This window comes from Phascolarctos cinereus, unplaced genomic scaffold (genome assembly GCF_003287225.1).
Source record: "Phascolarctos cinereus isolate Bilbo 61053 unplaced genomic scaffold, phaCin_HiC Scaffold_726;HRSCAF=1367, whole genome shotgun sequence".
NCBI classification, from domain to species: Eukaryota; Metazoa; Chordata; class Mammalia; order Diprotodontia; family Phascolarctidae; genus Phascolarctos; species Phascolarctos cinereus.
In genome coordinates, this window is record NW_027556098.1 from 145,958,809 (window position 1) to 146,247,166 (window position 288,358).

The 288,358-nt window shown below is 39.4% G+C and overlaps 3 protein-coding genes and 1 pseudogene across 15 annotated transcripts; 2 read left to right on the forward strand and 2 right to left on the reverse strand.

Annotated features, from left to right (window-relative positions):
* Positions 1-38,233: 38,233 nt before the first annotated feature.
* DBI (diazepam binding inhibitor, acyl-CoA binding protein) lies at positions 38,234-44,335 on the reverse strand. 2 transcript variants are annotated; one of them, XM_020963126.2, is made up of 4 exons: positions 43,977-44,335; positions 42,581-42,698; positions 39,690-39,752; positions 38,234-38,548 (listed from the first exon to the last, which is right to left on the reverse strand). In XM_020963126.2, the coding sequence occupies exons 1-4, from the start codon at positions 44,055-44,057 to the stop codon at positions 38,475-38,477; spliced, it is 336 nt and encodes a 111-aa protein (XP_020818785.1). In that variant the 5' UTR covers positions 44,058-44,335; the 3' UTR covers positions 38,234-38,474. The 2 variants fall into 2 exon arrangements, with proteins under 2 accessions (XP_020818785.1, XP_020818786.1); XM_020963127.2 differs by having other exon boundaries at positions 44,049-44,327.
* A 35-nt stretch (positions 44,336-44,370) lies between these two features.
* CUNH2orf76 (chromosome unknown C2orf76 homolog) lies at positions 44,371-144,440 on the forward strand. 9 transcript variants are annotated; one of them, XM_078146811.1, is made up of 9 exons: positions 44,391-44,466; positions 66,492-66,646; positions 77,100-77,150; positions 88,505-88,542; positions 94,775-94,856; positions 110,127-110,238; positions 112,958-113,037; positions 138,807-138,923; positions 140,804-144,440. In XM_078146811.1, the coding sequence occupies exons 2-6, from the start codon at positions 66,514-66,516 to the stop codon at positions 110,201-110,203; spliced, it is 381 nt and encodes a 126-aa protein (XP_078002937.1). In that variant the 5' UTR covers positions 44,391-44,466; positions 66,492-66,513; the 3' UTR covers positions 110,204-110,238; positions 112,958-113,037; positions 138,807-138,923; positions 140,804-144,440. The 9 variants fall into 9 exon arrangements, with proteins under 9 accessions (XP_020818781.2, XP_020818782.1, XP_078002937.1 ...); XM_078146810.1 differs by lacking the exon at positions 112,958-113,037; XM_078146814.1 differs by lacking the exons at positions 112,958-113,037; positions 138,807-138,923; positions 140,804-144,440 and adding an exon at positions 102,866-103,001 and having other exon boundaries at positions 110,127-110,304.
* On the forward strand, positions 124,237-124,775 carry LOC110192096 (small ribosomal subunit protein eS12 pseudogene; annotated as a pseudogene).
* On the reverse strand, positions 128,157-198,273 carry STEAP3 (STEAP3 metalloreductase). Of its 4 annotated transcripts, none has more exons than XM_020963115.2 (5): positions 197,898-198,273; positions 150,228-150,727; positions 147,270-147,797; positions 142,460-142,624; positions 128,157-131,076 (listed from the first exon to the last, which is right to left on the reverse strand). In XM_020963115.2, the coding sequence occupies exons 1-5, from the start codon at positions 198,028-198,030 to the stop codon at positions 130,795-130,797; spliced, it is 1,608 nt and encodes a 535-aa protein (XP_020818774.1). In that variant the 5' UTR covers positions 198,031-198,273; the 3' UTR covers positions 128,157-130,794. The 4 variants fall into 4 exon arrangements, with proteins under 4 accessions (XP_020818774.1, XP_020818776.1, XP_020818777.1 ...); XM_020963117.2 differs by lacking the exon at positions 197,898-198,273 and adding an exon at positions 188,210-188,288; XM_020963118.2 differs by lacking the exon at positions 197,898-198,273 and adding an exon at positions 176,108-176,292.
* Positions 198,274-288,358: the final 90,085 nt, after the last annotated feature.

The following is a 288,358-nucleotide window of genomic DNA, read 5'->3' on the forward strand; positions in this document are numbered from 1 at the left end:
CAATTCTTTACACATAATATCTATCGATCAACAAGCATTTATTAAGTACCTACTACATCAGACACCAAGCTAGGAGCTGGGGAATAGAGTTAGAATGAAACTTCCTATTCCCTAGGAGTTACATTCTAATGGAAACAGCCAGCATGTCCAGGGTAAGTATAAGGTAGTTAGGGAGCTGAGGACAATAGAAGTTGGGAGGAATCAAGAAAGGCCTTATATCAAAGGTGGAGCTTGAAGGAAAGGAAGGATTCAGAGAGGAAGAGGTGATGAATTATAGGCTTGGGGAATGAAAGGCACAGAGTGGGAAGGTGAAGGGAAGAGAAGCTTGGCAGGATCAAAGAGTGCTCCAGGGTGAGTGATGTACAATGAAACTTGACAGATAGTCCTGGGTCAGTTGTAAAGAGATTTAGAACTAAATAAAACACAACTATATTTATTATCTACATTATATTCAACCACCGAGGCAACCATAGAGCCCCTGGAGTTTAGTGAGTAGAGGCCTGACATGGTCAGATTAAGGAAAATCATTTTGGCTGCTGTGTGGAGGATGTACTGGAGTGGGGAGGGATTTGAAGCAGGGAGACTACTTAGAAGTCACTAGGCCAGGCAGAAAGTAGTGAGAACTGGAACTAGGGTGGTATTGGTGTGAATAGAGAAAAAGATGGGGAAGTAGAAGCTGCAACATGAGGTAACTGATTGAATATGTTTGGGGAGGGAGAGTGAAGAATCAAAGATTATACAGGGTTTACAAGCCTGAGTGACTTGTGGTGCCTTTGACAGAAACGCAAAAGTTTGGAAGAGAATTTGTTTTTGCAGGGAAGAGAACCAGTTATTTTGGATGGGCCGAATTTGAGATATCTTCTTCAATTGTTTCCTAGGCCCTCCTCTTTGTATTGGCCATGCTCTTTTAAATCCTGTGCTCCAGTTTCAGCTGAAGAGGTGCCCTTCACCTTGCCAAGGTCAACCCCACTACATACGCTTGATCTCATCCCCTCCCTTTCCAGCAGACAGCCCCCACTGTCATCCCTATCCTCTTTCCTTTCTTCAGTCTCTACCCACTGGCTTCTCTGCCCCTTATGAACACACCCACATCTACACCAACCCATCCCACCATCCTTGCTAGCTGTCATCCTATGCCTCTTTTCCCCTTCTCCACTAAACTCCTTTAAAAAGCTGTCTACACACTTAAGTTTTCCACTTCCTCTTTTCTCACTCTTTTCCTAAACTTCCTGAAATCTGGCTTCCAAATTCATCATTAAACTGAAACTATTCTCTCCAAAATGACCAATAATCTCAAATGCCAAGTCTAACAGCCTTTTCTTAGTCCTAATCTTTCATGATCTCAGCAGCATTTGACAATGTTGATCAAGCTCTCCTCCTGGATACTCTCTCCTCTCTCTACTTTTTTTTGGACATTGCTGTCTCTTGGCTCTTTTTCCTGTCAGAGAACTCCTCAGACTCCTTTGCTGGATCTTCATCCTTGTCGAACCCACTCACTGTAGATATCCCTCAAGGCTCTGTCCTAAGCCTTCTCTTTTTTTTTTCACCTATACTGTCTCACTTGGTGTTTTCATCTGCTCCTATGGATTCTATTTATTTATCTTCATCCATTTATTTATTTATAGTCAATAAGCATTTATTTTTTAAATGTTAATGTTTTATTTTTCCCAATTACATATAAGAACAATTTTAACTTCTTTTTTTTAAAACAATTTTGAGTTCTAAATTCTTTCCCACCTTCCCTCCCAAAGCCCCTAATTGAAAGGCAAGCAATTTAACATAATTTATATATGTGCAGTCATGAAAAACGTCTTTATTATTAGTCATACTTTGAAAAAAACAGACAAAAAACCCCAAGAAAAATAAAGAAAGTTTTAAAAAAAGTATACTTCTATCTGCATTCAGATTCCTTCTGTTCTTCTCTGGAGGCTTTAGTGTTTTTCATCATAGGTCCTTCAGAATTGTCTTTGATCATTGTATTGCTGAGAATAGCAAAGTTGATCATCATACAATATTATTGTTATTATGTACTCTGTTCTCCTGATTCTGTTCACTTCACTTTGCATCAGTTCATGAAAGTCTTTTCAGATTTTTCTGAGAGCATTCTCCTCATCATTTCTTATAACACAATAGTATTCTATCACAATCATATACCACAACTTGCTCAGCCATTTCCCAATTGATGAACATCCTGTCCATTGTTAATTCTTTGCCCACCACAAAAAGAGCTGCTATAAACATTTTTGTATATATAGGTCCTTTACATTTTTTTTAAATCTCTTTGGGATACAGACTTAGTAGTGGTGTTACTGGGCCAAAAGGTATGCACAGTTTTATAGCCCTTTGGGCATAGTTCCAAATTGCTCTCCAGAATGTATGGATCAGTCCACAACTCCAACAATGCATTAGTGTCCCAATTTTCCCACATCTTCTCCAATGTTTGTCATTTTCCTTTTCTGTCATATTAGCCAATTTGATAGGTATGAGGTGGTACCTCAGAATTATTTTAATTTGCATTTCTCTGATCAATAGTGATTTAGAGCATTTTTCATATGACTATAGATAGCTTGGATTTCTTTATCTGAAATTGCCTGTTCACATCCTTGGGCCATTTATCAGTTGGGGAATGACTTGTATTATTATATATTTGACTCAATATTTGAGAGATGAGGCCTTTATCAGAGAAACTTGCTTTAAAAAAAATTTCCCCCAGTTTTCTGCTTTCCTTCTAATCTTGGCAGCATTGGTTTTGTTTGTGCAAAACCTTTTTAACTTAATCAAAATTATCTGCTGTACAATGGATTCTATTTATTATCCCCCAAAGGTGATTCCCAAGATCTATATATTTGGCTCTTGTTTCCCACGTTCCAGTCCTTCGTCACCAATTTTTTTTTTTGGAGGCAATTGGGGTTAAGTGACTTGCCCAGCGTCACATAGCTAGTAAGTGTCTGAGGCTGGATTGAACTCAGGTCCTTCTAATTCTAGGATCGGTGCTCTATCCATTTTACCACCTAGCTATCCCTACCAAAGACCTTTTATGCATCTTGAAATAGGTATCTCACAGGCATCTCAAATCCAACATATCCAAAACAGAACCGATTCTCTTTCCTTCAAAACCCTCCCTTCCTCCCAATCATCCAAACTAATCTGACCAAATACATTTTTTTCTAAAACTATTTCAGGTTCTAGGATTTGTTCTAGTGAGCAACATACATCTAGGATCAAATGTGGAGTCCTTTTTTTTGGCATTTAAAACTCTTAATAAGGAGCAGCTAGGTGGAGCAGTAGATAGATCACTAGCCCAGGAGTCAGAAGGACCCTAGTTCAAATCTAGCCTCAGATACTTAAAAGTTGTATGATCCTGAGCAAGTCACTTAACCCTATTTACTTCCAAAAGATAAAATATAACTCTTCATAACCTGGCCCTTCCTACCTTTCTTGTACTTTATTACCCTCAGTGATCCAGCCTTGCTGGACTACTTGCTGTTCCACAAAGTTTCTTCCATCTCTGTCTTTATCTGTTCCCTATCCCTGGAATGCTCAGCTCTCTCACCTTCACTTTAGTTTCCTTGGCTTCCTTCAAATTTCAGCTCAGATCCCACCTTCTGCAGGGGGCCTTTTGTGGTCTCCCAACTGCTAATATATTTCTCTCAGAGATTACCTGTCGTCTATCATGTATATACCTGGTTATTTACATGTTGTGTCCCCCATTAGAATGTGACTCCCTGAAGGTAGGGACTGTTTTTACCTTTCTTTGTATTTCCAACAATGAGCACAGAGCCTAGTACATAGGCATCACTAAACAAATGTTTTTCAATTGTCTCAGGCGTCCAGTTTACTATGTCCATTGGGTGATTAGGGAAAAAACAAGCATTTATTAAACACCTACTATGTTCTAGGCACTATGCTAAACACTTTACAAATATTATCTCATTTGATCCTCACAACAACTCTGTAAAGTGTTATTATCTCCATTTTAAATTTGAGTAAACTGAGGCAGACAGAGATTAAGTGATTCTAATAGATAGATGGACTGAAGTTGAAGGGAGAGATCTGTGAACCATCTGCATAGAGACAAAAATTAGAATCCAGGGTTGCTGATGAAATGACCAATCCCAACAGAGAAGGGAAAATGGCTGAGAACAGAGCCTTGGGGAATACCCAATAAAGGGTATGCACTTAATAAACCTGTTGAATTGAACTGAATTTGTTGGGACTCAATAGGAATGGGTCAGTATAATGCAAGAAAGGGTAGGGTCAGGGAGAAGGCACTACTCTACTCTTCTACCACTCTACACTTTAGGCATCTGTTCATCTACACCCATCACATTTAATCACTTTATACACATATATTTACACAGAATGGCAATGTATACGTTATGATTAATAGTACAGTTATCCCTTCCACATTCTAGGGGTTAGGGGCATGGGTACCCCCACAATCTGGAAAATACATGTAAAAGTTTTTGGTCTTCCCTTCTTACCAGAGAAGAAGTCTGAATTATTATGGTATTAAAAGATAAAATATGTTGATATTATACAATATTATGAAGCTATTTTGTGCATTTCTGAGTTTCTAAATTTTTTCTGTGTCCTCTGCAGCTTCTGCAAAACTCCCCCAAAATACCCAATTACTTATGCTGACCTTGAAATCACAATGAGAAAAGTCATGATGTAGAAGAGATAACTGCATATTAGTGCCATTGCTTTTACACTATAAATTTCATAAGCATTCCTTAGCTAGCATGAGATTCTATCCATCTTAGATTAGATAAACAGGTGTATCATATGCCTAAGTGTGTTGGAGTCCCCTCAAAGGTGCTGTGAGCTGATTGTTGACTTTTTAATGGAGCATTTATACCTTGGAAATTGGCAAACACTACAAGTCAGGGCTTGATTTATTGTTTTGTTGATTGTCTAGACTTACGTGATGGAGAAAATGTTAATAATGCAGATTTAACCTAAAACTGTGTCCTTCATAAATTTCCTTTTTGGAGAGCCGGCTGTTAAACATATGTTGTTGTTCAGCCATTTCAGTTGTGTCTGATTCTTTGTGACCCCCTTTGGGGTTTTCTTGGCAAAGATACTAGAATGCTTTGCCATTTCTTTCTCCAGATCATTTTGCAGATGAAAAAACTGAGGCAAACAGAGTTAAATGACTTGCCCAGGTCACACAGCTAATAAGTGTCTAAGGCTAGATTCAAACTTGGGAAGATTTTCAGGCCTGGCACTCTATCCACCATACCACCTATTGCTACCTTTGTTAAACATTTATCAGAATATATATGTGTGTATACATGTATGTGTATGTGTAAATACGCACATGTGTGTATATGTACATATGCATGTGTGTATACATACCTGGATATATGTATGCATGAGAATAAATGAGGTCAACTGCAATGGTCTCCAAAATAGGGACTGGGTTAGGTGTGTCATCAACCAATTTAAAAGGTAGACAAGTTCTATCCCACTCTCACTGTGAGAGTCAATGGTGGGGCTTGTAGCCAACACATACACACCTAAGCTTATCTCCCAATATTTCCTGCATGTGCTAGTTCTCAACCTCTCCTATGCTGAGCCAGGCATTGGGCCCTGAGGCTGTCATAACCCAAACCATTCACTACCCACAGCAGCTGTGCAGATGCCATTGGCAAAATTCCATCTCTAATTCCTGCTTCCAAATCAGATCAGATCAGATCAGATCGGGAAGTGGGCACTGGGCTTAGAGTAAGTTACAGGTGAATAAGAGTCCTGCCTCCCCTGTTTAATTTTGTGTGGAAGAAAGCGAATCACACAAAATAAGCAGGCATGGCTATGATCAGAACAAAGATGTCATTACCACATCTTTCTCCCCAAACCCACTCCTTTTTCAACCTTCTCTGCTACTAGAGAGGCCATCACCATTCTTCTACTCATTCAGGTTTTTTAAGTCTTGGTGTATGATTCCTCACTTTCTCTTTCTAATCAGTTGTCAAATCTTATCAGTTCTGCTTCCATGTCTCTTATGGGTTTCCTTCACTCTACTCAAAAAGCTAGCACTATAGTTCAGACCCTTATTCCCTCTTATCTGGACTAATGCAACAGTCTCCAAATTGGTTTCCCTGCCTTGAGTCTGTCCCTCTTCTACCCATCTTTCACACATCTGCCAAAGTGATTTCCCTATAGTGCAGATCTGACCATGTCACTCCCTTACTCAAACTCCAGTGACTCTATCAATTCTAGGATCAGATATTCATCTTTATTTCATTCTTTCTAAATTTCTTTTTTTGTGTAAGTTTTATAATGTACACAATTGTTAGGGCAATAATACGTGTATTTGATTTTTTGTTTATTTTGCAAAGGGATACATAAATACATGCATACATACACATATATTTACACACATGCACACATATATACACACATGTATGCATGTATATATTGTGTATGTATAGTATGTATGTATGTATGTATGTATGTATGTGTGTATGTATGTATAGACTGTGAAGATCTAACAAGAATAGAAGTGCAAATATTTCTCCCAGACTCAGAGGGGCACATTCTCTCCTCTACCATCTCAATGCCTGGGGAGAGTGGGCTCAAATTTAACACAATTTCATATAGCATTCCAAATACACTTATGAATGTGGAATGGATGAATCTGCATTTCTGATACTACTGGGTCAAGTAAGTTGTTTAGGTCTTTGCTCCTCACTGTTAGGCTTGCAGCAAATCAAGGCACAGACTCCAATTCCCAGACTTCTGGTGACTTACTCCCTTTCAATCTCACAAGGTCATAGACATTCCCAATTTCCTTCATCTCAGATAGGAAAGACCAATTGCAAAGAGGCAAAGAATGGATGCTTGTATTCGTAGCAACTTGTCAGCCGTGGGTGGGGAAAACTCTAGGCCCCTCCTTATCCAGAGGCTTACAGAATCTTTCTCTCTGAGACTGTAATTTATATGTATTTTGCTTATATGTATATGTTATAATATGTATATATACACACATGTACATGTGAGTATGCACATGTATAGATGCATATATACACATATGTATATGCATTGTAATTTATATATCATTTAAATATGCATGTTCTTGGGGTAACTACTCAAAAATTATTTAATCATAAGGGTTCATGGTTTAAAAAGTTTGGAGATCACCAGCCTAGTGGATAGAAATTAGGAAGACCTGTGTTCAAGTACAACCTCTGCCTTGTATTGGCTGTGTGACCCTGAGCAAATTACTGTGCCTCTCAGTGCCCTGGGCAACTCTCTAAGATTATAAATTGCAGAGAACCTGCCAATCTGCATTGGTAGAGTGAGTCCCTTAACTGGGAGTTTCCTACGGCAATGAAATCGTAAGTCATACCCCTCTATTCCCCCCCTCCACAGTGTGTGTGTATATAAAAATACAAAATGTATACCACACTCACACACACACACACGTGGCTATCTGTGTATGTCTATACAAATTTATGTGTATATGTGTGTATTTGTGTGTGCATACACACAAACATTGTAGAGAGAAGGAATGAGGGGATATGAACTTGTGATTTCACTGCTGTAGAAAACTTCCAGTTAAAAGACTCTGACTTCCGCTTCTGGGAGGCAAGATGGCAGAGTAAAAGGTGAGTCTCTCTTACCCTCCTCTATTAACCCCTGAATGTCCAGAAAATATCACTCCAGGAAAAACCCTGGAACAGCTGAACAAGAAGAAAGATGGGGTGCAGCAGTCCAGTAGCCCAGGTAGCATGAGGAATTAACTGGAAAGTCCCCTCTTACCTTGGGGGAAGGGGAGCAGTACAGAATGGGAGGCATCCCAGCAAACTAGTGGAAAGCCCCACTTCAGCATACCAGGAAGAGATCCTGAAGCCCAGATGGTGGAGCAGGCAAACAGCAACACCTGGACCCCTGAGTGCCTCATTGAGGGTGGAGGAACTGGTGGAAACCAGCTCAGAAAACCACTAGGTGCCTCAGCATTCTGCAGCAACCAGCTCTCTCAGTGCCTCAGCAAAACTAAGGGAAGCAGCGCTCCAAGGGGCCCCAGGTGGATAAACACCCTATAACATCCATCTGAAAGGAGCTGAAGAAAGCAAAAAGAAGGAAAGGCCTGGGTGAGGAGGAAATCTCCAGCGGTCATACTACCTAATCCTACCCCTAGAGTTCTAGTGTTGCTAATTCCAGTCCAACACCAGGTAAGCTGCCAGAATCCTACAGCCTCCAACTGCCAACATTGGAGGCCTCAGCACACAAAGCCATTGACCAGGCCCTAGGCTCCCAACACAAGAGGCTTGGGTCAGTGCTACTCTGCTCCCCAGCAGGAGAGCTCAATATTTTGAGAGGCCAGGAAATAAGCAAACACCATGAGCAAAAAGAAACGTGCTATAGATTCTTATTATGAGAAGAGTGAAGATCAAGGCAGAAATTCTGAAGAGGACAACATTGTCAACAAACCCACATTTAGAACCTCAAAAGGGAATATGAACTGGTCTGAAGCCCAAAAAGCCTTCTTAAAAGAGCTAAAGAAGGATTGTAAAAGTCAAATGAGAGAGGTAGAAGAAAAAAACGGGAAAAGAAATGAGAGGTATGCAAGAGAGAGTCAATAGCTTGGAAAAGGAAGGACAAAAATTAACTGTAGAACATAAGTCTTTAAAAAATACAATTGGCCAACTGGAAAAAAAGTACACTGAAGAAAACAAGTCCCTAAAAAATACAATTGGCCAACTGGAAAAAAAGTACACTGAAAAAAAGTCCCTAAAAAATACAATTGGCCAAATGGGGAAGGAGGTACAAAATCTAGTACAAAAAAACCAGTGTGTTAAAAATTAGCATTGAGCAAATGGAAGCTAATGACTCTATGAGAGAGCAAGAATCAGTCAAACAAAAACAAAAGAATGAAAAAACAGATGAAAATGCAAAAAACCTCACTGGTAAAACAACTGACCTGGAGAATAGATCCAGGACAGACAATTTAAAAATTATTGGTCTACCTGAAAATCACAATGAAATAAAGAGCCTGGACAGTATCTTTCAGGAAATCATGAAGGAGAACTACTCTGAGGTCCTAGAACCAGAGGGTAAAATAGCCATAGAAAGAATCTACCAATCACCTCCTGGAAGAGATCCCAAATTGAAAATACCAAGGAATATAATAGCCAAATTCCAAAATTACCAGGTCAAAGAAAAAATACTGCAAGCAGCCAGAAAGAAACAATTTAAATATCATGGAACTACAGTCAGGATTACACAGGACCTTGCAGCTTCTACATTAAAAGATCGTAGGGCATGGAATATGACATTCTGCAAGGGAAAGGAGCTTGGATTACAACCAAGGATCAACCACCCAGTGAAAATGAGCATGATCTTTCAAGGGAGGAGATGGATATTCAATGAAATAAGGGATTTCCATACCTTCCTGATAAAAAGACCAGAGCTCAACAAAAAATTTGATCTTCAAGTACAAGATTCGAGAGAGACATAAAAAGGTAAATGGGACAGAAAAATACAATATGTTGTTAATAAGGGCAAACTGTTTACATCCCTGCAAGGGAAGATGACACTTGCAACTCTTGAGAACTATATTGTTATTACACCATGTTAAAGGAGTATGCATAAAGGGGGTGGATGTAAGTTGACTTTGATGTAATCATAAAAAAAATGTAATCAAGTGGGTTAAATGGATCCAAGTTAGTGGATTAGTCTGATCTAAGAAAATGTAATGAGAAAGGAGGAGGCAGGCAAGGGTAAATTACATTACAGGAAAAGACACAAAAACCTATTACAGCAGAGGGAAAGAAGGGAGGGGGATGAGCATTGTTTGAACCTTACTCTCATCAGATTTGGCTCAAGAAGGGAATAACATAATCAGTTAGGCATAGAAATCTAACATGCCCTATAGGCAGTAGGAAGGAAAAGGGGAAAGAAAAGGGAGAAAGTTAATAGAAGGGAGAGGGAGGCGGTAGAGAAAACATGTGAGGAAGGAGGAGAAGGAGAAAGAAAAGCATAAATGGGTGGGGGAGGATGGGAGAAAGACACAGATAGTAATCATAATTGTGAAGGTGATATATGAATGTAATGGAATACTATTGTGCTATAAGAAATGATGAACAGGCAGACTTCAGATAAACCTAGAAAGACTTGTATGGTTTGATGCTTGAGTGAAGTGAGCAGAACCAGGAGAATGTTGTACACAGTAACAGTCACACTGAGTGATGACTGACTTTGATAGACTTAATCCCTCTCAGCAATACAAGGATCTAAGACATCTCCAAAAGCCTCATGATGGAAAATGCTATCCACATCCAAAGAAAGAACTATGGAATTTGAATGCAGATCAAAGCATACTATTTGCTATTTTTTTCTTCCGTTGTGTTTTGTTTCCTCTTTCTGGTGGTTCCTCCTATTAGTTCTAATTCTTACTCACAACATCACTAATGTGAAAATATGTTTAATAGGAATGTATATGTATAACCTATATTAGATTGTGTGCCATCTTGGGGAGGGAGGTAGGGAGGGAGGGGGAGAAAAAAATTTTAAACTCAAAAGCTTATGGAAGTGATTGTTGATAAATTAAAATAAATTAATAAAAAATTTTTAAAAACTAAAAAAAAAAGACTTTTTCTACCAATGCAGATTGGCAGGTTCTCTGCAATATATGCACATGCACGTATTTGTGTGTATATGTACACATATACATATACTATATGTATATATGCAAATATATCATATACACATATTTATATATTTCAAATACCCCCATAGTAATTATACACATATCTAGGTATCTATGCATGTATATACCACACAACATGAGTGTGCATGTATACATGTTCATACATACAAACACACGTGTGTGAGCATGCGTGTATATATTTAGAAAAAAACTAGACTTGATATTTCTTTGGTTTTGGGAGCTTCAGATGAGAAACTTTCTCTACCATCACAAGATGGAATCTTGACTTGCCCAAAGTCATATGACTAGTATGTGTAAAGGCTTGAATATGGATCTTCCTCATCTAGAGGCTGACTCTATCCGTGATCCCATGCTATTGTGTTTATTATCCTTACTAAAGCCTTACTCAAAGGTCTTGTAAGAGTAGGAGATCAACTCTGGAGTTCTCAAAGGCTATGACAATGATGTACAAGGGCAGCAGGGAAAAGGAAAGAAACAAGCACTTATTAAACATCTACTGTGTGCCATGCACTGTGCTAAGTGCTTTACAAATGTTATCTCATTTAATCTTCACAACAACCCTGGGGGGTAGAGCTGGTATTATTATCCCCATTTTATAGCTAAGAAATTTGAAGCAAACAAGTGACTTGCCCAGGGTCACACAGCTAGTAAGTGTCTGAGGTCAAATTTGAACTCAGGTCTTCCTCCAAACCCAGCACTATATCTGCCACCAGCTGCCTCTAACTCTGTCAGATTCTATCAAAATGAGCAGGCTTCCAGTATAGTCTAGTGACAGATTTCATATCAGCCTGGAAACAGGTCCAGCGTAGCCAAATTCAGACAGACTCAGAATCAGATTGGCTTTAGGAAGTTGAATTTTTCCACTACATTATCCTTTAAAGACCTTCTTACTGTCAGAAAAGTTTGCAGAGAAGCAGGGTGGGCAAATAAATAAAAAGCTGACTTAGGGGACAGGAAGACCTGGCATTGAGTCCTGCCTCTGACACATACTGGCTATGTGACCTAGGACAAGTCAATTAACCTTTGTAATGCTCCAGGAAGACTAAGGTCTGCTGATCCATATTGGTGGGAGGAGTTGGTTTTCTAATCAGTACATAGCCTATTACAATCATATTACAAGTCCAATTAAAAAAAACAGAGTTGTAATCTGTATTTATGGAGAGAGTAACCACCAAGGATGAAACCATTAAAGTACATATATATATATGTGTGTGTGTGTGTGTGTGTGTGTGTATATATATACAAAATAAGTTAATACATACGTACATATATATATATATATATATATATATATATATATATATATATATATATATATATATGTATATATTTGTTGGATCTCTCTGTCTCTATCTCCATCCATGTCTATTTGTCATCTATCCATCCATCAATCATATATCTATTTATTTATCTTAGGCTGCCGGGTGGTGACGTAGATTGACAGTCCTGAGTTCAAATCCAGCCTCAGATACTAGCTGTGTGACCCTGGGCAAATCACTTAATCTTGGTCTGCCTCAGTATCTTTAATTGTAAAATGGAGAAAATAATAGCACTTACCTCAAAGGGTTGTTGTGAGGATCAAATGAGATAATAAATTGTAAAGTGCTTAGATCTCTGATTTTATTAATGTAGGGATTTCCTGATGTGAAACTTGCCCTACCTTAGAGCAGAACCTTCTCTACAACTTAGAGTATTAGACATTTGCTTTGGGGCAGCAAGAGGTCAAGTGACTTGGCCAGGGTCACATAACCAGTATTTGGTTGGAGCAGGCCCTGAACCCAGGTCTTCCTGACTCTGAGGCCATCAGATGTATGTGTGTATATAAAATTTATATATTTCACACAACACCCTCATAGTACCTATATATATGTGTGTGTGTGTGTGTGTGTGTGTGTGTGTGTGTATAAATATACATATAAGTATATTTGTACATGTATAGGTATATATTACACTATACACTGTATACAAGTATTATACATTAGTACATTGTGTGTAGGTATGTAGCATTTGGCACACAAGAGGTATTTAATGAGCAGAACGAGGAGAACATTGTACACACTAACAACAATATTGCAAGAATTATGAACTGTGAAAGACTTAGCTACTCTGATCAATACAGTGATCCAATTCAATTTGGAAGGACTCAAAATGAAAAATGCTATCCACCTCCAGAGAGAGAATTGATGACTTCAGAGTACAGATTGAAATATAATTTTTTCACCTCCTTTTTTTTTCTTTTTTTTTATGTGGCTAATATGGAAATATGTTTTGCATAATTTCACATGTGTAACTGATATAAAATTGCTTGCCTTCTCAATAGGTGGGGGAGGGACGAGAGAGAGAGAGAGAGAGAGAGAGAGAGAGAGAGAGAGAGAGAGAGAATTTGGAACTCAAAATTTTTAAAAAATGCATGTTAAAAATAAATTTAAAAAAATAAGAGGCATTTAATAAATGTTGATTGATTGATCCTCCAATTCTTTCATCTCTATTCCCAAGAACTCTACCCCTCTAACTTTTCATTCTAGCCCTGTCTGCCCCTTATGCTGTATACCCTCTTGAATTCCCATTTCAAAGTTAACAAATTTCCCTTAATTTTAGAACTCTTTCTCTTGGGCTCTTTCCTTCTACTCACAACTGGCTGCCCTAGGATACATTCCTCTGTAGAACCACTCTCTATAGTGATGGTTGAACTTTCTCTCATGCTCTGAATATGCTTTTCAACTTGAATTCAAGAGAAAACAGTCAATATAGCAAAATTGAGGTCTTTAATCAGGCCAAGTGAGTTGCAGCTCGAGATGCAACATGGCAAATTCTGGGGTACCTGAGGAGGGGTCCAGGAAGAGGGTTTATATAGGGTACTAAGGCAGGGGGAATGGCCCAGCTGCAGGTGGGAGAAGTTAGGGATGTCTCACAGTTTCACTAGGTAAATTGTTTTGCAAGTCCATAGAGAAAGCTTGGGAATCTCTGTAGGGGAGAGTTTGGGAGATTTACAAAATAATCAGAGGCTGGGAGTGACTATGTCTGGGCAGTACCAGGCAATTCATTGGCTTAGGAACTGAGACACAGGCTTAGGAACAGTTGAGTTTGACATACTGGTTCTAGAAAGGAGTCAGAATGGTCCTTGCTTCCTGTGGTCATGTGTAGACTCCTCTTGGAATCACTCAGCAACCTCTTCTACCTAGAGATTCACTCTTTTCATATTTGTAATAGGGTTTAAGGACTAGTCCTTCCATATGTAACAAGTTAAAGGATGTGGAATCTTCATGTTTTGCTAAGGCTCTTTCCTAATGTGCATGGAGCCATCCAGAGAACAGACGTATCGATATATTATGAGGAGAAAGAAACACCTTTCAGATGCTTTTGGGGAGAAACACCACATGTGAAACCTCCATCCCTCAGGTTGCTACTTGACTCCCTAACATACTAATTCTTTCAAACCTGTTTCAAAGGGATTTAAGTGGCATGTTCTATTATTTCCTCATAAATTACTAAAATTGTAGCATCTCTCACAATTACTTAGCTCTGAGCCACCATCCCCAATAAAAAAACCAACTTATTTTCCCATAAACTTTATATCCCCTTTCATTATTAAATCCCAGGCTCATAGATTCATATGAATATCAGTGTTAGTGGCCATGCAGGCATACCTTGCTTTATTGCACTTCACTTTATTATGATTTTTTTTTTAACTGAAGGTTTGTGGCAACCCTACATCAAGCAAGTCTGTTAGTGCCATTTTTCCAACAGCATGTGTTCACATTATGTCTCTGTGTCACATTCTGGTAAATCCTTGAAATATTTCAAACTTTTTCATTATTATTATTATCTCATGGTGATCTGTAATCAGTGGTCTTTGATGTAATTTGTAATTGTTTTGGGCTGCCACAAATTGCACCCGTATAAGATGACGAACTTAATCGATAAAGGTTATGTGTGTTCTGACTGCTCCCACTACTGTGCTAGTTTCTATTTCTCTTCCTCTCCTCAGGCCTCCCTAGTTTTTGAAAGACAACAATGTTGAAATTAGGCCAATTAATAACCCTACAACGGCTAAAAGCGTTGAAGTGAAAGGAAGAGTCAATTTATATGGCAAATTTTATTGTTGTCTTATTTTAAGAAATTGCCAAAACCACCCTAACCTCCAGCAACCACCACCCTGATTAGTCAGCAGCCATTGGCATCAAGGCACCAGCAAAAGGATTATGACTCACTAAAGGTTCAGGTGATAGCAATGAAGTATTTTAAAAATTAGGTATATACATTGTTATTTTTTTTTACATAGTACCATTGTACATTCAATAGACTACAATATATTGCAAATATAACTTGTATGCACTGGGAAACCAAAAAAGTTCATGTGACTCGTTTTATTGTGATACATTTTATTGTGGTAGTCTGGAACTGAAACTGCAATATCTCCAAGGCATGCCTGTAATTTATTACTAGCAACAGATTATACAAAGATATAAATGCTTCAACAATGTATAAACTCTGAGAAAAGTCACAGTCAGTCACTTCTAATCATCAGCTCTATTTTCAACCCCTTATTAACACAGGTATCAGGCCAACAATTCAGCTGTCTAGGGGTGGCAGTCAGTCTTTCAAGAAGTCTCTACATAATGTCTTCTTCACAAAATAAGTTATACTCAGTTCTTTCACATTGAGTCTTCAGATTCTCTCAGACATAACCCCTCAGACTCAGACTCTAACAAGATGATAGTTAACTCTTTCAGTCTTTCTATAGACTTCTCAAAGATTAAAGTTTACTCTAATGCTAACCTCGAATCTCAAATGAGACAAACAAAATGAGTTAACTCTTAGAATGACAGTTTAACTATCACTTCTCAAAATTCTATTCCTTAACCTTAAAGGTACAATGACAATATCGATATTCTCTGGGAGAATGGGTTTTCAAGTTAGATTTATTTATTTATCGCCTTCTAAATCCTAGTAGTAGTTATCCACTGGCCTCATCAAAATCATTCTCCCACGTTTCTCAAGTTCAGTAACTTGCTCATAGACTGCTTCTCTATCCCTAATCCTTCCCTTACACTAGACTAGAGGATGTAACTATATATTTTGAAATCCCCTCAAACATCCTAACCTTTCAATTCCTCCATTTCCTTAACTCCATGACCTCCTTATCCATTCCATTTGAATGATGAAAAACTCAGACTCCTTTCATCAGATCATAATTTCATCATTTCATCTCTCCCTGTGCATTATTCCTCCAACCTTATTCTTCATCTTCATTGAGACCTTCAATTCCTCCGTCAATATTGTCCTAAGCTCTCTGCTTTAACTTCACTTTCTTCCCCTCCTCCACTCTCTGTTCCTTTGCCCCTAACCTGTTGACACTCATATCTGACCAATCCCCAAACCTGGATTACTTCCACTATCCGCCTCCTCTCTTCCTATTCCTTTGCTGCTGAATGGAGATGAAGAAAGCCATGTGACTGAGCTGTTTGGGTTCACCATAAATTTTTATTTTCTAATCTCTACTATTCCTATACATCACAGAAAGATAATTCTTTTACTTACTCCCAACTGATTCTCTATCCCGCTTCCCAAAGAGCCTTTTTGTCCTAAATCTTTTCTTTTCTCCTCAGACCTTGCACACTATCCCCACCTTTTCCCTCGTAGCTGAGGTAAATGGGGTGTCAAGGAGAACTAGCACCTTTGGTATCAAGGCTTGCCGAGCACTTTTCAGGGCTGTTCATCCACCTTTGGTATTCACTTATACCCAATTCTCACCTGTGGCTCCAACAAGCTGTAGCATGTGCAGCAGCCACACCCCAGGAACCCAGATTGAGGGTAACCAACAGACCTCAAACCTGTTAGGTGGATATCTACCCCAAGCATGTGAAGACTTCCACTGTCGGAATGAGTGGATGAGAACAATTTGTTCTACCAGTCAGGAAAATGGCTGAAGCAGGTGCTGTGGAGTGCTTAGAGATTGGTCAGGCATCAAAGACACAAGGTCATCCACTGCATCCTGGGCCATGAGCAGTCATTTTGACTTTTGTCTTGCCAGTGAGCTTCAATCACTCAAGAGAGAGCGAGGCTGATGATTTTGTGAAATTCTGCCTCACTTAAATCCAATTCATGTGCAAGTCAAGACATCACCTGTGATGTCACTGGTCCTCTTCAAAGGACAAACAACTGAGAAAAACAGAGACCATTCACCACAAACTCCCTATTCTTCCCCTTCTCTATATTTCAAAGCACCTCTTTTTCTCTCCTTTACTCTAGTCTCTGATGAAGAGACAATTTTCCTTGCCAATATCAAACCCTCTTCCTATACCTTTGATCCCATCCCTTCCCATTTTCTCCAATAGATTGCCCCCCAATCAGTTTCCCTCTACATCTCAATCTCTATATACTAGTTCCTTTCCTTCTGCCAACCAAATCTACCTCCTCATGTTCTGAAGAAATCCTCACTAGACCCTATCCCCTCAAGCTAATGTCCTAGATCACAGCTAAACTCCTAGAAAAAAGGCTGCTTGCACTCATTATCTCCAGTTCTCTTTTCACTCACTTATCAACCCTTTATGGCCTTATTTCAAACCTTATTATTCAACTGAATCTTCTCTCTCCAAAATTATCAACAATTTCTCTTGCCCAACTTGATGGCCCTTTCTCAATCCTTAATCTTGTTAATGTCTTTGCAGCATTAAGCCCTCTTGACCATTTTGTCCTCCTGGATACTCTATATTTTCTGAGTTTTTCTTATACTGTTTTTGGTTCTCCTATTGTACCTGACTGATTCCTTCTCAATCACCTTGGCTGGTTCACCATCCATATTACATTCCCTAATTGTGGGTATAGCCTAAAGCTTTCCCCTGGGCCCTCTTCTAGTTTCTTTCTATAGTTTCTCATTTGGTGACCTCATCAACCCCCATAAATTTAATTGTTTCCCCTGTACAGGTGACTCCCAAATATCTATCTATCTATCTATCTATCTATCTGTCTATCTATCTATCTATCTATCTATCTATCTATCTATCTATCTATCTATCTGTCTGTCCATCTGTCTATCTATCCCTCCTCATTTTCCTGAACTTCTGAAACACACCTCTAGTTACCTATTGTGAATTTCAAACTATGCCTCACAGGCATCTCAAACTTGGTGCCTCATAAGCATCTCAAACCTGATAGGTCCAAAACTGAACTCATTATCTCGCTCCCCCCACTCCCCTCTAAACTTCCCTATTTTTTGAATACCACCAACCTTGACTTCTCACATTCTTTCACCCTACATATGCAACCATTTGCCAAATCTTGACATTTCTACCTCCACAACACATCTCTTTCATCTATTTATTCCCTTCTCTCTGCTCATATAGCTGCTACTCTAGTTTAGGCCTTTATCATTGTTCCTCCCAACTTGTGATTGGTCTCCTTGCCTCAGGCCTCTCCCTACTCATCCTCCACACAGCTGCCAGAGTGATTTTCCTGGAGTTCATGTCAGTCCTCTATTCAAAATTAAATGTCTCTGCCTTCAAGATCAAACATGAACTCCTCTGGTCCCAACATACCCTTCCAACTACATTGTTCATACATTACTCCTCTTTCTCCATTTTATAATCCAGCCAAAGTGACCTTCTTGCTGTTCTTCACATATGATACTCCATCTCTGCCTACTGGTGCCTTTGGGCAGTCTGTCCTCCATACCAGGATTATATTCCCTCCTTACTGCTGATTTTTAGAATCTTTTATTTTCTTTCAAGGCTCAAGCATCACTTGTGCATGAAGCCTTCCTGATCCCCCCAGCTGCCAGTGCCTGTCCTATCTATCCCTTTTTCTCTTAGCTCTAAGCTCCTATTTGGTAGGGACCATTCCTCTTTTTCTTAGTATCCCCAGAACCTAGCACAATGCCTGGCACATAGTAGACAGTGAATAAATGCTTGTTGATTAATTGGTCTGTTGAAACTCAAAATACCTTTTCCTATAGAAATAATATAATTGGTGTTTTGGTTCCCAAGCCAGCTCACAAAGGTTTATTTAACCTATAATGTTACAGAGTTCTAGACAGAGATGCAGCCTGGAAGTAGTGGGCCCTGTAGTAGAACAAGAAAAGGAAGAGAATTCTCCTGCTCCTTTTCTGGATGTTGGGCTGATTCTTGGCAAAATTTTCAAAGAAAATTTATATTTGGCATGCTTCAACTTCCCTTCCTTTACTCTTCACCCATAAATGCCCTTTCTATGAGCCCCCAGGTGCCCACTGACCTGGTTCTGCCCTCTCCCTTACCTGCCCTTCTATTCAAAAATGTTCCTATTTCATAATTTCCTACCTCCCAGTGTTAGAGTGTCCTACCTTTTTTCCCTCCTACCTTGGACTTAAAGTCTTTGTTTTCCCAGAGCAGCTGATATCAGTTAGATATTAGTAGGAGAGCAAAGTGATTGAACACATTCTCACTAAGGTGAGACACCTCTTTAAATCTGAATTTTCAGGTAAGTGTAGAAGTTTGTTCCATGATTTAGTAACGGTGAAAGTACACACGGTTGAGTAACCTCTTTATTTCAGGCATGTTGATAGCATAGAGCTGTTTGCATTTTTAAAAGAGGAAGCAAGTTAATCCAAATGAGCCTTTAATCAGTGGAACTGCAGGCAGAATAATGAAATGAAAGGGGGAGGGGAGAATTGAGGCTGTTTTGTGTGGGATGGCTATTGCAAAGGTTGGGTCTGTCTAAGAATCTGCCTCTTTGGTCACCATAGAGCTGTTTGTGCTTTTCTTGGTCCTTTCCCTTCTTCCATTTCTGACCCAATAGGTTTTGTAGATAATCTGAGTCATTCCCCCTGTGTGCCATCCATCTCTCCATCTCCTATTGTACCAACAATGAGGGGTTTGCTCATCAGTGTTTAGTGGGGAGGAAGTTGGCTGTCTGCATGTAAGAATTCTTTGTGAATTGTAGACAATATATATGTAAACTAACTCCTCACTAATCGGGAATTCATTTATCTGACCACCTCAGCTCTTTAGAGCACAGTTGGGAACTGAAAAAGACTTTTAAAGGTGTCTCTTTATTATTCAGGCTGCCATACTTGCAGTATATAGTGATAACATTCAACCATAAGTTAAGGTTAAAATATGCTCGGTAGTCTTTGTGTGAAATGGGGAAGAGAGGTTTCTCTGAAAATGACTTAAAAATAAAGAAAAATTAATTGCCATCAGATCATAAAATCCAGAGCTGCAGGAGACTTCAAAGATTATTAATTAGTCCAATTCCCTCATTTATGAATTAGGAAACAGAAGCCTAGTAAGGTAGAACAATGCACCCAGAGCCACACAAATGTTTTTTCTGTATGTGTATACACATATATGTACTGCATATACCTTCTAACTAAGGTATCTCTCTTCCCACCCCCAACTAATTAAAGATACTCTCCTTATATTTCTCATATCACTTTGCTTTCATAGAATCATAGATTTAGAGCTGGAAGGTACCTTAAGAGACCATCTTGCCCATCCCATTTATTATATAGATGAAGAACTAAGGCCAAGAAAGTTTAAGTGTCTTGTCCAGGGCTGGATAGCTAGTAAATGTCAGATGCAAGATTTTAACCCAGTTTCTCTATCTCCAAATCCAGTGTTCTTTGTACTTTTGATTGAGCTGGTAGCAAGGAAGGAGCATCTTTTTGCCTTTTATGTGAATCTTCTTCTGTTATCAGTATTATCCCCGTATCAGAGGACTTGGTCAAAGGTACTGTGGTAACTATATACCTATCAACTACTGGATCTCTCTCTCCTCATTTACTGTTCCTGGTTACTGTCTCCAGGAGCTAGAAGCAAACACTGGCATCACCTATTTGTCAGCTTCCAGCCAAAGAAGTCAGGCTGCTGGTTGGCAGTACCTAAAGTGAAGAAGATAAGGAAGTAGAATAATTGATAAATTGATTCCCTTCCCACCATCCCAGGAGGATAAGGAAGTAGGATAGCTTAGGTATTATTTTTATTACAGAGATAAAGAAATATGAATTTAAAAAAAACATTCAAACTGTCAACAACCATAAGAAAAAATGCTCCAAATCACTAATAAGATGAATGTATTTTAAAGTGAGATTTCATTTAAACCCATTAAATTGGCAAAGATTGTAAATTGTAAAAATAGTCAATGTTGGAGGGGCTGTGAAAAGTAAGGCACACTAAATGAACTCTTAAAAAATTTTTTTTATTTCTTTTGTTTTTATATTACCTCATATCATCTTTATGTCACTTTTGTTTTTATGTCACCTCCAAATATCTCTCCCTTCTTCTTCCCAGAAAGCTATCCTATATAATGAAGAATAAAGAAGAAGGGGAAAAAATCAATTCAGCAAAATTAACCAACATATCAGTGGAGTCAGACATTATATGGATGGGAGACACATAGTCTCCCATCTCTCAAATGAAACATGGGAGATAATTTTTCTTATTTTTTTCTTCAGGCCTAAGCTTGGTTATTACAATGAGATGATGTTCATTTTCACTTACATTTTGGTCTTTTCACTTACATTATTAGCTATGATGTATGTGTTGTTTTCCTAGTTCTGTTTATTCTGCATTAGTACTTAAGTTTTCCTATACTTCCCTCTATTTTTTATATTTCTTATTTCTTCAGATGCAGAAATGTTCCATTATATTTATATACCCAATTTGTTTAGCCATTTCCTAACTAATGAGTAGGAATCCTTATTTATGGATTAGTGCTCCCCCCTTAACATATGAGCTACCATCTCTCCCCCATTCATAGGAAATAAATACGAAGTGAAGTAAAAGTCATGATAACATATTCTATGACTACAATAATGCAAATAAAAATAACACTAAAACTCTCCTGATCTCAGATTAGAGACAATTACTGATACCAATTTCAAATAGCAAATGATGAATTTCCATTCTCTCTCTCTCTCTCTCTGGCTATTGGGGTTAAGTGACCTGCCCAGAGTCACACAGCTAGTAAGCATCAAGTGTTTGGTCTGAGGCCAGATTTGAACTCAGGTCCTCCTGACTTCAGGGCCAGTGCTCTATCCGCTGTGCCACCTAGCTGCTCCTCATTTCCATTCTCTTGCTAAAAAAGTAGGAGACTACAGAAATTAGGAGACTACAGAAATTAAATGTGGTAAGTTCAGACAAAAATTGTTTCTGTGTTGGTTAGTTTTCTTTGACTGGTTTTTAATATCATGAGGGTGTACTGTGGAGGTTGGTAGGTGGGAAGAATATATTGTTCAGGAATGGTTGTGATGTAAAGAACATGAAGATGTCAATAAAACTTTAAAAAAAGAAATAAAGAAATAGAATATTTCAGTTAGCATTTCCTCTGGAGGAATAAAGAAATAAGATGGCCTGTTATCTTTCTCTTAGAGGAATTAGGAAATGGGATAGACACAGCAAGTGGAAAGAATACTGGTCTTCCAATGAGAAGAACTGAGTTTGAATTTGACTCCCCTACTTAGTAATAGTATGACTTTAAGCATGTCTTTTTATTTCTTTGAGCTTCAGTTTCCTCATCTGTAAATTTGTGATAACAATGTTTTACCACCTATCTCACATGGTTATAGGGAGGAAAATACTTAAAAGTTATACATAAATATGAGATGTTGTCATAGTCCTTAAAGGAATCTGGAAACAATCTAGCTTAGGGTATTTATCATTTGGAAAAATAAGGAGATGGGATGGTGTAGAAGGCATGACTTTAACACCAGCACATCTCAGTTCAAGTTTGACTTTAGGACAAATGAGGCACCCTCAAGTCATTGAACCTTTAACCAAAGGATGTTTACTTTGCCCTAACACAGCAAGGATATGTGACAAGGATACAGTGACATTTAGCCCCTCTAGGACTGTCCCCTTCCCCCATCTCCATCTCCTTACTCAATGGGCTTCAGAAATCCACCAATTCTGAGGGGTTTAGATTCCCAGTGGCTGGAATTTTTAATGTAGCAGGCCAATCAAGTCCCAGGGTTAGCTTAGTCGTCTTTTAGGTAAAGCCTTACGTTGTTTGTGGGAGGAATAAAGCTGCATCAAAGAAATGTTGATTCTGTCATAGATGGTTCTGGAAATTTTTTTTCTTGGATAGATTTAATTTCATTTTCTTTTTTCTCAGTTACATTGTGAATGAAAATTTTTAAGTCATCAAAATTTTTTTTGAGTTCTAAATTATCTCATTTCTCCTCCTCACCTTGAAAAGACAAGCAATTTGATATATATTATATTCATATGATATAAACATGGGCAGTCATGCACAATATTTCCATAATAGCCATGTTGCAAAAGAAAACACAGACCTAGCCACCCCAAGAATAATAAAGTAAAAAAAAAAGTATGCTCCAATCTGAATTCACACTCGATCAATTCTTTCTCTAGAGGTGGATAGCATTTTTTTCATCATGAATCCTTTAGAATTGTCTTGTATTATTGTGTTGCTGAGAATAGCTAAGTTATTCGTGGTAGATCATTACACAATATTGTTATTACTGTTACAATGTTCTGGTTCAGCTCATTTTGCCTTGTATCAGTTCATTTAAGTCTTCCCAGGTTTTTCTGAAACCACCCTGCTCTTCATTTAAAATTTTTTTGTTTTTCCAGTTACATGTAAAAATTTGAGTATAAAATTCTCTCCCTCCTCTCCTCATCCCTCTCATTGAGAAAGAAAACAATTTTATATAGGTTATATACATATTTCCATTTTCAGTCATATTGTCAAAGAAAACACTGCCAAAAAAAACCAAATAAGAAAAATAAAGAAAGTGAAAAACAGTATGTTTCAATTTGCATTCAGACTCTACCAGTTCTTCCTCTGGAGGTGAATAGTGCTTTTCATTATGAGTCTTTTGGAATTGTCTTGGATCATTGTATTACTGAGAATAGGTAAGTCATTCAATTTTTAAAAATTTTTAATTTTTTTTATAGTGATGAAGTAGGATGATTTGATGATTTCAAAGGAAGAGCTAAAAGGAAAAGGTGCCCTGATTTTACTACTACTGTTTAGATTCGCTTTGAATATGTTCAACCTAGCATGCAGAACCACAGGAACTCCCTGAGAGTCTTGTAAAATAGCCTAGTTTAGCTCGAAAGAGGCAATAAACTGCAGACCTTTGGCCCCTGAGCTAAGAGCCTCGGCTTGTGCTCTCTAGGCTTGTTATGGTCTGAAGAATCCGGGCAAAGCCTATCTTATCTTGCTTTTATAGACTTAGTTCTAAGAACTTTCAAAGTCCCAACTCCACAGAGGATATGGCTTTCTTGGAATAGTAGTAAGAGGTGATATATAGCAGAATAAACACTAGACTTTGGAAAGGGGTTGGGGGATTCAGTAGATCTGGTTATAGAGACCTTAGAAATCATGGATAGTTCAATTTCCTTATTTTACAAATGAGGAAGATGAGATTCAGAGAGATAAAAACAGCTAGATGGCACAGTGGATACTGGATACTGATGTTGGAGTTGGGAATACCTGAGTTAAAATCCAGTCTCAGACATTTACTAACTAGATGTGTGAGCCTGGCTGAGTCATTTAACCTCTCTCAACCTCAGTTTCCTCATGTAAATTGGGATAATCATAGCACCCGGCTCCCAGGAATGTTGTCAGGACAAAATGAGATATTTGTAAAGTGTTTGTTTTGCAAGCCTTAAAATGCTATATAAATGCTAGCTACTTAATTACTATAAAGTGATTTACCTTCAGACACCCATTTAACATTAAGAGCAAAGCTAAACCTTGACCGTTTATCTCCTGGAATCTCCTGGTGATAATTTCCTGGAGCCAAGTGAATTGCACTATGCAGTTATCAGTCCTTACTGCCTCCCTAATTATCAGACTGGTAGGATGTTTTCAGATCATTCAAAAAGGAGAAACAGCTGTGTCACCAAGATTATGTGGGATCTCAACTGTCTAAGATTCCTCAAAAAGTTGCTTTAAAGCTAGGATATAGTTAGAATGGAGAGAGATTAGCCTGGAGACAATGAAGGAAAGGGCATTGATGGAGAGCTAATGTTTGTGGACTGAGTGAGTGAGACAACACTAGCATGAGAAGAGTAAGCAGAAACATGGTACAGAATGGTGGTGTGTTGATTTCAGGAGCCTGGAGAGAGTAGGAAAGTGAGGGGTTGAGGATGTCAGTGAGTGCCAGGACAAGCCTGAAGCTACTGAGAGCTGTCTATATGTAAAGTATATGTGGTGTGGGCTGAGGTGTTACATAGACACTGAGCCCTGGTCTGACAGGACAGAGAGAAAGAGAAAGAGAAAGAGAGAGAGAGAGAGAGAGAGAGAGAGAGAGAGAGAGAGAGAGAGAGAGACAGACAGACAGACAGACAGACAGACAGAGACAGAGACAGAAAGACTATATGCAAAAAGTAGGGAGGGAATAGATTTCAGGGTCCCCCTCCATAGTATAACTACCAGGCAGGTGTGAACAGCAATGAATAGGTTACCCAATCAGATTTGATAGGTTTGATCAAGGGAGCTTAAACAGAAAGAAAGAATGTATTAAATTAAGAAGAAGAAGGGGGAAAAAAAGCTAAGACCAAGCCCACAAATTCCATTCAGGGCTGAGAAATCTCTAAAGAATTTCTAGCTGAATCCAGGTAAGATTGGAAGAGCACAACACTGATGTCCTTGAAGGCAATGAACAGTTCACTGATGCAGCTAGAGCGATCCACCATCCTAACTACAATTCTCTCAACATCACCAATGACATTATGCTGATTAAGCTAAAAACACCTGCCACTCCTTGCCCAAATCCTGTGCTGCCGCTGGCACTTCATGTCTCATCTCTGGCTGGGGCAATACTAGAGACTCGATGGGCCCAGGGGATAAAGGTTACTGGTATATCTCCTTTGAGCAGCTTCCTAGTATCCCCCGGCCAGATTGAAATGGCTGCTTGGTCACCTAAGGCAAGAAAAGATCCACCCACCCAAAGTCAGGGCCCTTAAGACTTGGCCAATGTCAGAAGACTGAACTCAAGCACTCAAACCTTATCTTGTTGAAGAGATGAGTTTCCATGTGGATGTAAGGGGGTACTATCTACCTGAGCTAAGTGCTACTGTATTCTTGTTGAATGTTCTTACTGTGAGCAGGGCTAAGTTAAGCATCTATTGTTAACGGTTTAACTGTGTTTTCAGCACCTCATTTTGTTTCAACATAGAACCTGAACGAACAGGCTACCAGTTTGAGTCAGTTCCACCCTCACAGGTGATAAACCCACTTCCAAACCCACACACATATCATATTTATACCAGCCTATGGAGAGCAATGATGAGAGGCAGTTAATCAGATTTTCTCAGATATATCTTACCTGAATAGCCTGCTTTCTGAACCCCTTCTGGTTCTGATTTAGGAAGATAATGCCTGGTGGGGTGGCAAATAGGGTGACCTAAGGCATGGGGCAAGTGTGAATGTGACTGATAGTTTCATGAGTCTAGGTATCCCATGTGATCCACAAACCTAGAGGATTGGGTAGTTCCTTTGATGGAATAGGATATCCCATTGTTGGGGACACTAATGAACTTTTGAGTCACCAAGGTATTAAAATGGATAGAGTTCCAGGTCTGGAGTCAGAAAGACCCGAGTTCAATCTAGCCTGACACTTACTAGCTCTGTGACCCTGGGCAAGTCACTTAACCTCTGTTTGCCTCAGTTGCCACATCTATTAAATGAGAATAATCATAGTATCTACCTCTCATGATTGTTGTGAGGATCAAATGACATAATAATCATAAAGTATTTAGCACATTGCCTAGCATACAGTAAGCACTACATAAATGTCAGCAGCGGCGGCAGCAGCAGTAGTAGTAGAAGAATTTTGCAAAGTACTTGTATATACTCCTAGTATGAGGGGTGCTATATCTTCCATTACTAATCCCTAACATTTGAAAGCCACCTGGTCCTGGAAAGGGACAATCTTGACTGTGAATTGAGTGATGAACTCAAGCCTGAAAAGGCTGATAGGCAAACTCTTCCAGCTGAATGAAAGATGAAAACATCAGAGGAGAGGATGAGCATGTGACCCAAAGGACAAGGGGGGAGGGTACCCAGGGACAGAGCCCTTCCGTGTAGCTTAGAGCCACTTGGCTGGCATCCCAGTGCTGGCAGTGCAGGGCAAGCCATGACCTGTGCCTTCAGTGTTGAGGATGAAGAAGTTGTTAAAAGTCTGTTCAGGAAAGGAAGAATGGCTGCCTACTTAAGGCTTCGGGGAAGTGGGAAGGGCATGGAGCTCCAGATTACCTAGCCAAAAATGTTGGGTCGGGGCAGGGCTCAGCATGAGGAGGGGAGCCTGTGGCGAGACAACAGAGAAAAACAGTCCTGAGGGGTCAGACGGAGGATTCAGATCCTCAGGGCATGACTGAACTAGCCTGGCACAGTCCCAGAGAGTACTGAGTCTATTGGTTCAAACAAATCTTAGCCTTCTCCTCTCATACCCTTATCTTGGAGCTGGTAAATTGAAGATAAATTACATAGTCAGTAATAAACTTTGTGGAATTATGAAAGTAAACACCCTTAACGGTGAGTAGAGCAATATATATAATGACTAAAACAACGCAAATGGAAAGAATCATCACAACAACACAAAACTGAATGCTGTGAAAATAGAATAACCACACTTAGAGGTATAAAAAGGCACCTCTTGGGGCTGCTAGGTGGCGCAGTGGATAGAGCACCGGCCCTGAAGTCAGGAGTACCTGAGTTCAAATCTGGTCTCAGACCAAACATTTGACACTTACCAGCTGTGTGACCCTGGGCAAGTCACTTAACCCCAACTGCCTTAAAAAAAAAGGTACCTCTCCTCTTCCACCCTTCCTTATGGAAGTGAGGAACTATAGGTGCTATATTGATTTTCCCTCCTTTTTTATTCTTTGTTATAATGGATACTTCTCTGGCAAGGAAAGGAAGAGATAGAGAAATGTAGGTGAAAAGCAAAAAAGAAAGTCTGTAAAAATTTACTTTAAAAAGAGTTATACCGGTTGAATTATTTAAATAATGACATCAATTGTAAGGACTTATAGAAATAATAGCTAATATTTATACAGCACCCTTCAGGTTTGCAAAGTGCTTTACAAATCTCTTATTTTATCCTTACAATAATCCTGGGAGGTAGGTGCTATGATTATCCTCATTTTACAGATAGGGAAACTGAGGCAGATAGCAGTTAAGTGATTTGCCTATGATAACACAGGTAGTAAATGTCTGCAGCTGGATTTAAACTGAGGACTACCTGACTCCAGGTCCATTACTGTATCAGTGACATCATCTAGCTACAGATATATAACACACTAATAACAAAAGTTAGTGATGAAGTCCAGAATACCAGGAGAGTAATAATTAACATTTATACAGTGCCTTAAAGTTTGTGGAGCACTCTACTTACATCATTTTATTTGAGCCTTACAACAACCTTATCAGGTAGGTGCTTACAGGTATTCTTAGGTCCATTTTATAAATATGGCAACTAAAACTGAGAAAAATTAGTCAACCCTTCCTCTGGGCAGAGCTCTTGGTAAGCATCTGAGGCATGTTTCAAACCCAGATCCTCTGGACTCTAGGTCCAATACTCCCAGGCCATGCTAGATGTACATATCTGTCAAAAAACCGTAGGGAAGCAAAGTAAGGCCTAGGAAGCTAGGGCAATACAGATTCTGATTCTAAAAGAGGAGCTCATAGACTTAGTCTGTTAGAGCTGGAAGGTTCATGGAGATCACAGGGAGGTACCCTCCCCCCTTGTCCTTTGGGTCACATGCTCATCCTCTCCTCTGATGTTTTCATCTTTCATTCAGCTGGAAGAGTCTGCCTCTCAGACTTGTCAGGCTGGGGGTGGGGGCGATGCTGAGGGGCAAGAAGAGAAAGGGTATTCCTCAGGTGGTCTTTGAGTTCATCACTCAGTTCACAATCAAGACTGTCTCTTTCCATAGAGAAGGGACCTCAGAGGCTATCTAGTCCAAGCACCTCATTTTACAGATCAGGAAACCAAGGCCCAGGAAGGCTTGGTGCCCCTTCCAGTCCCATGGTTGTCAGAAGCTGAGATGGAACTTGAGCTGAGGTCTTCTGAGTCCAAGTCCAGTGTTCTTTCCATCACTTTAGACTACCTCCTCTGTCCTTTCTCACTAAACTATGAAGCTCCAAACAGAAAGATGACAACCAGGGACTCAGTGACATGACAACCAGGTTGGTTGGGTGCTGCCTCCCACACGAGGGTGATCATTTCCCATCAGCTGCTCTGCTTGGTTTCAGCTCCAGGAATATCATGACCCTGGGCCAACCATCTGGTCCCCATCCGGCCCAGCTTACTTTTGTGTATTGTCTTCACCCGATGATCAGATTGTAAAGTCCATGAGTGCAGGGACTGCCTTTTTTTTTTCTTATTTGTACCCCTAGCTCATAGCACAGTGTCTGGCACGTAGTAGCTGCTTAATAAATGTTTACTGACTATTATTGACTATTCATTAGGCAGTTACCAGCTCCAGATGTCCGAAAAAGATTTTTTTTTAATATCAGTCTTCTTTTTATGAAAAAGATTTTCTGAGCCAAATGGCTATATGGAGGAAGGGCTAAAAAAAAAAAAGAATTGTTACATAATATAAATATGCAACCAGCTTCTTGGAGCCACAGGTGAGAGGTGGAACAGGTGGACACCAAAGGTGGAAAGCAGCCCTGAAAAGGGCTCAGCAGCCATCATACCAGAGTTACTAGTCATCCCTGAATGCACCCTAGGCCCAAAATAACTACAGCACCCGCTATTCTCAGGTGGCCTCCCATCCAAGTACTAACCAGGCCTGACCCTGCTTAACTTCCGAGACCAGGTGAGTTCAGTGTAGTATGGCCATACACACTCTTAAGGTCTTCTTTAAGAACTTTGGAACTGATTATGTGACATGAGAGACACTGGCACTGGCCCACTCAGCATGGCGTGCCCTCATCAGAGAAGGTGCTATGTTCTATGAGCAAAGCAGAATCGAAACAGCTCAAAGGAAATGTAGGATGTGCAGATGTAGAGAATCCACTCCAAATGTTTACAGGGACTATTTGTGCCAGACCTGTGGTAGAACATTCCAAGCTCATATTGGTCTGATCAGCGACAGCTGGACACACTGAAACTTGACTCTAGCACAGTGATGCCATTTTGGTCCTCTTCGAAAACAGAACCAAATATGCAACCACCTTGGTACACACTTGGTTGGACAAAAATCTCTTCTTTACACATGAGAAAGACGATTTTGACCCACCATCAACAAAGGTATGGGATCTGATTTGGTTTTCTGAGTAGGGATGGATTGTATTGGGCTAACCTCATTTCCCAGTCCAACCCCCACTGGAAAACAATTTGGTTACATCAAATCTAGAGAGGCAGATGCTGTAAATCTCTGGTGGGGAGAGGTCTTAAGCACGTGGCCTGAAAATCTCTTTGCATTTGTTTTCTTCATTTTAGGTGACATGGGGTATGAAATGACTCTGACCTTATGAATGTCAAAAGGTTGGACTAGGGAGCCACCATGGAGCAGCTAGGTGGTGTAGTGGATAGAGTGCTGGGCCTGGAATCAGGAAGGCCTGAATTCAAATATGACCTCACACACTTATTGGCTGCGTGACCTGGACAAATCACTTAACCTCTGTTTGCCTTATCTTTAAAATGGGGATAATAATAGAACCTACTTCTCAGGGTTGTAGTGAGGATCACCTGACACATGGTAAGTGCTATATAAATGTTAGCTATTATTATTATTATTATAAGAAGTCTGGGAGCTGAACTCCAGCCTGGGCTTTGCTGAAGGCCAAGGACTCATGAGGCCAAAGCTGAGGCCCTGAAGAAGGACCTATTTGACCCAGCTCAGAAGTAGGAAGAAACAATGATGGTGATTTATCCTTTGGCCATGCCACATTTGGAAGTGAATTTGGTGAGTAAATGTGCTTTGTAGAAACACCTTCAGGTTCACATTCACTCTCCCCAGGGACCAAGGTGGTATAGGAGACACTTTGCCCTGTTCCCTACCCCCCACTTCTTCCACCCTTCCCACCCCCACCCCCATATAGAGGAGAAATGTTACATGTGCTTCTCTCCTTGAGACACTTTCTTAGTCAATATGCCTTTGTAAAAGCTAAAAACAAACAAAAACAAAAAAATCAATATGGAGATGGCTGGCAGTGGTTAGGAGAGGAAACAGGGTTTCTCGGTAGGAAGCATCAAAGAAATGATTCTGTCAAAAAGCTGTATCTGCTGCAACCCTGCTTGGGCCCCTCCTCAGTCCCACCTTGTATTCATTCTCTGTCCAGTAAGCTATTTATAGTTATCCTCATCAGCAAACCTCTAGGCCAGACCCAAAAAAGAATGGCTGTCATCATTGTGAGAAGAGTACAAAGAAACATGGTCAAGAGAGCATCCTGCTTTACAGTCACTGACTCAGGGTTCATTTTTCCTGCCCTGTCCCTCTTCTCTGTTCCCATGACCTTCCTGGCTACTAACTCCTGGCTTGTCCATGTCATCATCATCAGCCTTGATCTCCTTCTTCAGCTGCTGTGTAGCTAAAAGATCAAAATCTTTTAGCTGCTGACTGTGTAGACTTTGGAAAGTTCTTCTGTCTCTGCCTGCCTGGCTCTTTGATATCTGTCGCTCACCTGGCCTCTGACTTCTTAGACCTTCGACATCTCATGTTTGTCTGTGTTTCTGTTTCCTTTGTCCTGAGGCTAGAACTGCTTCCCTTGCTGTGTAGATACTTGTGGTCTGGTGTGATGCATGTAGCCAACTAGCCTATCTGAGGATCCAACCCTAGGTGCCTGGGTCTCTTTAGCATCCCAATCTAGACAACTATCCTACCTGGCCCAGATTCTCTCATACTTCTGTAAGGATGAAAAAGGAAGAAGTAACACATCGCCTTCTATCCCCAACCCAGAATAGAGGAAGACAATGAAAATCAGTTAAAAAGGACAGGAGGTGGTGGGGCAGGTGGGTGGCACAGTCCCTAGAGTCAGGAGGACCTGAGTTCAAATCTGGCCTCAGATACTTACTAGTGACTCTGGGCAAGTCATTTAACCCGACTGCCTCAAAAATAAAAAAATAAAAAAATAAAAGAATGGGAGAGAGGACAAAAAGAAGCAAATAAACATAGGAAGGGAAGATAGGATACATAATGTTGCTTTTTTAGGATTCATGGGACCAAATAACTCTTTCAGGAATGACCCAGGGAAACCTATAAAGCAAATTATTTATAAGCACAGGTAATCTAAGCAGTAAGTTCATATAATTTAACAAATTATATTGTCTAAAATTTTCCTCAATTATATTTCATAACCAATAAATAATTTTAAGAGGCACCATGACACAGTAGTTAGAGACCAGGTCTATGAGTCCATAAGACCTGTCTTCAAGTCCTTTCTCTGACACATACATGGTCTGTATGACCCTGGGAAAATAACTTCATTTCTCAGTGTCCCAGAACGTTGTAGGTGATGCTGATCTGTATTGGTAAAGGAATTTCCTCAGTGGAAATTTCCTATACTAATCATATCACAAGTCATCTCCCATAAATAAACTCTCCCTCTTCTCTCTCCCTGTCCCCATAACCCTCTACTTTTTTTTCCTGTTCTTTCTCTCTCTTTTTGCACTTAAGAGTATTTTATTTTTTTCCAATTACACATAAAGATAGTTTTCAATATTCATTTTTGTAAGATTTTGAGATCTAATTTTTTTTCTCTCCCTCTTTTCCCTCCCCAAGACAGTAAGCAATCTGATATAGGTTATACATGTACAATCACATTAAACATATTTCCACATTAGTCATGTTGTGAAAGAAGAATCAGAACAAAAGGGAAAAAAACACAAGAAAGAAAAAACAAAAAACAAAAAAAGTGCCAATAGTATGCTTCAATTTGCATTCAGAGCACTCTACTTTTAGATTCTCAATAAGGTGATCAAATCTATTTTACCATCCTCATGTATACTGAGTATCTCTGTGATATCTCCAGGAGCTTAGCAGTCACTTGAAGGCAGTAGCAGCTTGAAGGTCAAATATTCAGTGTCCTCATCTGTACAACGGAGGGATTTGGCCAAATGGCCTATGAGGTCCCTTCCAGCTCTAATCTACGATCTTATGAATTAATAATTAAGAGCTAGTAGGGCAGGTAGATGGTACAGTGGATACAGCTCTGGCCTTAGAGTCAGGAGGACCTGAGTTCAAATCTGAGCCTCAGACACTTGACATTTACTAGCTGTGTGACCCTGGGCAAGTCACTTAATCCCGATTGCCTCACCAAAAAAAAAAAAATTTAAGAGCTAGCGCTTATATAGTGGCTTGAGATTTGCAAAGTGCTTTACAAACATCTCATTTTATCCTGTGAGCAAGATTCAAGAAAAGTACACCAGTCTGAGCTTGATTGAATTGGGGATTGTGCAGCCTGAGCAAGTGCAGAAGTTCTGAGATTCTGAACTGCACAAGAGGTGTCAACCTGAACTGGTAGGAGTATCTCATTAGAAGTATAATACTAGTTGAAGCATAGGTCCAGTGAAAAACAAAACAAGAAAGAAAATGGGAGAAACTGGGAAGTATAGTCTAAGATGGAAGGAGAAGCTAGATAACTAATTTTTCTGATGTGTTCATGTCATAATTATGCAACTTTAAAGTTGTACCTTGGCTATCCTTGTCTCCTTGCACAAAGATGAGATGCTGGAGGGAGGGAACTGCTTTTTCTTCACTGGGAAGGTTAGCAAGTTGGTTTCTTTTTTTCTTTTAAAACCTTTTGTGACTTACAAAGGAAGAAGAAATTTAGAAAGGGGAGTCTTCAGCTTGGCTGAGGTGAGGAAGAGAGGAGAGACATTTGTATGGTATCATGGGATCATAGGTTTAGAGCCAGAAGGGACCTTAGAGGCTGTTTACTCCCACACTCTCGTTTTACAGAGGCCCAGGTAGCTTAAAGCCCAAGTGGTAAGCATCAGAGGTAGAATTTAAAGTCAATTCCTCAGCTCCAGAGGCAAAGCTCTTTCCACTGTGTCACACAGCCTCCCTGAAGGCATTCATAATTTTGCTTTTGCCAAGGCCCAGACCTGAACATCTCTCCAGGAAGCCACTGACAAGGCAATCAAATTAATGACAAAGACTAGCTTTTCTCTATATTCATTTGCCTGGCACTCAGACTGGAGCCCCACCTGAAACTAATTAAATATTAGACTTTAGAGATCCCCCTAGAGGCCCAAGTAGGAATTACACCCAGATTTTGCTGCTAGGGCTTCCCTCCCTCCACCAGATCACGTTATTACATACATCACCCTCATGATGTCATTGGTCCTCTTGGAGAGGAAGGCCGAACAACAACCACATGAGAGTGTATGAATTTGTTACAAATTACTAACTGAGCCAAGGCTGCTATCAGGACACTTGTGGCAGCCAATTACACAGCAGTACTGAAGATGACTACACTGTAGTGCCCTATTACTTCATGTGTGCTAGCTCATCAATAAAATATTTTTTTTCTTCTAAAATTTCATGAAATCCGTAATCTTTGGGGTTAGATGAGCACATTTAGCCTTTGGGCCAAATGGATTCTTCTATCAGTGTTCATCAGCATTTATTGACTTATACTAAGCAAGTTGTGTGACTTTGAACATTCTCTTCCCCTCTCTCCCATCCACCCCCATCTTCTCTCTAGGCTATAGTTCAGATTGTTCCAGTCCCTTTCATCCTCAATCTGCTCATCTTACACTGTTTCTACTAACTGAAACCTGCCTTTCTCCAAGAGGACATCTCATCCCACACAGAAATGTATGACCCAATACCTACCTTCAGGGACACTATGGTCTGTTTATGGAGATAAGATATAAATGTAAAAAAGAAAAAGATAATACTTTAAGGACCTGGACATTTCCTCTGTGGGTAACTCCCTCCAAAAATCATAGATTACATCTTCCTTGGTAGATAATTTAATGACTTGCTGTGGCCCCAAAATATCCAAGATCTGCCCTCTGGTGAGCCTCTGTACTCTGCTGGGATGGTTGTGTTATGACTAACTATATCTGCCCCAAACTCGAAGCCTTTCTTTATTTTTTAAAATTCAATTTTATTTTATTTTCAGGGCTGAATTTTCTACCTCTCCTTCTCTTACCCATAAGAAAGCAGGTAAGAAAACCAAAACCTCTAATAAATATAGACAAGCCAAACAAATACCTTTATTAGTCATGTCCCCTCTCCCCCCAAAAAAAAGGAAGAAAGAAAATATGTTCAGTGTATACTCTGAGTCTGTCAGTTTTATCTGGAGCTTGATAGCATGTTGTATCATGAGTCCTTTGAAAATGTGGTGGTCATTGTGTTGATCAGAGTTCCCAGGTCTTTTCAAATTCCAATCCTGAAGTCTTTGTAGCCAGGTAGAGTTTTGGATAAACAGGAATACACTTTAAAATGCCATGATAATGCAACAGGAGAGGACAAGACTGGTCAATGTCAAGGGTCAAATGACTAAAATGATTATAATGGCAGCATGACTATAGACCAGTCTGGCTGGAACAATGGTTGTACAGGGAACTGGTGGCAGGTAAGATTGGATAAGTGTTGAAAGGGGTGGATTTTCCCACACTCTATTTAGCAAGCACAGCTTATATATCTGCGGCTCATAGAGTTACTATTTCAATCTTAGTAGATAGATTTAGATTAAGACTAGGGGACCTGATCTTTTAGCTGGTTTTGGTGCTCACAGAAGTATAGTGCCTGGCAGGGTCCACCTTGAGTAAAGTCCTTGAGTATGTCTCCTGTGTCCTTTCAGTCCTATCCCTTGATGTTGATTTCTCTCTTATCTTACAACCTTTCACAGTTGCACAGAGCTGTTAAGATGCCTCTTGGTTGCCTGGGGCTCTTCATTGATCCTTATGGTGGCCAAGGCAATATTCTTGCTTGTAACTCTCTTGATACCTTTCGCCTAGTCAAACCTGCTCAACAGCTGTCCCGGGACTATTGGTGTGTTCCTGACTTGGGGAGAGGGCCTCTGAGGACTCATTGCACCATATAGGCATCTATGCTGCTTATTCATAAAGCTGGCAGTGGTCCTTGGACAGGAACCACATGTTATAGGGTTATTGTGAAGATCAAATGGGATGTTTGTAAAGTACTTTGAAAACTTTAAAGCACTATATCAATGGAAGTTATTATTATATAGTAGGGTGATGAGACATATGCATAAACAACTTAAATTCAAAATAGTATGTGAGGCCCCTTTCTCCGATTGGTCATTTCCTCTCAGAACAACCATTTTAGGGAAGGGTCCCCAGGCCAGCCACATTCACTCCTTCATTACTCTCTGGCCCTGTTCCTGACTCTTCTTACTTCTTTCTCCGTCACACCCTTGCATTGGTGCCTCCTTCCTCCCCTCCATGCTCCCCCTCAGCTCCCCTTATGTATGTTCCACAAAATTTATCCACATGCGCATTCAGGCCCCAGGGAATCTGACATCCAAGTCAGAAACTAAAAAAGGAGAGAAGAAAAAGTACCATGATCCTGGGGTTGTCTGTGATGGTTGACTCTGATGTGGTTCCTGGGCCTGGCCTCTAGGGGCTCTCCATCACATCATTGAGTAACACTAATTTTTACTGAGGAGGCAGCTACATTGTTGTTTGTCCTTTGTTCTCCCAGAGGTCCAGTGACATCAGGAAGGTGATTGGGTGGCTCAGTGTATAGGGCACTGGGCTTGGAAGCAAAAAGACTATTTGCAAAGAACTCCCTCTCCTCTCCATCACACATCTTTTCCTTTTTACTGTGTAGTCCCAACCCTCATTTCCGATTTCCCTACCCCCCCTTGTCTCCTCTTCTACAAACTTCAATATCTCCCTATATACCCCCTGCTGCCTACAGATAATTTTGAGTCTCCTGTCCTTAAAATAATCTTCCCCAGATCCCACCATCTGAGTTATTGTTTTACATCCCTCCCTTTTTCAACCAAAATCCTTGAAAAGTCAACTACTCAATGCTTCCCCCTCTCTCTTCTAAGCTTCCCAAAATCTGGTCTGTGACCTTTTTTTTTTTTTGGGCAATGGGGGTTAAGTGACTTGCCCAGGGTCACACAGCTAATAAGTGTTATGTGTCTGAGGCTGGATTTGAACTCAGGTCCTCCTGAATCCAGGGCCAGTGCTCTATCCACTGTACCACCTAGCTGCCCCACTTCTGTGACCTTTTAACTCAGTTACTTTTACCAAAAATCTAATGACCTCTTCTTGATCCTCATCCTGACTTTTCTGCAGCATTTGACACTGCAGACCCAGCACCTCCTCCCTGATACTTTCTTCTCTGTGTTTTCCTGACATTGCTCTTGCCTGCTTCTAAAAGCACTTAATCCCTTCCTTAGTCTTCTTTGGTCATTCATCATCTATGTCCCTCTCTGAGGGTGTACCCCAAGGGTGTCCTGGGCCCTCTCCTCTCCACACTCACTTAGGTGATCTCAGGGGATCAAATTACCATCTCTATTTAGATAACTCCTACGTCACAGATTGTCTACTGGACGTATCCACCTGGACACTACAGAGGCATCTCAGACTCCAAACACTGAAACTAGAACTTGTTATTATATCCTTCTAGTTATCCAGTCTTGGTATGATCTTCACTTTTTTCCACATATGCAATTAGCTGACAAATCTCCCTGATCCCCCCCTCCCTATTTCTCACACAGTCACCCCCCTATTTCTGGACTATTACAACAGCATCTCGAGGCCCTTCCACCCATCCTCTAGCTATTCTCCTAAAGCACAGATCTTAATGTCATCCCCTTGCCTGATAAACTCCAGCAGTTTCCTATGGTCTCTAAGACCAAACATCAACTTCTCCATTTGGCACTGAAAGCTCTTCCCACACATTATTCTTCCTGGAGTACTTACCACCTCTAACTTTGGTGATCTGCGGCTTCCTTTAAGAGTCAACTCAAATGTCACTTTCTATATGAATCAATTAATGATTCTTTCTTGCTACAACTCGTCTATACATATTGTCTCCTCCACTATACTCCTCGAGGGTAGGGGTTGTTTCTCTTTTATCTTTGCTGCCTTGGTGCTCAGCCCAGCACCTGGTACGTAGGAAGTGCTCGAAACTCTTTCCTGAGTGATCTTCCATGCTCCTCTAACTGAACATAATCTCTCCTCTTTAATCATCTCTCTCATAATCTGTTTGTACCTCAGGGGATTAAAGTGTGGGACTTGTAGTTAGGAAGACCTGAGTTCAAATCCTGCCTCAGACACTTCCTAGCTGTGTAACCCTGAGCACTTAACCTGTCTGCCTCAGTTTTCTCACCTGGAAAATAACATCTTGCAGGGTTGTTGTAAAGATCAATTGAGATGACAGTTAGAAAGTCCTCTGCAAACCTTAATGTGCTATGTAAGTCCTAATTATTAGGAGATTTCTCACATATTGCCTTCTATTAATATACTTTTATCTCTCCTATTAGATGGTAATAAACCTTAAAAGGCAGGCACTGGCAGAGATCCTTGCTTGTACTAAATGCTCAAATCTTTGCTGAACAAATGAGGTTGATTTCTCCCTTAGTTCCTAATAGAGAATGGCATAAGCTGAAGTGTGTAGGATAGAGATGGTAAGATTCCCTTAACTTATGGGCCACCCACAAGGCTTAAAGTAACAAATGCACTTTATTGATTTACAGATTAAAGAAAGCTACTGAGCCAAGATTGGTAACTGCTTCGCTCTCCAATTCAACAGCTATGCAACATGATGGGCCTAGAGGAGCCATGCCAACTTTTACTGCTGCACATTATTTACATGGGCTTGACTTTGATCATAGGATTAGGAAATCAAAGCATTATTTTAATTTGGCTTTCGAGAGCATGGCTGATGTCTGAATTCAGGTTCTTTTATATGCCATATTTTCCTTTTAGTTCTTCCACTTTTGCAATATAAGCTTTCATGGAATCTTCTTTGGATTTTCCTGTAAATCATCACAGAGATTTTGTCAGGTACTGAGGAAAAAAAAACTGAGACAACTTATCTGCAGTTTGCACCCATGTTATTGTAGCTGTTTGTACTGCAAGCAATGCTGTACTGGCATGGCTGATTAAATGTGTCTTCAAACTTGCTGGAAGATAAGTTTCACTCACAGTCAATAAAACCTAACATGAGTGAGTCACAGTGACTAACCCCCACCCCACCCCCAACCCCGAAGTTCCCACAGCTGAGTCTGGCCTGCTGGGCAAGCAATCCTTTCAGGACTCCTCCCAGAGTCACTTAGTTGGGAGTGGGGAGACCAAACTAGTAGCTTATTTCTTCACTGATGCTGGCTCTTGTTCAAGCCCTCAGGCAAAAGCACCCAGTTCTTAGAGAGGGACAAGGCAGATCTTTGTCTTCTATGTGGTCAAGGATTATGCATGTGAAGAAGGGCAGTACTCTGTTTGGAAGGTGGGGGGTACAGCACACTGGTCATGAAGGGAAGCAGGGCCCCTGAGTAACAATTAGTTAAATAATAATGGAGAAGGCTATTCTTCATTTTTCAGTTACTTGAAAATTCTAGAGGTTTATTACAGTCCTTTCTTGAGCTCAGAGGCTTCTCATTTGTATGAAGATAGAGGCAGCATTCTGGAATGAGTGAACAGGAACACAGAGGCCAGCAGGCACCTCAGTTCTTTTGCCAGGTTTTTAGTAGTCACATGATTAAACAAGGGCTGGGACACTTCCTTGTCGATGCTGCTGGGTAAGTCTCTATTACCCACTAGGAGTCTTGTCACTGGTGGTAGTGGGGGTGGTTACAAGAGAATAATGAGTGTATCCCCACTACCCAGTTGAAAGCTCACCTTTTTATCCTAGGGAAGAAATATCTACAAGTGGATAGCATTGGCTTTGATATTATCAACACACTTCTAGTGACCCAGTTACCTCCTCTCTACCACACAGGGGGAAAAGTTATCACAGGAAGTTAGTGACTATTTATTCCTTGAACACTTCAGGGTCAAGTCCCACGAAGTTTATTTTCTTTGCCAATGCTCTTATTAAGTGTTGATCTATATTGCCTAATGAAAACTCCCTTTCAGAACTGAACTATGCAAGATTTAATTAATTAAAACACAGATGATTACCTTTCAAAGAGTTCCAGGCATCCCACTTAGCCTTGCCTTTGAAGTCCAACATACCAGGGCGATCTTAAAAGAAGGAGGGGGGAAAAAAAAAAGGAAAGTTAGTTACCTGAGGAAGGATTATGATCCAAAAGGCACACGCTACATAATCAGTAAGTGCCTACTGAATTGAGCTAAAGTTTTCATCAACTTTCCTGATAAAAGGAAACTGTTGCTTTAAGTCCACCTGAATCTTAAGCCTCTAAAGTGGATTCCAACTACTCCTCCTTTACAAACCTGACAAAAATGGGGTAAAGAGTGTTATGAAATATTAATCCCAAGTTTCTTTGAAGTAAATCCTGACTTCACACTAGTAGATTGTACATACAGGAAATTCAAAGTTTTTAAGTTTTCATTCCTCTGCTGACCAAATCAAAGGGATCCTGGCTCAAAAGACAGTGCACATCCCAGAAGAAGGGGACAACCAAATGCTGTGCCTCCCAGCACAGCCCACATTTTGGAAGGGGCCAAGGGTGGGCAATTACAAGCTGATGCGGAACTGTAACCCTCAACCACAGCTAATGAGAAGAGCCTTGTGTAGAGGGGGATTGCTAGTCTAACACCAAAAGATGAGTAGTGTTGGTTATATCATCGAGTCAGAGCACTGTCCCAGCATTCCCTAACCATTTGGGACTCCATGCAGGTGCTTTTCTGGAAAGGAATTCTCCATGGAAAGGCATTTCTGCCACTCCTGGGACAACTCTGGAGGGCCAACTCCACCTAATACTTCACGCACAAAACTATCCCAGGCTACCCTGGCTCAAAATGAAATGCTTATTGTCTGGACCATGCAACATCACACTTGATTAGATTCTGCTTTGCAAAATTCACACTTTTTAGCAAGAGAGGATCTCAGAAGTCATCCAATCCAAAACCCTCCTTTTACAGATTAATGAGCCAAAAAAAAATACTAACAAGCTAAGACCCAGAAAAATTAAGCAAAGCTGGATTTGAACTCCTCTCCCCTTGACTCCAAATCCCTTTCTTCTTTACCATGCTACCTAAAAGCGAGAAGGGACATTCTAGTTTACTTCATTTGTACGTTACCTTATTTGATCCTTAGGTGTGCAAATATCCACATTTTAATGAGTAAAGAAACTAAGGCTCAGAATAATTAAATGACTCGTCTGAGGTTACACAGCTAGGAAGTAGCTGCCCTGGAACATGAATCCAGGTCTTCTGAATTCAGGTCTAGTGTTCTTTTCAGAACATCTTATTTTGTGTCTAAGTCTCCAACTGGACTATAAGGTTCTTAAAAGTAGTGACTATACCTTTTTCTTCTTGTCTTCTTTCCCTAGTGTCCTGCACAGTGCTGGGCACACAACAGACACCCAAATGAGATCTACTAGAAGTAGTTTCTCTATAAGGAAGAGGAAATTATTGGAGCTCAGGTGCTGCTGTTCTAGAAAGATCCTCCCCTAAATTGTCTTGACTGCCAAAACCAAATTACTAAGCTTTCTAGCTTCAGGATGCAACTTTGTTGAAATAGCACCCACTGATCAAGGAGGGATTCAGGAGCAAATCAAGATTCCTCAAGGCAAAGGTCTTATCACAACAATGGCTAGTCTATGCTACAAAGCCAACAAACTGTAAGGTTTCACTGGCCAAGATATAAGTCCAAAGAACATTCTGATATTTTGCAAATATTCCTGGGATCAGTATCTTTAATACCAAGTGCTGCCTTCTAATCCTTCCTTGTCACACATCATCTTCTGTGAAAGCATGAAAGGACAAATCAGGGTACTGCTGAGAGTCAAGAAAAGAAGATGATAAAGGTAGTGAGAGATATCAGAAATATTTGTTCTGTAACGCTCCCCTTTTTCTTTCCTACTCTGGAAACTCTCAATTACGAAAGTCTCTGAAGAGTCTAAATCTAAGTTTCACAAGATGGATAATCTGGGCTCTCTGCTTCTCTTGCTCCAGTTTTACCCTCAGGGTAGTAATGTAGAAAGAATGATGGATTTTGAGTCAAATGTGGCTCCAAATCCTGATCTGCTATTTGCTCAGATAAACTAGATAAACCTTCCAAATCGAAATCTTTAATCCTATCCTCAAGACAAAAAGAGAGGGGAGCTCCTGTTGGCTATCAGGATGGATTTTCTTATTAGCCTTCAAATGCTCCCACCAGTGACCTCCCTGGCTTAGTTTCTAAAAGCCTTCCCCAGCCCTCTTAATTCCAGTGCCTCTCCTCAGTTATCTCTTATTCATCCTGTATATAACTTGCTTTGTATGTATTTGTTTACATGTCATCTCCTCTGTTAGACTGTAAGCCCCAGGAAGGCAAGGACCCTCTTTCGTCTTTTTTGTATCCCCAGCTTAGCATAGGACCTGGCACACAGTAGGCACTTAACAAATGCTTACTATTTGCTCAGAATGGGATTCTGTTCAATTCTGAAACTACAGGACAAGCCAGTTTGCCTGGGTTCTTTCAGTAACTAGCTGTGTGATCTTACTTCCCCAGGCCTCTAGGAAATGGAATGTGAGATGAGCAGATGAGGCTAGATTCCTAAGGGCAAATGAGGCTAGATCCAAGGTTCTTTTCTAGCTCTATCATTTTTATGCTACTTTTACCATGGAGACACTGATTTAGGTTTTTGGAGAACTGTACAGTCTCTAATGCCACAGAAATGTAATGATTATTTCATGAAGTCTCTTCATCCTCTTTTAGCTTAAAACCAATCCACAATATGAGTTCTTAATAAGTACTACACTGAACATATGGGCCAGCAATTACTTTGAAAGGAACAAGACTATTTCCACAGCTTAAGTTGTCTCATCATTAATTCAAAATTACCCTATTTGTCAATAACCAACTTTCCATTAATGCAGAACCCTCCAATTACATCCATCAGTACCTGTATTTACATCTCCGACTGTGGCTTGTTTGTAGTGGCTATAGATAAACAACATCTCCTGGTCATCTGGTCTGGACTTCAGGTTTTTGACTTCTTCTGCAGCTTTGTCAAATTCAGCCTAATTGTCGAGAAGAAAGGAAGGAGAAAATTAACTCTTACCTTCGGGCACATGTTAGCTCTGCCAACAGTTTTCAGGGAAAAAAAAAGGTGTAGTGGAAAGACCACCTGATTTAGTCAGAGAAACTGAATTTTAACCCCAGTTTTGCTGTTGACCTCCATGTATGACCTTGGTCAAATCCTTTGTACAAAATTTCCCTATCTGTAAGAGGAGGGGGGTTGTATAAGGTGATCTTTTAAGGTCCCGATCCTAAATTAGGGAACACTTTATTCACTGAGAACAATCACTCAGAAGTTGTCAATCCAACTTTTTTCAGCCTTGGCCTGGATAAGTCCTGTATGGTCAATATACTAGAGAGTGAGAGCTGGATTTGTAAGGGTGGGGAGTGGGATGGAGCTGAGGTTTCGAGGGGAAGAATGGAGCCACGAGAGGCAGCTGAGAGGAGGCCAGTGCGCGATGAAGCAGCAGATGTCCATCTGCTACACTCAGAGAAGGCAGCTGGAGAGCTCCCCCTACGCCAGGGCCGGACAGGGGCGAAGCACTCAGACACACAGACGAACTTTGTCCTACTGCCCCAGGGGGCTCTGCTGGGCAAGGAGGGGAGTGTGAGCTGAGGCTCAAATCCTGGGCGTCCCTTCTCCCAGGGCAGGCTTGCCATTCCTTTTCGACATCGCTTTCCCAAAAGGTATCACTCCCTCTACTTTAGACAAAACCAAACCCTTTTCACCCCACTCCAGCCAGCACAACCTGCCCCTTGGCTCACTGCCCCCAGAATGCTTCCTTGTCCTCACCAGTGTATGGACCCCCTCTGCAACCCTCCCTCCTCCCACCTCCCTTATTCTCCTCCTAAGCCCTCCAGGATCCCCGGGACGATGGAAAGAAACTTCGGCTTCAGGAGCTAGGAGTCCCAGTTCAGACGCTTGACTTGCTGTGTGACTGCAAGTCACTTCCCTTCTCTGGTCCTCAGTATCCTCATCGGCAAAATTAAGGGGCTGGGTTCTTGTAAGATCTCTTCCAGCTCCACGGTTCTCCTTCCTTCTTTCCCCAGGGCCCCTTCACTGCCCAGGGGGAACGAACAACTCGGGCTGACCGCTGGGGAGGAAACAGGCGACAGCCCACGGACAACCCTAACTTAAAAAGAAACCAGGAAGAGAAGGAGGGCGGCCAGGGGGAAGGCTGGGGAAGACAGGAGGCGGCAGTTCTGGGACCAATTTCTGCCCTTGTGGGGGGTGGGGTGGACAGCCAGCACTCTACTCTCTCGCAGTCAGCTCCTCTTACCCAGGTCCCGTCTCCCCTCCCACCGTCTCCTCGGCGATCCCCGGCTGTCCAGCCTGGCTGGATGCCTAGTACCTGAGACATGCTGCCGGCAGAGCGAGGCGGGGAGGATGAAACGAAAGCTTCCACCTAACGCCCGCACGCCAAACCTCGCAGGCTGGGCTGAGCCCGCTCCCAGCCTCCGGCCAGACTCCAACCTCGGCTCTGCTAGGCTCGGGCGACTTCAGCGCAGCCAATCAGAGCCCGGCCCCGCTTCGCGGGGGGCGTGGCCTAGCATGGCCTAGAAGAGACACTCCTCCCCTCGGCCCTCGGCGCCTCTCCCTTTTCCTTGGTAGCACGCTCCGGGGCTTTTGGTTGGGTCGGGGAAGCGGGAGTGTGCCTGCGGTTGGAGTCGCGCACAGCGAGGGAGGGCGGGGGAGGAGGAGCGAGAGGAGGAGGAGCCGAAGTGGACGCTGGGAGGCGGCGGAAGTGGAAGTGGCGCGCGCTCCGCACAGTAAGGAAGGGGAGGGGGCGAGGCGCGGTGCGGTTGGTGGGAGGCCGGTTGCGGAGTCGCGAGCAGGAGACTTAGAGTTAGGCCTCTTGCCATCCCGTCCCTCCGCTCTGGGCCGTGGGGTGGCGGAGAGGAGCCGGAAGCTCGTCTTTGTCCTTAGCTTGACCGCACTGGGGCCGGGGGCGGGGGCTGGTCACAGGCTTGGGTTGCGTCCTGAGGCCCGAGAAGGGGAGGGCGGGAGCCCAGGCCGAACCTGGGGCTGGGGTCTTCAGCAGTCTCCCCTTTAGGAAAGGTTGCAGGTGCTGGGGGTCCCGAGCTAGAGACTTCCCCTCCCCCCCTTCCTCCTTTCCCTTTCCCCCTCCCCCTTCCTGTCGTACCCACGGGATAGAAAACAGTATGTCAGAGATACGTAATAGTTAAAGTTTACCTCTCTCGTGCAAAGACTTTTCTTGGCTGCCCGAGGCCTAGAGGAAGCCTGTTCGTGTAGCCTGGGGGCTGGGAGCTTACATTCCGGGTAGAAACTCGATTCCCTGGCTTTGTAGTCTGCTTCCTTTGCGGGCACAGCTGTGTGAAAGTAAATGGTTTCTTCTGCTTCTTGGCTTGGGTAGTGGTTAACCTTGGCACCACAGTTCATCTGCTTCTTTCTCGTAGTTTGATTCCTATGTCTCCCATAAATTCGTTGCTCAGCTTGTGCATAGAAGTAAATTATTGTAAGAACGAGCTTTCGTAACTGAGAGTAGCCCCCAATTCATAAAGTTGCTTTGGAAGTTTGCTGTTTGGAACTCAAAAACGATGTTTGAAATTCATGGTTAGGTTTTCAGGCCTGCCATGGATGAGGGCAAGGAGAAGGAAGAATAATTTTATTTCTTTTAGGGGCCTAACCTTTGCAAAATTTTAAACAGATGAACAGTATTTTGCACTCTCTCATTAACTTTCTGCATCCCTATCCTACCTCTTGGTAACCTTTTGGACTTCAGTTCTCTAATGCCTCTAAATGTCTCCAGAGGAACTATGATGAATCATATTATGTACCTTGATGGATTCAAGGTGTTGGAAGAAACTTTTTTGGATATGGCCGCGTGAATTGGCTTTTGTTTTTTGTTTTTCTCTATTTGTGATAGGGGTGTTGTGGGGAGTGGGTGGGTTTGTTAGAATGATTCCAAAAGAAAAGAAAAAGATTTAAAGGGGCCATTTAGACATCTTTTTAAAATGAGAACAGAAGGAAGTACAAAACAAGCATGACAGCTTTGGAAGTAAAACATGTTGAAAATTATTACAGACTTTAAAGAAAGTGGTATGGGAATAAAGATTTATTGTTAAAATCCTCTTTGTGTTCTATTTTGTATATTGAAATAGACATTTTTAAAGTTCAGAATAAAAAAAACTTTAAATGGCTCATAAAGTGCGATATCTTTAAAAAACTATAGTTAGAAAATGGTCCAGGATCTTTTTATTTTATTTTACTTTTTGCTTTTTATTTTTTTTTTTTGGTGAGGCTGTTGGGGTTAAGTGACTTGCCCAGGGTCACACAGCTAGTAAGTGTCATGTGTCTGAGGCAAGATTTGAACTCAGGTCTTCTTGAGTCCAAGGCCAGAGCTCTATCCACTGTACCACCTGCCCCTGTCCAGGATCTTTTTAAAACAATCAGCTTGAATCAGAGCAGATGTATATGAGATGATTCCTCTGGAAACAATTGAATATAAATTTTAGTTTTCCTAACGCCTAATAAGCCATTGATTAGGTGATAGGAGCCAATAATTTTACACAAATAGAAGAAAATAGAATTAAGTAAAGACTAACAGGAAAACTTTGGATTTCAAAGTTCATGCTTAGCTCTGGTCTTTTCATCAGGATGCTTTAAAGTCTTTTATTCCATTGAAGGTAGCATACTGTTATATTGAACTTATATATGCACATTGACACATTTGCAATTGAAAAACTAAGCACATTGTGATCTTGTATTTTCCACATTTTTAGTTAATTGTAGATCATAGCATTTATATGGTTCTTTAAAGTCTCCAAAGCACTGTACATATTATCTCCTTTGGTAGTAGGGATGTGATCAAGTATGCCCTTGAGTCTTATACTTCATATAGATGTAAAGTAGGCACATACGTTGGTAATTGCTGATGTTCCCTTAGTCACCTTTTTGTGGTTTTAATAAGGGCTGAGATTCTTGCGCGCCCCCCCCCCCAGTAGGTTTGAATGGGCTTAGAGATAGAACAGTTGAGGAACTTTGAACAATAGGAGTAACAGGTGTTTTTAGAGAAGTGTATAATCAAAAAGAAAAGGGCTTGTCATTTGAAGAGGGTGAGGGGTAAGAGGTTGACAGCCTAAGTTCTGCATTGCTAAGTACTGATGATTGAAGAAAGTGAGAAAAGTCTTCAGGAGTTTACCTTCTGGTAAACTTATGGGAGGATGTGATTGGCAGTTGTACATAAGGGACAAACATGGATCAGTTGGAATTTACATACTTGTCAGAAACCACCAAAGTGAGGAGCTTAACATCCATTTGAGTAAAAATCTGGACCCAACATCTTATTCTAGAATTATAGTAGACCTGAAGCAATTTTCAAGTGCATTTTTTTGCACAGTATTCCCTCTTAATTAAATCTATTAGTCCTTTAAATCTGCAGTAGAGGAATACTTTAAACATTTCTATTTTACCACCATATAGTGCATTTGAGAGTAGAAAAGAACATTGGACTCACCAGTAGACCTGTGTTCTTAGTTCTGATACCATCTTAACTAGCTATAGGTGACTGTTTTTGATTTGAGATGTTAAGGAACAGGGACATAGATATACTTAATCTGTCACAGTGTTTTTGTTTTTGGCTAGGCAATGGGGTTAAGTGACTTGCTTAGGGTCACACAGCTAGTAAGTGTCTGAGGCTGGATTTGAACTCAGGGCCTCCTGACTCCAGGGCAGGTACTCTGTCTACTGCAGCCACCTAGCTGCCCCCAGCATTTTTTTTTTATAATATGCAAACTAATTTAGCTGACAAAGTCCTTTGTACAAGAAGGATATAAAATGTGTGCTGCTCCCCAGCTCACTAGTTATACATAACTTGCTTAGCTGAATTATAGTAACCAGTGGTGTGTGCTAGCTTAGGCCACTTAACTACTGAAGTGTTCTGGATGTCTGAAGATAGGATGTTGAGGACAGGGAACTGGATGTTCCAATTTAGGGTAAGGAAACTAGCCATTTTTGAATACTTCTATCACAAGTAAGACAAAATTAGGTTAAACATTGGTGGGTTGTAGCATTCCTATGGAGGCAAGCAAGGCCTATACTTAGGGACATCATCAGCCTTTCTTTTTTTGTTCCACCTTCCCCTCTGGACGAAGATGTTTATGTCAGAGACATTGGATGACTCAATTTCTCTGAGCCTTACTTTCCTTATCTGTAAAAATGAGGGAGTTAGACTGCCGAAAGTTCCTTCAACTTCTGAAATTATCTTAAGTGGAAGTATGTAACTTTGATCTAGACTAGAATGTCTTTGTTCATTATAACTAGGTGAGGTAGTTAGGGAAGTTTTATTATTACTTTTTTCAGATAAAGAAATGAAAAGTTCAGAAAAGTTGTGACACCCAACATTTAGGGGGCCATAGTGGCAAGTTTGCCAGATTAAAGTAAGAGGACCTAGGTTCAAATACTGATTCTACTACTCCTTGATTACTTATGTATCCTTAGGCCTCAGTTTCTTCACCTGTAAAATTTGGAATGGGTTAGGATTAGATGGTCTCTTAAGATGCCTTCTAGCTCAATATCTGCGATGCTGATTGGGCAGTATTTTTTCCTTTATAAGACTATACTGCCTTTTCTGATGCTAATCGTTCTTACACATGATGTGGTCTTAGATTTAGAACTGGAAGGGATATCAGAAGTCATTCAGTCCTACTTACAGGTAAATAACAGAGGCCCTGAGAGGCTGTAATTTGCCCAAAGCCCAAGTAATAATAATAATGATAGCATTTATATATTACTTTAAAGTTTGCAAAGAGCCTTATGAATATTTTGTTTTGTGTGCATAAAGCCCCTGGGAAGTAGGTGCTGTTTTATCCCATTTAAGAGATAAGGAAGCTGAAGCAGACATAGCTAAAATGACTTGCCCACGGTCACATAGATGCATTTGAACTCTAGTCTTCCTGACTCGAGGCCTAGCACTCTTACCTGTTGCACCACCTAGCAGCCTAGGTAGTAAGTGGCAGAGGTGGAATTCAAACTCGAGAATTGCAAATGTAAATCCAGGGTTTTTCTAAGATACCATAGTGCTTCTCAACACATCAGTGTCTTCTACCACTTGGCTTCAGTGCCTGTTTTTTTCTCTCTCTCTCTTTTTTTTTTTGTAGCTCCCTTTGGAACCTTTATGTGATACAGTTATACTGTATTAAAAAAATTTTTTTTTTAAATTTTTATTATTTTATTTTTAGTTTTCAGTAATTACTTCCATACAATTTTGAGTTTTAAATTTTTCTCCCTCTCCTTCCCTTATTAAAAAGTTTTTGTTTTTTGCATCACTGTTATTATTTCCTGCCCCTTCCCCCTCCTCCCAAGAAGTTCTCATAACTTGTGAGAAGCACAAGTAGGTAAGCAAATTATCCACACTTTGGTGGTGTCTGAAAATGTGTGTTTTATTCTGTACTTGTATGTTGTCATCTGCCAAGAGACAATATGATTCATCATTATTTTTCTGGATTCATGATTGATCATTGCATTGATCATAGTTTTTAAGTTTTTCAAAGTTGTTTTCCATTATGGTGTAATGGTCGCTGTAGAAATTGTCTTCTGGTTCTACTCATTTTGTTATATGATAGTTCATGTAAGTTTTTCAGGGTTCTCTGAAGTTATTTCGTACAGCATAATAAAATTTTATTACAGTGAGTTTCCTATTAAAACAATAAGCATATTTTGTAGTGTCAACTTAGATTTTGAGTTAATATTGACAATTGTAAATAGCACAGATTTGGGGCTTCTGCTTTGCCTTTGTGTCTTTTAGGCTATACTTCAGACTAAACCACTGATTCCTCTTTTTTTTTGAAATTGAAATACCTTATTAGAATAGATTTGATTGCAAGATAATTTCTCGGAGCAAAAAAAAAATCTGTATAGTATATGTAGGCGTATATATATGTTTGGAATTTCATAATAATACTTGGAGTCAATGGGCAACCCCTTGGAGTGTGTTGTGGGTCTGTTCTAGAAATTAGTGCTTTAATGAAGCAGCCAGTAGAGAACTGGATTCAGGTTCTGCCTCTGACACATTATGTCTATGACCCTGGGGAAATTACCAGGCAGCTCCCTAAATCTATAAGTTTTAATGGTGCCAGGCTGATTTGGTAGAGGGGCTTTTCTCACTAGAAGCTTCCTACATCAATGAAATCGTAGGCTGGGCCAAAACAAAGAAATCAGTACTTCCAATAGATGCCTCTCCCCATCTATACATGGAGGCAGATTCTCAACCTTTTTTTTTGCTTTTTGGTGAGGCAATTTGGGTTAAGTGACTTGCCCAGGGTCACACAGCTACCAAGTATCAAGTGTATGAGGCCACATTTGAACTCAGATACTCCTGACTCCAAGGCTGGAGTTCTATCCATTGTGCCACCTAGCTGCCCAAACCTTTTGTCTTTTGTTTTTGGCTAGGCAGTGGGGTTAAGTGATTTGCCGAGGGTTACGCAGCTATTAAGTGTCAAGCAGTTGAGGTCAGATTTAAACTCAGGTCCTACTGATTCCAGGGCTGGTGCTCTATATACTGTGCCACCTAACTGCCCCTCCCAACATTTTTCTTTGTGTATCATGGACCACTTTGCCAGTCTGATGAAGCCAATTTACCTTGTCTCAGAATAACATTTCTTTTTGTTTGTTTGTTTTTAGGCAATTGGGGTTAAGTGACTTGCTCAGGGTCATACAGCTAATGTCAAGTGTTTGGTCTGAGGTCACATTTGAACTCAGGTCCTCCTGACTTCAGGGCTGGTGTTCTATCCACTGTGCCACCTAGCTGCCCCTCAGAATAATATTTTTAAGTGAATAAAATAAAATATATAGGATTTCAAAGGAAACCAATTATATTGAAATATGCCTGATAAAATGGTTGGCTATAGCCCTGCTGTTTCTAGCTGCCGAGATGGGTGTTTTGGATACTGCATCCTTCTCATTTAGCTTCATATACTTGAGTAGGTCAATTGTAGATGTAGTCCTTGGGATCAATGAGTGTTAGAATTTTCAGTACCTTGGAGGTTATTTAGTGACCCCATATCTTAAACAAGGACATCTTCTAAAGTAGTGATGATCTCATATTTATGTAATGATTAAAATTTGTGAAGTATTTTCTTCACAACAACCTTGTGAGGCATGCAGTGGAAATGTTATTCTCATTTTACAAATGAGAAGACAGATTCAGAAAGGGTTTAGCCTTGTGGTCACATAGCTAAGTAAGTATGCAGTCTCTGAAGAGACCCAGTGATAGCCCATTCTGGAACTGGATTGCACTAGTTATGATTACATCCCTTAATACATTGTGCTAGATCTCTAGGCTGCTTTTGTAAACAGTGCTGACTTGCCTAAAAAATCACAATATTAAAAACTACTTGATAATTTCTGCTTCTGTTTAAATAGTGACATGACCCAGCTGTCTAGAATGGAATCAAGAACAAGGAAGTAATTTTAAAAAGTCCTCTGACTAGCCAAAGTCAGTCATCCCAGCCTTTTTTCTGAGTTTTACCTTTTCTTAGTGCTAACAATAGTTAACATTTATAGAGCGCTTTAAAGTTTTCAAAGTGTTTTAGCTGTCCATTTCATCTTCACAGCAACCGGGTGAGCTAAGTGCTATTATCTTCATTTTACAGAGATAAATAAATAGATGGACAGATTGAGCCATTTACTAAGTACGGTCAATCCTCAGCTTTTGGGGGGTAACATTCCTAAAAAAACCTCGCAAAAGTAAAAAAAAACACAGATGTTAATAAATTGAACCTATGAAAATAGAATTCTTAAAACTACCAAAAACTGTAATTTTTCATTAGAGATTGCTGAAAATACTTTTCTGCATACAGTTCTTTATAACAAAACATTAATTCTGAGAATATGCACTTTTCCAACACAGTAGCCATGAAATAACCTATTAGATACAGGGAAGAGGAGAGGCAGGGGCAGGGGCAGCTGTGTCCTGTGAGAGAACAGGGGTGGTCACCATCTCATTTCCCCACAAACTTAGCCGCTTTTCCATTTTTTTAGTTCCCTCATCATGCACTGTCTCGAGAGGTTACTTTAGCACTTTCTGGAGCAGATTCATGAACACTTTTATGAATATTTTCCTCCTTTTTTGCAGATTAAACTTGCATGTGTTGTGCCCCTTATTCTTTTTCTCTATTATGCATAGCTGTGAATGTGCATGGTTTCCAACACAAGAATGAAAATGAGGTTACTAATGAAATCATGGGAATACTTGAAGTGGAAAAAGTTAAACTCATGAACGTTGAGGATTGACTTCTACTTACTATGTACCAAACACTGTGCTAAGTGCTGGGGATGCAAATACAAACAAACAAGAATAGTCTCCTCTCGCAGGAACATGGCACATAAAGAGCAGGTGGAAAGAGGGGAAAGGTGATATCTGCAATGTGTAGAGACAACCAGAGAGTGCCATAGAGGCCTAGTTCCAAGGAAGGTAGTTTGAAAGGTCATTTATTGGATCCTAGTATCTCAGGGACAGAGTCCACAGTTCTAGTGGGAGCAAGATAAGGATGATGGCCAGAGTTGTGTAGCCCATGGTGTGGAGATGGCAGGGATGTGATGAAGAAGCGGAAGTTTAGAGGATAAGTGACTTATGTAGGCTCATGCAATACAATAAATATCTGAGTCAGGTTTTGAACTCAGGTTTTATCCTTCCATCCTTCCTCAAAATCCAAAGCTCTGAAACCCACCAAATTGGTTTTTAGCTCATAGAAAATCAGGTATCAGATTCAAAAGCTGGAAGGGGCCTTAGAGAGAATCAAGTCCAATTTCTTTGTTTTAGAAGAGGAGGGATTGAGGCCTACAGGAATGAAATGATTTGGTCAATTTCACATATATTAATAAAACTATGACTTGTACGCAGGTTCTCTGAAGTTATGTCTGGCTTTCAGGTGCGCTACGGGTAAGCTGCTGACACTAAAATAGCAGCTGCTTAGGAAAGGTTTTTTAAAAAAAGTATGGCAGTCTTGATGCCTTTTATGTAGCGGCAAATAATCTTGTACACACACACTAGTCAGCCATGAAGGGGGAATCACTGTCTCACAACATTGTATGATAATTGATGTTTGTCAACGTTCAGCAGCTATTTATTAGGTGTCTGTTATGTCTAAAATGTGCTAGGAGCTGAGGGAGATAGAAAATGAAGACATGGTTGCTGACTGTATCCACTTTATGCTCTATTTTAAGACATTTGGAATTAAGTGACTTGCCCAGGGTCACACAGCTAGTAAGTGTCAAGTGTTTGGTCTGAGGCCAGATTTGAACTCAGGTACTTCTGATTTCAGGGCCACTGCTCTATCCGCTGTGCCACCTAGCTGCCCCTCTAGTAACCAGTTTTTAATCTGTGAGTCGAGGGTTCAAGATCTTATTTGGTGGAAAACTAATCATTTTTAGTGAAGCAGCCTGGTATAGGGGCAAGAGAGTGAGATTTGGAGCCAGAGCTCAAATTTGAGCTCAACCATGGATTGCCTATATGATATCGGGCAAGTTATTTAAATTCTTTGGCTCTCAGTTTCCTTATATAAATGAAGATGACCTTTGAGGTCCCTTCTAGCTCCAACTCTATGATCTTATAAAGGTAGATATGACCCATTTGTAAATATACAATAACATGATACAAAATGACATCTTTATATAGATGACTTTGAAGTTAGATAGACAGCCCTAATCTTTTTCCTGAACTTCAGTCTTACGTTAATAACTGCCTGCTGGACATCTCTACCTGGATATCTCGTAGACATTTCAATCTCAAAGTAGACTAGATGCCTGTAGAGGGGCCTTGAAGCTGCAAATCTGTGAGGCTTTGTCCCAAATGAAATTTATATTTCCTTCCAAAAGTCATCCCTTCTTCAAACTTTCCCATTTTTTGGCTTTGTTACCTCTTTCCAGTCACATAAGTGTGTAACATTAGGATCATCCTTAACTCCTCTTTTTCAACCTCTGTATATAACACATGACCAAGTCTTGACAATCTTACTTTTATAACATCTTTTCCACTAACTCTAGTCCCAGGCCCTCTTCACCTTTTGCCTGGATTGTTGTAGTAGTCTCCTAATTGATCTCTTTACCTCCAGGAACTTCACTCCCTAACCATGGAACACATGGCTGTGTCAATATAGTCTTCAAAACTCTTGAATGGTTCCCAGTTATTTCTGGGATAAAATGAGAAATTAGTTTGATTGATGTGAAGTCCTTTATAATTAGCATTCCATTTACATTTCCAGTCATATTTTGTATGACTCCCCCTCATGCACTCTTTGTTTTAGTTAGACTTTCTTGCTAGCTGTACTTGTTATGTACTTGTACATAACATTTAGTCTTCGACTTCTGTGCCTTGGATAAGTGGTTTTCACTTGATGTTTGAAATACACTCACATACCTGCCTGGAAGAATTCTTAGATTCCTTTAAAGCACTGGTCAGGTGCGTTGTATGAGGCTTATATCTTCTGTATAAGGCTTTTTAACTTTTTCCAGTCTGGATTAAAAAAAAAATTTGTTTTAATAAGTTAAGATTTGCCTTCTCATGTTCCCCGTCATCCTTAGTAGAGAATAGAAGAAAAAGAAAGTCTATCACAAACATGTAGAATTAATCAAAACAAATTTCCTCATTGGTCAGGTCCAAAAAAAAATTGTCATATTCTTCATTTTGAGGCCATCTCTCTGTCAGGAGGCAGGTAGCTTGTTTCATCATTAGTCCACTGGAATTTTGGCTGGTCATTTTGCTGGTAAGAGTTGAACACAATAGAATTCCATCACATTTATATACCACCACTTGTTCATCCATTCTAGAATTTATGAGTACCCCTTTAGATTCTCATCCTTTGCCACTTCAAAAGAGTTATAAATATTTTTATATATTCTTAGAGTTTGTTTTGCTTAGGACTGATCTCTCCCTTAATTTATTCTCCCTGTAATTCTGCCTCCCCTCTTCCCAGCCCCTTTCCTTGTTTCCGTCTTGAGTGAAATGTATTTCTGTACTCATCTGTAAGTATGTGTATGTGTGTGTTTATTCTTTTAGATGAGAATGAGGTTCAAGTACTAGCTACTCCACTCATCCCTTGCCCCTTGTTTGTATAGCTATCTACTTATGCACCCTGATTATGTGATATAATTTCTCCTTTTCCTTCCTTTCTTTCCCCTCTCCTCTCTAATGTATTCTTCCCCTCTCCATTCTATTAATCACTGAGACATAACAGTACCTCTCCCAGCCCTTGTCTAATTAGACTACTTCTTTGAACCCTGATAATCATAGGATTGAGAGGGAACACATGTATCATCTTCCCATATTTGAATGTAAGCAGTTTATCCTTTTGTAGTTCTTTATTCAATTCAGTAAACATTTATTGTGCCTTTTATGTGCCAGGCATTGTGCTAAATGCTAGCGATACAAATAAGAGAAAGATAGTCCTTGCCCTCAAAGGAGCTTATACTCTAATAGGAGAAAATAATACACAAAAAGAAGCTTGAAAGTGGGAGAGGAGATGGCACACCAATAGATACCAAGCATGGGGGCATTTCACTCCATGAAATTGAAACCAAGCAGAGCTGTAGTTGGAGAGTGGAGTGAGTCTGAGCGTCCAGATCCTGTCTTCTATAAAGGTAGGCTTTGGGAGGAGTTAAGTGCTTCAGAGAGGAGAGGAGGCTGAGGGAGATGGGAAGGTGTTGGGTATCTTGTTTGTTTGTGTTTACCTTTTTGTGTTTCTCTTCACTTCAGTGTTCAAACTTCAAGTTTCTCTGAAGCCCTGGTATTTTCCTCAAGAATACTTATAAATCCTCTGTTTCATTAAGGGTTCATTTTTTCCACTCAGCATTATAATCAGCTTTGCTGGGCATGTTATTCTTGGTTGTAAGTTCATATCCTTTGTCTTTGGTAATAGCATATTCCAAACTCTTTGCTCCTTGATGGTGTTGGCTGCTAAATTGTGTGTGATCTTGATGGCTCCTCGGTACTGAATTCTTTCTTTCTGGCTGCTTGCAATATTTTTGCTTTGATCTGGAAATTCTGGATTTTGGCTATGATATTCTTGGGAGTTTTAATTTTTTTTTTCAGGAGGTTTTTGGTGGATTCTTCTTACTTCCACTTTGCCCTCTGGTTCTAACACATCTGGGCAATTTTGTTTTAAGATTTTTTTTTGAAATATGATGTCTAGGGTTTTTTGTAGGTCATGGCATTCATGTAGTCCAATGATTCTTAAATTTTTTCTCCTCGATGTGTTTTCCAGGTCAGGTATTTTTGCTATTAGATAACCAACACTTTCTTGAAAATGTTCATCTTTTCTTTATTATAATCTTTTGTGTATCCAGCATTTGAGGGGGAAGGAGCCAAGCTGAGGGATGTAACCCTCCCCCTTTAAAAGTAACCAGGAGCCAACCGTTCTGGAAAGCAATTTGGAACTATGCCCAAAGGGCTGTAAAACTATGCATACTCTTTGATCTAGCAATACCACTGCCAGGTCTATATCCTACAGACATAAAAAATATTAGGGGAAAGGACCTATTTGAACGAAAATATTTATAGCAACTCTTTTTGTGCTGTCCAAGAACTGGCAATTCAATTCATGCCCATCAATTGGGGAATGGCTAAACAAACTGTGGTATATGATTGTTATGGAATATTGTTGTGCTATAAGAAATGGCAACTAGGATGATTTCAGAAAAACCTGGTAAGATTTACGTGAACTGATACAAAGTGAAGTGAGCAGAACCAGGAGAATGCTGTGCCCAGTAACAGCAATATTGTATGTTGAAGAACTGTGAATGACTTAGCTATTCTCAGCAATACAGTGATCCAAAACAATCCCAAAGACTGATGATGAAGCACAGTGTTTGTCTCTAGAGCAAGAACTGAGACTCTCTGAATACAGACTGAAGCGTGCTATTTTTCACTTTTTCTTTTTTTTAATTTGAGTCTTCTTATAAAAGATGACTAATATGGAAATGTTTTACATGATTGTACATGTATATAAATTATATCAGATTGAAAAGCAAAGAAAATTTTCAGCTTTTTATTTCTTGTTGCCTCATGGAATCATTAGTTTCTATTTGGTCCATTTTGGTTTTCAGGGAATTTGTTGCTTGGGCAAAGTTTTCTTGTGTCAAGCTGTTAATTCCCTTTCTGATTCTTTCTTCTATAGCTCTCATTTCTCTTCTGATTCCCCCCCCCCCGGCACCTTTATTCCATTTATAATGAAAAAACAAACAAACCCCTTTTGACTCTTGCTTCATCTTTTCCAAGTATCCTACTTTGAGTTTGAACCTAAGCCATGTTTACCTCTGAAGCATTGGTGTAGCCATTTTAGAGTCATTCTCCTCTGTGTTTGTGTCTCCAGCATCTTTGTCACTATAATCATTCATTATGGTATAGTCCTTTTTTTCCCCGCTTGCCCATTCTTCCAGCCTACTTCCTGACTTTGAACTTGATGTTAGCACTGGACTCCATGCTGCTCTTCTGGAGGGAATGTCTGTGCTGGTCTTATTGCTGCTTTCTTTTTGTATGGAGTGTTGTGTTATTTTGGGAACTCAGAGACAGGCTGGGAACCTGCTAGTTTTCAGTGTTACTATAATAGTCCGATCCAGGACAAAGTGTGGATGATGCCCCCATGGTTGGAGCTCTGCAATGTCCTGACCTGGGTTTGGGTCTGTTCAAAAGTAGACTGTGCTGGACTCAGCATGGATCAGCCAGCTAGGGAGCTCTTTTGATTCAGAGTAGCAGAACTGTAGGTTCCCCTTTGGTCTGGGATTTCTGCCTTGGTTAGTGCTGGTCTAAATGCTGGAAGTGAGAGCCTTTTTATACCTGGGGTCTGAGCCATGCCACTGTTACTGCTGCTGTTGTTGCTATTGCTCTTTGCTTCTGAATTTCTTCCTTTCTAAGTAGGTATACTGCCCAGGGCTTCCCCACATGGGAATGCCACTCTGCCCTGGATCTGTGACCAGGAACTGAGTATTGGGCAACAAAGGTCCACGTTGGGACCTGTCCCCATTGCAGTGCCTGGGTATAGGTCTGAGAGCGCCCCAGGCTCTGCACAGCACTTGGTACGCTCTTGGTCCTACCCTAACTTCATTCCCAGTGTCTGCAAGACCTCCCTATCTCCCTGTGCTGAGTTGGGCTGTGACTTTTTCTGGGTTTCCCCATCAGGATTTTTTTTTTTTTGCGTTATATCTATTTGGAGAAGTTTGTGGAACAGAGTTCACTCTGGGCTTTTTTTTTTTTTTCATCATTCAAGTGAAGTTTCTCCTTCCAAACTTACTCAAAATGTCTTAATTGCCAAATCCGATGCCCTTTTCTCTGGGGCACTGCTCATTGTTCATTCTTCTACTTGTTGACAACTTCATTGTGAAGTGCTGTTTGATCATCCCTACTGTGACCAAAAGCTCTTTCCTGGCTCTACTCTTTTCTCTTTACATTCTCTCACTAAGTGACCTCATTACTCCCAAAGACTTAATTATCTTTTCTGTGCAGATGATGCCAAAATCTATATATCTAACTACAGTTTCCTGAGCTTCTGTCTTGCATCACATATTTCCTAATGTTCCCTAGGTATCTTAAGCTCAATATCAAAAACAAATCATCTTAACAGCCACAACATACCCCTCTTCCAGACTTGTTTATTTCATTTTAGGATACCACCATCTCTCCATTCATATAAATTCACAACTTTGGTGATATCCTTGACTTTTAATTCACTCCATATATCTAATCAGTTGTCAAATCTTGTTTCTACCTCTTCAGCACTTACTGCGTGTCTCCTCTAGTCACATATCCATAACCCTGCTTCAGTCTTCCATCATCTTGCCTGTAATCTTCTAGTTGATCTCCCTGTATTAAGTCTCTCCCCATTCCGGTTTATTATCCAAGTAGCTGTTCAAGTGATTTTTTTGAAAGGCAGATCTGACCTTCTCTTCCCCCTACTCAACAAACTCCAGTGGCTCCCACAGCATCTCCCACTCCCAGACCCATGATAAGTGTTTGTAAAAAGACTACCATGAAAATAATTGTAACTTTTGCACCAGTGTCAATTGCAGAGAATGAAGTAGAGAAATTCTGTGAAGAACTTCATAAGAAATTCTATTTTAAATCAACATACACTTTGAAACTTGGTGACTTCACTGCAAAGGTGGGAACAAGTGAGGATGATATCAAGTGAGGAAGAGATTGATAAGAAACATATTGGAGAGCGGAGATCAAGAGTAAGAAATGAGAGAGCCAAAGACTTGTAGACTACTCAGCTTCACATATCTATATCATTCATATTTTCTTCGAGCAAATAATTGGTAGATTCTAGACAGGTTTAGCGCTGAATAACATCACCAAAATGAAATTTATTATGTTTAATATGCAGAGAAAGATGTTATATAGATGTGGAAATCACCCCCAAATCACCTGAATGTGTACAGTGAGACCCCTGACTGAGAGAAATTATCAGAATAAGTTTAAAGCTAGAAGAAAGAATATTAATGAAAAAAACATCTGATATGCAATTGAAATAATTCAATCAATCCTAACCTAAACACATTATTGATCCTGAAAAATGGGTAATGGATAGCAGAAGTGATATCAACATTGATTATAATAATTTCATATGAAAGCCAACCAATATAAATCAGTTGCTACAATGAGATTAATATGTGCCTTATTTATCAAACACTTGACTTACTTGTCAAACAGAGAAATGGCAATCAGTTTAGGAACACTGCCTGTCATTTAGTAGGCACTTAGTAAATTTGTGTGTGTTTGTGTGTGTGTGTGAAGGTATATCCACAAAATGTGGATAATATGTTTATAAAAACAAACAAAATAGCAGAGGTAGGCTTCCAGTGTACTTGATGAATGTTCCCTGTCAAGGATTTGTGAAAAGACATGGACAGGAATTACACAGGAATAGAAAATATGGAAGAGTTATGATCTGCTTTGATGGAGAGAGGACTTATACCAATGAATTTATGCATCCTGTGAAATTTTTGTCATAAAGCAAATGGTCTGTTTAAGACACAGAAATCTGAGAGATAAGTTAGTTTTTGAGTCAAGTCAGGAAGAATTTATTAAGCATCCACTAAGTGCCAGTCCTGTGCTAAGGTTGACAGTACAAGCATTAAGAACTGGGGACACAAAGAAAGGCAAAAATAGACTGTTCCCTCAAGAAGCTTGTAGTCTAATGGAGGAGACAACATACAAGCAACAATATGCAAATAAGATATATACAGGAAAAATTAGAGGTAATCTCAGAGGGAAGGCACTAGCATTTACTGAGTTAAATTTTGAGAGTTAAATGTGCTTGGGCAACATTCGTCCTATAATAATTTTATTTTTAACATAAGCCTTTCATATTTGGATCTAGAATAATGCTGCCAGAATTTCTTCAAAATACCTATGTGCAATGGACAGAAAATATGTTTGCCAATAGGGTCCATTGAAATCCAGAGAGATGAGGTTCAGTAACTTGCCCAGGGTCACTGAGCTAGATGGTCCAGAGCTGAAACTGTCTGTCACCTGTTCCTTCAGATGGGGACTTAGTCCTTCCAGTAATGTGAAAATATGGTAAAATCTTGGAATTCAGTGTCAGTTCATTAAAAACAAAAACTCCCCAGTAACTCTAGTTCAAGCCATTTCACCTTGGAAAAGGTTATATAATCAGAAATTGTCTATTCAGAACTCTTGAATTAAAACCATTTGATTAAATGTGTATATGGCCCCCTGGTAATCGGGCTGTAACGCTTGTCTATTCCTGTAAGTTCCATGCTTTACCACCATACCACTTTTAGCACACTTGCTGTTTGTAGCAAGCTTTTTTTCACACACAATAACAGACAGAATGAAATGTTAATTCTTTTTCAGTTAGTGTGACACCAAATTCTTCCTCTCCCTTTTCCCTCTAGGGTGGCTGAGGGAGGATGAAAATGTTCATAAATAGATCTAGTATAGAGACGTGCTTGAAATTTTCAGTCTCATTTAAGTTCACACATAGTAGTGTGCTAATTAGTCATAGCAGGAGAATATTTAACCAGGATATGCATTGACAACACTAGCCAAACATCAGGGCTACTTAATAAATGCTGATTGATTGCTGATTGATGTAAACTTGCATAGAAAATCCTAGCAGTAAGAATGATGGAAAACTATGAGCAGCATCACCACAAAAAGAATAGAGAAACAGTGAAGGATAAAACTGGTTTAAAGAGCTCTTGGTAAGGGGCAGCTAGGTGGCACAGTGGATAGAGCACCGGCCCTGAAGTCAGGAGGACCTGAGTTCAAATCCGGCCTCAGACCAAACACTTGACACTTACTAGCTGTGTGACCCTGGGCAAGTCACTTAACCCCAATTGCCTAAAAAAAAAAGAGCTCTTGGTAGGCAAAGTAATCTGAATGGTAATTGAAGGGCATGGATAGAGGATAACAGACAAGAAAAAGGGAAAAGATCTGCAAAGATTTATGTAACAAACTTATGAGACTAAATGGATTCTAAGAACCTTTCCCATTTTAGATCTGCAGTCCTATGATTTAGCATCACAATTCTGGATGTACATATAGAAGGGCTAAAAAATGTCACTAAAAAAACAAAGATGAGACAAACGGCTGGATTAGACCTAGTGTACATAAAAGCGATCCATGCTGGATGTAACAATTATCAGAGCATTGAAACACTGATTCACAGAGTATCTGAAGGAAAGGAAGATTCCAAAAGCATTTGGAAGAAAAGGATTTTGGAACCATATTAATAGCTAATATAGGTTTACTGTATTCTAGGCACTGTGCTGCATGTTTTACAGTTATCTCATTTTAACCTCACAACAACCCTGGGAGGTGAGTACTGTTATTATCTCTGCTTTACAGATGGGGAAAACTGAGGCAAACAGATTAAGTGACTTGCTCAGGGTCACAAAGCTAGTAGGTGGACTGAGCTTAGATTTGAATTTGGGTCTTTCTGACTCCATACCTGATACTTTATTCACTGCGCCACCTAGCTGCCTATTAAACAGAGAAAGACAGCACCTAGAAGAACATTGACCACTACTCACCTCATGTGCCTAGTCTTGTCACATTTAGGGCATCCTTAATGAGGATACTAGTTAGAAACAGGCAGGCTTTTGCAAGCAATATTTCACATTGGTCCACACCTTTACATTCAACACAAGTGACTGAAAGTTATAGGTAATAGAAGATCCCCCCTGTTCATCATCATGTCTATCTGGGACTGACAGTACAAATGAACAACAATTTGGGCCAGAATTAAGCAGGTGGAAGACAGGCTAGATTGCTTTCAGGAAGTTGCAGAGCCCCCTTTAATGACCCCGGATTTCTCTCAGAAACAAAGGGCTTTTCTACTGTCAGTTTTCTAATTATAGTGTTGCATGACTATAAAATGGAGAGAACAACAGTCATGAGAAAGCGAGGGAGCAATACCATGTGAGTGAGAGTAGGTAAAACTTCATTACATCATAAGCTCTGCTATTTAACTGGTGGGGTAATTCTTCCCCCAGCATAGATGGCTGTTCCTCCATTTTTGAGTAGACAGTTTCATGAATTACTTTAGCCAAAAACATATCACTTGGTGACCAACCTTCTGAACTTACCTAGGTTGGTTCTGAATTTATACCATACAGAATTCAAAGACAATATAGTTTAATAGGATTTGCCATAATTTGTGCTCCAAAATGGTATGGCCTTTAAAAACCTGGGATCACTTGCATGTCATAATGAAGTATGAGTAGGACTTGAGTGGAGGAAAGTTGTTTTTTGGGTTTTTTTGAGTGAAGCAATTGAGGTTAAGTAACTTGCCTAGAGTCGCACAGCTAGTAAATGTTATGTCTAAGACTGGATTTGAACTCAGGTCCTCCTGACTCCAGTGCTGGTGCTCTATCCACTGCGCCACCTGTCTGCCCCCAGAGGAAAGTTTTAATAAAATTTTTAATACTAATTGGTGATGAAACTGCCTGTTACAGACTGGATTATATTAGGAGTGGCTTTTAAAATTATCTGAGTTCCTGGACACTTTCTATAGGGCTTTACTTTTTGTCTTTCAAAAATAATTTTAAGTAAAAGAAATATTTTGTTTTTATTTTACCTTTATTTGGGAATATATCTGTTCTTCAGCCCTGCTGTTCCCTTTAGCTTGAGTCAATTCATATAATAAAATAGAGAGAAAAAGCATTTTTAAAAATTCCCTTGGGGCAGCTAGGTGGCACAGTGGATAGAGAACCGGCCCTGGAGTCAGGAGGACCTGAGTTCAAATGCGACCTCAGACACATAACACTTACTAGCTGTGTGACCCTGGGCAAGTCACTTAACCCCATTGCCTAGCCAAAAAAAGAAAAAAAAAAGAAAAAAATTCCCTAGCACATTAACCAAGTCTGCCAGTTATATGCATTATTTCATATCCATAGTCCCCTATCTCTGAAAAAAAAAAAGGAGGGAGATATACTTCCTCAATTCTTCAGGGTCAACCTTTTTGGTTATTACATAGCATGCAATTTTGTTGTTTTAGTTATTGTGTATATTGTTTTCCTGGTATTTCATCCTATGTCAATTTACTTAAGTTTTCCCATGCTTCTCTGTAGCTTCATATTTATCATTTCTAATGGTATGGTACCCAAATCCATTACATTGATGTACTGCAATTTGTTTAGCCTTTAAGCCTTAATCTTTGGATTATTGATTTAGAACCAGAAGTGACCTTAGAGGTTGTTTCATTCAATTCACTCATTTTACAGATGAGCAAACTGAGACCAAGAGAGGTTAAGTGATTTGCCCAAGGCCATCCAGGTAGTAAGTGGCAGAACTGGGATTCAAACCTGACTTCTTTCGGCTTCAGATCCAATGCTTTTCACCGTACCACTTACCACTATGAAAAAGTATGCAGAATACTTTAATGACTGGTTTTGTACTATTTCACAAAAGTTGGAATTAAATGTAAAATTTTAAAAATTAGTGCTAGAAAAAAAATATCTTTTATTTGAATTAGAATAAAATTCTTAGTGGAAGAAAGGTTAAAACATTTTTCACATATTTATATATCATACTGTTATACCTGTTCTGTGGATGTGTATATCTAGTTGCATATTAAAACACACACACACACACAAAACCCCCACACTATTAAGCATGCTGGAGTAGTTTAATAATGAAATTAATACTAATAGCTTTTGATTATAATCCTAAATATAAATTTACTGTAATTGGCATGCTAAAAAACTAGTTTAAATGAAATTGTATATTTTTTAACTAGTGAAGATATTTACTTTAAAGAGATTAAGCAGTTTTTTAAATGGCATGATGAAATATATAGATCATACCTAGCAGTACAAATTAAAATTATTTTGCTCTGAGACTCAGAAATATTGTGAAGTCATTTCTGTACTTTCAATGATTAAAAAAAGTTAATGGGGCTGCTAATTTTCTTCTGTTTCTATAATTTATTGTTTATGCAAATAGAACATTTTTCCCTTTGCAAAAAAACCACTTTTTTCCTCAGCTATTTGATATTTTTTGATAAGTGCCTCTTAAATCTAGAAAGACATTAGTGATATTTGTAAGAGATTGTTGGCACACACACATATATATATATATATGTACATACATGTGTATATGTGATTTTCTTGTAAGAAGCTAGAATCTTAATAGAATATAAACACAAAAATTTGAACAATGTGAAAATTGGATTTACAGAAAGATTATCAGAGTATTTATTACTTTGTATTGGTGATCTCATCACTGTGGGTACTACTTTCTCTGTTCCCATTCCTTATCATGTTAGGTTGTTGATTTTATCTTTCCATATATTCTTCATAGAGGATTCACCCAATGGGATGGAGGTTTTCCTCTGGTTACTTTTGTTTTTGATGGGTACTAGTGTAATAGTCAGTTTGTCCTGTTATCTTTTACTCTCACTACATATAGGCCACAGACACTTGATACTTAGTAGCTGTGTGACCCTGGGCAAGTCACTTAACCCCACTTGCCTAGCCCCCCCGCCCCCAAAAAATTAATAAATCTATGGGAAAAGCTTCCATCAGGGCCCCTGGTATCTAATGGATTATCAATAGAGTATCAAATAGATCTCTTCAACAGATAGATCAATAGATAATCAAGAACTTGTTTTCTTTTTACAGATTTTCCTCCTATTCAATACTGTATTTAAAAATGTAGCTCTGAATTTTTGTTCTCTTCATTTAGTAAACCCCCATTTAATACTATATTTTAAAGTGAAACACTCGAGGTTTTAAAATAAGTCAAATCTGCACAAATATTGTCTAATTTGGCAACCTATTATGTCATCATTCTTATGTTTCCTAATGTGTTTTTTTCCCCCCCAAAACAAGGCTTGCTTCCATACCTTCCCTAAGGCACAATAAATCTTTCTGTAAGCAGCTGTGAAATAGTTACAAAGGTTAGAGTTTTTTTCCCCCTCTTTGTAAAAAAAAAATTTGGTACAGGGAAATGTAAGTACTTGTTTTTGTCAAGATTAAGCAGACATTAAAATATATTTGGAGTTTCAAATTGAAAGTGAAATAATAAATAGAAATTTTGGGCTACTTGTAGGTAAAAATATACGTTTTTAAATAGCTTCAGGAATCTTTAATTAAATTCAAATAGCATTTATCTTAAGCATTATGTGCAAGGTACTATGCTATTTTAAGATGGAAAAAATGCTTAAATAGCAGAAATACAACATAAGGGATAGAATATACAAGTAAAGAGAAGAAAGATTATTTGAAGAATGAGAGAATGTTAAGTATGAATAGGATGGAAGTAAGATCAGAAAAGATTTCACAAGGGATGGAAATTTGAAGGAGTAATGAGGATGTAGAGGCAGTAAAATGCGGCTGATTTTTTTCTAGGAATTTGGTAGTGTAGAGGAATCCAGACAGGAGATGAAATCCTGATGTGTTTGATAGGATCAAGTAAAAGTTTTTTAAGGATGAGGGAGACCTGACCACAGTGGTTGGCAGTGCCAAAAGTGCTAATGGATAGGAAAATATTGAAGATAAGGGAATAATCCATAGGACAATATCCTGGTGGAAGACAGGGACAGGGGTTTGGACGAAGAAGCATTGGTAGTGGGCTCCATTATCATACCAGGTAATAATTAGCAAAGCTGAGATTTGAAACCAGGTCCTCTTACTCCAAAGCTAATACTCTTTCTGTTGCATCATGCTGTCTCTTCACATTTTTCCTTTATTAAAAAAAATAGAATATATCATGCAAATTGTGTTTGAGATTGCTTCTGCTGGTACTAAATGGATTCAGTTGCTCTATTTAAAATATTTATTCCTATATCAATTTTTTGAGGGAGATTGGTTATGAAATGTGTACCATATGAACAGTTAAAGTAAAAAAAATTAGGTTTTGCATATGGTACAACTTAAAACCTATTATCTTGTGTAAACATTAAGTCACATTTAATGAAATCCCTTGATGTATGAAAATTTAAATTGTAGTTAACTATTTTTGGCTGTGGAACAAAGCATTGGTATAAATAATTTAAAATAAACCATTTGAAAATTCATGTCCCTGGTTGCATGTCACTCTTGATCCTTATTCTCCCTTCCACTTTCATTTCTTCTCTTTTGCACTGAGATTGTTTCTGGTTAGAATTTTCTGAGGTAGCAGAACCAGGAGCATCCTGGGGTTGGGTCAGAAAGCCTCTGACATTGTTGGGAAGATGAGGGAATTTGGCTTGGTATCACACCCTAGAGAAGGAGGTGGCCTTGGAACTCAGTGAAATAATTGGCAAGACATAGGCTAATTTTGTCTGGGTCAATCATGATTTATTTATTTTTACATGTTTTTTTCTGCGTTTAGCTGGCCCTGGAAATTTTTTCACATGTCTTCTGAGAAGGCGACGATTACAGTTCGTCTGATTCGTTCCTTTGAGCATCGAAATTTCAAGCCTCTTGTTTACCATGGAGTTAATTTGGACCAGACTGTAAAAGAATTTATTGTATTCCTAAAAAAAGGTATGATTTTATTAACAATTAGCTCAATTATTGCTGTAGTAATAATCATGTTTCTTAATATAGATTCCAGTCCAAGCTAACTTGTGGACTTTTGTAATATTACTTTTACTGGTTTGTCCAGAGAAGATCAAGCTTCATATTCTTTAGATTTGATGTGTGGTGTAGCTACATTATGTGTAAAAAATATTCTAGTCACTAGCATTAACAGAAGTTATTTGCCAAGGATGCACATATTAGAGATAGTTGCATTTGCGTAGCATTGTGACATTTTGTGTAGTTTCTGCCTCTTTTCCCCCAAAGTTGATGATTTTTATGCATTGTCCTTTAGAGGACCCAAATATTCCATTTTGCTCTTCATCCTTGACTTTCCTACCTCAGTTTGTAATTTTGAGTTAAAGTTAACTGAGGGAAGAAGTTATTCTTTTTGTTGTGATTAGGACTTAAAAAGGGTAGGATTTTCTAATACATATGATTGATATGATGGTTCAGTCATTTACATTTATTTAGGTACTGTTAGTTCTCCAAGGGATGCCCTTCATCTCTCTAGTTTCATCTTCAGCTCCTTCATCTGTATGTTTGAGTAGGTGGACAAGATGATCTCAAAGCTCCTTTCTAGTTTTAATTTCTGACTCTTTGACCAAAGAATAGTTTTGACAAAAAACTAAAAGCTATTGTAACTGATAGTTGTCAATTAACATAATTGCCAAAGAGGTACAGCTATCCTGTTCAACTAAATTTTTAAATTTTATGGATTTAAATTTATCTTTCTTAAGAATATTCCTTTTTTACTTTGGCTACTTGAGGATTAGCAATGATGGAGTGTTGTGTCTCCTAGAGAGAGCACTGTTTTTTAAATTGTCAGGCTCAAATGTCAAAGTTTCAAAATGAAAGAATAAATGCTCCCAAACCATCATGTTCCCTTCTCAACGTATGTCAGGTCCCCAGTAGCCACTAGCTTTGGAGTCAGGGGATGATGTGTTGGAGTTGTTTTTGTACTTCCTTATCGCCCAGTGCTGTAGAACATATTTCCCTTAAGAAATAGTGTTACCAGTGGTAATGATATTTCTTTTTTTTTTATTTTTAATGAATTTATTTTGAATTATCAACAATCACTTCCATAAGCTTTTGGGTTTTAAATTTTTCTCCCTCTCCCTCCCCAAGACGGCACACAATCTGATATAGGCTATACATATGTATTCCTATTAAACATATTTTCATATTAGTGATGTTGTAGGTAAGAATTAGAACCAATAGGAGGAATCACCAGAAAGAGGAAACAAAATACAACAGAAGAAGAAAAAAAATAGCAAATAGTATGCTTTGATCTGCATTCAAAATCCATAGTTCTTCAGATATAAATGGGTTTTTTCTATATCTTTGAAGAGTCCTCATATTGATAAGGTCATATATTTATCAAAATATCTGTTTAAAAATAGGTTCTTATTAGTATCTTTTGTTTTTACATGACCTAATTTCCCCATCCTGCCCTTTCCTATTCCTGAGCCATCCCTTATAACAAAGCATTTTTTAAAAAGAGGAATAAAAGAAAAAAAGTTATCAAAACAAATCAACTCATTGAAAAATTCTGATATTATTTGTGGTGTTCTACTTCTGCAAAGGAGTAATGGAAAGTGTGTTCTTTGGAGGAGGAGGAGTGGAGTTTGGTCATTATAATTTTGCACCATTAAAAAAAACCCACCAAAATCCATAGTTCTTTCTTTGGATATGGGTAGCATTTTCCATCATGAGGCCTTTGGAGATGGCTTAGATCCTTGTATTGCTGAGATGAGTTAAGCCTATCAATATTAGTCATCGTACAACATGGCTGTTATTGTATACAGTGTTCTCCTGGTTCTGCTCACCTCACTCAGCATCAGACCATACAAGTCTTTCCAGGTTTTTCTGAAGTCAGCCTGCTCATCATTTCTTATAGCACAAGAGTATTCCATTACATTCATATACTACAACTTGTTCAGCCATTTCCCAATTGATGGACATCCTCTTAATTTCCAGTTCTTTGCCACCACAAAAAGAACTGCTATAACTATTTTTGTACATGTAGGTCCTTTTCCCATTTGTATGATCTCTATGGGATATAGCCCTAGAAGTGCTATTGCTGGGTCAGAGGGTATGCACATTTTTATAACCCTTTGGGCATAGTTGCAAATTGCTCTCCAAAATGGTTGGATCATTTTGCATCTCCATCAACAATGCATTAGTGTTCCAATTTTCCCACATCTTCTCCAACATTTATCATTTTCTTGTTTTTTTCTTGTTGGCCTATCTGATAGGTGTGTTGTGGTACCTCAGAGTTGTTTTGATTTGCATTTCTCTAATCAATAGTGATTTAGAGCATTTTTTCTTATGACTATAGATGGCTTTAATTTCTTCATTTGAGAACTGCCTGTTCATGGTGGTGATGATATTTCCAGGCCAGCCTGAAAAGGCATATTTAACTCATAATGTAGCAGAACTCTTATACTTCAAATGCTATTCATATTTTTTTTCTATGATAAACTATATCTGAAGTTCCAATGAATGGACATATTACCACAGGTGCTAGAGATATGAGGAGAAACATGAAAGAATGTCTACCTTATGCTTGGAAAAACTCAGGAGGGGCCTGCTAGGCATAACTGAAAATATATTTTAACTTTAATAACGTAAAAAGTAAAGAACAACAGTATCAAAACAATAGAACTTGCTGTTGTAAAAGTATAATAACCACACTTGGTGCCCCCAAAAAAGAGATGAGAAAGCATCCCCCATCCCTTTTCAGATGAAGGGGCATTGTGTGTATGAACCAGCCCATCAGTAGCTGAGGCAGGGACTCATCCAGCAGTGATGCCATGTATGGACATGAATTTAGCATGATCAGTGCTAGGTGGAAATTGCATTAAGTCTGAACCCACTGTCCCTAGGGACCAAAGTGATACAAGGGGGAGTGCCCCCAAAGTGTGTATGGGGAAAGTCTGTACTTCTGATGTTGCTATATCTTTGAAGAAATCCATTTGTAAAAGTGAATTGATGTTAATTGTTCAAATGGAACTGTGTACTAGTCATTGGTTGCTAATAGTAAGGGTGGGGGGAGCACACCTGAAATGGACAGAAATTTGTTTTTTAATTAAATTAATTTTTTTGGGGGGGTTGCCTTTTGAGTTCTGAACTGTCTCCTTCTCTCCTTCCCCACTCTGCACTAGAGAAGGCCACCATTTGACACAGATACACACACACACACACACACAAACACACACACACATACACACATGTAAAATTACATACTATGGTTTTACATCCCTCTGGAGGTGGATAGCATCTTCATAGGTCCTTTGTAGTTGATTTGAGTATTTAAATACTCAGAATAACTTAGTTGTTCACAATTCTTCTTCGAACAGTATTGTTATTACTGTATACAATGTTCTCTTGGTTCTGCTCATTTCACTTTTCATTGTTTCATGTAAGTCTTTCTGTGTTTTTCTAAAATCAGCCAACTCATCATTTCTTATAGCACAGTAGTATTCCATCACAATCATACACATAACTTGTTTAGCCATTCCCCAATTGATGAACATCCCCTCAATTTCCAGTTCTTTACCATCTGCCACAAAGAGAGCTGCGATAAATATTTTAGAACACTTGGGAAAGAGACCTAATAGTGGTTTTGCTGGGTCAAAGGGGTATACACAGTTTTATAACTCTTTGGGCATAATTCCAGATTGCTCTCCAAAATGGTTAGATCAGTTCATAGTTCATGATCAACAGTGATTAGTGTCCCAATTTTCTCACAGCTCCTCCAATATATGTCATCTTCCTCTTCTATTGTTTTAGCCAGTCTGATGGCTGTGAGATATCTCAAAGTTGTTTTAATGTACATTTCTCTAATCAATAATGATTTAGAACATTTTTTCATATGACTATATATAACACTGATTTCTTTACTGAAAAACTGCCTGTTCATATCCTTACAACTTATTAATTGGAGAATGACTCATATTCTTATAAATTTGATAAAATTCTCTACATATTTGAGATATGAGATGTTTATCTGAGAAATTGCCTGTAAAATTTCCCCCTCAATTTTCTGCTTTCCTTTTATTCATTACGACATTGGTTTTATTTGTCCAAAACCTTTTAAGTTTAGTGCAATCAAAATTATCCATTTTACATCCCACAATGCTGTCTTTTGTTTATTCATAAATTCTTCTCCAATCTTCTAACTGATAGGTAATATGTTCCATGTTCTTCTAATTTACTTATATCTCCCTTTATATCTAGGTCATTTTGACCTTACCTTGGTAAATGGTCTAAGATATTAACCTATACCCAATTTCTGCCTGACTGCTTTACAGTTTTCCCAACAATTTTTACCAAACAGTGAATTCTTGTCCTGAAAGCTTAAATTTTTACATTCATCAAACAGTTTATTGTATGTATATTGTACATTCTATATCTGCCTACTCTGTTCTACTGATCTATCTTTCCGTTTCTTAGCTAGTACCCTAGTGTTGATAATTAGCCTTATAATCTAGTTTAAGATCTGGTACTGCTAAACTTCTTCCTTTACTTTTTTTTTTTATTAATTCATTTGTTATTTTTGGCTTTTTTTCTTCCAAATAAATTTTGTTATTTTTTTTTTAGCTCAACAAAGTAATTTTTTGGTAATTGTGATGGCATTGAATAAGTAGATTAGGTAGAACTGTCATTTTTATTATATTGGCTCTGCCCACCCATGAAGAATTAATGTTCATATATTTAAATCTGACTTTATTTGCATGAAAAGTATTTTGTTATTATGTTCATGTAATTCCTGGGTTTGTCTTGGCAGGTATACTCTAGGTATTGTATGCTGTGTACAGTTATTTTAAATGGGATATCTCTTACTATCTCTGCTTGCATGGTTTTATTGGCGATATATGCTGATGATTTATGTGGATTTATTTTATATATCCTGCTACTTTGCTACAATTATTGTTTCAACTAGCTTTTTAGTTGAACCTAGGATTTTCCAAATATATCATCATATCATCTGCAAAGAGAGATAGTTTTATTATTATTATTATTATATTATTATTATTATTATTATTATTATTACCTCATTGCCCATTTTGATTCCTTCAATTTCTTTCTCTTCTCTTATTGCTATTGCTAGCATTTCTAATACTGTATTGAACAATTTTGGTGATAATGGGCATCTTTGTTTCACTCCTAATCTTATTGTGAAGGCTTTTAGCTTATCCCTATTACAAATAATGCTTGCTGATGGTTTTGATTAGATACTTCTTATCGTTTTAAGGAACAATCCATTTATACCTATATTTCAAGGTTTTTTTGTTTTGTTTTGATTTGATTTTTGCTTTGTTTTGGTTTTGGCAGGCAAAAAAAATGTTTTGGCAGGCAGGGTTTAAAGTGACTTTCCTCAGGTTACACAACTAGTAAGTGTCAAGTGTCTGAGGCTGGATTTGAACTTAGATCCTCCTAACTTCAGGGCCGTCGCTTTATCCACTGTGCCACCTAGCTGCCCCTTCAAATGTTTTAATAAGGATGAGTATTGTATTTTGTCAAATGCTTTTTCTGCATCTATTGATATGATCGTGTTTTTTGTTACATTTATTATTGACTTAATTAATTGTGTTAATAGTTTTCCTTATATTAAACCATCTTTGCATTCCTGGTATAAATCCCACTTGGTCACAATGTATAATCTTTGTGATTTATTGTTGTAGTCTCCTAGCTAGTATTTTATTTAGGATTTTTACACCTATATTCATTAGTGAAATTGGTCTCTAATTTTCTTTTTCTGTTTTTGCTCTTCCTGGTTTAGGTATCAGCACCATATTTGTTTCATAAAAGAAGTTTGGTTGGACTTCTTTTTTGCCTTTCATTACAAATAATTTATTATCATCAGAATTAGTTGATCTTTAAATGTTTGGTAGAATTCACTTGTAAATCTATCTGGCCCAGATGCTTTTTTCTTAGGAAGCTCATTCATGGGCTGTTCAATTTCTTTTTCTAAAATAGATTTATTTGAGTATTCTATTTCCTCTTCTGTTAGTCTAGGAAGTTTATATTTTTGTAAATATTCTTCCATTTAATTTAAATTGTTAAATTTATTGGCATATAATTAGGTAAAATAACTCCTAATAATTACTTTAATTTGGTTTTCATTAGTGACATATTTACTCTTTTTCTTTTTTGATACTAGTGATTTGGTTTTCTTCTCTTTTTAAAAAAATATGTTAACCTAGACAGAAATTTCTGATTTGGGAGTCAATATGTCACCAGTATAATGTGTTACCTAAGAAGCTGTCTGGTTTTAGTACACATTAACAAAAGTATGGTGTCCAGAACAAGAAAAATGATAACTTTGCTATTCTGTACACTGGTTAAAATATCACTTCTGTTTGATTTGAATAGGACTTCTTAAAAGGCACAGTGAAAAGTTGGTAGGATGCTGGGTAGCACAGTGGAAGGAGCCCTGCCTCTGGAGTTAGAAGACCTGTGTTCAGTATTTACTACCTGTGTGAATTTGAGCAAGTTAGTCTCTGTTTTCTCATTTCTGAAACTGAAAGGTAGGCGATCTCTGAGGTCCCTCCTGTCTCTAAGGTCTATGATTCTGTGATCCTAACATTCAAAGGAGGATTGTTAGGGATGATGATGGGACTTGAAGCCATGTCATATATGAGGAAACAGTTGAAGGACATTTTGATATTGAACTAGGAGAAGAAAAGGTTTAGGAAGGTTACATGATAATAGTCTTCAGACATTTGGCAGTTGACAGTGTGGAAAGAGTACTTTTTTGTTTTTTTTCCCATAATTCTAGAGGACATATCTAGAACTAATGGCTAGTAGATATTACAGGCAGACTATTGATTCAATATTAAAAAAAATTTGACAGTGATCTGAAAATAGAAGGGGACATGCTTGTGAAGTTGTGAGTTCTCCATCCTTAGAATATTTAGACAGAAAATGGATAACCTCCCATCAGGGAATGTTAGAGAGCCAATGGAAATGGCTTTGTTAGGAGGCTTAGCATTCCCCTACCTATTGGTTTTCTTCCTCAAAGCAGAGTATGTCTGTGGAATGGTCAACAGCTAAGTAAAATGAGCATGCCAGCAGGTCCAGTAAGAGATGTTCATTAATCATTTGGGGCACAAAGTTTACTGAGAGGAACCCCAGTGATTTGCTAGAAACTGTCATTTGCTTTAAAAAAAGTCATGTCTCTATACTAGAAATAATAAAGTTCTTATAAGCACAAGAGCATTAATTCTGTTTTTAGTGAATTTATATTCTCATTGTGTTAGATATACAATGAAGGACATTGGGAGGACAAGAGCTATGGAGTTTTCCAGCTTAACACAGACTGATATTCTAGTGGTATGGATGGTCAACCAATGAAGAATCCAACTTTTCTGTCCTGTTGTCCAGGTTTCTTCATCTTAGACTGAAAAAGTTAAAACCAGAAGGGATTGGGTATTGTTTAGTCCCAAATGCCACATTTTACAGGTGGGGTAACTGATATTTATAGTGGTAGAAAGATTTGCCAGGAGTAGCTAAGTGGCGCAGTAAATAGAGCACTGGCCCTGACCTTAGGAGGACATGAGTTCAAATGTGGCTTCAGACACTTGACACTTACTAGCTGTGACCTGGGCAAGTCACTTAACCACAATTGCCTCGCAACAAAAAAGAGAGAAAGAAAAAATGATTTGTTTGAGATCTCAGATTCACCAGTATATGATGAGGAACTTATTTTGGTGTAACATTTGACGAACACCAGCTGTCATATAAAAGATATATCGACATGTCTATTCGTTTATCTGATATCCTATGATCATTCTAGGAAGTTCTACTTTAGCTGTATTACTAGGTTGTACTTGAGTGTGGTCATCAAGCAAATTTGTTTCCTTTTCTGTTCTTTTTATAGGCCTTCCTAAGTTTTTTCCTGGATTCTTTCTATTCATCATTTTTTGCAGCACAGTATTATTATTCTATTAAATTTATATACCACAATTCAGCCTTTCCCTGATCCATGGGTACCTGTTTTCTTTTCTTTTCTTTTTTTTGCCATTTAAAAATACATGTGATTTTTCCTTTTGTTCCTAACCTACTTATATATGCCAAGTAGTGTTACTGCTCTGTCAAAGAGTGTGTACAATTTAATAATTTTCTTGGTAAAATTCCAAATTGTTTTCAGATTAGTTGGACCAGTTTGTGTTACCTCTAACAGTACTGGGAGCAAGAGATAGAATTTTCCAAGAGGCAAATTTAGGTTTGATTTAAGGAAAATCATCCAGTTAATTAGCACCGTCCTAGACTGGAATAGTTTGCTTTGGGAGGTGGTGGGGTTCTCTTTCACTGAAGACGAGAGTATTTTGTCCCCCAGATTTTGTAAGCAAAATAGTTTTGAGGCATGTCATAGAGAGGATTCTTATTCAAGTACAAGTTGTACTAAGTGGTCTCTCAGGACCCTTCCAAATTTTTTAGTTTCTGTGAGGCTGTGATTACATTCTGTAGTTATGCTATGGCATAAATTTGTACAAATGAGAGCAAAAAGATTATTGAGGTAAACTGTTGTTTTTGGTAAGTTATATATGTATATATACATATTATACATATTTTTAAAATACTTATTTTTAAAAGCAAGTTAGGCATTTAGTGAAAGAATTAATAAGAGGGAATATATCTGTTATGAATTCAGTAAAATTTTTTGATGTCTTTTTAAAAAATATCATATTCCTTTCCAAATATATCCCTATTGGCTCCCTTATGCAGCAAGCCTATCCGTTATAATAAAGATTAAAAAAAAAACCTTAGTAAAACTATGCAGTGCAGGTAGGTGGTGCAGTGGAGAGAGCACTGGGCCGGGAGTCAGGATCTTCCTGAATTCAAATGTGACCTCAGATACTTAGTTGTTATATCACCCGGGGCAAGTTACTTAACCCTGTTTGCCTTGGTTTCCTCGTCTGTAAAATGAGCTAGAGAAGGAAGTGCAAGCCACTTCAGTATCTTTGCCAAGAAAACCCTAAATGGGGTCATGAGGATTGAAATGACTGAAATACAACACATCTTTTATGTTCATTATATGCTATTTTATGCCTACAGTGAATTGCCTGTTTCTGCAGTGAGAGAGGAAAGTACATTTTGTCAGTTCTCTGTGTGGAGCCAGACACGGTCATTTTGTTTAGACAGTGTTTAGTTTAGTTTTATATTTTTCCATTTCCATTGCTTATTACATTGTTCTGCTTTGGCTTATTTCTTTCTGCATCTGTATAGTAAGTTGTCACAGGCTTCTTTGAATTCTTTATTATTTTTTCATTTCTTATTGGCATAATAATATTCTGTTACATTTATATACCATAATTTCTTTAGCCATTTCACAAATGATTGGTACCTATTGTGTTTCCAGCTCATTGTTACACCTCCCTTGCCTCTTCAACCCCTAATAGCTGCTTTAAATATTTTGGTATATATATAGGATTTTTCTGCCTTTGATTTCCTTGTGGGATACATGTGTAGCAGTGGGAACTCTGGGTCCAAGGGCAGGGGCATTTTAGTAATTTTCTTGGCATAATTCCAAATTGCTTTCCAGAATAGTTGATGTTTTAGACTGGGTACCTTGCTCATCAGTCCCCTGATAGGTTATGTTTGATATGCAAATGAAATGAAACATTCATGCAGCGTTCAGCAGTTAGCAAAAGGACTTAAGCCATAGCAGAAGGATAAGTGAGAAAGATGCATTGAGAATATACCAAGAAGGTTCAACTGAATGAATCTTCCCTGCTTCTGAGTGGCCCGTTGTAGCTCATCTACTAAGCATCAGAGAACCCTGGAGTTCTTGTGGCTATTTTGTTATCAGGCAACTAGAAAATGATGCCATTGGCCTGTTACAGTTCCCTGTGACAGTTAGGTCTGCCTTTTAAGGAAAAACTAGCCTGACCTGTGTGAGGTTTGGGGGGTTAGGATATTGTTTCTATTACAGTTGAACTGATTAATAACTCTACCCACTGTCTTTTCATAACCCCTCTAATACTGATAATTTCTATCTTTTGTCTTCTACATTTCTGTCTGCCAAATTGCTAGATGTGAGGTGAAACTTTAGAGTTAGTTTTGATTTGCATTTTTCTCATTATTTGTAATTTGGAACAATCTTTAATATGATTGTTAATAGTTTCTAATTCTTTGAGAATTTTTTATTCATATGCTTTAACCATTCATCCATTGAGAAATGGCTTTTAATCTTATAATGGCTTTTAATCTTATATATTTGTGTTATTATCTATATATATATATCTTGGATATCAGAACCTCATTAGAGATATTTGATGAAAAAATGTTTTCCTTATCAAGCTTGCCTTTTTTATTCTAGCTGCATTTATTTTGTTTGTTCAAAAGTTTTTCAGTGACTGATAATGCATTTGTAAAAAAATATTCTTCATTTTAACTTTTTCTCTTGTAGATGTCCCTTTAAGGACAGGCCTCCCACCCCCATTCAAGCATTATAAATATGGTATGTTAATTTTCTTAATTCTTAAAAAATGCAAATATAGTATAATATGATGATGTTTTATATTGAATTGAATTAAAATATGTAGTATACAAATATCAAGTTAATATTTGTAAGCAGAACCAAGTGGCACATGTATATCAATATATATATATACCTTAGTTGAAGTGTTAAATAATTATAATCTAGGATACTAAATTTTCAGGTATTTCTGAATAGAATTCTTTAAAAATATAATACATGGTGGAAAAGCTTCTTTATAAAGTAATTGGAAAAGGAACATTGTTTAAGAAGAGTTTGCCTAATAGTTTCAAAATTTTAAATAAAATTGAAGATATTTATCTATTGGGCTTGATATAATAAATTGGTGATTAAAAGTAGGAGAAGGAATTAGATTTCAGGTTCAGGTATAGACCAATATCAATAGGAAAGATTTATCAAGTTGTGGGGTGCTATTGTTCATAAAGTTTGAATATTTACTTGAAGGTTATGATGCATATAACAAATATTTCTCTTATTTGGTTGAGCCATTTGAGAATATTAATTTTTTATTACTTTAAATCATTTTTGAATGGCTTTTAACTTTGTTCCCATTTGGTGTAGAGCAACTTATGACCCCAGATACTTTGAAATCACAGTTCTCTCCGTGATTATGCATTTTAATATCTAGAGACTAATTGTGAGGTCACAAGGGGTAGTCAAGCAAGAGGTGAAGGCAGTGAGTGGAAAATCCTTAGATTTATGTTCTTAAAGAATTTACATAATAAATATTAAATCAGAGAATGAAGTGAAAAGCATGGTTAAGGTAAATATGAGACTTCTTAAATGTGGCTTTCAAAATAAAATAGTCTGAGATACAGTCAATTGCAGAGGCATTTTCAAATTATACTTGTCATATACCATTTCCCTTTCTCATATTCTTTAAAGTTAAGAAATACCATATACATAATTTTGATAAATTTTGGATAAAGTGATGCATTGAAATGCTTACTCTGCTAACTATCACTGTGGGAGCTAAATATACTTAATATTATTTTACCTTATTCACATTCTTTCCTCCAGTGTTTTACACTATTAAAAAAATTGGCATGTTGGCAACTCTGCATTTACTTGCCAATGATAAAATGTAGTATTATGATAGACTGTTGAAAATGCCAAAACCAGATGAATGTACATCTAAAATCTGTTGTTTTTTGCTCAGGAAGGAATCTCCAACTCTCAGTTTTCTGACATGTTATCATCAAGTATTTATTGTCTATTGTGAAGCACAGTATTATATTAGACATTGAGAAATTTAGTAAATTGAGGAGATAAATTTAGGTTTTTGCTAAGGAGTTAGCTTTCCAAGAAAAAGAGGAAAGAGAATAATATACACAGATCCTATGTATTTTGTTACTCATAGTGTTAAGAATGCCTTTAAGAGTAAGAACAGAAGGGAAGGAAAGAAAAACAAATTACAGGGATGGAAACAGTGTTGCAGTGATCTTGTAGCTATTTCTGTTGTTAACTGTTTCTTCTTACTCCCTTTCCCTTCTCATACAAGGTTCTATTGGTTAAAAATATCTGGTGAGATTTGCTCAAAGAGTTTTTTTAAAGTCAACAAATGGAGTCCTCCAATGTGGTGTTACAAAATATAGTAGGACATACCAGAAAAATAACTGTTGCTATTTAAAGAAACACTAGCAAAATTGATAGACCATATGATGTTTTCAAGTCAAACTTTTGGGATTAATAAACTGGGGGTTGGACTCCAGACAGTTTATGCCACAAATGGAAGAAACAAACTCATGTGTGCTTACGGTTCAATCTGTTAGAGGAGAATGGATGATTAAAAATAGCAGGTAACTATACATATTTACCCCATCTTTGACATACTGATACTGTAAGTCTGAGCAAATCAATTTATGTCTCAGTGCTTTGGGCGACTTTACCACTATAAGTTGCAGAACAGCTGCTGGTCTCTGTTGGTTGGGGGAGTTTCCTGTACTAAGGAAGAAAGTCATAGGCAAAACCAAACCCTAGTTATTTTTTACTTTAAAATGCATTTTATGATGTTTTTCATCAGCAGTTCTCACCAAGGTCACTAATGACCATTCTGTTGATAAATTCAAAGACTTTCCCAACATCTTTATCCTATGTGACCTCTTGGTAGTATTGGGCACTGTTGGCTTCTCCTTCCTTCTTGACATGTTGTCTTGCATCCATCACATTGTCCTTTCTAGGCCTTCCTACTGACTTTATGTTCTTAATTTCCATTTCTGGCTTCCTATCTTTTATTAAAGCTTTCTTTTTTATTATTAAATTAATCATTAGCAAAGAAGCATTTCAATATAAAAAAAGAGGCTTATATAAAAAACTAATTACTGTTCTATAGTTTGTTTTTTAAGCAGCATATATATTAAATTTAATAAGATAGTAATAAAACTGCCCTATTTGTGTCTGCCCCTTCTGCATTTTTTTGTTTACTGTGCATTGAAATATATATGTTATTGAGGATCTTTTGTGTGTGTCTGTGTCTGTGTACCTGTAACTATTTACCAATATGCTATCCCAGCCCTTCTCCTGAGTAGAAACCCTCTTGTAACAAATATGTATGGTTCAGAAAAACAAATCAACATTTGGCCATTTCTGGGATTGTCTGTTTATACATATACACTCACACACACACAAACACACATATAGTTATATATATATATATATATATATATATATATATATATATATATATATTTATATAGGTATATCGATAGATATAGATATGTGTGTATATGTACATGTATATACACACATAATCCATTTTTTACTGTATTGCTGTCCTTCACATACTCTTGTTCCAGCCAAATTTGACTGTCCTCATCCTGTCATATATTTTCTAGCTGATTGCCCTCACAGTTATCCTTTTTCTCTTTAAATCTTTATCTGTTAGTCTTTCCCTTCTTTCTGCCTGCAGATATACCGAGGTTTCCCCTATCCTTAAAACTTTCACTTGACCTATGTCCTCACACTCTGTCATCCTATATCTTCCGTCTTTCACAGTCAAATTCCTAGGAAAAGCTGTTTACACTTAAGACCATGGGACCAGAGATGTAGAACTAGAAGGGATATCAGTGGTCACTTAGTTTAGTCTCCTTACAGATGAGGAAACAGCTGTACAGGGAGCTTCAGTTACTTGTTGCCTTCATTTCTTCTCTCATTCACTTCTCAACCAACCCCTTACAATCTGACTGTAAGTTTCTTCACTTGAGAGAGCAAAAACTACTCTTTCACAAGTCACTAATAATCTTTTAATGACTAAAGAGCTCTTTTTCAATCCATATTCTTCTCAACCTCTCTGAAGCATTGGAGGTTGGGGGAAGGGAATAAGCATTTATATAGGACCTACTGTGCCAGCCCTGTGGGAAGTGCTTTACAAATATTGTGTCACTGGATCCTCCTAACAACCATTTTAGTTAGGTGCTGTTATAATCCCCATTTTACAGTTGAGGAAAACGGAGGCACAGAGAGATTAAGTGGTCTGCCCAGGGTTATATGGGTAGTTAGTGGTTGAAGCTGGATTTGAACATAAGTCTTTTTGATTTCAGGCTCAGTGATCTGTCTTTCCATTCATCCACGTTCCTATTCTCAGAGTCACCTTTAACTTTTCTCACTGCAAATATTCATTCAGTTGACAAGTCTTGTTGGTTCAGCCTTTACAATTTTTCTCACTTTTCTGTCATTGTTTCCACTCACATGGCCAATACATTTGTTTAGGCCCTTATCACCTCTGACCAGGACTATAGCAATAGCTTTCTAATTGGCTTCCCTACATGCAGTCTCCGTCCTCTCCAAGCCATCCTCCGAACAGTTTCTGCAGTGATTTTCTTAAGGCACAAGTCTGACTGTTTCGCTCCTCTGCTTAAGAAACTCCAGTGTCTCCCTCTTACCTTTGTCATATCCTGTGGAGAAGGGACCCACTATCCCCACCACTACCAGCTGCCACTCACTGTCACCAATGGGACAGGCAAGCCAACCTAGCTAAAACAATGAAGTCTCTTGTAAGAAACAAGAAGTGGCATGTGTCTGGTGGGTCAAATCACTGCTACCGCCTCACATCATCTACCCTTAGACCACAGAGCAGGTAGCCCAGGACCCAGAGTCCAAGAGCCAAGGGAATTGCTTTCTGCTGCATCCCTCCCCATCCTGAACACTGGTCTTACTTCCAGCTTGGCCCATACACTGTCGTTGAGATTAGCATTCTCTATAGAGCAGGGCCCCAACATTTATTTCGCCTTCAGGAAGATCAGCCTGTACTTGGTGCACAGATAATAGTCACCTGGATATGGCAGAAATACAAACATCACACACTTGATGCAAGTCACTACACATGTGTCCTTCACACCATAGTGGTGAAAATTATTTTTAATTTAATTTTTCTTTTTTTTCAGCCCTGTTTCTTGACACTATGTGATAGTATTTCTAGTTCACCCCTGAGCATCTAGTTGAAACTTTTTACAGCCAAGTATTACTTTTTAAGATGAACACTTCCCTTCTTGTGTGTACCTCTCTAATCTACTTTATTCTCTCTAACCCTTTTATATATTCCTTGATTGTCCTTGATCTTGCTTTTCTGATGATTCAGAAATAGAATTTGGACCAGCAAGTGGGCCTGGAAGTTGTAATTTAAATTTTCTACAATATCTTCCAAATTTTGTAAATTTATTTTCCACAATTTCATCTTCTGACCTTCCCCACTAATCCAGACCCCTCCAAGTCTTATTTGGTTCAAGTCTCTCCCCCAACTTCCTTTCCTACAACCTTTTTCCCGTAGAAGCCAGAGGTGATTTCACAGTCTTTCCTACCTCAGCTTTTCCATAGCACATTGTTAATTAGTCAATAAACATTTGTCAAGCACCTGCTACATGCCAGGCACTACATTAAGTACTAAGGATACAAAATGAGGCAAAAGACAGTCCCTGCCCTCATGGAACTTGAAGTCTAATGGTGGAGACAACATGCAAACAAACCATGTACAAGATAAATAGGAAATAATTAACAGAGGGAAGGCAGTAGACTCAAGAGGATTTGGGAAAGGCTTCTTGTAAAAGATAGGAGTTTAGAACTTCAAGGAAGTCAGTGAAGCCAGGAAGCAAAGATGAGGGAGAGCTTTCCAGGTGTGGGGGACAGATAGAGAAAATGTCTGGAACCAAAAGGTGGAGTGTCTTGTCTGGGGAACAGCCAGGAGGCTGGTGTCACTTGATCAAAGAGTATGTGACAGGAAGTAGTGTATAAGAACACTGGAAAGGGGGTGAGGGTGGGGTAGGTTATGAAGGGCTTTGGATGCCAAACAGAGTATTTTTAATCCTGGAGGTAATTGGGAGCAACTAGAGTTTATTGAGTAGGGGCTGACATAGTTGGACCTGTGCTTTAGGAAAATCACTTTAGTGCCTGAATGAAGCTGAATGAAGGATGGATTAGAGTAGAGAGAGTGTTGAGGTGGGCAGACCCACCAGCATTACAGTAGTCTAGGTGGGAGGTGATGAGGGCCTGTAGTAGAGTGGTGGCAGTATCAGAGGAGAGAAGGGAGTGTATTCAAGAGATGTTGCAAAGGTGAAATCCACAGGCCTTGGCAACAGGTTGGATTGGGGGTGGTGGTGGTGGTGAGAGATAGTAAGGAGTCAAGAATAACACCTAAGATGTGAGCCTGAGGGATGGGAGGATGGTTTTGCCCTTTGCAGTAATAGGAAAGGTAGGAGGTGAGGAGGGTTTAAGGAGAAAAGTAATGAGTTCTCTTTTGGACATGTTGATTTTAAGATGTCTACTGGATATCCAGTTCAAGATGTCTGAGAGTCAGTTGGAGAGGCAAGATTGAATGTCAGTAGAGAGATTAGGGCCAAATAGATAGATTTGAGAATCATCAGCATAGAGATGGTAATTAAATCCATGGGAGTTAATGAGATCACGAAGTAAAGTAGTATAAAGGAAGAAGTGAAATGGGATGCCAATGGTTAGAGGCCATAATCTGGAGAAGGAAAGGAAACAGAAAAAGACCAGTCAGATATGTAGAAGGAAAACCAGGAGAGAGTGTTGTCCTGAAAACCTAGAGAGAAGAGAGTATCGAGGAAAAAGTGATCATCAGCGTTAGAGGCTGTGGAAAAGTCAAGGAGAATGAAGTTTTTAAGAAAAGGCCATTGGATTTGACATTTAAGGAATCATTGGTAACTTTGGAGAGAGCAGTTTTGATGGAATTATGAGATCAGAAACTAGAATGGAAGGGGTTAGGAAGAGAGTGAGAGGAGAGAAAGTGAAGGCACTTATTATAGATGGGCTTTGCAAGGAGTTTAGCCACAAAAGACAGAAGAGTTATAGGAAATTAGTTTGCTGGGATGGAAGGGTCAAGTGAGGGTTTTTTGAGGCAGAGGAGACATGGGTCAGTCATGGTTGTAGGCAATAGAAAGTGAGCCAGTAGATAGGAAGAGATTGAAGATAAGTGATAGAGTAGGGGAGCCAAGCAGCAGTCTGTTGGAGATGGGATGGAATGGGATCATCTGAGCAGGTAGAGGAGTTAGCCTGGGTAAGATTCCCTCATCATGTGAGACAGGAGTGAAGGAGTAAAAAGGCATATAAGTGATAGGCGATGAGGAAAAGGAAACCTAGAATGGCCTCAATTTTTTTCTGAAAAATATGAGGTAAGATTTTCAGCTGAAAGAGTGAAGGGAGGGTGACTCATAGGAGGTTTGAGGAGGGATATAAAAGTTTGGAAGAGCTGCCATGGAGAGTATGATAGTGAGTTGATGAGGGGGAGGTATAGTAGGTTGCCTAGCATCAGTGAGGTTGTATAACATAAATTTGTAGTGGATCCAATCAGACTGTATGATTTTCTCCACCTTTGTTCAGTAGCATGTATTCTTCCTACATTTTTCTTTCCATCCCCTACCATTGTGTCTTATGTGTACTATGTCCTTCAGAAATGTTAAATTGAAATGATTATCTATTCAGCCAAGATGGTGGTGTATCAGGAACCAGTAATAGTGAACAACCCTCCCTCGCCTCTGGAGTCCTCCAAACAGATCTAGAAAATGCACTAGACTGAATCCTAATGGGGAAATCCAAAAAAAAGTTACAGTGAGCAATTTTTCTGTCTCAAGTCTTCATAGGGAGACAGACAGAAAAGTCTGTGAGCACTAGAGATAGGGGTCTGGCCAGGGGCATGCTGTGAGCATGAAGCACTCCAGCACCTCTGAGAAGCTCTTTAGTAGGGCAAGAGGAGGTCCAGACCCATATTAGGGTACACAGGAAGAGGTGGAAGCTTCCAGTTCCCAATCACAGATCTAGGGCAGACTGAGGAGGGTACCTACCCCAGGTTGAAGGTCCTAAGCTGTGTACAAAGAGAGAGCAAGCAAATTCAGAAGCAAGCAGCAGCCGTGTGATGGGATCCCTGGAGCTAAGTGGGGTCCCAGATCCAGATTCTGTTCCAATCTGAAGCCTACAGAGGAATAGCCCAGGCAGGAACTCCAGACCAAAGGGGAGCCTATAGTTCTGTCACTCTCAGCAGGCCTTCCTGGCTGGCTGAAAGGAATTGTATATGGCTGCAGTCTACTTGTTACTCAGATCCAAACCCAGGTCAGGAACTTTGAGAGCTCAGACCAGGGGAGCAGTGGTCAGACTTTGCCCTGAATCAGGTTACTTTGGAACCACTGAAAGGTTATATGTCTCCTGACTTAACTATCTCTGAGAGCCTGGAATAACAGCACTCAGTATCTCAAGAAAGCAGCAGCAGGACCAGCCTGGACCTTCCCTGCAGAAATGTGCAGACCCATTCCTTAACATCAAGTCTGAAGTCAGGAAGGATGTAGGTTGGAAGAATGAGCAAACGAAAAAAGAACTTCACCATGAAGAGATATGATGACAAGGATGCTCTAGATAAAAACCCGGAAATAGAGAATGACTCCAAAACAACGGTAAGCAAAGCTTCAAGAAAAAACACAGCTTTGGCCTAAACAAGTAGCATTCTTGGAAGAGATGAAGGGTTTGGAAAAAAGAGTTTAAAATGTTTATTTAAAGAAATCTGTCCAGATCTCTTAGAACCATAGGTCAAAGTGGAAGTCAAAAGAATTCTATTACCTCCTGAAACAAACCTAAAATAAAAATCGCCAGGGATATTATAGCCAAAATCCAGAGCTTCTAGGTCAAAGAAAAAATCCTTCAAGCAGTTAGACATAATTCAAGTACCAAAGAGCCACAGACAGGATCGCACACAATTTAGCAGCTGCCACTATAAAGGAATAGAAAACTTGGGATGTGATATTCCAGAAGGCAAAGAACAAAAACTGAGTATAATCTATAATTCTACTTGGGGGAAAAATGGACTTTTAATGAAATAGAGTTCCAAGCATTACCGATGAAAAGACTAGAGCTGCAAAGAAACTTTGAAGTTCAAACATGGGAGTGAAGAGAAACATAAAATGTTTTTTAAAAAAAAGCCCCCAAAATGAGCAATGATGAAAGACTAAAAGTAGGATAAACTGCTTACATTCTGATACAGGAAGATGATTCTTGTGTCCTTTCTGAACCCTAGCGTCATGATAGGTCATAACCAGAGTCTTAATTAGACAAGGCTTTAGAGTGATTCTGATCTTGAGAGAAGAATGGAAAGAGAAAAGAAGAATACACTAAAGGTGAGAAGTAAAGGAAGTTAGGGAAAATTATCTCACATAATCAGGGCGCACAAGTGGATATCTGTACAAAGAGAAGGAAGAGGGGAGCGGGTGACATTTAAATCTCATTCTCATCTGAAAAGGGAGAAGGGGGATTTGGAGGGAGGATGAATCAAGTGAGGAAATAGTCCTGAGTAAAACAAACTCTGAGGATGTACAAAAAATAGTTATAACTCTTTTTGAGGTAGCAAAGGTTGCAAATCTTAGGGAGTGCCCATAAATTGGAGAATATATAAGTTATGGTGCATAAATATGATGGAATGTATTATCCTGTAAGAAATGAAGTAGATGATTTCAGAGAAGCCTGGTGAGATTCGTATGTACTGATTCAGAGTGAAGTGAACAGTCCAGGAGAACAATTTGTACAATGACAACATATGATAAAGAAAAAGAAATTGAAAAAATTAGAAATTCTAATAATGACCAACCACGATTCCCGAGGACTAATGATGAATTTGCTACCCACTTCCTAACAGAGAGGTGAAAGACCCAGTGTAGAGAAGGGATTTTGCATATACATATATACATGTGTGTATCTATATGTGTTTTTGAAAGTGGCCAATGTGGAAATTTGTTTTGCTTGATTATGTTTGCTTGACTATAACAGTTTTATTTTTCCTTTTGTTTTCTCATTTCTTCTCAGTAGGGGGTGGGAGGAGCAGCTAATATTAAAAAATAAAATTGAAAAGAAATTAGTATCTATTTCCTTAATTTTCATTTTACTTAGGTAATATTTTTATGTTTCTGAGCGGGAAAAACTATGCTGCTTTGATTTAACTATAATTGAATTGCATAAGGGAGGTATCAAGGTAGGCAGGTGGATTGGTGTGAGGTGGCATGAAACAGTATTGATGTAGCACAAAGTAGAGTTTAGTACTTTTTAGTGTATCTGAAGCTTTATGGCAATTAGCATGGTTCTTTGTAATATTTGTATTTGGCATTGAAGAAATAAAATGGTAGTAATGCACTTTTCTTTCCTTTTAAAATTAAAAAAAATTTTTCAGTTCCAATTTTCTCCCTTTCTGTACTCTCCCACCTACTGAGAAGGTAAGAAATGTTATACATATTATACATATGAAGTCACGTACAACATATATCCAGTTTTTTTATATGATTATTGATAGCTTTGATTTCTTCTTCTCAAAACTGCCTGTTCATATCCTTTGACCCTTTATTGATTGGGGAATGGCTCTTATTTTTATAAATTTGGCTCGGTTTCCTATATATTTAAGGAATGAGACCTTTATCAGAGAAATTTGCTATACAATTTCCCCCCTACTTTCTTGCTTTCCTTCTAATTTTGGCTGTATTGGGTTTTGTTTGTGCAGACATTTTTATTTTAATGTAACCAAGATTATCCATTTTACTTTCCATGATCTTCACTATGCTTCTTTCCCCATGTTCTCCTAATTTGCTTACATCACCTATTATGTCTAAATAATGTACCCATTTAGACTTTATCTTGATATGTGGTGTGAGATTTTGGTCTATGTCAGACTGCTTTCTAGTTTTCCTAGCAGTTTTTGTTGAATAGTGAATTCTTGTCCCAAAAGTTCAGATCTTTGGGTTCATCAAACACTAGATTACTGTGGTCATTTACTTCTTTATATTCTGTTGTTCCACCATTCTATTTCTTCTTCAATACTAGATTGTTTTGATGATTACCACTTGTAGTATAGTTTGGCTTCTGGTACTACTAGGCTGCCTTCCTTTCCTTTTTTTTTTTTTAACTGATTCCCTTGATTTTCTTGACCTTTTATTCCTCTAGATGAATTTTGTTGTTATTTTTTTTCTACCTCTACAAAATAATTCTTTGGTAGTTTGATTGCTATGGCACTGAATAAGTAAATTAATTTAGATAGTATTATAATTTTTATTATATTATCTTAGCCTACCCATAAGCCATTAATATTTCTCCAGTTGTAAGATCTGTCTTTGTTTGTAGGAAGAATATTTTGTAATTGTGTTTGTATAATTCCTTTGTGTGTTTTGGTAGGTAAACTCCCACACATTTTATACTGTCTGCAATTTTTTTAAATGGAATTTCTCTTTCTTTCTCTTCCTGCTGAGTTTTGTTGATAATATGTAGAAAAGCTGATGATTATTGTAGGTTTATTTTGAATCCTGCAACTTTGCTAAAATTGTTAATTGTTTGATTAGTTTTTTAGTTGATTCTAGTAATGCTGTTTTCAGTATATTCAGCTGGATTTTTTTGTTTCTGTGGTGAAACATATTTTGAATCATTTGTGTTTATATCTTGCTTTTAAAAGCCTTAAAACTTGTGCTGGAATTGGAGGTGTTTGCTACTCCTGTACTTCAAAGGTTGAACAATAAGGAGAAGCAGTGTTGTTCATTTACTTCTTACTCTAAAGGAAAATGTACAGAATTGGGTTAAAGTAGTGGTATATTTCACATAATAAAAATATGTGATCCAACAGAGCTTTATAAAATATATTTATAGATCTGGAATTCTAAAAATTCAAAAAGTTATTTTATTTTACACCGAGTGTCAAATTTAAAATAAACCTATCATTTTTCTGATTGTTCTTTCTCAATTTTATTTGCCTCTGTAGAAAAAGCAAGCATACAGATTTCTCAATTTTCAAAACTTGCTAAAAATAAAAATTCATTGCAATAATTTATAAGATCTTATTCTTCTTTCAGATAAAATGAAGATTATTCATCAGGCACATAAATCAAAGGTATGTTTGATAACATATGTACATGTATGCTTGAGATTTATTATTTGTGATACTGATAACATTACTGTAAGAATGATTTTCTATTTTCTTAACTTCTTTGGAGCTATTCTTTTGGAAAACATTAACCTGGAGAGTGGAATTATGCACAAAGGGCAACCATACTGTGCCTGTCCTTTGATCCAGCAATACCACTATTAAGTCTGTATCCCAAAGAGAACATAAAAAAGGTAAATGGACCTACATGCACAGGAATATTTATATCAGCTCTTTTGTGGTGGCAAAAAATTGGAAATTGAGGGGATGCCCATCAATTGGGGAGTGGTTTAGCAAGCTGTGGTATGTAAATATAATGGAATGCTACTGTGCAATAAGAAATGATGAACAGGCAGATTTCAGAAAAACCTGGAAAGACTTACATGAACTGAGGCGAAGTGAAATGAGCAGAGCCAGGAGACCGTTGTACATAGTAATGGCAACATTGTGTGATGGTAACTATGAATGACTTAGCTTTTCTCAGCAGTACAGTGATCCAAGACAATCATAAAGGACTCATGATGAAAAATGCTATCCCTATGCAGAGAAAGAGCTAAGGGACTCTGAATGCAGATCAAAGCATACTATTTTCACTTTCTTGTGTTTGTATGTGTTTTTCTTTCCTTTTGGTCTATTTCTTCTTTCACAGCATGACTAATATGGAAATACTAACAGTAGTTCTGATATGTACACATTTGTGTGTGTGTGTATATATATAATATATATATATATATAAATATGTACACACACACACACATACACACACATAGAACAAATACATACAACAGAGTCCCAAAATTCATGTAATTCAGATTATTTGCAAAGAAAACTTCTTACTATCTCCTTGGCCACTCACTAACCCATATGCCAGGGGTGTAGAACCTGTTTCCTTCTAGGTCCTTGGGCGTGGCCTTCTAACTGAGTCCAAGTTTTACAGAACAAATCCTTTTATTAAGGGGATTTTTTCTGTGAAGTTTGGATTCAGTGAAAGGGCTGAACTTGAGAACCTAGAGGGCCATGTGTGGACTTGAGGCTGCAGGTTCCCCATCTCTGTTCTACGGGCTTATGATTCCTTACCAGAGAGACTGGAGTAAAGGCCCTGTAATATGCTTGCAGTGACCTAAATATTGTCCAGATTGTGTGGAGGGTGAGCATAGTTACTTTTATTATTGGGAAGAAATCTTTTTGAACCAGTAACAACAGCAATCTTCTCTCTTTCCTCTGAGGGCTTACACACACACATACACACACACACACACACACACACACACACACACTCTGTTTACAAGCCTAGTATGTTATACTTATTGGCCTACCTGGTATCTAAATAGTCTAGTATGTTAATAAAACAAAGGTTAAGAGTTTGATCCTTGCATAAGCTAAGCACCCTTGTTTTATTCTCTGGTCACAGACCATATTCCTAAACCTAACCAGCCCTCTAGCCAATGTGTGCCAGTTATTTTAAGGATGATGCACTGAGAGTTTGCATAAATCAGAATATCCTTTAGCACTACTAGAAAAACGGCAGCATGATCTAGTGTTATCTTTTTATACAAGGGACATTGTACATGTAGACAATGTGCAACCTTGCCTTTCTGGCACTTAGAATTCTCAAGGAACTGGCAATATAGTGGCTTAGAAAGAAATGATCAGCAGAAGATAATTTGCCTCATTTATGCCTATAACTGCAAAAATACAGCCTGGTTTTTAACAGTGTAGCAGTAGTATTCTTAAAGTCCACAGGATGGAGCACTTTTACCTGTGAAGCAAGAGAGTGGGTTGACATGGTTATATTGAAACTGAAATAAAATGTCATTATGATACATAAAATTTCCATCATCTCTATCTTTAAGGCAAAATAACCTCATAAGAAGAGATTGCTTCAACCTTTGATTAAAAAGTTAACATAGGAGACACAGACATGTTACATAGGGAGTTATGTATATTCTAAACCAATTTTAATTGAAGAGTCAAATGATAAGAAATCAAACTTATATTTGGGGATTTAAAAATTAAGTCCCAGGTCAGATCCTGGGTTCAGTAAAACACCAAACCCAATGTCCTAAGACATCTGCATCAGTGTCATCATGAAATAATTATCATGATGATGCTTTATTGTGGCCTGGAGGTGGGACCTTGGGTTTTCAAAGTTTATGCTTGGGGAATGTTAACACTGGCAGATACTCCTAAGATGGAGTATTATTCTGGGTACCTAAATGCAGGCTTGATGATGGACTCTTATTTCTTTTTCCTGAGGACTAACCTAGCTGAATTTGGTGAGGCTGTTCACCATGTTGACTTAAGACTGATAAATGTTATCAGTCACACTAAGTCTTGAAGATTGTCCATTAAATCAAAGAGGAAGTATGATATAGATAAGTGGAAGAAAGAATATAGAAACTAATGAAATCCCAGGTTGTTGAATTTAGTAAATTGTGTTGACATATATTGTCATCAAGAAATTGATTATAGTTCTATGTAGTTTCCATAGTTAGAAAATTATGTTATGTGTTGGTAAATCCTAACACTTTTTGATGAAAACTATTCTATTATGTATGAATATAGTCCCAATAAAAAGGCCTCAGTGTTTTTGGGGTTTTGGTCCAGAGCTTTGTTTTTATTGGTATTAGGAATTCCCAACAAGCAGCGTCTTCCAATACAGTAGTCTTAGAGAATTTCCTGGGAGAACTGAAGAGTTACATGACCTGCCCAGGGGTCCACAGCCCGCAGCTGTCAGAGAGACAGTAATTAAATCCAGATATTCCTGACTCCAAGGCTGGCTCTCTATTAATTATTTCATGCTGCTGTTCTTATAGGCATAACCTTCAGAAATCTAGAAACTCAGTCATCTAGAGCCTGTTGTTTTCAATTATGCCCAAGAGTATTCCCTAGAAAGTATGCATACAAACTAATGTTTTCTAACACACTTTGGCTAATAAACTGTATTTATACATGTAATATAAACAACAGATGTTCAGCTGGTGATGTGGAAAGAAAATGCAGGCAGACCTGGGTTCAAGTTCTGCCTAAGTTCCTTTCTACCTTCTTTGGCAATTCACTTAACTTCTTTAGTCTGTACTTACTTTATTTATGAATTGAAAGTATTGGACTAGTTGATCTCACGTTCTATAATTCTGATCTGTAAACTCTTGGTTTACTAATTATTCTGGGTACCTAATTTTTATTGATAACTGGCCAAAATTTTATATGTTAGTTGTTTTGTTAGAAATCATTCAAAAATGTATTACATATGTCCCTGCATTCTTGAAGTATGCAGACCATAATTTAAACTGGCTTGGGGTTGTAATTATGAAAATCAATGAAGGGCTGCTAGGTGGCACAGTGGATAGAGCAACCCGCCCTGAAGTCGGGAGGACCATAGTTCAAATCTGGCCTCAGACCAAACACTTAACACTTACTAGCTATGTGACCCTGGGCAAGTATTTTACCCCAATTACCTGAAAGAAAAAAGGAAAATCAATGATTATTTCTGCACATTAATAAAATGAATTCCCCTGTGGTTTCAATGCAAGGAATTCCCCTGTAGTTTCTTGATGAGGGCTATTTGCTTCCTACAGTATTGTTTTTAAATTCATCTCTTTTATAACTTTTCTATCCCTTCTCTTGTTCTTCCTTGTCACTTCTTGCTGTTTACAGAGTGCCTAACTGTAGTAATTTCTCTTCCTTTCTAATTGCTTGGAAACCAGGTAGCCAACCAATTTTTAGAATTATATGTAAAATAATAATAACTTGTGAGGAAAATCTGAGAGGTTCTTCACTGAATAAAATAGTAAGTGTGAATGGACTTTGTAAAATCTATTTTGACAGATTCTTTTAGTTTGCTCCCTAGATCTCAGCCTTATTCTGTGTGGCTGTTATCAGAGAGGTGAGTTTTGGATAGGTGAAGTTTTAACTGTATGTGCCAAATTAGATGATATCTTTAATACTCTTTATAAGCATTTTCCAATTTACAAATGAACTACATTTCCAAGCTTAAAACACATGTTATAGAAACCTTTTAAATTCATAATTAAACTCATTTCGATGAACTGTAGCACCAACGATATGCTAGTTTCCCATTATTTTTTGGGAAAATGAGTTTTGAGTTTCAAAAGGGCGGGGTCGGCAGGGTTTCCCAGCATATAGTAACAGGGAGGTAATTCTCTCAAGGTAGAGAGCAACTGGAAGAGGTGAGTCTGTGATTAGGGCAACTTTACTCTTTACACATAAGAGATGTTTGTAAATTGGATATTTTTAATTAGTGAACCAGTGAACTGCAGAATAGAACTTTGCTTAATTAGAACCCACTGAGACTCAATTAAGAAATATTTTTTCTGCACAAAATAAACTCATGTCAGAGACTGATTCAAGCAGCTGAGCTCCCGGGCTATGTCTTAGCCTTATGGAAACTATTCTATTATACATGAATTAAACACCTATGAAAAGGTCTTGGTGTTTGTAGGGTTTTGGCCTTGAGCAGAGATGGGGAACCTGTGGCCTCGAGGCCACATGTGGCCCTCTGAGTCCTCAAGTATGGCCCTTTGACTGAATCCAGTTCCCCACCCCTGCTCTAGAGCTTTGTTTTTATTGGTATTGGAAATTTCCAGCAAGGAACATGTTCCAATGCAGTAGTTTTAGAGAACTGCCTGAGGGAACTGAAGGGTTACATGACTGGCCCAGGGTCCTCCTGTGCTTTCAGCATTGACATATGCTGCCAAGAACAGACCTCATCAGGGAGGGAGAAATGTTTCAATCAGTAGTAGAATGATAAGCCTTAAAAAACAATCCTATCAGATAATTTAATAAAATATTAATGAATTAGTAGAGAGACATTGTATTGTGTTGGATTCACGTCCTGCATCTGACATAGCATCTGTGTGTCTCTGAACCAGAACCTTAATCACTCAGTGCACCCAGATAACTCAATTCTAAGTTTTAAGTGTGTTGATGATCAGCATTGATAGAAAAAGTTTTCATGTCAAAAATTTCCTATATCAATGAAATCAGGTAAAGAAAAAAGTCTTGATGAAGTGCTTCTTATGTATTCAGCACTGTGTTAGGCATGATGGCAGATAGGAAAGAAGTGAAACACATGGTCTCTGTTTTCCACAGAGCTAAAATCCAGTGAGGGGTGAAAGACACATGAAGCAATCAGGTAACAATTAAATGCTAAACTATGGAATTGACTATGAGTTTAGAAGGAATGCAGAGAAGAGAGAGATCATGATGGGAAAGAGTTATATAAAGAGGAAGTACTTGAGCTGGGCTTTGAAGGCTGGAAGGTTTTTAGATAAGTGGATAGGGCATTCTGAGCAGGGGGAAATAGCATAGGTAAAGGCATGGAAATAGGAATAAAAGTTCCATTCCTATGAGCCAGCCTCAATTAGTTAAAAGTTTGAATTGTAAGATAACCGAAAGAAATTCAATTTGATTACTTTCTAGTAAATATAATTGGAATTAGATTATTAGGTTAAAAAGTGTTGCCCAGTGAGGAGGCAGTGGAAAATGTACTGGATTTGGTACCAGAGTACCTGGGTTCGAATCTCACCTTTGATACTACCTATGTGTCCTTGGGCAAATCACTTTATCTCCTTGGGCCTTAGTTTCCTCCTTTGTACAGTGAAATGGTTGAACTAGATGGACTCTAAAGCACCTTCCTACTCTGTATCTGTCATCTTATGATCCTATAAATAACCTGCTTTAATGAAGAGAATGGATTTGCCTTGAGCATACCTGCTGATGGGAAATTTATTGCTTAATAAGTAATTTGAATGAAGGAATGAGTTAATTCTTCTATAACACATAAGGTCTCCATTTATTCTGTAAAATAAGTGAAATTTTACCTATGTTTATGTTAAACCCTTCCTTACTAGACAATAGAGGTTCTAACTGAATTATCCTAAGGTACTAATTAATAAAGTCTGTGTTAATGAAGTTTTACCATGTTGGTAAATATCATTTCACAACATTATGTGAAACTAAACTTCTCATTGAAATATCTCCAAATACTTTTTAGCTTAGTTAAGTTTTTAGACCCAACATAAATAGTTGGGTCTTTTCTCATACATTTCCCTTTATTCTAGTTACTGTACTATAAAATAATCTGACTCAGTTTGAGAGTCCTAGAATCCATTACGGAATATAGAGCTTTAGAAATGCTGATAAAATTAATGTCCTTTTTAAATTTTTTCCTTTATAGACTAATGAGCTTGTGTTGAGTTTAGAAGATGATGACAGATTCTTGTTAAAAGAAGACTGGACTATGAAAGCAGCTGGAGTTGGTAAGAGTGCATTTATATTGCCTGAAGGTGGTACTCACTTTGCTTGCCTCTTTATGCTGATGACTGGCTGATTATGTTTGGATAGCTTGCTGAAAAGTAAATGCTATCCCTGACTCTCTTTACATTCTCTGATAATTATTCAGGGAAGCAAGAGAGAGAAGGTGATGTACATTCAGATCACTGGAATGAGGGCAACAGGTATCTGCTCTCCAGATGTTCAGAATGCAAATGTGTTTTTCAGAAGGTATGCTCAGAATTTTGTGGAGGGTAATTTTAAGTGATTAACAGGTTATTAGTACCATGTCTGCTTGGTCTTATCAGTAACATTTAAACTGATGTTTTGGATAGAAATTTAAGTAGTCAAGCTAGTGTGGAGTAATAAAATGAGATTGTTTGTTTAATATGAATCGTGGTTTCTGGTAGTCATTCAAATCATTTCAGGCTGCTTAAATAATAGAATTTAAAATTGAATTTAGTGTGTGTCGCTTAAAAATGACCTGATTTTTTTTTCATTTTTCATTGGGAATGTTCATGTTCAATAGAAATACTACTGGGAAATTTGTACATGTGACATGCTTTGTGACCATTAGATGTCACTGCAATTCTATTTATATATGGACCTGAAAAATCATCTGATAACAGAACAACCCAAGACTTGAAGGGACAGCTGGATACTGTTAGATTTTTGCCATGTGATCTCTTTTTTAGCAGTGAAAGTGACTGTCATTGATATAGAATGTTTACTTTATAATCTCTTAGATATTTTGATTACATCATACTTGGGTTTTGCTTGTAGCAGGAAGTTTGAAGTACAGTTGAAGGCTCATTGGCACTAGAGTCAGAGGACCTGGGTTCAAAACCTGTTTCTGATGCTTAAGTGACTTGACCTTGGGCATGTCGTTTATCCTCAATTTCCTCATCTATAAAATGAAGGGATTGTCCCTTCCAGGTCTAGATCTAGAATCCTGTAATCCTTTTAGGGAGCTTTGATTAACAGTTTATTTGATTTTTGATACATTTTATTGATATCTTTTGTCTTTACGAGACAGTTATCTCTGGAGGAAAAAGCCCCTCACTCCCCTCCAGGTTGAACTCCCTCTGCCCCCCTTGTGAGAAAGACGAACAATTAGGGGCAGTTGGGTGGCACAGTGGATAGAGCACCGGCCCTGGATTCAGGAGGACCTGAGTTCAAATCTAGCTTCAGACATATAACACTTACTAGCTGTGTGACCCTGGGCAAGTCACTTAACCCCCATTGCTCCCCCCCCAAAAGAACAATTATAGCAAAAACATCCAGTATCATCACTGAATTCTGCTGAGAAGGGAAAATGTATCATTCAGTCAGTCAACAAGCATGTATTAAGTGCCTGCTACATTCCAGGCACTGGGAACAAGCAAAAGGGGCCCTGTTGTTAAGGAGTTTGCATTCTAGTGAGGGAGAGATCCGTATGGCATCCATGGAAGGCTTCATGAGCAGTTCCCTGGACCTTCACTGATATTTTAAATACTTTGGAGCTCAGCTTCCTCTTAAAGTTACATTTTGCATTATTGTCATCACTGGGTGTCTTCTCCTAGTTCTGCTTATTTGATTCTGGAGAAGTTCCCACAGATCTGCCAGTACTTCTCTGAATTCCTCATATTCACCACTTTTTACTACCTGGTAATATTCAACTAAAGTCATATGCCATGTTTTAATTTTTTTCGTTTTTCTGGGGTAATTTAAGAAACGTCAGTGCATTGAACATTTCAATAGGCAAAGAAGGACAGAAAAGATGTTATGTGCAACTAAACTTCTCTTACATAGTTTTTAAGTTGTATAATTGCCCTGCTTCTCTGTGTCCCTTTCTGAACTTCCTGCTTCCTTCTGTGTATTCTGAAGTGTTTCGTTGTTACTCTTTTCTTTCCTTTCTTTTTGTTCGTTTTTTGCATCACTCTCATTACTCACCAACCTTTCCCTGTCTCAAAATAGAAGTACTTTAGTGGTGTGTGGGCAAATGTTTAACAACTGGTTCTCTGGGAAAAAAATGTAGACATGACACACTTTTAAGTTAATCTGAATTAACATTTTCACTTTACGAAATCTAGACAGCAGCACAACAGTACTGGTTTGTAGCATTTGCCTATTTCCAAGATGTAGATGTTCACCCTGAAAACTTAACCCCTGGCTTCCATAGGAGCTGGCCCCAGCACACCTCTGCCTATACCCAATAAGGAGAGTCAAGCAAAGTCAGTTCCTTGCACCAGCTCTGTCTATAAACGTTGGCCTCCTTCCGTACCTGTGTATCTCACCTCTGTGCCAGGACATGGTGAACTTTATCATCAGTCTTCTCCATCTCATTGTTCAGAGTTCTGAAGAGTCTTTCAAAATTGTTTCTTTTTATAATATTGAGATTCTTCTGTGAGTTGTTCTTCTGATTCTGTTCACTTGAACCTGCTAAACTGGTTCTTAAATGTCTTCCTAGGCTTCTCTGAATCCATCATGTTTGTCACTTCTTATACAATAATACATTCATATGCTATGATTTGTTCAGCCATTTTCCAGTTGATGCTCCCTAATTTGTTTTCAGTTCTCAGCTACAGTACAAGGTGCTGCCATAAATATTTTTGTACAGTATTTTTTGTGTATCAAACTAAGTGGTGCAGTGTGTGATGGAGTGTCGGATTTAGGCAAAGGAAGACCTGAGTTTGAATCCTGCCTCAGATAACCTACTAGTTTAGTGATTCTGGGCAAGTCTTTTAACCCCACTCAGCCTCAGTTTCCTGGAGGATACCCACAGTTAGTGGAGGTGGGGGAGAGAAGGGAAAGGAAACAAGCATTTATTAAGCTCCTACTATGTTCCAGGCACTTGCCAAGTGCTTTATACACAACCTTGAGAGATAGGTGCTATTATTATCCCCATTTTACAGTTGAGGAAACTGAGGCAGATAGAGGTTAAGTGACTTGCCTAGGGTAACACAGCTAGTAACTGTCTGAGTCTGGATTTGAATTCAGTCTTCCTGACAGCAGGTCCAGTGAGTGCTACTAGTTGCCTCTATATAGTTTCCTCATCTGTAAAATGGAGATGATAGTAGAACTTGCCTCACAGAGTTGTTGTAAGGATGAAATTAGGGAGCTTATGTAAAACCTTTTGCAAACCTTCAAATCCTATACAAATGCTAGCTTTTATTACAAGCGGGCTCTTTCTCTGTTTTTGACAGACTCTTCAGAGGGTGGTGGTGGGCGTGGTATAAAGTTCATAGTGATGTCATTGAGTCAAGGAAAGTATTGCTCACACTGCTTTACAGAACAGTTGTCTCAGTTAACGACTCCACCACAGAGCACTGATGTGTCTGTATTATCCATTTTTCAGTCATTCTCCAACTGATGGTCACTCACTTTATTTCCAATTCTTTGCTATTACAAAGAGTACTGTATTGATACTTTGATATATCATTGATCTTTGTATTTTTCTTGGACTTTTTTGTTGTATATACCCAATAGTGGAATTACTGGGTCTAAGGAATATGAAAGGTTTAGTTACTTTTCTTATATAATTCCAAAGTGATTAGAAGGGCTGGCCCAACACAACTCTGCGAGGAGTTTACTAATATGCCTTCCCTTAGCCTCTTCAACACTGAATGTTTTTTGTCATCTTTTCCAGTTTGTAGGGTGTAGAGGTAAAACCTTAAGATGGTTTTAATTTGTGTTTTTCTTACTATTAATTATTTTTCTAAAGGTCATTTACAGAACATAATTTTTCTTTCAAAAACCATTCATACCCATTGACAATTTGTTGGGCAGTGACTTTTGGTGTTACATGTTTGTGTCATTTGTGTTCCCAATGTATATTAGATCTAAGAATTTTACTGGTAATACTTGATGCCATCCCCCCCCAATATTTTAAGATTATAAGGATCATAGAATCATAGATTTAGAACTGGAAGGGACCCTATAGCTCATTATCTAACTCCCTCATTTTACAAATAAGGAAACTGAGGCCCAGAGAGGTTAAGTGACTTGCCTAGGGTCACACAAGTAATAAGCAGAAGAATTAAGATAACCCAGGTCCTTCCCAGGTTCTTCACCCTTTCTACTGTACCAGCTCCTTCTTCCCCTTTCTATTCTATCTTCATTGCTTTCATTTGTGTAAAAGCCTTTTATATTTTATAATTTTATGTGACCAGAATTGTCTGTTTTGTCTTTTATGATCTCTTATATCCTTGTTTGCATAAGAAGTTTCCCCCTTGCCTTCATTGTGAAAGGTACCTCATCTTATTCTTAACTTGATCCATTCTAACTTGGTCCATCCCTCCCCACTAGCTGTTGTCTTCTCTTTGGTAGCTAAACTCCTTGAGAAATCTGTCTACAATGGTGCCTCTGTTCCTTTCCTCTCGCTGTCTTCTTAACTCCCTGCAGTCTGGCTCATTCAACTGAAATTGCTCTCTCCAGGGATCTCATAATTGCTAAATCTAATGGTTTTTTTCTCAGCCTTCATCCCTCCTGATGTTGGTAGCCTTTGATACTCTCAGTCATTTTCTTCTTGATATTCTCTTCTCTGTAGGTTTCTAAGACATTGTTCTGTTTTGGTTCTCCTTCTTTCTGACCACTCCTCAGTCCTTCGCAGGCTTTCCAGGGCCCTTTCCTGGGCCCTCTTCTTTTTTTCCTCTTTACTGTTTTGCTTGGTAATCTCATTATCTCCCAACGTGATTTTATCATCTCTATGCAGATAATTCTCAGATCTACTTACTAGCCCTAACTTCTCTCCTGACCTCCAGTCTCTTGTCTCCAATTGCCTATTGGACATTTCAAACTGGATGTCCAGTAGACATCTTCAAATAAGGACTCAATTATCTCCCTCTCGCCCCTTAACCCTTCCTTTTCTGAACTTCTCTGTTACATTTGAGGGTTCCACTATCCTCTCAGTCACCTTTTTGGTGTCACAATCTAAGTGTCAATTTCACTTGACTCGCCCTCAAATCCAATCTCTTGCCAAATCTTATCAATTCTTCCTTTGCAGCATTTCTCATATGTGCCACCTTCTCTCCTCTGGCACTGCCACCACCCTGCTGTGAGCCTCAATTACCTGAAGCTTGGTGTATTACAGGAGCCTTGTGGTTGGCCTCCCTTATGTCTCTCCCCATTCCCTTCATTCTTTCACTCAGCTATCAAAGTTATCTTATTAAAGTGTTCATCTGACCCATGTCACCCCCCTATTGAGTAAAGTGCAGTGGCTTCCTGCTACCTCCAGGACCAAATATAAAATCCTGTGTTGGGCTTTTAAAGCCCTTCATAACCTGTTCCCTTTTTACCTTTCCGGTCTACAGTTCATTGATGCTCTAGCCTCCTTGCTCTTCGACTCTGCATTGTCATTGGCTGTTTTCCATGCCTGAAATGGGCTCTCTCCTCATCTCAGTCTCCTGTGTTCAGCTATAATCCCACTTTGTGGTAAAAAGCTTTTCCTGGTGAGGGGCAGCTAGGTGAACAGTGGATAGAGCTCTGGCCCTGGAGTCAGGAGGACCTGAGTTCAAATCTGGCCTTAAACACTTGACACTTACTAGCTGTGTAACACTGGGCAAGTCACTTAACCTGTTTGCTTAACCAAAAAAAGCTTTTCCTGGTGCCCCTTAATGCTATTCTAAATTTACCTGCAGTTTACCTTCAGTATATCTTGTTTGTAAGTACTTTTTGCCTGTTTCTCTTCCATGAGAATATGAGCTCCTTGAGAGTGGGACTATTTTATTTTGCCTTTTATTCTTTCTTTTTAAAAAAATTAATTAATTTTGATTTATCAACAATCACTTCCATATGCTTTTGAGTTTAAAATTTTTCTCCCCCTTCCTCCCCATCACCCTCCCCAAGACAGCACACAATCTGATATAGGCTGTACATGTACATTCCTATTAAACATATTTTCACATTAGTGATGTTGTAAGTAAGAATTAGAACCAATAGGAGGAACCACCAGAAAGAGGAAACAAAACTCAAAAGAAGAAAAAAAAATAGCAAATAATATGCTTCGATCTGCATTCAAACTCTATAGTTCTTTCTTTGGATGTGGATAGCATTTTCCATCATGAGGCCTTTGGAGATGTCTTAGATTCTTCTATTGCTGGGAAGGGTTAAGTTTACCAATATTAGTCATCATACAATGTGGCTGTTATTACAACTGGTTCTGCTCACTTCACTCAAGCATCAGACCATACAAGTCTTTCCAGGTTTTTCTGAAGTCAGTCTGTTCATCATTTCTTATAGCACAATAGTATTCCATTACATTCATATACCACAACTTATTCAGCCATTCCCCAGTTGATGGACATCCTCTCAATTTCCAATTCTTTGCCATCAGAAAAAAGAACTGCTATAAATATTTTTGTACATGTGGGTCTTTTTCCCGTTTGTATGGTCTCTTTGGGATATAGCACTAGAAGTGTTATTGCTGGGTATGCACATTTTTATAGCCCTTTGGGCACAGTTCCAAATTGCTCTCCAAAATGGTTGGATCATTTCACAACTCCACCAACAATGCATTAGTGTTACAATTTTCCCACATCTTCTCCAACATTTGTCATTTTCTTGTTTTGTCATCTAGGCCAATCTGATAGGTGTGATGTGGTACCTCAGAATTGTTTTGATTTGCATTTCTCTAATCAATAGTGATTTAGAGCATTTTTTCATATGACTAGAGATGGCTTTAATTTCTTCATCTGAGAACTGCCTTGCCTGTTCATATCCTTTGGCTGTTTATCAGTTGGGTTTGCCTTTCTTTATATCCCTGGTTTCACAGGCATACAGCATTGTTGTATGGCAGTGAAACATGGACAGTCCACCAGCGCCGTGCCAGGAAACTGAATCGCTTCCATTTGAATTGTCTTAGGAGGATTCTGAAGATCACCTTGTAGGATAAGATATCAGATACTGAGGTCCTTTCTCAAACTAAACTGCCAAGCATTCAGACTGTACTTCAGACAGTGCAACTCCTATGGGCTAGCTACATTGTTCAAATGCAAAATGTAAACTTGCCAAAAAGACTGTTTGATGGAGAACTCACACAGGGCAAGTGTTCACATGGTGGTCAGAAGAAGCAATGTAAGACACTCTCAAGGTCTGTCTTAAAAACTTTGGAATTGAGGCAGGTAGGTGGTGTAGTGGATAGAGCACTGGCCCTGGAGTCAGGAGGACCTGAGTTCAAATTTGACCTCAGACACTTGACACTTACTAGCTGTGTGGCCCTGGGCAAGTCACTTAACCCCATTGCCTACCCCCCCCAAAAAAAAAGAACTTTGGAATTGATTGTGTGACAGTAGGAAACACTGACACAGAACCGCTCAGCATGGCTTGCCCACATCAGAGAAAGTGCTGTACTCTATGAGCAAAGCAGAATTAAAACAGCTCAAAGGAAACGCAGGCAGGATGCACTAATGCAGAGAAACCACCCAAAATGTTCACACAGACTATTTGTGTCTGACCTGTGGTAGAACATTCCAAGCTGGTATTGCTCTGATCAGCCAGTTGGACACACTGAAACTTGACTCTAACATAGTGATGCCATTTTTGTCCTCCTCGAGAATGAAAGACAGCAACCAATATCCCTGTTGCTCAGCACAATGGCTGGCATACAGTAAGCACTTAAAAAATGCTTTTTGGTTTGTTATCTGAACTTTGATATTCTTGGTGTATTTTCATTTCGAGTTTATAGTGATGTATGGGTTAAGATGTTAGCCTAAATCTAATATTTGCCTATGTACTTCCTAGTTTTTCTAGCACTTCTTGTCAAAAAGGTAGTCCCTAGTAATTTCTGTTTTTGAATTATCATACACTAGGCTACTGTTTTCAGTGCTTTGGTTCCTGTTTTGCCATCTATTAGTGGTATGTCCTCTTCACATGTACTTTTCCCTCATTTTTTCCTTGAGATTCTAGACCTTTTACTGTTCAAATGAAATATCACTGTTTTATTGAGTATATATACGTACATGTACATACATACATTTATGTGTGTAAGTATATATATTTTTTAATTTTTTATTTTTAGGCAATTGGGGTTAAGTGACTTGCCCAGGGTCACACAGCTAGTAAGTGTCAAGTGTTTGGTCTGAGGTCAGATTTGAATTCTGGTCCTCCTGACTTCAGAGCCGGTTCTTTATCCACTGCGCCACCTAGCTGCCCCTGTGAGTATATATTTTTATATATAGGAGGGGAGGGGGTGAGAAGAAGGAAGGTTGAGAGAGAGAGAGAGAGAGAGAGAGAGAGAGAGAGAGAGAGAGAGAGAGAGAGCCAAATCTGTCAATTAATTTAGACAGTCTAAAATTTGTATTATATTGCCATGGCTCAACCATATGCAAGGGAATACCTCTTTAGTGATTTTTTTTCTCCTTACTTTTTAAAAGAGTGTTTTGTGGTTGTATTTATATAACTATTGTTTAAGTTAACATAAAGATATTTTATGTATTTTGTATTTTTAAAGATAGTTCTCATTGCTTCTTTTGGGTTTTTATTAGTCCTGTATAGAACTGCTGATAATTTTCCTGTATTTATTTTGTATTCCACTGTGAAACTATTGATTGTCCCACTCAGTTTCTTTGCTGATTCTCTGGCATTTTCTGAGTAGACCATTACATCATTTGCAAATAGGGTTAATTTTGTCCCCTCTTTGCTTATGCTTATATCTTCAATTTTGTTCTCTTGTATTATTGGTATAGCTACCATTTCTAGAACTCTATTAATTCTAATTGAGGGCATCTTTACTCCTGTTTACACTGGGAAAGCTTCTGATGTTTCTCTATTGTAAACAATGCTCACTCTTAGTTTTAAATATATACTTTTGATCATGTTAAAGAAAGAATCTTCTTTAAGGTTTTGAACACTGAAATTCTGTATTTTGTCAAAGCCCTTTTTTTGCATCTCTTGGAATAATCATGTTTTTTGTTGTTTTTGTTCTTTATGTTTCAGCAATCTGATTATTTCCTCATGTCAAACCATTCTTCCATGCCTTATTTTAGTCATATGTATGAGTTGTTAATTTTTGGGATAACAATTTGATGTTTGAAAAAATGTCTCAAAAATATTATGGTACTAATTAACTCAAACCACACATATAGTGTAGCACTTTTCTATGGTAGAGATTATATATGTTGGATTTTTATTTTAAATTAACAGTGAATAAATGTTGTCTTTTCATTTTTATATAACTAGAAAAAAGCGTCCTAGGTAGGAAGAAATGAAGTGTAGGTGATGATGAGGAGCAGAGAATTCAGATTAGTTGAAGTTTGGGTCTTTACATCTTTGTAATTCATGCAAGTCCCCTTGTATTATTTTTGGGCCTGAACAGGAAGGAGGATTTTTTGGTTTGTTTTATTGATGCCTTTTATTTTTTATACCGTAGACATTTCTTAATTTCTGGTATCTCTTTCTCATAAAACAAGAAACACAACAACTATGTCTGATATTGGAGGAAACATTTCATACCTGTCAACCCCCTCCTGTCTCCAAGGAAGATGGTGTGTTTCATAATTTGTCCTCATGAACTAGGAGTAGACATTGCTGAGTTCAACTGCCTTTTAGTGTTATTTTCATTTATGTTACTGTGGTCCATGTGTGTGTAAGTAATGTATTTTACACACACACACACACACACACACACACACACACACACACACACACACACACAGAGTTCCAGTTCTGCTTCCTTTACTATGGATCCCTTATATAAGTTGCCTCATGTTCCTTAGAATGCCTCGCATTCATCATTTCTCGTGATACAACAATATTCTGTTACATTCATATAATACAATTGTTTAGCCCTTCCTTAATTGAAGCACGTTTACTTTCTTTCCAGTATTTTCCTACCACACACATAAAATACTTCTTATGGATAGTTTGATGTATATGGGACTTTTCAGTCTGTATTTTATCTCTTTGGGTAATATGCCCCATTGTGGGATCATTGGGTCCGAGAGCATTACATACAGTTTTGTAGTTTTTGTATATATTTCTAAATTGTTTTGCAGGATGACTGGACCAGTTCAGGTTCATCAACAGTACATTATTATGCTTGTCTTACTGTAGTCCCTTTAGCACTGACCATTTCCAGCTCTTATCATCTTTGTCAATTTGCTGGACATAAAATGGAGTCTCAGAGTTGTTTTAATTTGCATTTTTCCTATTATTGATGATTTGGAATTTTTATATGGTTGTTTATAATTCTTTATTGAAAATTATTCATTTTCTTTGTCCATTTATGTATTGGGGAGATGCTCTTATCAAAAGGAATTGGCACAAATATCTTGAGTATCAGACTAAAGCCCTCTGTTGAGTGTTTCGAATGTGTATGCATTAGCTTTTATGTAATAGTACTTTTCAAGAGTGCAGTACTAACAGAGAAGAATGAAGGCTTTGGGCTCTAAACTATATTTTGTCCAGTTAGGATTTGAAAGTCTTGGGATAGTGGTAGGTTCATTCCTTTACTTATGGCCATTTCTTCCCCATGTGGTCTTTCCTTCTCTATTGCCTAGAGCATTGTTGTACTCTGGAGGTAAGGGTGCTATTATATATGAGAAATAGAGATGGTCCCTTGAGAATAGTGGAGAATACTGAGTGGGAACAGAGCTGTTAAAAAATCCTTGAAGCTCATTATTTTAAAAAGTATTTGGGGTTTTTTGTCAGCCCCTTTTTTCTTAAGTTAGCTGTGTAAAAAAGGTTGAAAGAAAATTCTAAGTCATCAGTGCCCATCCCTTTTCCTGCTTGATCTTGGAGTAGAGCTGTCACTCTGTGTTTGACATCACAGCCAGTTGCCATGGAAATAATAGCAATGTTACAAATTTATCATTATGACTTTTCTGCAGGGTCTATGAAAGGCAAAGAAAAGCTGTGAGAAAGGGAAAAAAAACTTATTGAAGATTGACTTTCAGGGTAAAATTTTCTAATTTATACTTTGGCCTTTTATCTGCACTGCAGAACCCAATTTCATATTCTGTATTTGACGTCAGTAGTGTTTGCATGTAGACTGGGTATTTAAAACACACACACACACACACACACACCCAGCTTTGTGGATGCAAAAGAATAGTTTTTCCAGGAAATTCATGATTTAAGGAATGTCTGTGTGGTGTCTCCATTTTTTAACACTCAAATATAAAATCATTTAAAGAGTAAGCTTATTTGTTTAGCTACATTTTACTTCCTTTATTCTTTGTTCTCTCAAGTGGTTAGCTCTATTGATTTTTCTCTAGTTTGATAAAGAAATTATAGCATTTTCACTTCACTTGGGAGCTGATACTGTATTAGAAATATTTTAAGACAAGATATTGTAGGCTAAACTGAGAGGTTATTAGGATTTTTTTTGGGGGGGAAAGGAGGGGAGTTCACTTTGAGCATATTTCTATAATGATTCCAAAACTCCCTTGTGGTATGCTTTCATTTTGAGTGTCATTTCAGTCTTCTACTCATTACCAGAACCCTTTTTCATGCTAAAAATCGTGTCACTTATGTATATCTAATAACACAGTAATGTACTATTCTCATATTAATGGTGAAAATAATATTTAATTTGCGTTTCATTAAGGATTATTTTGTCTTCTCCCTCTAACGTGTTTAGGTAGTTATTTGTCACCTTAATACTAATATAACCTCATCCTCAGTTAAATAAGAAGTTAGGACTGGGGAATTTGAAATATTTGTAAATTGACAAGAACAGGGGTTTGAAAGAACTGTCATAGATCGTTCTTCCTCTATCCATTCAGTATATGTCTAGTATAGTAAATGTTAAAACTGAGCTTTTGATTATACTCTTTCTTTCCATTTCAATTTCACATCAAGGACTGAACTCTGTATTTGGAACCTATTTAATTTTGATTGCTGATCTATCTGGGATAGTGCTCTTTTGTTGACAAACTTTTGAATGGCTTGTGCATCTGAGTTTTGTGAGATTGGATGCGTAGGATATTTGCTTTGAGTTGAAACACTTTCCTTTCTGTATGAACCTACTGTATAAAAACCCCATTGTTGCCTTTACTCAATAATTCCTTTCCCTTTTATTTCCTATGCCCCATAATCAGCACCTTATTATTTATTGTTTTGTTCTTTGATTATCTGGACCAGACGTTTAGCACCTTATCACGGCTTCTTGTTCACTATGTAGTTCACAAGGTTATATCTTATCTTCCCCAACTAGATTGTAAGTTCCTTGTGGACAGAAATGCTGTTTGAATCTATTCTAGTATTCCACAAATCTTTCACATAGAGCTAGGCACAGAATATAGCTTCAATGAATTCTTATTGTTTAGTTGTCTAATTAACAGAAAGGTTGACTTAAGTAGCCTCTTTGCATTTGATTTTTAAAATGATAATTTAAAAATTGTTCTCAGAAGAGGTTTTTAAGTGTTGAGAAAAATATGTGTACTATTTGGAAATAGTATAGTGAATAATTTACTTTAGGTTATTAGTTTAGATATCCTGATTTCTGTTCAGCTAATTAAACTTGAAAGTCATTGTTATAATGTTTCATAAATGGATTTGGGGGTTCTTACTTTCTTAGTTTTATTTGATAGTAAGACAAGGGGAAAGAGCTGGCAATGTATTTATTGGATTTTAGATTGCACATTCATTTCAAATGCACGTGCTGTGGGCTTGTGCACCTGAGTGCACTGCAGCCTACAGCACATTTAATTTAAAATCGGGTGCCCTCAGGGACCATCACACTGCTAGGCTTCCTACAGTTCTTTTAGGAACCACTTTTAAAGGTAGTAAGAATCAAGAATTTAAGAAATTGTGGTAGGAAGGATAAGGATAGTTTGGGAGTGGCTCTTGAAAGGGAAGCTATACATTTTTTTCTTATACTTTTAATTTGGCAAGTAAATTTCTAGAACACATATAGGAATTCACTAGTTAACTTATTATTAGGGTTATATCGATTTTATAAGTTTAATTCTCTTGTTACTTGGGACCATATTGTTCTAAATTTTAAATAAATGCTGTTTTGACTTTTGAAATGCTTTTTGTTGGTTTAGTGAGAGGGGGGCAGAAATCTCAACCTCTCACATTGAATACTAAAAATTTATGCCCAAAATTTTTCAAGCTAAAAAATTTGTCATGAAGAAAAAATTGTCTTCAAGCTTAGAAGCTCGTAAAAAGTTTGTCTTTTAGGATTGTTAAATTTAAGCACCTAAGAACAGGAACATCATTTTACTGTCTTCTTGCCCAAGATAATTCTGATCTGATGTCTTAGAAAGGGCTTAAATGCCTATATAAACAGTGTGTTGATTTATAAATTATTTGGACCTGAGAGAGAAGCCATGTGTCAGAACATCATTCTGTTTGTCAGTATTTTCCATATATTAGCTCAATCTGCACCTGTAATTGAAGGTGAAAATATTATGTAGAATAACATTGGCCACCATAAAAGAAATGTGTAGTGATAGTCAATAAATTTATTAAGTGGATTGCTATAAACATAGCTATATTTGTAAAGTGTTACATGTAATAATAGACTATTACATTAGTAAAAACTTGCTTTATGATAATTAAGAAGGCAGAATTTCTAGCCTTTATTCCATTATAAGTTTAATTAGAATCACTTGCAAATTATATATAAGCCACTCCTTTGGGCATGTCGGGATGGGAAAAGTCGTGAGTGCTTTTTATGCTTTTGGGATCAGTTTTGAAACATTTTATTTTCTTCTAATATTAAATTTCTTTAACTAGGCAAAGGCCTTCTTTTTCAACATTTTCTTCATGCTATGTTTGAACTCCTTTTTGGAATTATTTCACTATGAGCCATAACTCACTTTAAATTAGGAATGTTTTCCAGGAGTTCAGTCTGTCTCCAATACCCTTTCATTGATTTCTGAGTGCTATCTGCAGTCCACCCACAGACCCAGTGTGACTTGATCTTTGCAATCTGATTTTTAGCTGCTCTGATTAAATTTCATCCCTGGGATGTTATAAAAAAAATCAAATGAAATTGCATGCTAAAACTTATCAATATTTTTGGTGATAAATTCTCAGGCACTGAAATTGTAAATTTTGAAACCAAAGTGCTAACTCTTTTTAAGGTTTCTATTTAATAATTACTTTTAATCCTTTAGTGTATATTTGGTAGAGTTTTGTATGTCTGTTTTAGAGTAGGAGATATGTTAATAAAGTGCTCAATATTCATTACAAATAATCTTGTCTGTTTTCTAGTCAAGATTCTGAAAACCTTCTTGCCCTTTCTGTATAGCCAAGCAGACTGTATTAACTTCTGCCTTAATTTAAAAAGCGATTGTGAAACTTGTTGGCTCCACACCTTAAAGAATTGCATGTTTAATAATTGTGAAGGCTTTCCATCAGATTTGTCTCGGTTCTGAATTAATAATGTTGCTGACTTATTGTTTTAGAAGAAGAAGTCCTTGACCTGTTAGGTTGAAAGAATTGTGACTGCTCTGAACCTTTGTGGGTCCTGTAGCTGTGCCATATCCCCTGTGAATAATTAGAGGTATTTGAAGGTATTGCTGTAGAAGCCAATTTGTGTCTTTCACTTTGCATATTGTTGAAGCCTCATGAATTAATCATAAGCAGGGCAAAAAATTAACTTCTTCAGACACATATTTTGATGGGTCATGAGGGAGAATGTAAAGTGATCTGTAAAATATTCTACTGATCCTCTAAGTATTAAATTATTATACCTACAGGCTAATTTCAGGGGGGAAAAAAAGGACGATTTTTTTCCCCCTTTCTCACTAACTCAGTAGTGAACTTGAAAAATTAAGGTCCATTATTTTCTAGAACTACAAGGAGAAAGATGAAGGGGCACTGGTGATTTTCTGAAAACCATCCATATTGTGCCCCATAGCTCTTGTTTGAACTAGTTTGGGTGATTTTTTTTTCTTTTTATAATTGTTAGGGATTTTTTAATGTTTATAAACCAAAAATTATTTTAAGCAAATAACTTATATCTCTATAAAGCTTTAAGGTTTACAGAGTTCATTTCTCACAACAACCTTGTAAAGTAATTTTTATTTTCCCCATTTTATAGAAAAGGAAACTGAACTTCTGAGAGGTTAAGTGGTTTGTCCATTATCATATAGCTAGTAAATAACTGAGGCGGGATTTGAATCTAGCTCCAGTGCTCTATCACAACATTTGTCTCTTCAACAAAAACATTTTCTTGTGCTATATTCAGTAAAATATATACTTGTCTTTCTCACTTAAGAGCCCTGGAAGCTAAAATTCTGAATCAGTATACCTTTGTTTCCTGTTTTAGGTTTAAACTTAACTTTTCATTAAAAATTTTTACAAATTTATTTTTCTTTTTTCAGCCAATGAAACTGAAATTGCATTCTTCTGTGAAGAAGATTACAAGAACTACAAAGCTAATCCTGTTTCATCCTGGTGAAGACTTCTGGGGAGCTTGTTTTTTGCATACCTATAGTAAGCTCTTTATTTTGCTTACTGAGAGTTTTTTTTTTTACTGATAAATAAATCCTAAAATATTAATCCATGCTGAGTTACAGTTTCTTTTCACAGCCTGCCATTTGTATCCAAACTCTGTTAGTGGTACCTGTTGTTATTTTACATTTCTCAGACACACTCATGTCTCCTTCCCCGCCCACTTGTATTTTATCATCTAGGCACTGTAATTAATGTAGCATTTCTTTTTATGATGAAAACCGTATTGAGAGATTTAAAAAAATAACAGAAACCGAAAAGTAAGTGTAGTGTACTAGTAGAACACTGTTCCATTCCCCTATAGTTTTTGTTTTTAACATTTTCTCAGAACCTTAGAATTTCTTGTGACTAGCCAATATTAGATTGTTCTTGAAAGAATTTATGAGGTCTTTTATTCATTTTGTGTCTCATCTATAGTTTCTAATTGGAGTTATCTATTACTTTATTTTTCCACCAAAAGAGATGAAGGCCTAGTGTGATCATTTCATCCATTTTTCAGTTTCTTGACTATACAACACACAACCACAAAGGAAAATAAGCATTACATATTCCAGAGAGATTTTTGTGATGTCTGAGAGTCATGCATTTTCCTTTTTAAAAATACATTAGTCAGCATAAGTGGCATGGCTGAATTTCTGATGGCTTGAGAAGTAAAATACAGTAGAACCAAATTCATATCTTTGGGGAAAAGATATCTGTGTCTGTTGCTTAGAGAAAATTGTTCTTTGAAAACAAGTTTGTCCTTCAAGATAAAATCTTTCAGACTATAGCAGCGTTTTCATTAAAGATCATCAAATCAATAAGCCCCTTATGTGTGCCATGGAAGTCTTCTAGTTGCTGGGGTGACAGAGACAAAAAGGAAATGACCCTGCCCCCTCGGTGCTTCTATTCTTTTGGGGTAAACAACATTACTCATAAAAGTTTATACAAAACAAATCCAAAGTAAATATATCAGGTGGCTTTGCGTGAAGACACCAGGAAGCTGGGGATCAGGAAAAGACTCGGGGGGAGGCAGTGCTTGAGCTGAGCTTTGAAGGAAGCTCAGGATTCTCAGAGGTGAAAGGAGGGAAAAGGGGAGTGTGTACCAGGCCTAGTGACAGTGTGTGCAGAGGCATGGAGATGAGAGATGGAATATTATATGTGAGGAACAGCAAGACCAGAAGTTAGGCTGCATTGTAGAGAGTTTAAAGAAGAATAATATATGATATACATGGAAGAGTAAACTGGAACCTACTTTCCAGGTACTTGAATGACAAACAGAGAAGTTTGTATTTGATTCTAAAGGCAATAGGAAGCTCTGGAGTTTATTGAGAAGAGGAGAGTCCTCATGGTGAGACCCAGGCTTTAGGAATGTCACTTTGTCAGATGTGTGATGGACAGATTAGATAGAGGAGAGACTAAATGTAGGAAGACCAATTAGGAAACTTGTAATAGTCTAGGTGACAGCTGATGAGGGATGAGTTTTTGGGGAAAGCTAATGAGTTTCCTATTAGATGTGTTGAGTTTGAGATGCCTGCAAGACATCCAGTTGGAAATGTCCAAAAGGTATTTTTGATGTGAACAGACAGGGTGGGATATGTAGATTTGGGAGTCATCGTCACAGAGATAATTATTTAACTCATGGGAACTGAGGAGGTCGCCTAGAGAGAATATATAGAAAGAAGAGGGCTCTTGATAGAGCATTAGTGTGCACCACAGCAAAGGAGCAAGGCATAGATGAGGTTGCAGTAAAGGAGACCTGAAAAGTGCCATCAGACAAGGAGAGCAAGAACTAAAGGAAAACTGGGTCAGGAAAACTCAGAGAAGAGAGAGTATCCAAGAGGAGAGGATGGTCAACCCGGAAATGCTTCATGAAGCTCAAGAAGGATGAGGATTAAGAAAAGGTCATTAAGTTTCAAAATTAAGAGATCACTGGTAGCTTTGGAAAAAAAAACCATTTTTCCAGCAGAAAACCAACAGATTGTAATTAGAAACAGACTTAGTCCAAAAATTAAAGTTCCCTGTGTGATGTCAGCCAGGCTCATAATTGCTCCTTGAAGCCAATGAGGCAGAAATGTTTGTTCTGTTTTGACCACAGTATCAAGGACTGACTCCAAGTCCTGCCCCTGACCAGGGGCAGCTCATTTAAACTTTCAGTACCTTAAGCAACCCACAAAGGCTACCAATGACAGAAGAGTTGGCAGTTGGTATCAGTGAGGGTATTTTCACAACTGGAATTCTCTATCCTAATGAAATCACAGGTCTCTGCACCAAAAACCAGTCTTTGCACCACATGATTTTTTTGTTGTTTTGCTAAGTGAGTCATCATAGGACTCCTTAAACTCTCAGTGAACTCTCAGTGTATTTCAAATATATTCTAATTATAAAAATTAAATTTATGTGGGCTTCAAAACAATAATTTTCTTAAGTGAGTTAACCCCTATGTATATATTGTCACTTAAACTGAAGTAACTGTAAAAAAAAAGTGTGTATATATGTGTAATAAATATTTCTTAAAATAGTTTTCTTCTTAAACATGTCTCCTTTTCTTCCCTCCCTCCCTCCAAAGGGACAAAAAAGTAGTAAACCTTGGGAAGAATGATTCTTTTTCAGGTACAAGTTAGACTAGGTAGCCTTTAGGGTCCTTTCCAACTTTTATATTCTCTGCTTTTGTGAAATGATCATTAAGGCAAGTCATAGTTTTATCATTTGGTCTCCTTAGGATAGAGTGAATACTCCAGCACGTGTCCAGGTAGTTGACGATTCTCTTCCCATCACTACAGTATCATGCCTCCTTACCAGGTTTGTGCCTTGTCTTCTGTAATCCTTTCTGGGTAGTTGTTAGCATATTCCCATTAAAGTTACCACTTTTTATCCCACTGTTCATTTTTATCCCACTGTTCATTCTTACCCAAATGTTCTTCACCATTCTTCTGGATATCATCCAGTGAGTACTTCTTGGTACCTAGTGCTGCTCCATTTCTCCTTTTTTCCATTCATTTTTTTTGAATTTATTTGTCTGTACATTTTATATCCCCCAAAGAAAATGTAAGCCCCCAGGGGCATTTTTCATTTTTCATTTTTATAATTGTATCCTGTGCACTTAGCTCTCTTGCTTGCAAACACCTTAGTGGCACTTAATAGGTACTCATTTAGTTGAATAGAGTTGAATAATATGAGGTGGTATCACATACAAAAAGTAGTGGTTATTTATCTTTTTTAAATTGTCAAATTTTTTTTTTGTTTCAAGTCAATCTCCTACCAACATCTTCATTTATTCAGCAAGCAGTTATTAATGCCTACTATATGCCTGAAACTGTCTTTGGTGCTGGGATTATTATGAAGACAAAAACCAAAATAATATCTACCCTCAGGGAGTTTATATTCTATTGAATACAATGCATTCTTGGCAGTCCTAACTGAAAAAAAAGTTTGTTTTCTCCTCATTTGCAGAAGATAAGTGCAACCTTTAGGCCAGAAGTTCTTAACCTTTTTTGTGTCATGGATCCCTTGGGGCATCTGGTGAAACCAATGGACTTTTGAAATAATCAATATGTATGTGTCTTTGTGCACAAATAGGTATGCAAATGCCTGTGTATACATCCATGTGTGCTTTTGGCAGGTTTGCTTTTTCATCTTTGGTACTCTCCTTTTATCTGTCTCTCTGAGACATGTTCCCAGAGCAGAAAATTCATCCATACTGCTCTGAAAGATTGTCAACATGCATTTCTCAAAGATGCTGTTGATCGGATGTTAGTTGGGGAGCCTCTCTTGAGTTCTCTACAGTTTGCCCATCTCTAGAGGGAGCCAGGGATCACATGATAAAGTCAGGAAGATCTGGGTTTCCATTTTGCCTCTGGTACTATCTGTATGACAGTGGACGAGTTACTGAATCTCAGTCTTTCCTTACTTGTAAGTGAAAAAATACCTGAAGTACACACTTCACAGGGCTGTGGCAAGGCTAAAATAAGGAAATGTACCCTTTGCAAATATACTTTGTAAGCCTTGAAGATACTATAAATGATGATATTATCATATTGATGAGTGAAGGAAGATGGATGAAGGCATGAAACTGATGACCCAGCCTATTTCAGTAGTCATAGTATTTGGGAATGGTAATTTCAGAGAAGAGGATTATAGATAGAGAAGAAGAGATTATCTCTCCCCCATGCCATCCCAAATAGATTGTTAATTTATTAAGGAAAATGATTGAAAATATTGATAGTGAGCACTGGCAGATTGTTGTGGTCATCCAGATGACAGTAATTTTAGAAGAAATTATTTTAATTGATCTGTGCCCACATGCTAACCTAGTATATTACTATCAGAAAATCTTCCTCTGTTTCATCGGATGATCAGGAAAGCACAAATCTACCCAAGTTCATACCCAACTTTCATAATCATCTACTGTGTTAAACCTAGTACACAGTTCTCTTCAGCTTAAATTCCCTGGAATGCAAACAAGATTGTGGAACCTTCCTTCATTTTCTGTCAAAGAAAGTGTGTTTATTATATATGCCAAGTGGCAGTTCAGCAGCACCTGTAGGATACTCCCAATTATTATTTTTTTGCCTCTCTTTGTATTTTCAATGCTTAACACAGTGACTGACACATAATAAATGCTCAATAATTACTTGTTGACTCACTAGTTGAAAAATGCAAGTAATTTTGGTGCTGAAATGAGGTTGATTTTTAGATCTTTGATCAGGTTATTGTATTGTGTATTGGATTCATGAATTGACATGAAGTATGTCAATAGTGCCTTAGAATTTAAGTTTCTATAGGACAGTGACCCAACTGTGTGTTCTTTTGGTATATGACTCTTTGTGAGAATTCTGTAAAAAGGGCCACTCACAAGTGTTAAGATACCACAGAAAAGAGCTCCATTTTAGGACCTCAGCTAATGCGGCGCAGCTCTACACCAAAACAGAGACAATGAATATCTCTAGGAGTTGTTTTATGTATTTAGCAAAGTGAGTTTTTTTTTGTCTCAGGCTAGTTTTTAACAGATAGCTGTCCATGCCACGAGACAGAGTGCCGACGCCTTAGTAAACGATCTCTGCAATGGGCATTGTTCAGTTAAGAATGGCATAGTCCCAAAGATCCTCTGTCTAAATCAGGCCAGGACAAAGGCCCATTTGTGGTGACTAGACTTCTACCTTCATTTCTCATTTATTAAGACCTGCTATTATTGTGAAACCTTTCATTAGTGCTATATTAGAACAAAATTTCATTTGAGATTTTCCTTCCGATTTTAACAGAAAAACTTTTGGATGGCCCTTTTGAGGTTTATTTCTTATGACAAAATAGGGCCCCCCAAAATGAATTCAGTGTAAGTGGGTAGACTGAAAAGATTCTGAGCAAGGAACAAGTCATTACAGAGAGAGGGTCTAGCAGGGAGTGTAGGAGAAAACTGATGATAATATGACAAACCAGATAGGGTGGGCAGCAAATGAATGGAAGCGGTTGGAAGAAAAGGCTGTCCCCATTGGAAAGAGAATCCAGAAGTTTGATAGACTAGATAATTGATTTGCAGATTGAATTACATTGGGTACAGAGATTCCGGATCAGCAGTCTGAATTCTGGTGTGAATAAGATCCTTTTTTGATTCTTGTTAAAAGTTGGTTTGTGTCTATTGGTTTTGAGTTTAGTTTCTACAGGCACCTGCATTTTCATGCAGCTGACTCATTTTTGTTCTGCATTCAGTTCCTTTGTATGCCTAGAGGCAATTCTGGTGCCTCCTCAGTGAGTACTTTTTTTTTTCCCTAGCTGGAAGAAAATGCTGTGGTAGTTATTAGCAATAAGCACAATAAGTGTCCTAGATTGTCTTTTGTTTCTGTTTGAAATGTCCCTGGAAAGCTGAGGGAGAGAAAGAGAGGAAGATTCGACAGCGCTGCAAATAATGATAGTTTTTTTTCCCCCCAATTGCCTTAAAACAAAGTTACTTGTTTTAAAAGTGACCTAGAAGTGAACTTGTTACTGGCATTTAAAATTAAACCATTCCTAAAAAGGTAAGAGGCATACCATTCAGTATGTTAAAGCTGTTTTACCCTTTTCTGTTGATTATAGATAGTAATCCCTGTAGTGCTATTACTTAGCATCGTATTTTCAGTGTTCTGTAGTTAGTGGTACTGTTATTAATGAATTTTCTTTATATTCATGATACCTGTTTCCTAGAAACTCAAAAGAAAGCTTTGCATAAATTTACATATCATTATGATATTTGCATGAAATGCATGGCAAATGATAGAATTCCATATTACTTGTCATGGAGAAACTGAGGTGTCATACCAGAAAACACTGTCCCAGGGCACGTATGTGGCAGCAGGATCCAGGGTTCTTGCTACCATTTGGATACGTTCCATATCCTTGTCCCTCAACACTAGCATCCACCACTGCAGTGCTCATGAGACTCTTTAAATATCTTTTCTTTAGTATACTTTATTACTTAATCCAATCTCTGCCTTGCTTTTGGCAAAATGTGGCCTTTAGTACTGAACCAGACTTGATATGCCTTCCTTGTTTTTCTTTGGCTTTCTGCTTATTATGACTAGTTAATAATCAACAGTAAGTAGCTAGGTTGCTCAGAGTGTTGGGCCTGGAGTCAGGAAGAGCTGAGTTCAGATGCTGTCTTAGACACTTACTAGCTGTATGACTCTGGGCAAGTCCCTTCACCTCTGTTTGCCTTAATCCAGTGGAGAAGTAAATGACGAACCACTCCAATATCTTTGCCAAGAAAACCCCATGGACAGTATTGGCACGCTATTATGGTCTATGGGGTCATGAATAATCAGAACAACTGAACAAAGATGACAGCAGTAGCAGGTAATGATGTAGTCTAATACCAATTCCTTTAGAAAATTCTGGACACAGGCTGCTTTTTAAAGGAAGAAAATTAAAAACCTCTTCTAGTTAGTCTAAAGGTACCCAGGTAGGAGTATTTCTAAAATGCAAGTTTTGGGGGCTGTGTTTTCTACATATATGATCAGCCCTACAGTTTTATATTATGTTATGACTAGAATTACAGAGTGAATCTCCATAAAGAAAATGAGTTTCTTCCTAAAAGCGCTGTCAAATTTCTTCATTAAAAAAAAACCAGGTAAAATAACAGAGGGAAAATATGGTTAATGTGGAAAGGTACTTTTTACTTTTCTTTTGTGTTCATTACCACCAGGTGTCAGCATAGTCTGTTCCATAGGCATTTTGAGAATGAATGGGCAAGAAAATACTGAGTTGTTTATTAATGGCAATGATTAATAGACAGGGTGGTAAGTTTAGCTTATAAGGTTAGCATTGGGTTTTTTTAGGGGGGGTATTGCTGAAATTCAAAGCTTCAAGCTTATTAATAATGTTGGTTGCTACACTGAAATGGAAAACATGTTCTTATTAATACCGTAACCTATATTTCATTTTGATCTAATATAGTCTGATGTTCAGTATACTATAGCATTTGATGTCTGGCTTAATTTTATCCACTTGTAGACTCTGATTGATGCCTAAATACTGTTGTTGCTCTTACAAATGCTGCTGCTCATATATATAATTTGTAAAATGTCACAATTAGGATTCTTTGTTTTAAAATGCTAATAATTGAATAAGATAAGCAGATTATTTAAGTAGATCACTTTTTGAAGGTTTGAAGTACACTTTTGATTGTGTGCTACTTCTTTTATTTTATATATATATATATGTATGTATGTATGTATACTTTTTTTTTTAGGCACTTGGGGTTAAGTGACTTGCCCAAGGTCACACATCTAGTAAGTGTCAAATGTTTGATCTGAGGGCAGATTTGAACTCAGGTCCTCCTGACTCCAGGCCCGGTGCTCTCTCCACTGCACCACCTAGCTGCCCCCTACTTCCTTTGTTTAGAAAGTGCAAGATGCTTAAATACACCCTTCTAGAATCACATTCACTTTTTAATTTATTCTGATCTGTGTAGATGCTTGGAGGTATCATTTTGGAAGTGAAAAGCGAGACTTTAAAGCAGTGCATGGAGGTTTGGGAGTAAAAATCAACTTCTATCCTATAAAAACTGGAATTATGTTGTAAAAACACTCTAGGCAACATAATACTGTCCTCATGTATCCTTCTCAGTAGATGAAGTTCTCTAAGGTCCCTTCCAGCTCTAAAATTCTGTGACTTTAATGCAGTAGCACCCTAGGTAATTTCAAATACCATTGTGTTTTTGTTTCTAGGTCATTTTAAAAAGAAACAAAACAACTTTTGTATGACAGCTTTTTTTTAAAAGCCTGCCACATAATTATATAATAACTTTGGCTAAGTTTTTTCTAGGTTCCTGGTCCTGTACCTGAGGTATAAAAGAAGAATTTGTTTTTTATAACATTCAAGTGCCTACAGTGGGATTTAAAAACAAAAATGAAACAAGTCTCCAACCTCAAGGAGCTTATGTTCTACTGTGGAGAGAGGAACTGTACACACACACACACACAGAGTAGAAAATAAAGCAATGGAGAGATCAGAAAAGTTGTTCTAGGAATATTTGAGGAAAGGGAAGGCACTAATATTTGTATTTGCAAAGGCTTCGTAGTGGTTAGGCTTTGAAGGAATATAAACTATTTGAAAGGCAGAAATGAGGAAAGGGGATGCATTCTAGGTATTGGGAATGTCCTTTGTGCATGCATTGCAGTGGGAGATGGACCATTACTTTTGGGGAACAGCTTGGCTCAGCAGTGTTTGTGAAGGAGAATGACATGAAATAAGATCAAAAAGGCATATTGAAGCAAGAATAGTGGATCCCAAGGACCAGGCTAATTTAACAATTCAGTTCAATTAAATCACATTTATTAAGCAGCTTCTTTGGGCAAGGCAGCGTATTAGGTCAGACAAAGACAGTATTGAAGGACTTTACTTCAAGGAGTGTATGTTTTATTGGATAAAGAAAAACACTAAAATATATACAAAATGAATTATTGATCGGGGATAGAGCACTAACAGGACAGGCTTTCTGAAAGAGTTAGATGTTGAGTTGACCTTTGAAGGAATCTAGGGATTGCTTATATGAGGCAGAGAGGAGAAAAGCATAGAGGAAATTTGGTCATGAACTCTTCTCCTATCCATAGATCTGACAAGTAATTTCTTCCATGTTCTGCTGTTGCTTGTAGTATCCCTTTTTTCAAATCATGGACCCATTTTGAACTTCTCTTGGTATATGGTATAAGATGTTGGTCTATGCCTAGTTTCTGCCAAACTGCTTTCTGGTTTTCCCAGCAGTTTTTGTAAGATAGTGAGTTCTTGTTCTAATAGCTGAAATTTTGGGTTTATCAAATGCTAGGTTACTGCGCTCATTTGCTTCTTTGTATTGTGTACTTAACCTGTTCTGTTGATCAATTAATACCAAATTATTTTGATGATTACAATTTTGTAGAATAGATTGAGATTTCTGATACTGCTAGGCTACTTTCCTTCTTATTTTTTTTTTCATTGATTCCCTTGATATTCTTGAACTTTTGTTCCTCCATGTGAATTTCATTATTATTTTTCTAGCTCTATAAAATAAGTTTTGGTGATTTGATTGATATGGCACTGAATAAGTAAAGTATTGTAAGTAGCATTGTAATTTTTATTATATTGGCCCAGCCTACCCGTGAGCAATTAACATTTCTCCAATTTTTAGATGTCTTTATTTGTGGGAAGAATGCCATGTGATTGTATTCATATAATTCCTGTATGTGTTTTGGCAAGAAGACTCCCAAGCATTTTATATTGTCTGTAGTTATTTCAAATGGAATTTCTCTATCTCACAGAGAAAATTTGAAAGGCAGAGATGAGGAAGAAGGGTACAAGCTAGGTGTAAGGGACAGCCTTTGGAGAGGCAAAGAGGATGGTAGTGAGAATGCCATGGCTGGAACATAAAGTGTGTAAAGAGGGAAGAATAATTTTCAATAAATTTGGAAAAGTGGGCTGAAGTCAGATTGTGAAGGACTTTAGGAGCAAAACAGCCTAGATTGTGTTTTATTTTAGAGGTAGGCACTGGAGCTTTTTGAGAAGGGGAGTGACATGATTAGATTCATGTTTTAGGAAGATTAATTTGGAATGTAGCAAAGGTATTTCAGAGGGGAGATGGTGGTTGCAAGGTGCCCAATTAGGAGGTTATTTCAGTAGTCCTTGCAAGAGGATATGAGGGCCAGGTTGTGTAGAGAAAGGGGACAGATATGAGATGTTGCAGAGACAAGATCAAAAAGACTTGGCAACTGAACAAACGTGCAGTGACAAGTTGATATTGCCTGTGAGATTGCAAATCCAAGTGATTGGAAGGATGATGATGTCCTCAACACAGAGGAAAGTTAGAAAGACATAAGGGTTTGGGAATCAGTTGTGTTTGGTACATATTGCATTTAAGATGCTAAGGTGACATGTAGTTGGAAATGTCCAGTATAGAGCTGGTGACATGGGACTGGATTTCAGAAGAGAAATGAAGGTTGGAAAGGGTTAATGTCTTATCTTAGAGGCAGTAGGGAGCCATGGAAGATTTTTGAGTAGGGGTTTGACATGGTCAGACCTGTGGGTTAGGAATATTATTTTGGTAGCTCTGTGGAGGATAGCTAAGGAGACAGGTAACTATTACAGTAGGTTAGGCAAGTGGTGATGAGGCTGTTGGAAATGTTAGCCTTGACAAGAAGGGCCACTTCTTCCTTCAAGACTAGAGCCAAAGAGCAAAGGATGGGAGATATATAGTAAATATCTTAAGAAATGGACTAGGGTATGAGGAGAGATCACATACATGGCTTTGATTTTCTCTGTAAAGATGGAGATAAGGCAATTTAGTTGGGAGAAAATGGACTTGAGGAGAGAGGAAGTAGTTTGGAACACCTTCACCTTCTGAGGGACGGGAAATAGAGAGCCCAAGGAAGAATGAAAGGACTGTTGTGCAGCAGTGACTCTGGAGAATATAGATAGTGGAGACAACTCAAAGTAGAGCTCTGGCAAGATGTGAAGGTGGCAGCAGGACAAAGAGACAAGGGATTCAAGGGTGGAGGACAGCATCTAGAGGGCGAGGGGAGCGCAGCATAGGGCTGATGGACTTGGAGAAGGCCGGAGAGACTGGGGAGTTGTGCTGAGGACAAAGAACAGGTTTAGGAAAAGTAAGTTGGGGGGGGGAGGACAACACAGGTAAGAAGGACAGGAGATTATGATCAGAAAGGACAGTCTTATGAAGTAGGCCCTCCTGATCTGAGTCCCTCAGAGCACAGATGTCCGGACACATGGGGTCTCTAATGGAGGTGAGGCTAGTGGGCTCTCTGGTACTTGCAAGCCTCAGTGAATCAGAATTAGGGGCCAGGGGAGTAATCAGAGAAGGTAACAGCAAATTCAGACTCAAGGCAAGTAGCCAGCCCAAGGCTGTGACAGATATGTAGCCTGTATTTCGTAGGAGCCTAAGGACTTCCTTCTAAGAATCTCACTGAGATATGTTTCCTATTTGATGAGGACCAACCTAGGGCTATGCACATCTGCCACTTGCCCAGCTAATCTTTAGTGCCAGTTCCTAGTGGTATGATGGGAGATTACTGCATTTTGGAATCAGGAGATTCGGGGTCAAGTCTGAGCTATCCCTCTACTTGGCAGGTGATCTTGAACAAAATACATGACCCCTCTGAGCCTATTTTCTCTTTTGTAAGATAGGAAAAATAATACTTGCACCGTCCACCTAACAGGGGGTTTGTAAGGATCAAAAAATATGTTTGTCAAATGATCTGCAAGTGGTCAATTGCCATATAAAAGGAAGTCCCCTGCCTTTTATAGTTCTGCCATTGTGTTTACTCATAGACATTGAAATCCCAATGATAAGATATTAGAATTCTTCAAAAAAATATTTTCCAATACCACCTTTAATAAGTTTAAGTGAATGGGAGTGGAAGGCAGTTTTAGATTTTAGTACCAGACTTAATGTTTTAATTCTCTTCTCTGTTTTATCATATACCTCCATGCTGTGAAATTTGGATTTTTTTTTTAATCTTACCTTCTTATTTTTGTAGTTCTGGGTATTGAACTGATTATGCAGTACTCTATTGTTGATTTTTCTCTCCTGACTTTCCTCTAGGGATCAAGTTATGCTTTCCAAACATCCTCTTTAATCCTCTTATCCAGGGAAAGGTAACAGAGGTGCTCACACCTATCCATCAGGACATAGCTAAGACTGACATTTTACAGTCTTTTTGTAACAGGAACCTTGGAGGTGAAAGTATCCATTACCCATCACCCATCCCTCCAGCCAGCTATCTCAGATGACATGGGTGCTTTTAAGGGGGGGGGGAGGTAAAGAATGTATATACACATTTAAAAGTCTAGACACTGTCCATGGAAGAGAATAAAACCAAAATTGGCTGTTGGCTGTCACCTGGAATCACACAGCTGTGAAGTGCTGAATCACACCCAGAGCTCAAGGACACAGAGGGCTTTCCTGAGTGACAGGCCCACCCTGGCAGCTCTCTGTGTAGCAGAAAGTTCAGTTTAGAGCATTAACAAACTCCCTTCATTGCCATTCCTGCTTCAAAGTAAGTTACTCGCAACACAGGGAGCTTCACCGTAAATATAAGGGTGGATGCTATTTTCTTTTTAAGTTATACATTATTTTTTTTTTTAGGCAGTTGGGCTTAAGTGACTTGCACAGGGTCACACAGCTAGTAAGTGTCAAGTGTTTGGTCTGAGGCCAGATTTGAACTCAGGTCCTCCTGACTTCCGGGCTGGTGCTCTATCCACTGCGCCCTCTAGGTGCCCCTAAGTTATACATAATTATTACTGCTTCTCACTCACCTAACTGCCGCCTTCAGTATATAATGCAGTGGTGATTGGGGGTTAGGCATTTGACATTAGGTCCAGATGCACATCTGACAGTTTCTTGTAGCTTCAGATAAAACTCTTTCTTTAGATGAAACTCTTTTCTTTGTTGTAAAGATGAACCATTGTTTAGAAAATGATGGCATAGCCCCCTCATATCTTTTCAGTGTTCTTACACCTTCCTGGCATATACTCTTTGATCTAGTGACATTGGTCTCCTCTATCTCTCCCTCTGGGCATGGAACACTCTTCTTCCTCACCTCTTCCTACTGACTTCCTTTAAGTCCCAATTAAAATCCCATCTTTTACTGGAAGCCTTCCCCAATCCCTTAATTCTAGTACCTTTTCTCTGTTAATTATTTCCTTTTTGTCCTGTATGTAGCTTGCTTTGTCTATATTTGTTTACACATTGTCTCCTTCCTTAAATTGTATGCTCCTTGAGGGCAGGGACTGTCCTTTGCCTCTTTTTGTATCTCCAGCATTTAGCATAGGGCCTGACATATAGCAGGTGTTTAATAAATATTGAATGAAAATATGCTAAAGAACATAGATTTAGAGCTGGTTGAATGGCTGAATCCATGGAATAGTCATTAATGGTTTGATGGCATCTTGGAAAGTCTTTATTGGAATGCCTCAGGGATCTGACCATAGGCGGGTGCTGTTTTAACATTTTCCCTCAATGACCGGGATAAAGGAGTAGACTGCATACTTATCAGTTTTGCAAGTGATACAAATTGGAGGAGATGTAGGTGGATAGCTAATGCATTTGGATAACAGAGTCAGAATCGAAATCATCAGGCTAGAACATCGGGCCAAATTTAATATAATAAAATTTAATAAGGATGAAAATCGAGTCTTACATTTGGTGCCAAAATATCAACTTCACAAGCACAAAATCACTGAGGTGTAGATAGAATAGAGGTTCAGCTGAAAAAAAAAAGAAGAGGGGTGGGGGAGGAAGGAATATTTCAGTGGATTCTAATCTCCATATATAGAGGAGAAGACTAGGGTAGTAGACAGGGAGGATGTTGAACTTGGAGTCAAGGCGTGGGTTCAAAATCTGCTTTATTCATTTAATAACTGTGTATCCCTGAGTAAGTCATTTAACTTTGCTTTAGTTTCCTCATTTATAAAATGAGAAAGTTGAGCTCAGTGCCCTCATGGGTTTCTTCCCATTCTAAATCTCCTTTCTAACTAGCACTCATAAAGACTTGGCTCGCCTTTTCCCTGTCGCCGCTGAGTTGAGCGGGAGGCAGAGGCTCCCGAGTGTTTTCGAAATTTAGCTTCACCCGTGAACCGCTGCCATGGCCGAGGAAGGCATTGCTGCTGGAGGTGTAATGGACGTTAACACCACTCTACAAGAAGTGCTGAAGACCGCACTCATCCACGATGGCCTAGCTGATGGAATTCATGAAGCTGCCAAAGCCTTGGATAAACGCCAAGCCCATCTTTGTGTTCTTGCTTCTAACTGTGATGAACCTATGTATGTAAAGTTGGTTGAGGCCCTGTGTGCTGAGCACCAAATCAACTTGATCAAGGTTGATGACAACAAGAAGCTGGGCGAATGGGTAGGCCACTGTAAAACTGACAGAGAGGGAAAGCCCCGTAAAGTGGTTGGCTGCAGTTGCGTTGTTGTTAAGGACTGTGGCAAGGAATCTCAGGCCAAAGATGTCATCGAAGAATATTTTAAATGCAAGAAATGAATAAAATAAAAGCCTTGGTCTGATTTGAAAAAAAAAAAAGACTTGGCTCCCTTCTAATGACATGGCATCCATGCATCCTTTCCAATACCAGTTGCACTGTCACTCATACTTATTGATGGTGTGTGGGGAGCTTGGAATACTCTTTGCTCCATACTACTCCTTCTAGACTCTCTCTACCATCATTCAGTAACCTTGCCTCTTTTGAGGTTTATTCAATCTACATGTATCACCCAGTCAAGAGTATGGGAGTTATTATTTACTAATTCCTAGGAGACTCTCCTTCCTCAATGAGTTGAGTAAGTGGTTCAGTCTTCCCCCCGCCAGCTCTTGCCCTCATATTAGGCATCTTTAATACATATAGTGATACTCCCTCAAACACTTATTTTCCATTACCTGCTCCTCCATTACACCTAACTACACACTGAAGATGTGACCTTGCCTTCACCAGTGAGTGTTCCACTTCCATGTTCACGAATTCCTCTATCTGATCATATTTTACCATTCCATCTTTCTCTCTGTCTTATGATCTCTGCTCCTGTTTTGCGTCCTCACTGTAACCTCTAATCCCTCTATCTCAGTTGTTTCCTAGGCTATCATCCTTTCACTGGCTATATTCTCTTCCCTTCCCTATCTTAACCTTTTGGTGAGCCAGTTGTACTCTACACTATCCTTTACACTGAAGTCCTTTGGCCCCCTTATCGTATGGATCATTCCTTGCCCAGCCCCAGCCTTGGAAAGTAAACAGCTGCCTCTGTTTTCTGATCATGTGCTGCTGATGGAATAAAAGAAAATCATGAAATTCTGCTGAGTGGGTCTGCCACAAATTTGTTATCTTACTTCAGCAAGGCAGTCCTTTTATGCCTCCCTAATTAGTTCACTCCCCCACTTTCCATTCTACCCTCTCTTCCTACTTTTTCAGTTGAGGACCTTGCCATATGTTTCACTGAAAAAATTTAGACCTTTCACTCAGAGTGCTCTTTCCCCCTCTTCATCTCTCATCTCATCCTCAAATGTCTTCCTCCACCGTCTTCCCCTTCATTTGTTTCATGTGAGGAGGTGGGTTGTTTTCTCAGGTGCAAACCCTTTCAGTTGCATCCTTTGATCCATTCCATCTTGTCTTCTCTAGCAGATTACTCCCTCCATCATTCCCACTCATTAATTTTTTCTCTCTCTCTACTGGCTGCTTCGCCACTGCCTAAAAAGTACTCCCATGTCCACCCATCCTTGAAAAATCTCTCATTTGCTCCATCAATCCCTATTAGCTGTTATCCTATATCTCCTCCCTTCTCTTGATAAAACTTCTTGAGGAAGCCATCTATAACATGTGTACCTTTACTTATTTATAAATTATATGCATAACTGTAATCATAAGTATGTACATATAAAACTTACATAAACAGAAACATTTAGAGGAAGAGATAAAGATAAAATTTATTGTTGTTGGTCCTTCATTTTCGAAGAAGACCAATGACATCACAATAAAATATCTCATCCCAGAATCAATAGGGAATCACTGAAGTTTGAGTAGATTAACATGGTGTTCTAGATATGGCTGCATTTTGACAGTTGTGTAGAGCAGAGGCGGCAGACACTGGGTAACAATCCCAAGTGGTTGAACAAGATTAAAATGCAATTGGGAAATGTTTAACAAAATAAAGCCACAATAGAGCATAGATAATGTTAATATATGGTTTTCTAAGTCAGGATGGGCAGCTTAGTGGCACAGTGGAGGCAGGAAGACCTGAATTCAAATATGGCCTCAGACATTAGCTGTTGTGACCCTGGGCAAGTCACTTAACTCCCATTTGCCTCCGTTTCCTCATCTGTAAAATGAGCTGGAGAAGGAAATGGCAAACTACTCCAGTAACCCCACCAAGAAAACTCCAAGTGGGATCATGAAGAGTCAGACATGACTGAAAAACAACTAAAATGAAGATGCCCCTGCAGGTATCCTTATGTATGGTTTCATGGCCCCATTTCTGTTTGAACTTGACACCACTGGTGTAGAGGATAGACTGGAGAAGGGAAAGAATTGAGGCTTGGAAACCAGTTAGGAGACTGTTGCACTACAGTGTACACGCACAGGTGATGATGAGTGAGAGACAGAGATGGAGAACTGACAAGAGCTGGAAATGAGCAAGATATGTAGACAGAGGTAGGGTGAGGAGTAATGAGGAGCTGAAGATGACACCAAGGTTGTGAGAACCTTGGTGGTACCCTGGACAGCAACAGGGAAGATGGATGGGCTAAGGGGAAAAGATAATGTAATGATATCTGACATCCAGATAAAAGTCCACTCACACCCACTCATTCTGTCTCATCTAAAATGAAAAGAGGAGGAAAGGGAACAAAGGAACAGGCATTTATTACGCACCTGTATGCCAGGTACTGTGCTAAGCTTTATAATTTATTATCTCATTTGATCTTCACAACAACTCCATGAGGCAGATGCTATTATTACTCCCATTTTATAGTTTGAAGAAACTGAGACAGAAGTTAAGTGACTTGCCCAGTCACACAGGTAGTGTCTGAGGTCAGATTTGAACTCAGGTCTGCCTAAGGCAGGGCTCTTACTTAAAGATCCCTGACCCCAAGAAGAGCCTGCTCTTGCCCAGGCCCTTCATGAACCCCCAAAGTGATCTACAGCCCAGAGACAGAGGAATTGTTCTAGAGACCCCTATGCAATTGCTATGAGTAATGGTTAGTTTATCCTGTGTTGAGGGTAGTTTAGGTTATAACTGCCTCGAGGGACTCAACACCTAGATGAGATGGGTGAAGTCGAGAGCTTGCAAAGGAGGAGCAGAGTTAAGGAGTCTTGGGGGATGAGGGGTAGATGTGGTTGTTTTGGAGAAAAGCTTCATTATCATAGCAAGGGTGGGATGTGGGTTGTTTTCCACCTTAACCTCAGATTGATTGATGACACATCTGTTGGGGTCAGTCCACAGTACCCTAGGGTACATTGCTATGCCCTTACTTTGGATACTGCTGGATTAAGTGACCTCGAGCTCCCCTCCAAGGCAAATTCTATAAGCTGGTAACAGTGATATTCTCCCTTTCATTACTGCTTTTTAACTAGTAGTTTTGGTTTATATTAGTTTTGCAAGAAATGGTTTTCAGGACAAAATGTTTTTATATATTGTATCACATAGGGAACCAACCCCCTGCTAATTATTTTTGTTTTGTTTTTTCAGATTTTCTCTTTCATTAAGCTTTTATTTAGTATTTTACTTTTCCCCAGTTATATGTAAAAGCAATTTTTAACATTTGTTTTTAAAACTTTGGAGTTCAAATTCTCTCCCCTCCCTCCTCACCACTCCTCCCTCATAGAGAAGACACGAAATTTGACATAGATACTATTTAAGCTAATTATTTATGAAGATCTGAGTCCTTTCACAAAGAGGAGACATAAGGAGCCCACACTCATCAGTATCATTGTTTATTGTCACTGCTTCTTAAATGTTTTCTACGAAGTAAAAACAAAGTACACAGATTTTAAATAGCATAGATTTGAAAAGTAAACCTCATATTGTGACATTTAGGATTTCAATAGCTTGTTCAGGCACATTTTTACCTATAGGCACATAGAAAAGATGAGGCTGTAACTGAGGTGACTTACTGTCTGGGCAATGATATAATCAATCAGTTTCCTGGTGAGGTAGGGAAAAGCAGCAGTAGACAGAGGCCAAGAATAAACATACAGCCGAGTCTATTGTTCAAAAGCTGATTATCTAAATTGTGGATTTTCCAGGTTCTTTGCTTCTTGTTTTCCTCCCACTGCCTACCTTTTAGGCATTTCACTGCTCATTAGCACCTATTGCAAGAGGTGGTAGGGGGAGGGAGAAGTATAAATCATTCTTCTACTTGTCAGCAATTTCCTTTTTAAGGTGAAGAACATAAAAACACTGTCTAATGAGGTTTTTGGATTATGGTAGATTTCATGTTTCCATGTTCTCCTGACTACACCAAGAAAATGATAAAACTTGTCAGTCATCCTTTTCAATCACTGACACATCCACCAGAGAGCAAGTCATCTTGAGGCAGATTTCTTTTCTTGTCCCAGGACTAGCAGATGTCCAATTATTTGCCAAGAAGTGGATAGTGACTTTCCACAGGCCTCCTCTTTCATCATGGTCATTGTCCTAATCAGATCGCCTTGCACTTCAATTATCTTTCGCTCTCTCTCTCTCACTCTCACACACACACAGAAAATCATGGAATATCCCTGTGAGGGAAGGCAGAACCTTACTTGTTATACAGGCTAGCTGGGAAAAGGTGCAGATTCTTATGATGGCAGTACTCTAATAAACTGGACAGATTCTTCTCTTTGGCCACTACTGTACTTGTCAGCTTCTTTCTTATAGAGAGGCCATAAACTTGGGCCTGCCCCAACAGACTCGGGCAATATACTGAGAGCAAATACTCCCCACCAGTGGGATGGAATACTGATTCCTTTGCTTCCAGTACTACAGATTTTTTTCCCTTTCTGTTCAAAGATCATATTTTCCTGATGGGAAATCTATTAACTGTCAGAAGACAGAGAGTTTGGCTTGTAAAAGAACACTCTTGTTATCACCCCCTCCCCCTATGTCCCTCCCCTCCCTTTTCCTCTACTTGGAATGTGAAGAGGCTTTTTAATACTAACCCATAAGGGATGGCATATGATTTGATGGTAAATATCCTACAGCCTTAGGCAATGTTCCAAACCCTGTACATAGCTCTTGTACTTTTAGGCAGCAACACTTCACATTTGGAGCCCTGGCAGAAAAAACACCCTTCTAGCAATTAAAAAAAAAAGTTCTCCCATTACAAGAAAATCAGCAACGTTGTGGTTTACCAGTAGCTTGTCCTGGGTCAGTTACACTGTTGTACAGCAGCCACTTTGCACAGCTGTGATATAGATCACTTTGTGGGATATACATATACATACATGTATATATACATATGTGTATATACACATATATGTATGTATATATAACCAATATAGTGAAGAAGGGCTTTGAAAAAGGCTTAACTCCAAAGCTGGGACCTTTTTTTCCCCCCCTTGACCTGAGTTTCCAGATGGGTGTTTTTCTTCTTTCTTGGGAGAGAATTAAAACAATGTTTTCAAAGGTGAGAAGGCACAGTGGTTTAAAGGATGGTCATCAGAAACTTAAAGGAAGGAAAGGAAATTACGCTTCTACTCAGGATTGTGTTCATTAGCTGCTCTGGTAAGGAACAGACTTCACACTTCTGCATGATAATCAATTTGCAGCTGCCAGTGGTGATTTCTGACTTTCAGGAAGAAATCTTCCCAGCCAGGGGAAGGATTAGGTAGAGCAGCTCTGGTCCCAAACCTCCCTGGAGCAAAGGATGATATTTCCGTTCTCTTCTGTTCACCCACAGTCATCTCCTGTCAGCATCCCTTTATTAGCTAGGGACCATCTTCTGGGGAGGGGGCCATGAAGAGTCAATAGCACTTTTTCCTGATGGCTGATGCTGCATGAGCCTAGAAAGTTGCATTCTGAGACGTTCATTAACTGGTTTATAATTTTGACCTTACATGTTTGAAGCCATGCCAGGGAGAACCGCTGCTAACAATACCATTTTAACTATGCTTTAGGCATGTTATTTTAATGACTCAATTCTGGTAAAGCCTTTGGGAGCAGGGGAGGGAATAAACCACATTTATCAGAGTAATAAATGTGTATATACAGTTTACCTCCCTGCCTGTGCAAAAATAATTATGCCTACATTTGTACTTTTCTGCAGATGTGGTCAAAAAGAGTATTGTGATCTGTTGTCCTGCTAGCATCTGGAATCTTTAAAGCTAGATATCAACATCTCAGTGGCTTTACTTTTTTTTTTTTGCTAAATATGATAATTCTAATAAATCCATATATACATACATATGCATATCTTGAATATTACTGCATAAAGTAGCTTCCCAGGAATTCAGAACTTATCAACAAATATTCATATTTATCCACAATTATATCAAATCACGCAATTAAGAAAAAAAGCCCTAAGGTATTCATAGTGCATTAAGTATCACAGGTATGTCCCACAGAGAACACACAATTTACACGTGACTTGTTTTTTCAGTGTGGGGGTAGTCAGTAGGCAACACAAACTTGACTGTAGTTTCCTTCTCCCAACCTCTTCTGATCCGTGCCAGTCGACGGCGAAGACAGGGTAAGAGAAACAGCCCTTTGGCCAGAATGACCACACATGGCACCAGCAGCGTAAGTGTGAAAGTGGGAGGTAAATAGAACTTATAGCGGCTCTCTTCAAAGGCCCTTGTCCAGCCATAGGTGAGCGTGTGAAAGGTAGTTACAACCAGGGCCAGGAAGCCAAGGGTAGACTGGTGGGAAATAAAAGAAAACATGCCAGTTGGAAACTTCCATTTTCAAATGCTTCTTTCCTTTGCAGTGATGAAGTACATGAATGACTACTCTGGTTAGTCTGATATCCTTCTATGGTCTAGCCTGCTTATAGGCCCATCTTTCAGTGATTCATCCTCTCCTTACCCCAGAACTGGTTCACAGTATGGTCAGAGAATGTGGATTCATTCAAACAACTGAAGAGAAGCATTATAAAGTTAAAATTTCCAGGGAAATGTTATATGTTGCCATTATAAAACCAGGTATAACTATCCATCCCATTAGTCTCTGAAATAAGAGTACATGATCAGTATAAAGATCAGTGGCCTAAGACACCTGGGTTCTAGTTTTACTACTGAGAATAACTATGCCCTTGAACAAGTTGCTTTATCTCTTTAGACCTTAGTATCTTCATCTGTATGAGGATGACATCTGTCCTACCTACATCATGGGGGTATTGGTGAGGATCAAGTGAGATAATTTTTGTGAATGAGTTTTTGAAAGTATAAGCTACCATATGTAAGTATAAGGTGGCATTGCAGCATATAAAATGAGAAAGGACAATAATTTATAAAATAGTATGCAAATTAAAATGTTTTCCCAAATGCCCCTAGTATTTAATGTAAAATGTGACAAATAGCCATATCATGTGAGGCAGAATTTGTAATTTCAGGATCCTAAGGTTTAGGAATACCTTGGATCTTTTTAGAAATTAGTCATTTTTTGTGTGACCTGGGGCAAGTCAGTTAACCCTGTTTACCTCAGTTGCCTCATCTGTAAAATGAGCTGGAGAAAGAAATAGCAAACCACGCCAGTATCTTTGCCCAAAACAAATTAAAATGGGGTCACAAAGAGTCAGACAGGACTGAAAAATTACTGAACAACAAATAATATAACAGGCACTATGCTAAGTGCTAACAATATAATAAAGGCTATCAATAGTTCCTTCTCTGAAGAAACTCACATCCTAGTGGGGAAGACAACACATAGAAATCAGAACATATAAAATAAATACAGAGTAGAAGGAGGGCAACCTTGGAAAGAAAGACATTTAATTAGTTTCTGGAAGAGGAGGAAGAAGCTATGGAAGATCTGAGTTCAAATCCTTCCTCTGATGCCTATGGCACCATGGAAAAAGATTTGAACTTCTCTACTTCAATGTCCTAAAATGGAGAAGGGAAATCACAGTAGCACCTGCCTTGTCATTTATACATCTGTGTACATGTCTTAGCTCACTAAGTAACTCATAAATAAGCTCTTTGAAAGTAAGGACCATGCTATTTTTCATTTGTATATCTTCTACACCCTGTAAAATTTTTTGCACATGGTGAGCACTGAATAATTGTGGGATTGAAATGTTAAAAAAAAGAAAAAAGAAATTAGTCATTTTTTGCCTTGTAAATTTCTATTTAGTCTTGTTTGATTTATTCTTGACTCAGGGGTCTAGTTCAGTTGCCAAGTTTTCTGAGTCTCTGTGTATCTGATTCTCATCTAGTTCATTCAGGCTAGAAGAACCTTTCAATTACACCAGTTTAACTCTAGTATGGATGTCTCTCACCTAGTGAGACATGATTACTAAAGGTTGCTTTTAAAACAAAAAAAAATTTTTTTTGTAGAGGAAAGCAAATCTTCTATTGACATAATTATAATTGTGAGATGTTATCAAAGAAAACATTTTGGCCCCAAGTGAAATAGGATGCTTACTACCAAAAATATTCCCAATCCCTGAGAAGTAGATTAAAGTCTTAGCTTATTTGGCATTAGGAGAAAAACAAATCTAAAACTAGCATATACAAAGCAGTGGATTTTGGGGTGACCTTGTCCAGGTGACTTAATAAGTTAAAATTCTCCAACTTCTAACCCTTTCCCATTTCAGGGATCCAGTAATTAAGACAACCATTACCTAAAAGGCTAGATAGTGCAATGGAGGGAGTCCTGGCCCTGGGGTCAGGAAGGCTTGAGTTCAAATCCTTCCTCAGACTGTGTGACTATAGGCAAGTCATAATCTCTCTGGCCATTTGTAAAATGGTGATAACAGCACTGACTTCACAGGGTTGTTATTAGACTCAAACAAGATACCAGGTGCAGTGCTTTGCAAACTTCAGTGTGCTATATAAATGTTAGATGTAGCAATTAATATTAAATACATTTTTAAAAAACCACTGAGGGGCAGCTAGGTGGTGTAGTGGATAGAGCTTCGGCCTTGGAGTCAGGAGGACCTGAGTTCAAATCCGGCCTCAGAGTCTTGACACTTACTAGCTGTGTCACCCTGGGCAAGTCACTTAACCCTGATAGCTTCACAAAAAAAAAAGAAGCAAAAACAACAACCACCCACTGGATCCTCATGAGCTTGGATACATAGGCATATTACAGGCTAGGCCTAACCCAGTGTGCTTGCTTCGATCACTTTTGTTAGTTCCCTGCCCTTTGATTTAAATTCCTGAGTCTAACACATTTCCAACCTGAAGTTAAGCAGCCATTCTGAGTTTCTCATTTGTAAAATGAAAAATTATTTTGGGATAGTATGGAGAAACACTGCCTACCAGCAGCAATCAGGTCCTCTTGGTTCATATATCAGGGGTCTTCTGTGAGCTCTCAGATGGAGATCCCACAGTGAAAAATGCCAGGAAGTGTCAGTTTGTTATTAATTGTTCATGGAAGGGGCGTGACTAGGAAGTACTCCTGGCTCAGGATGTAGTAATATCCCAGATTAGTCAAAGCAGCCTCTTGACTTTTAAATCCAGACATAAAGCCTGGGGATTTTATTTCTCCAGATCTCGTATTTTGGGGTTTGTTTCCTTCCCTGTAATGATGTAAAAACACTAAAATAGCCAAAGGAAATAAAGAAGAGGAGGCGCACTATAAGACAATTAATAATACTATCACACTCAGGCTGTTTTTATAAGTTTGTTACCAAAAAAAAGAAATACCCGGGCAGTCGAGCTGACACTCATTTACTCTAGTCCTTGGGACAACTGGCTCAAAAAACCCCCCTGAGGTTTCTGGTTGTTATGTGTCATCGTTGAAGCCTGGTGGCTGTAAAGGGTGAAGGTCAGTGGGAGCTCCTTGAACGTTGGGGGAGGTGGCCACAATAAAACCCTGAAATGCTTTCTGTGTCACAGGTGCTGGGACAACCTGTATATTGTCCTCCTGTTTAAACTACTTCTCTTTGTGGTTTGCTTACACACTCTAATTTAAAGGTCAAACAAAAGGATACTTTTGGGGGAAAAAAAGGATACATGTAAGCACAGATCATCTCAATTTAACCCAATGTTTTAACATGTTAACAATTCCTAAAGATTATAAAATTGTCAGGTAAATAAAACATTGAGTAGCAATCTGGAATGCCAGCCCAGGAAAAGAGGGACTTTTTGTTATTGGTGGATAGATATCAGCCACTGTCATCTGCAAAGATTGTGCTTCCTTCGAAGCACAGCTCCTGAAGGAGACCTTAACTGCTCTGTATACTTTGTTAGTGTTCTGCCCCCCCATACCCTTTCCCCCTGCCAAAAGAGTCGCTTTATATATACACTCTGTATGTTTGTGTATGCACTTACAATACCCACATACGTGTTTTCCCCTTTAGAATGCAAGGTCCTTGAGGGAAGAGATTGCTTTGTTTTTATATTTATACTCCCAGTGTCTAGCATAACACCTGACATGTAGCAGATCTCAAACAATGCTTATAGAAAATAAGATATTTACGTAGTTAGCATAGTGGAAAGAACACTGGTTACAGAGACAGAATATCTGTCTCTGGTATTTATATTAAACATATAACCTTTTAACAAATTATTTTTCTTTGCACCTTTTTCTTCTGAGAAGTTATAGAAATTGAGAATTATAAAATATGAAGCTGAAAGGGAACTCCTCAGAGGAAACAGAATCCAGACCCCTCATTTTGTAGATGAGGAAACAGGCCCAGAGATAGTTAAATTTAAACTTAAATAAGAGTTGTGAGTGGCTAGGTGATGCAGTGGATAGAGCGCTGAGCTTGGAGTCAGGAAGACTCAGCTTCCTGAGTTCAAATCCAGCCTCAGACACTTACGACCTGTATGACCCTGGGCATGCCACTTAACCCTGTTTGCCTCAGTTTCCTCTTTAGAAGGAAATGGCAAACCACTCTAGTATCTTTGCCAAGAACACCCCAAATGGGGTCACATAGACTCTGAAACAACTGAACAAAAAAAGTCATACAGCTAATAAGTTGTCTCGGTTGGGATTTGAAGTCAGGGTCTGCCTGACTCCATTTGTCAGGAAGGAATGCCTAATTTGTGGAAAGGTATGAGGAAACTCCTTTGCAAACCTAAAGATACTTTAGACATAAGCAATTTGCTTTCTCTCCCTTTCTGGACTTTTATTGTGTTATATGGCACCACTGGATGAGCAGAGGAAATAAATGGAATTAAACTCAAATTAGCTTGTTTAGTTGTTGGTTAACAACAGTTATGTGACTTTGGAGTGGCTTATTCACAGATCCTGTACCCCAGGTCAACATTCAGCAGAGGCAGGACATTAATTTTTTGTTCCTAAAAATAAAAGATAAACTTTTATGCCCACTCCTTACAAAAATGTCTCTCCCTGCTCCAGTGTTGAAATTTTATTATTCTCCCTCTTCAATATGTAGAGTACAACCTGGCAGGACTTGGAAGCCGCAGCCAGTTGCTGCTAACAGAATCAAATCCTCCGGCTTTCTTCAGCAGCACCAGTCCGCGATATGTAATCTACTCCTGCTTAGAGAACCAAACCTTCTGTTTGGGGAGGAACCTGCAGTCTATTTTAATTGTGGATAAATCATGTACCACAGGATACTGTGGTCTGAAACAGAAAAATCCTGGAGTCAGGTCCGAGAGAGAAGGATTAGTGGTAGATAAATAAAATTCCTTTTTTTTTCTCAGTTCTTAAACTGTCAGACGTCACACATCTTAGAGCCTCTCTAGAGATTCTAAGCTGGAGAAGGAAAGTTGTTTGCCTGCTGCATAAAAGTTGAGGAATTCTAGAAATCATTTAAAAATCACTGAATTTATTTTATTATTAAGAATCATTAGGGGCAGCTAGGTAGCACAGTGGATAGAGCACTGGCCCTGGATTTAGGAGGACCTGAATTCAAATTCGGTCTCACACATATAACACTTACTAGCTGTGTGGCCCTGGGCAAGTCACTTAACCCCATTGCCTAGCCACCCCCCCCAAAAAAAAGAATTAAATGCTCATTGAACTGTTTGTCTCAAAGTTGATGTTTGAGAAAAAAAATAAAAGAATCATTAGGTAGGCACTGCTTATTTTGATTCTATTAGGATACTATAACTTGGTTATTACTCTTGGGTCTCCATAGAGCCCGTAGACACCCAACCAGCATTTGCTGACCATCGTGATGATTCTATTTGTGGTGCCACTGAAGGCATGCTATTCATTCCTGGAAAAGTACATTTTGGGTGCTATCCAAAGAAAGATGGAGTCCTTGCCAAAGGAATCTCACAGTCTAACTGGGGAGACAGTGTACTCTGAAACGAATGAAACAATTAGAGAACATTATAATATTCGAAACCAGCATTTTAATGCTGGTGTAATAAGGGGCTACATGGGATAATAGGAAGAGCATTGGACAAATCAAGGGAACTGGATTCAAATGCTGTTTTCACCACTTGATAGCTTTGTGATCTTGGGCAAGTTATCTAATTTCTAGGAACCAGTTTTCCCATTTGTGAAATGGGGATAATGATACTTGTACTACTTATTTCATAAGGTTGTTGAGGAAAGCTTTTATGTAAACTGCAAAGTGATTTATATTATAGACAACTAGAGAATAGGGCAGCATACTTTTGATGGACCTCATATGATTCATGTACCTCCCTGGCATAAATCTACCACAGATTATCTACCCAATGTGCTGAAGACCTTCCTTTACGTCTTCTAACATTTGGTGGGTACTGCTGTGGCACCATATATCTGTTACCCCTTGTCCCTCCTAGTAAGACTAGCCTACCTCTTTTTTCTTTTTCCTCTTAATAGTGTCTGGATGCTAGTGCCACTTCTTGTATACATGTTATCATTAGCAATTAAACTTATGAGGTGATTCAAAACCTAGGGAGAATATTTTTATTAAAAAGTACAAATTTTTATGTCAAGGAACAGCTTGAAGTCACTGAAAACACTGTTTTATCAATACAATTTAAGCCATTCTGTCCCAGTTAAACCTGGGCTTTATCTCATTGTCCATCTGCAGTGTCTTTCTAAAATGTAGGTGATGACAGGCCAAGTCAATGGGCTGTCACTCAAATGCATATGATAATTTGGGAAATGTGCATTCTTCACCCACTTAAGTTTTCTGTGTAGGCTGTGTTAGCCTGTGTTGGGCTGATTTCTTTGGAATGACCATGGATCAGGTTGAGGAGGCCACATAAGGGGCTGATGTAATAAGCACGATGTCATTTATGAATTGAAGCATCTGGAGAACATCATCTGTAGGGAATTCCTCTACCTTTTGCATTTTATGTACATATTAAGTACTTAACAAATGCTTTTTCATTCAGTCATTCAATTCATTCATTTTCGTTAGTTATGCCCTCAATATGTACGTAAATTGTTCTCATAAAGAATTCCAAACCATGCCTCCTATACTCCATCCTCCTTATCCTGCTATGCTCAGGAACCTGAACTTGGCTCCTAGTGTTTGAGAAGTAAACCCGATCTTGCCCAGAACCAGGTCTTCACCTCACTTTCTGGCCATTTCCAAACTAGACAAACACATATATTCCACCTCACCTCCCTTCTAGCTCCCCTTCATGGGTTGTCTTTGCCCATTAGTGGGCAGGGACTGTCTTATTTGCTTGTATTTGTATACACAATACTCAGTACAGTGCATGGATGAATAAGTTCTGTCTCTCTTATAAACATTTTATAGACAAGTATTCATATATGTTGGTAATTCCTGGTGTCTTCTCTGTTACCTCTTTTGAATAAAAATTATTGCCTCAGTAGAATATGAGCTCCTTAAAGGCAGGAACTATTACCTTTTTTTGCCTTTTTATCTTCAGTGCCTGGCTCACTATCTTCTACATTGTAGGTATTGAATATATATTTGCAGAACTGAATTTACTATTTTTCCATTATTTGGGTATCTTCCTCTCTTAGAGACATGTATTTCAGAACTGATTCTTTAATGCCTTCAGAGGCAGAGTGGACAGAACCCTGGGCCTGGAGTCAGGAGAACCTGAGTTCAAATGAGATAACATTTGTAAAGTGCTTAACACGCTGCCTGGCACATTATAGGCACCACATAAATGCTTATTCCCTCCCTCCCTCCTTTCCTTCCAAACTATCACTGTCTAATAATTTTTTTCTTCCTGTGCTTGGCTAGGTCTGGCTGTTGTTCTTGACTTCGCCTTTTTAGGCATCATTTTTATTTCCTTCCGTTGCGATCTGGCACGCCGGGGTGTTGGAATTCAGTCCTATCGTTATTATTGATCTCATTTTGTAGGTAAAAAGTCACTCTTGGTCCCACAGCTTCTAAGTGGTAGAGCTAGGACTGCATTCTAGGCCAGTAGTGTTCCTCCATTTTAATGTTTAAAGACATTGATTCTTAGGACTGGGAAGGGATCTTAGAGATCACCTCTTCTAACTAATTTTGTTTTACAAATGAAAAAACTGAGGCCTAAAGATGGGCTTCAATACTTTGGCCAGAGTTACACTCGTATATTTTCCTGTTTAGGTTTTTGTCATATTTCTACCAGAATGGTGGCATTCTGTGGTGAAGAGACCACTGGACTTGGAATCAAGAGAGAACTGGGTAGGAAGCCTGCCTCTAAGGCTAACCATGTGATCCCAGGCAAGTCACTTAAATTTCCTGAGCTTCTATTTCTTCATCTGTAAAATGTGGGTGACTACCATACAGGACTATTGTTAGGCTCAGATGAGATAATCTATGTAAAATCTCTATAAACCTGTTACGCAAGTCAGGTATTACTACTATTATTAAAGGGGACAGTTTTACTGTCACTGATGATAAGGATAGGTAATGGCAGAAATTCTGCCAAATCTCTTTCATTTTGAGTCTGTTGTCCTCCTTCCACATTACCCTGTAATCTGGTTTGGATGGCTTTTACAACAAACTCTCTGTAGGCTTCTCTGTGAGGTAGTCCCATGCACCCATCTACCATCTGCAACCATAACATTCTGCAATTGCATTTGTTCTCAAAACTTCCATTGTCCTTGGCTACCAGGTCTTTCCATTTAGCCAAGTTAACAAGCATTCACTGGCTGAGCCAGTTTCTGAATTGTACAAGATTTCTACTCAGAAGCCTCATCATGGTATAGAGGTAACCCCGAATTCTTGAAAGCTATGTAAGGGAAGCAAAAGTTCCACCAGGTTTTTCCAAGCTGGAAAGGCTCTGGGTATGGTCCTGGTGAGCCACCACCTATGATCCAAGGATCCACTTAGGTAAGTGAAGAGAGGCTTATTACCAGATGTTTACCCAATCGGTGATTAATTCTTTGGCTACGCAACCCATGAAACAAAGAGAAGTACAAAATAGCCTTTGATGCTATATAATCCGAATCTGCTTCTGCACTGATGGCGATAGAGTAGTGAGAAAGGGAGCAAAGGGTGCTAACGATGTCAGTTTTCAGATAATCTATAAATGTTAATTTAAATATTTGGTATTCCTAATGCAAGAGCTTTGCCCAGTAACAAGTGAATTTGATCTGGAGAAATTAAACCACTTAATATTGTCACTAAAAATGATATAAAAAAACACAAGACAGTTATAGTTAAATGAAAGTACCGTTTACAGATTTTCCTTGGAGAACTGAATAAAAGTTGGTGGAAGAGGTTTAATCATGTGTCCCTACATAACAAGAAATATTAGTTTCAGGTCATCTTGCTATGCAGGCCTCATAATTATAAGTAAAAATACCATCATAAAGATAATTTACAGCTTACAAGCCAACTTTTTCCCCTTATAATGAAGAGGTGAAGAAATTCAATGATGAACTTGACAGGATCCTCTAAACCAAGTCTACATATACCCTGAAACTCTGTTACTTCAGGATGACAAATTAACAAATGCTTTTTCATTCATTCAATTCTTTTATTCATTTTTAAAATTAGATATGCCCTCAATATGTATGTAGATCATTCTCATAAAGATTACCAAACCAGGTCTTCTATACTCTGGACATCCTCCCTAGCCCTCTATACCCCAGAACATGAACTCTGCCCTTGGTACATGAACCTGATCTTGCCTGATCTTACACAGGGGAGGACAGTGAAAAACAGTTGGAAAATATGGTTTGAGATTAACAAGAAACCAAATTGGCCTTATAGACTACTCAGAAGCCTCAAATTAGAAATTATGAGTGACAAACAACATTTGAAATTTTAAGTTGGGCCTTTTATCAGTCAGAATCATGTCACTAACATGAGTGTCATTCCTAAATAAGCTCTCTGTGTACAAGCTGACCAGTGGCTTGTTAGGGCAAAGGTCAAGATCAATGCCAAATGATAGGATCCAAAATTTAGAGATCAACAGGAAGGGACCTTGGAAGCCATCCTGTCCAGCCCCTCATTTTACATACAGATGCAGAACCTAAGTCCAGAGAGGCTAACAACCTGGCCAAGGTCACAATGGCAGTAAGTGATAGAGCTAAAATTTTAATCTAAATCTTCTGGCTCTAAATCCAGTGCTCTCTCTCTCTAATGTTCTACAGGGCAACGAGAACTCTGTGAAATCCCAACAGCTCCAGCCTGACCTGTGTAAACAAGCTGTTGACTTTGAAAAGCGAGAAATGGACAAAAGTAATGACTGTCACAATTTCTTCCAAAAGCCTGTATGACAGAGTTGCCACAACAATGACCACAGTAGCTTCAGCCATCATAAAAGAGGCAGTATGTGCAAAGTTCTAATTGTCCTAGAAACTAGGACAATATAGAAATAATGTTCTAATGTTGGCGCATAATGTTTCAAAGGAGTTTGGGAAGAGAGGGATCAGTGTGGGCTGAATAGCAGGGGGGCATCTTCATGGAGGAAGGGGTGGGGGTGGTGTTGAAATGTATCTTGAAGAATAGGTAAGGTTATAGATAAGATGTGAGCATGTTAATTGGGGTGGGTAGTCAAAGGATCTCATGAAATGATTTTTTCTATAAAGTATAGCCTAGTTTCATGGACATTGTTAGAACACTAATAGTGGCTTTTCTTCGTGCTCCTAGACCCTACTGATAATGTGTGGCTATGACTCCAAAGAATTTTGGGTGAATCACAATTCTTTCCTCAATGGCTCCATAGAGTGTTGAGCATTATATCCTATCAGTATATAATATAATTATTCACAATGCTGTCTTTTTTCATAAATTGTTTCATGTTTACATTTGTCTTGTCTTCGCATCTGGCTTTTGGTCTCTATCTATGACCTAGTCCAGGGGTGGGGAACCTTTAACTTCTAGGCCACATGTGGCCTTCTAGATCCTTGGGTATTGCCTTTTGACTGAGTCTACGTTTTATGAAACAAATCCTTTTATTAAGGGATTTGCTCTGAAGTTTGGATTCAGTCAAAGGGCCGCACTTGAGGACCTAGAGAGCCACGCCTGACTGTCATGCCTTCCTTTTGAGCAGCTCCCAACCCTTTGTAGAGCTGTAGTCAATCACATCCCTCACAGCAGAAACAATTCTATTCCAAGTCATGCCATGTTATCACAATATAGTACAGGAAGTTCCCATTTATCAAATTTTGCTGGAGGAAAGGGTGTTTTTGTTAATCACATTCTAATCAATAAGAGCAAGTGATTTTAGCCTGGAATCTCTGAATTCACTTTAAAATTTTTTTTATAATTATTTATCCTAATATAATTGTTTTCCTTTCTAATCCTGTGTATTTTATTTTATGCATTTAAAAATATGATTCTCAGGAGGGGTCCATAGTTTTTGCCAGGTTGCCAAAGAGGTCTATGACACAGAAAGAGTAAATAAGTTAGAGGGATGTAATATATGAGTCAACAACAGCACAGTGCTAATTACTTTACAAATATTATGTCATTTGATCCTGACAACAATCCTAAGAGGTAGACAATATAATTATCCCCATTTTACAGTTAAATAAACTGAGACTGAAAGAGGTTAAGTACCTTGTCCAGGATCACACAGCTAGTAAGTGTCTGAGGTAGGATTTGAACTCGGGTTTTCCTGACTCCAAGCCCAGGTTCTATCCACTGTGCCACCTAGCTGCCATTTGCTAGCCCATCCTTACAGACCAGGGAAATTGAGTCAAATCACAGAACAGGAACAGTTGTATTTTTGACCATCAGAGGCGAGAGCTCAGACTATATAGTCTAGGCCTATGCTTTCTAGGAAATGGCTGAGTTTCTTTTACCTGAACAAAACTGAATTCCCTCCAGTTGAGGGAGTTTGAGATAGAAGGCAGTGAGGTGATGGCCAGCAATGACAGAATGCCTAGGGCCAGGATTCCCAGTGAGACATAAATCTCCAGTCTCCAGACTTCCTCCTCATTCCATATATTGCTCTTGTTTGCCAAGACCTGTCACAGACAAAAACAAAATCAAGAAATATACTGTCATCAACAGCTGAGGGTAGATAGTGTGATTAGCATCCAGTTTTTCTACTTAGGGCCTAGAAATAAGTGGGCTTCCAAGGCCATCAAGGTGAGGGGTGGGACTGGGGGTGGGAGGAGGGAGGCACAGATGCAGAATTTAGAAGAGACATAAGGAAGACTAAGTAAGTTGTTAATACTACGAGAGGATGTGAACTCTTCTTCCTTGGAGATCTTTCCAAATAGGATTAATTGGAGTAGAGATACAATCTGAGTTGTCCTTTTGGTTTTAGGAGAATGTAAAGGTAGAAGTGATTAGATACTGTGACTTCTGGGAAACCACTGTAGCTCTGTGATATTAAAAAATATTTGATGCTTTGCAGATTCTTTCAGTTCATTCACATTCAGGTTGTTGTCTTGAAAGACCAGTAATGGTGGTCAACTTGAGGGAGTTGAACTAGATGACCTCTTGGGACCCTTGTGGTTCCAAATAAATAACATGGACTATTGGCAATGGGGGAAAGTGAGAATACTTCTCCCAGCCACAGCTCTGGAATGGCAGTGCGCGTGGCGGATAGCACCTGGTGTTGTAAGCCAAAGGAAATTATGCATATGCCAGGGGAGTATATCAGTTCTTTCACATGTGCATATGAAGATAATCATTTCCATCAGCTATAATTCCCTTTAAACATGTAAAAGTTTACACAGTCAGGAGTTAGAAGGTCTAGATTCGAGTCCCAATTCTGCCACTAACTAGCTATGTGACCTTGGACAAGACATTTTTTACTCTGTGGGTTTCAGTTTCCTTATTTGCTGGAATTGGGTGAATGATTGCTAATATCCTATTCAGCCCTCAATTCTAATTATATATATGTATCATTATTTAAAAAACAACAACAACAACAACATTAACCAGAAAGGTGTAGCTAATTCTACATCTCACAAAGAATAGTGCAAATTTTCTCTTTAATCACTCCCAGGGCGGTGTCATCCACACTTAACACGCTAATACCTACTGGACTTTAATAATGCTAATTAAATCCATGTTGGATTTTTTGGTTCTTTCTAGGTTTAAGAGGCCATCATAATTGGGTAGTATTAAAAGTACCCAGCTGAGATTGAAAGCTAGAGCTTTGACTAAGGTATACATACATTCATATGTGTGATTTCCCTTTCTATCTCTGTTGATATTTTCATTTTAAAAGAAAGGATTGGGGTAGGCAGAAAGAGAAGATGCATATGAGAACCTGGGTCTCAGTCAACCAGTCACCTTCATTAATCTTTGAGCTTTTAGCTGTCTCATTCAGAAGTAAACAGTAATTAAACAGCAAAGTTAATTAGAATCTAGTACTCCTAGCATGTCTCCATTTCTTCAGAAACGCTTTTATGTTTAGAACACAATATTGTTTTTGGTGATATGTATATGCATCTGGTGGGAAGAGATGATTTGCAAGGAAGTGAAAAGTAAAATGTCTCCTTTTGACTTTTTTTCCTGGTTTGGGACTTTAATTGACTTAGATACATTAAAAAGGCCCAGTATCCAGAGAAAGAAATGACATATTACATATACGCTTGTGTCTAATGGTTGCCATCTCTAGGGTAGTGGATGGGGAGGGAGAGGAAAAAAAAGGAAGTTATATGATAACTTTGCCGTATATTTGAAAGCAATAGCAAGCTGTATACAATGGATCTGCAGTTTCAGGTACACTCCTGTTTTTTTTTCTTTTCCACTTTGTTATGGAAATGCCTGTTTTATTCCTTAAGTTCAGAATAAAAAATTAAATAAAATAAAAAAAATTTTAAAGGCTCAGTATGTTCTTCTAGTTCATAGGTGGTTTTTTCATGGGGCTAGAAGTACTCTATGGCATGCATCAGCAGCCTAAAGAGGGTAGGTGTGAAACAAGTCAGGGTGGTAAACAGCCTTTGGACAAGGTGTTCTTAACCCAGCATCTACAAATTTGGTGGTTGTTGTTTTTAAATACTTTGATATCTGTATTTGAATTTTTTTTAATCCTATGTATTTTATGCATTTAAAAACATTATTTAACAAAGGATCCATAAGTTTTAATGGAAAGCCAAAGGTGTCCATGACACAAAAATTTTAGTTATGAATCCCTGAGGAAGATGGGTGAAACCAGTAAATGCCAACTATATACCTTTTCTCTTCTCACCAACCCCATAGCACTTTGATCCTTTGTCTGTCCAAGCTAAAACCAAGTGTGTTTTCCTTAGAAAAATGTCTGCTAGCAAAATGGTTCCCATTTCAGAGCACTAAAAAAACCAAACAAACCCAAAAAGGATATCTACTGGAGGAAGAGGCATTATATAGTAGAAAGCATCTTCCTTGACTTTGTTGTCAAAATGTGTTTGCATTAGGAAGCAGGCAAGCCAATGAGATACAGGTTTGCTAGGGTTTGGTTTCAGAATTTCTATCAATCCTGTGGATTCAGAGTGGTTATAGTGGGTTCGATCTCTCTTGCTGACATTGTCCGACATATGCAGAGCAGCTAAGGAGGGGCAAGTGAAAGCAAACTACAGTGGTTCTGGATGGGAAAGTCTACAAGATTCAGCATGAGTGTGATACCTTCCCCACTCCCTTAATACCCTACTGGATTTATAACATCCCAAGCACTGGCAACTATGGCCAAGATTTAGCCCAGGGGGCTAAAAGATAAATCCTTTACTGTGTGCTCTCTAACCCCCCAATACCTCCATACAGGTGAAATTTGAGAAGCAGAGCCCACTAGGAGCCTCTGGTGAGGACCAGTGATTAGGGATGCTCTGCCCTGTAATCTGGGGGCAAGGAAGACAAAGTTAAAACCTCTGTTTAGGGTGACTATCCTGGGGGGTGGGAGGTGGGTGTTCTGGCAGCCAGTATTGCAGGCTAATGACCAACTTTCACAAGACCTAATCTTTCCAGTTAGAAGATGTGGGGTTGAATATTGTGTAGGATATTAAGGAGATAATACTTTCTCATACATGCATAGTGTGTTGTCTCACATATATTTCTTGTATAAGGATCAGCTGAAGGAATTGGGGATGTTTAGCTTGAAGCAGAGACTCAACTTTCTCCAGGTATTCATAGAGCTGCTATCATAGGGAAGAGAGATCAGACTGGTTCTGTTTGGTCCCTGTTGGCAGAACCAGGAGCTATGGGTAGAAGTTGCAAGGAAGCAAATTTAATCTTGACATCAGGGAAAATTTCCTAAAAGTTAGAGCCCAAAGAGCTGCCTAGTGAGGTGGTGGGTTCCCTCCCACTCTGTGTAGATTTTAAGCATAGGCTTTGAGAGACCTGAGTTTAAATCTCAGCTCTGCTATTTGCTGTATGACCTTGGACAAGTCATTTCATTTTTCTAGGCCTCACTTTCCTTATTTGTAAAAGGGAAGGGTTGGACCAGATGACCTCTAAGATCCCTTATAGCACTATATTTGTGATTCTGACCATCTGACAAATATATTACAGTAGAGATTTCTTTCGGATGAGTTAGGTTAGATCTTGTTGAGGTCCTTTCTAACACCAAATTCTGGGATTCTGTTAAGGTTGATAGTTTTTAAAAGGTTTCACATAAATCATTTTCATGTACATTATTTCATTTTATTTTCAAAACAGTTCTGCCAGATAGATAGGGAAAATATTATCACCATAGATCATGTCACCTATACTAGAATTCAGGGCTCCTGACATCCATCCAGAGGTCTTCCTTATTTATTATACTGCCTTTTGGGGGGGGGTGGCAAGGAAGAGTATCTGAATCTAGGATCTCATTGGTATAGTAAACTCATAATCTGTAATGTCCACTGGTGTAGTTGCTCAAGGCACTCAGAAATTAACTGACTTGCCCATGGTCATAGAGCCAATATATGTCAGACAGAATGTGAACCCTAGTCTTTCTTACTCCAAGGTTGATCCTATATCCATTATTCCATGCTGCTTCTCAACTAAGTGTCTGAATATCCCATATCATATATATATATAGAGAGAGAGAGAGATAGATATAGATATAGATATAGATATAGATATATAGATATATAGATATATATCAAATGATACCCTTAAAGGTTTGGGGGGCCTTTGCTTAGTTATTGTATAAGGTAACTCACATCCTTGTAGGGGAGCTTTGAGGAATGAGAAGAGAAATGACATTGAATGCATGAGCTTACCTGTAGCCATGGCTATACAAAGTGTGGGCTATTTAAGGATTTGAGAGCACTGCTGTGCCATTGAATATGTATAACAAATGGGTAAAATCTCAATGAAAAATGATGATGTTGATGTTGCTATTTAATGCCTAGAATGTTGGGGCTGGAAAGATTCTTAGAGAAAATCTAATCCAATCCCTACTTTTTACAGACAAGGAAACCAAAGCCCAGAAAAGAGAAATGACTTGTCTAAGGTCAAATAGCCAGTTAGGGACAGAACTGGGGCTAGAATATAGTTCTCCTGATTCCACATTTAGTGTTTTGTTTGTTTGTTTTTCTTTTCCCCCCATACAACACTTCAAGAGGTCTGGCCCAGAAATAAACATGCCAGGACTTAAGAAACCAAGGAGGTTTCTGGTTTTCAGGCCCAGATACTTATCTGACCCCAGTCCCAGGGATGTCATATGGCATTCTGAGTCTTCTTTCTGGATACCTGCTTGACAGCATCATTGATAATCTGGTAGCGATGAGAACGGCGCAGGGGCAGGCAGAAGCTGTAGACGGCATGCAGAGAGGCACAGAAGAAACTGATGAGGCCAATCTGCTTTCGGTGCTGGAGCCAGTGATCAAGCCAGTCAGGGAATCGGCGGTATTTAGTGCCCCTATGGAGCTGCAGGATGGTGGCGAGGACACCGGGTAGGTACACCAGCGACAACATGACGTAAGCCACACAGGGCAACGTGGTATTGACCACAGACACGGGGAGTTTATAGAAGCGGTTCTTGTGCTCTTGGATGTACGGATGTAACACATCCCGGATGAAGTTATAGGTGTAGAAGCAGATGAAGAGGCCCAGGGCCAAGATGGTTGGAATCTTCCACTCGGGGAGGAGCCTCAGGGGGACGGCCTCAATCTCCCTGGCAGACGCCAGTGACCCCATGTCTACTGGACTGAAGCCCATGGCTCGGGCTATCTCTGAGACCTTATGTTTGGCTTCCTGCTGATCTCCGGAGATTAGCACCTAAAGGGAAATTAATATCAGGAAACAAGCTCACAAAAGGGTCATCACATCATAGAAAGTTAGAGCCAGGAGGGATCTGAGAGATCACTTAGTCCAGTTGAGCAATCTGGTCCAGCACACCAGCCCACTCCAAGCCCACCCCTGCTACTTTCTGGTTGGGACAGGTGTGTGCTTTCACCCCCATGGCAATGATGTTCTTTAGAGAAGAGAACCTTGGTGATAATCACTTATATTTGAACAAAGCTTTATACTTTTCAAAGGGCATCACTATCCATTAATTACCTCAGGTATTACTACTTCTATTTTATGGATTGAGAAGTTAAAGCCACAGAGTTAGTGGCAGAGTCAGGATTAGAATTCTGTTTTCCCGAGTCTAAGAATAGCATTCTTTCCTGCACACCACTTTGCTTCCTGGCCTCTGGCTACACAGGTAGGAACTTCTTCACTTGCCGACAGGCTTCAGCTGTCTTCTCCCTCCACCTCCGTGGGCCGTTTTCTCATTGGTGAATTCCTCTGAGGAAGGGTCCACACCAGGCATCCTTCTCTACACTTCACTGACAGCCCCCTGGGGAGGTACCTTCTCCCCGGCCCCCTTCCTTTTCAGTTCTCTTCTGTGTGTTGTCTTCTCTCATTAGAATGTAAGTTCCTCGAGGAACTTTTTTTTGCTCATATCTCCAGTGCTTAGCACAGTGCCTGGCACACAGTAGGTACTTAATAAATGCTTGGGGACTCAAACTGACTTTAGGGGATTCTATCCCTAATCACTAGGAATTAAATTTAGGGACTAGAAGCTCAGAATACTTGCTCTATGTTGTTGTTAAGTTGTTTTTCAGTTGTGTTCGACTCTTTGTGACCTCGTTTGAGATTTTCTGGGCAAGGCTACTGCAGCGGTTTGCCATTTCCTTCTCCGGCTCATTTTACAGATGAGGAAACTGAGACAAACAGGTTAGGTGAGTTGTCCAGGGTCACACAGCTAATACATGTCTGAGGCCAGACTGAACTCATGAAGATGAGTCTTCCTGACTCCAGGCCTGGCATTCTATCCACTAAGCCACCTAGCTGCCCCATGGAGCATGTTGTATAGACATTAGCAATTAGGGCCAGTTTTGAATAGTGCTCCATCACTTCATCAGTCATATGCATAACATCTTCCCAAATGCTTTTTCCAGGGCTGAGGGGTCCATGAAAGAATACTGTGTTTCCTGCCCCTTTCACTGCCCCAAGTGCTTAGCAACAGTGCTTCTGGAGTCCACTATCTATAGAAAGCATTTTTGCAAATTTTTGCTTGGGACTTGGTCTCTATACTCTCAGTTTCTTTTCTGAATTATGTACAGTGCCAGGAAGATCATTGGCTTCCTGCTGCCCACCAAATCAAGTTCAAACTCTGCCTTACTTTTAAGAATAAAGGCATAAAATAATGTCAAGGATTCCACCAGAGCATCCTACCTAAAAAGCTTGACCCCTCATTACTCTACCACACGAACACTTCCTTTGAGTTATATTGGGCTTACTTTCCACCAAACACACCATGAGCATTCTACCTTCTGGCCTCAGTTCTGATCCATCCGATCCAACAGCTCATCACTACCCTCTGCCTCTCTGATTGGAGGGAAGGGCCATGAATGCCCAAACCTCCGTCTACGGAGAAGACTGAGGACAGATGACAATCCCTCGCCTGGCCGTATTACTCTGGGACTTCTCTAAGTCCTCTACCATACCCCATAATCAAGTACCTTCCCCCACTCTCCTGCCCTTTTTAGCTTCCTTTTGTGTGCATTGTCTTCTCTAAAAAGACTGTAAATTTCTCAAGGACAGAGATTGTTTCTTTTTTCATATTTGTATCCATGGCACATGGTAAATGCTTAATGCTATCCCTCTGCCCTTCTACCTATCCAACTCTTACTCTGTCTAGTAATCTTACTCTACCCAAAGGAACTTCCCTTTCTCTAACTACTTCTTTCTGTACTTTTTCTTTCTTCTGTGTTCCTAGCCTTTCTCAATTAGGAATTTATTATATATTGTCACATTAGCCTCTCATTGTTAATCTTATCTCATCAACTATAGTGTAACCTCCCTGAAGGCAAAGGCTGTGTCCCCTATTTCTATATCCCTTATAGCAGGATATAGGACTGTGTACATATTAAGCACCATATGAATACTTGTATTAATGACTGATATAAATTCCTGTGCTTATTTGTGGGCCTCTATCTTCTTTCTCCACCAAACAGAATGCTGTTTTGTGTGAAACTGCTCTCTATTCTAGCCTGAGCTCTAAATACCATTAAATACCTCTTGCTATACCATTTCTACCTTAGTTTAATGACTATTCTGAATTAGAATTCTGTGTTTGAATCTGAGAGGTATTTCTTTCTCTCCTCTTCTTCTCCTCCAGAAGCACTTCATTTCATTCTCTTCCTCCCACAAACCTACCTGTTTGTTCCCATCTCTTGGGCCAGCCTGCAGAGTCCAGGCAGAGATGACGTTGAAGGCCTTGACGACCGTGCAGGTAGGGAAGAGGGAAGCCAGGTGCTCAGCATTGGACTCCCGCTGCTGGAGGTGCTCCTGCTCTGTGCTATTGCTCACATCCACAAGGATCTTGCCCACCAGCAGGTCACTCAAACTACAGAGCGTAGAGTAGTGCTCCCGATACATGGCCACGAAGATTATTTCAGGTGTGCTCACAGCCTCTGCTTGGATGGTTACTTGGGCTGCGGCAGGAAACCACCCTGCTGTTCTTTTTGGGTTGCGGCTTCCAACCACGACTCCAAAGCCTGAGCCCACCAGGCGTGTGGCCAAAGAACGGGCAAAGTCCCCACTGCCGAGGATGCCCACGGTCTGGGCCTGGCTGGGAATCTCGGTGAGGTTAGGATTGCTCTCGAAAAGCTGACCAGAAATTAGGGGCTTGTCCATGTCTCCAGACATACTTTCAGCTGAAATGAAAAAAACAAGCAGTTTTAGCCAACTCTCCCTTCCTTAACACTCCATCATCTGTTTCAAGCTTTCACCACAAACTCATGAAGGGGGATAGAGAAATGAGTTAAGAATTTTATTTGGGAATTACAGAATTTTATATCTCCAACTGGAAAGATTTGTTGTTGGTGGTGTGTGTGTGTGTGTGTGTGTTGTGTATGTGTGTGTGTGTGTGTGTAGAAGGGGAGGTGGGGTGGGTGGGTGGTGCTGAATGAAGTCTGACTATGTTTAGAGAGTAAACTTATGGGGGCAGCTAGGTGGCACAGTAGATAAAGCACCAGCCCTGGAATCAGGAGGACCTGAGTTCAAATCTCAGCCTCGGACACATAACATTTACTAGTTGTGTGACTCTGGGCAAGTCATTTAACCCCAATTGCCTCACAAAAAGAGAGAGAAAGAGAGAGAGAGAAAGAGAGAGTGTGAGCATGTAAACTTATGGAAATATTTACCCCCCCAAAGGATATAATGCCTCATAATATTAACTGGGTTCAAGAGAGATTTAGATAGTCACAAATGATAGACTTTTGATAATTAGGAAAGCTAGAGATTTTTGAGGTGAAGGTCATATCTAAGAAAAATTAAGTCAATGAAATTTATCTATGATGCCCACCCATTTCTCTCTTTGCACTTCACTGGTCTCCCTAGACATGTATAAAGTCATCCACCCTAAAAATATTTGTTGAAAATATATATGTATGACCGTATGACCCCATCAGGGGTAATTAAACTTCAAGAAGGGATTCTTGATGATAAAAAGTGTCCTAGCAAGTTAGGGGCAGCACTGGGACTAGAACCCAGATCTCAGGATTCCTAAGTCAGTCTTCTTTCACTCTTATTGTGTTTGTTGCCCATCTCTTTTTTCACACACACACACACACACACACACACACACACACACACACACACACACCCATATATGCCACACTTACTCTTCCTTTTCCCCAGATCAATGCCACATACATTTACAGAATGTTAAAGCTGGAATAAGACCTTAGATCATCCAAGCTGACCCCGTTATTTTGTGAGACAGAAGCCGAGTCCAAGATCTTATCAGTGAGAAAGCCAGAGCTAGAACCCAGGTTTAGTGTCCCCTTCCCCTTATCCTATGGCTCTTTACCTTCCTGGATAAAACCTGTCAAAGAGAAGTTTGGGGTGACAGGACCATGTAAGGATATCATTGCACTCGTCCATGGCCATGGCCCTAGGGCTTAAAAGAAATGTAATGGCCGCAATTCAGTCTCTATCCTTCCATTTAGACTCTCTCGAGATGGTGTATCGATATGTCTGTGGATAGGGGTGGCAGGGCACTTAGACCCCTCTTCTAACAGCAGACACAAAGCTGGTCTTTTTATGGAGGGACAGAGTAGACAGCTTTCTATATGGTGTAAATTGTAGGGTCTGAGGAGGATCTGCACCCAGATATCTCTGTCACCATTTCTGGCAGGCATCTGATTCCACTATTGGAAACACTGCTTTCCTGTATTTTATCTTCCATTAAAATGAACATATCACTGGGAGCAGTATAAGAGAGAGCCTGATGGACTCTTCGTATTACAGGGATTACACTGTCAAGGGTTCTTAACCTTACTATCGGGGTTATACTACCAGAAGTCTGTAAACTTGATTTGGGGGGTTGTTTTGGATTTAGTATTTGGTAACTGCATTTCAGGATAATTTGTTTTCTTTGTAAACCTATGTATTTTATTATTCTGGGAAAGGTTCCATAAGTTTCTACAGACTGCCAAGGTGCCATCACACACATGCACATGCATTTACAGAATATTAAAGCTGGAATAAGACCTTAGATCATCCAAGCTGACCCTGTATTTTATCACACACACACACACACACACACACACACACACACACACACACACGGATGAAAGTAGAAGGAGACCTGGATTTACAGTCAAAGGACCTGAACTGAACCCCAGCTTTGCCACTTACTCTCTAGGTGACCTAAGGCTTGACCACTTTACCCACTTGGGCTTCAGTTTCCTCATCTGAAAAACAAGAGCTTTGGATTCTAAGGTCCCTTCCATCTCTAAATTTATGACTCTTTAGTTCCTTGTCTCACTTTCATGGCTTTATGTCTTTAAATCTCAAGGAAAAGATCCCGAGGGTGGGTTTTTATTAGAGGAGTGAGAAGGGAACTGTGTACCTGATTGGAGTAGGAAGGAATGAACAGTCAATAGAGTGAAGATAGAAAAAGCAGAACAGGACAGTGCGGGCAAACTTTGTTATGATGGAAAGAACACTGGACTTGCAGGCTGAAGACTGGGGTTCAAATCCTGGCTTTGCTGTTTGCTAATAAATGTAGTTTTATAGGTGCTAATGACCCCTCTAAGCTCCTGTTTCTTCATTTGTAGAAAATGGAACAATAATACCTATTTACTTCATAGAAAGTGCTTTGTTAGAAGCATAACAACCCTGTGAGACAGATATTATCCCCATTTTACTGGTGAGAAAACTTGGGCCTGGAAGGGCAGCCAGGTGGCATAGTGAATAGAGTGCTGGGCCTGAGTCAGGAAGACTTATCTTCCTGAATTTACATCTGGCCTAAGACACTAGCTGTGTGACCCTGGGCAAGTTACTTAATCCCTATTTGCCTCAGTCTCCTCATCTGTAAAATGGGGATGCACTGGAGGAGGAAATGGCAAACCACTTCATTTAAATATGCAAAGATTTTTTTTTCAAAGGATTGTATATGAAACCATGAACTTCTGTTGTATACGTAGTTTGTTTTCAATAAATGTATATTATATATGATAGTAGTAACACACTTGCTCTATTTATATTTCCTTTTGAACTTTTTCCTGGGTATTTTTAATGTTTTATTGATGCACTTTTCTTTCCTTTTATAATTTACCTCTGTTATTACCCACTAATTCCCCCTACTCCCTGCTGTCAAATAGAAATCCTCCTGTGTAACAAGTAAATACAGTCTACAAGAACAAATTAAGGATTCTATGATCCTATGAACATCTGAAAAAAATGTCTGTCTCCTGTACCTCTGGCCCAGCAAGTCAAGAATCATACAAACAGGAGCAAAAAAGAGACATTCTCTGCCCTTAAGAAGCTTGTAATCAAATGGGGGACATAAAAAAGAACATAAAAGGAAGCTGGGGGAGGGGAGTATGCTGGAGAAGAAAGTCTGAAGAGTCAGGAATGAAAGAGTGAATATAGCTGGCTTGGGATCCTTTCAGGAGAAGCAACCAATCAGAGGAAGGGACCTCAGGTGTGGAAGGATCTTGCAGGGTGAGGAGGCTGCTGGAGAAGGTTAGAGAAAGAGGTCTGAAGAGTCAGGAGTGAGCCTCACTGAGAGAAGAATGAAGGAGTTAAGATCACCTCCCAACCAAAAGTTGTGAAGGCAGTCTGTGCCTCTGCTCCTCAAGAAGAATGAGATGGGACCAGTGAGTGAGGATTGTCCTGCCTCTGAGTTCTTTCTCCAAAAAAGCTATCCTGTCACCCTAAATGATTCACTGGGAGCTTCAAAGCCCAAGGTAGGGCGCTAGCCACTAACAAAACTTTGAGATTATCCAATTTTGTCTTCTGCCCCTCCTTACCTCCCTTTTCTTTACATCTTTTATAAGCTGCCTTCACTTCACTTCCAAACCCTTATACTGCCCTCATCTCTCTGTCAAGGATGCTGTTGTTATTTAGTCATTTTCAGTTGTGTCCAACTCTCTGTGACCCCATTTGGGATTTTCTTGGCAAAGATACTGGAGTGATTTGCCATTTCTTTCTCTAGCTCATTTTATAGATGAGGAAACCCTTCAAGGATAGTAATCTCATTAATTTATTCACACTTGAGTGTGAATGCCCAGGTAAGTTTCACCAGAGCATTTGGATTTTATGGGAGAAGTATGAAGGTAATACTTTTCCACAGAAACTTTGGTCTCTGCAGATAAGATTCTGTGCATACATTTATTTTGTATGTAGAAGACAAAGAATAACACAGCCCTTTCCCTTGAGGGGAACTTAAAGACCAGCTGAAGAGCAAAACCAGTAAAGTGTGATAATAGTGCCATATGAAAGGAATAAATGCAATTCTATACAGGTTCTGAGAAGGGATACTTTAAATTAGAGGAATTAGGAGAAAGCTTTAAGAAGGAGGCAATATTTCAGTTGGATGTTGAAAGAACCCTGTATTAAAAAAAAAAGAACCCTGTAAAGTTGATTCTTTTGAACCTAAGGACTTACCTGTGTTATATGTTGTCATATTAGATTCAGTGCAGTGTTTTAGCCAGTCAAAATCTGTTGAGATTCGGTCACCTCAAGTGTTAGTTACCCCTCTCAGTTTTGTTTCCACCTGCAAATCTGATCATCATTTATGACTTTATTGCCCAGTCACTTAAATTAATTAATTAAATTAATAGGGCAGATCCCTGAGACATTCCACTAGCAACTACCTTCCAAGATGGCATTAATGATGGCTCATTGGGTCTAATCCCAATGGAAGAGATCTGTTCTGCCTAGCCTCAGAGGGCAGGACCAGGAGCAGTAGGTGGAAGTTTCAAAGACCTTTTTTTCAAAAAAATAATTAATTTATTTTTAGTTTTCAACATTCACTTCCCTAAGATATTGAGTTTTAAATTTTCTCCCCCTTCTTCTCCCCCCTCCCCAAGATGGCAAGTAATCTGATATAGGCTCTACTTATACATTCATATTAAGCATTGTTTCACATTAGTCATAATGTATAGAAGAATTAGAACTAATGGGAGAAACCACCAGAATGAAGCAATAAAACAAAACAACAAAAGAAAAGGAGAGCAAACAGTCTGCTTCCATCTACATTCAGACTCCATAGTTCTTTCTCTGGATGTGGATAACATTTTCCATCATGAATCTTTTGGAGATGTCTTAGATCCTTGCATCACTGAGCCGCGCCAAGTCTGTGAATGGTAGTCATTGCACAATGTGGCTGTTACTGTGTAAAATATTGTCCTGATTCTGCTCACTTCACTCAGCATCAGTTCATATAAGTCTTTTCGAAGCTCTTCTGAAATCCGCTTGCTCATTATTTCTTATAGCACAATAGTATTCCATTACATTCATATACCACAGCTTGTTCAGCCATTCCCCAATTGATGGGCATCCTCTCAATTTCCAATTCTTTGCTACCACACTAAGAGCTGCTATAAATATATTTGTGCATGTGTGTTCTTTTCCCATTTTTATGATCTCTTTGGAATACAGACCTAAGTGGTATTGCTAGGTCAAAGGGTATAGCCCTTTGGGCATAGTTCTAAATTGGTGTCCAGAATGGCTGGATCAGTTCACAATTCTACCAACAATGCATTAGTGTTCCAATCTTCCCACATTTTCTCCAACATTTATCATTTTCCTATTTGGTCACATAAGCCAATCTGAGAGGTGTGATGTGGTACCTCAGAGTTGTTTTGATTTACATTTCTCTGATCAAGTGATTTAGAGCATTTCTTCATATTCTTCATATTAATTTCTTCCTCTGAAAACCACCTGTTCATATCCTTTGACCATTTATCAATTGGGGAATTACTTGTATTCTTATAAATTCAACTCAATTCTCTCTATACATATTTTAGAAATGAGGCCTTTATCAGAGACACTGGCTGTAAAAATTGTTTCCAGACTTTCTGCTTCCCTTCTAATCTTGATTGCACTGGCTTTGTGCAAAAACTTTTCAATTTAATGTATTCAAAATTATCCATTTTGCATGTCATAATGTTCTCTATCTCTTGTTTGGTCATAAATTCTTCCCTTCTCCATAGATCTGATAGGTAAATTATTCCTTGCTCTCCTAGTTTGCTTATAGTATCAGTCTTTATATCTAAATCATGAACCCATTTTGACTTCATCTTTGTATGGAGTGTAAAATATTGGTCTATGCCTAGTTTCTGCCATACTATTTTCTAGTTTTCCTGGCAATTTTTGTTAGTGAGTTCTTATCCCAGAAGCTGGAGTCTTTGGATTTGCCAAAATTTATCTTTATTATTTATAGTAGATTACGATAGTTGTTGACTGTTGTGTCTTACATACCTAACCTATTCCACTGATCTACCATGAGATTTAGTTTTGATGTAAGAATACACTTGTAGGATCATGAGTGTAGAGCTGACAGGGAACATTGAGGTTTTTTAGTCCGTTTTACACATGAGGAAACTGAGGTTCAAAAAAGTTAGGTAACTTGCCCAAGTCACACAGCTAGTAAATATCTGAAGCAAGATTTGATTCCAGGTCTTCCTGACTCTAAGGCCAGCATTTTATTCACAACCGCCTGCTGCCTTTAGCTTCTCCCTGACTAGAGGTCTTCTGACAAAAGCTGGAGAGTCATGTTTTGGGGATGTTATAGAGAATATTCATGGTCAGGTATAATAAGTTGGACTGCATGGCCTCAGGGGTCCCTTCCAACTCAGGAGATTCCATAATCCTATGAACCAAAAATAGTGTGTGTATCCTTCAAATCAAATCCCTACAGCTTGCATGAAACAAAAAATAAGATTTTTCATCTGACACAAATATAACCCTAAGAATAAAATCACAAGGTCTAATTTAACCCTGGAAGGTGTTATTCTGGGCTGTTTTTGAACACTTCTTATGTAGAGAGTGACTTCCTGAAAAAGGCAGAGTGACCTGGTAGAAATGTAAAGTCTGGAGGCCTGAGTAATTGTCTTGGTTCTGCCTCTAATTAGCTGGATAAGTGACTTCAACTGTGTGGGCCACAGCTTCCTCATCTGCAAGACAGTCAGTGTAGGTGAAATGATCTCTCAAGTTATGTCTACATGTCACATTCTATGATTCCAAGAAAACTCAATGATCTTTAGTAGGGAAGGACTTTGGCCTCATCAAGAGAATTAATAAAGATAGCCAATGTCAGTCACTGGGATGTAGAATACTCCTCTTAGCCCAGCTCATGTGCCATCTTAATCATAGATAGTCCTTCTCTGACTCTTCCAACCCACACTTAACTTCCCTGAATCCATCTTTCACAACTAGAGACCATTCAGCATTTGGTTGTTTTCTGTTTTATGTGTGTATGTTCTGTTTCCCTAGATTCCTGATGGCAGAGCCCATGTCTTAAACTTCTCTTGTTCTCCCTACCCCTTCCACTTCTCAATGCCAACATGGAGCTGTACTCCCTGCAGGCATTGTGGATAGTGTTGTGAGTCAGGAAGAATTGGATTTGAACCTCACTTACTTGTTCCATGCCCTGTCCCACTTACTAGCTATGTGATCATAGGCAAATGCTTAAATATGAAAATATGTAAATCACTTTGCAAACTTTAAAGACCTTGATAAATATCATTATTATTCCTTGTTACCTGAAATTACCTATAAAAGCAAGGAGTTTGATTCAGTGACTTGCAAAGGTCTCTGAGAATTCATTATATCAACCCCTCTGACATGTGGACATCTACTTCTGGATTATGAACTCCACAGGAGATAGGATGATGATCAGATTCATGAGATGAGGGCTGGGGGAGGTATCTAATTGCACACTCTGCCAGAGAGTATATATCCTGAATATAGACCTGTAGACTCCCTCCTTATTAGGGTCTGAGTACTGTCTATAGACAGTTAAGACATGGCAGCTGAGGGGCCTGGTGACTGATTGACATTGTAATTGTAACTCCACACTCACCATGTTGCAAGCATGTTATCTACCCATTATGAACTACATTTCCTGGCATGGATGACACAATATCTATTTCTTCTGATGGCTTGAAATACCATTTGGATCTCACCCCTTTGGTCTGTGTCAGTTTACTAATTCACTCAACTAATTCTGAGTCAGTCGGTCTAACAGGACAGCTGTGGAATGCATGAACCAAAGCCACAGAAAATCCAAAAAATTATTTCAGAGTCCCTCTCTGAGTTGGAAGAGAATTCAGGAATCATATTGTCTGATTTGGCTTGGGCTAAAATTTAAAAGAATTTCTGACCTCTGAGAGACTGTAGATCAAACTGGGTCAGAGGTAGCTAGCCAGGGTTAGGGTAGGGCCATCAAGTAGATAGCCTAGCAGGGTAACACTGACTACAGGAAATCTGCAATGTGGCTGCAGTAGAGGTGACTCCTTTTGAGTATATGCTAAATCAAGTCGGTTTTAAGCTACTCTCACCCTCCAGGTTTTGTGGTCAATGACTGATAAGCACAGAAAGTCCTATAAAGACTTTCACACAGACTAAAAAATAATATACATTCTGACCGAGAGACCCCACGGTTGGGCATATACCTCATAGAGACAGAAAACAGAAAGGTCCCATATAAAAACAAAATATTTATGACAGCATTGCTTGTATTAACAAAAACAAACTAAAAATACAACATGGGTGGAGGGTTAGTGAGCCATCCTCTGGGAGTGCCTGATGCATGTAGATTGGAGAGGCCAACTTTCTCCACTTCAGAGCACCTGCAGGTATTGTGTACCTGGAACTAGAATTAATGCATGCATGAAAGCCACTAGCCTACTAATTTGATATTTTTCCTTCCCCCCCTTTCCTAAATTTCCTAGGAATCTCTTGCAATCAGGAGTTATCTCCCCACATTCAATGGAGACAACATCACATAACTGTCCTTCAGGGGTCTGCCAAATATCCCTGGGGTTGGGGTTACACTCGTACTACCCACTTCATGGGATTATTGTGAGGGAAGCACTTTGTAAACTCTGACCACCCCTGCTGGAAGTGATCTGCTTCCCCTGAACACCTGGAACACTAATCATCTGTACCCACCATTTGGCATTTAGCCTATGTAGCCTTCCTGCCTCATGCTGTTCATGAAGTGATCTCCAGTCTACAAGTGCTCTGATGACAAGGGAAAGGGGGTGGTCTTTGACATGCCTTTGTATCTCTCCTATTGGACTTGGAGTCCAATAGTTTGGGGTTGATTTTGCCTTCAGAATTAAGGCCTTTGAATCAGATACCCACGCAGGCATGGAAGGAAAGTCATTGCAGAGAAAGGAAGTAATTTCCTAACCATATAGAACAGAGGAAAAGATAAAAACAAACCAGGCCCTCCTTGGGGATGGGAGGAGACCAGAGCTCACTGCAAATGTTTTCATTGCCTGATTTGATTTTTATTTTAAAACAATCCTTACAGAAAAATGTCAACAACAGCCAGATAATTCCATTTTGTTGGAACGGAAGGGAATGAAGCCATGCTGAGGCAGTTGAGAAGTAGTGGAAGTGAGTGCAGTGTGGTGCAGTGGAAAGAGCTGGATTTGAACTCCAAGAACCTGGATTCAGATCCTGCCACTGCCACTTAACTCCCTATGTGATCTTGGGCATGTCACTTAACTTCCCTGTTTTCTTATATATAAAATAAGGGGGTTTGAATAAGTGACCTCAAAGATACATTTCACCTCTAAGTCTATAACCATATGACAGGCCAAAGATTCCTTATAGAAAGTGGAAAGTTTCCTTTGGCAGCAAAGCCAGAGAACACAGATTTCTGAAAGCACTGATGGAAGCCTAGAGGCTGTTATATTGGGAAGAGAGAGGGCAGGGAACCTCAGAAAATGAAGACTGTTGATATTACAAATAGACAAAACAGACCATTTTGATTATGTGAAATTATAAACCTTTTGTACAAACAAAACCAATGTAATTAGAGTAAGACTGGGGAAAAACAGAAGGTTATTGGGGGGAAAAGCTTCATATCTAATCTCCAACCAAAGTTTGCTATTTAAGACATACAAGGAATTGATATATATATATATATATATATGAAAATATAAGACCTAGAACTATTCCACAAAAGATAAGTGATCAAAGGATATGAACAACAAGAAATGCAAACAAACAATCTATCAGCATGTTTTTAAAAAAATTCTTCAAATTATTAACAACAAGGTAAATATCAATTAAAACAACTCTGAAAAACCTGGAAAGACTTGTATGGACTGATGCTGAGTGAACTGAGCAGAACCAGGAGAACATTGTACACAGTAACAGCCACATTGTGTGATGACTGACTTTGGTAGACTTAGCTCTTCTCAGCAATACAATGATCTAAGGCAATTCCAAAAGATTCGTAATGGAAAATGCTATCCACATTCAGAGAAAGAACTATGGAGTCTGAATGCAGATCAAAGCATACTATTTTCTCTCTTGTAGTGTTGCCTTTTGTTCTGATCTTCTTTCACAATATGACTTATGTAAAAATGTTGAATATTATTGTACATGTATAAGCTTTATCAGATTTCATGATGGCTTGGTGAGGGGAAAAATTTGGAACTCAAAACCTTCTAAAGGTGAATGTTGAAAACCAAAACAACAACAAAACAGCTCTTGAGATTTCCATGCAGAGCTATCTAAATAGCAAAGATGATAACTGATGGAAGGGAAGAGTCAGTGTTGGAGGGACTGGGGCAAGATAGGCCCCACTAATTACATTGAGATTGATCTATGAATGAGTGAATATGGCACTATGTGTGAAAGTTAACCTTCATATTCTTTGACTCAGCATTTCTACTACTATCTCAAGGAGGTCAAAGCCAGAGAAAGGTCTATAAGATACTAAAATATTTATAGTCACATTTATATAGCCCAAAACTAGAAACAAATCAAGCACCCATGAATTGGAGGAATGGATAATGATAATGATGGTGATGATGATGATGATGATAGCTCCAGCCAAATGGATTGCTCCCTATTCTCCAAACATCTAGTTTGTTTGAACTCTGCCCTGCCAGAATACAACCTGCACCCCATGGCTCAGCCCAAATACTACCCCCTTCTTGAAACCCTCCTAATTCTTCCCCAGCCAGATGTGATCTCTCATTTGATCTCCTTTAATATTTTCTTTTTATCTCAATACTGTACTTATTATATTCTACCTTGTATTATCAGTATCCACTTACATGCCTTCTCTTCCTCAACCATGAAAGAGAGAACTGGTTTGATTCATTGTTGTATCACCCATAACACCTAAACACATACTGAACCTCTCAATTCTCAATAAATGTTAAATAAGTTTAAACTGATGAATTTTTTTTAGAGGCCAAAAAAAACAAATACAACTTCTTGTATTTATCATTCAATTGACACATTTGTTAAGTGCCTATTTATGTCACTCACTGGGTGAAGGATACAGTTCCATATAATATGAAAGACATGGGCATGAAAGGAAGGAAAGGAAGTGAAAGAAAGAAAGAAGGAAGACCCACCTCTGTTGAGCTAACAAAACCAATAGTGAAATCATTCACTATGTAGTGATAGTTGGTGGACCTGAGTTGAGCCATTCTGGAGAACAATATGGAATTACATAATAAAGTTACAAAAATGTTCAGATCCTTTGATTTGGCAATCCCCCTTGCAAGGAGACAAGTAAAAGGAAGAAGAAGTCAATTTATACAAAAACACTCATTGCAGCACTATTTGCCAAAGCAGAAAACTGGAAACCAAGTCTGTGTGTGCCCAACAATGCAGGCTTGGCGAAATGTTCTGTGATACATGAACATAATGGATTATTATTGAGTTGCATGGAATAAAAAATATGGAAAGAACTGTCTGAAGTGATGCAGACTGAAAAAAGCAGAACCCAAAGGAGCTGTGACTACAGCTGGGTTGCTGGACATCAAAAAAGCAACAAACCTCATGGTACTTACCTATCATGGCCAATGTTAGTGCTACCTTTCTTGTTAAACTAAAGGCACAGGGTGCAAAGATTTGTAACCGTTTAAAAATATTTTGTTTAAATCATTTTGGTGTTGGGAAGGATTGTAAGTTTATTTTTTATTGTTCTTAAGATTTTCCTTGAGTTGTCTTTGGTTGTTACATATTTGTTTTTTGACAGAAGTTAAAGTAAAAAATGTATCCATAAAATAAAATTTAAAACAATGACACTTTTTTTGTGTGTGTATTCATTGTTTTTCATCTCAATATAGGCCTAAGAACCTCAAGTCCCTTTGGGAGAAAGAAGGGTATAAACCTTAAATCGAATAAATAAAAAATAACACCTCAATAAAAGTGTTTTTGTAATTGACTTAATTCTTAAGCCCCGAGCTGAGGTTTTTTTCCTCCAGGCAAGCCTGGTCTGCCAATTTGTAAATGGGGCAGTTTTGGTACATCAAATCTGTCAAGTTCCCAAATCCATTCCTTAAGGCTGTGTCCTTCTACCTCATCTGTTCTACCCCACCATATTGTTGTAATCCAGCCATCCCTTTTCATATAGAAGATGAAAGAGTGAGAGCCTGCAAAGGGTCTGGGTGTCTCCTCTAACCACAGAGATCAGTGAAGAAAGAATGGGCTGAAAGCACAGGAAAGGGAAATTAATAAGGAGAAATACAAAACTCTACTGAGTAGGGATTACAGTTTAGGTTAATTACCCAATCAGTCAATAAGCATTTATTAAGCACCTACTATGTTCCAGCCACTGTGGTGGAAATACAAAGAAAGGCAAAAAGATGGTTCATGCTCCCAAGGAACTCAAGTCTGATAGAGGAGACAACATGAAAACAACTATGTATAGATAGACAGACAGACAGATAGATAGATAGATAGATAGATAGATAGATAGATAGATAGATAGATAGATAGACAGATAGACAGACAGACAGACAGACAGATAGATAGATAGATAGATAGATAGATAGATAGATAGATAGATAGATAGAAAGAAAGAATAAACTAGAGAGAACCAATAGAGGGAAGACACACTATCATTACGGTGGATCAGGAAAGGCTTCTCATAGAAGATGGGAACCTGCAGAAACATGTCAGCTAGGAGCAAGGAGACTTTAAGAGTGGCTTCACAGATTTGAGTTAAAAAACAGCTTAGGGATTCTCTAGGGCAGATGTTTTTCACCTTGAGAGCAGAGGCTATATACATACATACATACATACATACATACATACATACATATATATATATATATATATATACATACACACACATACATACACACACACACACACACACACACACACACACATATATATATATATATATATATATATATATATATTTGCCTTTGTATCCCAAGTGTTTAGCACAACACATAGTAGGCACTTAATAAGTGCTAGTTGTCTGACTGACTTCTATGTCATAGGCTCTCTTGGCAGTTTGGTAAAATCTATCAACCCCTTCTCAGAATAATATTTTTAAATGCATAAAATACATAGGATTATAAAGGAAACCAATTATATTGAAATATAGTTATAAAAATGTATGTGTATATATATATGTATATCTATATGTGTGCATGTGTATGTTACAGAAGTACCCCTGAGATTAATATGTTTGTTTTCTGTGAGTTACCTTACCGGCAGATGCACTGGCCACAAAGTAACTCATAGAAAACAGACACATTAATTTCAAGGTTACAATGTGTACATGCTCAGACTCCAAGTTAAGAACTCCTGCACTAGTTTAACACTCTTATTTTTACAAATTAGGAAACTGAGACCCAAAGAGGGGAAGCAACTTGTCCAAGGTCACATAGATAAACTGTGAACTCTAATCTTGGCTCTCCATTGACCTCAGGAAGTCAGATGACCTTTCTGAGCCTCAGTATCCTTATCTGTAAAATGAGGGTTAGATTATCTAAGATTGCTTCCAGCAGTTTTTTGCTTTCAGTTTTTCTTCTCCCCAGTTTACCACCCCATTCCTAATTCTTTCCCATTATCCTGGGATTACCATCAGTATAAACTGTCAAAAGCATGAGTATTCCTGCTTGCCAAATCATGACAAAGCAATTCCCCAAGTAATTTAGGAATCTTCAGGTCTCTGGCACCTATTGGTCTGTCTGTTCTCTCCTTGTCTTCTCCTTTGTCTGTCTGTCTGTCTCTCTTCCCTCTTTGTCTCTGTGTGTGTGTCTCTCAGTGTCTCTCTCTCTCTCTCCCCTCCCTTCTCCCCGCTTTGTCTCTGTGTGTATGTCTCTCAGTCTTTCTCTCTCTCTCTCCTCCCAATACCTATTTGCTGGCTTCTTCAATATGAATCCTTTACATGTTTGGAATTTTAAGCCTGAGAACTGGAAAGAACCTCACTGGTTAAATCTGGAAAGTATTTTGTTCTGGCTCAGTCATTTTTAGAAAACTCATTACTTTGGTTGTGGCTCAAGCAAAAACTTCAATAAATTCAATAAATATTGTTTGGGTTTGTTTCATGTAAATGAGTTTGGTGCCTTCTGGTTTAGCAGTTGTTTCAAGCCCTTCCTTCTTAGCATTGAGACAGCCAAGCTCGAGGGGATTTTCTCAGAATTGTTTTTTACCAAGGATGCAGATCTTGAGGGGTTTGGGAAAATGACTTTTCCAGAGAACTAAAAAGGCCTAGGGCTTAATAGGGGAAGAATTGATAAGTAGAATAAGGAAAGGACCAAGCCCAGCATTAAAGAAAACCTAGTAAACCCTTGAAAAATGATTCACTATGCCCTGTTTCTCTACCTGCTAATGACAACAGCTCACATTTACACAGCACTTTAAGGTTAACAGAGTGTTTTTATGCCAAAGGCTAGATTCTGTCATTTTGACCCTCCCATTTTATAGAGGTGAAAACTAAGACTCAGAGAAGGTAAGTGAGCTGGGGCTCAGAAAGGCAGCTTGTCTTTAACCATGTATACAAAGCTAGTAAGTAGCAGAATCAGGGCTCAAATAATGGTCTCCTGACTTCAAAAGTAGTCCTCTTCCCATTGTTCCGTACTGCCTCTTGAAAAAAAAAATCGAAGCTGATTTCCAGGGCAAATAATCTGTTTTTGCTGTTTTTGCAAGAGGCTCAAAGAGATCTTTGCTAGGAGCAGGAAAGACTGTACTTAAGTTACCACGCAGGTGCTATTGCCTTCTCTAGGGTTGTTCCCTGCCTCCTCTGCTCTTATCCAGTTAATTACCAGTCAGCTGGGACTAACTTGCTTTTTTTCTTTCTTTTCTTTTTTTCTCTCTCTCTACTTTTCCTCTGTGAAAAGCAGAAATAGATGCAGCTAAATCAATACACTGTGCTCTCTGCTGAATGGAAAGACTGAAAATTCTAAAAATGGGCTGTACGATAATGGCCCAGAGGTAGTGTGTACTTCCCTCTAAGACAATGAACAAAAATGCTTTTCTGTTTGGGAACGGGAGAGAGTGGGAAACATGTGTTGACAGTAGCCTTTAAAAGGCACTTTTTCAACCAGGTGTCAAACTGTGCTGAGACACTCTTCAGTTCCTGTGTAATGGAGAAAGGAAAAGGGTTTGGAGTCCCAGATCTAGCACCAACTAGCTGTGTGACCCTGGCTAACTTACTCTACCTCTCTGGGCTTTGGATTTCCTAAATCTGTAAAATAAAGTGAATTGGACTATGTGATCTCTAAGGTCCCAATCAGCTATTAAAAACCCATGAATTTACTTTACTAAGAGGAAATTCTGAATGCCGTTGACATCTGCCATTCCCACCTCCTCCTCCCCTACCCCCCCCACAACATCTTGACAACCCCCTTGCTACCCAGGGCAGAAATAATGTCCTGGAACACTTAACCCTTTCAGTTTCTTGGAACTCCTTCTCCCCACCCCATACTTAGGGCTGCTAAGGTCCTGGTTGGTGAATACCTCAAGGGCTCCCAACTATACTGAAACCCATGTTTCACCTTACTCCCCCACTTATCTTCTTGCCAAATGTTTACACACACTCCTTCCCTTCCAGTTTCCTCAACCTCCGTTCCCCCAGATACTTTGTTTTATAGTGAATGATTAGGAATTTTAGGATTATGAAGTCTTACAGTGGGTAAAGGCTGCTCCCTAATGCTGTCCCCAATTCCTCTTCTGTGACACTGGATTTTCAAAGGCAGGTGAACCCCACTACTAGCTTAGTCCTTTTGCTGTCTGGCTCAGGCAGAAGGGCAAAGACTGTGGGGGGTGAGACACAAGAGACAAAGCACTCCTTATTCTGGGGACTTTTGCATAAGATCAAATGTGACATGGAGCCCTAGGGAGCTGGTTTTTCTCATGTGCTTGCTGTTCCTGGATTTAGTATGATTAGCTCAGGGACACATGCTCCCAGTGTTTTTTGTTTGTTTGTTTTTTAGTGGGCCAACTCAAGTTCCACCTACCCCAGTAAGCCTTCCCAGATCACTCTTGACCACACTGACTTTTCCCCTCCTTTGAACCCCCCACACCCCCGGCACTCAGAATTAATAGCATTCATTTTGGTTTCATCTATTGCCTCATTGTTTCATGTGTATCTCTGTCTCTCTTGTCTATCCTACTAGAAAGTAAACTCCCAAAGGATAGGGAAAATACCTTATATTGTGCCTATATTCCCAACAACACCCGGCATAGTGTCAGACACTTTAAAAGCCCTAAACATTTGCTCAAAGTCACAAGGAGACTTGGGAAGTTCCTTCTAGGAGACAGAATGGCACATTACCTAGGTCATACGGATGATATGTTCATCAATTCAGAACTAGAAAGGACCTTAGAGGTCATCTGGTCTGATATTCTCATTTTCCAGATGAGGGAACTGAGGCTCAAAGAGCAAGTGTTTTGCCCAAAGTGTCAGAGGCAGAAAATGCCAGAGCCAGAATTCAATTCCAAGTCTAATGATGCCATGAGTAGCAAAGAACTGGGATATCCTAGATGCAAAGACCTGGCTCCCATCCAATCCTAGTAACTATGATGCTAAAAAGAATTAACCCCTGATACACTACTCAAGACAACATAGCATAGTGGACAGAGGGCCACCTTTGGAGTCAATATAAGTTCTGTCTCTGATATATTACCTATGTGACCCCACAAGAGGCACTGAACCTCTCAATATCCCCAAAGAACTTTCTAAGACTATAAGTTACAGCCCAGGTGCTGACATACATTGCTAAGGAGGAGTTTCCTCACCATGGTTCCCAATCCTGATGAAATCACAGGGTCTAGACCAAAGTCTAATAAAAATGTCCTATCTACACAATGACAAGTATGTCAGATCAGATCCCCTTCTGCTTGATCAAATGAATAGAGTGTGATGATGTAATAACAGCAGATGTTCTCATAGGGCTCTGAGGTTTGTGAAACATGCACTGTCTCATTTGAGCCTCACAAACATCTTGTGAGGTGGACACTATAGGTATTGTCACCATTTCACAGATGAGGATGTTGAGGCTCGGAGATTAAGCTCTCTATCAACAGTCACACAATGTCATTGTTCTCATTCAAACTCAGGTCTCTTGATTCTAAGTATAGCATTCTCTCCACTATACCATGCTGCTATGTGTTAGTAAAAATATAGCCAAAAAAGAAAAAAAGACAATAAATAAACAATTAAAAACAAAAGCCCCATGTGGAAAAACAAACAGGATTGTAATTCTGTCCAAATTACTGAAGTCCCTATATAGACCTCAGTTTTCTCATCAGAAAAATGGAAAGGTTGGGTTGGATTAGGTCAATGGAGCCAAATTCAAATAGAAATGGATCCCTGCAGGCTGCATACCAATTTAGAAAATCACAAATTAATATCATCTGTGTTATATTGTATTTTTATTTATTTTGTTAAATATTTTCCAATTACATTCTGGATTAGATGATATCTAAGGTTCCTTCCCACCCTCAAAGTCTATAACTATGGCTCTAATAGCAAAATCAAGGAGGACTGCTGGTTTCAAAATCTGAGAAGGCCACAGGATATAGTGGAAAGACTGAGGTCCTGGGATGAAATCCTGACTGCCATATTGCGTGTGTGATCTTGGGCAAGTCATTTAACTTCTATAGGCCTCAGTCCTCATCTTCAAAATGAGGGGTTTGGACTGAATGACTTCAAAGATCCTCAAGAAAGGCCTTTTGATACCCTTTGACCCAGCAATACCACTTCTAAGTCTGTATCCCAAAGAGATTATAAAAATGGGAAAAGGACCAACAATTGGAAATTGAGGGGATACCCATCAATTGAGGAATGACTGAACAAGTTGTGGTATATGAATGTAATGGAATATTATTGTGCAAGAAATGATAAACAGGCAGACTTCAGAAAAGCCTGCAAAGACTGACATGAACTGATTCTCAAAGAGAACACTGTACACAGTAACAGCCAAATTGTGCTATAACTAACTTTCGTAGACTTGGCTCTTCTCAGCAATGCAAGGATCTAAGACAACTCCAAAAGATTCATGATGGGAAATGTTGTCCACACCCAGAGAAAGAATTATGGAGTCTGAATGCAGATGGAAGCAGACTATTTGCTCTCCTTTTCTTTTGTTGTTTTGTTTTATTGCTTCATTCTCGTGGTTCCTCCCATTAGTTCTAATTCTTCTGTGCATCATGACCAACATGAAAATATGCTTAATATGAATGTATAAGTAGAACCCATATCAGATTAGATACTATCTTGGGAAGGGGAGAGGGGAGGGAAGGGAAGAAAATTGAAAACTCAAAAGTTATGGAAGTGAATGCTAAAAACTAAAAATAAATAAATTTAATTTAAAAAAAAGGAGGGGCAGCTAGGTGGTGCAGTGGATAGAGCACTGGCTCAGGAGGACCTGAGTTCAAATCAGGTCTCAGACCAGATACTTGACACTTACTAGCTGTGTGACCCTGGGCAAGTCACTTAATCCCAATTGCCTTGCAAAAAAAAAAAGGCCTTTTGAAATTCTAGTTCTAAGTCTATTAGCCTAAGAACCTTCTAGAGAAGATCTTGGATGGAGCTCAGCTCTATCACTCATGGGTCGTGTGCCCATGCATAAAACATTTAGCCTTACAGAGACTCAGCCTCTTAGACTATAAACTGGGGATTAAAGTATAGGATTTGGGGGGTGGAGGGCAGGAAGTGCTTTGCAAACTGCAAAATGCTATCTGTATAGACATGTTAGTGTGATGCCAGGTATTTTGGCGCTTGAATTGACTTGTTTTTCTTTAGTCTCTATTCAGAAGGTAGCACTACTGGAAGAGGCATGAAAAGGCCTATTATTTACTTCTTCCTCTACTGGCAGGTAGTACTGGGCAAAGAGAGGTGTCTGAGAAGTCACAGTGAAACAAGAAGGTCTGATGGAGCCTACTGGCAGAGCCGCAATTGGGGACAACCCAGGCTCTCTGAATTTTAGCCTTCTGGCTACCGAAAGGACAAGCAGGAAAAAAAAGGAAGATGGGTGAGGGGGGTTAGCCCTTTCCTTCCTTCCCTATCTCCACCATATGGAGTTCTCTATTCCAAACATGGCCGTTATGCTCAGGGTCATCCTTACTAAGCAGGGAGCTAAGCAGCCCCACAACATACCTGTTAGTCTGCTATGTGCCCATTATAGTTTCTTTTTTTTTTTCAGTCCTAAAGACTTTTTCAAACTAGAGAAACTTCTTCAAAAATTAAAATGCCTCTGAGATGGGTTTTACCTTTATAGAATAAAGAGTCACAGAGTGAAATGACCTTCTGGTCATTTGATCTCTTATGTATGGGTCATCTAGTCTAACTCATCCTTGAGTAGGAATTCACTCCATAAAATCCCCAACCAGTGGTCATCTAGCCCCTGCCTGAAGGTCTCCAGGAATGGAGAACCTCATCATCTTTCAAGGCAGCCTATTTCACTTTTTAGTAGCTGTAATCATTATGAAAGTATTTCCTTATATTGAACTGGAATCTGCTCTCTATAACTTCCATCCATTAATGGCCCTAGGTCTGTCCTGTGTAACTGAATTGAATGAAACTAATCCTTCTTTCATTTAACATCCTTACAGCTGGAAAGGGGCATAGAGATCATCCAGATCAGGAATTCTTAACCTTTTTTGTGTCATAAACCCCTTTGGCATTTTGGTGAAGTCTAATACTATTGTGTTTTTTTATTGCCAACATAATTGAAGAAAATGCTAAGTTTCAGTTAGTGGTTAGTTGAAATAAAGAAGTAATTTTTTTCCCCATCCAAGCTCATGGACCCTCTGACATCTATACAAGTGGACCCCAGGTTAAGAACCCCAGATCTAGAAAAACCACTTCATTTTGTAGATGGAGGCCCGAGAAGATAAAGTGACTTAATCCGAGTAACAGGTATTATGTAGCAATTGGGACTTTTTCCTTCAGACGTAAGCCACCCATCCAGGATGGCAGGGCTATGGGAAGATCCATTACCACCTGAAGCATCCTTCTCTCTTATCTTTTCACCCCATTCCTCAGCCTTAGGCTGCCCAGAATCCATCCTTTCTGCTTGACTGTTCAAAAGATCTGGATAAGATGGGAGTCACCAACTCTATTTTGTTGAGATGGCAGACTATCAAGTCTTACCATCTGCTTAGCTAGCCCCAAAACCACTAGGCTTGCCATCCACATCATCTATAATACTTCCCCCAATTAAAGTGTGAATTCTTTGAGAGCAAAGACTATCTTGTTTTTTCTATTTGTATCTCCTGTACTCAGCATAATGCTTGATACATAGTAAGTACTTAATAAATTCATTTTCAATCAACTTTGAATTATGCAAATAAAATACCTAAAATGTACTGATCGTCTGACAAGGTTCCATTGTAGGCATATGCCCCTAAGAGGTCAATGACAAAAAGAAAGATTCCATATACACCCAAATATTTATAGCAGCACTTTTTGCGATAGCAAAGAACTGGACAAAGTAAATGCCTGTCAACTGGGGAATGGCTAAACAAAATGTAGTATATGAACGTAATGGACTTTTAGTGTGTGATAAGAAATAGTGAAAACAGAGGAGCATGGAAATACCTACATACACTGATGTAAAGTAAATTATATAGAACCAGGAAAACAAGATACACAGCAACTATAACATAAATGGAAAGAACCACCACCAAACAATAATCAAAATAAATGTTCCAAAATGGCAACAAACAAGTATAGCACCAAAAAGAAGATATGAAGACACCTCCCCCCACTCCTTTGAAAAAGAGGCAGGTTCACTTGTCTGGAACACTATATGTATTTTCAGATTTTTTTTCAATTCAATTATTTTTTCTGATTGTTTTTTCCTTTAAAATATTCTTTATTATATAGGGTGGCTCTCTGGGAAGGATATAGAGGGAAACTTAGGCAATGTAAAAAGATAGCAATAAAAATTTATTTTAGAAAAGAAGAAAATGAATGCTATGAAATTATAAAGAAAAAGATTAGCCTCAAAGAAGAAACAAAACTCCTTTGCTGAGGTGAGGGATCCCTGGCTATGCAACACTGCATATAATGTCAGACTTTTTTTTTTATGTATTGATGAGTTTTTGTGCTGAATTTTTCCCCCTCTTTTTCTCTTTTTAAAATTCTTTGTTATAAAGAATGGCTTGCTGGGAAAAAAGGAAAAGCAGGGATAAAGGAGGAGATCTAGGTAATGTAAAAAACAAAAGAAACCAATAAAACAATAAAATTCTCATTTGTTGTTCATTCATTCATTCAGTCAGTCATTTGTCCATTTACAATTCTTTTAATTCCTACAAATCTAGTGCTCTATCAATTATAATCCACCTCTTTTAAGTCTTTGTACCATGCCTCCCACCTCACTCTGAGGTTTTCTCTTCTATAGACTAAAAAAGGACAGTTCTTTTGACTGATCATTAGATAAAGTCGTCTTTAGGTTTCTGTCCTAGTTATTTTCCTCAGGACCTGGTTCAATTTGTAAATATCCCTTCTAAAATGTGGTACCTTCAGCCTTATCAACTAACACCTGGAATTTCTTGACAGGGGTAAATTAGTTTGTAGATAACTGAGAGCAAGAATGGGATACAGGATATGCGCATCCTGTCTGGATGGGGGTGTCTAGGGCATACTGAACATACCTGGTCAATGTTACTTTAAGTCAAGACCAGATTAATAGCAAACATATCATTAAGCCTTTTTGCAAAGCATTTATTTTTCCCTCCTGTAGTACATTGTTGATCACTCTCTTCTTGATACTCTCTTCTCTCTAGGTTTTTGGGACACCATTCTCTCCTGCCCCTCCTACCTATCTGATCATTCCCCATTCTTCTAAAGAAGACTGATCTTCAACCAAGTCATGCCCACTAACCATGGGTATCCCAAAGGGCTCTGTCCTAGGCCCTTTTCTCCCTGTATACTACTTCAGTTGGTGATCTCATCAACTCCCAAGGATTTAATTATCATGTTTGATTAAATCTTTATCTACTTATTCATCCCTAACCTCTCTGATGATTGTCAGTATTGCATTTAACTGCCTTTCAGACATCTGAGACTAGATGTCCAGTAGGCATCTCAAACTCAAGATGTCTAAAACAGAATTGCCCTAAAACCTCCCCCACTTCCAAGCTTCCCTATTGTGGTACCACCATTCTCCCTGTCCCACAGGCTAGAAATCTCGCTGCTATCCTTTACTTCTCACTATTTCTCACCCCCTATGTCTAATCCATTGCCAAGGCCTGTTGATTTCACCTTTTCAATATCTCAAATATACCCCCTTCTCTCTGACACTGCTACCACCCTGTTGCAGGTTCTCATCACCTCATGCCTGGGCTATTGCAATTGTCTGCCCGTTAGTCTGCCACAAGTTGCTAGCCACAGGTCTCTCCCACTCCAGTCCATTCTCCATTGGGTCACCAAACTAATTTTTCTAAAGTGTCAGTCTGATTATGTAACTCTCATTCTCAGTAAATTTCAGTGGCTCCCTATCATCTCTGGGGTCAAATACAAAATCCTCTGTTTGACATTCAAAGCCTTTCATAGCCTGGCCTCCCCTGAATCCCACCCTCTTCCAGTCTTTTTACACCTTATAGCCTCCCATGTTCTCTTTGATCCAGTGACAGTGGCCTCCATGCTGTTCCACAAACACTACACTCCATCTCTCAGCTCGAGGTTTTTTCTGACTGTTCCCCATGCTTAGAATGCTCTCCCTTCTCATCTCAGTCTCCCAGCTTCCTTTAAATCTAAGCTAAAATCCCACCTTCTGAAGGAATTCTTTCCTAATCCCTCTTAATTCCAGTTCCATCCCTCTTTTAATTATTTCCCATTTATCCTGTAAATAGCTTGTTTGTACATATTTGTTTGCTTGTTATCTCCCATCTCCCCCCTTATATTGTGAGTTCAAGTGCAAGGACTGTCTTTTACCTTTCTTTGTATTCCCAAGTTTAGCACAGTGTCTGACACACAGTAGGTGCTTCATAGTTACTGTCTAACTGACAATGGGTAGAAGTTATAGGGAGGTTAATGGCTCAGTGTAATTTCCAACAGTTAGAGCTGTCCAAAAAGGGGATGGGTTGTTTTAGTAGAAAGTCTATTCCCTCTTGAGAGGTCTTCAAGTTAAGGCTCTATGACTATTTATTGGGAATACAGTAGAGGGGAATTCATGCTGCAGATGGGAGCTAAGCTGGATGAGGTCCCTTGAACTACTAAGATTCTCTGTTTTCACAGTACCTCCAAAAGTAAAGATGTGACTTGTCCAGCTAGTTAGTGGCAGATCTGGGTTTCTTGCCTTCAGATCACCCCAGATTGTGTTATTTTAGTTGTATTCCAGAGCAGGGGGATGAAAGTGGAAAGGAAAAGGGGAAGTTCTGGGTGGAGGATGAGTAACAGCTGGTCATCATCTTGTGTGTCAGAATTGAAACTTGACTCTCCCCCCCCCCCCCGACACACACACTCAGTTTTTTCCATTCCAAGCAGAAGGATCCTAGTTACTCAGACATCTCCTACTCCTTATTATCATCTCTGAGGGCAGTCTCCAACCAAGACCAGATTCTCATCTCTAAGTCAGCCATGGAAGTATCATTTCTTTGCTAGGCCTACCAGGTATGTCAACCCAAGAAGGGCTAACACTTTGCTCTCTCTCTTTCCATATCCTTCTAGACTCTTCCTTTATCCCTCTCCAGCAGAGGGCATAGGCTTCCAAGAAAATGAAGGGCCCAATTCATGCCATAATCTCCTTTCCTCTACTTACCCACTGGAAGGCTGTTGCATTCCCTCTTTCCCACACAATTATCCTGGTGACCCAGGACAGAATAAGAGAAAAAGCAAGAAGCAGGTCTCAAATCAGGTTTTAAAAGCTGTGTTCTTTTCACAAACACATTAACTGCAGTACTTCTATTTTCTCCATGTGCATTTCTACCTTTCTAAGGGATTCTGATAAGCATTTTAAGGGGTCATGTCTGTTGTAATACTGCCTGGAATTGTTATGCAGAAACCATGAAAATAAGTCATTATCTCCCCCTATTCTCCAATGTCTGAAAGGTTTCTACAAAAGAAGAAAGCACAAATGGCAGAGGCATCCATTTGTCCATGTGAAAATCCTAAATTTGGTCAGACAGGGAAAAGAAAATGGTTATACCAATATTGTGCTTGAGAATGGCACTGTATGAACTGCACAGTTCACAGGCTTTTGTGTAGCCAAGCATAGTAACTTTGAAAAAATTGTTTTAACATATAATTGGGAGAAAAAAAATATATCATTTAAAAAAAGAAATAATGGAAGGGTGGTATGAAAGAAGAAAATCAGAATTCCAAGCTATTTTTTAAAGAGGTACAGTTTTTATTACTTTTAAGGGTGGTACAGCTTACAAATTTAGATGCAGGTACTAAGAACTGAAATGAAAAAAGTTAATAAAAAATTTAAAATTTAGAATTGGGCTTCATGAGATAATACAGCATCAGGAATATAAAAAATCCTTTAATAATAATACTAAATGCCTGGACCCACAACCTGTAGGTTATCATTTCATTAAGCACTTATATTAAAAACCTACTGTCTATCAGACTTCTCTCATACATGAAGAGAGCTTCCAAGATTCAGAGGTATAAATGATGCCTACCTTTTTATTTGGTAAAAACCCAGTATACTACATGTCTCAATTCCAAATGAGAAGGGTCTAAATTGACTTAGTTCTGCTATATGGCAACAATAAAAGCAACATCTGTAGAGTGCTTTAAAGTTGGCCAAAGGCTTGTATACGTTATCACATTTTAGCATCACTACAACCCTGTGAGCATCCCCATTTTACAGATGAGGAAACTGAGACTTAGAGAGGTTATATGACTTACCCATGGCAACACTGCTAATAACCATCAGATTTAAACCCAGGTCTTGCTGACCCCCAGTCTCCCACTCTAATCACCACATCACAGTACCTCCCCTACAAAAGAGATCTCATTTGTCCTCAGAACACCCCTAGGACACACACACACACTCACGAAAAAAAGATGTTGCCCATTCAGCAAGAGGAAGTAAACTGAGGCATAATGGATAAATGAAGACCCAAATATGAGTTGACAAGAGCCTAGACCTATCAGGTGATGCCATTTTAGGGATTCTAGGATCAGAGACCAAATTTAAGAGGTGGAGAGTGCCTTAGGCATAATTTAGTTTGATTTTGCAGAGGAGAAAAATAAGGCCCAGAGAGAGATGAAGTGATTTTGCCAAGGTCACACAAGTAATAAGAAGCAGAGCAGGTATTCTCACCGAGGCCCTCTAATTTCAAATGGAAGTGTTTTTCCATGCCCCCAGATTGCTTTGGTCCCTCTGCACACTTACCAACAATTGAGTGATGCTTCAGCTGCTCTATCCTGAAGAACTCTAATTCCCTTTTAATTTTCCAGCTGGCTTGGATCCTTCTATCTCCCTTCAGGGTTCAGATATGCCCGTGGCCTGATTTCTTTTGGGCCCAATCTAAGCTTATTCAAGCCCAGTCTAAACAATTCCAGTAGATGAGCCTGATGGTCCAGACTGGGACTCCAGGCAAGAGCTGAGCCACTCACTGGAGGCAGGGGGCAGGGCTGGGATCCAAGTATCCTATCAGTCTGGGTTCCGGATGCCAGACCACACTGTAGAGGAGTGTCGGCTGTTGAATGATGCACGGTTAGAGAGTGCACTGCTAGATAGTGTGTTTCTGGGCAGATATTTCCTGTTCGGGGAGGAAACTTCATTCCTGCTAATTATAGTCTCAGCCACAGGAGACTCTGGGCTGAGGGACCATCACTACAGCCTGACATAAAGACAATTCATAAGTCACTCAAATGCCTTGCCCTCCAACTTTTCTACTCAAGAAACGAGCTATATGTTTTTCAAGAGCCTGTGTTTGATCTTTGGGACAGAAAGCCAAGTGTAATGACCCAGCCAAAAGTGGCAATCTGTTCACTAACAGGGTAGGGAGTCCATATCATTCACCCCAACCAGCCTTCATTGTCTAGTGATTATTCCTGGAGCTTTTTGTGTCTTTGTTAGTCATCTCCATTTACCAGTCCCAGCCAGACAGATGCAGGAGGAAGACAGACCCTAGCTTCCTAAAACTCTGATCTTCCACCCAGGCAGCTAGCTATAATGCACTTGGTTCAAAGAGGACAATTTGTAAGCACCTGGCTTCTGGGCACTCTTACAGTGAACACTCATTTATCCCCAGTCCAACCAACTAGCAAAGTTCAGTTACCCAGAATGGTTATTTTGCCATCTTGTCTGGTGCCAAGAGATTTTTATGGTCGGGGCCCAAGCACATTCTGAATGATCAAAGAGCAGTCTCATTGTATGGATTCCAACTTTAGTAGGAAGCATATGTTTGTGAGCTCTCGTGAGTGTTCCAATATGACTAAGATGATTGCACATGTATAACCTATATCAAATTGCTTACCTTCTTGATGCAGGGGGTGAGGGGGGTAAGGAGGAAGGGAGACAATCTAGAACTCAAAATTTTAAAAAATAAATATTAAAAATTATTTTTATATATAATTGGGGAAAAATAAAATATTAAATAAATGTACAAAAAGAGAAAAAATGCATGTGTTCATTCTTTGAAATTCAGGAATCTGTATTTGATGGATATGACATAACTGAGTAAACTGATCTGATTAACATGACCATTCCATTCCTTACCCATTCTGAACTAACAGGAGCTTACTGTATTATTAGTGGAAGTCATGACAGTATCCTGGTCTTGAAATCAAGAATTCCAAATTCCAACTCTCTAATGGTATTAATTCTGTGCCTTCAAATCACATCTCACAGTGAACCCAAATGTACAATTCTCAAACACAACAAGGGTGGGAGTGCAGCAAAATTTCCAAGGTTAGCAAAGGGTACCCACATGCCTTGTCTGACTCTTCTCTGGTATCCTTCTCCTAGCCCCCAGCATAGGGTTGGACACATAATAAAGCCTCCATAAGACTAGTCAACTAATTTACAGTAAAAAGAACAATAACAATAATTTCACTAATTAGTTCATAAGATTAAAGGTATAGAACGGAAAGGACTTTTAGAAGTCATCCAGTACAACCTCTTCATTTTATAGATGAGGAAACTGAGGCCTATAGAGGGAAAGCAGTTTTCCCAAGAGCACACAGGTAGTGAATGATAGAGGTAAGATATAAAGCATTATAGAAATGCAAGGATTTGATAGGTCTATTGGTTATATCTGGAAAAACAACAACAAAATCCCAAACCCTAAACACATATTAATTCCTACCTCTTGTTTTTGCTCATGCAATTTCCTCATTTGAAATGTCTTCCTCTCTTCTCTATCCAAATCACACCTCTTTTCCAGGCCCAATCCAAGTTGTACTACATCCATGGATTCTTTCTTCCCAATTCTAACCCTAGCAACATCTTCCTCCTCTGAACTCACTGTACCTGTTTCCTGTTCCACTCACTTGGCACATAATCATATGTATATAGCATGTATATACTTTATATTAATTCTTGTTATTTAACTGTTTTATGCATTTACCAATCAATTGATGAATTAACAAGAACTTATTAAGCAGCAACAGGCATACCTTGGAGATACTGCAGATTTGGTTCCAGAGCACTGCAATAAAGTGAATATTTCCATACAGCAATTCACACAAATTTTTTGGTTTCCCAGTGCATATAAAAGTGATGTTTACTCTACCCTGTAATCTGTTAAGTGTTCAACAGTATTATGTCTTAAAAATGTACATTCCTTAATTAAAAATACTTTGTTAAAAACAAGTTAACCGTCATCTAAGCATTCATCAAGTTGTGATCTTTTTGATGGTGGAGGGTCTTGTCTTGATGTTGATGGGTGGTGATTGTTGGGTGGCTGTGGCAATTCCTTAAAATAAGACAATAAAGTTACTCTTCCTTTCACTTGAACACTTAGAGGCCATTGTAGGGTTATTAAATGGCCTAATTTCAATATTATCTGTGGGGCAATCAGAACACATACAACATTTATAGTTGACTTATATGGGAATGGTTCATGGCATCCCAAAACAATTACAATAGTAACATCAAGGATCACTGATTACAGATCACCATAGTAATAATGAAAAAGTTTGAAATATTGTGAGAATTACCAAAATGTGACACAGAGACAACGTGAGCACAGGCTGTTGGGTCATATAACTAGTAAGTGTTGGAGGCCAGATTTGAACTCAAGAAGATGAGTCTTCCTGACTCCAGACCAAGCTCTCTATCCACTTCTACCACCTCTGAGCCTTCTATTCATGGCATGGACAGACTGATTCGACACAGGGTTGCCACAAATCTTCAATTTGTAAAGTGCAATGAATAAAGTAAAGCATAAAACAACATATGCCTGTACTAACTCCCTACACGGTGCTAGGCATGAGGAATGCAAAGATAAAATAGTCTCTCTCAAAAAGAGCTTTTCTCCAGCAAGACTTCAAACTCCTTTTATATTTTACATACCCATAGGCATGCTAGAGTCAGCTCCAAGGACTCTCAAGAGGCCATTGTTAAATTTTCAGGGTATTTACACCTCAGAAATCAGCAATCTGGACAAATCTGGTTTTGGTTTATTATTTTGTTGATTGCCTAGTCTGAAAGAAAGTGTTAATATTCACATCCAACACACAGGCACACCAGCCCAATTGTTAAACATTTACCAGTACACCCCTGTATTGCTCTATAAACACTGCTTGATCTCAGCAGGTCCACAGTAGAAGGCTCAGAGAATAAAGTCACCACTAGACTAGAGACTAATCATAACTGGCATTTATACAGCACTTTAGGGTTTGAAAAGTACTTTATATCCACTACCTCACTGAGCCTAACAACACTTCACAGTCCAGAGTCGCCATGCTAGTCATTTAATAGGAGCTCAATAGATAAAGCTAGGTGGTGGATGTAGATAGACAGCCTGGCCTGGAGTCAGGAAGACTCATCTTTCTGAGTTCAAATCTGACCTCGAGCACTTACTAGTTGTATGACCCTGGGCATTAAAGTGACTCACCAAATGTATACATGACAGGAAGTATCAGAGGTGGAATCTGAATCCAGGTCTTTCAATTGCAGATGTGTTACTGTTTAGTAGTTTTCAGTTGTGTCTAACTCTTCCTGACTCCTTCTGGGGTGTTCTTGGCAAAGAATCTGGAGTGGTTTGTCACTTGTTTCTTCTATTTTTAGATGAAGAAACTGAGGCAAACAGGTTAAGTGATTTGCCAGGGGCAGGAAGGGGGTGTCTCACAGGCAGTAAATATCTGAGGCCAGGTTGGAATTCAGGAAAACGAGCCTTTCTGACTCCAGGCCTGACACTTTATCCACTGTGCCATCTGGCTTCTCTTTGGTTGCAGAACCGAAGGTCATTTCCCTGTGCCACACTTGAGCTGAAGGAATGTGGTGAAAAGTTTGCTCTAATCAGTGCCCTTTTACAGTGCCCTTGTGCCTCACACAGGCTTATAAGATGCAGCCCCGAAGAATGTCAGCTTCTTTTTTTTTTTTGCTTTTTGGTGAGGCAATCAGGGTTAAGTGACTTGCCCAGGGTCACACAGCTAGTAAGTGTCAAGTGTTTGGTCTGAGGCTGGCTTTGAACTCAGGTGCTCCTGACTTCAGGACCAGTGCTATATCCACTGCGCCACCTAGCTGCCCCCTGTTACTTTTTAAGGCACTGTCACTTCACCTCAGTTTCCTCATTTGTAAAATAAAGGAGGTTGAATGAAGAGAGTTTCTTCCTGCTCTAAATCCTGTGGTCCTAGAATCATTATATTCAGTCCTGTATTTTCTAATTACAAGTTTCTTATTGACTGATTAATTCAATAGGAATTGTGAGTGTATGGTTTTCCTCAAGAAGCTGACATTCTGGGGCAGCTAGGTGGCTCAGTGGATAGAGCTCCATGGAGCTTTGGAGTCAGGAGGACCTGAGTTCAAATCCGACCTTGGACACTTGACACTTACTAGCTGTGTGACCCTGGGCAAGTCACTTAACCCCAAATGCCAAAAAAAAAAAAAAGGTAACAGTTAGATTTTGAGCCTAGGCTTTCTGAATGAGGCCTACCTAAATCTACTTCTTGGAAATCCATTGCTCTGTTCACTGCATTTGAAGTCTGAACATCCCCCATCCCTCTCCCCAAAATCATCTCTTCTACAGGCCAAACAACTCCAGGTTTTTTCAAATAGTCACTGTATGTCATGTTCTCTTCATGCCTTCAGCCCCCTTACCATCCTGGTCATCTTCCCCTCTACCTTATTCAGTTCGGAAATGATCTTTCTAAAATATGGTACCTTCAACAATCACTTTAATTGTCCCTGAATATATTAGGATTTTAAGGGATTAGTTTGTAGTCCCCAGAGAAGAATATAATCTAAGATAAGAGTGTCCTGAGGAAACTGGGGTGTCTGGGGTTACTGAATGTGCTTGGTCAATATTATTTTATATGCTAAACTAAGTGTTAGTGACCATAAGTGCACATTTAGGGCAGGGGGAGATCAGTGAGGGGTCTTGGGTAGGGCTTCATGGGGGAGGTAGAAATCTAGTTAAACCCTGAAATATAGGTAGGATTTGGATAGTCGATGAAAAGAGGAGAGAACATTCTAGGCATCTGGAAGGTGGAAACGACAAGGTGACCCTTGGAAACCTTGGAGGTGTGTTCAATGAGACAACAAGATTTGAGCTGTATTAGAAAACGTGTATTGGGGATTAGTGAGAGAGAAGCCTGTAGTCAGATTAGGAGGGGCCCTGATGGCCAACAAGAGGGGTTTAGATTTGATATGGCAGATATAAAATTTCCAGCCCTGGTTTTTTTTTTTTTTTACTTCAAGCTTCTTCTCTTATTCTGCAGCCTCCCTCCCCCAGTTCTACAATTCCCACAACCCCTTAGTGTGAAGGGAAAAAAAAAAAGAAAAGCTTTTCCTGCCCCAATACACAATGAGCCTTGACCTTAGCTTTTAATAACCACTTAGGCCGGCAGCTGTCTCACTTTAAATAAAGAATCTCATTCCTTGTTCAGATACTAGAAAGCAATTTCACTAAGTGCTTAACTTAATCAGTTTCCCTCTATAGCCACTGATTGGACCAATAGGGCTCCATTCTCCTCCCACCATACTATGGGAACTGCCCAGGCTACTGCATCTCTAAAGCCATTGATTGTTTTGGAGGATGGGATGGAATGGGGTGGAATACCCTGGGATCAGGGTCAGAAGAGCTAGGTTCCAGTCCCCAGATGGGCCATTGCAGTGATCCACTCTAGGAGCTGAAGTTTCCTTGTCTGTAAATTGAGGATAACAGTGCTTGGGTCCATTAACCTCAAAGGATTCCTGCAAGGAAAGCCTTTGGTACCTATGACAAATCCATGTAAGGTAGTATTATTTTTAGAAATCTTGTCCCCTGGTAGTCTCCTCCAGTCAGAGACAAGGAGACATTTTTTATGTACCAGCTGTCCCTCCCTGGTTCTAAAGCCCCTTCACTACAAGCTTTATTTGTACCTTCTCAGGACAGCACAGGGAGGGTCTCTTAGTGTAGACCATAGAAGAGCATAACTTTCACTAACCCTGTGAACTGAGTCAGTCAAACCCTCCCTCTCTTCCTCCTCTTTTCCTACATCCCCACCACCAGGGCCTCTCAGGTGCCTGAAAATTCATGCCGGCCTGCTAAGCTCTTTTCATTCACTCTTCTTTGCCAGGAAATTAGATACACATGGTAGAGTCAGTAGTACTACCAAAATAGTATGCAGGTCCCAGACTGAGAGGTGGCACAGGAGTTTAATCTGTGTTAAGGGGAAAACACATTTCAGGGGGAGTAAAGAGAAGGATTCTAATCCTGACTGTCACTAATTTGCTGAGGCATTAGGAAAATTGCATCCTCTTTCTGGGTTTCCTTTGCAAAATGAAAGAAGAGGTTTCTCTCTCTCTCTCTCTCTCTGTGTGTGATTGATCCCTTTGACAGTCTGGTGAAATCTATGAGTGGATTCTTTCTTAGAATGTTTTTTTTTAATTTTTTTATTAATTTATTTTGATTTATCAAAAATCACTTCCATAAGCTTTTGAGTTTTAAATTTTTCTCCCCTTCCCTCCCCACTTTCCTCCCCAAGACAGCACGAAATCTGATATAGGCTATACATACACATTCCTATTAAACATATTTTCACATTAGTGATGTTGTAGGGAAGAATTAGAACCAATAGGAGGAACCACCAGAGAGAAGAAACAAAACAGAAGAAAAAAAAAAGCAAAAAGTATGCTTTGATCTGCATTCAAACTCCATAGTTCTTTCTTTGGATGTGGATTTTTTTTCCTCTCTAAAATTCGTAATTGAATGAACTATTAAATTTCAGTTAGACAGTAGTGAAAATAAAGATGTATTCCCCCCCCCAAGATGAGAGATCCCCTGAAATCTAACCTGACTCCCCAGAGCTCTGCAGTCATCAGATTAAGAACCTTAATCTAGAGATGAGGTGATTTCTAGGGTTCTACCAATTGAGATATTCTCTGAATCTACAAATTTAGTACAGAGGCTTCAAAAAAAACCCTGTGGATTTCATATCAAATTTCTACAAACTCTATGGGGTTGGTGCCCACAAGGTAATTATCATCATCACCATTTTTATAGGCTTTAAGTTTTGTAAAGCATTTTACAGAAATTACCTCATTTGAAGGTTGTAAGGATCTTTTGAGGTATGTTTTTCAGGGTACCTCATTTTACAAAGGAGGAAACAGACTCAAAGAGATTACATGATTTGGGTTTGGGGCTGTAGAGATTTGGTAACCTCAGTTCATAACAGAAGTGAAAGCCCTGCTGTCCCATGGTCTCTACCAAGAGATACTCATTGTACCACACATAGTAGCTGAATTCCAATCCTACTCTTCCTGACTTTAAATCCACTAAGCCTGACTGCCTCCCATATACTGGGGGCAGCTAAATGGTGAGTAAGTCTGCAGTCAGGAAGAGCTGAGTTCAAATCTAGTCTCAGATACTTACTAGCTTTGTGACCCTGGGCAAACGCTCCGATATCTTTGCCAAGAAAACCCCTAATGGGGTCATGGAAGAGTTATATATAAATGAACAACTCCCATAAATTGCTCAAGACTAGGCCCTTGGATTTCAAAAAGACACTTTTACTTTCTAATTGCCTGGAAATTTACCTTTGACCTCATACGTTTTAGATAAATAAGGAGGTTAGCTCTCTGATAAGAGAATGGAAGAAGTGTCCAAAAGTAGAAGAGGAAACTTGCTTTGTTTGAACTCTCCCAGGTTGCGGAGGGGGGATGGCAGTGGCCCTAGCAAAAGTACACTCTGCCCAGCCTGGCCTCCTTAGAACAGGCTCGGGCTACTGGAGGGAAGCTGTTCTGCCTTTTACTGAACAGGCCCCAGGGACCCAAATTCTACGTTGAGTTGTACAATGAACTGGCTGTTGGAGTCCTCTTGGCTTCAGGTTTGAGCCACGGTTTTAACTGTCCCCTCTCTTTCCCTGCTGCTGCTAGCCAGCTTGGGGGTTTCTGCCATAGGCAGCTCCCATGGTCCTAAAGGTTCAGGATGCCCCTCCCCAGTGCAAGTGTCGGGTTCCTCTTTGCAGCTGGCATGGTCTGGCCAGGTGTCAGGACAGGCAGTTCATTCTAAGGTCAACATTAACAAAAGTCTTGTTAACACCCAGAATAGATTATCCTATGCACACTTCATTAGGAAACCCCAACCCCTCCCTAAGAGGTTTCCCAGCCAAGGCATACCCAAGCATTTGGGGACCTTTAAAAAATTACTTTATTTTTAATTTATGGAATAAAACAAGTATTCCCATAACATAGTATAACAAAAAAGATGATTACATATGGAACTGCAAGTCTACTATGCACAATTTGCTATTCCTTTTAAATATACAACAAAATTATCATGTAAATTTCTTTATCCCTCCCCAAGAAATGGCTACCATTAGACACAAATATTATATATGTATATATATACATATATATGTAAAATTATCCTATACACACTTTTATTTATCAGTTCTTTCTCTGGAAACATTATCTTTCTTCATATGTCCTTTATAGTTAATTTGGGTATTTATAATAGTCAAAATAACTTATTTGAGATCTAAGAGGAGAGTTCTGCTCACTTTCTTATCCATACTTTGAGGCCCAACTCAAAAAGCATCCACCCTTCATGAGGCCTTCTCTAGCCATTACTGCCTATAATGAGCTCTTCCTCTTGTGAACTCTTGTTAAATTTACTATCTGTACCATGCCATACAAATAGAAACCAGGCCCACTAATCCATACATAAGGATCCTTATGGGCTGCATGTTAACTTAGTTTTTAAAATATATTATCCAAGTTTTATTGTATTTTTATTTATTTTGTCAAATATTTCTGAATTGCATTTTAATCTGGCCAGGGCAGCATCTGAGAATGTTGTAGACTACACTCAGGTCCTGACTCAGTGTATACACCTATGCTACACAATGCACTGTATTTGTCTTCTACCTGTTTTATCTATTTAAACTTTACTGACTTCCCTAGGCATGTTTTACTTACAAAATTCTATTTTTTGATGAGTGGATGGCTCTCAGAAAAACCCGGAAAACTTACATGAACTGATGCTGAGTAAAGTGAGTAGAACCAAGAAAACATTGTACACAGCAACGGCCACATTGTGTGATGACTAACTTTGATACATTTAGCTCCTCTCAGCAATGCAATGATCTAAGACAATTACAAAGGACTCATGATGGAAAATGCTGTCCACATTCAGAGAAAGAATTATGGAGACTTTATGCAGATCAAAGCATACTATTTTCTTTCTTTCTTTTCTTTCTTGTGGTTTTCCCCTTTTATTCTGTTTCACAGCATCACTAACATGGAAGTATATTTAATATGATAGCACGTGTATAGCCTATATCAGATTGCTTGCCATCTTGGGGAGGGGGGAAAATTTGGAACTCAAAATCTTATAAAAATGAATGTTGAAAACTATCTTTACAAACAAACCAAAGTTCTATTTTTTCCCCAACTACATTGTAGGTTCCTTGAAAGAGGGAATATATTATTTCTATTCTAGATGTCATTACCCTTCTACAGACCTTTGTTACCACCTAATTGCCCTATTGCAATATCCTCCTAATAGGTCTTCCTACTTTCCCTTTCTCCTTCTTCCAATCCATTCTTCATACGATCAGGATAATCTTTCTCATGTGAAGATCTAGTCACGTCTCCCCTCCCTTCAAAGGCTTCCTGCTGACTCCTAAAGTTCAAAGTCCTTTGCCTGGCATTCAAGGTCCTCCAACGATAGGTGAATAGTCCACCTTTTCAGCCCTATCTCATATTGTTCCCCTCAGTGCACCCTACAATCCAGCCACACTGGTTCCCAACACCATTTGTTTTCTTCACACTGTTCCCTATGCCTGCCTTGCCCTCACTCCTCCTCTTTGCCTTTGGAATTCTGATCCATTCCTTAAAGACCGAATCAGATGCCGCCCTTAGTGCATCTACATCATGAAAACTTCCTTGATACTTCCCCTGTCTCTTCAGTAATGACTATCCATCTCAAATTTTACCATTTCATTGTGGACTTTTCTGATGTACTTATGTAATAGTGCTTATTACAGTTATCTGTGTTTGTGTGTTATTCCTAATAAACTTTATGAAGGCAGGGACTATGTTTAACCTTTCAATGTCCTGGTCAACACCTAGATCAATATTCTGCACATAGTAGGTCCTTAATGTTTGTTGTTACAGGCCTTTGTGGCCTCTTTGGTTTTTATTGGAACAGTGCTTCCCATCTAATATTTTATGATTAACTGATTTTCCTTAACATTGGCAGCCAGGGGAAGAGAAATGGAAGATCAGGGACTGCAGGAAACATGTACGAAGGCTGCCAACAGCAATACTTTACTGGAACATATGCTTTAAGTTCTGCATCCCTTTCCAAAAGTTGGCAAACTGCTTCTAATTTTTTTTTCCCTAGCCATTGGTCCTTAGAAACCCCTTCACCAATTTCCCCTGAGAACCTCCCATTCCGGGAGTACTTAGGGGCTATGGCTCTAAAAGCTGACTCAGAGAAAGGATAGAAATGAAGTGGAAATATAGGAAAACCCAACTCCCAGTCCAAAGACCAAAACTGCAGGTTCAAGTTCAAAACCTCCAGCCTGGCATTCCAGGCCCTCAACAACCCAGCCCCAACCTACCCATCCAACCCCATCTCTTCCCACTGCTCCCCTATTTAAATTCTTCTACTCCTGCCACAGACAGGTTTAAGTAATGAATTTCCTAAATCACCCACAGTGCTCTGTCCCTCCGACCTCCTTTAGAATTTTAAACTTACATCACTCATTTGATATTTAATTTACACGCACTGGCATCAGTTGCTTCTTGTGCATGTCTCCTCAACTATAAACTCCTTGAGGGCAGAGGTGGCATTTTAGACCCTTTGTACCCCCATCATTACTACCACAGGTTGGCACATTGTAGGTATTCAATAAATACATAATGATTGAAAATTGTTTCTCAATGAGAGCTGGCGTGTGCAGGTTCACAACAAATGTCTCCTTTAGTTTTCCCAAGGAAAGATTGCAATGTCTTGATATTCTTGTGGGTATGAGTGTTTTCCTTATGTCTGCCAGGAAGAGCCTGCATTTCCTTGTTGGCTCACACCCCGAAGGCCCTCAAAAGAGCTTTATCCTTCCAAAGCCCTAAACTCCACTGGGAAGCCAAAGTCAACAACCTTCCCCTCCGGGTGCCTTCCTCCCAAACTTCAGGGAAAGGTGTGGGAAGGAAACCCTTGTCTGCTAAGGCTGCCGTGGGCTGAGCCCACAGTTGCGCTAGGAGACAACCAGGCATCAGTGCCCGCGCCCCCCCCCCCCAGCTTCCTCAAGTAGCGGGCAGGGCCTACGGGCTGGAAGGGCCATCAGTGATGGGAAGGCCCCTCCCTCTCAACACCCAGCCCACTTCAGAGCAACACACACACAAATCAGGGTGGGCTGCAGTTCCTGGATGGGGGGCTGGGTGAAATTTGGACCAAGTACAGACGAGGGCAAGGCTCTCGGGCCTGGGAGAGGGACAGTGAACCCTGGCTTCCCAGTCCAGTCCGATGGTTTTCAGTCGTCTGCAGCAGAGGGGCACGTAGCAGACTCTGACACCCTTCCAGGATCCTTAAGGTCAATGGGCAGTTTTCTGAAAGCTTCTGACTTCCAAGGAGACCCAAACCCCGCCCCCTACCCCTTACTTTTGGTAGGGCGCACGTGGCTTCAGCAGAAGGGGAAGGCGGGGACAGAAGGAGGGGACTTGTAGACTGATACCCAGCCCGCCCTCCCTGTCCCTTTGAAAACCACCCACGGGCCCCCGGCCCCCATTCCCTGAGGCGCCCGACCGCGCGGGTGTGATGGCGCGGGGAGCGGCGGGCCCGGTTTGGACTGCGCCCCGGGCGCGGCGGAGCAGGAGCAGCCGCGAGTTGTCACTCACCTCTCCCCGCGGCCCGGGCCCCTCCGCGCGGCGGTGACAGTAAGTCTGCGGCGTGCCGGGCTGCTGCTCCTCCTCCTTTTCCTCCTCTTCCAGCTGCCTTCCCCGCCCCGCGCGGAGCGTGGGCGGAGAGGAGGGCGGGCGGGGATGAGGCCACCCCACTCTTATCCAAGACGGCCACCTCCCGCCCGTAGCAATCAGGGCGCGCCTGGAGCGGGGCTGGGCTGGGAGCAGCAGCCGCCTCCTCCGTACCTGCAGCCCCGCCTGGGCTGGGACGGAGGGAGCGCGCGCCCCCACCTGTTCGCTCCTCCGGGCGGGAGCCTCCAGCCAACCACCTCTTCGACCGCCCGGCCTCATTGCAGCCTGCCCCTTCTAAAAGAAGATTAAAGCCTGGGATGGGGGCGGGGCAGGGACAATGGAAGAGGGGAGCCCTTTAATATAGCCAGGATGAGGTCACCTTTGGCAGAGCGAGAGCAAGAGAGGGGGTGTCTAAAAGCCCAAGCACCAGGACCCGGGAGTATATTAGGGCTCCGCTGTTAGGGGCATGATGGGGAGGAGGAAGAGTGAGGTTCCTCCTTTTCTGATGGAAATGGGCTAGTGGGAATAGCACAGGCCTTGGAAGCAGTCTGCCCCTACCTTATCTTGTAACCTTGGAAAGCCCTTTCCCCAGCCTCAGTTTCCTCTTTTGGAAAATAAAAAGGGTTGGTATAGAACTAGATGATCGCGGTCTAAGGTCCCTTCCAGCTCTTTGCTTTTGTGAAGCTGATGCAATGAGAGATTGTGATGCCATGGCTGTTTGAGGCCATCTAATTCAATCCTTTCCTTTTACAGATGAAGAAGATAGTTTTGGTTCTGAGCCTGTAACACAGTCAAAGTATATTTCAAGTTTAAATTCTTCCAGGATTGTAGGTGGAACCTCATATCTTCACTCTAGAATTTTCCCTGGAGCAAACCAGTACCCTCCTCCCCTCCCCAACTTCCTCCCTGACAAGGTTTTCTTGAGATATTCCTGTCTTCCCTAGAGTCACTAGTACCAGGAGTAAAGGAAATCTGGTCTAGACTCTTTCAATATCTCTGCTGTACTATCCACATACAGAGGAGCTGAACCCTCTCCTCTGCTGTCCCCCACTGCCCAGTCATGGTTCCCAGCCTCTCCTTAAATGAATTCATGTACTCTGAAAGAGGTTGTCTCTAGAAAACTCCTGAGTAGCAGTAGACCTCAGGTGCATATGGCCCTGGCTTGGCTTTACTTATTATTATCAGTTTCTTCCACAGAGTCCTACACTGATGCCAAATCGCTATGGCTATGCCATCTAAGTGCCAACTTTGGTGAGTCTTACTGTGTTGGGAGAACTTTGAGTACAGGCCCAGCAATGAACTATGTGTCCTCCAAGAACCACCCTAAATAAGTCTGGAGAGGCTCACTGGAGTACTGGTCATCAGATTAATATTTTTGGCCACAGAAACTCACTAAAGTGTTTGTGAAGGCATGTGATCTACATCAGTGAAGGAACTCCCCAACATCAAGGAATCCGAGGCTCTTTTATAATATTATCAGAGGTACAATTCCTACCTCTCTCTAGCTATGTGACCCTCAGTACCCTGGGTGACTCTCTAAGACTAAGTTGGAAAACATTTGCCATCTGTGTTGGCATAGGAGGTTTCCACACCAGGATTTCCCAAGTTTGACAGAATCATAGATCAGGACCTCCTCCTTCTTCCCCCTTAAATGTATTTCTCTAGCATTGGAAAAGGACCCTAGGTTACTTCCATGGGCCTCTTTTTCTAAGTCAAGAAAGAAAACCCAAAAAAACCACATATTAGATGGGAGGTCTGCCTGTGTCAGGGAGATAAGCTAGTTGAGCTAGAAAGGCTGATTTCAGGGAAGTGAGGTATCTGAGCAGTATCCAATAACTTGTGTTGTGTTAAGCCCTCAACACCTCACCCAAGAAAGGACAAACAAGAGGCGTTCCCCTCTGGGCTTGTGTTCTATTCCACACTGGAAGAGAGTTGTCACTTAAAGGGAGGAGAGGTGTGGGACCCCACATAGACTCCTGAAGGGATCTCTCCAATCTCATCTCTAACTCTTCTCCTAATCCGCTATTTCAGCCATCTCATTCTTAGAATTAACCTCATCTCTTAACTCTGAACCTTTGATCACACCATTCTCCACATCTCAAATACTCTACTCCATATTCTCTGCTTGTTTCAATCCTGTCTTTCAAGGCGTAGTTCAAGTTTCAGCTCCTCCAAGAAGCCCTGACTGTCTCAGCCCAGTCTTCTTCTAATCTTTAGTAGCAATTACTGCCTGTGCCACTCAGTAGTCACTGGCCTAATATTGTTTACCTTTGTGTGCATGAATCCTGTGTTGAGCTAGAATGGCAGCCTTTAGAGGGCAGGCAGATACTGTGTCTGATCCTTCCACAGTTTCCAGCCCAGTGCTCCCCACAAAGAATGCGCTGTAATTCCTGGCAGGGGCACTCTTGTAGAGTGGGGCAGTCCATTGGATGGAGTTTGGGCTAGATCTAAGGGCTTTGCCAACTAAGATTCTAGGATCCTCTGATTAAATGTTTGTTGATGTTGATGAAAATTCTTTGGCTTTCTCTCTATACCTTTAACATGAGTCAGCAAGTCTGCACTATCATTAATAAATGCAGCCTGGGAAATGGATCCTTGGGTTATGTTCTCGCTGTGCTCAGCTCACCATATCCCTTGTGAGGCCCCATCTTTTATCGATGGAGAGGGAAGAGAATTTAGAGCAAAGGGATGATAAATAGTAAATGGCTGGGGAAATGAGCTCCCTGAAAAAAATCCACTAAGGATTATGGACTGGTGAGTCTGGGGAAGAAAAGACTGAGAAGAGCTAATGGGTATGCTGGAACCAGCTCTAAGTGGGGGAAGGTGAGTTTTTTCAGTGTGATCATTTACACCTTGGAAAAAAAACCAAAAGCTACAAATCAGGGCTTGATTCGTGGTTGTATTGATTGTCTAGATTTAAGAAAGCAATGGAGAAAAATTTAATAATTAAACTATTAAACTTAAAAATGTGTTGTGTTTTTCAGAGAATTGGTTATTAAATATTTAGCTGGGAGAGGTGGTCATAGAAAAAAAAATATTGTAAAGAAGAGAATCCATGTCCTTCTTCACATTCTTGAGAATCCTCAGTCCACCATTCATCAGTACTAGATGATCTCGTCCACCAGGGCTGGGACTGGTTCTCTTTATCAGGTCAAGGGTGGGAAGGTGTGGCCCCTTTCACACCTTCCAATGACCAGTTTCAATCTCTTCTGAACCCATCACTGATCCCTACAGCCAACAACAATCACAGGACTAGGAATTGGAAGGGATCTCCTCATACAAGTCCCTCTTTTACAGATGAGGAAACTGAGTCCCAGAGGCCTCCTCTAGGGCTTAGAATTGGTACCACACAATCCAGTCCCTAGAATCATGGACTATCAGGGCTGGAAGGCAGCTTCATGATCGTGAAGTCCACACCAAGCAAAGGAAACAGAACTAAGAAAACAAAAAGTACAATGGCTATGACAGTCTACATGAAAAGCTCACACAACTGGTACAAAGTGAACCACGGAAATGGTAAGCCCAATTACCACAACAATGTAAACAAAAGAGAAACTGAGTATTAGGCAGTTGTTTAGTCACCAGCCTATTTGGGGTTTTCTTGGCCAAGATCCTGGAACTGTAGGTCATTTCCTTCTCCAGCTCATTTTACAGATGAGGAAATTGAGGTTAACAGGATTAAGTGACTTGCCCAGGTTCACATAGCTAGTAAGTGTCTGAGGCCAGATTTGGATTCAGGCTTAACTTCCTGACTCTAGGCCCAGTATTCTATCAACTATACCACCTAACTGCCCCAGGCACTAAGAAGGATAAGGAAATACCCCTCCCACCCTTCTTTGTAGAGGTATGGAAAGGGAACTAGGGGTGGAGAAACTACTATATCCCATCAGATTCAGTTAGTATGTTTGTTAATTTTGCCAAACCACTTTTTCCTTCCCTTATTGTAAAAATTCTTTGTTTTAAGGGATGGCTTTCTGGATGGAGGAGAGATAAGATGGGAGTTCAGATGATATAAATAGCAAAAAGATGTCAATACAAATTAGTTTAAAGGTCACCAGAAAAGTTGAACTCTGAGTAATGGAAAAACCAATGAAAAACCCTGGAGAAGAGAGAATGAAACATACCTCCTCCCCTACAGCAAAGGGGTGGGGGCTACTAGGATAGACTATTGTATACAATGTCAAACATGCTTTCTGTATCAGATTTTGTGCTTCATTTTTCATGTGTTACAAGACAGGGTTTGAGGGAGTGGGTTGAGAAACAACTGTGATATAAAGAAAAAAGACCAACATGTGAAGAAAAAAAGGTCAATAAAACCAAAATTTTCTAAAAGATCATCTACTCCAACCCTCTCACTTTATAGATGAGGAAAATGAGGTCCACAAAGGGAAGGTGACTCATCCATAGACAGTGCTAGTTAGTGGCACTGTCTTGTTTTATTCTCTAGCTGTTTCATATACTTATTGTGGGTCTCCCTCAATATTTCATTCATTCATTCATGCATGCATTCATTTGTTCATTTATTCAACAAATATCTGTGAAAAGCCAGGTGTTCACCCAACTAAATTTTAGTCTCCTTGAACAAAGGGAACCATGTTTTAAAAATATCTCTAGTCTCCCCTCCAGTGTCCAGCACAATCCTAGGCAAACAGTAAATATTTGTTGGCTTTATTAATTTATCTGACATAGAAATGCTTTTTTTTTTCATTTTTTTTCCCTATGGGATTAGGTGGGTGGTATCTGAGCAGTCTGTATAGGGTTTCTGAGGATGTCAGACTATGGAGATGTCTTTTTTCCATATAGAACCCAGCCCCTTTGATGAGAAGACTTGAATATAAAAGATAATACTAGTCAGCAAAAGATATTAGGCACAGCAGAAAAGGGATGGCATTCATTTTCCGATTTTTAGATTGGCCTAACTTCTATAAGCTGAGACATATAGGATTCACTTTAAGGGATGCAAAATAAATGTTTTAATTAAGAATGAAAAAGGACAGAATAAGGAGAAGCAATATGATCTGCCTTAATCGGCCGGCAGCCAAAAGGCCTTGGCTTTATTCCTGCCTTTGCTACCAATATTCTGTGTGACCTTAAGAAAGTCATTTTGTTTCCCTGGCCCTCTCCTTTTATCCTTTGATGGAATATACATGGTTAAAAAAAAAAAAAGAATATCCGTGGTAATACTGCATATGCCTAAAGAGGCCTAGGGAGCTGCCCACTTGAGAGCTTACTTTGGGTATTTGAGGGGAGTGGGAAGGAGAGTTTCCTCTAGTTGAAGGAAGCTAGAGGGTACAGATGAAATGAACCTTTCTTCAGGACTTTCTGGAAAGGAGATTCCTCAACACACACACACACACACACACACACACACACAAAATCATATTCTGGCATATTCTGAGAACATTTCTAGGCACCTACGTTGGAGGGGTGAGGTGCAGACTCTGTTAGTTTTTCTTGGGACCTATAATTTAAACTCATAGCCATACTTAATGCTTTTGAATAGATCTGGTCTTATGTAGAGGCAGAATAGGTAGTTTCTACATAGCATGGTCTGAGGATTCTGTCAGAAAGTCTGTCATTCCCACATTAGTTTTGGATTAAGCTTTGCCCTTTCCTCAGATCTCTTAGCAAATGTGAATCAGTACGTCAGACAGACCACTTTCCTGGTATTGGGAATGACTGACCTCCAGATAGCAGGAGCGTGAAGAGGGTTGGCAATAGGATGGAACTGAAAGTGGGGAAAAGGTCATGGAAAGAAGAGGGAGCTGCTACCATGTCCTCAGCTGTCAATCAAACTGGAAGTTAAGGTCTCAGAGGCCTTCTCTTTCATCTATCTTTCCGTTCATCCACTCCTTTCCTACCCCATCTTACAGTGTTCATCTCAAAGGGAGAGTCCATTCTTTGTTGTCTTCTAATGAAAGACCCAGAGGAGAGAGTGGTGGGTTTGATCCCATGTTCTCTCTCTGTGATAAGATTTTCCCCCTATTCATTCATTCATTTATTGAACAAAAACTTATTGAAGACATACTTACTCTGTGCAAAGTACTTTATTACTTGCTATGGAAAATAGGAAGATAAACCAGACCCCAAGGAGCTTATATAAGATGAGATTAGGGGTGCACAACAGAATTATCAACAGAATCTTACTGCTGATGATCTAGGACAATTCCAAAAGACTCATGATGGAAAATGCTATCCACGTCTAGAGAAAGAACTATGGAGTCTGAATGTAGATGGAAGCATACTGCTTTCTCTTTCTCTTGTTGTTTTTTTGGTTTTTTTCTCATTGTTTTTCTCTTTTGTTCTGATTTTTCTTTCACAAGATGACTAATGTGGAACTATGTTTAATATGATTATACGTGTATAGCCTATATCAGATTGCATGCCATCTTGGGGAGGAATGAGGGAAGGGAGGGGGACAAATTTAGAACTCAAAATCTTATAAAAGTGAATATTGAAAACTAAAACTAAATTAATTAATTTAAAAAAAAAGAATCCTAGTGCTGCAATGTTCCTCAGAGGTCATCTAGCCCCTGTCTGAAGACTTCCAGTAACAGAGAATATAATACCTCCCATGGCAGTTAATTCATTTTTTATATAGCATAGAGCAATGAAAAGAATCTTTGATTTAAGCTAGGGAATCTGCCTTCAAATGGTGGTTCTGCTACTTGGAAAAATCATTTAATCTCTCTGGTCCTCCATTTCTTCTTCATCTGTTGGAGTATATTATCTGTAGAATCTCTTCCAGGACAGCTAGGTGGCACAGTGGATAGAATGCCCAGCTCCATGTCAGGAAGACTCATCTTTCTGAGTTCGAATCTGACCTCAGGTACTTACTAGCTGTGTGACCCTGAGCAAGTCACTTAACCTGTTTGCCTTGGTTTCCATATCTGTCAAATGAGGTGGAGAAGGAAATGATGAACCACTTCAGGATCTTGGCCAGAAAACCTCAAATGGGGCCATGAAGAGTCACACAGGACTGAAACAACTGGACAACAGCAATAAGGATCTCTTCCACCTCTAAATCTGTGATCTCTGTGATCACTATAAATATTAGAAAGTCCTTCCTTACAGCAACCTGAAATCTCCCTCCCTGTAACTTTCACCTATTGCTCCCAGTTCTGTTCTCTGTGACCAAGAAGAATACATCTAATTAATCTCTCTTCCACCTGACAGCCCTTTAAATACTTGAAGACAGACAGCATGTTTCCCCACCCCCACCTCCCTTCCCAAATCTTCTCTTTTCCAGGTTACACACATCAAGTTCCTTCAAGCAAACACTGTGTGGCATGGTCTATGGTCCCTCATTATCGATAGTCACCATCCTCTGGAGGAGATATAGCTTGATGCTGTGCTTGGTAACTGTGGTGCCCAGAATAAGATGTCTAACTAGAACAAGTTCGTGTTTTAAAGTATAAATGCAGAGTTGAAAAAGGATACCTTAGAGTATGGTCTGATTTTATAAAGACTAAAGCTCCAGAAAGATGGATTATATCCAGAAGACTAATAGATCTGGCCCAGGTCCTGGTGGGGGCCAGGGTTGAGGAACATCCTTGATTTGGCAAGAGGCAAGAAGGGAAGAAACACAGGATATGGGCAAAGATCATCATATTAGATAGAATGTTATGGCTTTTTTTGTAACTTTAGTCCAATCCCCTTATTGTGGTAGAATGAGAAGGGTACTTAACCTAGAGTTAGGATGGCCTGGGTTCAGATCCCAGGTCAGACATCCCATGTGTGTGACCATGGGCAAGTGCCCTGACCTGTCTGAGCCACAGCTTCCTCAGTAAAATGGAGATACTTATAGTACTTACCTCATAGGGTTGTTGTGAGGCTTACATAAAATAATATAATGTCAACTTTTTCCACTTAGCTCTTTTTTTTCCAGGTTTAGTAATTTATTTATACATTGAGACAGAAAAGGAATGAAATTCAAAATTACATTTCCTAAAAAAAAAAAAGGGAACACAGCAAAGATCCCCATAGTACCCATAATGAAATTATTAGAGAGTCAGAAAACCCATTTCTAGAGAAAAGCATTTGTTGGTATCGTGTTTTATTACATTAGACTGGGGAAAGGCAGGAGTTGGGAATGAGTTCAGCTAGGTCCCTGGAAGGAGGATATAAGGGAGGGGGAATAAATCCTTCTCACCTACCCCCCCCATTATTCTCTGGTTTCCTCCTGAAGAATAAAAGTGGAAGCAGGGAAAAAGGAGGAGAGAATAATTGTATTACCAAATCTTAATATACAGAACAGTTGAGTTCTGCATGGACCTGTAGCCTAGCTCCTTCATTAATCACGGTGGGCACTGGAGAAACCTGAAGAGTGATTACTTCCACCTCACACGAAGAGGTCCTGTGCTCCCCTGATTCTTCTCACACTGCAGTTGGGTGTACAACCCCACAAGATTTAGGGTGAAGGGGTAGTTATGGCTAGGATATTTTTGGAGTTAGGGAGTGATGATGCCACTTGTTAATAGAAGTACATGACAGGTTGCATGGGGGTAGACAGATAACAAAGCTAAGGTGGGGGGCAAAGTAAAGGGGAAAAAAGATGGGTGTTGGGTTTGATTCTTCCAGAAATGGATGACTAGGTTTGCCCTAGGTTGGATAATTCCCCAATTCCTGGGAATAAAGCCCAGGGATAACTAGACAAGGCTAAAGTAAAATTAAATTTAAAGAATGATCCTTAAGCTCCTGGATCTTTTACCCTAGTCTCTAGGACTAACCTAAATACCTCTTAAAAGTATGTGGTCATAGGAAAGCTCCCATGATTATTTATAGATGAAGAAACTGAGTCCCATAGAGGTCAAATGACTTGCCCTGGTAGCTTGATAATGTAAGCCAAGTAGGCTGAATACAAAAACCAAAGGAATGGCTTCAGTGAGAATAAGACTAATTAAGAAAGAAGATTTGAACCCTCTTTCTGGTGGTTCCTCCTATTGGTTCTAATTCTTCCTTACACATCACTAAAGTGAAAATATGTTTAATAGGATGTATATGTATAGCCTCTATCAGATTAGGCCATGTTGGGAAGGGAGGCAGGAAGGGAGAGGGAGAAAAATTTAAAACTCAAAGCTTATGGAATGATTGTTAATAAAGCAAAATAAATGAATAAAAAAAATAAAAAAAGATTTGAATTAATGAACTGAATTGATTCTAAAACTGGACAAATGCTGATATCTTTAACCTATACTGCACTGGTAACCTGTTCTATAACATGCAATGGCACATAATTTCTTTTGGCCAATCCTTATCTCTCTTTCATAGCCAGAGTAGGCCTATTAGCCACTTTTGCCAAATCTGTGCTGGCTTAGTGAACATGGTAAAGGAAGAAAAAGAGATACAGAATGAAGGTGGGGGTGGTAGAAAGAAAGCTCCATCTTAGATATTTTATGGTGGTAGTAAGAAAAGGAAAATGATGAGAAAGGTTTCACAGCAAGTAACATATTAAACGGATAGCTGACATTTCTAGAAAGCTCTAAGGTCTACAAAGTAGCGACCCTGACTCCCATTCAGTGTCACCCTTGGCCTCCCTCCATTATCCCACCAGTACAGCAGAGAGGAGAGTAATTCCTGCTGAGACCCTGCACCCTTGTTGACCATTAGTCACCTGATTTCTGCTGAGAGGGGCAGCTGTCATCTTCAGGAACTTCGCCCTGGCTGTCACCGTTCTTGCTAGTGGGGCTGCACTTTTGTCTCCCTTGGGTTCCATTTGCCGGGTCAGGGGGTCCCAATGACTTCATCTCCAGGGAAAAAGACGTTGAGTTCTGCAGGGTGCTTAGGCTGGGAGCTAAGTCAAGCAGGAGTCAAGGGATAGTGGGAAGTCCAATTCCCAAAGCAACCCTCCTGAGCCACAGTGGTTGGAGTCAGGGAGGGACGCAGGGTTGTGGGCCCCAATTTCTCTGGACAGAGGGTGGCTAGATTCTGCCTGACTCCAGAGCTGCAAAGACAACAGAGAATAGCTGGCAGCCTTACAAGTTACTTAGGGCAGTGTCACTGTCCATAGGGTCATCTGCAAATATATATGTGGGGTAAGGAGATAAGGACTCTTGTGCAAAGATGAGGGCAGCCAAAGAGAAGCTTACTGGAATCTTGACTCCACCTTTGTTCCCTCCCCTCCTCCCTGCCACTGCTTTTCCTGGTTGTTTCAACTCCAGGGTGATCAGTGAGGTGTAGGAGCTCAAAATAGGACTTTTGTCCAAATCCTATTCAATCATTAATGGCAAGCCCAAGTACTACCTCCTGGAGTAAAGTCTTTTCTCAACTACTCCAACTTATAATGATCTTCTTCTTCTCTAATTCCTTTGTCCTTATTATTGTTACCATCCATCCATCCATCCATCCTGTATCCTTCAGCCATTCATCATCTATCCATCCATTCTATAATAGAAAGAGCTCTAAGTTCTGAAGTCAAAGGACCTAGGTTCAAATCCCTACTAAATTACTCACTATCTGTGTGACCTTGGACAATTACTTAACCTCTTTGGGTTTCCATTTCTGCATATATGAAATGACTTTAAGGTCCCTTCCAGCTATGATAAGATAAGATATCCAACAGGCAGTTTTTTAAAATTAAATTTATTTTTAGCTTTCAACATTCACTTTTATACAGTTTTGAGTTCTAAATTTTCCCCCCTCATTCCCCTTCCCCCTCCCCAAGATGGCATGAGATCTAAAATAGGCTGTACATGTACAATCATAATAAACATATTTCCACATTAGTCATGTTGTAAAAGAAGAATCAGAAAAAAGAGAGAGAAAACAGTATGTTTTGACCTGCATTCAGACTCTGTAGTTCTTTTTCTGGATGTGGATAGCATTTTCCACCACGAGTCTTTTGGAATTGTCTTATATCATTACATCGCTGAGAAGAGCTAAGTATTTCAAGGTTGGTCATCACTCAATATTGCTGTTACTGTGTACAATGTTCTCCTGGTTCTGCTCACTTCACCCAGCATTAGGTCATGTAAGTCTTTCCAGGTTTTTCTGAAATCCGCTTGCTCATTATTTCTTATGGAACAATAGTATTCCATTACATTCATATATCACAACTTGTTCAGCCATTCCCAATTCATGGGCATCCCCCCAATTTCCAATTCTTGGTCACCACAAAAAGAGATGCTATAAATATTTTTGTACATGTGGGTCCTTTTCCCTTTTTTAGGATCACTTTGAGACACAGACCTAGTAGTGGTATTGCTGGATCAAAGGGTATGCACAGTTTTATAGCCCTTTGGGCATAGTTCCAAATTGCTCTCCAGAATGGTTGGATCATTCACAACTCCACCAACAATGCATTAGTGTTCCAATTTTCCCACATCTTCCCTAACATTTATCCTTTTCCCAACAGGCAGTTTTTAAATATGAAACTGGACTTCCAAAGAGAGAGAGATTAGAACTAGATATAAAGATAAGGAAGTTATCTGTATAGGGATGAAAACTACACCCATGAGAAATGATGATATAATATATTCCAAGTGACAAATGAGCCATTCACTAAGTGGAACAGAGAGTAAAGGTTCTAGGAACTTGGAAGAGAGACAGAGACAGAGAGATGGAGACAGAGAGAAAGAGAGAGAGAGAGAGAGAGAGAGAGAGAGAGAGACAGACAGACAGACAGACAGACAGACAGACAGACAGAGAAACTGAGAGAGACAGAGGCAGAAAGAGATAGAGACAGGCAAAGACACACACACACACAGATCACTATGGACTAGAGTGGTCTGAGAAGGTTGTTTGAAGGAAGTGGGTCTAGAATTTGGCCATGAAAAATGAGCAGAATTTAGGTAAGCAGAAAGCAGTGAGTAAAATATTTCAGGGAAGAGGAACAGGGCCAATTCAATAGATAAGAATAAGAATTATAAGTGCCAAGAAGACAAACATTTACATCAGTCCATCAATAGGTGGAAAAAAAAGAAGAGCAAAAGGTCACTTGGTGAATGTTTAGCCTGGAATTTCCACTCCATTAACTGAATTTAACTTCCTTTTTTTGAATCCTCTTTAGTCTTGAAGTTCCAACCCTCTTCTTGAAGTCTTCTTGATCATCCTAGCCCACAGCAACATCACTCATTTCTATACTCCAACAGCAGTGTATACTATTCCTTTGCCTTTACTACCAATGGAAGACAACATGTGATAATCTCTCCAATTGCAGTGAGATATAAAGTCCCTATGGACAGGGCTTATGCTTACCTCTCACAGACCCGGCATAGTAATAGAGTCTCCGTATGCTTTGCTGATGATGGTGATGAAGATGGCCATATTCAAGTACAGAAATTGTTTACCTGGATAAGACTATACAAGCTGACAAGATATACCATTTGCTCCAGGTTCCTTCACCCCAGTCATTACTGCTCATAGTTTCTCTTCAAACTTTTTTTTTCTTTCAATTTTCTGACCTGCCTTTTCAATTTGCCTGGTTGTGTAAAAAGGTCCCCAAGCTCTGTCTAATTAATTCTGTGCTTTAGGAGTAGGACCAGAAAATGTAGATGCCCATTGATTGATATATGGCCAAACAAATTATGGCACATAAATACAATAGAATATTACTGAACTGTAAAAATAATAAATATATAGAATACAGGGAAGCTTAGGAAGACTTATGTGAACTGATACAAAGTAAGAACCAGAGAAACAACATACACAAGACAACATTGTAAATGGAAAGTGAACCAAACACTATGTAATTATAATGACTAAACTTGGTCCCAAAGAGGGGATGAGAACATGCATATCCCTCTCTTCTCTAGAGAGGTGAGGGACTATGGGTATAGAATATTACACATACTCTCAGATTCAGTTGATATGTTGGGTAGTTTTGCTGAATTGCTTTCCTCTCCCCATTCTTTCTATCTTTTTAACTTCGTGCTAAGGGCTGGGCTCTCTGTGTAGTAGAATGAGAGGGAGATAGAAAAGAAAGTGATATAAAGACAAAAGATATCAATAAATCATTTTTAAAGACAACTTTAAAAAAAGGATTAGGGTCAGTCTGGGAAGAAAGAACCTTTGTGGCCTGATAATTAAGGACTTTCAAGTCCTGACCTTGGGTAGAAATAAAGGCATCTCTATCCTGTGGTCAGTGAAGTAGCTTGAGTCAGAGGCAGAGTCAGAGGAGGCAGAGAGAGGATGTTCAACTTGAGTAAATCAGATTCCTAGTTGTAGTTTCCTGGGCAGAGAGAGCCTGGCCAAGATACCCTCCCTTCCTTTCCCCCTTCTGACACTGCAGCTGGGTTCTGAGCTTCTGACATTTGACTGCTTTTGTCTTTAGCTGATTGTTTAGCTTCTGATTGTGTTTACTCCAAGAAGGTGTGCCTACATCTTCCACTTTGTGAATTAGTGTTACAAGTGCCAGTGTCACTTAGGCATTCAATAGTGCAGTGACCACTGGACTAGGAGACAAGAATTCCAAGTCTGCTAGCAACAACAGGGCAAGCAATGATAAATAGAAGTATACTTTACCAGATAAGTATCTTGTAAGGGTGGGGAAATTGGCCAGCAAGTTTGCTAATCTGGGAAGTACATATGTACTTCTGCTACTTCTACATGGGAGGAACCACAGCTATGCAGTGTACCCAAAGAACAATGGAACATTTCTGTCTCTTTCTTCAAACCCGCCCCATAATTGCCAGTATTAAAGGGAGTGAGAGGGAGGAAGAGGAGGTGGGGAGAGGGGGCCAAAAAAGGAGAAAGGAAAGTATACCGACATAGTTCTCCTCCCTTGCCTTTTGTGCACCTGCTTTCCCCAGTTTTCTTCTATTTGGCCAACCCTCCTCAGTTTTCTTTGGTAAGCCACCATCCATCACCTGTTTCATTATCATGGGTGTTTTCCAAGGTTAAGTACTCTTAAATATGCTTCTCTTCGGTCTCCCTATTCTCTCCCTTGGAGACCTCATCAGTTTTCATGGGTTGAATTACCATCTCTCTGATACTAACTCCCAACTTTTTATCTTCTGCCCTGAATTCCATTTAAACATGTCAACTGCCTGCTTGATAGCTCCTTCTAATTGTAGTCTGAAACAGGACTTATCTCCCACCAAACTAAATCTTCAAACTTCTCTGTTTCTTTTGAGGGTAGAGCCATCCTCCTATTTACCTAGGTTTATAATCTTGGATCATCCATGACTTTTCTCTCTCCCTCAACTCCCATGATGCCCAGTAAACTGCTAAATCTTGTTAGTTCTACACCTGCAGCACCTCTCTCAGCCATCCTCTTCTTTCCACTCCAAAGGCCATCAGCTCATCATCACCTCTCTCTTGGACTGCTGCAATGGCCTTATAATAGGCCTTTCTGCCTCCAGTCTGATCCTTTGCCAATCTCTGTTCTACATAGCTGCCAAAATAATCTTCCTGAGGCACAGATCTGACTATATCATTCTTTTGTAAAAAAAAAAATCTAGTAATTTTTCATTGCCTATAAGTTGTTATATCTATAGAAATAGATATAGATTTAGATATGGGCCATATCTAAATATACATATCTATATTAACCTATAGGCAATATATAGACATATCTATATACATGGACCATATCTATAGTATATATGTGTGTATATGTATGTGATACGTGCATGTGTGTGTGTGTGTGTGTGTGTGTGTATACAGAAGAGAGAAAGAGAGTGTCATCCACACAGTCTGGCTCCTTTCTGGCATTATTTGAATGCTAAAAATTGTACTAGTACAAGTAAAATTGTACTAATAGTTGTTCCCTAAATTCTATTTCTTACCTGCAAGTGACCTAACCTCTGACTCAACTTTCTTCATCTGTAACACGGGGATAATAATAGCACCTAGTTCTGAGGTTGTTCTAAGGATAAAATGATATAATACTTGTAAAGTCCATTATAAATCTTAAAACATCCTATAAATGTTTGTGCATATTATTTTTATTGTTGTTGTTATTGTTTGTTCTTCATTTTTGACCAATGAAATCAGGAAGGTGAGGCTGATGGGGTTGGGATCTGGACCCCAAAAAGGAAAAACTCTGGACTTTCCCACATGGCCAAATCTCTGGCGTTCCCCAGAGGCTATAGTCCTATCAACTAGCCTTTCACTGTGGCTACACCCAATCTCCCAATTTTCTGTTACCCTTAACGTAGCCTAGCCCTCCATTGTCTATGGCCACTTCCCACCCTTAATCCTATCTAGGCTTCATTCTCCCTTGGCCATGTGGTCCAGGTCCCTGCTTTCTATTACCTCACAGTCCTGTCCTGTCCCCTGCCCTTTCTTCCTTCACCCCAGACTCCTAGATCCCTCCCACAGTCTTTCTGTATATAAGGTCCGTCTTGTCTCCATTAAGATGCTCAGATTCTTAGAATCTAGCCAATACCTCACAGACTCTTAGATTCCTCAAGAGTCTGGCTAATATGCAGATCTTTAATAAACCTTGTCTTTGGCTGAAAGAAGGCTTAGATCAAATTCAGACAGGACCCACGTGTTGTGATCTTGGGGTCTTAGTACCCCTAAACCTCTAGACCTCATCAATGCCATAATATGCAAGTGAGTTGGATTCAAGTGAGAGAGGGCTGTGCACAGTCACTAGCCTCACTCTCTCCTCCAGAGCCATCTGGGTCTGGTGGTGAGATAATCAGGATGATTGGAAGTGGCTCTGGATGCGGTGGGAAACATTGGACTTTTTAAGCTAAGGTCTTTCCCAAGTCTCAGTTTGTTTGAGGCAATGCCCATTCAGTGATTAAGGCTAGGTAAGAAATGAAGCAAAAAATGGCCTCTTTTACCTAATTAAAAAAAAATCGGTCTGGGAGGGGAAGACCCTCAGAAGCAATTGCTATTTATACTCAGAGCATTATTAAATTTCAAAATCTTTCCTCCCTTCCTGGAATGAATTCCCTCCTTCTATATCTCTTGGAAATCCTCTTTTTCAGAGTTCATCACAGGTTCTCACCTCCTCCAGGAAACTTTTAGGGACCCCCTAATTTATGTTACAGTTCTCACCTTTCACCATTATCTTTGTTTTGTACTTATTTGTGTAAATGCTACACCTCATTCCCCAGCAGAATATAAACTCCCTGAGGGTAGGGATTGTTTCTTTCTTGTCTTTGTATCTACAATGCCAAGTACAAGTACCTTGCAAATTTTAGCCATCTAAAAGCAAGCATTTGTTGAATTGAATTGAATTAGGATCTTGGGAGATAGGGGAGGGAAAGAACTTGACGCTAAGTTAGTTACCTGGGGTCCTTCTAAAGAAATCTGGACAAATGGTCTAAGGCCTTCTGGGGAAAGGAGGGAAAGGGACAGGTAAGTGTGGGGCTAGGGAGTTAGAAAATGGAAGCAGGAGTAAGAGGTATTGTTGCTTGTGGAGCAGTTCAGTTTTTATTTTGTTTTTGCTTTGTTTTTCTTCCTAGTGAATGGGATGTCCCAGTGAAGACTTCTCAGTGTAATTAAGGTAATGAGTTCAGAAGGTAGTGGGAGAAATGAACTCTCAGAAGTGAAGGCTCCTCAAAGTGTCAAATAATTCTTGATTACGACTTTCAAAATCCTCCCCCACTCAGACTCTGTTTTTAAGCACTTAACAGAAAGAATAAGCCCTGCCTCACCCCCAACCTGAGCCGTTTGCCCTTGGCTCCGCCTCTTTCCTTGTCTTTGAATTTCGCACCTAGAATGTAAGCCCCACCTCCCAGTTAAGGGGATAGGAAGAAACTTTCCAGCTTAGAATGTAAGCCCCACCTCCTAGTTAGAATGTAAGCCCGCCCCCAGTTAGGGGAGTAAGGGATAGTGGTGGGTGGAGACTTGTTTGCGTAGTGGGTGGAGAATTGCTTTTATAAGGCGGCCCCTGTCACGCGGGTATCGGAGGAGCAGACAATCATCTCGGGAGATTGTAATAAAGGTAACCTTTGCTTTCCACCTTGAGAAGTCTCTGAGTTTAATTTGGGTTGGGGTCGCTGTCCCACACTCTAGAAATAGCTCCATATGTTTGGCCTTTTTGTGCAGCATGCACCAGCTTCAAATCCCCAAATACCGCGGTAACAGCTTCAGAATATTGTAGATTTAGAGCCAGGAGGACCCTGGAAGAGGTAGTGTGGGGGTAGTGCAGTGGTCTCCAAAGTGGGGGTTGTAACTTGATGCCAAGAGTATGTGAGGAACCAGCCAGTATCCCACTCTTCCCACAATAGTCAATCATGGGACATCTCCAACACAACCACTGGTACTATTTTTACATGAAAGCCCTCTTAACCCCTTTTACCTTTTATACTGGTCTGGGCCCCTAGCGCAGTTATAACCTAACCCTGACCTGGGCATTGACAGCAGCAGTTGCATAGTTGGTACTGGTACAACCCACTCCCCATCCCCACACCATATTGTGGCTATGGTGGGCATCCCTTGAAAGACAAGCTCTATGCTCTGACATAGTGACCAGTAAGTTCCACCTCCCTCCCCTCTCCCCCCCCCATTTTCATTTTATGTAGGACAGAGCTTGCACAAGACAAACAGGCATGGATAGATGGCAATCTGTATCACAAATCTCATTGCATTTTATTTGTCCCAAACCCACATTTTTTCTTTTTCTTTTTTCAAATATTCTTTTTCCAATTACATGTAGAAAATGTTTTAATAGTAATTTCTTAAAAATTTGAGTTCCAAATTCTCTTCTTCCCTCCTTCTTACCCCACATTGGGAAGGCAAGCAATTTGATATAGATTGTATGTGTAGAATCATACAAAACATTTCCATATTAGTCACACTGTGAAAGAAAACAGACAAAAAACTCAAGTGATGTGGTGTGTGATTTGCTGGAAACCCCAAAATGTCAGAGTATAGGGCTACTTCCCCCTGGAATGAATTCACTCACTCAAACCTTCTAGAAAATGACAAGGTTTATTGTAATGCCAATAGAAATAGAAATAGGCAGGGTTCCTAGCAAACCTGAAATTTAATAGGGGTGAGACTGATGCTCATATACAAAAAGGACATTGAAAAGAATCTGGATGGGATTAAGGAGTGGTAAGCAGTCTGGAGTGGGCCTGGTGCAACAGTGAAAGGAATGTCAAGTGATAGGTGATCTAAGTGGTCTGGGGTGGGCCAGTTGCTTTGGGCAGAGGCGCCAGTGATCTGGGCTGTTGAAATGTATGAGAAAATTCAGGGACTGAGTTGCTTTCAAAGATAAGGTCTTTTCCTTTTAGGGGTCCAGGTCCAGGTCCTTTCACCCCATCACAAGAACAATAAGCAAAGTGAAAAAAAAAAGCTTTGATCTACATTCAGACTCCATTAGTTCTTTCTCTGAAGGTGGATAGCATTTTTCACCTTCAGTCCTTTGGAATCTTGCATCACTGTGTTGCTGAGAATACATAAGTCGTTCACAGTTGATTCTTGTAAGGTTTGGTGGTTACTGTGTACAATGTTCTCTTGGTTCTGCTCACTTCACTTTACATCAGTTCATGTAAGTCTTTCCACCAAACCCACATTTTTAGACGTTGACTGTTTTTATTGTGGGCATCACCATTCTTCTAAGTCACATAGGTGAACAACCTTTAAGCTACCTTTGATTCCTCACTTTCACTCACTGCATATATCCAAGAGGTTGACAAATCTGGATGTTTCTGCCTCTGCAACATCTCTGACATCCATCCCCTTTTCTCTACTATCTCCCTTATTCAGTCCCTCATCGTGTCTCACCCATGTTATTTCCAAGGCCTTTTAATCAGTCACTTTACTTCATCTCTCTCTATTCTATTTCATTCTCACTTCAACTTCCAAAGAGATTTTTCTAAAATGTAGGTCTAAATATTTCATTCCCATCACTCAGTAAACTTCAGCGACTCTCTATTACCTTCAGAATCAAGTATAACTTCTCTGGCATTTAAAGCCCTTCATAGCCTGGCCACTACTGGCCTCACATTGACTGTGGTATAATGAGTAAAGACCTCCAGGAACACCAATTAATCTCAAGTCTCCCCTTTGACAAATACTGGCTGTGTGACCCCCGGCCAATTACTTAACTTCAGTTGGCCTCAGTTTCCTCAGCTGTAAAATAGGAGACTCATAAAAGCATCTATTTCATTGGGTTGTTGTGAAGACCAAATGAAACAAATGCTTTACAAATGTAAAGCACTTAGGACCTTACCCGACCCTTAGTAGACACTTAAATGCTTGTCCTTCTCTCTATATACTTGAAACAGCATTTTAAGTTTATAAATTGGCAGAAGATGCTTGTCTGCTTTGGCAAATGAAGTTCCTATGCCAGTGAAATCACAGGTTCTGTTCCTGGTCTCAACCTACCTTTCTAGTCTTATTACCCATCACCTCCCTCCTGCACCCTGGTCCATCCAAACTAGACCATGGTGGTCTTCTCAGCATTTCTTACATTCATAGAAAAGCACAACATAAATATCCAGAAATGAATAGAAAATTAAGGTCTGATACCACGCACTAAACAGATCTAAGCAAAGAAAGAAGAATGGAATTATACTGAAAATTTTCTGCTGAGTTGAAATCAGAGATAATTTATTTTTGCTTGGTCTGGCATTATGTATGATGAATATATACATGCACAGAAATATGACTCCTGCTGAAAAGATGTTATGTTTTCTGAACATTAATACCTATCAATTGATTGTTGTAGTATCTATTTTTCAATAAAAAGTCTCTTAAAAAAGAAATGTACCTGCTTGCCTAGCTATGATGGGTTATGGGCCCAAGCCGAGACCTTTGCCCCTTACCCCAAAAAGAATTTGGGTCTCACTTGTCTAAGGGAATCCTTGAATTCTCCCACTTGATCAAGGAAGTCTCTGGCAGTACCCTGAGGCCATAAGCCCATCAACTGGCCTTTCATTGTGGCTATGCACAATCTCCCAATTCTCTGTTAACCTTAACCTAGCCTAGCCCTCCATTGTCTTACCTTGCTATGTCAGCTTCCCGCCATTAATCCTATCTAGGCTCAGTTCTCCCTTGGCCCTAGTGGTCCCTGGAGTTCTATTACCTCATAAACTACTTGGCCACTCCTACATCCCTCCTGTAGTCTTTCTGTATATAAGGGCCATCTTGTCTCTCCATTAAGGTGCTCAGATTCTTACCATATAGCCAGCAGCTCACAGACGCCCAGATTCTTTAAGAATCTGGCTAAGATGGTGGATCTCTAATAAACCTTGTCTCTGGCTGAAAGAAGGCTTGCGCAGGACTGGCATGTCATGATTTTGGGGTCCTAGCACCCCCAAACCTCTAGACCTCATCAGCTACATTGATCAAATTACCCAAATAACTGCTAAAAAATAAGAATTTGTGAGCCTACCCTGTTTTTCAGAATGTACAAGATAGAATATATGCATATATAATAAAACATATCCAATAACATTGCTCTTGAAAGCAAAAAGGTTTTTTCTTTCTTAATATATAAAATAAAAATTAAAGTGTTAATCATTGTCATCCCCTTAAAATTTTATTTTTGTGCATGTTTTATAATTTACATAATACATTAGAATACTAGCATATATATATTTAAAGTAGAAATATATCTGTATCTAATATATCTATAAGTATATACATTATATATTTAATGTATTAGTTGTCCTTTGTTCTCAAAGAGGACCAAAATGACATCACTATGCTAGAGCCAAGTTTCAGTGTGTCTGACTGTGGCTGAGCAGACCAATAAGACTTCAGAATGTTCTACCACAGGTCAGGCATGAATAGTCCATGTGAATATTTAGGGTTGTGCATTTTGTGTTTCTTTTAAGCTATTCCAATTCCATCTAATGTATATCTATCTAATGTATAAATAGATATATGTTTGTGTATGCTCAAATTTTTTTCTTTTAGGGGTTAAGTGATCAGAAAAGTTTGGATATCACTGGCATGCTGGACAGAATACCAGCCTCAGAATGAAGAAGACTTTAGTTTCTGTTTTAACTTTTGACATTTATTAGTTGTGTGAACATAGGTAAGCTGTTTCTCTTCTCTGGACCTCAAAAAGGAGATAATAATAGTGCTTCTATCACAGACTTGTGAGAATCCAATGAGATAGTATCTACATTGCACATCGTAGTCTTTTATTATGTTGTCCAACCAGTTTTCTTATCTGTAAAATGGAGGTAATTATTCCCTCCCTCCCACTACTGTTGTGAGGATAAAAGGAGGTAATATTTGTAAAGAAAATGCTTTACAAACCTTATCTAAATGGTCTGTTATTGTTGCTTTCCATTATACCAAGACACCTCTCCCAGGGCTCTGCTGTCTCCTGTCTAAGGCGTTAGGACCTGCTGATTCCAGGAGGTCAGAGGGAGTTCCAAAAGGACCTGGGAGCACTGAGAAATCCCTCTTTCACTCTAAGAGCTTTAGCTCTTGCCCTCCCCCATTAGAAACCTTCAGTAGTTCCTCAATACCCAAAGTAAGAAGTTCTAATTCTCTATCCTTATCTTCTGCTACTTCCCTATACATATCTAGCCAAATTTTTAATGATCAGTCCTGCCTTTTCATCTTTGCTTTGACTGTTTTCCCTGTTTGGAATGCTCTTCTTACTGTAGTATATTGATTCAAATTCTCCCTATTTGTCAAACCTGATTCCATTGGCTCTCATGAAGTCCTCCCTTTTCTCAGCTATCTTATGATCTACCACTAATTGAGTATTTCCTTCTATGGCTTTAATTGTAGACCTGTAACAAATAATGCAAAAAGAGAGAGAGAGAGAGAGAGAGAGAGAGAGAGAGAGAGAGAGAGAGAGAGAGAAAGAGGTACTTCAAATTGACTTTTTAAGACAAATTCAATTTGGGGGAAAGACCTTGGAGATCAAAACCCAAAGTCTGGTGGGAGTGAAAGACCCTGAGACAAAACTCTGGTCAGCCCATCATAGTTATGATTCTGTTTGTTTCATGTGTGTATGACAGCCTGAAATACACTGTATATTCCTTAAGGGGAGAAGGGGCTTTGCTTTATATTTTCCTAATCTCTGTCTAGCACAAAGTAAGGCTAAAAGTGGGGAACTGTGCTTTCAGAAAACAAGACCCAAGATTAGAAAAGGCCAGCCAACCTAACAGCCAACTTGGGGTTCTGGTCACCTTTTATTCTATCTTCCTTATTCAAATTCTAGTTGCTAGCACCTTCAGGTTTCTGGGGGTATGGCAGTAATGGTGTAGGGAAACTGAGAAATGAGTGCAAGTCTTTGCTTATCCACTTATTATTTATGGGACCATGAACAATTTATTCCTCTGAACCTTAGTTTCTCCTTCTGTACAATATTTTGCATTTATGCAACACTTTAAGGTACGTAGCTATGTACATGTGTATACACATATACACAAATGTATATACATATATGTCTGTCTGTCTATCTATCTAACAAATCTCATTTGATCCTCACAGCAATGCTATGATATAGGTGCTGTTGCTTATTACTTACTGTTTACCTTCTCATCTACAGGTGAGGAAACTGAGGCCAAGAGAGGTTAAGTGACTTGTCCAGAGTCACACAGTAGTAAGTATATGATGTAAGATTTGAACTCAGTTCTTTCTAGATCCAGGTTCAACACTCTAGCCACTACATTGCCTCATAGAGTTGTTAGAAAGGCACTTAAAAAAAGAATCTCTATATACTCATGAGCCTCCAGTGTATATGTCTCTATTGCTGCTACCATTTTATTCCTAACCTGGCACTGTACTTCCTCTTGCCCTTTGGCTCAACCCAAAGAGAAGGGCTGCCTTTTTTTTTCCACCTTAAAAAGGGTTGTATTAGGAGCCCAAGGGGAAAGATTGGTAAAATGATACATATTTATAGAGTTCAAATACATGGAATTAAAGTTTGAGGGTCTTTTCCTTAAATATTAGTCACTGAGGGGTAGCTAGGTGGCACAGTGAATAGAGCTCTGGCCTTGGAGTCAGGAGGACCTCAGTTCAAATCCAACCTCAGACACTTAACACTCACTAGCTGTGTGACCTTGGGCAAGTCACTTAACCCTGACTGCCTCACCAAAAAGCAAAAAAAAAAAAAAAAGGGGAAATATTAGTCACTGAAACTAATATATGTTTCCATTTCTTTAATGTGTTCTATTCCATTTCTAGGAAGCATTCTTCCTCAATCAATCCACAATCATTTTTGAAGTGTCTATTTTGCTCCAGCCACAGTGCTAGTGGACAAGAAAGACAAAAACTAAATAGTCCTTGTCCTCAGGGAGTTTACATTCTATCAGGGGAGGCAACATATATTCTTTCTCTTATTATTGCATAAAGAACGATGTATTTGGAGTTAGAGGTCCTGGGTTTAAACTCCAGCTTTGCTACTTACTGTATCCTTAAGTCACTTGACCCTCTGGATCTCAGTTTCCCCATCAGTAAAATGAGTAAGTTGGACTAGATGACTTCTGAAGTCCCTTCTACTTCTAAATCTATTTTCTTTTTTTTTTTTGATGAGGCAATCGGGGTTAAGTGACTTGCCAAAGGTCACACAGCTAGTGAGTGTCAAGTGTCTGAGGCCAGATTTGAACTCAGGTCCTCCTGACTCCAAGGTCAGAGCTTTATCCACTGAGTCACCTAGCTGCCCCTAAATCTATTTTCTATATATCTATTTGCTTATTGTAGCCCCCTCCCCTCCCCAACAGAATACAATCTTCTTGAAGGCAGGTAATGTTTTCCCTTTGTTTTTATATCTTCAGTTCCTAGCACAATGTCAGGCATATCATAAGCACCAAGTATCATAAGCACTTTGGGTTGGCTACCATTTGGCCCTGACATCTTGCCTTCAGAGGAAATCTTTCCTTTGGATGTACCAACTACTCCCACTCATTAGTTTCTCTCAATCATTTAAGGCTGATATTTTTGATGTCCTTGTTCCTCTCGACCCCATCAATTTCCTAAGTAGATAATCTCAGCTACTGGTAGTCCTCGCCATCCTGATTCCTCCTAGTACTAGTTCCTTCCTAACGTTGGTTAACTCCATTTTCCCCCCATATAAAGCTTATTTGTACATAATGGTTTGCATGTTGTCTCTCCTATTAGGCTGTGAATCCCTTGAAAGCATGGACTGTTTTTTTTTTTGCTAGTCAGTGGGGTTAAGTGACTTGCCCAGGGTCACACAGCTAATAAGTGTTATGTGTCTGAGGCTGGATTTGAACTCAGGTCCTCCTGACTCTAGGGTTGGTGCTCTATCCACTTCACTACCTAGCTGCCCCAGTATGGACTATCTTTTGCCTTTCTTTATATTTCTAGTGTTTAGCACAGTGCCTGGCACATAGTAGATGCTTAATAAATGTTTGTTGATTAACCATTAATTAGACTCTTTCCAGACTGACTGAATAATTGAAAATTTAAAACACAGGTTTATATTATTTAGCATATGTGCTGTATAGCTGTATAGTAATATGCACTGTTTGTTTGTTCTTTAATTAATTAATTTTCACTGAGGTGGTGAAGAGTTTCCTCTAGCAAGGTAGAGGCATATTTAGTCCCATTATCCCACCAAGCAAGGGAAGGGAGATTCACATGTGCCAGTGGAGAAAAGGGATGGACCATCCCTCACTCTCAATTCTTCCTGTTTTCAACTTTTGGTTCTTTCCCAAATCTACCCATGGGACTTAGTTGGCTGAGTATGGGATAATTCACCCACTGTAAATATTGAATTACATTTCTATAGCACCTTAAGGCTTACAAAGCAATTTCTTCACAACAACCCTGTGATCTGGTTAGGGACTAATTATCCCCACTTTACAGATGAGGAGACTTGGGGCTCAGTTACTTACCTACAATTCCTGAGTCAGTAGAAGAGTAAGGATTAGATCCCAGTTCTGGCTCCTAGTAAAGGTTTCCCATTGAAGCCCTCCATTCATGTCTTTTGCTCTATGAGCCCTGCCCCCTCCCCTTGAGTTTCATACCTGTTCGTTGAAAATCTTATGCTGATATGTGGTTGTTCTCTGGTGAGTGACTGTGACCTCAGAGGGGTTAAAATATCTCCATAGTTTAGCTGTCTGCCTTTATTCCTTATCTTCCAATCAGATTATAAACTCTATTAGGACCTGGGCCATGTATTGTCTAAACTTGGTTTCCTCACCCAGTGTCTAGAGCTGCATACAGTTGGTGCTTAATAAATATATTGAGTTAATAAAATGAATGAATCTTATAACAAGTAGGAGTTTGAAGCATGAGGCACAGGAAAGCGGCATCATTGAGATTTCTGAAGAGAAGAAATGATGATAGAGGGAATAAAGGCTGAGCAGAGAGAAAACCCATGTGTAAGAATGCTGACTTGTCCCGGTGGGGGTTGGAGAGAGAGGAAGGGTTATCAAAAGGGAAAGGGGGCAAAGATGACTAACTTCAAATACTTCACTATGGTCTAGCTGAACAAAAGCAACGTCAGAAGGTTCAGTTTGATCCTGGAACCCCAGTCAATGTTTGGGAGACACTTTCTAAAGAGAGAGGCAGAGTCAACAAAACGCTATCTGGATGTGCAAATAGCAGCTTAGGCGGTCTACCAAAGGGCAGCGTAAGGAGGGCATCCTATGGGGATGATGGACACTGATCACACATCAGGTTCTAACCACATGGCCATAGCACCACCCTCAGTACCTCCCCCTTTTCCTCCCTGAGTTCTGAATGCTGTAGGAAGAGTCATGTCTAAATGCCTGTGCCAGAAAGATACTCTTAGTTCTGCGGCTGAGTGCCCATTAGAATGCAAAGAAAGAAGTGACAGATTGAGCTTCCTTTTGTAATAATCCACTAAGTGTTTACCATGTGCTCAGCATCATGCTAGACCCTTTGGGGCTGACAAGAGAAGTCCATACTTTCAAGGAGATTAAACTGCAGTTAGTGAAAGAGGATCAACACACATAAGGACAAATAGGGAATCAGATAGTATTAAATTAAATCTCATTTCATATATTCTTTAATTATCACAAATTCCAAATTAATGAGACCTGAATAAATGCAGGCTAACTATATTTTCATACCATCAAAAAATATGTGCATTTTTCTCCAACTATATCTCCTGTAGTGTCTGAAACCCAGAAAACATTTTTCTTTGAGATAAATCCTCTGTTATGCGTCTAGGTTATTGAGTGTTTCTATCTTTTATTTATTTATTTTTTTGTGAGGCAGTTGGGGTTAAGTGACTTGCCCAGGACCACACAACTAGTGAGTGTTATGTGTCTGAGGCTGGATTTGAACTCAGGTCCTCCTGACTCCAGGACCAGTACTCTAACCACTGCACCACCTAGCTTCCCCTGAGTATATCCATTTTGAGGTAAGAACTCTGATCTGATCTGAAGGTGGGAAACCTTCTGGGCACTAGGAGGTTTTAAAGGTATGGGAGGTTTGGGTAGAGATAGAAAGTAGCAAACTGGAGGTGCAGTTCGTGAGGGGGAATGAAAACTTTTTTTTTTTTTACCACTGGATGCACAATTTTAGAAATGACTCTGTCCTTTCCCCCTTATATTAGGAATTAATGGAGATAAAGAAGGGATCTGATTATAATCCCTTTTGAGCCCCCAAAGGTTGTGTATGGAGTCTCTGAATATGGTTCTACTGTTTGATCATTTTCCCTTGTGATATACCTTCCTTTATGTCTTAATTAAATATTTTGCTATTGGATATGTGATTTCTAGCTTGTCTATAATAAAAGGTAGGCTGGAATTGTACTATGATTTGCATAATTATGATTATTCAAAGCATCTCACATTGGATCTGAGGTAGCGAGGGGTTCTAACAACAGCAACAACAGCAGCGACATTTATATGGCCCTGTACTATGTGCCAGGCACTGTGCTAAGCATTTTACAATATACAATATGCGATCCTCACAACAACCCTGGGAGGTAGGTCCTATAATTATTCTCATTTTAAAGATGAGGAAATTGAGGCAAATAGAGGTTCAGTGACTTGCCCAAAGTCACCTACCTATTATGTGTCTGAGGCCAGATTTGAACTTAGATCTTCCTGACTCCAGGCCGGGTGCCTTATTCACTCTGCAACCTAGCTGTCCCAGTGGGACCCATGCTATTCATATATATATATATATAAAACCAATCTTGGAGTGAGGAGGACCTGAATTCAAATGTGACCTCAGACACTTGGCACTTACTAGCTGTGTGACCCTGGACAAGTCACTTAACCCTGATTGCCTCACCAAAAAGCAAAAAAAAAAAAATCCTAAAAGCTGCCAGTGTAGAAACTCATTTCATGCAACTTCATTGTACTAGGTGCTGTGCATTTATGAAAATATTTAAAACAATTGGAAACATTTCTCACACCAAATAACAGTCATCTCTCTGCTCCTCTAGGGAAAGCTAGCTATATGAAAGATCTTGCCTCTTGCCTGGAGAGTCTTTCAAAGCAGGATAAGGAGAAAACTGCAAAGATGTGTCTCCAAACTTAAAAGATCCCATTCCTCTTTTCCCTTTCCTTTCATTATGGTCTAGTTGGGCAACAGCAACATCAGAAGGTTCAGTTTGATCCTGGAACACCAGTCAAGGTTTGGGAGACTTTCTTTCCCCTTCCTTTCTCTTCTTGTTCCTTGCAATAGTTTCTGGAATGCACATTTGGGAATCAGAAAGCTTGGAGTCTGAGGACCTGTATTGGAACTGGGAAATCCTCTCTGGGTTGCTTTTCTGGGCCTCAATTTTCTCATGTGTAAGTTGAACTAGGTGATATCTAATATCTCTTTTATCTCCAAATTCTATGATCAAATCACTGAATCCAATCCCATTTGGGAGACTGCCTCACCTTGTTGGAAAGAGAAGTGGGTACTCATTCCATTAGAGACATAAGCTTTCCTCAGACTGGAGGGCTGGTTATGTGTTCACTTTTCTCACAAGGTCCTCGAAACATTTTTAAAATAGCAAGTTGTTAACCCTCAGCACTCATTCAGGTGAGGCTGGTAGAAGGTTCAATGTATAATTTATACATTATTAATCCAACAGCATTAATAATAAAGTAGAAGCTTCTTCACCCTCTCTATAAAACCAAAAATAAAAAAAGACAAAAAAAAACCCCTTCAAAGACAAATGAAGAGAACTGGGGGTGAGACAAAGGGAGGGCAGAACAAATAAGACAGACACATGGGGAATCAAGGAGAATGATAAGCATCATTCGGTGGGGCACAGGACTGGGGATGGTACTGTTATTCTTCCATCTTCCCCTTCCCTGTGGCTGATGGCTCCAGATCAGTGCATTCCTACATCCTTCATTCTGCCCACTTCTCTTCATCATCCTTACCCCATCCCCAGTTTTAGAGTCCATTCAAGGGGAGTTACTGCCCCTTTTCAACGGTCACCGGTACTTACCCTCATATCTCCTATTGCATTTAACCCACCCTCAGATCAGCATCACCAGATTCAGGACTTGTTTTTGCTAAGCTTTGTTTTACCCTCTGCTTGCAAATCCATCATAATGGTCTCTTCCTGCGCCTTAGACTCTTACAATTGGATTCTTTTTTGCCTTCTAAGGTGACACATAGCTGATTCTTGGAAATATGTTAATTGATGAGAGAAGATGAGAGGACATCTCTCTTGGGGCCTTACCTTCATTACGTAGCTAGTGGGTGCAGTGGATAGAGAGCTAGGCTGAAGACCTGAGTTCCAAACCAGCCTCAGACTTTTACTAGCTGTGTGATCCTGAGCAAGGCAGTGAATCTCTGTTTACCTCATTTTCCTCAGCTATAAAATGGGGGTAACAATAGGATTGTGAGGATCAAATGAGATAATATTTGTGTAGAGCTTGACAGTTTCTGAAACACAGTAGACAACTTCATAGATGCCTATTTCCTTCCTTCTTATTATAACTCTTAGAGAAAATAACCTGCCACTTTTGTTGTATAACCCAAAGGACTCAACTAGGTGAGGAATTATAGGCCATGTCAAAGAAGAGAGGTACCCGGCAGGCTAGTGCAAAATTCTTGAGGATGGGAGGTTTGCTCACCTTAACTTTGTACTGTATAGTAGAGCCCCTATTCTGCCTATATATAGGGCTGATGCTGCTCCCCATCTCTCTTGCTTTTGGGGGAAATCTCTTGATTTTACATATTCTGGGAATGGAGTTATGAGAGGCAGCATGTATGAAATAATTTTATCTTGTTGTACATATTTGGATTTCAGGGTCTCCTGAAAGTAGAATGTAAATTTATGCAAAGGATATGCAAAGGAGCTTGCCTTAGGATGGAAGACAGCTGGTGGGGACAGACAGGGTGCTCCTCCTGTCCTCCCACCTCTCCTCCGCCCTGAGGCCTGTGACGAGTTTCCAAGGAGAAGCTCATGGGTTTGCCAGCTGCTGCAGACTCCTCAGCAGGCCTTCCTCTGGCTGTAGGATGTGGGTAGGTAGTCACCAGGAACAAGTTCAGTATCTGCTCTGTGTGCCCTGTTCAGGAATTCTGGGAAATGGGAGGGATAAAAGAGATTAACTGGCTTCAGTCCTAGAGAAACTTAGGATCTCATTGAAGGGAGAAAGCAAACACGCACATGAGACGAACTTTAAGAGCAAGCATAGGCCATATGACAGACCACTGGAAAACATATCTATACCTCTGTAGCCATTTCTGTCTATGCCTAGGGTGTCCATAGTGGGGTGGATAGAATTGGCCTCGAAGCCAGGAGCATCTAGTTTCAAGTCCCAGCTCTAGCACAGTAGCTGAGTGACCCGGGGTGTGTTGGAGCCAGCTCCAAAGTAGAGCTGATTGTTAAATTTTCGGCATGAACTTTTACACCTAGGAAATTGGCAAACATTACAAATCAGGGCTTGATTTATTGTTTTGTTGGTTGTCTAGACTTAGGAAGATGATGGAGAAAATGTATTAATATTTTGTTATCGATGTAGATTAAACTTAAAAGAGTATTGTGCCAGCATGACTTATTGTTGTTGTTGCTATTGTTGTTTTGAAGGCTGGTTGTTAAACATTTACCAGCAAACTCCTGTGTGTGTGATCCTAGGCAAGTCACTTAACCTCTAGGTGTTCAAGGCAGTTGTCTAGGACTGTAAGTTGGCAGAGGTGTATAATAATATGGGGAAGGAGGGTTTCTTCACCTGGAAATCCCTATAGCACTGAAATTACAGGTCCTGTCCCCATCCATTATATACAAATGCAAATAATATTATACAGTGTTTCTCCCAGTACCTAGAACAATGCATTGTGTTTTTCTCTTTGTGTGTATATGTACAGAGGGTTTGGGGATCTGGAACTGTGATTTCATCAGGGTAGGGAATTCCTAGTATAAGAACTCTTCCCTCTGATGTAGATTGGCAGTCCATTTGTAATGCAGAAACACTAAGCTACTTGCTTATGGTCATACAACCCGTACGAATCAGAGAGAAGGCTTAATTCTCTAATGCTACGCTGTCTCTTGAATTATACATATTAAACTCCCCTATGCCATGCTGTCTGTCAAATTCTAGACAATAAACATTTTTGAATCAATTAGTAAAAACTAGAATTACCTAGAACTCATGAGAATGAATCGCATTCTAGACAGGTGAGTTTCCTGAGTAAGTGAAGGCCAAACATTTAAGTGCCGTTGCCGGGCGGGGGTCCACTTTAATTATTTTTAGTAGCAATCTTTCTAAAAATTTCAATATCTACCTAAACAAAATATATTGTAATAATATAATAAACAAGAATAAGATACGACAATTCTAACCTTTTTTCATTGATTAAAGGTCATCATTATGAACATCAATGATTGGCCTGTGCCATAATACAGTGAAACCTTCTGGGTCTACTCTAGTATGTGAGACTATTGACTTCTATCTATACCAGTGGTCCCAGACTAATGTGCTTTTTGGATTTTTTTATGTGCTTTGTTATTTTTCTGTCCTTGCCCCCCACCCCCACCCCTACACCTGCCCTTCTGTCAAGGCTGTCAATCATCCACTCTTGCTATTGTCAATAAATTTCGTCTCTACAATCCCTCTCCTCCTCCTAAGTTGTTGTGTTCAATTTGTTGTGGGTTTGGGAAACAGATAATCAACCTTTCTAGAACAGTGTGTGACCCCAAAATCAATAGGCTCTGAATGAGGTCTCAAAGGACTCTCCTATGAGTAAGGCTAAAGAGCTTTGTGATGTCCATTTTAGAAACAGCACAACGTGAAGAAGGCTTAGAAGTTGAGGTCAAAAGACTTGGGTTCAAATGTTGCCTTTGTCCTTTCTGTGACCTTGGATGAGTCATTTGACTTCTTCTGTAGGACTGGAATATCTACTTCCTTATTTGTAAAATGGCTATAACCACACTTCTACTGTTTACTCCACAAAGTTATTTTGAGGATCAAATTAGATAATGGTTGTGAAAAAGCACAAATTCAGTTGTCATTTTCTATGTTGGTTGATCAGATTTAAAAATATATTTTTTCCTGGTCCTCACTGCATATTTCAGATAGCAATAGTGTGCTATTGATTATTAAGGAAGAGATTGTGGAGGAGAATTCGGAGAGGCATGTCTTTTCAGGAGTTGATTTTTGAAGGAGGATATTACTATAGCTTGGTAAAGAGGACTAGGAAATGCCTAGAGGTGCTGGAAAGATTCCTAAGAGATAGCAGCAGTTCACCGAAGGAAGTAGGAAAGAGCCCGAAGCAATCTCCTCCAAACTTGGGTAAATAGCAGCTGTACCCCGAAGGGCCTCAGGAGGAAGAGGCTCCTGGCTCCCACTTTCTCTGTATCAGATGTTTTCCTACAAACCAAAACAACAAGCTAGGATTACAAATGATATTCCTTTGGGGATGTAGTAGCTGCTCTCTCTTCCTCCTCTCTTCCCAACCCCACCACTAAAAATCCCATGAAGTCATTTCAGCTCAGTATTTGCTAGAGAATTTTATTGGAGACAAAAGTAGAACAAGATGCCATCTCTTTGGGGCTCAGACTCACCAACAAATTAAACTGTGTAGCTCAGGTGAACCAGGGCTTCAAAGCCCCGTGACATTGTTAGAAGAGAGAGAGAGAGAGGGGACCCCAAAGGGGGTAGGGTCTCAGGTAGGGAAAGCCAAATCAGGTTTCACTTGTTAGCACCCCTACAGAGGGCTGAAGTCGAGAGAGGGAGAATTAAACTCACTCAGGCTGGGACTGGATGGGCCAGAGCCCCATTACTATTAATGTGGTGGGAGGCTGCTGAAAAATTAACCATGGGCCTGCAGTAATGCATTTTAGAGTGGATCGCACCGTCAGGTACACAAATAGAGAGCTGCAGACCTGAGGAGGCTGATGAGGGGGAAGAGGGGGAAGAGGGGGAGATGTTTATCTTTCCAGAGAGAAAAAAAAGAGAAAGACAAGTTGTGGGAAACAGGCAGAATACAAAACTGGCACACATGCTGTCCTTTGTGCAGTGTCCCTGGTGGGAGGGTGTGTGTGGGGAGGCAGTAGGAGGGTGTCTGTAGAGCCTGGGGAGATGCTGCAGCCTCTCAGGACTTCCCAATTCATACTTCTGACTAGGAAACTCGCCACCTCCAGGAAGCCCATCCTGACTACCTCTTGATTTGGACCCTTTCATCACAGTGGCCTTTTACAATGCTTATACGTAGGAAGAATCTAAAGATGGTGTCTGGGATTCACGAACTTTAATTTCACAACATGGAAGCCAGGCTCACATAAGGTACTTCTGAACTAAGGGGTCCTTATGAAGGCAGATGACTTTATTTCAGCAAAGAACCCAATAGCCAAGGACCATAGTGGGAAAAGCACTGCATTGGGGAACACAATTTTAGATCTGACCAGTTCCTGTTAGGAACCAGCTGGGTGACTGTGACCTTGAGGGGGAAGGTGACTTAACTTTTCTAGGCCTCTCAGCTGCTTTATCTTTTGGTGAACACATATTTATGTTTGTGAAATTTGTTGACTGATTTGCCAGATATAGATAGTGATATCTGTCCTGACTCACTGGGTTATTATGATGACTGGATGAAAGAATGAGATCTTGTGTTATAAAATATATGAGTGATTTCTAACTGTTCTTGTTTCTCCCTCGATCCTTCCAAGGCTGAAGTCCATGCAATAAAAACTCTGGAGAAGGAATAAAAAAAAGGCGGGTTTTCCTACCTAGGACCCTAGGCAAGCCACTCACTACCCTTCTCTGGCTCCTGGTTTCCTCATCTGTAAAATAAGGGGTGAAATTCAATGACCTTGCATTTTGCATTTTGTGAATTGTTGAAGTCCTTGCTACCATCTTTCCTGCTCTCTGACTTTCCTTCTTGGCCCCTGAAATCTTCTGTAGCCTCCAGAGGGAGACCAGAACCATAAAGCTGCACGGAGCTGATGGGGGTAGGGGGAGGGTGGAGGGTGTCAGCACCTATAAGATGAACTCACATTTTCTTTTTTTCTTTCCCCCCTTTTGTAATGGGAGTAAACAAGTTTCACAGAATCCTGGCCTACCTTTGGGGACTCATGTGGGTTCTCAGTGATGTAGAGATCACTCTTTGAGGATGATGGGGCAGTTCTTTGATCCATTTGATGAGGTCAGGAGGAGAGAGATGTATCAAAAGACCACTGGCCACTGAGCCAGGAAGAGCTGCCCACTCAGTAGACTATAAGGGAAGAGACAGCTTCTTTTCTCACTCTCTTCTTCCTGTCCCTGGATTGTGTCTTGGGGAACTCTCTATTTGGAATTTCCTATAAGTGTGTGAAGAGAGTCATACAGTCCCACTAAAACCTATGGTGGCAGGCTTACATATTACCACTAGAGCATGTATTGCCTGGGTTTGGGGCCTCTGACTTCCTTGTCTTCTCCTGTTTCTTTCCTTGAGCACAAGTACAATTATGATATTAAGGTGGACCTTTCTAGATTTGAAGGCAACCTGGTGTATGAAGAAGTTGCTAGTTCCTGGGTCCGTCATTTGGAACTGACTGGTGAGAGTTTCTGCAACTACACCCTTCCTGAGTAGAAGGCCATGAGAGAATGATAGACTCAAGTCCTGGCTTGGCTGGCTAGAAAGCATGGACCTATCCCTCCAAGGAGTTCACCATCTATAAAGTGAAAAAGAAGCCTGACAAACATGGAACAATTAAAGAACAATAAAATGGAAATGATAATTTTTAAAAATTCTTATAAACTTAGGTATAGAGAATAGCAATTTAGCTGTAGGATAAAGGTTCTTAATTTTTTTTTCACTCTCTAGTCTTGCTAAGCAAAGCTCCAGGGTAATCTATATAGCACTAATGTTAGATATCAGGGACATGACATGAGTTGAAAATAATTTACTTATTTTAACCCAAATACCAGACAGGTGTGAATAAATACTGCTATAGTTTCTACTTATGGTACTCTAGTCATGCTGGCTGGGTATGGCTGTTGGTCTGATTTATAAGATCTAAAATAGCCCCAAGGTTATGGACTAAATCACCAAGACCTGTAACTACTATCCTATGGACATAAAGCCAATTCATAGGTACAATGTAGTAGAACCAGTAGATGGTGGGAACACCTGGGTGGAGAACCAGCAAATGTCAGGGATAGGCTCAGCAGAAAGGTAACAAATAGTAGTGTTGTGAGTAAAATTCTGAGATTTATTCTCAATAGTAGCAAAGCAGAAAAATAAGTTTAATAGATGATATCAGCAGGTCTTCAAGGAAGCAATAAAAAGAAGTTTTGGAGATACAAAGCTATTCCATTAGGACCTGGCCCTATTAGTATGAATTGTTTAGTTTACCTCTGGTTCCTTTTCCAAGGCTGTTTGCTCTCCCATAGGCATTATAGGAATCTGTGGGAGAATATGTCCCTGTGGGTATAGGGGAAGATTTTCCTTGTTGTTTACTTTGATATTCTGTTTAATTAAATGCTTTTCTTTGAGTTAATATTTCTTTGGTTAGGTCTGGTAAAAGAGCATCATCAAAATAGGGGCTGTGATCTATAGTTTTGAATAAATGATGGCTCAAGTATACTTAGAACATGGATGCAATCTTCAGGATTTCATATTTGAGGAGGGCTGGACTACTTATGCTTATTATCAAATAAGAATATTAGAACTAGAAGGGACTTCAGAAATAACTTAGTTCAAACTATGCATTTCAAGATGATAAAACTGAAGCCTAGGAAGGGGAGGAAACTTGCTTTAGGTCACACAGAATTAGTGGCAGAATGGAGTAATACCCAAGTGTAGTACAAACTATGTTCTCTAGGGTAGAAAAAGAGAAGTGAGATGTGTGAATTAAAATAGTCAACGGAATGCTTTATGGAGGTCATAGGCAAAGAGGTTGAATGGATGGACTGCTACTACATTACACTGTGCCCATGCCAATTTGTTACTTTTCTGGGCCATCATGGAGTAACTGGTCGCTGAAGCAGGAATTAAGGGAATTGGGTCTGGATATGAGTGGAAGGAGCAGGAGGGGGATGTATGCTGAACATTTGTGATTTTGACCAGTGTGGAAGCTCCTGGGGTGGAAAGTCCCTCCATGAATAAAGATCACAATCAGCCTGTAACTTACAGAGGTTTATCTGAGACTCAGGGAGGTTATGATTTATCCATGTTCACACAAAGAGTATAAGGAAGGATTTGAACTAGGGAATTTTGGACTATCTGGAGGTGGATGTACTGTACTTTCTAGAATTTTTGATAGAGGAGAGCAAAGCTCAGCATAGCTTGACACACTTCCTAGTTCTGGGGTGAAAAGTTTTTTTTAAATTTTTTTTTCTTCTGCGAAAAGATTTTTAAGAGCTCAAAGAGAGATGTTGGATCCCATGGCCCCAGATTTACTGAGGAAACCAGCCAAGGACAAGTAGGAATATCTCAGGATGAAACTCTGGACACACAGACAGAAACACTCTCAATAAGGAGGAAAAGGAAAACTGTTGAAGGAAACCAGTGTGGCTTTATATCAACCACTTTAGATTTTTTAAAGTCACATGTACAATCAATCAACACGTATTTATTAAAAAACCTACTATAAGGTAGGTACCATTCCAGATACTGGGGATACACAGTCATAAGAGGGGAACAAGAGCAGATAAGTATCTTAGATGTTGTTTGTGAAGAACGAACCCCAAAATCTGAAATTGCTTTAGAAAGAAATGTATTAGGTCATTTGGTAGGAAAGTCTGAAAGGAGGGTTAGCTCCTTGTTCAGGCTATGGAAGGATTTAGACAAGGATACCCATGCATGACCCACACATACATAGTTATGCAATTTTACTGAGGGGGCAAATTGAAAGCAAGGTAGATTGAGATGGATATGAGTAATTGTAAACATTCAATAAAATTTGGGTGAAGTCAAAACACAGAGGAACCCAAACACAAATTTGAGGGGACCCAAAACAAGAATATTTTGGATAGATCCAGGATCCAGGGAACCTCAAATTCTTTGTCACCATCTCTGGCACTCCAAGAGAGTTACTGAGGTCAAGGAGATATTCTGGGTTCAAATAATCCCTAGTTAGATTTAAACAGTATAATACTGAATAGGTTTTCCAAACAATGCAATAAAGAATTTCCCACAATTTAGAGGTATAAGAAAGCTTATAAGTGAACTAGTTCAACTCTCTCATTTTACAGATAAGAAAACTGAAGCCAAGAGAGATTAGGTTACATATGAGTAGAGTAAGATATATTTGGAACTGGTTGAATTGCAAGATCTAATGATTCAATATCAGTTTGGAGAGAGCTATCTGGTGGGGTGTCCAGGGATCTGTCCTTAACCTTATGCTATTGAACAAATAGAACAAATCCCATCTCAAGGCCACCTGTGGCCCTCTAGGCCCTCAAGTGCGGCCCTTTGATAGAATCCAAACTTCACAGATTGTTCACAGTCAAAGGGCCACACTTGAGGACTTAGAGGGCCACATGTGGCTTCCAGGCTGCAGGTTCCCCACCACTGGTCTAGATAATACTTTGTCCAAAAAGAGATTTGAGGGGCAGCTAGTTGGCACAGTGGATAGAACACCGGCCCTGAAGTCAGGAGGACCTGAGTTCAAATCCGGCCTCAGACCAAACACTTGACACTTACTAGCTGTGTGACCCTGGGCAAGTCACTTAACCCCAATTGCCTAAAATAAAAAAAAATATAGATACTACCAAAGAGAGATTTGTTTTTTCCATGAGTCAGCCATATACTATGGCAGCTAAGATAATTAATTTTATCTTAGCCTGCAGTAAAAGAAGCTGCATAGCTCAAGACTGCATGCCCCCACACTGGGTACCTCCTAGTGTCTTGTCTCCCCCTCCCTGTCTCACCCCCAGACTGCTTTCCTGTCTCCTTTCGTGTGTTGGCTGCCTAGCCCAGGACTAGGGAGGTGATACTCCTGCTGTATTTTGCCTTAGTCCTACCACACTTGTAGTAGTGTTCTTAGTGCTGGGAACCACATCTAAGGAAGGGCATTGATAATTTAGAGGATGAACAGGCTGGCAAATGACCTCGAGACCTTTTCATGTGCGGACTGAGGATTTTTAGCCAGGAAAAGAGAAGATTTTGATGGGATATGATAGCTCTCTTTAAGTATTTGAAATGCTGTTTCTTGGAAGAGGAAGTAGACTTATCCCATTTGGCCCTAGTGGGTAGAATAAGCAGCAAGCTGCAGAGAGGCAGGGGTAGGTGTGATGTGAGGAAAAACTTTCCTACAACAATGTTCTCCAAAAGTGGAATTGGCTACCTTGCAAGGGAGTGGTTTCCTTCTCATTAGGGGTCTAAGACATAAGGGAAGGCTTAAAGATCCTTGTCAATGAGTTCTAGAAGGAAATCTTGGTGTATACCTCAGACTAGGTGATCTGATGTTTTTGCATTTCTTAGGTTATGTTAAGCATCCTTCATCTATGAATTTTCCTGAGTCTTTCCTTTGAGCATTTGGTCTGGGCCATGAAAATTTTCACAGATTAATTTGAATATAATTTTGCAATTGACTGGGAATAAGCCATCTACTTGTCTTAGGAAATTTCTCTGCCCTTATAGTTCGCTAAGAGCAGGATGTTAACCCACCTGCATCTGGCAGATGAAACCTGGAATTTGTTAATAAAGAATTAAGAATCTCTTTTCGCTTTGAACCCACCAAACAGGCTCTCAATTGGATGCCTACTATAGGTGTACCTCTATTTACACAACAGAGGAGTGGTTGAGATGTTGTATGTAAATAGGATCTTCAAAAATTTGATAATGACTGACATTTATATAACACTCTAAAGTTTCCAAAGCATTATGTATCTATTACCTCATTTAAGCCTCAGACCAACACTGGAATGTAGGTGCTCCAGGTATTATTGTCCCTATTTTACAGATGAGGAAATTCATGTTCAGAGAAGGGTAGTGATTTGCCTGGGCACCTAAGTGGTGCAGTGGATAGAGTGCTGGAGTCAGGAAGATTCATCTTCTTGAGGTCATATCTGCCTCAGACACTTACTAGCTGTGTGACCCCAGACAAGTCATTTAAACCTGTTGGCTTCAGTTTCCTCATTGTAAAATGAGCTGGAGAAGAAAATGGCAAACACTCCAATATGGTGGTTGCTGTTCTTCATTCTGGAAGAGGACCAAAATGACATCACTATATGAGAGTGAAATTACAGTGTATCCAACTGTGACTGATCAGACCAATATGGGCTCAGAATGCTCTACCACGGGTCAGGTAAATATAGTCCAACTATTTTTGCTGACTAAATTTGCACATCTTGAGTTTCTTTTGAGCTACTTCAATTCTGCTTTGCTTGTAGAGCACAGCGCCTTCATTGTTGAGGGTATATTTTGCTGGGAGGTCCTATGCCAGGGTCTCCCATGTCACACAATCAATTCCAAAGTTCTTAAGAGAGATCTTGAGACTGTCCTTATGTTGTTTTTTCTGACCATCATTCGAGTGCTTGTCCTGTGTGAGTTCTCCATAAAGTAGTCTTTTTGGCAAGCATATGTTTGGCATTTGAGAGTTGTGCTCTCTGCAGTAGAGTTCAATGGTTGGCAATTTAGTCTGAGAAAGGACCTCAGTGTCTGGCATCTTATCCTGCCAGATGATCTTCAGAATCTTCCTAAGATACTTCAAATAGAAGCAATTCAGTTTCCTGGCATGATGCTAGTAGACTGTTCAGGTTTCACAGGCATACAGCAATGAGGTCAACACAACAGCTCTGTAGACTTTCAATTTGGTAGTCAGCCTAATACCTTTTCTCTCCCACACTTTCCTTTAGAGCTTCTCAAACACTGAGCTAGCTCTGGCAATGCATGTGTCAACATCATTATCAATGTATACATCCCTGTAAAGTATACTGCCAAGGTAAGTGAACTTACATATGGATGGTGTGGTGCCGGTGAGGGAGCACCTGTGTTTCCTTTGTGCTAATTATTAGGCCAAAATTAGCACAAGAAGCAGAGAATTGATCTGTACTTTGTTGCACCTCATTTTCAGAGGCTGCAATGAGTGCACAATTATCTACAAACAAAAAATCATGCATCAACACTCCCTCCACTTTAGTCTTGACAAACCACTTCAATATCTTTGCTAAGAAAACCCCAAATGGGGTCTCAAAGAGCTGGACACTACTGAACAACAGTGACAAAACTGATTTGCCAGCCTCAAATACTTCCTAGCTGTGTGAACCTGGGCAAGGTGTTTTAACCTCTGTCTGTCTCAGTTTCCTCAACAGCAAAATGGAGATCATCATAGTACCTCTATCACAAGTTTGTGGTGAGGATCAAATGAGATAATGTTTGTAAAGTGGTTTTTGTTGTTGATATTCAGTCATGTTCTACTCTGCCTGTGGAGTTTTCTTGGTAAAGATACTGGAGTGACTTGCCATTTCCTTCTCTAGTGTGTCTCCATTTTACAGATGAGGAACTGAGTCAAATAGAAGTTAAGTGACTTGCCCAGGGTCACACAGCTAGTAAGTGTCTGAGACTGGATTTGAACTCAGGTCCTCCTTACTCTAGGCTTAGTGCTCTATGCATATCATCTAGCTCCCCATAAAGTGTTTAGCATAGTGCTGAGAGCACATAGTAGGCACTTAATAAATGTTTATTCCTCTTCCCTTCCCTTCCTGATTTAGAGTCCAGTATTCTATGTACAACTCCAGGCTACATCTTTATGGTGCCTTCCATCTATATGCCTCTATAAGTCCTGTTTTGCCCTTGATTTTCATGATCACTCTACAAATGTTTTCTTTTTATTCAGTGATTGATCTTGGATAAACAAGGGGCTCGGCATTCTTTTTTTCAGACTTCTATTCCTAGATTCTTTCCTGTCCCCTTTAGCGTGCTAATAGTTTGTAAACAAATATCTGAATCTATTGGAAGAGGAGGATTCTGGGAAGATGGTGGAGTAAGTCAGAAGGATTTTGGCTCTCCAGATTTTCTCCACAATAAAAAGACAGAACATTGACTCAGAGCAGCAGAAATAAACACAGGTAAAGCAATTGTTCTCCTAAGACAATTTGAGAAGACCACAAGAAAGACCTGATCTCCAGGGGCAGAGGTTCAGCCTGAGTGAAGAGCAAACACCTCCAGGTCAACTCTGTAGAATCAATAAATAACAAGCCCTGGGGGCATCTGGGTGGAGAGGCAGCCTCAGCCTTAAAAACTTGTATGTGGAAGACAGTGTTGGGGTCTGATGACTGAATTTAGATTAAAGGAGCACAGGGAGCAAGACCATTTGCAGGACAGTGTGGCTGGGGGCCCTAGCTGGGGCTTTGGAGTGGAGAACCCAAGGTTGGGCACCAAGACAGACCTCAGAAAATAACAATAGGAAGGACCTGAGGCTTGGAGCATCATTCCCCATACCTCAGAATTACAACTTGATTACACTAATAGTTTCTGAAAAACAAAATAAAAAAAAAAAGAGTAAGCAAAGGAGAAAGAACTCAACCACAGATAGTTACTATGGGGATAGAGAAGATCTGGGTTTATCTTCGGAGGAAAATAACGGAGCTGAAAAAGCCACTCCTTTTTTAATGAGAAACATCAAATGGTCCCAAGTACAAAAAGAGTTCCTGGAAGAACTTAACAAGGACTTTAAAAAACAAATAAGAGAGATTAAGGAAAAACTAGAAAAAAAATGAGCTATCCAAGAAAATCAAGAAAATTATAAAAAGAACACCAACCAACTGGAAATAGAGAATCAAAAACTTAAGGAAGAAAATAATTCCTTGAAAACTAGAATTGAGCAAGGAGAAGCTAATGACATTCTAAGACACCAAGATATCATAAAACAAAATCAAAAGAATGAAAAAATAGAAGAGAAAATGAAACAACTTCTTAGAAAAACAACTGATTTAGAGAACAGATCAAGGAGAAATAATATAAGGATAATCAGATTACTTGAAAATGATGATTAAAAAAAAAGGACCTTGATATAATAGTATAAGAAATTATCAAAGAAAATTGTCCTGAACAAGAAGGCAAAGTAGAAATAGAAAAAAAAAATACACCAATCACCACCTGAAAGAGATCCCAGGAAGAAAACCTATAGGAATATCATAGCCAAGTTTCAAAGCTCCTAGGTTAAGGAGAAAATATTGGGAGCAACAAGAAAAAAAATTAAATATCATGGAGCTACAATAAAGATTATATAAGACCTAGCAGCTACTACATTGAAGGACTGTAGGTCTTGGAATACTATATTCCACAGAGCAAAAGAGCTGAGGTTACAGCCAAGGGTAACTTACCCAGCAAATTTAAGTATAATCCTGAATGGGGGGAAAATGGATATTTAACAAACTCAAAGACTTTCAGGTTTTTGTGACAAAACCCCTAGAACTTAAGGGAAATTTTGACATATGACATCCGGGAGAAATATATGGTAAGCACTAAAGACCAATTATAAGGACTCAATAAGACCAAATGCTTTACTTCCTATATGTGAAAATATTAGCAGTACTGTCATGATTGTCATCATTATTTGGACAGTTTAGAAAAAAGGTGTTGGCTGAACTGAGTATGATGATGTGATTCTAAAAAAAGAATAAAAGTGCATAGGGAGAGATAAAAATGAGCAATTTTCTTCTTCAGATGAGGCATAAAAGGAAAAATTGACACAGAAGAAGCTAGGAGTGGGGAGGATGGGTAGTGCTGGAACCTTATTCTCATTGGAAATAGGTTGAAGAAGGAACATATCTATCTAAAAGGGTATAAAATCCTTCTAAATTCAGAAAGAAATGACAGGGCAAGGGGATAGGGGAGGGAAAGGGTAAGGGAAAGTCTCTTAGAGGGGTCGGTAGGTTAAGGAATAGGAGGGCAAGGTAGTGGGTAGAAGTAAAGCAGAGGAGTGAGGAGGGATAGGGTAAACAGGGTAAGAAAGATAGTGAGAAAAAATAGGTAGGAGGAAAATAGACTAGTAATCGTAGCTTAGAATGTGAATGGGACAAATTCATGCATAAAGCAGAAATGCACAGCAGATTAAAAATTTGAATTCAACAATGTATTGCTTTCCGGAAACATTATAAAAAGGAGAGATACACACAAAGATAACATGAAGGGCAGTAGAACTTATTATGTAAAAAAAGCAGGGATAGTAATCATGATCTCAGATGAAATTAAAGTTAAAATAGATTTCAAAAGTAAAAAAATAGAGGAATTACACTATGTGTTAGCAATATTATCCCACATTGTTTTAGATCATTTAAAATGCCTAGACAGTATAAAATACCTGAGTGTATGCATACCTGCCAAAAAAGACACCGGAATTATATGAACATAAACATAAAACATTTTTTATACAAATAACCTCAGATCTAAATAATTGAAGTAAAATTTATTGTTCATGGGTAGGTAAAGCCAATATAATTTTACAAATGACAATTTTACTTAACTAATTTATTCAATGTCACCCCTATTAAATTACTAAAAATTATTTTACTGAGTTAGAAAAAATAATAACAAAGTACATTTGGGAGAACAAAAGGTTAGGAATGTCAAAGAAACCAGGGGGAAAATGCAAAGGAAGTAAATTCAGCAGTATCAGACTTTGAACTATATTGTAAGACTAGAGTATTGTTGAAGTGTAAAATGGATAATTTTCATTATTTTAAATTAAAATTTCCTTGTATAAGCAAAACTTATGTAGCCAAGAACAGAAGGAATGCAGAAAATTGGGAAAAAGCTTTCACAGACAATCTCTTAGGATGTGAATGGTTTCGAATATTACTGTGGTGTATGAAATGATGAGCTGGTTAATTAAGAAAAACATGGAAAGACTTGGACTTATGAAGGAAGATGCTATCTGCCTTCAGAGAAACAGATGATAGAAGGAAATAAGCATAGTATGGTCTTACACATATGTGTATGAGTGTATATGTGTATATATATATATGTACGTTTATAGATACCTATTTATATGTGTGTATATATATAATATACATATATGTAACTACGCTTAATTATAGTCTTCTTTAGGGGGGAGGGGAAAAAATAAAAAGTGCATATCAAAGAACAAAAGAAAACCAACAAGGAAACAAAGAAAAGCTGGGCAGCTTTGAAAATAATGTGTAGTATTTATCATATAGGTTTTCTTAAATTGGAGATTTATTGTTTTATATTGAATCCTCTCTTAAGGTCTGCTATATACATGGCAATGTTTTTTTTTTCTTTTCTCATTTTGTATTTAAGTTTAAAATTTTAAAAAATTACAAAAAAAGTTATTGGAAGAGCTTTTGTTTAATTTTTTTTCCTTTTGGCAAGACAATTGGGGTTAAGTGACTTGCCCAGGGTCACACAGCTAGTAAATATTATATGTCTGAGGCTGGATTTGAACTCAGATCCTCCTGACTCCAGGGCCAGTGCTCTCTATGCACTGCACCACCTAGCTGCCCCAAAAGCTTTTATTTAAAAGGGAAAAAGAGGGGCAGCTAGGTGGCACAATGGATAGAGCACTGGCCCTGGATTCAGGAGGACCTGAGTTCAAATCCGGCCTCAGACACATAACACTTTATAGCTGTATGACCCTGGGCAAGTCACTTAACCCCATTGCCTAGCCAAAAAAAATTAAAAAAAATAAAAGGGGAAAAAAAAGAACTGCATTAAATCCTTCAGATAAGGAGTTATTTTACAATGCAAATAATTCCTCTCCACCCCTGTTCTGTTCCTCAGTCTGTCTCTGCACCATTGAACAAGGACCTTGGTCTGTTGGGGTTCTGTTTCTGTATTTATCAAATTTGCATATTGGAGCAAATGACCTCTAAGGCCCCTTGAAATTCTAAAGTACATGATTCTAGGGTGCTTAGAATCTTATGGAAGTTAAAGAAGGGGAGAGATTCATGTGACCTGGAGCTGTGGGAGGATGAAGGCCAAGCTACACTCATTTTGTCTATTTCCAGCTTTAGCCTTTGGCAAAGCTATGAAGTTTGCAAAGTGTGTTTTCATTGATCCCCATCTTCCAACTGACTTTTTTTCCTCTTCCTTTCTCCCTCTTTTCAGCATCACTCCAAGCTCTCAATCCCTTCTCTCCAGTACTTAGCAGTCTGCTCAACTCATTCACACTAAAGTGTTTGTACAGTGGGACAGAGCGTTGGTGCCATTTAGGTAATACTTGAAAATTGGGTATATGATTTCATATTACAAAGTGAAAATCTCAGTGCAGCTAGGTCGCACCATGAACAGAGCACCAGTCCTGGAGTCAGGGGGACCTGAGTTCAAATCTGGCTTCAGATTTGAACAACAGCTGTGTGACTCTGGGCAACTCACTTAGCTAGCCCCAGTTGGCCTAACCAAAACCAAACAAAAACCCTCTGTGACACAGAGTGGAATTTTTGGTGTTCAAACATGTGTATTTATAGAAAGTCACATTTAAAATACAACTTGTTGCACACACTCTTGTGTGCTGCACCCTGAGTGGGTGCAGACAGTACCTACCCCTAGTCTTGCCTCTAAATTGGTTACTCCTTTAGGGATGTATATAAAATTTCTTTTTTTTTTCTTCAGGCAATTAGGGTTAAATGACTTCCTCTAGCTGCCTCAGGTATTTATATTCTGAAAGAGAAATGAACTGAGAAGTTAGTCACCTGGGCTGGGGGAGGGGAGAGTAGGGGTAGAGATATACCGGGCCAAAATTGAACTGGCTTTAGAGAAATGATTGTTACATTTTCAGTGTGAGAATTTATAACCCAGAAATTGCAAATGCTACTAACTTAAGAAAGTGATGGAAAAATGTTAACAATATAGATTAAGCTGGAAAGTGTATCGTGTACAATTCTGAAATATTTTTTGGAGAGCAGATTGTTCTCCAGCATACTCCTAACTGGAGGAAAGGCTTCATTTGTGAAATCACACTACATAGGCAAGTACTTTCTACACCTACTATATATAAGGCTTTCTGTTTGGGAATCACATGCAAAGCTCTTTCTCCTTGGTTCCATCTCCTTAGACAGAACTCATAAAGCAGGATCTTGGGGTTGTGCAGGGAGATATTTTCACAGTTCACTGCCCATATTATAATTGTTAATTTTTTTCCTCAAAAAATGAAAAGCATTTGAGCAGCTCCTTCCTTTGCCAAGATTTTTCCTTTCTGAAGCACAATTTATTAGGAGGGCATTCCTTCCTTCCTTCCTTCATTCATTCTGTAATTGATGGCAAGTAGTCAGTGAGGGGAAAAAGCAGCATAATGGGTTGCTTCCATTGCATCTTTAAACTTGCAGGGCTTAGTCCCAATTACCAATGGCTTACATTGCTCACTGGGCAGGAAGCTTTTTGAGTTAAGGAGTTAGGAAATCAGAGTTGCCTTAAATGTCTATTTCCTAGGGTCTTGTCACAGGCTCTTTGCCAAAATGCAAATCCCCGCGTGAAAGAAAAGTCTTTGATGAAACCCCAGGAAATAGACATTTAGGCTACCCTAATCATGTCACCACTTCACTCCAAAACCTTGACTTCCTGTTGCCTATTAAATAAAATGTAGACTTCTGTTCCTGGTATCCAAGGCCCCACTACAACCTGGTTTCTTTCATACTATTCTTTCTTTTCTATTCTATCTTCCAGCCAATTGGGAATACTTCCCACAGAAAAGGGAAGGAGTAGGGTGAGAACTAGAATAGCTAGTTTTCATAGTGGAGAAAGTATCCAACCTGGAGTCAGGAAGACCTGAGTTCAAATCTTACCTCAGACTCTTAACTAGCTGTATGACCCTTCGCAAGTCACTTAACCCTATTTGCCTCAGTTTCCTCATCTGTAAAATGAAGGAAATGGAAACCCACATCAGTATCTCTGCCAAGAAAATCCCAAATGGGGTCATGAAGAGTTGGACATAACTAAACATCAAAGGATGAGAAGTGGGTATATCGCCTTCCTCAGTTTTCTCATAGTATTTTGCCTGGATCCCTCTATACTTTTCTTCCTTGTATCATGGTTTTTGTTTTTGTTTTTTGTTTTTGTATGCGGGCATCTTTTCCCTCCAGAGTGAAAGAGACTAGTCAGCATGACAAAACTGAACCAATCTGCAAGATGGAGCCTTTATTTGCAAATTACACTTACCTTACACTCCCTGGACAAGACAATAACAACAGGATGCGTTAGTTGTCCATCTTTTTCATGAAGGTAGCTCCCTTGGGTTCCAAAATTTCCACTATGGTCCTTATTTGTAACATTGGAGTTGGGAATGGGCACCTGTTATTAGGCTAATGACACTACTGTATGGAGTTGATAGGTTTAAACTATGCATGTGATCAATATAACTAATTAGTGCATGCAACCCTGAGGTGCCATGCTGTCATCCATGTACTGCAATCAACTATACTCAGTGCTTTGTGTTGTGTGGGTTGTGATGAGCCATGTGATAACAGCTTTATTGTGCCTTCTAACAGATCATGCAGAAGATAGCAATCTTTTTCAAACAGAGGAAGAGTGGTTGGTTACCCATGTACCATGTACCTGTCTTGTAGTGTATCATATATATTTTCTATGTAACTGAAACATATTGTGTTATCTGTTGCATTTTTGCAGCATGATGATAATGATACTAATAATAATTGGCTTTTATATAGTTGTGCAAAATGCTTTGTATACATCATTTCCTGTGATCTTTGCAACCTTGTGAGGTTGTTTAGTCATTTTCAGTCATGTCTGATTCTTTGGTGACCACATTTAGGGTTTACTTGGCAAAGATACTGGAGTAGTTTACTATTTCCTTCTTCAGTTCATTTTACAGATGAGGAAACTGAGGCAAACAGGGTCAAGTGACTTACCCAGCGTCACACAGCTAGTAAGTGTCTCAGGCCAGGTTTGAACTCAGGTCTTCCTTACTCCAGGAAATGCTCTATCCAATGAGCCACCTAGCTGCCCATGGTGCTACTATCATCCCCATTTTATAAAGGCAGAATCTGGACTTATATGAACTGATGCTGAGTGAAATGAGCAGAACCAGGAGAACATTGTACACAGAAATAGCCACGTTGTGCAATGAATGACTTTGATAGACTTAGCTCTTCTCAGAAGTGCAAGGATCTAAGACAACTCCAAAAGACTCATGTTGGAAAATGCGATCCACAACCAGAGAAAGCACTATGGAGTCTGAATGCAGATCAAAGCATACTATTTGCTTTCCTTTTCCTTTGTTGTTTTGTTTTGTTTATTCTTTTTCGTGGTTCCTCCCATTAGTTCTAATTCTTCTTTACATCATGACTAATGTGAAAATATGTTTAATATGAATGTATAAGTAGAGCCTATATCAGATTGCATGTCATCTTGGGGAGAGGAGGAGAAGGAGGAGGAGAAAATTTTAAACTCGATATCTCATGGAAGTGAATGTTGAAAACTTAAAATAAATAAATTAATTACATATTTAAAAAAAAGCAGAATCTGAGGATGAGAGAGGTAGAACAATTTGTCCAGGATCATGTAGCCAGTTATGGTCTGGGGCAGAATCTGAACCCATGATTTCTTGACTACAAGTCCCCTATCTGCTGCACTGCACTGCTCTGCTTTGTTAGATATGCAAATGCCGTATTGCCTTTATTATGTTTCTTCACGTGACCAAAACAGCTAACTACTGCATGCAACCCTGAGATACCATGCTATCACCTATTATTTTTTAAATTAATTTATTTTTAGTTTTCAACAATCACTTCTATAAGCTTCGGAGTTTAAAATTTTTCTTCCCCTCCCTCTTTGCCTCCCTCTTCAAGTTGGCATGCAATCTGATATAGGCTCTATTTATACATTCATATTAAACATATTTTCATGTTAGTCATGTTGTAAAGAAGAATTAGAATGAATGGGAGGAACCACAAGAAAGAGTAAAACAACAAAACAGAAGGAAAAAAAAGAGCCAATGGTATGCTTTGATCTGCATTCAATCTCCATAATTCTTTCTCTGAATGTGGATAGCATTTTCCATCATGAGACTTCTGGAGATGTCTTAGATCCTTGCATTGCTGAGAAGAGCTAAGTCTATCAAAGTTAGTCATCGCACAACATGGCTGTTTCTGTGTACAACTTTCTTCTGGTTCTGCTCACTTCACTCAGCATCAGACCATACAAGTCTTTCCAGGTTTTTCTGAAGTCTGCCTGCTCATCATTTCTTATAGCACAATAGTATTCCATTACATTCATATACCACAACTTGTTCAGCCATTCCCCAATTGGTGGGCATCCCCTCAGTTCCCAATTCTTTGCCACCACAGAAAGAGCTGCTATATATATTTTTGTACACATGGATCCTTTTCCCATTTTTATAATTTCTTTGGGATACAGTCCTAGAAATGGTATTGCTGGGTCAACTATCATCTATTATTGCATGAGACTTAGGTTGCTGGTCAACTATATTCAATGGTTTGTATGCTACTCGTTCTGTTTTTTTCCATATGTTTCTGCTTGCCACACACAATTCTTTTCTGAATGGCATTCACATTTACAGAACTATGTAGTAAATTGCAGAGTTAAGAGAATTACCTCTGTCTGTTATATGTGAATGTATGATCCTTGTGAGGTATATTTTCAGATGTCCTCATGTATTCCATGTATTGAAGGTGCTTCAAATCTCTTATTTGGGGGAGGCTGTTAAAGGGACATTCTAGTCCAGGGGTGGGGAATCCATGGCCTTGAGGCCACATGTGGCCTTCTAGATCCTCATATGCAGCTTTTTGACTGTATCTAAATTTTACAGAACTAATCCCACCCCTGTTCTAGTCACTTACTAGTCACTTTCTTAATGAAGCAACTAAAATCATTTTTTATTGTATCTAGGACAGATTATTGGCATTCGCTTCCCAGCTGGGATTCTGAATCTCTCTGGACTTCACTGCTAAGACTCAACTGTCTTTTCACACTGGAATCTCCCCTAACTCTTGGGACCTTCTTACCCTGGAAAATCCCTCTGCCGAGCTATCCTCTTTATCCCACTGATAAATTCCTTTCTGGGACCTTCATTTTGGGGATAGGCCCAACTTGCTTCATTTCTCCCTTGGTCATGCTTCTATTCTCTCTGGACTTCACCACTCCCACCCTTTTTCAACTCTCTTTTATATATTATTTTCCCTCATTAGAATGTAAACTTCTTGAGGTCAGGGACTATCTTTCTGCTTGTATGTGTGTTCCCAACACTTAGCACTGTGCCTGGCACAGAATATTATCCCCATTTTACAGATGAGGAAAATGAGGTTCTGAGAGGTTATGTGAATTGGCCAAGGTCACATGACTAATAAATATCTAAGACAGGATTTGAACTCAGGTTTTCTCTGACTGCTAGGTTTCATTCATCTGCTACACCACCCAAACAGAACTGTGACTTGTCGGAAGTTGCTTAGCTTGTTGGTGGCAGAAGTAGAACCAGAGGCCAGGGTTTGCTGAGCCCTGGAGTGAGACTCTGCCCACTAATCTTCTCCTTCCCCTATTTTGTCCAAAGCTTTCCCCTGGACTTTATTTAGAGTGGCCCATTGGTTTTATTGAGAGACATTGGAACAGAAACCTGAGAGGAGACAGAAATCTCCTCCAAAGGGGGTGGAAGCAAAACAGACAGTTGCCAAGCAGGGTGGGTGAGGAAGCTCAAGGGAGAAGAAATTTAATTGAAAAAGGAGATTAAATCAGATGAGACTTGCATACCAGGGCTTGTCTGCATGAGAAAGAGGCAGGTAGTCTTTGACTGGGAGATGGGGAAAAGAGAAATGGAAAGAAAAATCAGAGGATCAAAAGGTTTTTCTTCAATCCAGGTGCCTGCCAGCAAGACTGCAGAAGTGGAGAGGACAGATGAGAGACAGCAGGGTTCCCATGGTGAGCGCAAGCCTCCTGATGGGTTTTTCCTACAGCTCAATCTTCTCTCAGAGCTTGCCCAAGCTGAAAGCAGTGCTAACTGGCAGGGCCACATTCTGCTTAAGCAGAACCAGTGTTTGCCTTCCTTGTGTGATCCAAGGGGTTCGAGGAAGGACACCTCTTATCCAGAATATTTCCCTCACTTTCTATTATGGTGTCTGAAATTCCTTTGGGTCCTGAGGGTCTTTCAGTCTCTAAAAGCTGTAATTAAAATCAGAACAAAACAAAAACAAAAAATGCTCTGGAGGGACCTTCTTACCCCTACACTTAGGAACATTAGCATAGCTCAGGATTAGTTTAATTTACTAAGGGAGAAAGTGTGAAAGAGCAGAAGAAAAAAGGAGATGAAAGGAGATGTGAGAGGACCATAAACCAAGGTCATTGAAAACTTGTCTTCATACATAGCATCCTATGTTCACCTCCTTAAGCCCCTCTCTTTCTGGCCTCAGTCTAAGAGAATTTGTATGCTGTGGAGTTAGCCATCCATTTCCAGACACAGGAGGAAGAAGCAATGTTGGTCTACTGAATACCATCTCTCTCTTTCTCATTATCCCGATCTCTAATGACATCCCCAAATAGGCAGTGTGGGTACAGAGGAAAGACTAGATTGAGAGTCAGAGGATCTAGGTTCAAATCTCACCGTGTAATTTGGGCCAAGACACTTAATGTTTCTGGGCCTCAGTTTCTATATCTGTAAAAGGACCTTTCTACTTCCAAATCCTGTGATCCTGAGTCCCCATTTCCTGGAAGTTCAGTCCCTGGGAGCTATTCCCAGTGATATTTGTGGTGGGGAGGAGGGGTTCATTTGAAGGAGAGCCTTCATGTCTCACCGATCATTAGTTCCTGAAGGGTTCTTATACAGTGGCGATATATCCAATGATTCTTGGATCTAAAAAGTATCCAAGTAGGAGAAATACATTATAACCTAAAGCATGATGTATCTACATTAGACAGAAAGTAATTCTTTACGGGGAGGTGGTGTTGGATTCTGGAAGAGGTAAATAAGAGTGGTTTGAGGATCTTTTGGTGGAAGAGGTATGATGGTAGACCATGCCTTCCCTGTCCCATCCCCAAAGGACCTCTTTCTCTCCCTCACTTTTAGCACTGTGAACAAGGAGCCTCTTTATTAAGGACTCAACCTGGGGTCCCTGACCTTGAAGTAGGTGAAAAATCTTTATTTTCATTGTAATTGGTTTCGTTTGTAAAACTAAACTCAAGAATCCTTGCTCTATATCTTTGCAACCTATCTAGGCCTGGAGAAAATTGTACCACTGGCTCCTGACTTTTCTGGGTAAAGGATCAATCATTTGGAGCAGTCTTTTCATTCTCAAAAGTTTGCATACCCTCCTTGTCTCTACTGCCAGTGGTGAAATACACATCTGGAGAACAGCTGCTCTTCTATTCATTTCCCAAACCACAGATGCCAAACTATTTAGCCAGGGATTGTATTCGTAAAATAAACTTTTGAGAGTTTAGGTCAGGTGGTTTTAGCTCAGAATTGCTCTAAGCATTCAATGTTTGAGCCAATAAAGTGATGAACTGGTGAAATACTTTGCTCTGGGTCTGGATTGGTTACAAGAAGGAAGGAAAAAAGGAAAGGAGAAAAGAAGAAAGGAAACAAGCATTTGTTAAGCACTTACTACATGCCAGGTATTGTGCTAAGCACTTTAAAAATATTATCTCATTTGATACTTATAGCAACTCTGGGAGGTAGGTGCCCATTTATTATGCCCATTTACAGTTGTTATTGTTTGTCCTTCTATCTCAAAGAATATCAATAACATCACAAGGTGATGTCTTGACTTGCATTGGAATTGGATTTAAGTGAGGCAGAGCTACTCAAAGTCATCAGCCTCACTCTTTTCTCCAGAGTCATCATATTATGTTTATTTACAGTTGAGAAAACTGAAGCAGTCAGAGTTTAAGTGACTTGCCCAGGGTTGTTGTTGTTTGTTCTTCCTTCTTGAAGAGAACCATAACATTAGCGAGGTGATGCCATCATATGCAGGTGAATTGGATTTCAGTGAGAGAGGGCTGTGCAAAGTCATCAGATTCACTTTCTCCCCTGGAGTCATCTGGGGCCAGACTCAGATACTTACTAGCTGCATGACGCTGATAAAAAGAAAGAAGAGCTGAAAAAAAGAAAGAGAGCTGCCCCACTGGCCAGTTGGGCAATGCAACTCTTTTCCTTTCTTTTCTTTTTCTCTGTCCACATAGGGTACTGATGGTTAGGGGACCTGGACCCTAAAAGGAAAATTCTGGGGTGCGCCAGGTGAAACAGTGAAAGGAATATTACTTAGGCCAATTAGATGATCTAGGTGGGATCAAGGAGTGAAAGTAGTCTGGGGTGGATCAAGTAAGACAATGAAAGGAATGTCAAGTAAAATCTAGGTGAGATTGAGGAGTGGTCAGTATTTGCAAGTAGTCTGGGATGGCACCAAGTGCAACAGTGAAAGGAATGTCAAATTTATATGGGAAAATTCAGGAGTTGGATTGTTTCTAGAGACATGGTCTTTTCCTTTTAGGGGTCCAGGTCCCAAACCCCATCAATACCCTATGTAGACAGAGAGAAAGAAAAGAAAAAAGAAAGGAAAAGAGCTGTGTTGCCCAATTGGTCAGTTCTAGTCGGATCCCCAGTGGGGCAGCTCCTTTTTCTTTTTTTCAACTCTTCCTTCTTTTTATCAGGGTCATACAGCTAGTAAGTATCTGAGTCTGGATTGGAGCTCAGGTCTTCCTGACTTCAAGCCTAGGGCTCTATTTACTGTAGTAAAGCATGGGAAGGTAGGGCATGTGGGGGGGGGGGTCTGCTTCCACAATGGTTACATGGTCTCTTCTAAAGGAAGGGGAAATGGATGAAATTACTTCCTAGAGGCTTTTGCAATCCAAGGAGTTGGGTGCTAGAGTTAGAGCTAGAAGATGGCTCTCAGAAGCCATCTAGTCTAACCCAGTCATTTTACAGATGAGGACACTGAGTCTCAGATTGGTTAAGTGACTTGTCAGAGGTCACGTAGATCAAAAGCAGAAGAGCAGGGATTTGAATCCAGATCCTCTGACTCTGAACCCAGCATTCTTTCTATTACAACACTTGGTCTGTGATAAAGGCAGCCCCCACCTCTTCCCATTTAAAGCACCAGGGTGAAGTCAATTCCCATACAGAGTTTTTCGTCTGTTCCCATTCACTGAGAAGTGTGGCATAGCAGTGGATTTGGTCATTAAGAAAATGGAATAAATAAATAATTGGAAAATGGATTCCTGCTGGGAAGATGGGGAATTGTTCCAGGTGCCATTGTTGTGTGCTTCTTTTTTTCTGAGTAATGTGTAAGGACTCAGGAAAATGGAAAATGAGAGAGAGAGAGGTGATGAAAAACTCCTGTTGAAAAGAACCTGAAATTACTTTGAATGTGAAAAAGGCTTTGTCTTTTGAACAGAAGTTAAAAAAAACCCAACCAAACCACAAAAACAAACAAACCCAACAACGAAACCCAACAAGCTGAGTAAATATTCACAGGGCCAGGGGAAAGGGAAAAGAATGGAAAGAACTGAATTTGGGGCTGAATGGAAGGACTCCCCAAACCCAAAAGCTCATGATTAGCCTAGGGCAATTTTAATAGGCTTTAGAGCTAGGCAAGACCTTAGACAAGACTAGGTCATCCTCAACCCCTCATTGTACAGATAGGGGAAACTGAGACCCAGGGAAGGAAAGCTCACAGTAGGCTTGCCTAAGGTTACTTACTACTTAGTAAGTATCAGGGCTGGAACTTGGACCCAGATCTCCTGATTCCAAAGTCAATTCCAGATCCAAGATTTTTTGTCACTACCACACATTGTTTCTCATGGTTATTCCTTCCTCCTTCCTCCCATTACCATTCAGTTAATGATGAAAGGCAATATTTTTCAGGTTTCTCTTGTTGTTGAGTTATTTCAGCTATGTCCAACTCTTCATGACCTCATTTGGGGTTTTCTTGGCAAAAATTCTGGAGTAATTTTCCATTTCCAGCTTATTTTACAGATGAGGAAATTGAGACCAACACGGTTAAGTAACTTGCCCAGGGTAATCCAGCTAATAAGTGTCTGAGGGTAGATTTGAACTCATGAAGATGTGTCTTGCTGATTCTAAGCCCAGTGCTCTATTTACTATGCCACCTAGCAGTCCAAGTTTTTCTATTTCACCTCTAATTTTCAAGATTTCTTGTTTTGTGCATGTGTGACTGCTAGGTTATTTTGAAGGCTTTTAAATTAAACCTCAGAAACCTCAGCCTTGTCTGGTAGTAGGAGTGGAGGTCACAGCAGGGTTGTGACAAAGGGTCAGGGAAAGCCTGGACTAGGAAGTAGATAAGACGGGTGTGGAGTAGAATGAATAGGCCAAAGACTTGGGATCAAGTATCTTCCACTAATCCATCAATTAATCAATGAATCCATAGCAAGCACTTAATCTGTGGCAGGCACCTTTCTAAGTGCTGGGAATACAAAGAAAAAGTAAAAGATCACACACACATATGCACACATATGTGTGTATATGTAGTATGCACCAATTCAATCAATTAATAAACATTTATTAAGCTCGTACAATGTATTAGGGCATAGGTGCTCTGCTAAGTACTGGGAATACAAAAAGAGGCAAAAGACAATCCCTGCCCTCAAGGAGCATACAATCTAATGAAGGAGATAGCATGCAATTTACACATGAATATACATCTAAAAAAAGTATATAGACATACATGCAAAATAAATAAATAATATAAATACATATGTTCCCTCTATACATATGTTTCCCTCTAAGGCTGTCTTTCATCTACTTTATATTTATCTTGTATGTACCAATTCACATGTATGTATATATGTATATATATACTATGTATATACATATAGATATATAGATATGACATTAGTAGCCCATAGGGGAGTCAAAGGAATCTAGAAAGGCTTCTTGTAGGAGGTGGCATTTCAGGTTAACTATGCAGGAAACTAGTATTATTAAAGGACGAAGTGTACAGAGTAGCATCAGGATATGGGTCATATATGAAGCACATAAGACACTCAGGAAAGAAAAGGTAGAGAAAGGAAAAGGAAAGTGAATGAGTATTTACATTTACTTTATTTTTAAAGGAGAATTGACATGTGATAGTGTTTGTGCAAAGTTTTCTAGGTTTAGTGGTAGGTTGGGGAAGAATTGCAAACATGTAATATGTAAACAGCCTCTGAAATGGCTTTGTAAAGTGTCATGCCATTATAAGGGATTATTGGTTCTTCAAAAAATCTTTTTCTTATTAATTTATTTTTAGTTTTCAACAATCACTTCCATATGCTTTTGAGTTTTACATTTTTCTGCCTTTCCCTCCCTGCCTCCTTTTCCAAAATAGTGTGCAATCTGATAAAGGCTCTACATATACATTCCTATCAAACACATTTTCAGCTTAGTCATGTTGTGAGGAAGAATTAGAACCAATGGAGAAACCACAAGAAGGAGGAAACAAAACAAAACAGAAGGAAAAAAAAGAGCAAATAGTATGCTTCTATCTGCATTCAAACTCCATAGTTCTTTCTTTGGATGTGGATAGCATTTCACACTGGATGTGAGACTTTTGGAGATCCTTGCATTGCTGAGAAGGGCTAAGTCCATTAAAGTTAGTCATCGAACAACATGGCTGTTACTGTGTGCAGTGTTTTTCTGGTTCTGCTCACTCCACTCAGCACTCTAAAAAATCTTTTGCTCTAATTAGCCCAAATCCACATTTTTCCTCTCAACATCCTCCACCCTACTGCTGATCACAAAAACCCCCCAAACCTATAACAAACATGCATAGTCAATCAAAACAACTGTCCACATTAGCCCTGTCCAAAAAAATTATCTCAATTTGCATTCTGAGTCCTTCACTTTCTGTCTAGAGGTGGATAGCATGTTTTATCATTAGTCCTCTGGAATACTGGTTGGTCGTCACTCTGATAAGAGTTCAGCATAATCGTATTCCATCACATTTATGTACCATAATTTGTTCGTCCATTTTCCAGTTCATGGATGTCCCCTCAGACTTCTGTTCTTTGCCACCTCAAAAGGAGCTATAAATATTTTTGTACATCTTTAGAGTTTTTTTGCTTAGGACTAATCTCTCCTTTAATCTACCCTCCCCATAATTCCCCTTTCCATTCCCTCCAGTTTCCTTGTTGAGGGAAATGTATTTCTGTATCCTGTTGCTGCTGCTGCTGCTGCTGCTGCTGTGTGTGTGTGTGTGTGTGTGTGTATGTGTGTGCAAATCCTTCCTTCTTTTGACCAGTTCAGTTGAGAGTGAGGTTCAGGTGTCAACTGATCCACGTTTCTATATGTTTCTATTTTTACATCCTAATTATGTGAGATAATTTCCCCTAAACTTCCTTTCCTTAACTCCCAGTGTATTCCTCTTCCCCTCTCTTTCTGTCCTTAAGAACTTCCTCTGTGACCCCTGAGGATGAAAGAGTTCTGCAGGGACACATGCATCATCTCCACATTCAAATGTAAAGTTTTTCTTTGTTTAGTTTTTTATTGTCATTCATGTTCACCACTTTCTGTTTCTCTTCAGTCCTGTGTTTGAATTTCAGTTTCTGCACAGCTTGATCTTTCCATCAGAAATGCTTGGAAGTTCTCTAGTTCATTAAAGATCCATTTTTTACCCCTTCACCATTTTACTCAGTTTTGTTAGATAAATGATTCTTGGCTGTAATCCTGTATCCTTTGCCTTCTAGAATATTGTGTTCTAAGTTCTCTGCTTCTTATAAGTGGTGGCAGCTAGTTCATATGTGATCTTGTGGGAGGCTCCTCAGTGATTGAATTTTTTTTTCTGTCTGCAATATTTTTCTTTGACCTGGAAATTCTGGATTTTGGCTATTATGTTCCTCCTGGAAGTATTCATTTGGGGGTGACTGGTAGATTCTTTCTATTTCAACCTTGTCCTCTGGTTCTGAGAGATGTAAATAATTTTCTAAGATTTCTTGAAATACAATGCCTAGGCTCTTATTTTGTTCTTAGCGATCACATAGTCCAATGATTCTTACATTTATTTCCTCCTTGACCTATTTTCAAGATCATTTTGATTTTGTAATGAGGTATCTTAGATCTTCTTCAGTCTTTTGACTTTATTTTATATTTCTTATTGCTATATAGAGTCATTGGCTTCTATTTGGTCTATTCTATTTTCAAGGATTTTTTTTTTGTTTGGGCAAATTTTTAGACCTCTTGTGTCAAGCTTTTATTTCCTTTTCTAATTCTTTCTTCCATAGTTCTCATTTCTTATCCATTTTTTCCCCTTCAAGTACTCTCATTTCATTTATAAAGACATTTTAAAACTCTTAAAAAACCCCCCAAAACATTGTGGTTGAGTTTGGGCCCAAGCTATATATTTTTCTTTTCTTTTTCTCATCTTTTTTTTAAAAAAAATTATTTAGCACTTTATTTTCCCCCAGTTACATGTATAAGCAATTTTTAACATTTGTTTTTGAAACTTTGAGTTCCAAGTTCTCTCCCTTCCTTCCTCTCCACATTGAGAAGGCAAGCATTTTGATATAAGTTATGCATGTATAGTCATGCAAAAAGAAAATATAGACAAGAAAAGACTCAAGAAAAGTAAAGTAAAAAAATGTGCTTCGATCTGTATTTAGACATCAGTTCTTTCTCTGTTGGTGGATAGCATTTTTCATCATAAGTCTTTCAGACTTGTCTTGGATCATTGTATTGCTGAGAGTAGCTAAGTCATTCACAGCTGCTCGTCTTACAATATTGCTGTTACTTTGTACACAGTACTTTGTATCAGCTCATGTAAGTCTTTCCAGGTTTTCTGAGAGCATACTGCTCATTATTTCTTATAGTACAATAGTATTCTATCATAGTCACATACCACAACTTATTCAGCCATTCCCCAATCAATGGATATCCCCTCAACTTCTAATTCTTTGTCACCAGAAAAGAGCTGCTATAAATATTTCTGTATATGTAGGTCCTTTCTTTTATTTATTTATTCACTTATTCACTCATTTATTCATTCATTCATTTATTTATTTGCTCACTTATTTATTCATTTAATTATTTATCTATCGATCTATTTCTTTCTTTCTTTATTTGTTTGTTTGTTTGTTTGTTTGTTTGTCTGTTTGTTTATCTCTTTCTGGGTACACACCTAGTAGTGCTATTGCTAGGTCAAAGGACATTCAAGGTTTTATAGCTCTTTGGGCATAGTTCCAAACTACTCTACAGAATGGTTGAATCAATTTACAACTCCACCAACAATGCATTAAAGTCTCGTTTTTTCCCACATTCCCTCCAACATTTGTCATTTACCTTTTCTGTCCTATTAGCCAATCTAATAGGTATGAGGTAGTACCTTAGAGAATTGTTTTAATTTGCATTTCTCTAATCAATAGTGAATTAGAACTTTTTTTTCAGTATGGCTATAGATAGCTTTGATTACTTCATCTGAAAACTATTCATATCTTTTGATCATTTATCAATTGGGGAATGGCTCTTATTTTTATAAATTTGACTCGGTTCTCTATATGTTTGAGAAATGAGGCCTTTATCAGAGAAACTCACTTCAAACATTTTTTTCACAGTTACTATTGCTAACCATATTTCCCTCCATCCTATTCCCTCTACCCCTGTTTATTCTATTCTTTTTCTCCTTTCAACCTGTCCCTCCTCAAAAGTGTTTTGTTTCTGACTATCCCCTCCCCCAATCTGCCCTTGCTGCTATACCACTCCGCCTTCCTTCTTTGATCCCTTTTCCCTCCTACTTTCCTGTAGGGTAAGATAGATTTCTATGTCCAATTAAGTGTGTATGTTATTCCCTCTTTGAGTCAATTCTAGTGAGAGTAAGGTTCACTCACTCCCCCTCACCTCCCACCTCTTCCCCTCCACTGTAAAAGTTTTTTCTTACCTTTTTTATGTGAGATAATTTACCCCATTCTACCTCTCCTCTTCCATTTCCCACAATGAATTCCTCTCACCTCTTAATTTTATTTTTTATATATCATCCCTTCACATTTCACTCATACCTGTGCCCTCTGTCTATATATACCCCTTCTAACTGCCCTCATAATGAGAAAGTTCTAATGAGTTGCAAGTATCTAGGAATCTAAACAGTTTAACCTTATTAAGTCCCTTATGATTACCCTTTCTTGTTTACCTTTCTATATTTCTCTTGAGTCTTGTATTTGAAAGTCAAATTTTTGATTCAGCTCTGGTCTTTTCATCAAGAATGCTTGAAAGTCCTCTATTTCATTGACTATCGATTTTTTCCCCCTGAAGGACTATACTCAGTTTTGCTTGGTAGATGGTTCTTGGTTGTAATCCTAACTCCTTTGTCCTCCAGAATATCATATTCCAAGCCTTCTGATCCTTTAACGTAAAAGCAGCTAAATCTTGTGTTATCCCTGATTGTGGCTCCAAGATACTTGAATTATTTATTTTTTTTCCGGCTGCTTGTAATATTTTCTCCTTGACCTGGGAGCTCTGGAATTTGGTTATAACATTCTTGGGAGTTTTCATTTTGGGATCTCTTTCAGGAAGTGATTGGTGGGTTCTTTCAATTTCTATTTTACCCTCTGGTTCTAGAGTATCAGGGTAACTTTCCTCGATAATTTCTTGAAAGATGATGTATAGGCTTTTTTTTTTGATCATGTTTTTCAGGTAGTCCAATAATTTTTAAATTATCTCTCCTGGATCTATTTTCCAGGTCAGTTGTTTTTCCCATGAGATAATTTACATTGTTTTATATTTTTTCATTCTTTTGGTTTTGTGTTACTGTTTCTTGAGTTTTTGTTTGTTTTTGGCTAGGCAATGGGGTTAAGTGACTTGCCCAGGGTCACACAGCTAGTAAGTGTCAAGTGTCTGAAGCCAGGTTTGAACTCAGGTCCTCCTGACTCCAAGGCCAGTGCTCTATCCACTGAGCCACCTAACTGCCCCTTGTTTCTTTTTTTTTTGTTTAATTCAATTTTATTTTCAGTACTGAATTCTTTCTTTCCCTCCTCCCATTCCCTCACCTACTGAGTTAAGAAAAAACAAAATCCATTACAAATAGAGTCAAACAAAACAAATTCACACGACCATGTCAAAAAAGAGAAAGAAAGAAAAGAAAAAGAAAAAAGAATATATCCTTCAGTCTGCATTGTGGGTTCACCAGTTCTCTTATCTGGAAGTGAACAGCATGTTTCATCTGGAGTCCTTTCATATTGTGGTGGGTCATTGTGTTGATCAGGGTTACCAAGTCCTTCAATGTTGACTTATCTTTACAATACTGCTGTTATCATATATATTGTTCTCCTGCTCCTGCTCACTGTCCTTTGCATTAGTTCATACAAGTCTTCCCAGGTTTTCTGAAACCATCCCCTTCATCATTTCTTATAGCACATTTATATTCCACCATATTTATATATTATAACTTGTTTAGCTAATCCCCAGTTGATGGACATCCTTTCAGTTTACAATCCTTTGCCACCACAAAAATATTTTTGTACATATGGGTACTTTTCCTCTTTCTCAGATCTCTTTGGGGCATAAACCCAGAAATAGTATTTGTGCATTTTTAATAGCTTTTTGGGTGTAGTTCCAAATTGCTTTCCAGAATGGCTGAATTAGTTCATACCTCTACCAATAGTGCATCAGTGTATCTGTTTTCCTATATCCTCTCCACCATTGTCCTTAGAACTCACTGTCTTTCCCCCAAAACCTTCCACTCTTCCTAACTTCCCTATAATTGTCAAGGGCACTACCAACTCTGCAACCTCAGTGTCACACTCACTCTACATATCCAATCTTTTGTCAAGTCCTGCCAGTTCTACCTTCGCAATATCTCTTATCCACATCCCCTACTATCCACTCATATATCCACTGTGATGATGCAGGGTCTCATCACATCATATCTGGACTATTGCAGCAGCCCAATGAATGGCATCTCCACATATTCTTGACACAATAATACTGGCCTTTAAGCTATTACTCATACAAGACATGCCATCTCCAGACTTCATGCCTTTTTACCTGCTGTCTTCTATGTCTGGAATGCTCCCACTTGTCTCCTTAACCTCTTGGCTTCCTCAGAGGCTCAGTTTAAATCCTGCCTTCTACAAGAGGTCTCATTCTGATCTCATTCCCGGTCTCATCCCCCAGTCCTGTCCTCCCACCCCTGTCCCTAACCAACCCCCCATAAAGGTCTTCCTTCTGAGATTACCTCCCATTTATATTGGATGTATCTTGTATGTTCACAGCTATTTGCATATTTGTATCACTCATTAAAACACTAGTTTCTTGAGGGCAGGGATTATGTGTTCCAAAAGTCTTAGTGTAGTTACAAGTTAATAAAGGTAAAAGCTACATTAAGATTTTTGGGACACCTTGTATTTTCCCTGTATTTCTAGAGCTTAGCTCTGTTTGGCACATAGTAGATGCTTAATAAATACTTACTAAATAAATGACTGAATGACATTAACAGATTATATTTCACTGATCTCTTCGAGAGATAGTGATTCCACTAATAGGTCACTCTATCCATAATGGATTATCACACCACGTTTAAATGGTGCTTTAAGATGGCAAAACACTTTGCATCTATTATCTCACTTGATCCTCACAATAAACCAGGTAAGATAGGTACTATTATTATCCCTATTTTGTGGATAAGGAAAGTGAGTCTGAGAGAAATTAAATGATTTACCTGGGTCATTCAGCTAGTAAGGTTTTGAGGTAAAAGGACCAAGTTTAAATACTATCTAAGTCTAGGACAACATCCAATATGTGAAAATGCCTCATTTTTAACACTTGATTAAAATGTGCTTTTTTTTTCACATTTCATTTCTAAGAGACATGCTAGAAAAAAGCTTAATTCTAAGTTAACATATCTGACCTTCCCCACTGACTTAAAGACAAATAATTGTTGTTTTATTTATTGCTTTTTTCAGGTAGATTTGCTATTATAGTCTCAGTAATGTCAAACTCAAATAGAAATGGAGGTTGCTAATGGGTATTTAAGGATCCCTTCAGGCTGCACGTTGATTTAGTTTTAAAGTATAATACTATTTGTGTTATTGTATTTTTATTTATTTTGTTAAATATTTCCCAATTACATTTATATCTGGTTCAGGCTGTACTCAGGAGTGTTGTGGGCTGCGTGTTTGACACCTCTGGTCTAAAGAAACTATTAGTTGAGTGAAGGCAGTAGGATAAAACACACCCTGAAATTGGTGCTTATGGTTCTTCTATGTTACATCAGACAACAGGAAACTTTAATCAAGACAGAACACTTAACAGCATTTTGGGATTTAAAATAATTTCCTCATTGGGATTTTAATGCAGGTGTACATGAAATTTATATATTAAAAAATTAAAGAAAAGTTTCATTTCTTTTTTAGAATAAAGTTTAAGTGCACAAATACATCCCAAAGCCAACATAAAAAATATCCTTGCTCTGTTGTGTCTCTAAAAAGAATTTTAGTTATTTAGAACAGGCAAAGAAAAAGCAATCCTCTGAGTCCTAGGCTCCATGAAAGGATTTTTAAAAAAATTATATACATAGGTCTGATGTGCAAGTGTGCAATAAATATATACACATACATTCCTACCTGCTTTACATCATTCTAGAGTATTCAAAGTAGAATCAAGCTGAGGGTTAGAAATGTGAAAAGGCCGTAACAGTGAAAAGAAAAATCATGTATACAATGGGGTTTAGGCCAGGATAAGGTGCCTTAGATGGACTGCAAATAATGAGTTTAATTTGCTGCCCCTTGTTTCGTAATTTTTTATAAAGTCATTAGCTTCCATTTGCTCAATTCTAATTTTTAAGGAATTATTTTCTTTTGTGAGCTTTTGTACTTTGTTTTCCATTTGGCCAATTCTACTTTTTAAGTTATTCTTCTCCTCACTGGCTTTTTGTGCCTCTTCCACCACTTGGCCTACTCTGTTTTTTAAGGTGTTAGTTTCTTCAGTATTTTTTTTATGTCTTCTTTGCCAAGCTGTTGACACTTTTTTCATGATTTTCTTGCATCATTCTTATTTCTCTTCCCATTTTTTCCTCTACCTCTCTTACTTGATTTTCAAAATCCTTTTAAAGCTCTTCCATGGTTTGAGACCAATTCATATTTTTCTTGGAGGCTTTGGATGAAGCAGCTTTGATTTTGTTATCTTCTTCTGAGTTTGCGTGTTTTGATCTTCCTTGTCACCTTAGTAACTTCCTATGGTCAGAATTTTTTTCTGTTATTTACCCATCTTTCCAGCCTAATTCTTGACTTTTAACTTTTTGTTAAAGTGAGGCTCAGCTTTCAGGGTGGAAGGCATACTGTCCCAAGCTTTGAGGGTTTTGCGTAGTTGTTTTCAGAGGAACCTGTACATTTCTAGTTCTTCCAAGGTGGTATGATCTAAGGAGAAGTGTTTATTCCTCTCCTGGTCTGTGCTCTGGTCTGTGAGTGACCACAGGCACTCTTTTCTGCCCTGGAACTGTGAAGAGGGCACCCCCTCCACTGTGGCCACCAGCTCTGGTGTGCTTGTGCTTCTCCTCATCCTGGGACTGCCACCCAAGACTGCAATCTGGATCAAAGTATGGGCAAAGCAACAGAGTCCTGCCTCAGTGCTAGCAAAAAGATCCCAATAATCTTCTTCTGACCAATTGGTGGACCCCTTTATTGTCTGTGGGCTGAGAGATCTGGAAGTGGCCACTGCTGCTGATGATTCAGTCACTCCTGAGGCCTGCTCCTGGTTTGCTGGGGCCGGGTCTGTGCCGGCATGGCTTGTATTCCACTCTCACTCAGGTGCAACAGGTCTTTCCAGAGACCTTCCAAATTGTCTTTGACTGGACAATTATTTCACCCCATCCTTTTGTGGGTTCTGCTGCTCCAGGAATTGTTTTATGGCATTACTTTAAGGTTTTCAGAGGGGTTTGGGGGAGATCTCAGGCAAGCTGCTGCCTTTTCTCTGCCATCTTGCCTCCATCTCTTCCCAAGATATATTTTTCTCTGAGGCTTTGCTTGTAGATGCTTTGGAGTTGTCCTCAAGTTTGAGTCTTGAGTTTCCTTGCCACCATAATAGTTCTTCTGGTGGGATTTTTCTTTCATTTGCTCATTCTCCCAGTTACTTCCTAACTTTGAACTTGATATTAGGGCTGGGTTCTGTGGCACTTCTAGAGGGAAGGTCTAGTCTGGGCTGGAACTCTTGCTGCTTTCTTTGGGTATTGAGTGTTAGGTTATTCCAGGATCTCAGAGATAGCTCAGGATGGGGACCTGTAAGCTTTCAGTGCTTCCAAAGAGGTCTGATCCATGGCAAGGTCTGATTGCTGCCCCTTCATCCCATCTGAGCTCTGCAAGTTCCTGGCCTGGGTTTAGGTCTGAGCAAGAATGGCTTACTGCTGGACTCAACCCCTATCACTGTTGGTTCAGGGAGGCAGAATTGTAGGCTCTCCTTTATCTGGGATTCCTGCCATCATTATTCTTATGGAGGCTAAGCTAAATGCTGAAAATGAAGCCTTGCTCTGTGCTTAGGTCTGAGCCACGTCGCTGCTGCTGTCCACTTCTGAAATTCCTCCTTTCTTATTATCTCATCTAGGGTTGGTGGGGAACTTGTGACCTCGAGGCCACATGTGGCCCTCTAGATCCTTAAGTACAGCCCTTTGACTGTTTGTTTGGATTTGTTCTGTGAAGTTTGGATTTAGTCAAAGGGCCACACTCAAGGACCTAGAGGGCCTCAGGCCTTGGGTTCCCCACTCCTGATCTAGGGCCTTCCTACTTAGGGAATATCACTCCTATGCATAGGTCCCCTCCTTACTCTGCTCTGGATCTCTGACTCAAAACTGAGTGGTAAGTGACAAAGTTCCCAGTTCATCCCTGTTCTCATTGTAGTGCCTCAATATGGATCTAGAGTAGGCCTGCACAACCTGCTGCCCATGGGCCTTAAGCAGCCCATGAAAAATGCAGAGAATGATTTCCTCTACATTTTTCAAGGGCTGCATGAAACCCTTTGGCAGGCCACAGGTTGTACAGACCTGGTCTAGAGGTACCCCAGTATGGGTGCTCCTGGTCTGACCCAGTCCTCGGTGTCCATAGACCTCATTGTCTATCTCTCTATGCCTAGCTGGACTGGACAAATGACTCACTAGGACTTTTTCTGGATTCCTCCAACAGGATTTGGTTTGGTGCATTTTCTAGCTCTGTTTGGAAGAGTTTTTGTTAAGGAGAGTTCTATGTATTGCTTCCACTCCATCATCTTGGCTCTGCCTCCTACAAGGGATTATTGTTATAGCCAGAATTGGCACATCTACACAAACTGCCTTTTAATTTGGCTTTGATCAAAATCCGTGATTTCACTTAGAATTTCAGATGGCTTTGATGAATATGTAAAACACTGTGCTAGACACCAGGGATTACCTAAAGATAATGAGGATAGAGTTTCTGGTCTCATAGGTCTGCAGTCTAACTGAAGCACAATCCAATCTAATCCAATACAACACAACACAACACATAGAAATATGCATCATCTCTTCAAAAGGCTCTGCAATGTGACTTCTGACCTCATCATTCAGTTGAAACTGATATCTCCAAAGTTGCCAATTATTTCTTAATTGCCAAACCTAATATCCTTTTCTCATGTCTCATCCTTCTTGATGCCTTTGCAGTATTTGACACTGTTGAACACATTTGCCTCCTAGATATTCTCTCCTTTCTGAGTTTTTTGGATTCTTTCTTGGTTCTCAGCTAGGTGGCGCAGTGGATAGAGCCTTGGGCCTGGAGTCAGGAAGACCTGACTAAAAATCTGGCCTCAGACACTTACTGGCTGTGTGATCCTGTCCAAGTCACTTAACATCCATTTGTCTCAGTTTCCTCACTGTAAAATGGGGATAGTAACAGTACCTACTTCCAAGAGTTGTTGTGAGGATCAAATGAAATTATATTTGTAAAGCACTTAGCACAGCACCTGGCACATAGTAGGCTTTGTGTAGATGTTGGCTTTTCTTTTTTTCCTTTTACCAATCGGATCACTCCTTCTCAGTCTCCTTTGATGGATCTTAATCCATGTCACACCCACTTCATTTCCCACCTGGCTGCTCTTCTGGATTTTATTATTGTCTTTTGAAACTCTCATTCCTACAAGATCACATTAACTCTGAAACTCACAGCATCTCATTCCTCCTGGGGAGGGTGGAGTGCTGAGATCAGAAAGAGTTCCTGCCAGCTCTTCCATTGGCCCCAAGGCAGCCAATTCATCCTTTCCCACCAGGCTGAAGGACTTCAGGACTTCATGCACCTTCCCCACCTCCCTGATTCATTTTATGTGTTATTTTCTCTCTTTAGACTATGAGCTCCTTATGGGCAGCAACTGTCTTTTACCTTTTTTTTGTGCCCCCAGGGCTTAGCATAGTGCCTGGCACCTAGCAGTTGCTTAATAAATGTTGATTGACTGTGGATATTTCTCCAAGGTGTTCTCCTGGTCCCTCTTCTCTTTTGTTCTTTATGCAGTTGTCCCTTCTACACCACAACTTTCCCCTTCATGGTTTCCATATATTGAGGGTTGGCATGAGAAATTAACTGGGCATTTTTTGGGAGTTTTGCAGAAGCTGCAGACACACATGAAGGCCAGCAGACAACACAGAGACTATGATCAAATACTTAACTCAAATTTTACAATAAGGTAACTGTAAATACCCCAAAAGAAAAAAAAATGCAGATTTCTTCTCTGGCACGAAGGCCAAAAAATTTTACATGGATTTTCCAGATTGCAGGGGCGCTAGCCCCTAAATTCCGAGATGTGGAAGGGATAACTGTACTTTCTCATTTGATGATCTCATCAGCTCCTATGAATGCAATTACCATTTTCAAGAGGAAATCTTCCACATCTTTATCTTCAGCCTTAATCTCCCTCCTTAGCTTTAGTCCCATATCACTAACTACTTACTGGACATTTTGAACTGGACACCTTGTAGGCATCTCAAACTCAACATGTTCAAAACTTGTTATCTTTTCCCCTTTTCTCCTTTGAGCTTTGGTATTATGTTGGGAGGTACCACTATCCTTCCAATCATCCAGGTTTTCAAATAGGGTGTTTTCCTTAATTCCTCCCTCTCATTCATCTCACATATCTACTAAGTTGCACAATCTTGTTCTTATTCCATATCTTTCACGTATGTTCCCTTTTTCTTCATTTACGTAGCTGCCCCCTCATTCAGGCCCAAATTAACTCTTTTCTGTACTGTTGCAATGACCTCCTAATTGATCTCCATGCCTTAAGTCACTGGTCATGCTAATTCATCTTCTTCCCAGAAGCTAAAGTGATTTTCTGAAAGTGTAGCTTTGGGGGGAGCTAGGTGGCACAGTGGATAGAGCACCAGCCCTGGAGTCAGGAGGATCTGAGTTCAAATCTGGCCTCAGAAACTTGAAACTTACTAGCTGGGTGACCTAGGCAAGTCACTTAACCCCATTGCCTAGCCAAAAAACAAAACAAAACAAAACAAAACAAAACAAAAAACAAAAGAAGTGTAGCTTTGACTGTGTTTTCCTTCTACTTAATAAATTCCAGTGGCTCCCTATTACCTCTAAGATCACATACGCATTTTTCTGCTTGGCATTTAAAGCTCGTCACTGGTCTTCCATTCTACTTCTCTCCATGCACTATACTGTCTTGTCATATTGGCCTGTTTGCTGTTCTTCATGTAGTCAGTACATGCCTGAAATGTTCTACCTCCTCATCTCCAACTTCAAGAATCTGTGGCTTCCTTCAAGATTGAACTCAAATTCCACCTGCAGGAAGTTTTTCCCAGTCCCCCCATTCTCTAAGGTTATTTTCCATCTTTGCAGTATGTGCATATACCCATTTATGAAATATTATTTCCCCCATTAGGATGTAAGTTCCTTGAGGACAGGGAATACGTATGTTAATAACTATAATACTGAATAGAATATGATGAAATTGTAAGAGAGAGACAAAATGTCATTTGAGAGGCAAGAAAAGAAGGCCATTTATTTCTTACTGGGCAGGGGAAGTGGGATGAGGCAGAGACTCCAACAAGGAGAGGTTGGGAGGGGACACTGTGGGAGCATTCTAGGTCTTGTTCAGTTGCGTCTGACTTTTCATGACCCCCTTTAGATGTTTTCTTGGCAAAGATGTGGTTTGCCATTTCATTCTCCAGCTCATTTTACAAATGAGGAAACTGAGGCAAACAGGGTTAAGTGCCTTGCCCAGGATCACACAGCTAGGAAGTGTCTGAGGCCAGAGTTGAACTCAAGAAGATGTCTTCCTGATTCCAGGCCCTGTACTCTATCTACTGCACCACCTAGCTGCCCAAAGCATGGTAAAGGCAAATAGTCATCACTTGATATGACCTCTCTCAGCCTGGGGAATGGTGGAAGAAACTTTTGGTAGTCAGTAGTGACCACCATCTCTCCTATTCCCTTACCTCAAGCTTCCCTCCCTTCTCCTTCTGACAAACCGAGAAGGTGGGGGGACCCCCCCATCCCAGTCTCACTCACCCTAATTCTGAAGGCAGAACCCAGCCTTTGCATAGGTGACATAAGAACTTATCTATATAAGTTAGTCTATAAACATTAAACGCTCACTGTGAAGCAGGCACTGTGCAATGTGCTGGGGTTTGCAAAAAAAGGCAAAAGCAGTCACTGTTTTCCAGGAGTTTATATTCCAGTGAAGGAGGTAACATGTAAATAAATAGCTTCATACAAAATATATACAGAATTGTTATTCTTGAATCATTTTTCAGTCATGTCTGTCTCTTTGTGACCCCATATGGAGTTTTCTTGGCAGAGATCCTAGAGTAGTTTGCTATTTCCTTCTCCAGTTCATTTGACAGATGAGGAAACTGGGGCAAGCAGAGTTAAGTGATTTGCCCAGGGTCACATAGCTAGTAAGTGTCTGAGGCTGGATTTGAACACAGGAAGATGAGTCTTCCTGATTTCAAGCCCAATGTATTATCTACTGTTCCACCTAGAGTTGATGAAGATAATCTGAAAAGGGAAGGCACTAGCTGCTGGCAAGACTGAAGATGTTCTGCAGAAAGCAGGTTAGCCTTGAAGGAAACCAGTGAAGCCAGGAGGTGAGAAGGAAGAACATTGCAAGATTTGATTGGAGATGTTCTGGAAAAAGTCATTTGCCCCTCAAGGAGCTCACTCATCATTTCCTCCACTAGGATGATTTCCCTCTCAGTAAGCATTGCTTTCTCCCTGGAATCCTCTTTTTATCATTTTTTTTTCATGAAGAATTTTTAAATTTTATTTATTTTAATTTTATTTTTATTTTATGGAATGAAACAAGCATTTCCACAACACAATATAATAAAAAAGGTGATTGCACATGAAACTGCAGATCTATTATGTACAACTTGTTATTCCTTTTAAATATATAATAAAGCTATCATGTAAATTTCTTTTTTTCCTCTCCCTTCCATCCCCCATAGCTACTATTAGACATAAATGCAGTTATTCCTTTCACATCATGACTTTCCCTATTGCAGTTTCTATATATTGCAGGTTGGCATAAGAAATTAAATGGGAATTTTGGGGGAGTTTTGTGGAGGCTATGTGAAGGCCAGCAGATAACACAGAGCCTGTGACCTAAATGCTTAATCCAAATTTTACAATATGGTACTGTAGATACCCTGTAAAAGAAAATAAAAATTCAGACTCTTTCTTTGGTATGAAGGGGGGGCCAAAAAATTTTATGTGGATTTTCCATATTGAAGGTGTGCCACATTTGTAATCCCACTCCACCCCTCCCACCCTTCCCATCCTGTGATGTGGAAGGGATAGCTATATGTATATTTTCAAAAGAATTGTAAACTGTTAACAATCACAGGAAAAACTGTTCTGTTAATTTTTGTTACTATTTAATATTTTATTTTATTTATTTCTTTTTAGTTTTCAACATTTACTTCCACAAGATTTTGAGTTCCAAACTTTCTCCCCATCTCTCCCCTCCCCAAGATGATGCATTCTGAATGCCCCTTCCTCCCATCTGCCCCCCCTTCTATCACCACCTCCCCTCTTCTTTTATCACCTTCCCCTTCTATTTTCCTGTAGGGCAAATCCTCTTTTTAAATGGGGGAAATGACCATGGTGATCCTTACTTGTAGTCTCTGTTACTGGGGAGGCTCAGGCTGCTAGATCAATTGAGTTTAGGAGTTCTGAGCTACAGTAGGCCTAATGCGGATAAGGTGTGCCCTGTACCAATTATGGCGAGCTTTGGAGGTGGAGGTAGGGGATGGGAGAGGTAACTGAATGCTTACAGAAGGGCTGACTGGCCCAGGTCAGAAATGGAGCAGGTCAAAGCTTCTGTGCTGATCAGTACTGAGGTAAGGCAGGGGAATGGCTGAGAGAGGGGAAATCAGTGTCAAAAAATAAAACAAAATAAAATAAAATGTGGGGGATGCTAGAGATCAAATTAACAACTTAGTATGAATGTATCTATTATTTATTTCTCATATACTGGGGAAGTATAAGGCTTTGGTCAGAAGGGGCAAGTACTTAAAAAGAGATAAGAGGGAATGAGGACCCTGACAGGGAAGGTGCAGGATGCCCAGAACAAATTTTGCCAAGTCTACCCATTTGACTGAGGACTATTCCTCTCTTCTGGATAATAAATTTAAAAAATTTATTTATTTATTATTAATTAAAAATTAATAAAGTACTAAATAAAGTACTTAGACACAACCTCCCTTTTTTGCTTGACTTAGGGATAAATAGGTTAGCATAGGCTGTGGATTTGCTCAGTGGATCATTCAATGTAGGATAAGACTCAGAGCTGGAAGGTACCTTAGAGTCCCCTCCTTGTGCAGATGAAGGCCTAGACAGGTCATTTGACTTGCTTCAAATCATTCTAGTACTAAGGAGCTGGGTTTCAAATGTAAGCCTTTCCTTAGGCTTACCAAACCATGGCTCTTCCCTTGATACCACTCAGTTTCAACTTGGTGAGCCTAAGTCACCCAGTAAGGCAGTGCCAACCCCTTCTTTCCTCTCACGATTGAGAGATGTGTTTTGCAAGTACTGCTTGTAATGAGTTTTTTGTTTTTCTCCTTAATCCCCAATACAGGCTGGATGCAGAACAGTGATTTTAGAACAGGAACTGCATGATCTTTGTATTTGATATTATGTTTTGCATAGATAATAGGTCCTTTTCTTGAGGAGAGGCTGGTCTGTTCATATGGAAACAATGGCTTTTTCTTGGAATCTCCTTGGATTCTGGAAGCAGGGAAGGCTGCTGCAAATAAAAGTATATTGTAGTTTCATCTTCTCCTTAAGGCTGTCCTTCCAATCAATCTCATTGTCAGTCTAGAACTCTCTTCTTGTCCCAAGAGAGTAGATAGATTAACACCAATGAAAGTTGAGTTTTCCCTTAATTAAAGTTGGGTTTTGCCCTAGTGGCTGATTTTTCTTTCTCTTTATGCCAATGGCAAATGACCTTGAGTCTAATTTAATCCAAGTTTGGGGATACCACAGAGTGAAATACCTATAGATGTTAGGTGACCCACCTCTGGATGATTCTTTGAAAACCTCATTGCCAAGAGAAGTTCCATTTAGACAGGTGTCAGCCATCACCAAGATGATGAACCCAGTTAGCATTCCCTCTTCCTTAGCTTTGTAGGAGTCCAGCCAGTTCTTCCCATCTCCCCACCCCTGTCTGAAACAGGGGACCCAGAGGGATGTCCCTCGGAAGGGGGCTATAGATATCTGAGCCTGAAACGCAGCCCTCCTAGCACTAAGTTATACCATCATTCCTGGTTTGGTCCCAATCACCTCTGGGGTTGAAATGAAAACAAAACAAAACAACTCCTTAAAAAGCAGAATTGGCCAAACAGAAAAGGAGACACAAAAACTCACTGAGGAGAATTCCTTAAAAAATAAAATGGGCCAAATGGAAAAGGAGGTACAACATCTAATAGAAGAAAACAATTCGTTAAAAATTGGAATTGGGCAAATGGAAGCTAACAACTGTGAGAGAGTGAGAATTGGTCAAACAGAAACAAAAGAATGAAAAAATAGATGAAAACATAAAATACCTCATTGGCAAAACAACTGACCTGGAAAATAGATCCAGGAGAGACAATTAAAAATTTTTTGGTCTACCTGAAAATCACAATGAAAAAAAAAAAGCCTGGACAGCATCTTTCAGGAAATCATCAAGGAAAACTGCCCTGAGGTCCTAGAACCAGAGGGTAAAATAGCCATAGAAAGAATCCACCAATTACCTCCTGAAAGAGACCCCAAATTGAAAATGCCAAGGAAGCCAAATTCCAAAATTACCAGGTCAAAGAAAAAATACTGCAAGCAGCCAGAAAGAAACAATTTAAATATCATGGAACCACAGTCAGGATTATGCAGGACTTTGTAGTTTGGATTACAACCAAAGATCAACTACCCAGCAAAAATGAACATAATCTTTCAGGGGAGGAGATGGACAGTCAATGAAATAGGGGACTTCCAAACCTTCCTGAAAAAAAGATCAGAGCTCAACAGAAAATTTGATCTTCAAATACAAGACTCAAGAGAGACATAAAAAATAAATGGGACAGAAAAAAAAAAACATGTTATTAATAAGGGCAAACTGTTTACATCCCTAAAAGGGAAGATGCCACTTGTAACTCTTGAGAACTGTATTGTTATTACACCATTTTAAAGGGGTATACATAGAGGGGATGGGTATAAGTTGACTTTGATGTAATGATAAAAAAAATCTAATCAAGTGGGTTAAATGGGTATAAATAAATGGATTAATCTGATCTAACTAAGGGAATGTACTGGGAGAAAAGGAAAGGAAGAGGCAGACAAGGGGATCACAGGAAAAGACATAAAAACTTATTACAGTAGAGGGAAAGAAGGGAGGGAGATGAGCATTGTTTGAACCTTAATCTCATCAGATTTGTCTCAAGGAGGGAATAACATAATCAGTTAGGTATAGAAATATAACTTGCCCTGTAGGCAGTAGGAGGGAAAAGGGGAAAGAAAAGGGAGGAAGGAATAGAAGGGAAGGAAAAAGTAATAAGGGTAAAGGGGAAGAAAAGGGAAGGGGCTAATAAAAGGGATGCAGGACTGAGGGAGGCGGTGGTCAAAAGCAAAACACTAGTGAGGAAGGAAAGGGAGAAAAGAGAAAGAAAAGCATAAGCAAGGGGGAAATAAGATGGAGAGAAAACACAAATAATAATCATAACTGTGAATGTGAATGGGATGAACTCTCTCATAAAACAGAAGCAGATAGCAAAATGGATTAAAAACCATAATCCTACAATATATTGTTTAGAGGAAACACATTTGAGACAGAGGGACACACACAGGGTAAAGGTAAAAGGCTAGAGTAGAATATATTATGCTTCAGCTGAAGTAAAAAAAGCAGAGGTAGCAATCCTCATCTCAGACAAAGCAGAAGCAAAAATAGATCTTATCAAAAGAGATAAGGAAGGAAACTACATCCTGCTAAAAGGCACCATAGACAATGAAGTAATATCATTACTAAACATATATGCTCCAAGTAGTATAGCATCCAGATTCTTAGAGAAGTTCAGGAAGTTATAGGAAGAAATAGACAGCAAAACTATACTAGTGGGGAACCCCAACCTTCCCTTCTCTGAACTAGATAAATCTAACCACAAAATAAAAAAAGAAAGCAGTTAAAGAGGTGAATAGAATATTTAAAAAGTTGATATGATAGATTTCTGGAGAAAATTGAATGGGGATGGAAAAGAATATACTTTTTTCTCAGTGGTACATTGAATATACACAAAAATTGAACATGTACTAGGGCATAAAAGCCTCACAATCCAATGCAGAAAGGCAGAGATATTAAATGCATCCTTTTCAGATCATGATGCAATAAAAATTACATGTAATAAAGAGCCATGGAAAGATAGACTAAAAAATAATTAGAAGCTAAATAATCTAATCCTAAAAAATGAATGGGTCAAACAACAAATCATAGAAACAATCAATAACTTCATTCAAGAGAATGACAATAATGAGACAACATACCAAAACTCATGAGGTGCAGCAAAAGCAGTTCTTAGAGGAAGTTTTATATCCCCTAAATGCATACATGAATAAAATAGAGAAAGAGGAGATCAATGAATTAGGCATGCAACTAAAAAAACTAGAAAAAGAACAAATTAAAAATCCTTAATTAAATGCCAAATTAGAAATACTGAAAACCAAAGGAGATATCAATAAAACTGAAATTAAAAAAATTATTGAACTAATAAATAAAATTAAGACCTGGTTTTATGAAAAAACCAATAAAATAGATAAACCTTTGGTTAATTTAATTAAGAAAAAGAAAGAAGAAAACCAAATTAACAGTATCAAGAATGAAAAGGGTGAATCCACTACCAAGGAAGAGGAAATTAAAACAATAATTAAGAACTATTTTGCCCAACTGCATGCCAATAAATTTGACAATCTTAGTGAAATGGATGAATATTTACAAAAATATAAATTGCTCAAATTAACAGAAGAGGAAGTAAAATACTTAAATAACCCCATCTCAGCAAAAGAAATTGAATAAGGCATTGATGAACTCCTTAGGAAAAAGTCTCCAGGGCCAGATGTATTTACAAGCCAATTCTATCAAACATTTAAAGAACAATTAATTCCAATATTATATAGACTATTTGGGAAAATAGGTGAAGGAGTCTTACCAAATTCTTTTTATGATACAAATAAGGTGCTAATACCTAAACTGGGAAAAGTCAAAACAGAGAAAGAAAATTATAGACCAATTTCCCTAATGAACGCGTAGATGCAAAAAACTTAAATAAAATATTAGCAAATAGATTATATCAACTTATCACAAGAATAATACACTATGACCAGGTAGGATTTATATCAGGAATGCAGGACTGTTTCAATATTAGGAAAACTATCAGCATAATTCAGCATATCAATAACAAAACTAACAGAAACCACATGATCATCTCAATAGATGTAGAAAAAGCTTTTGACAAAATACAACACCCAGTCCTATTAAAAACATAGAGAGCACAGGAATAAATGGAGTCATCCTTAAAATAATAAGTAGCATCTACCTAAAACCTTCAGCAAGCATCATACATAATGGGGACAATCTAGAAGCATTTCCAATAAGATCCAGGGTGAAACAAGGATATCCATTATCACCACTGTTGTTCAATATGGTACTGGAAACATTAGCTTTAGCAATAAGAAAAGAAAAAGAAATAGAAGGTATTAGAATAGGCAAAGAAGAAACAAGCTATCATTCTTTGCAGATGATGTGATGATATACTTAGAGAATCCTAGAGAATCAAGCAAAAAACTACTTGAAATAATAAACAAATTTAGCAAAGTTGCAGGCTATGATATAAATCCACAGAAATCACTGGCATTTGTATATGTTACCAACAAAGCCCAACAGCAAGAGACAGAAAGAGAAATTCTATTTGAAGTTACTGTAGACATTATAAAATATTTAGGAGTGTACCTACTGAAACAAACCCAGGAACTATATGAAAAACAATTACAAAACATTTTTCACACAAATAAAGTCAGATCTACCTTTGGAAAAACATCAGTTGCTCATGGGTAGGCTGAGCTAATATAATAAAAATAACAATTCTACCTAAGTAATTTACTTATTCAGTGTCAACCAATCAAACTACCAAAATATTATTTTATAAAGCTAGAAAAAATAATAACAAGATTCATTTGGAATAACAAAAGGTCCAGAATATCAAGAGAACTAATGAAAAGAAATGCAGGGGAAGGTGTTGTCCTAGCCATTCCAGATCTTAAATTGTATTATAAAGCAGCAATCATCAAAACTAGTTGGTACTGACTGAGAAATAGAGTGGTGGATCAGTGGAATAAGTTAGGTATGCAAGACACAGTCGTCAATGACTCTAGTAATCTACTATTTGATAAACCCAAAGACCCTGGTTTCAGGGATGAGAACTCACTATTTGACAAAAACTGCTAGGAAAGCTGGAAAAGAGTATGGCAGAAACTAGGCATATACCCAAATCTCACACCATATACCAAAATAAAGTCAAAATGGGTTCATGATTTAGATATAAAGGCTGGTACTATAAGCAGACTGGGAGAGCAAGGAATAGTTTACCTGTCATATTTAGGGAGAACAGAAGAATTCATGACCAAACAGGAGATAGAGAACATTATAAAATGCAAAATGGATAATTTTGGTTACATTAAATTGAAAAGTTTTTGCACAAAAAAAGCCAATGCAACCAAGAGTAGAAGAGAAGTAGAAAACTGGGAAAGAATTTTTACAACCTGTGTCTCTGATAAGGGCCTCATTTCTAAAATATATAGAGAATTAAGTCAAATTTGTAAGAATACAAGTCATTCCCCAATTGATAAATGGTCAAAGGATATGAACAGGCAGTTCTCAGATGAAGAAATTAAAGCCATCTATAGTCATATGAAAAAATGCTCTAAATTTCTATTGATTAGAGAAATGCAAATCAAAACAACTCTGAGGTACTATATCCCACCTATCAGATTGGCCAACATGAGAAAACAGGAAAATGATAAATGTTGGAGAAGATATGGGAAAATTGGAACACTAATGCATTGTTGGTGAAGTTGTGAAATGATTCAACCATTTTAGAGGGCAATTTGGAACTGTGTTCAAAGGGCTATAAAAACATGCATACCGTTTGACCCAGCAATAGCACTTCTAGGTCTGTATACCAAAGAGATCATACAAATGGGAAAAGAACCCACATGTACAAAAATATTTATAGCAGCTCTTTTTGTGGTAGCAAAGAATTGGAAATGAAGGATTGCCCATCAGTTGGAGAATGGATGAACAGGTTGTGTATGAATGTAATGGAATACTCTTATGCTATAAGAAATGATGAGCAGGCAGACTTCAGAAAAACCTGGAAGGACTTGTATGGACTGATGCTGAGTGAAGTGAGCAGAATCAGGACAATGTTGTATACAGTAACCACCATATCGTGTGATGAATAACTTTGATAGATTTAGCCCTTTTCAGCAGTGCAAGGATCTAAGACCTCTCCAAAGGTCTCATGATGGAAAATGCTATCAACATCCAGAGAAAGAACTATGGAGATTGAATGCAGATTGAAGCATACTATTTGCTATTTTTTTCTTCTGTTGTGTTTTGTTTCCTTTTTCTGATGGTTCCTCCTATTGGTTCTAATTCTTCTTTACAACATGACTAATGTGAAAATATGTTTAATAGGAATGTATATGTATAGCCTACATCAGATTACACAGCCATCATGGGGAAGGAGGTGGGGAGGGAGGGGGAGAAAAATTTAAAATTCAAAAGCTCATGGAAGTGATTGTTGCTAAATCAAAATAAATAAATTTTAAAAAAATCTTTCAATCCTTCCTTTATTCTTTTATTCCCTTTTTTCTAATTCTTCTTTTCCCCATCTCTCCCATTCCTTTTCGCTTTTCTTCTCTCCTCTCCTTGTCCTATCACACACTTCCATCTCCCATTCTTTTTCCCTTAGTATTTCTCCTTCCTTCTCTTTTCTTATTCCCCTGCCTTTTCCTGTCATTCATTTTTTCCAGCCCCTTTTCCGTCCTTCTCCTCTCTCATAAAATAAGGAAGCTGAATTAGATGATGTCTAAGGCTTCTTCTTCCTCTATTATTCTATTCATCATGGTATAGTCTACATTGGACTGAAGAATTCCTAGTCTGTTGCTTTGTATCAGTATGATCTTGGGCAAGTCACTAACCTCTTTGGGACTCATCCCCAAAATGAAGGAGTTGCAACTAATGGCCTCTAAAATCCTTTTCAGCTCAAAATCTATGATTCTATTCTACTCCTGTCTCCTTTTGTCCTTCTCTCTCTCTCTCTCTCTCTCTCTCTCTCTCTCTCTCTCTCTCTCTGTGTTTATGTTAGTATGGGATTGGGGTGCTGGTCAGTATTTGGAAAGAGGAAGATAGAAGAAATGAATGAAAAATGTTTATTAAGTACTCCCCACATACAATGTATTAGCCCAAGTTTTTTGTTGTTCAATTATACCCTACTCTTTGTAATCCCTTTTGGAGTTTTCTTGGCAAAGATACTGGAGTGGTTTGCCATTTCCTTCTCTAGCTCATTTTACAGATGAGTAAACTGAGACAAACAGGGTAAGTGATTTGCCTAGGGTCACACAGCTAGTAAATGTCATAGGCCAGATTTCAATTCAGATTTTCCTGTGCTCTATCTATGACACCACCTGGCTGCCCACCAGCCGAAGTGTTGAGGATATAAAGAGGAAAGGTAGATAGTCTATTCTCAAGCAGCTTACATTGCAGTAGCAGAAACAACACATTGTAGGTTACAGCAGCAGGTTAGATGGGAAGGTCTAATAGTCCTTAGGGTACAAAGCAAATGGTAATGCATCTTCTTTAATGTCTTTTTCACTGATAAAAAACAAAAACAAAAACATATTGATTTCTGATGTCGAGCCATTTGACAATGCCAAGGACTTTCTCTGCTTGGTCTTCAGTAGTTGTGATTACTGGGGAGACTGGGTTTGCAGCACCTTCACACACTGGTGTCAGGATGCATCTCCACCAGGATTGCTCCTTTGACTGTCCTGGAAACAGGGTCAGTGGCCTAGGCATGGGCCACTATTGTTTCTGGGGCTCTTAGGTTTATTTGCTGATCATCCATGGGTGTTGGTGGTGGCAGGTATGTTGGACCCCTTGTTCCCAAAACATTTCCTCATTCCTTTCCACCTCCTCCTTTCCAGTGATGCTTGTGGAGGTCACGTCAAAGCAGGGCTGATGATCTGGGGAAAAGGGGACAGGTTATTGCTATTTGGAGGGCTTTTTGTTTTCTCCATCTGCATCCGAGGGGTGATGGTAGCAGTGATTTGACCTGCTTGGTTCATTATATTTCCTCCCCATCCGCGCAAAGTAAAAGTGCCAGTAAAATATATCTGTATCTCTACATATCTGTATCTATCTATCTATCTATCTATCTATCTATCTATCTATCTATCTATAGCTCCTAATTTTAAATGCATTCAACATACTTGGTTTTTAGATTATCTTGTTACTCAGTTGTTTTAGTCATGTCCAACTCTTTGTGACCCCATTTGGGGTTTTCCTGGCAAGGATATTGGAGTGGTTTGCCATTTTTTTCCCAGCTCGTTTTACAGATGATGAACTGAAGCAAACAGGGTTAAGTGACTTGCCCAAGCTCACACAGCTAGCCACTGTCTGAGGCTGAATTTAAAGTCAAATCTTTCTTCCAAGCCTGGTTCTCTATCCACTGAGCACCTAGCTGCCCCGTTGTATCATCTCCTATGTTGGATTATCTTTGCCACTCCCATCCAAAAGGTATCTCTTAAGGAATGGTTGTGTTAGTGGGTTCACTCACACTGTAAAAGTACTCTTTATGGTGTCCACTAATAACACATTCTTAACTATGCTACTGTAGAAAAAGTTAAAGCTCTGAAAACTCAAGGGCATTGTTAATATGTAGGATGCCTTGAGGATTTGCTACAGCATGAGGAGGCTAGGACTTTTCAGATGTGCCCACATTTTATCAAGAAAATCCTCATGCAGGATGTCCCAAAAATCTTAGTGTAATTTTCATCTCCTAAAGCTTTTTAGAATTCTTCTTTAAGCCTAGGAACTCAAAGCCACTCTAAGACTTTTGGGACACCTTGTATTTGGACTCACAAGAAAATTGCTGGAAACCTCTTGGCTATGAAGCTTAGTGAACCAGGGCAGCACAGGAAGGAGGTTCTGCGTTCTGCCAATTTCTGAGGAATAAACTAGGGTGGGGAAATAATAACAATAACAACAACAAGGACAACAACAATAATAGGATGGTGACTTGTCCCAGGACCATTTCTGTTTGAATTCCATTGGAAAGGATGACAAGAATCCAATGGGTCACTATAATAATGGTAAGTAATAATAGCTGATTGAAAGGCAGCCCAGGACGATGGATAATGGATTGTTCTCAAGCTCAGGAAGATTCGAATTCAAATCCTGTGTCTGACACGTATTGACCACATGATCCAAGGCAAGTTACTTAACCTCTGAGCATTAGAGGCAACTCCCTATGACTATACATTACAGAGAACATCTGCATCAGAGTTTCTAACCTGGTATTTCCTCACACTAATTAAAAAAACAAAACAAAACCGGACTTGGTTGGGAATAAAAAAAAAAATCCCTTAATTTAGCCCAGGCTTGAAATGGCAGTAAAATTGTCAGGCCTTTTGTGTGTATTATTCAATGTAGGAGAAACATTATTTTTGTGTGTGTGTGTGTGTGTGTGTGTGTGTGTGTGTGTGTGTGTGTGTATTTAAGAAAGAGAGAGAGAGAGAGAGAGAGAGAGAGAGAGAGAGAGAGGAGAGAGAGAGAGAGAGAGAGAAGGGGGAAGACAGGCCCTGGCTTGAAAATGGTTAAAGGAGGACTCCAGGCCTGTGGGTAGAGAGGAGGTGCCTTTTAACTTTTCTCTGTTTCTATAAAACTTCACACTGAGCTAGAAAATTGTAACATGTTGCTGTAATAATAGTTCTCTTACATAGAGCTCCTGCCCCTCCATCCTCCCCACCCCCATTTCCTTGCAGAGGTGGAGTACTGCGTCGGTTTGTTTTGCCTAAATGTTCTTCTTCTCCTTTCATTTTTTGTTATATGGAATTACCTGCAATTTATCCTGTATCCAACTTGTTTGTACCTCATTGTTTGCATGTTATTGCCCCCGTTAGGCTGTGAGGTCCTGGAGGGCAGGGACTGTATTTTGCCTTCCTTTTCATCCTCAGCACCTAGCATAGTGGCAGCAGTAGCTGGCGATTAAGAGATGTTTATTGATTCAGTGACAGGGAGGAGGAGGAGTGAGAGATAAATTAGGAAATGGAGGTTACAGAAAAACAGAAGAAATCAATAAAATGTATTTAAAATAATACCTCTATTATAATAATTACATCATAATTTTATTAATAATGTTTCATAATTATCTAATGAGTTATGTTTTACAAATATTTTTCCAAACCTTGTGAGAAAAGAATATATTGTGCCCATTTTGCAGAGAGTTTAAGTGAATTGCCTGAGGGCATATGGGTAAATAAACGGTAGCTCTACACTCAAACCCCCCATCTTCTGATTCCAAGATTAATGTTCTTTCCGCACCACTTGGATTCCAGCCAAGAGTACATTGGTAAATGTTTAACAACTAACTTTCTGGGAGAATTTTTTTTTTTGCATATGAAGAAAACACTTTTAAGTTTAATCTCCATTTTAAACATTTTCTCCATCACTTTCTTAAATCTAGGCAATCAAAACAATGTTAAGCCCTGATTTGCAGTGTTTGCAGATTTCTGAGGTGTGAATACTCACACTGAAAAGTTGACAATCCACTGTGATAGAGCTGGCTCAAGGAATAAGCCTGATTGTAGGAGGAAGACGATTTCCCTAATTCTCTTGTCTTCCCTTGTGTCTCTAGCAGCTGGAGTGGTGAGTACGAAGCCCATCTTTGGTCTCTCCCCATTCTTCTTGTAACCAGTGATTACAATTCACGTCAGAGCTTAGCGAGAATTGAAGACTTGAAGCTGGTATGTCTGGTAATAATCATGACAATAACAACACCTTACATTTATGTGTATTTTTTTTTTCAGAGAACTTTTGCATCTACTCAATTCAATGAACATTTATGAAGTTCCAAGTGCTATGGGAGTCACAAAGGTCGTTACAAACCCCTCTGCCAGTCAAGGAGGGCAGGCTGTATTATTCTCATTTGAAGATGAAGAAGACTTAAGAGAAATGAAATCTCTAAGGATCCTAGATCTTGAGCTTAGAGAGACCTCAGAGACAGTTGTCTCTCCGATGCACCCCCCTCCCCCATTTTATAGATAAAAGAACCGAGGCCCAGGGAGCTGAAGTTACTTGCCCAAGGTCACTTAAAGGACAAGCATCAGAGGCAGAATTAGAATCTAGATCCTCTGACTTCTGAGCCTGCAATTTTTTTTCCATAATATTTCCACGATTCCTAAGTCACACAGCTAGTAAATGGCAAAGCTGGGCTGGAACCCGGGCAGGAGTATTGTGGAACCAGTTCAAATGGACTTACAAAAGCCAATTGTTAAATTTTCAGAAGTGATCATCTATACCTCAGAAATTGGCAGGCACTTTGAAAAAAGGCTTGTTTTATTGATCACCTAGACTTAAGAGAATTATGGAGAAGAATGTTAATAATGTAGATCAAATTTAAAAGTACATTCTTTGTTCATTTCTTTCCCAGAGAGCTGGTTGTTAAACATTTGCCAAAACTCCCTTGAACCCAGGTCTCCTGAAGATTACTTTTCTATCTTTATTTTCTCATATCACAAGGTAGACAAGTGAACAGAGTTGCTTTCAATGTATATCTCAGGAGTCCTTAGATACATATTTTTGCTGATCCTTTTGGGATGAATCCAATGTAGGAAGATAAGTCTCCCCTGAGCCTAGAAGCATTCATTCTTTGCTTCTAAAGCTGAGTCAGTGAACCTGGCTCTGAAGGCTGATGATTAGTGAAATGATTTTCCACCTGGCTGCTGCCCCGACAGATTGAGGCCTGGATGCCATTCAGATTTATTTCCTGGCACTCTGCTTAGAAGCAGCTCAGACTCTGGCTGGGTCATCTCTGACTGTCCTGTGGTTGGGGATGGTGGTGGGGCAGGATGGGGCCAAAGGGGTAGAACTAGAGTGATTGTAAGAAATAGACTGGAAGATGGCATCCCACCCTCTTAGAAATTTTATATGCCTTCCTGGCCAAGCCAGGGTTTTGAATTGGAAGGTTCAGAGATCCTGATCCCTGTTTCATCTAAAAGATTAATAGAAGCTAGTAGCTCACCCACAAAGTAATGGCAGACTCTACTTCCCTTTTGTTGTGAAACTGGAGTAGGCTGTAAACTTAGAAGACTAAGGAGTCTATGTCTGCAGGCTACCAAGCAAAGTGGGTATAATTAACCAAAATGGCCTGCTTTGCAGCGATAATCTAATACTGTTTGCATGCCAGAGTTTGATGAACGAATGAACAAATGAATGAAAGAGCACTTACTATGTGTGAATGAACAAATGAATGAAAGAGCACTTACTATGTGTCAGGCACTGTTCTAAGTTTTGAGGATACATGTATGAAAACAAGACTATAGCTAAAATGGGCTCTCACCAACCAGGACAGCATCAGTGCTTAGCTCTTCCATGACGTGATCTTTGGAAACCTGGTTGGAGTTGGGAGTATTGCAGCAGAGGCAGATTTTCTTAACCCTGTGCCTATCAGAGAAACACAGAGTGGACCTGGAGAGATCATCCTAAGGGACATATTTCACAAGTATGTAGTGATAAGTGCATACATTAACTGAATTCTTACAAAAACCTTGTGAGTTGTATAGTATATTATTCTCCTCCTCTTGCAGATGAAAAAAATTGGGGTCCTGAAAAGTTGTGGCTTATTAGGCATCATGGGGTTTCGGAGCTGGAAGGATCTTTGAGATCACTGAGTCTAATCCTTTCATTTTACAGATGAGGAAACTGAGACCTAAAGAGGGAAATGGTTTGCTTTAGGTCACTTGGTTAGTGAATGGTTCACTAGACCTTTCTCTGGTGTATTCTCTTGCCTCTTATCACTCAGTGCATCCAGAGGAAAAAAACTTTGTTGTTTCTTACTCAGTCTCCATCTTCTCTGTCTCCTTACCTTTCCTCTACTCCTACCCCAAAGCGAGCTGGGCCACCTCCAGTTGTCCTGATCTCTCTCTGGCCACTGGACCCAGATGGCTCTGGAGGACAAAATCAGACTGGTGACTTTGTACAGTTCTCCCTCAGTTAAATCCAATTGACTTGCAAGTCATGGCATCATCTTCCTGATGTCATTGTCCTCTTTGAGAATGAAGGACAGATGGGCAGGTAGGTGGCCCAGTGGATAGAACACTGGCCCTGAAGTCAGGAGGACCTGAGTTAAAATCCAGTCTCAGACCAAACACTTGACACCTAACTAGCTGTGTGACCCTGGGCAAGTCACTTAACCCCAATTGCCTAAAAAAGAGAGAGAGAGAGAGAGAGAGAGAGAGAGAGAGAGAGAGAGAGAGAGAGAGAGAGAGAGAGAGAATGAAGTACAAGCCACACAACCCCAAAGTGAAGCAAAGTGGACCAAGGGTGAGGGTTTTAAGAGAAATGCGTATGGTGATATTGTCCCTGATGTTTGGGGAAGGTACCCTGTTCTTGGTAGTACAGATTCTGCTGATCTCTGGGAGAAATCTTAGGGAGATCAAGATGTAGCCAGGTCTATATAGATCCTTCCCCAAGTTAAGCCAAGAAGCATTTATTAATCACCTACTATGTGCCAGGCTCTGCGTTGTGCTGGGGATACAAAGAACGGCTAAAACAGTCCTTCCCCTAAAGGAGCTCCTGTTCTGATGGGGGAGATAACAAGCAATCTGTTATGTACAAACAAGTTGGAGGCAATGCCAGAGAGAAGGCACCAGGATCAGGGTACACCGAGAAAGATTACTTGCAGAAGGTGGGGTATATTAGTTAAGACTTAAAGGAAGCCAGGAGGCAGAGATTAGTGGGGAGACAATTCCAAGCCATGGAAAGAATGAATAGTGGTGGGACAGGCTTAGTGGCCTTTTTTTCCCCCCTAGGCAACGAGTTAAAGTGACTTGCCCAGGGTGTCATATAACTAGTAAGTATCTGAGGTCTGATTTGAACTCAGGTGCTCCTGCTTTCAGCACTGCTACTCTACCTACTGTGCCACCTAGCCGCTCCCTTAGTGACTTAAAATGTGCCTTTTTACCTCCATCCTCTGACCTCAATCAGTGCAGGCTGCAAGGGTTTTGAGCCTGACAATAAATTACATTTCTTTTCACTGGACTGCGTTGTATTGACATCTTATTTACAGTAGTGGGCCTCCCAGCATCATCAGTTAGTGCAGTCTCCAGGCACTAATCAACAGAACAAGAACAGGAATCAGAGCTCCAAGGAGGCCTCGATTTGGCTCAACCTGGGAAAGACATCAGTCTGAGAAATGCCTTCGATCCAACCTAGACCAATGTAATTTGATGCCACCATAAGCCTTGCCCATCTCCATCCTGCATGTGATTAGCCCGTGGTATTATGATAAGGTTTCTTGAGAATTGTAAGGCTGCGGACCACACAGAAGCATGCTGTAAAAGTTATCTATCTGTGCACGCAAGCATTCTCATCATCTTCCTTCCCACTCCTTGGCAGAAAAGGGGGGATGGACAATGTAGCTCCCTGGGCTGGAGTGCGGCAGCAGTGAGACTAGAGTCTCCCAATCCAACCTAATCTAATAAGAATTCATATATCCACTACTGCTAGCTCAAGACACTGGACTAAGCCTGAGGATACAAAGAGAAAACCAGACCAAGCCAAAACTAGTCCCTGCCTTCCAGGAACTTACATTGAACTAAGAGAGACCTTTGGTTGATCCTTGTGTGGGCAGTGAACAAAAAATTTCAGTTTCTTTCATTACTCCATCTCTGGAATCTGTCCCCCCTCCTATCACACAATCATAACCCTAGTCCATGCCTTCATCATCTCTCATCTGGGCCATTGCAGCAGCCCTGTGATTGGCCTTCCAGGCTAAGGTGTCTTGTTTGGTCTTCTCCACTATGCCCCCCAAGACTTCATCATGCTTTGAGATTTCATCAGCCTTGATATTCATGCCTCCTATGTACCCTTGGTCCTCTCTACCTCTTCTGCCTGCAGGGCAGAATGAAGAACTCCTCTGAAAGCCTCCATTGGAGGAGAGGGCCCAGGCCAGTCCGTCAATCTCTTCATTTCCCACTTGGCTGTACTCCTTTGGAATTTGTCATCATGTCTCCACTCTGGGTACCTTCACCCCCACTCCCCTTCAGCTTCCTTTATTTATTGTCTTCCTTCATTAGATTGTAGGCTCTTTGAGGGTAATAACTGTCTTTTTCTTTTGTATTTGTATCTATTGCTTAGCCCACTGGCTGGCACCCAGTACCTGCTTAATAAATATTTATTGACTGACTGACAGTCCAAACTATCTCCTACACAATGGCCAAAGTGATTTTTACTAAAGTATAGGTCTGATCATGTAACCTCCCTAATCAATAAACTCTATTATTACCCATCATTTCTAGTATCAAATGAAACTCTCTGCTTAGGATTTAAGGCCATTTACAACCTCGCTTCTTCCAATCTTTCCTGTCTTTTTATACATTATTCCCCTCTACGTATCCATGGCCCAGCTATACTAGCCTACCTACATTCCATGGGCACAGACTTCACTCTTTACTCTGGTCAGTTGTTTAGCAGAAACGTGCCTTTAGTAATAGGGGAGAATGAGAAAGAAAAAATGGCTGGATCAGTCTATCCACACTATTGGGGAAACAAGTTGGAACCATCTTTGTAGTAGAAGGCTCAGGAAAGAGAAACTCACAAAGTAGCTTTGCTCACCCTTGATATCCATATTACCTTATGCCATGCCTAGGTCTCAGCCTCTAGCCTACCCAGCTCATATTTACCCAGGCTGGCCCTCTCATAGATTGCTTTCAACCTTTTCCTCCCTCTTCACTCCTCCTACCCTCATCAATATAGACCCATTCTATATTCTACCTGAGGTCCCCACTACAGGAACTAATCTGCTATATTAATTCAATTCAACAAACATTTATTAAGTACCTACTATATACAAGGTACTGTCTTAGTCAATGGGAATATAGAGGCAAACAAATCCAACAACCCAGAAAAGAGTTCTTGACTTTAAAGTTAAAAAGACTTAATATATTTTAAACCTGGCCTCAGACACTTGACACTTATTAGCTGTGTGACCCTGGGCAAGTCACTTAACCCTGATTGCCTCACCAAAAAAAAAGACTTAATATGTGAAAACTCCCAGATAACATATTTACGTTTTAATTGAGGTCTTCAATTTAACCCAAAGGAATGGATAATAGTAGGAATTTCTGGAACTATGGGCTGCTTAGTGACAGACATATCTTTCAGTGCTCCTCCAATTACATCTTGTGGTGAAGTGCCTATTCTGCCTATATGTAGGTTCAGCTGCTGGCTAGAAGATTTCAACTTAGTTTTAAAAGCATAGTATGGGGTAACCTTAACTCTTGTGACTCAGAAGCATGTGACTCAAGCTTCTCAAACATTTCTCCCACTCCATATCACCCTCCCCCATATGCCCTCCTCACTACATCTCCTTGCCCCCACTACATCCCCTTCCTCCCTCTCCCTCCCCCCGCCCCATACAATGCCTTCAGAACACTGAAACTTTCCTTTCCTGAGTAACCCAGTGCCATGATTAAGATGGGCTGCCTACATGATTGTCCTGGGGAAATTTGTTGCCCAAGTGCAGGCCGGTATATTTGACTGATAATGCTAAGAATCCTAGCTGTCCAGATGCATTTATCTCGTCCCCTTTCACCCAATGAGCCCTGGAGACAAGACAAAGCCTTCCTGACAGAATCAGTTCAGCCCTCTCCTCCCAGCCCTGCCACTGGCACTGAGGGGAGGTGAGTTCAGAGATGGAGATTGAGCTGCTCTGGTTGAATCACCTGGGGGGAGTCCTGGTGGCCCAGGGGCAGGCAAGCAGGCTTGTGGCAAGGAGCCCTGATGGACTGAGACAGCTGCCATCCACAGAGCAGAGAGAAGGCACAGTATCGAGAGCTAGGGATCTCTGCTTTCCATCCTCTAGAAAGCTGCCTCCCACCCTCCAGAATGGCATAGAGGCTTTCACGTGGGAGTTAGCCATTTGGGATCCCCTGGCAGTCTGGTCCCTTGGTGGGGGAGCAGGATAAGGGGTGTTTGTAGCTACAGTGGGTTGAGATCAGTTGGAAAAAGATGCCTTGAGACAAGCCAAGGCTGTCAAGCTGTTGCCTCTCTTTCCCCATTCTTCCCTATTATTCCTTGGACCAGCGCTGAGACTTTCTCCCAGAATAGAATTGGACTCAATGTTCCTCGGGACTAGGAAGAACACATGACTAATGTGAAAGGTGACTTACCTGGAAACTCTAGAGTTCAGGATGGACGGAGCATTGAATTCCCCTGATGAATGACCAGGACCAAGGGAGGGAGGGAATCAGTTACTTGGGGAAATATGTCCCTGTTATTAACCTTATAGCCACAGCATGTCAGCATCACTCCATACAATCAGAAACCAAGACTCTCTGGTCATATAGAGCCATAGACAGTTATCTAGAAATTATCTAGTTCAATCTTATTTACCTATTTTCTTTTTCCATTTTTCAGGTGGAGAAACTGAGGCACAAAAGGGGAAGTGACCACTAAAGTATGAAACCATGCACCATTAGTTCTGGAAAAGACCTAGAAACCATCTAGGTCATTTTACAGATAAACTTGGATCGAACGAGGGGAAATGACTTGCCTGAAGTTTACACAATTAATAAGAAGAATGGGGGCAGCTAAGTGGCAAAGTGGATAGAGCACCAGCCCTGGAGTCAGGAGGACTTGAGTTCAAATCCAGCTTCAAACATATGACACTCACTAGCTGTGTGACTCTGGCCAAGTCCTTAACCCCAACTGCCTTGCCAAAAAAAAAAAAAAGTGGAAACTAGCCCTGATGTTCTGGTTCCCAGGTTGGTGTTCTTTTCATCACTCCCACATTGCCTGGAATGAGCTTGTGATAGGAATGGGGGAGGCATGTGTGAAAGGAAATGGATTGTGACATGAGCTGGAGAGAGAAGCTGGGCACCTCTGCTCCATGGTCTGGCCAGCACTTTTGGAGTTAGGTGGGTTTTGGTTTCTAATCTCAGTGTAGTGGAAAGTCTGCTGGATTTAGGGTCAGAGTCCTCAGTTCTATCACTAGCCAATTTAAGTCACCGAGTGCTTACTATCTGCCAGGCACTGTGCCAAGTGTTGGGGATATAAAGACAAGCAAAAAGACAGACAGTCCCTACCCTCAAAGAGCTTTACATTCTGAAGAGAGAACGTGAAAGGGAGCTTAAAGGAGGGGAGTTAGGAGAAGGTACCCACTCGAAGGTGTGGGAAAACTTTATTGCATTGTCTGAATACAGCCCTGTATGGCTGAAGAGCCAGACATGTTGCTTAGAGACCAGGTTTGTTTAATGCTTTACTTGAGCAAGACCTAGGTTATGCTGACCAGAAACCGGGTCAAATCTGAAGACTAATATAAGGAATTTTCTCCCCCTATATATCTCAAGCAACCCACTGGTCTTATCTGGAAAGTCCCTCCATTCTGGCCAACCAGCTACTGTTTACTTGTTTTTTGTTTGAATCCCGTAACTTACACTCAGGAGGAAAGAGCCCCTCTACTGACTCTCCCCTCTGTTGGAGGACTTACTAAACTTCTTTCTAAATTATTGCAGTTTTGGATTTTGTTGTCAGCCAGGAAAGGTATGATGGTGAAGTCCTGAGAGTCAAGAATGGAGCTTGGACAGTAGTGAAAGAATTCTGGGCACTTCCTCACAATGGAGAGGAACTCTCTAGTAGGAGGAGGGGACCACCTAATTACCCTTGTGACCTTCGGCAAGTCATTTTACTACTCTGGGTATCAGCTTCCTCATGAAATGGGTGGTTTGGGCTAGACGGCCTCTGAGAACCCTTTCAGATCTAAATCTAATAATTCTACTTGTGTGATCTTGGGCAAGGAACTTGTTCTTTCTGAGATTTGGTTTCTCCACTATAAAATGAGGGGATTGGCCTAGGCTAGAGGTTCTGAACATAGAGTCTGTAAAACTGGATTGAAAAAAAAATTACATCTTTATTTTCATTAACCTCTATTTTCTTTGTAATCATATGGATTTTATTTCATACCTTATTCTTAGAAGGGATCTGTTCATAAGTTTCACCAACCTGGCAAAGGAATCTACGACAAAATGAAGATTAAGAAGCCCTGGATTTGGAGCAGCTAGGTGGCACAATGGATAAAGCTCCAGCCTTGGAGTCAGGAGGGCCCAAGTTCAAATTTGACCTCAGACACTTGATACTTACTAGCTTTGTGACTCTGGGCAAGTCACTTAACCTCGATTGCTGAACCCAAAAGCAAAAAAAAAAAAAGGCAAAAAAAAAGCCCTGGATTAGAGGATCTCCAAAGTCTCTTCTATTGTTACAACTATGATTCTCTGTAAAATAAGAGGGTTGAACTAGCTGATATGTAAAATGCCTTTCAACTTTAATTCTATGCATTTTTATTGGGTTGTTTCAATTGGGTTGGGTTGTTTCAGTTGTGTCTGACTCTCTGTGACCCCTTTTGGGGTTTTGTTGGCAAAGATACTATAGTGGTTTGCCATTTCCTTCTCCAGCTCATTTTACAGATAAGGAAACTGAGGCCAACAGGGTTAAGTTGACTTGACCAGGGTCACATAGTTAGTAAATGTCTGAGGCTGGATTTGAACTCATGAAGATGAGTTTTTCTGATTACAAGTCCAGTGCTATATCTGAGACCCACTTTTTTTTTGGACTCTGCTCTAAAAGGAGCATTTCTGAGGAAGACTGATGTAAAGAAGGCAGGAATGTGATTTTTCCTCCCCTCCAGCTCAATACATGTAATCACATGAAGCCATACCTGATAAAAATGGGCTCAAATGGTAGTAGGGCACAGGTATTGGATTCACATGTGACAGAGGGAGCTCTGCCTCTTCCTGGCTCTAAAGTGTCAGGAATCCCTCCTTTTAGGAATGAATTAGTCCCTTGAATGAGTAAAAAAGGTGACAAAGCAATTGGTTGAGAAAACAAATTAGCCCCATCTCTGGGAGCTTTAAAAACTAAACCCTGAGAAGCTCAAAGAATCAAGGCTTAGAGCTTCATGTGGAGGAGTCTCTCTATACGAGGACTCTACAAAGAGATAAAGGACCCCGTGGTTCTGTAGTTCTTGGATTTGTGAATTGTCTTTGCTGCATGTATATCCTACACCTGCCCCTTGCTACCATTGTATTTTAAGTTTGAATCTACTTTTCCCAAGGAAGTTGTGTATTTGTGGGAGTGTGATCCCCACGTTTATGAGGGGATTTTTTATAACTGTTGTTCTTACTATACTGTCTTAGTATACCACCTTTGCTAAGAGCTAATTGTATCTACAGGGTAACTGTTAAAGAGAAGCACACCAGTGGGGGCTCATGAGCTATAGTGTTAAGGAGAACAGGGTTACTCAAACTTCAAATTCAAGTGCAAATTGGGAAATAGCCTGGAAGGGCAACATTGACCTTGTCAATGTTGGAACATAGCTAGTGATTCAGAAAGAACCACAGATTGTCAGCATCTGAGAGCTCTGAGGGCCCATCTATATGCTTCTGTGAGGATGAGAAGGGGGAGGTTGGGATAATGATCAAACAAATGACATCAGTTTCTATGTGTATAGTGCTTTTTGTTTATTTTCCAGAATATTTTCACCTTACAGATTTTATAGAGTAGGATTTTTTTATAGAGTATAGATTTTATAGAATAGTAGAACAGGGCATATGTTAGTTAAGTGACTTGTTCAAGGTCATGCAGGAATAATCAAAAATGTTTAAAGTTCTTATACACTGAGAATAATCTGGGAATGTGTACAGAATCTCTTCATGCATACAATTCTGCCTCTGGGCAGCTAGGTGTCGAAGGGGATAGAAGATTGGACTTAAGAGTCATGAAGACCTCAGGGATTCCTCTCTAAACCCTTGTTAGCTGTGTGACCCTTGGCAAATGACTTATCAGCTCTTAGTCTGTTTCCTCATCAGTTAAATGGGGATAATAGCCCTTACTTCACAATGTTATTGTGAGGATTAAATGAGATAACATATAAAATGCTTTGTAAAACTTAAAAGCATTATAAAATGCTTGCTATTATTATTATTATATTTGAAAAAAAAAGCTAGCCATGCTCCGTGAAAAGATACTGAGGCAGATTCAAAGAAAATTAAAACATAGCCATCTGCTCTACCTGTCTTTTAAGGACCTTTGACATGAACACAAATTATAGTGTTGAGTGCCAAGATTTGAGGAAAGCTCCAAGGATGGGCAGAACATTTCCAGTTTGAAAATGAGAAGGAGATTAAGAAAGGCTTCATAGAGGAGGTGACATTTATACTGAGTCTTAAAAGGAGGGGCAGGATTTCCAGGTATAGTCCATGGTGTGAGCAAAGGATATATTCAGGGAACAGTGAATAGTCTAGTCTGGTCAGACCATAAAGAATGAGAAAGGGGGTACTGTGAGATGAGGCTAGTAGATTGGAACTAGTTTATGGATGATCTTGAATGTCAGGGCAATTTGTTTCGACTTTACTCAGTTAGTAATGGGTTTTGGGCTCTGACAGTGGTTCATCGGACAGGTAGGAAAGAAACTAGGGAGAGAAGTTAGGAGAATATCATAATGGTCCAAGTGAGAGGTAACGAAGGACTGCACTCTGGTGGTGGCATTAGGAATAGAAAGGATTTAAGAGATTATTTAGTTCAAGCTTCCACCTATCTCATTTAACAAATGAAGAAACTGAGGTCCAGGGAGGTTATATTGCTGGCCGTCACAGAGGGAGCAAGTAACCGAGCTGGGATTTGAACCCCAGTACTTCACTGCTAAATTTTGTGCTCATTCCACTACATTAAGTTGCCTGGGAAGGAGATAAATCAAAATGATTTGTCGAGTGGTTAAATATAGGTAAGGGGTGAGGAAGGAGACAAAGATGACTGTGATTTTGTGACTTGGAGAGTGGTGATGTCATCACTTCTTAAGCAGGTGAGAGAGTCCTGTAAAACCTAATGGGAGCCAGCACCCAAGCAGTCCTTGCCAAGTGTGGGGGCCCCAGGGGCTAAAGGGGCCCCGAGGGGATCCATCAGGAAATCCAGGCTTTAGGCATCATGGCTCCTACTCTCAGCTTCTACTAATTCAATAAGGGATGTTTACTATTTCTAAAAATAAAAATAATTCTGTTATAAACTTGAGCCTCAACAAACACAATTTTCAATTACACAAACCAAAACAGCTAAAAAAGATTTTGGGTGAAATTAGAAACTTTCGTCTTTAGGATCATAGAATCATAGATGCAGAGATGGAAGATAAGCTATCTCTGAGGTCATCTAGTTCAAACTGCACATTTTACAGATGAGGAAACTGTTAAGAAGGGGGTTAAGAGACTTGCCCGGTGTCACACAGGTGCTCCAAGTCCTCTGAGTCTAAACCTATCACTTTGTGCTCCCTCACAATGGTTTGTTTAACAAAAATATGCAAATGATTTTGGCAATGTGGCTCATCTTCCCGAGTTCAAATTCAGCCTCAGACACTTACTAGTTGTGTGACCTTGGCAAGTCACTTAACCCTGTTCTCAGTTTCCTCATCTGTCACATAAGCTGGAGAAGGAAATGGCAAGCCACTCCAGTTACATAGAGTTGGACACAACTGCAAACAATTGAATAACAACAATGAATCAGTGTATATATTGGTCTTTTGAGTCTACTTTCTTTACTCTGTATCATTTCATGTAAGTTTTTCTGCATTTCCTTGCATTCTTTGTCTCTGCCATTTCTTAAGGCACAATAACATTATATCACACTCATCTACCATAATTTGTTCAGACATTCTTTAGTCTGTGTTCTAGGGTTGCTTCCATTTCTCTGCTATTATAAACAAAACCACTAGAATATATTCTATAAACAGGTTTTGGGAAATGGATTTTAACCTTATAAATCCATATTAATTCCTAATAGATTTTGAATACCCAAGTTTTATCAGAAATGTTGATTACAAAGATTTTTTTCAATTTCTTTCTTTCTTCTTTGTCTTGGAAGCATTGATTTTGTCACATAAAAGCTCTATATCTGTCTATAATTAAATTCATCTACTTAGTTTCCTATAGCTTTTTTTTTCCTAAGGAAAAAAAAAAGAGATGCTCATTATTTCAGACAAAGAAAACAGAATCGGTCCAGAATGTCAGGAGAGTTCATGTTACACAATTGTAAGGAAATTGATTTTTGGCTTCAAATGAGTGGGTTTGAAAGATGAGATGTCCTGTATGAGGGAGGCTTCAAATAACAAAGGTGGAAGGTGTCCTATATTGGGTTGTAGAAATGAACCCCGTCTGTTTCAGGAATAGAGATAACACAGTTCTGAACCAGATGACATTGTGTCTAAAGGCTTAAGCCGAGTGTGACTGGGCGTCTGACATCCTATATCTCTGCTCCTGTGGCCTTTGCATCATCATAATCAATCTATTTGGATTTCTGCCTCATCTTTCATCTCTTAAGCTTCACCCTGAGCATCCAAATCTTCCTCCACTTGCCTCTCCTGGCAAAGGAGAACCAATAAGATGATGTTAAGGCTGAGGGAGGGTCACTCAGCTTGTCTGACAATCCTGTAATTTCTTCTATTTGTTGAATAGATGAGAATTGCTCACCTCTTCAAATTGAGATAGATGATATTCCATTATCTTTTACTTTTTATGATTTTAAAAAAATATTTATATCAATAGCCCACTCAGAATTTATTTTAGTATATGATGTGAGATGTGGATCAAATCTCGTTTTTTTGGTCATAACTCCCGTGACAAGTGGAATTCTTGGAAGGTGGACTGAATTTAATGTTGGGAAATTTCCTTATAATATCATTTGCTATGGCTCATGTTTGTCCCCATCTGGAAGTCTTTCTGAGAACATCTGAATTTGGCTCATTTTTAGCTCTCTATTAGGGATACACAATCACCCCCTGCAAGCAACAATGTAAAGAAGAGAATGAGGCCTTGCGTCTGAGTCTAGGTAGCAAGGGAATAGGACCTTCTCCTTCTACCTTTAGCTTGTCCTTGATGCAACAAAGAAATAAAACTCATAGCAGCAAATGGGGAAGTCCCTGGTAATATGCTTGGACTTGAGTCTATTTATACACAGAGAAGGCAGAGTCTACCTCTCATCTCATGGACTGCTTCCCTAGAATAGTACATCCTTTACCTGTTGGTAGATGTTCATTATGTTATGATACAATTTTCTCAATAATTTTTATTCAATAATAATTTCATTGGATCATAGATGATAAGATCATAGATTTACTAAGATTGGACTCTATTAAGTCCAACTCCCCTCATTTTACAGAAGAGGAAATTGAGGCATAGAGAGGTTCAGTGACTTGCCTGTGGTTATATAGGTAGTAAGGATCTGAGGTAAAAATTGAACCCAGCACTTCCTGATTCTAAGTCCAATATTCCATCCACTACATCTTGCATTTTTTCTCATTGTTTTGAATTTTTAAATTTATCAAATGGTAGGTGTGTAGTATAACTTTTGTTCTATTTCTGGATTATTTAATCTGTTTCACAGATCAGTTTTTTTATTTTTTAAATCTTGTACTAGCTAGTTTTGATGATTATTATCTTTTAATATGCTGCAAGACTTCCTTCCTCCTCTTCCTTTTTAATAATTTCCAACAAGGACTATTTAAGGCTTTTTGAGAGACTGCATTTGCATATGACATCCACTGAACCCTCTGAACTGCTAGGCAGCCCCCCTTGCTAGAGATCAAAATCATCTTTGCCTCTCCCTTCTTCTTCCTTTCCCATATCCAGCTGGTTGCCAAGTCCTGTTGATTCTACATCTGTTCCCTCGGAAGTTTAGGTATGGGGTGTGTGTGTGTGTGTGTGTGTGTGTGTGTGTGTGTGTGTAAATGTAAATCGAAATGAAGATTTGCTACTTGTTTGACCCCGGTTAAATGACTCAATCACCCTGGACCTCTGCTTCCTTACCTGTAAAAAAAGAACTTTGTATTAAGACTTTGAATTCTAGCTCTAAATCCCATACTTCTATAGAAGCAAATAGGAATACGTGTTCTGTCTCTCCACCTAGGGTAGACTACTTTCCAAGTAGTGCCTGAACCACAAGGAACCAAAAACCTATTTATATTATACTCCGGTTACTTGTTTTTCATCTTTCTGGTATCCCCGGCAGTATCTTGCATAGGGCTGGTCTATTGCATAGACATTTATTGGTCTTCAGACTCAGGAAAATTCAAACTAATGCCACCACTCAAAGAATTATATATATATTCCCATTTGTCAACTTATTTTTATCAGCTGGAACTTTCGTTAGAGGCCTGAGAATTTGACTGTGTGACACTAATCTCGCTGAGAATTCCATCTAACAAAGCATTCAAGGGAGAGGTTTGTGGTTTCTAATGACTAAAGGGAAAACCGCTTGTCTAAAGGAGAGCACCCGGATGAGGGCCAAAAACCAATGACCTGGAAGAAGGAGGGAGAGGGAGAGGGAGAGAGAGAGGGAGAGGGAGAGAGAGAGGGAGAGAGAGAGAGAGAGAGAGAGAGAGAGAGAGAGAGAGAGAGGGGGAGAGAGAGAGAGAGAGAGAGAGAGAGAGAGAGAGAGAGAGGAGAGAGAGAGAGAGAGAGAGAGAGAGAGAGAGAGAGAGAGAGAGAGAGAGAGAGAGAGAGAGAGAGAGAGAGAGAGAGAGAGAGAGAGAGAGAGAGAACTTGGTACAGTGGATAGGGCACTGGCCTTAGAGTCAGGAAGACCTAGATTCAAATCCTGCTTTGGGCACTGAGGACCCCGGCAAATCATTTAACTTCTTAGTGCTCTGGACACCTACATTCCTAGAGGGAATTTCCTTGGGCTGTTGTTTGTACTTTGCAAACATTAAAGCACCACACAAATGCTAGTTATTATTATTCTTAGTCTATAGTAACCAGGCCTTGGGTCTGATGTTGACTTTATTCCCTGAGCCTACAGTATGCATTCCTGGGGAGTTCAAGCAATGTTATTAGTATAGACAATTCAGTGAATACAATCCCTTCTCTCCACTTATATATCCAGCCTAATTGTTTAGGCCCTAATCAGGGATGTGCTGATAAATATTTAACAATCAGGCTCAGGAAGTGGGGAGGAGAATGTATAAATATACCTTTGAGTTTAATCTGCATTATTAACATTTTCTTGAGTTTAGAAAATCAGCAAAGCCATAAATCAATCCCTGATTTATAGAGATTGCTGATTTCTGAGTTGTAAATGCACACACAGAAAATTTAACAAAGCTTTCTTAAATCCATTAGAGCAAAGTTTCCTTATATGGGAGTTCCCTATGCTAATGAATTCACATGCACAATTCCTATTCCCTAAATTAGTGCACTTCTCCAAAAATCTTCAACAAGTGACCTCATCTGAGCGAAGCATATCTAAACTGTGGTGGTTTTTTTTCAATTTGGAAAGGCTTTGAGCATGCTCTTGGCAACAGATCACACTTGTAGCTAAATATGGAAATACTCATTGCAAGAAAGCTGACTGCTGGGTGAGGAGTTTTTGGCCAAGGCAATGCATGAATCTAACAATCAAAAAGCATTTTATTAAGTCCTTATTAAGTGCCAGGCATCCTGTTAGGTGCTGGAGTGATACAAAGACAAAAATGAAACTGATCCTGACCTCAAGAAGCTTTCATTCTATACAGTGAGACAATACATACACATACAAATATAACAAAATACACACGAAATAAATACAAGACAATTTTTTGGGGGGAGGGAGGAAGCAACTAAGTGGCATAGTTGATAGAGCACCAGGCTGGAGTCAAGAATACCTGAGTTCAAACTCTGCCTCAGATACTTACTAGCTACCCTTTGTTTGCCTCAGTTTCCTCATCTGTAAAATGAGTTAGAGAAGGAAACGGCAAGCCACTCTAGTATCTCTGCCAACAAAACCCCAAATGGGGCCTCAAAGAATCAGACATGACTGAACAATAGTACCTGGTGTGAGAGGGTGGGATCAGGAAAGGCCTCATGTAGGAGGTATTATTTAAGTCAGGCTTTTTAAAAAAAAATACATTTTTATTTCTCTTTTGTTTTTATATCACTTACATTTCTCAACGTACACAGGTATTGCTTACAACAGAATAAGAGGAAGAGAAACAGAACAGCAAACTAATCAGCATAACTAAAAAGTGTGATATTTTTTATGTGCAGTGTTCCACATCCATGGTCCCAGGGTGGGAGGAAGGTAACTTCTTTTATCTTTTTTTTTTCTTTAGGCCAAGCTTGGTCATTATAATTCTGAAATGAGTTCAGTTTCAATGGTTTTGTTGCTGCTGATCTTTCAGTTTTTTTTACTGTGATCGTTGTGTATACTAATTTCGTACTTCTGCTTTTTTCTCTTGGTATCAGTCTTACCACATTTCTCTGTATTCATTTCTTACAATACGGTAATATTCCATCACGTTTATGAACCATGACTTGTTTCATTGTTCCTCCAGGGATGGGTATCTCAGTTCCTTGCTCTTTGCTACTACAAAAACTGCTGCTCTACATTTGGGTGTATACGATGTCTTTTCTACTATAGGCGACTTGAAAGTAAAGACCTGTCCTTTGCCATTCTTTGTATCTCCAGAGCATAGCTTAAGGCCTGACATACGGTAGGCACTTAATAAATGCTACTTGACTGGATTTGCAGCATATTCCTAGCAATGTAATCTATGGTTATAAGTATGGATGTTTTGGCTATTTTCTTCATATTACTCTAAAAATGCTTTCAAAAATGGTTGGATCAAGTCACAGCTGGGTGGGTGATTTTCAAAGAAGTCAGGGAATCAAATTTCACTGCCGTTTTCTTTGGTGATTAGCAAGATGTATGAGTTTAATTAAGTCTTTAATAAAGATTCTTAAGGTGGGGTTCTTCAAACTTGGATGAGGAAAATATTACATCCTTATTTTCCCTAATCTCTAACTGAAATTTAGCATTTCCTTCAATTATTTGAAAAACATTATTCTGAGAAATGGTTCAAAGGTTTCACTAGACTTCCAAAGAGGTTCAGGCCACAAAAAAAGGTCAAAAACTCCTGGTCTCTGTCACTTTGTTGAACCCTGTAAAACCAAGCAGTTTTAAAAGGCCCTATAACTGGCTTTTAATATTATTAGATTTTCACAGGCTTAACCAATTTATTTTGCTTTTTGCCAAAGGACAGCACAGTATAGTGGAAGGAACACTGCCTCTGGTGTCAAAGAACCTGAATTCAAATCCCACCTGTTAAGTCATGCTTTCAAGGAAACTAAAGATACTAAGAAGTAGAGGTGTAGGGGTGAAATATATATATATATATGTATATGTATATGTATATGTATATGTATATGTATATGTATATGTATATGTATATGTATATGTATATGTATATGTATATGTATATGTATATGTATATGTATATGTATATGTATATATATTTGTATATGTATATGTATGTATATATACATGTATATTTTGCTTTTTGGTGAGGCAATTAGGGTTAAATGACTTGCCCAGGGTCACACAGCTAGTAAGTATGAAGTGCTTGGGGCCGGAGCTCTATCCACTGTGCCACCTAGCTGCCCGTGGTGAGCTATATTCTAGGCGTGGTGGTGAAGGAGCTTACAAAAAAGCTTGGAGATAAATGGAATACTGGGAGTGAGGAATAGCAAGGAAGATTGGGGGAAGGGGAGTAACAGTTAACAAGGCTGGAAAAGTAGGTTGGAATCCGGTTGTGAAGGTTTACAAAATGGCCCTCGTTTCTGTGGGACTCTTCAGTTTCTGCAGTAATGATAGATGAGTGACAAAAAGGGGGCAGAGGGGACTAAGAGTCACATGATCTAGAGCCCTTCTTTTTTTCTGTCTCACTTAGTATGACCTCATCAGATCCCAAGGGTTCAATTATCTTCTTTATGCAGATGGCTCCCAGATTTACACATCCATCTCTAGTCTCTTCTGAGCTCTACTGGACATTTTGAACTGGACATCCTGTATGCATTTCAAATCCAACATACCAAATATAGGATTCATTATCTTTCTCAAATCCAACTTTCTTCCAAACTTCTCTCTCTCTAGCTTCCCAAGCTGGCCCTATTGAGGGTACCACCACTCTTCCAATAACCCAGCTTCTCAATACAGCTGTCGTTTTTGGCTTCTCCCCTCTGATTAATCCCATACATGTAACACATCTTGTCCTTTCTATCTCTAGGACACACAATCCCCTGTTGTTTTTTTTTTTTCTCTTGTTTTTTAGGCAATTGGGGCTAAGTAACTTGTTCACGGTCACACAGCTAAGTCAAGTGTTTGGTCTGAGGCCGGATTTGAACTCAGGTCCTCCTGACTTCAGGGCCGGTGCTCTCTTCACTGTGCCACCTAGCTGCCCCCTACACAATCCCCTTTTCCCCCCTTACTCATGCATTCTA

Bases quoted from the DNA above. Each gene is read 5' to 3' on its own strand.
- CUNH2orf76 (XM_020963122.2), top strand. From the start codon at position 66,514: ATGTCTTCTGAGAAGGCGACGATTACAGTTCGTCTGATTCGTTCCTTT. The intron at 66,647-77,099 runs GTATGATTTTAT...TTTCTCTTGTAG, and splicing joins TATTGTATTCCTAAAAAAAG to ATGTCCCTTTAAGGACAGGC. The intron at 88,543-94,774 runs GTATGTTTGATA...TTTCCTTTATAG, and splicing joins ATCAGGCACATAAATCAAAG to ACTAATGAGCTTGTGTTGAG.
- DBI (XM_020963126.2), bottom strand. From the start codon at position 44,057: ATGTCTCAGGTACTAGGCATCCAGCCAGGCTGGACAGCCGGGGATCGC. The intron at 42,699-43,976 runs GTAAGAGGAGCT...CTCGACAATTAG, and splicing joins GGAGGGGAGACGGGACCTGG to GCTGAATTTGACAAAGCTGC. The intron at 38,549-39,689 runs GTAATCATCTGT...GATGATTTACAG, and splicing joins TGCCTGGAACTCTTTGAAAG to GAAAATCCAAAGAAGATTCC.
- STEAP3 (XM_020963115.2), bottom strand. From the start codon at position 198,030: ATGAAGTCATTGGGACCCCCTGACCCGGCAAATGGAACCCAAGGGAGA. The intron at 150,728-197,897 runs GTGACTAATGGT...TTTTCATTTCAG, and splicing joins CCCCTCTCAGCAGAAATCAG to CTGAAAGTATGTCTGGAGAC. The intron at 131,077-142,459 runs GTAAAAGAAACT...ATTTCCCACCAG, and splicing joins GGGAATTCAGTTTTGTTCAG to TCTACCCTTGGCTTCCTGGC.